The sequence below is a fragment of the Homo sapiens genome, chromosome 2, assembly GCF_000001405.40.
Source record: "Homo sapiens chromosome 2, GRCh38.p14 Primary Assembly".
Classification (NCBI taxonomy): domain Eukaryota; kingdom Metazoa; phylum Chordata; class Mammalia; order Primates; family Hominidae; genus Homo; species Homo sapiens.
The window spans coordinates 222,141,619-222,418,981 of record NC_000002.12 but is presented as its reverse complement, the minus strand read 5'-3'; the positions used below and the strand labels follow the sequence as shown (position 1 = coordinate 222,418,981).

The following is a 277,363-nucleotide window of genomic DNA, read 5'->3' as shown; positions in this document are numbered from 1 at the left end:
TGACTCAGATGCTTACTCACTTAGATGACCACATGAGGACAGAGACACAGAGGGGGACCACCATGTGATGATGAAGGTGGAGACTGGAGTTTTACAGCTGCAAACCAAGGGATGTCAGGGATTGCCAGCAAATCACTGGAAGCCAGAAGAGGCTAGGAAAGATTTCCCTACAGGTTTCAGAGGGAGCATGGCCCTTGATGTCTGGTCTCCAAAACTGTGAAACAATAAATTTCTATTGTTTTAAACTACCAGTTTGTGGTACTTTGTCATATCACCCCTAGGACACTAATACATCGTCCTTTTGATAGATGTAGAAAAGCCATTTGATAATATTTTACACTCACTCTTGTCAAGGCTCCTCAATAAAATAAAAGTGTTTACTGTGTCTGGGATCAGTGAGCACGTGATTTTGGTTGGATGGAGAGTTTCTGTATTTCAATAATAGAATATAATGTGGGAAGGATAAATTGTGTCTTCCCAATAGTAAGTCCCGAATGTTGGGTTATGAGTTTTACGGTATACATTTGAGGCAATTAGAAATCTTTGAAAGGCAGACCAGGTGCAGTGGCTCACATCTGTAATACCAGCACTTTGGAAGGCTGAGGCAGGCAGGTCACTTGAGGTCAGGAGTTCAAGACTAGCATGGCCAACATGGTGAAACCCCGTCTCTACTAAAAATACAAAAATTAGCCAGGCATGGTGGTGGGTGCCTGTAATCCCAGCTACTTGAAAGGCTGAGGCAGAAAAATCGCTGGAACCTGGGAGGTGGATGTTGCAGTGAGTAGAGATCATGCCACTGCACTCCAGCCTGGGCGACAGAGCGAGACTCTGTCTCAAAAAAAAAAAAAAAAACTTTGGAAAGCAAATAAAGGACATAGGACATGAGAAAAGCAGTGTTTCCAGAAAATTAATTGGGAAGTTTACTATTTAGTAAATAGTGTCTGGAAGCAAGGAAATGCTGGAGATATGGATATCCATTATAGGCCCCCATAATTCAGATTTAATAGGACTTTTTCAGATGGAAGAAATTTCACTTAATTGCATATTAAAGCAAACATGAATCTACTGACTTTTCCTTTCTTTTTCCCCACACAAATGGTAGCATTTATTACATGCTGTTCTCTGTCTTGTTTTGCCCATTATGATATACTTAGAGATTATTCCATGTCATTATTAAAAGACCTTGTTCACTCATTTTTTTTAACTGCAGCACATCCTATGTGCTGTAATTTATTTTACCAGTCCCCTAGTCATGAACACTTTGGGTTGTTTCCAAACAATGACTCTACAAACAATGCCACAATAAATAACCATTGTTCCCACCTGCGCTTCCATACAATAGACTCCTGGCAATGGAATTGCTGGATCAAAAGGCCTATGCATTTGTAATTGTTAGATATGGCTTAATGGACCTCTAGAGAGTGATGTACCAACTTCCTCTTCAGTCAATAAAATTGCCTATTCCTCTCTATTGCTGGCTACAAAGTATGACCAAACTTTTTAATTTTTGTCAATCTGATAGGCTAAATATGGTATCTTGTGGTAGTTTTACCTTGCACGTCTCTTATTATCAGTGAGGCTGGCCACCTGGAGAGAAATGTCCAGGTCTATTCCTATCTCCAGATGACAGATCTGGGTAAGAATGTTGACTTATCCCAGTCAGTTGCAGGGAAAATATTACCTCCCTAATCTCCCAGCTTGAAGGCCATGTTCACCCTATTAAAGTCAGGAAGCTCCAGTTCAGTGTTTACCAAGGTGCCAGAGTTGGTGCTTATCCTGGATTATCTTTGAGAGCCACAGAACTATTTTGGGGATTGAGAGAGGGACCAAACCTGGTCTGTAAAATCTGCTCCAACCCAGGACTAAGTGGGTGGCTCTGATAGCAAGGCTGTAGAGAAGCCTCCTGCAGGAAAAGTAGTTATGGGGTGACTGCTTGCCTCATTCACCACTAGAAGTTAGGTTATTGCAGCAAGAGCTTAATTATTTACACAGATTATGTTAACTTTCATTGGCTAATTAAGTTTTATAGTTTTCTTGGACTATAGTTACAAATTATCGTATACCAAGTGGCTTAAAACAACAGAAATGTGTTAACAGAACCCTCAAAGTTCTGGAGGCTGGAAGTCCAAAATCAAGGTGTTGGCAGAGTTGCTGCATGCCTCTCTCCTAGCTTCTGGTGGTTGCGAGCAAGCCTTGGCATTCTGTGGCCTGTAGGGGTACCACTGCAGTATCTTCCTCTGTTGTCATATGGCATTCTCCCTGTGTGGCTCTCCACATCCAACTTTCCTTCTTCTTCTTAAGGCACTAGCCATTGGATTAGGGTCTATTCAAATCCAGTTTGATCTTGTGAACCCCCAAAACTTGAGACAGGTATCAGTTTAGCAAGTTTATTTTGCCAAGGTTGCAGACACATGCTACAGCCTCAGGAGGTCCTGATGACATGTGCCCAAGGTGATCAGAGCACAGTTTGGTGTTATACATTTTAGGGAGACATGAGACATCAATCAACATGTAAAACGAACATTAGTTTGGTTTGGAAAGGCGAAGCAACTTGAAGTGAGTAGGGTGCTTCCAGGACATAGGTAGATAAGAGATAAATGGTTGCATTATTTTGAGTTTCTGATTAGACTCTCCAAAGGAGGCAATCAGATATGCATTTATCTCAGTCAGCAGAGGGGTGACTTTGAATAGGATGGGAGGCAGGTTTGCCCTAAGCAGCTCCCAGCTTGATTCCTCCCTTTAGCCAAGTGATTTTGGGGCCCCAAGGTATTTTCCTGTCACATTTCCCCAATTTTCTTTTTAAAAATCTTTTGGAGAAAGCATTTTAGAAGAAAATGAGTCTCTGGTCTCAGGTTTTGTCTGGTCTCTCAGGGCAAGGATGGTTTGTTCCTAGAGGGGTAGGTCCTGAGTTATTAGGAAAGCTCATTTTAAGAAGGTTGTGAAGTCTCATGTCCTATGAAGAGAAAGTAGGGGGAGAAAAGGAGAAAACAACAAACAAAAGAACAATCCTGGAAAATCAATATAGGCCACATTACTCTGAAGTCCATACATCAGTAGGCAGGTATGAAAGTGGCTTATGTATGCAAATAGGCTGTTACTTTCTTCTGAAGTTGAAGTTGTCTAGCTTTGGATTACAGGGCTTTATGAAAACACAGCTTAGTTTTCAGTGACTCCAAATTAGGAAAAACAGGAAAAAAAAAGAAGGAAAAAAATTAAAAACATTATTTTGAAGACTTGTAGCCTAGTAAAATTAAAATTCAGTCCAAACTGTAGAAAATAATAAAAATTGAAAAACATTAGGAAAGACTGGAATCTAATAACAGATCCACTATAGTTTTTGAAACTTAATTTTTCTCTCTCCAGTTTCTCATTGCTACTAAAGGCAAATCATGGTATGCCTGGTTTGCTTTATTATACTTGGCCTAATTATTTGTATACAGTGCAGCAAGAATAATTACTTTTTACATAAGCTTTTAAATTGGCTTTGATAGGACTTTGTTCCATGGAAGGAATCTCAGATAAGACTTTAGGCAATCAGATATTTTTAAAGCTGAGCCCAGCCATGGATTTGTACCATCAAATACTTATGAGTTGGGTGATCCTCTCCTCTTGAGGTTCCAAGATAAAACTTGGGGCTCCTAAGCCTGTCAGAAAGTGACATTCTTTACTTACCACAGGTCAGGAACCCTGTACAGGGACTGTGTAGACAAGCACGAGGCCAGTTTTCCAAAGGCACTTTTACTGGCTCTATAAGTCAAGTTTGACTCCTCAAAGGAAAACACACCATTCCAGTAGAAGTGTTGGTAAGGTAACCAGTTGCTCTAATTGTGTCCTATTATAAATGAAAACAGATTCTTACTGCACTTATACACATAACTTTATTGCCATAAGTTAAGAGTAGTTTCCAAACTATTCTTTGGAAACTATTCTTTCCAAACTATTTGGAAACTCACAAATAGTTTCCGAATTCTGGAGAAATCAGGTAGAAAGAAAGCAAATATGATCCAAATTTTGTTCATAGGAGTACACTTTACTCAATTGTTAAAAGCTTTAATGTAAATAGTTTAAAACTTTTCTTGACCCTGAAAAACGAAACAAAGGATCAGCAACTTTTTAAGCAAAAAGTTAAAAATATTACTTCTCCTTGATATTCATGAACATTTCAGATCTCCATGAGCCCTGAAAGTTTTTTCTCTATTCTGATATCACAATCTCCAAAGTTATTAGAAACCTGCATTCAAGAGTACCCATTAGAGTTTCATAGCTGATTATAAAACCACCTTCTAAAGAGGACAAAAACCAAAGAACAATTGTCCATGGATGACAAAAAGTTTTAGGGCAGCCATAGTCAAAGAAACAATTGACAAAGGAATTTGTTACCTCTGTGGCACACAATAATTTAACATAACAATTGTAATTATTACTGATAATGTACAGTAAGTCATATCAGAATTATAGGAGTTTTCCATAATTTTGGAATACATACCAATGACATATTTACACAAGCACAGCCCAAAGAAAACTAAGCACCATTTTATATTTGACAATGTTTCCTGTATAATTTCATACCAAATAAGCCAAATATGTCATTTTTGAACTATAGGGAACATCATATCCTAAAGAATTAATTAGGTCAGAAAAAGACATAATTTATAATTTGATTTGGAAAGTTTGTCAAATATCAAAGGTGTAAAACACTTGATATCACAAAATAGCATCACAGGTCATTGTACATTTCATTTAACCGAAGTGATAACTCAAGAATTCTGAAAAAAGGTGAAAACCTTCACTCTTTGAGAGAGGAGACTTAATTTCCCAAACAATAAGCCCTAATAAAAACAGCATGAAGCCAATTAAATTTGTTTTTCAAAATTATATAAACAATCTATAAAATTTTAATCTTAACCATAAGATATAACTTCCATAAGCCTTTTATAACTTTTATAACCTTTATTAAGCAGTCAATTAATGCTTCAAGAAAACTGTTACTCTGACACAGGGGCCCAGATGCTGGTCTTACATTAGTATGCTTTTGACATTGATGATTAATTTATAGAGAAACTGAACTTATTTTATCTCTCAAAATTGGCCCTTACAATCTCACATGCTCACCTCTTCCATGATAGTCCCTGGGCCTTGAGGAGTTGAATAGCTTTAATTTCTGGCCCTGTGTCTCAAGAATGCAGTTTATTTTGATGGCATTTTCTACAGGGCCTGAAGATGGGGCTTTAATTGCTGTAAGTGTTTAAAATTTAGCAGGGCTTGGTGTACTTTTCAGGCCCAGGAGTCAAAGCCCTGTAACTCAATGTCACAAGCCCTTTGAAAGGGCATACAGAGAGATATGCAGATATAATAACCTTAATAAAAAAATTTATTCTCAGATTTTTTTCCTAAGCAAACCAAAACTTAATAATAATATGACAACTTGATTATATAAAAGTTTTTTAAAAATAAATCCTCTTGTGACATACATAGACTGTTCATGACATGCTTAGACTTTCTGGTTTGTCTTGAGCATCTCTCTGTCTTCAACAACCAGTCATTTTACTTTGGTATTAATTTACCATACAAGAGTCTTTCTTGTATGAAATTATTTCTCTTTAAGCTTTCCTACCAAAAAAAAAAAAAAGTCTTTACTTTTATAACTTTCTTTACATCTTTCTTATTTCCTCGTTCCTTTTACCTTGTTTTATATGTGACCTCTAAATAAGCTTTGAGAACTTCATGTCTAAAACACCAAAAGCAATGGCAACAAAAGCCAAAATTGACAAATGGGATCTAATTAAACTAAAGAGCTTCTGCACAGCAAAAGAAACTACCATCACAGTGAACAGGCAACCTACAGAATGGGAGAAAATTTTTGCAATCTACTCATCTGACAAAGGGCTAATATCCACAATCTACAAAGAACTCCAACAAATTTACAAGAAAAAAACAAAAAATCCCATCAGAAAGTGGGCAAAGGATATGAACAGACACTTCTCAAAAGAAGACATTTATGCAGCCAACAGACACTTGAAAAACTGCTCATCATCACTGGCCATCAGAGAAATGCAAATCAAAACCGCAATGAGATACCATCTCACGCCAGTTAGAATGGTGATCATTAAAAAGTCAGGAAACAACAGGTGCTGGAGAGGATGTGGAGAAATAGGAACACTTTTACACTGTTGGTGGGACTGTAAACTAGTTCAACCATTCTGGAAGTCAGTGTGGCGACTCCTCAGGGATCTAGAAGTAGAAATACCATTTGACCCAGCAATCCCATTACTGGGTATATACCCAAAGGATTATAAATCGTGCTGCTATAAAGACACATGCACATGTATGTTTATTGTGGCACTATTCACAATAGCAAAGACTTGGAACCAAGCCAAATGTCCAACAGTGATAGACTGGATTAAGAAAATGTGGCACATATACACCATGGAATACTATGCAGCCATAAAAAAGGATGAGTTCACGTCCTTTGTAGGGACATGGATGAAGCTGGAAACCATCATTCTCAGCAAACTATAGAGGCTATAGAGGCTGTAATTAAGACTAATACTCTCACTTTACAGGTGAGGAAACTGAGGCTCAGAGATAGAAAACTTGGCCAAAGCCACCCAACTGGTAAGTGGTTACAAGGACAATTGAACCCAAATCTGTTTGACTCCAAAACCAGTGATCTTCATTACTAAACTACACTCTATTCCTTGGATTTATCTCTACTTTTCACTTTTGTATTGAAAAGTATTCTTCATGAGTAATAAGCGCTAAATAAATACTTAGTTGCTCTGGCTAAGAGTAAGACATCACATTTTTTAGAGCTCTTGGAGTTCATGACTCATTTTCAAATTATTACATTTAAATTCTACAACATTCCTGGTGCAAAAGTGGTTTTAATCTCCATTTTATGGAAAAGAAAACTGAGGCTTGGAGATGTGGAGTGATTTCTCCCCAAGCTACAAAATGTATTAGATACATTTTGTGAGGCCCACCATCTACCATCTCACAATGCTTTTATGAGAGAACTTCTTTCCTCTTCTACCCATAATCTACCCATGGGAGGAGGAAGGAATGGGGAGAGGAGATTGGCCACCATGTTTGAGCCAGATGACCCAGGCCCTGGCCAGAACTAATTGGCCCTGGGCTGGACACCTGGCCAAATCTGGGCTCATCACATGCTCCCTCTTTGGGAATTTGGATTCAGAGATCCCAATCAGTATCTGCTGCACTAAAGAGAAGAAAATTTAAAAACTGGAGACCGCACTGTGGAGCAGATAACTCTGTCATGTGGAAATGAGAGAAAAATAAAGCAGCCATATGGATAAGTCCAAGGTGAGCAAACAACCCCTGAAAGATAGCTCTCTGGTGCCTGGTTCCAGCCACTGTAAGGTTTTTCCTGCTTTTGGGTAGCTCAGGGAACCCAAAATTCACCTATTAGACCTGTCTGGGTAGGTAATATTAGACCCTTGGAGACCTGAATGAGAGCAAGTTTCACATAGAGCTTTAGTTTCCAAAGCATTTTCATACATTTACCCTCTTATGTGTACAAATCTTCACACCAACCTCATGAGGTAGGTGGGACTGATACTCCCCACCCCCAATTGAGCCTGAGACTCAAAGAGGTTACATGAATTCTAAAGGCCTTTTCAACTAAAGGGAGAACCAATATTCACACTTGCAACTTCTGGCTGCAGATACTGATCTTTAGACCCGAAACCCAATGTGCTTTCTAGATGTGCATGTTGTTCACTAAATCATATTGTATTCAGAGGCTGAATGTTTAATTCATCATCTGTATCATGAGTTTCTTTCACCTGAAATGTAGGTACTATAAAAGCAGGATGATAACTCTAACATGAGGCCTCAGAACCCAGGCAAAATCCAGCCCATGGAGACTGGGAGTTTTTAAGCAGGTACGCAGACCAGACCAGATCTGGCTTCTTGTAGTGACTCTACTGATAGTTCTCACTCATGAGCTGAAGATGTGTACAGGATTGAATCAAGCTTTTCCAAGATGATGAGAGTTGCCATGGAAAGGGAGAAAAACCCTCCACTGTCACCCGTAGCTCTCCAGACAACTCACTTGTCAACAAATTCCTTATTTCTGTTATTTGTTGTTTGAAGAGGGCTAGACAGCCAGAAACTGGCAGAAATGGAAAGAGAGGCTCTAGGACTGAAACCTGAGCTGCTTCCTACCTTCGCTTCACAGTCACTAGATCACCAAAGCCCCACCCACCTCTCTGCAGAGTCTGCTTGCTACTGCCATGGAAACTACCAATTCCTACCCATGTCAGGGCCTTGGAATGTTGTAGAGGGCTGCAGGATCTGGGGCTCCTAAGAGATTCTGGAACTCAGTGATCTACTGATACTATTTCACCTCGTGTATACATCAGATTGCCTCCTGGACTTTGCTGGAAATCTAGCCACTTTATTTGGGCAATGCGTTTTGAAAGCCAAGCAAACTTTTGACACACAGCCCTTTCAAAATTTGCAAACTCCTGTATATGAATTTGGTAACTGACAGTTTTTTTAAAAAAACACTAATTCATATCTTTGCATCTGTGTTACGTAAATACTTGAGGATTAATAGCTTTATCAGATTAGAGGCATTATCATTTGTTAACGAATTGGTCAAAGCCTCAGCTCCATGGACTATCCAGGTCACCAGAATTTTGAAATATAAACCATGGCACTCATCTTCTGCTGTTGAGGGTGAATCCCTTTCTTCTCTTTCATGAAAAATGTCTTTTTTTCTATTTGGACATGTTCAATAAATCATCAAACCGAAATTCTCCTTTTTAAAACTCTCAGGCTGAGAGAAATTTCAGCTTAAAACCTCACTTTAAACAAAAACAGTTAAATAGGCAACAAAAACAGAAATAAACCAGTGAGACTACATCAAACTAAAAAGTTGCTGCATAGCAAAACAATCAACAGTGAAAAGATTGAGCTAGGTGTGGGGGGTTCATACCTGTGGGCCCAGCTACTTGGAAGGCTAAGGCAGGAGGATTGCTTGAAGCCTAGGAGTTTGAGTCCAGCCTGGGCAAATAGACCCTGTCTCTCAAAAAAAAAAAAAAAAAAAGGACAAGTGGGAGTAAATGAAGAAAATGTGGATGCAAGGAGGGGAATGACAGGCACTGGGGCCTACTTGGTGGAGGATAAGAGGAGGGAGAGAATCAGAAAAAAAAAATATCTATTGAGTACTACGCTTATTACCTGGGTGATGAAATTATCCGTACGCCAAATCCCCATGACATGCAATTTACCTATATAACAAAACTGCACCTGCACCCCTGAAACTAAAAGTTAAAAAAAGAAAAACTCAAATAATATGGCATTTCTGCAAAAAGGCATATTTTGCCTTCAGTTCCAAAAGGCATATTATTGAGATTGCCAAAAATAGAAAGTATGGCCCATTCATTAAATCTTTAGCATGAATAAATGTGAATCTGATATTTTTTAAATCTCAAAATAAATACATAAAATTTTTTTTAAAAAAAGAAATCACTGTAGGATCCTTCCCAATAGTCAGCTTTCTGGACATTTTTATAACATCATTCAATTTGCAAATTCAGTAAACAGTACTTTCCAAGACCATGTTTATTATATGGATATGGGTACAGCTGTGGCACTTAGTTATCAAAAAATTTTAAAGCCTCATGTAGCTCTGGATAAGCTTCCAAATCTATAAATCTATAAAGTACAACTTTTGGTTGTACTTTATGCACATATTCAACTTCCTAAAACCTAAAAGTTGATTGGAAAACTTCACAGATAGTTACACTCAAAACACATTGTCTAATAAACAAAGCAAGTCCCAGAATAATGCAGCACATATACAGCATGTTGCTATTTACGTCTATTTATGTCTAAAATATTAAAATACACATTTTTGTGTGTATGTGTATATGTGTGTGTGCACACATGCAAAAGAATAGGAAAAGGGAAAAACACTCATTGGCTGACACCAGCTACCTGTGGGAAGAGGTATGGAACAGGAGCCAAGGGAGACTTTTAATTTTGACTCTACGTGGCATTTGCTTGAATTTTTCACATACATGTATTGCTTTAGTGATTTAAAGGATTTATTGTTCTTTTAAAACTGTCCTAACTGGTCAGGCTTGGTTAGTGAGAGAAGCAGGTTTCTAAGATGCTTACACAAAAGAGATTGTAATTATACTGAGAGATTACAATCATTTAAAGGTGGCTGTGAGCCACCAGGTATCTCAAGCATATCTTTCTTTCAAAGTTAACAATATCTCTGCCAAACTCGCCTGATAAACAACAGAATTATTTTCATTTTTTTTTTGTTTCCAACCAAGTAATCTACTAAGTCATCTTGTGGTGGTGAGAAGGGCCCAGGGTAGGGAGGGGAGCAGTGTGAGATGCTGGACATGTGCTATAACCCCTCTGGATCTCAGGGTTCTCCAACATCCATGGGCAGGTTAATCAAGGTCTATCCAACTAAAACGTCTGTCTGCAGTGGGCAGATGATCAATCTTGTAAGTGGCCTGTGCACATAGGCCTGCAGTGCCTACTTTGTACAAAGGCCCCGACCATCATGCCTGCCAATATAGATTCTCAGAACCAAAATGACCTGCAGACTATACCATGGCTTTGGATGAGACATCAGCATTAATTCAGCAGAGTCTGTAGACAAATGTGAGAACTATTAATACACAGGAACCAACATCTAAAGAGGCTGGCCCACACTGTCATCTTAAAAAATGGAATTAATTGCCAGTCTTTAAAAATCAGATGATTTCATAGGAGGGAAGGTAAATTAGTACAGCCATTATGGAAAATAGTATGGAGGTTCCTCAAAAAAACTAAACTAGAACAACCGTATATGATCCAGCAATCCCAGGAATGGGTATATACCAATATATCCAAAGGAAATGAAATTGATGTATCAAAGAGATATCTGCACCTCCATGTTCATTGCAGCATTATTCACAACCACCAAGATATGGAATCAACCCAAGTCTTTATTATGTATGAATGGGTAAAAAATGTGGTATGTAACACAAAATGAAGTATGTCAGCCTTAAGAAGAAAATCCTGTCATTTGTGACAGCATAAATGAATCTAGAGGACATTAAGTGAAATAAGCCAGACACAGAAAGACAAATACTTAATGATCTCTTTTATATGTGGAATCTGAAAAAGTTGAACTCATATAGGCAGAGAGTAAAATGGTGGTTACTAGAGCCTGAGGGTGTTGGGAGAGGTGTTGGTCAAAAGATACGAAATTTCAGCTAGACAGAAGGAATATGGTCAAGAGATCTATTGTACATCATGGTGACTGGAGTTAATACGAAAGCAGATTTTATGCTTGAACCCGGGAGGCGGAGGTTGCAGTGAGCTGAGATCACGCCACTGCACCCTAGCCTGGGCGACAGAGCAAGACTCTGTCTCAAAAAAAAAAAAAAAAAAAGCAGATTTTAAGTGTTCTTGCCACACAGAAATTAGTATGTGAGGTAATACATATGTTCATTAGCTTGATTTAGTCATTCCACATCATAAACACGTTTCGAAACATCCTGCTGTATGCCATAAATATATAGAATTGTTGTCAATTTGAAAAAATAAAGAAGTGGAAAATAAAATATCAGATGATTTTATGTAAAATATAGATCTCTATCTTCACCTTAAAAAGCTGGAAGATCTGACATCCCTGGGCCAACATTCACTGTGAAGAATCTCTCAAGCTGATCATCTGCTGCTCTCTTTGGGCAAGGCGTTACTGTGGGCTTTTGCACAGTTCTCACCACTTCGTATTATTTTATATCTTGCCCCATCACTTATTTTATTGCCAGCTTGCCCCCGGAAGTATTTGCATTTTCAACCACTCCATTTAAAACAAGAAAGTCCAGTTAACAATGTTGTTCATTTGGAGGATGTATTAGTCCATTTTCACACGGCTGATAAAGACATACCGGAAACTAGGTTAATTTATAAAGAAAAAGAGGTTTAATGGACTTACAGTTCCACATGGCTGGGGAGGCTTCATAATCATGGTGGAAGATGAAAGCCACATCTTTCCTGGTGGCAGACGAAAGAGAATGAGAACCAAGTGAAAGGGATTTCACCTTATAAAACCATCAGATCTCCTGAGACTTATTCACTATCACGAGAACAGTACGGGGGAACCACCTCCATGACTCGATTATCTCCCACCGGGTCCCTCTCACAACACGTGAGAATTTTGGGAGCTACAATTCAAGATTTGGGTGGGGACACAAGCCAAACCATATCAGAAGAGTCTCAACATTCAATCCAAAAAGAAATCAACAGTCCTCCGCCTAGAATCTAGAATGCAGTGGAAGAGACTGCAGCGGCATCTGTATCATCTAATTTAGTCATATGTTTGGTCTCCAAATCTTCTTGCCTTTTTTAGTATAATTAGTGTCTGTTAGCAAACAATCCTGTATCTGAATTTCCTTATGTGTGTTTAAATTTTACCCATCTTGACATTTGCAGCAGCTTCTCTCAAGGGGAGTCAATATGTTTACTGGAAACTTTAATAAGGTATGTAGTCTTACTTAAATAACAAATACTTATCTACTCAGAAGAATAATTAACAGAATACTAGTTTATAATTTTCGTGCATAGTGCTTTCTCATTGCTAATAACAGGCTTCTTTTTATTGCTAATAATGCCCTTTCTATTACTAATAATGCTGAGAGGCAACATGAGCTGGTGGAGCAGGTTTGAGTCAGGCACACTTGGATTCAAACCCAGGTCTCCTAGTCCTTGGGCATTTCTGTTTCCTTCTCTGTGCCCCAGGTTAACTATCTAGACAATTAGGATACCTTTCTTGAAGGGTCATTTTAGGAAGTTAATGAGATGCTTCTTTCTTCCTTACTTTAACTGTAATAGGAATTTCTGCAGATCTCCAAACATTTTCCTATCTGCGCCATTGTAGAGATGATTTCCCCTGCATCATTAGGCTAATTCATAGTTGTAACCATTCTATTAGGTGAAATTAACAGCTTTGTTTGCATGCCATAAAACCCTCCTTATCACTAACCTCTGTGGTCAGCATGCAGTGAAGGAGAGCCTTCATGAACAGTGAAGTGGTAACAGGAGACCAACAGGACAATCAGACACACTCTGATTTCTAATTTGCATATGTTACCTACATGTTCTAGGGGCTTGAATATTTAGAGCTTTTACAATGTGTTTTATTGTTGACATTATGCCACATTAAAATACCAATGTATTGCCTGATTAATAAACACTTACGGAGCTTTATACATCCACAATCTCATCATGAATTGAATTTATTAACTGTGGTAAACACCTTTTGTCTACGTGTAGTAATTGGTATGTGGATTTGTTGACCATATACCATATACTCTCCATGCTACAGAGTTCTTTTAGTTGTTTTGCTGACTGCTTTGACAGAAGTGAGCTATTTATTAATTTCCTAAGAACCAGGAGCTTGTTCCACCTTTTAGTGTATGCAAAATCTTCTCCCTGGTCTGGCTTAAATTTTCCACTTCTTTTTTTATACTTGGTTAATTTTCACTTTGGTGTCAGGGAAATGGTATAGCTGAATCTGTTCAAATGTCACTGACATACATAGAAACAGTGAACATCTCCCAGTCCAAAGGCCTGAGAACCAGGAAGGCTGATGGTGCCTTATGGACTTCCAGGAGAACGTGGCTTTGCTACTGAATCACAGTGCTGGTTCTGGGTATCACTTCACAGAGTCAACAGGTAGGAGTCTCCACACCACCTGCTGTTGCCATCACAGCTAAAATGTGTGCCTTTGCTGTGTCTGATGAAGGAATAAATCTTGTTGATGTTGTTGTTATTCAGGTCAATGAGATTTCATCCTATCAATTTGTTTTTATTTTACTTTATTTATTTTATATATATATATATATTTAAAACTAGTCATGCGTAGTAGTGAGAAGAAAGGAAAGAGTAGAACAAGGAGTTAAATCTGTAACTGACTATGAACAATCAATTGCCTTAACTCACTACCTTTGGACCCTACCCCTTTTTTTTTTTTAAGACTAGTTAAGTGCAGTAGCGAGAAGAGGGGAAAGAGTAGAACAAAAGTTTTTTATTCACTGAGGTTTTATTTATGATTCTTCCAAGCTCTTCCAATTATTACAGGGGCTGGAGGCCTAAAAACTACGTTTCTCAAACTCACTCTTATTGGCAGAGTTCCAGTTTAGATTCCTCCCTGGGAGATGCGGAGTGATATTTGAAGGGGAGAGAAAAGCAGAAGCTGTTTTGCTTCCACAGCATGGGCAGCCTCACGTGAGAACCTCAGCAGATGACAGACATGGGGCTTGGCCAGCAGCTTTTGGGTGCCTTGCTGTGGAGCACCCACTTCCTGTGAATCACCACAGGATCCCGTGATTCCTTTATTTTCTGATTACCTAAACGTCAGCAGTGGATTCCATAATTAACGGTCCCCCTAGTCTTTCAAATGGGTAATGAGCTTCTAATCCCTGTACTAAACCTCTTGCTACTTCAAATACCTAGAGTATTGTATTAGTCAAGGTTCTCCAGAGAAACAGAACCAATAGGTTGTGGAGATTTATTATAAGGAACTAGTTCACGCAATTGTGGAGGCTGGCAAGTTCCAAGCTCTGCAGGGTGAGTTGGTAAACCAGAGACCCAGGAGAGCCAATGGTGTGGAACCAGTCCAAGTCCAAGGGCCCAAAGATCAGGAGAGCCAACGATGCAGTTCCAGTCTGAAGGCCTGAAGTGTACTTGAGGCCCAGGAAGAGGTGATGTTTCAGTTTGAGTCCAAAGACAGGAAAAAGCTGATGTTCCAGTTTAAAGGCAATTAGGCAGACAAAATTCTCTTATTTGTGGGAGAGTTAGCCCTTTTGTTCTATTTAGGCCTTCAACTGATGGATGAGGTCCACCCATCTTAGGGAGGGTAATCAATTTATTCAGTCTACCCATTTAAATGTTAATCTCATCCAAAAAAAAGAAAACACACACACACACACACACACACACACACAGAAACACCCAGAATAATGTGGTTTTTTTTTTTTAACAATTTTAATTAATTTTAGAGACAGCATCTCACTATGTTGCTCAGGGTGGAGTACAGAGGCCATTCACAGGCACTATCATCGCACACCATAGTGCACCACAGCCTCAAACTCCTGGGATGAAGCGATCCTCCTGCCTCAGCCTCCCAGATAGCTGGGACTGCCATTTTGTGCCACTGCACCTGGCCCAGAATAATGTTTCACTGAATATTTGGGCACCCGATGGCCCAGTCAAGTTGACATATAAAATTAACCATCACAAGTAGCTTCTGATTTGTGCCACCCATGTTTGATACATCCCTCATGTGTCATACACACAAATGGTTATCTTACCTAGAATCATTTTTTCCCTATTTACCCCAGGGTAATAAAATTTTATTCCTGAAAAATTTTTACAATTGGCCTCATGTAGGGAAATGCAAGTGGGCAGGAAATAGTAAGTAGTAGTGAAAAGTGCACCTTGTCCCTCTAAAGGACCATACAACTCATTAAAAACCATTATTCATACTCATCTCTCCTTTTCTTCACTGTTCTTTTTAACTCAATAAGAGGTGAGTGTCTGTGCAGTGATCTAAATGGCAGACCTTACAACCTGAGGAAACGTCTGCTACACCAGCAGTCAGGTGGAGGCAGGGTCCATGCAGTTGTAGAGGCATGTTCTAAGCACCCATTTTGATATGGTTTGGCTGTGTCCCCACCCAAATCTTATCTTGAATTGTAGCTCCCATAATTCCCATATGTTGTGGTAGGGACCCTGTGGGAGATAATGGAATCATGGAGGTGGTTTCCCCCATACTGTTCTCGTGGTAGTGAATAAGTCTCACAAGATCTTATGGTTTTATAAGGGGAAACCCCCTTTTGCTTGACTCTTATTCTCTCTTGTATGCCACCATGTAAGATGTGCCTTTACCTTCTGCCATGACTGTGAGGCCTTCCTGTCACGTGAGTCCATTAAACCTCTTTTTCTTTATAAATTACCTAGTCTCAGGTATGTCTTTATCAGCAGTGTGAGAATGGGCTAATATACCTTTCTTCTTTTATTCACTTTTCCAAGATCATTCATTTTGGAGAAGTCAAAGGTAAAGCATATATACTCCCTGTATACCAATCGTAAGGTGACACACTTAGGGCCACATTCTTTTATACGTTTTTAAATCTTAAAGTATGTCTTGAAAATAGTAATTCCCACCATATATCCCAGGACATTTCCAAACAGCTCCATTGGCCAGAGTCCCCTGGTTAATCTTTTGATGGTCTGTAGTACCAAGGAGTCTGCCACTGTACTCCTAACCCCGGAGTGGGGGATAATTCTCACACAGAAGGAAGTGTCTTAATTCCAGACAAGACTTTGCCTAACATACATCAGACACAGTCTTCCAGAGAATTACTGAAGTCTACCAAACTATATAAATTTATTCCTAAGAATTTGAGGAGACGTGAATGCTGGTCCCATCCCAGTGCAGTCATTGTCATGTTAACTTCTTAGGATTGCAGTGGTTGCATATTTATATATGTAGTTGACCCTCCCACAACACAGGAGTAAGGGGTGATGACCCCCACATAGTAAAAAATCTGCATATAACTTTTAACTCCATTAAACTTAACTGCTAATAGCCTACTGTTGACTGGAAGCCTTATAAATAACAGTCGATTCACACATATTTTTATGTTACATGTATTATATACTATATTCTTACAATAATGTAAGCTAGAGAAAAGAAACTATTAAGAAAATGATAATTAAGAGAAAGAGAAAATATCTTAACTAGTCATTAAGTGGAAGTGGGTCATTATAAAGGTCTACGTCTTTGTTGTCTTCACACTGAGTAAGCTAAGGAGGAAGAAAAAGAAGAGCAGTGGGTCTTGCTGTCTTGAAGTGGAAGAGGCAGAAGAAAATCCACATATAAGTGGACCCACGCAGTTCAAACCTGTTTGTTCAAGAGTCAACTGTACACACACACACACAGATAGGAAGGGGTTAGACAAGATGATCTCTAGGGTCTCCTCTAGCTCTAATTAATGCCTGACTTTACTATACTTAAAGTTGGAGGTTATTTGGGCTACTGAAGCCCTAGTATCATCCAGTGAATACATTTGGTGAAAGTAATTTATTCTGCCCTAGAACCTTGTTGTCAGACCCTGATGGAGCCGTCTTGTTGTTGTGTCTTCCCCCAGTCTCTGGGATAACTTCTTCCCCTTACATCACTCCCTGACTTTGACCCACATCATTTTCTGTTTCTGTTTTTCTTTGTGCAATGCATTCTGTCTTCTGTCTGTTGTATCCTTCCCTGAGCTCATTGGTCAGGGTTTTGCCTGCCACCAATGGGCTTTCAAATCCTACTTCCCCTGTTATGCTTTCTTTGGTCTCCCAGTTATAATTAATTTCTCCCTCCTTTATCCCCCCATCATACCATCTTAGATCAGTTTGGCTATTGTAGTCATTACCATATCTACCTATATACTCCCACAGACTACTCATGGATGACAAGAACTATGTCGATTCCCTTTTCAACTTTCTACCCTTAAAGCATTAAAGCAGTGCTTTTTATTTAGCTGGTGCTGAGCAATCCAGCATTGAATTGAATCCTGTTTTCCTTTTTTTTTTTTTTTTATCTTCTCTAACAGGGATTCAGGATTCCACGGCATGGTTTTCAAAGATCCTGGAATTAAAATGGCCTTTAAACAAGGCTAGGAGGTTGTCTTAACAGACCAGAGCAAGATAGCTAAATGTGCAGAGACAGCCTCACATCCTGAAGGATGTTGGAAACCAACTGGACAGGAGAATAAACCAGACCATTCAACTAGACATCCCTTCAGAACAGACTGCTTCGATCCTGCCTTCCTCACTTTGTGCAAAAAGTTACTCACCAGTCCAGCACATAATGTTGGCCTTCCTGATAATTTTATAGGTGATTATTAGATAAGGGAGTTAAATGGGACTCTTCCCCAATAGCTGCTTAAAGAAGAAAATGTGTTGTTTTTTTTTTGTCATAAGGTACAAGATTTTTTAAAAAATGGTTAGGCTACTTATGAGTTGATAGTAGTTAATAATGGATTAAAGTTATATGTTATAGCAAGTGACTTAGCCTTTCCAAATCTCAGTTTTCTCATCTGTCAAATAGTGTAATAGTAACTTTTCCTAACTTTTCAGTTGCTGTGATTATTAGAGATAATATTTATAAAATGCCAGCATAGACTAGTACCTGGCCCACAGTAAGCACTTAGTAAATCGTGGCCACGGACGGGCTGTATGAGGATGAGATTAAAATATCAACTCAGGGCCGGGTGTGGTGGCTTACGCCTGTAGTCCCAGAACTTTGGTAGCCTGAGGCAGGTGGATCATGAGGTCAGGAGATTGAGACCATCCTGGCTAACACAGTGAAACCCCGTCTCTACTAAAAATACAAAAAAAAAAAAAAAAAAAAAAAAAAAGTAGCCAGTGTGGTGGCGGGCGCCTGTAGTCCCAGCTACTCGGGAGGCTGAAGCAGAAGAATCACTTAAACCCAGAAGGTGGAGGTTGCAGTGAGCTGAGATCGTGCCACTGCACTCCAGCCTGGGCAACAGCGAGAGACTCTGTCTCAATAAAAAAAAAAAACATTAAAATTAAAATTAAAAAAAAATCAACTCAGTTTGTTCTAGTAAATAGTTTGAATCTTCTTCTAATTAGTAAGCTAAATTATGAAATATGGCTCTGATAACACTTTTCTGAGTATTAATTTACAGAAAATACTGTTATTCAACACTAGCATAATCACTAAATTACATATATTGATTTAAAAAAATGAAGGTAAAACCAGTTATCATCTTAAGAACTAGAGTAGGTTTTCATGTACTAATTAAATATTTTAAAGAAATTTTTTTTAGAAACGAATGTCTCTATGTTGCCCAGGTTGGACTCAAACTCCTGGACCCCAGCCATCCTCTTGCCTCAGCCTCCTGAGTAGCTGGAGCTACAGGAGTGCACCACCCACCTGGCTTAAGTGGGATATTTTTAACAAAATGATTATGTGCTTGGTTTATGTGACACTTACCATTAAAATGGATTCTGATCCATTTTTTTTTCTCAAACAGTTCAGATCTGAATATGTTAATCCCAAAATTAAAAAAAAAAGCTTTATCATGCCAACTTTAATTAGATTAATAAAGATTATATAAGTGAATCATTTACTTCAGGTATATTGTTTGGCAAAACTTGTGCTGCTCCAGGAAAGAATAGCTTCTCCTCTAAATATTATCGTAAGGAGAAAAACACATCTAATGTCAGGAGCAGAGCTCATATGGCAGCTGGTCAACTAATGGATCCTGTAATTGGCAAAGAGATGGGCTTCTGCAGATAAAGGAAGCAGAGTAATCATGTTGCTAAAAATACACGAGTGTTTGGCTCTTCAGATAACAAATGGGCTGACACAGGACCATATGCATGAAGCTAAAAATACCTTGCAAAATAGCTGCAATGAGGTGCCCTGGGACACAGTTGTAATAATAAACGACTGTATACTGGCTGTCAGGCTCCTATTTGACAAAACTAAAATATCTTGTACTGCTTTTCTACTTACTGGGAACATTGGAAAAAAGAACACAAAATTGTCAATGTGGCAGTGAAAGAAAACGCTCATGGAAATGTGAGATCTGATAATCAGATAATGCAAATGATACTGTATACATAGCAACAATTTCTATCCTCAGAATAGCTCACGATAACAGGGACCATTTGTTTTAAGACAGTAAGATCCAATTCACCTGACTGTGCTCTGTGACTTAGGATCACTAGATGCTCAATTCTGAGTCACAATATCTTAGTAGCTGTATCACCTGGGGCAAGACTCCACATCATTATTCTGAGGCTTAGCTGTCTCATCTATAAAATGGGATTAATAAAACCATTGGATACTGTGGAAATAGAATAATATATCAAAACAGAATGTCTGGCAGAAACAACGCTTGTCTTTTTTGTCTTGAATGTAGATCGAGTTAAACATAAATAAGAATTCATCCAAATATTTGCTGAGTGGTGGAAACATTATATTTTCTTTATTCTGGAATGAAATGGTTAATTATTCAGGGATAAGAAAAATCTTTTTATAACCAATCACATGCCTGGACTTTGTAACCTTGGTGACATTCTAAAGTGCTGTTGAGATTGCTGCTGCTGCTGCTCTAATGAATCCAGTGTTTTGGTGGAACTGGGGCATCCAGGGTCCTACAGCAACAGAAGTGTTTTCCAGAGTAGTGGACATAATGGGCCCCTTCCTGAGCAACAAATCCTCCACTCATCTTTCCTAATCAGACCCTCAGTTTCCTAGCCATGCGATCCTGCTGTGGCTCCTGATTGGCCTCCAATAGTTGCATAATTCTACCTCTGTTGCCACAGAGATCAGTGCACTATGTAACCCAGGTCCAACCAATCAACATGCAGCATTTTCCCAGCTTCAGTCATTCATTTTGGAATGGGCATGTGATCCCAGTGATTCAATCAGAGCAAAGCTCAATCCTTTTGTTTGGTGGTCAGGGTATCAAAATAGCTTTCTGCCCTGTGTATGAATAAGAAAGTACATATCATCAATACACAAAAGCCAGTTACAGTTTCACAAACTTGCAACCTTCAGAAAACTTACTTTAAACATATATATGTGTGTGCATATATAAATGCAGTCAAAAATATTTTCTCCTAGCTACATAGGAGAAAATAATCTAACAAAATATGGGCAAGACCTTTAATAAGAAATGTGAAAACTTAATTGAAAGATACTAAAGAAGACATAAGTGAAGAAATATGTCATATGGATAAATATGAAAACTCAGTGTTAAAAAATGTCACTTCTAACTTGTTCTATACTATCAATTCATTTGCTATGAAAATTCTAATAAGTTTTTTCAAGGGACTTGATAGTTTGTGTACTCCAAAAGCAGATGTTGAGATGGAGTTTGGGGTGCTAGATGTTTACAAGTATATTAGTCAGTTCTCACATTGCTATAAAGAAATACCTGAGACTGGGTAATTTATAAAGAAAAGAGATTTAGTTGGCTGATGTTTCCACAGGCTGTACAGGAAGCCTGATGCTGGCATCTTCTTGGCTTCTGAGGAGGTGTCAGGAAACTTACCACAATCATAGCAGAAATGGGGGCAGGCACGTCTTACATGGCAGGAGTAGGAGAAAGAGAGAGTGAGGGAGGAGGTGCCACACACTTTTAACCAGCTCTCAAGAGAACTCACTCACTATCATGACACAGTACCAAGGGGAAAATCCACCCCTATGATCCAATCTCCTCCCACTAGGCCCCACCTACAACATTGGGGATTACAATTTGACATGAGATTTGAGCGGGGACACAGATCAAAACCATATCAACTAGGAAGGTGTGAAAGGAACAGGGAGGAAGCAGGATTGGACAGAGGAAGATGTTAAACTCTGATGCAGCCTTGACAAGTCTCAACCAACCCTGTGGTGAGCTCTGAGAAAAGTACTGCCCTTCAGAGCATCCTACTTCAGGCCAAAATATTCCTCATCCCACTTAATCACCAGATAAAGGCTGCCCTGGAAAGGCCAAGTCTCTGTGTAGGTGGTTCTCTGAAGCTGAGGCTAATCTTAAAGAAAGTGATATTTGGGGGCTGTCTGCTGACTGTACTCCTTTCAGCCTGCCAGCAAATTCTTCCTTGAAGGAGGCCTATGAAAGCAAATCTATGTCTATCACACAAGCTGATTCTAAAACTGATAGAAAAAAAAAGCCAAGAATAGCTAAGATATTACTCCTGAAGACAAAGGAGGAAGAGGTGAGAGAGGAAGAATGATGAGGAGGGGAAGGAATAAAGGGATTTGTCCTACCAGAAACAAAACTTATTTTTATTTACCTATATATTTATCATTTTCTGTGTTTTTCATTCCTTTGTGAAGATTCAACTTTCCTGCTGGTAGGATTTCCTTTAAGCCTGAAAAACTTACAATGTGGGCCTTTTGAGATAAATTTTCTCAGCTTTCATTTACATGAAAAGGTCTTTATTTTGCTTTTGTATTGCAATGTATTTTAGCTGGATATAGAATTCTGAGTGAGTTGATGCCAGGCGCGGTGGCTCACACCTGTAATCCCAGCACTTTGGGAGGCCAAGGCGGAAGGATCACAAGGTCAGGAGATCAAGACCATTCTGGCCAATGTGGTGAAACCCCATCTCTGCTAAAAATACGAAAATTAGCTGGGCGTTGTGGCGTGTGCCTATGGTCCTAGCTACTCAGGAGGCTGAGGTAGGAGAATCACTTGAACCCAGGAAGCAGAGTTGCAGTGAGCCGAGATCATGCCACTTCACTCCAGCCTGGGTGACAGAACTAGACTCTGTCAAAAAAAAAATTCTGAGTTGACAGGGATTTTTCCTTTTAATACTTTTCAGATGTCATCTTCTTATGCTTAGGTCTCCATTTTTTCTGATGAGAAGACTGTGGTCATTCTTATGTTTACTTCCCTGATTGTAAAACCTTTTTGCTTTGGCTACTTCTAAGACTCAGGAATTGGACTAATATATATCTAGGTGTGGTTTTCTTTGGAACTTGCCTGCTTGGGTTTTGCTGAGCTTTCAGATATCTTTCATCAAATTGGGAAAAGTTCTGGTCATTACTTCTCCAAATATTTTCTGTTCTAATATTTGAATCCTCTCATTCTGGGACTATACTTCCACATGTTTTGGAATGCTTAATATTTGCCATAAGTTACTAAGATGCTTTTCTTTTTCTTTTTTTCCAGCTTTTCCCCCTATCTTTTTTCTTCAGCTTCTTAGATAGTATTATGGGCTAAATTGTGCCCCTACCTCAAATTCATATTTTGAATTCCCAACCCTTAGTACCTCAGTGTGTAATCAAGTTTTGAGATAAGGTCTTAAAGAGGGGACTGAGTTAAAATGAAAATATGACAGCTGAGAAGCCTATAATTAAAATAAAATAAAATAAATAAAATAATAAAATAAAATGAGAATATCAGAGTTATCCAATCTGCCTGATGTCCTATAAGAAGAGAAAGGACACCAAGGGTATATGTGCACAGCAGACACCCATATGAAGAGGTAGCAAGAGGGTGGTCATCTAAAGTTAGAGGCCTTAGAGAAAACTAACCCTGCTGACACCTTGATCTTGGACTTCCAGCTTCAGAACTGTCAAAATAAATTTGTCTCGTTTAAACCACCCAGTCTGTGGTATTTTGCTATGTATTACTAGCAGACTAATCCAGATAGGTTCTATTGTTTCTTATTCAAGTGCATGGATCTTTTTCTCTGCAATTTTCAATCTGCTATTAATTCCATCTATTATTTCCTGAAAATATAACTTTTTTGTTTCAAATGTGGTATTACTAATTTTTAGAATTCCCATTACTACATTAATATTCCCCATTTTTATGTCTCATTATATGCATATTTTCTTTTACATCCATGGATATATTTATAATAGCTATTTTTAAGTGCTTGTCTGTTAAATTCAACATCTGGTCATTGCCATTGAGGATGCAAAGATGGGAGAACTTTGCTAAATTTTTCTTTCCTGGTTATGGCACATTTTCCTGCTTCTTTGCATATCAAGTATTTTTTTCATTGTATTCTGCCATTTTTTTCTTTAGAGATGAAGTCTCACTCCCAGGCTGGAGTGCAGTGGCACAATCATAGCTCACTGCAGCCTTGAACTTTCAGGTTCAAGTGATCCTCCCGCCTCAGCCTCCTGAGTAGCTGGGACTACAGTGTGAGCCACCATGCCTAGCTTGTATGCTGGTCATTGTTAATACACGTTGAATATCCCTTATCCAAAATGCTTAGGACCAGAAGTATTTTGGATTTGGAATTTTTTTTTTTTTACAGATTTTGGAATATTTGCATATATATAATCAGATATCTTGGGGATGGGACCCAAGTCTAAACACAAAATTTATTTATATTTCCTATACACCTTATATACGTAGACTGAAGGCAGTTTCACAATATTTTAAACAATTTTGTGCATGAAACAAAGTTTTTGTGCATTGAGCCACCAGGAAGCAAAGCTGTCACAATCTTAGCCACCCATGTGAACAATCTGATTGTTTGGCATCACGATCATCCCTGGCTCTAAACTGATATGCTACTCATAAGCAATAATTTTCTTAAGCTTATTCACACATAAATACTTAACATTAAAACATATGATATGCCATTAATACAATGAAGAAATATTGTGTGCAGAATAACTAAGTAGCACAGTAGCATCACCAGAATACCTGTCTCAGCTGTTAGACAACGGCAACAACAAACAGTGATAGGTTGCAACCTCCACCTGATGCTTTTCTTTGACTAAAAGGTTACTAGACAGTGTGTTTCTTTTTCTTTTTTTTTGTTTGGTAAGAAGAAACATCAAAAGTAATTGAGGGACCAGGAAATAGGTCCTCTAGGAATGAAGAGGCATTCTGCAGGATGGCTTTTAAAAATGTTTTCTCCAGAATAATCTGCCTCATTAACAATGAGTTTTTGCTTAGATGTCTTTTCTTGATTTTATAAACTGAGAAGGTTTCTTGTCTTGTTATAAATATACACTGCTGTAGTCCTTCAAAAAGCCCACCACACATTTTCACCATGTTGTCAATAGATACTTTTCCTGTAGTGTTGACATCATCTTCATCATCACTATTATCATCATCTTGATTGGGAACTGTTTTGTCATATTTCACCATTGATCATTGAATAAACAACTGGAGCCTTGTTATTGATGTTAAAAACTTTTTCAATTATCACCTTCTTCCAGCTTATTGATGGATTTTAAGGATACATTTCTTGAATATGTAAGAAGGTCAGATGTCCCTGGCGATCCATGCCTTTTGTTAGCATAATAAAGGACTGCTAAGAAATTCACTCCTTGAGGACAGCAAAGCTTTTGCCTATCACAGCAAGTTTACACTCATGCATACCTGCTGTGTTACCACATCCCAGCACAGTTATTCTGTCTTTGCATCCTTAATTCCTGTAGGGGCTTTCTCATCAGATGTAGTCGGTGTCTTTCTGGAGCAATAAGGCCAAAAGTGTTGATTCATCAGTATTATAGATGTGTTCTGGCATCAGATTTTCATCAGCGATGACCTTGACGAACTCATCAGTGAATTCCTCTGCTGCTTTGTGATCAGCAGATGCTTAATCACCAGCAGTCTTTACAAATTTAAAGCAGTGGTTCAAATTTTTACAGGTTCTGTTCATTGTTAACCCCAAAGGATATATCTACCTCTCTTTTGGGTATCATTCTGGGACCACCAGTGAGCAAAGTAGGGTTTGACCCCAGAGGCTCTGAAGTGAGTCCAAAGAAAACATTTATGAAATTAATGCTAAGGCCACAGCACACCTAAGGGTGAAAATGTACTCCTTCTTCCATTTACTATCACAAGTTATGTCCAGTCACTTTGTCCAATAGAGCTCATCAGAAATTACACAATGAGATCAAGTGATTATATTAAGATTTTCCCACAATAAAATACAAATAAAAAGCATTCTGATAAAAGAAACTATAAAGAAACACATAGAAAAGTTTGTTACAAAAGTGTGGATGATACTTGCAGATCTGTAAAGTGTTAATGGTGGAGGGTATCTAGGTTCCTGGCATCTTGAACAAAGAATTAGACAAAACGCACAAAGCAAGGAAAGAATGAAGGGATTTATTGAAAATGAAAGTACACTCCACAGTATGGGAGCTGGCCCGAGCATAGGGGCTCAAAGGCCCTGTTACAGAGTTTTTGTGAGTTTAAATACCCTCCACTTGGGGTACCCCCTATGTAAATGAAGAGGATGAAGTAAAGTTACAAAGTCATTTACTCGATGTATGCCCTATGGAGAGGATATTTCCTGTTATAGCTGAAGTGTCAATAGGCCTTATGTTTCCTGCCCCCAGACCCTATTTTCCTGCCTCAAAAGGAAAGGTCATAGAGGGAACTTCTCGGGTACTGCCAGTACCATTCCCAAACTGGGTGGTCTTCACATGGATGTTTGCTTTGATAGTACTCTTTAAAATGCACATAGGGCCAGGTGCAGTGGCCCACCTCTGTAATCCCAGCACTTTGGGAGGCTGAGGTGGGCGGATCACTTGAGTCCAGGAGTTCAAGACTAGCCTGGGTAACATGGCAAAAACCCCCATCCCTACAAAAAATACAAAAATTAATTGGGTGTGGTGCCACGTGCCTGTGGCCCAGCTACTCAGGAGGCTGACGTGGGAGGATTGCCTGAGCCTGGGAGGCAGAGGTTGCAGGGAGCCCAGATCATGCCACTGCACTCCAGCCTGGGCAATAAACCCAGACCTGCCTTAAAATAAAATAAAATAAAATAAAATAATTAAAATAGAATAAATAAAAAGTAAAATGCACATATATGTTTAATACATTTTCTGTATGTATAATAATTTTAATGATAATAAATTTCTTTTAGAAAAATAAACTTCATTAATGAAATGCCAACAACAAGATGTGCTAAGAAAAATTAGTATGTCTTTCTCAAATTTCTGCAATCAGTCTGTTGAATATTTACAGTTCCTTTCACTTTTCAGTTCATTGTGATAGTTCTTTACTGGTTTTGTGATTAGCAAACAATTAAGTTGTATGTGTTCTTTGTGACACAGACAGACCTACCTTTTCAACACATGATCAAGATCTTCATTTTTAGCTTTATGCAGCATTTTCCCATTTTTCACTTTCATTAATATATGTTCATCACTTTTAGCATAGAACTGCTACAGTTTATCCTTCTGTTTCTTCAGGGCATGTATGCTGGTAATTCTAATACCATAATCTTCTGTAAGATGTTTTACACTTACACCACTGGCTGGTTTCTCCAACAGCTGGACTTTCTGTGCTATGGATAAGCATAAATACTTCCTCTTTTCCTTATCACTGTACTCATAAGGATATCTGCAAGATTTTTTGACATTTGCAACAATATCTATACCACAGTGCAGAGAATAAGCAAGAAAACACAGTGAGTAATGCATGTAGGTCTTGGCCCCATGTGGAGCATCATGGGGAACATGGATCCAGCCTGTACATACGTGTGTCGTTTCATTACTCATCGTGGGCATGCTTGCAGGGAGAATCTGGGTGTGTGCCGAAAAGATGTATTACAGCTGAAGGGGGCTGGGAGGGTCGTTTTCCCTTGGGGATGCTGAATAAACTGTGCGTTGTGTGCCTTTATTTGACTGTGACCCATCACATAAGGTCAGGTGTGGAATTTTTCACTTGTGGTGTCATGCTGGTGCTCAAAAAGTTTCCAATTTTGGAGTTTCAGATTCGGGATGCTCAATCTGTACTAAGTTGTTAGGACTTTGGATTTTGTTGTCTCCCTTCAAGAATGCTGAGCCTTGTTCTTGTAGGGAGTTAATTTGCTGTAAGATCAGCTTCGTAAGCCCTCACTTTAAGGCTAGGGTAGCTTTACTCCATAAGAATAGTCCTCTAGAATCTCAACTCATTGCCACAGTGTTCGAATAGATCTCTCTACACTAACTGGCTATAACTTTACTGATCTCAGCTCTGTGAAACCTTCAGAGATTGAGCTTAGTGTTGAACCAAACAGAAGCCTTTCTCTATTATCTCCCTTCTTTCCAACACCTATGTCACAACTTCCAGTTGCCTCAGCAGCCCCCAAATCTGATCTTTGTTCCTCCATCCAGTAAGAGCACAGCTTTTGTTGAAGCTCCATTTCTCAATGCCTTGGCTTAGAAAATGCCACAGGCAGAAAGAGAGCTGGATGTGGAGCTCCCCTTCTGTGTCTTACTCTTAAGGATCACAGCCCTGTGCTGTTGTCTCATGTCTTTGTCCTGTTTTATAGATGTTCACAGTGTTAGAAGTCAAAACTTATTTCAAAGCCAGCATCATTAAGTCTATTGGTTTTGGCTCAGGGAGAGAAAAATTGACCAATGAAACTGAACATAGAGCCCAGAAATAGATGCACACGCATAAGCAAACTTTAAATGTGACAAGATGGCATTGCAGATCATTGGGAAAAGCATGGAAGATTCAACATGGGTGCTGGCCTCTAATTATCCATATGGAAAAAAATAAATCTGAACTCATACCTCACACCACCCACAAAAATAAATTTCAGGTGGATCATGATTTGCATATGAAATGTCAAGATTAAAAATGTTTCGAAGGCTATGTAAGAAAATATATTTTCAGGATAGGATTTTTAAACATAAGGCAAAACTGCTAATTATGAAAGGAAATATTGATACATTTGAGTCTATTAAAATTAAGAACTTATGCACTGCAGAAGACATCATAAGAAAATGAAAAGAGAAGCCCAAAACTGGGAGAAGATATTTACAAGCTATATAACTAGCAACATATTATTTGCAAGTCGATAAGAAAAAGACAAACCATCCAGCAGAAAATGGATAAAAGACATGAACCACATAATTAGAGCAACTTTAATAATGGAAAGATGCTAAACACTATTAGTAATCAGAGAACTGCAAAATAAGACTCTAATGAGACATTATTTAAGCCTATAAGATGGCAAAAATTAAGAGGTATGAAAATACTACAGGCTGGTGATTAGCTAGAGCCATGAGAGCACTTTGGCATTGCTGATATGAATGGAAATTGTTATCACTTTGGAGAACAACTTTGCATTATCTTTAAAATAGAACTCTTATACATGTGCACTAAGAGGCACGTACAAATATGTGCATAATAGCATGGTTCATAATTATAACAAAAAAATGAAAGTATTGTAAACATCCATCTGTAGGAGAATGGATGAATTGTGATATGGTCTCAGAATAGAATATATTTCAGTAGTGAAAATAAATGAACTGTAAGTTCACATAACCATATGGATAAATATTAGAAACAAGATTGCTTGAGCCCAGTTTGAGACCAGCCTGGACAACATAGTGAGACCCTGTTTCTATCTAAAAAAATTCTTTAAAAATAATAAATACATAAAGTAATTTGTAGAGAACAATTTACAATACTATAATTTTCAAAAACAAGAACACGCGATGTCTTGAGTAGTGATACATATAAAATAGAAATATATATATTTATAATATTTATATAACATAATATAAACATGTTATATATAACATAATATAAATATTAATATTATATTTATATAAATATATTTATATATCACATATATGTGATATATATCATATATGTATATATGTATATACATATATACAGTATACATATATACATATACATATATACATATATGTGTGTATATACATATATACAGTATACATATATACATATACATATATACATATGTGTATATATACATATATACATATATGTGTGTATATACATATATACAGTATAAATATAAGTATTTTATATCACATATAATAATATATAATTAATATATTATATATCATTAATTTATATTAATATACAATAATATAGTTATATATAATATAAGTTATACACTAATATATATTGTTAATACATTATTATATCAATATATTATATTTATATATTATATATAATTCAAGGTATCACCCACACCTTTGGGGGTGTGGGTGATAGGATCAGGTGAAGCACACAGAATGAAATTGGTAATGTTCTAGTGTGTTAATTGGTGGTGGGTTTATCTATCTAGCAGATATTATTTGACATTATCAGATATTACATATCTTAACATTAAAATTATTAAATATGTGAAAACAACTTTAAAAATAGAATTAAAATATTTGGGCCCTTTAGTTAAAATAGTGTAAAGCGAGTTCATAGAACATTATAATTTGAAGCACTGGTTTGAGGACTATATTAATTTTCTATTGGTGACGTTACAAAGCATCACAAACTTAGTGGCTTAAATAATTATCCTACAGCTCCAGACATTAGAAGTCCAAGGGTATTACGGGGCTAAACCAAGGTATTGGCAGAGCTGAGTTCCTTCTGGGCATTCTAGGGGTGAACCCATTCCTAGCTTTTTCCAGCTCCTAGAGACTGCCTGCATTCCTCTCTGCTTCACTCGTCACATCTCCTTCTCTCACTCTGATCCTCCTGCCTCACTCTTATAAGGACCTTTGCAATGACACTGAGCCCTCTTGGATAATCTAAGATAATCACCCCATCTCAGGATCTTTGACTTAATGACACCTGCAAAGCCCGTTTTGCCATAGAAGGTGATATATTCACAGGTTCTGCAGACTAGGATGTGGACATCTTAGGGAGAAACTATTCTGTCTACTTTAGTACTTTTGACGTTGCTGGGAAACAGCTGGGAAATTCTGAGTTAAGACACTTAATATACCTTATTTATGAAAGAAGAGAAGGAAGGAAGGAAAGAAGGGAGGGAGGGAGGGAGGAAGGAAGGAAGGAAGGAAGAAAGGAAGGAAGAAAGGAAGGAAGAGCAGACAGACGACTTAGCAGCTATTGACAGAAGCTTAACTTCCACAGCCAAGTCATCCTGAGAGTGAAGCTGGAGGAGGACACAGCTTTAAGAATCAAAAATAAACAGGGCTAAAGACCTAATGTCCACATGAACCTCTGAGTCAAAGTAAATCTAAAACTTATCTCTGGACTTACACAGTTAACCCTTGAACAGCACAGGAGTTAGAGGTGCTGACCTCCTGCACAGTCAAAAATCCCTGTATAATTTCTGACTCCCCTGAAACTTTACTAATAGCCTATGTTGCCTGGAAAACTTACCAATAATATAAACTGTTAGCTAATACATATTTTGCATGTTATATGTATTATATACTACATTCATACAATAAAGTAAACTGGAGAAAAAATGTTATTAAAAAATCATAAGAGAAAATATACGTACTCTTCATTAAGTGGAAGTGGATCATTATAAAGTTCTTCATCCTCATTGTCTTCACATTGAGTAGGCTGAGGAGGAGGAAGAGGAGGAAAGTTCAGTCTTGCTGTCTCAGGGTGGCAGAGGCAAAGAGAATCCACTTATAAATGGACTATGTAGCTCAAGGATCAACTGTATTTTCCTTTTAGTTACATTTCTTTTATAAAATTTACCCCCACTTTACCCAGCAAGCTTTCAATTTCTTGGTAGAGATATTGCCTTGGTGAACCTACTTTAATCTTGGAAGTGCAGCAACTTGCGTTAGGCAACTCCATGGTTGATTAGAATTTGGGGACTGATTAATAGTAACCAGTAACTGGGGTGCTAATTGCCTATCCAACATCTCTTCTAATTTTTCCCTTAGTAATTAGAGCCTGTTTTATTCAAGGTGGCAATGTGCTCAGCTGATAATTACCTTTTTTGGTCTTTCTTTCAGATACATGTGGGCATTGTCAAAGTTCTGGCCAATGGGGAGTATTACATTATTCTTTTTCCTGCTTCCTGGAATACAGAGTTGAGTGCTGGAGCTTCAACAGCAATCTTGCAGCAAGAGGTGACTATGAAGACAGAAATTAATCACTAGGGTGATGGGTGCTATAGACTGAATGTTTGTGTCCCTTTTGCCCCCGACAAATTCATATGTTGAAATCCTAATTCTCACTGTGATGGTATTTGGAGGTGGGACCTTTGGGAGGTGATGAGGTCATAAGGATGGAGCTCTCATGAGTGGGATTAGTGCTTTTATAAAAGAAATCCTAGAGAGCTGTCTTGCCCTTTACTGTCATATGAGGACACAGCTAAAGGAGAGCCATGTATGAACCAGAAAGCAGGTCCTCACCAGATACTAAATCGCTGTTGCCTAGATCTTGGACTCCCTAGTCTCTAGAACAATGAGAAATAAATGTTTGTTGTTTAAGCCATCTAATATATATTATTTTTATTATATCAGCTGGAACAGACTAATACCATGGAACAGACAGAAATAACCTAGGTCTCCACTGACTTTGTGAACTGATGCCAATCCTGATCCACCTACTTGTGGTCTTCTTTTGCAGGTAAGCATAAACTTTGTGCATATAAGCCACTCTTATTTTGGATTCTTTTTATATACAACTAAATATATCCTTAACTCTTAGACTAAAATAATAATGTATATAAACAGGAATAGATTATTCATTTACAATGAAAACATAATTATAAATTCCATGTATATAAAAAAGAATCACAAATTATTCATTTACAGAGAAAAGGTAACCATAAATCCCATGGGGCCAGACTACTTAATTGAGTCAATATATTCTCTCCTCTAGAAATCTGTTTGGGAAGCAGAGAAAGGAAGGCAAGGGGTCTAGCAGACCAGCTTTTAGGGCCAGCTTCATTAAGTCAGAGACCTTGAGGACTCACAATCTACATGGAGATAGATGGGCACCAGGGGCTGCATCTCTAGCTCTATGATCAGAGGATTTTCCTCCAGACAATAGTGGGTGAACACGGTTCAACCTTGCTTCTTCAACCACCAACATGTATTCCTTGCTCTGAATCTACAGTCTTTAGATGGGTCATCACCATCACTAAGGTTCTAGTCAGACCTGCTACTACTGTTATTGACTTTAGACTGATCTTTTACATAATTTTTTTTGAGAATTTAGAACACATGCAGAAGCAGACAGCCTAGTGTAATGAATATCCTATGTACCCCTCATCCCATCCCAACAATCACCTTCCCATAGCCAATACTGCCCCATCATACCCCCATCTGTTTCCCTCCATCCCAGATTATTCTGAAGCACATCCCAGACATCATATAATTTCACCTGTAAATATTTCAGAATGTATCTTTAAAAGATAAAGGTCAGGCTGGGTGTGGTGGTTTACACCTGTAATCCCAGCACTTTGGGAGGTCAAGGAGGGAGGATTGCTTAAGCCCAGGAGTTCAAGACCAGGTTGGGCAACATAGTGAGACTCTGTCTCTACAAAAAAATAAAAAATTTTGCCGGGAATCGTGGCGCATACCTATAGTCTTAGCTACCCTGGAGGCTGGGGTGAGAGTATCCTTTGAGCCTGGGAGGTTGGGGCTAGAGTGAGCTATGAACTCATTGCTGCTATCCACCTGGGCAATAGAGAGAGACCATGCCTCAAAAAAAAAACAATAACAATAAAAAAAAATATATATATATATATATGAAGGTCTGAGAAATTATAATCTGTTAGCCTACCCTCCATTTCTGAGAGTCAGTTAAAGGTCACTCTCCTAGTAGAGAGACATTATGTTCAACCAGACATAACCCTAACTTGTATACCAAAATGCCAATGTCTATAAAGAAGGAATAGCTAAGCATTCATTTACAATGAAAAAAATAATTATAAATCCCATAGGAGCAGAAATCCAAGAGACACTTCCAGTCCCCTCAATCCTTGCCTGCCTTCTGTCAAAGATGCTTACTTTCCCAGCTTCCCATGAAGCCTAGGTGGTCATGTGTCCCAATCCTGACCAATGAGATGTAAGAGGAAGCCTGCTCATGTTCTCCTGGAAAAAATATTGCTTCCTTATAAAAGGAGAAATGGTGAGGGGACTGCTTCTCCTTAGCTGCATTGAATACAATTTAAAAGGATGCTACTGTGAGGGGATGATCAAGACAATCACAGAGAACAGATAAACAAAATGTAGTATATCCATATAATGAAGTATTATTCCACAATTAAAAGATGAAACAAAAATGATTCATGTACAACATGTGTGAACCCTGAAAACATTATGCTAAGTGAAAGAAGCCAGACAATAAACCCCACGTATTATGTGACTTCATTTATGTGAAGTGTCCAGAATAGGCAAATCTATAGAGGTAGAGAATAGATCAGTGGTTTTCTAGGGCTAGGAAAGGAGAAGGGGCTTGGGAATGAGTGTTAATGGGTTTGGGATTTCTTTGAGGGATGATGAAAATGTTCTAAAATTAGATTTTAGTAATGGTTGCTCCACTCTGTAAATATATGTAAACTAACAAACCTTATACTTGAAACAGGTAAACTTTATGATTTGTAAACTATATTTTAATAAACCTGATTTCTTAAAAAAATAATCACAGACACACCAGCTCAGAGCCTTGAGATCATTTTGCTGCTGAACCAGTTTCTGCAACAATGTACCCACATCTTGTGTTGGGGGACAACACAGTATTAGGTTGTTTTTCTGTATTTTTGCAGCCAAAGGTATTCTTTTTTTTTTTTTTTTTTTTGAGATGGAGTCTTGCTCTGTTGCCCAGGCTGGAGTGCAGTGGAGTGATCTTGGCTCACTGCAACCTCCACCTCCCAGGTTCAAGTGATTCTCCTGCCCCAGCCTTCTGAGTAGCTGCAACTACAGGAACATGCCACCATGCCCGGCTAATTTTTGTGTTTTTAGCAGAGATGGGGTTTCACCATATTGGTCAGGCTGGTCTCAAACTCCTGACCTCAGGTGAGCCACCCATCTGGGCCTTCCAGAGTGCTGGGATTACAGGCATAGAGCCACTGTGCCCGGCAGGTACTCTTAACATATTTTGCCATTCAACTAATATTTATTTAATGCATACTATATGGCAGGTGTCAGAGAAACAAAAGGGCCAACATTCCTTGTATTCCTAATATGTACCAGGTGATTTATATACTTTTCATTATCAATGCCTTGCAGCAGCACTGGTGAGAACGGCCTCTGCCTTCAAGGCATTCACATTCATGGACCACCTGCCTCTTAACCCTTACGTGGTACTGTTTAAAAATGTATATTCTCTTTGGGAGGCCGAGGCGGGAAGATCACAAGATCAGGAGATCGAGACCATCCTGGCTAACACGGTGAAACCCCGTCTCTACTAAAAATACAAAAAATTAGCTGGGCGTGGTGGCGGGTGCCTGTAGTCTCAGCTGCTCGGGAGGCTGAGGCAGGAGAATGGTGTGAACCGGGGAGGCAGAGCTTGCTGTGAGCCGAGATCGCGCCACTGCACTCCAGCCTGGGTGACAAAGTGAGACTCCGTCTCAAAAAAAAAAATGTAAATTCTTGGCTTCACCTTGGACTTACTAAATCACGTCCACTGTGAATAAATCATTGGCTAATAATCTACACAGGTGGCCCATAAACATACCTGAGCCTTATGAAGCTTTCAACATAAACCTGAAATAAACAAACACAAATAGACTTCTGACAGCAGAACAAAAACATCAGAAGGACACTGTGGTAGGAAAGGCAGGAAGTTAAGAAATGTACATAAGGACCCCGTCCTCAAGAAGGTGTGATATAGGGCAGAATTTTAAGCTAGCCCCAGGATTCCCAGCCATGGTGGACCCCACACCTTCTCCCAATTGCTCAATAGAATGCTAATCTGGTACTGCTGTGAAGGAATTTTGCAGATGTGATTAAGGTTCTAAGTCAGTTGACCTTGAAATAGGGAGCTTATTCTGGTGGCTCTGACCTAATCGCATGAACCCTTTACATCAGAATCTAGGGGCAGGGGAAGTCCGTGATTTGAAGCATGAAAGGTATGTGATGTGTGAAGCATTCTTTGCTGGCTTGGAGATGAAGGGGGTAAGGAATATGGATCATCTTTGGGAATTAAAGGAGCCCCTGCTGACGACTAATGATAATATGGGGACCTCACAACAAAGTGAGATCCCATCTCAACAAAAAGTCAAAAAATTAGCTGGGCGTGTGCCTGTGGGCCCAGTCTTTTGCCTTTATTTATTGTGATTGCGAAATGGCAGCTGCCCCTCTGGGCTTCCCATGCATTCTAGTCAGGAAGAAAGGGGTGGACAAAGCGTTTTGCCAGCTGAGTCTGATCTTTTGTAGTGAGAAAGCAAAAGATAGTCTAGAAGTCCTACTCAGAAGACTCACTTACATCTCAATGGCCAGAACTGGATTATGGGGCCACCCTTGGGTCAATATTGGCCAAGGAGGACGAGATTGCTATGACTGGTTTAGACTAATCACAATGCATCACCTGTGGTTGGGGTAAAGCTCCTAGTCACCAATTGAACAAATCCAGGTCTTCTTCACAGGAGTGGTAGAGGCAAGAAGGGATATTGGCTAGATAGCAGATAGAGTCTCCCATGGTTGAAAATGACATTTCATCATCAATCCAACAAATATTTGTTGAGAACATTGTATTAGGGCATGGCTCAAGGTTTACAAAAGTGTGTGTGTGTTTGTGTGTGTTGGAAAGGGAGAAGGGGACACAGGCATGAAAATAATAATTATGAATGACTATGGCTTTAATTGCAAAATGAAAAGTTTCTACTTTTATATTGACCGTAATATAGTCCCTACCATAGATACATTAGGTGAATCACAAAACAGCAATAACTTGCCCTAAGACAGCATGTATTGATTTGTGCTTTTGAAAGAGAGAACATGTTTTAATTGGTAAGGATTATATTCAGAGTAAATTTCTAAGAACTATTGAATTAAGTATTGATCCATATCTTGGACTAAATCTGGGCAAGAAACATAGTTATCATTTAAAATGCAAAAGTGGTACAAATATAGATATGATATTCTCCAAATGAAGTGATGCAATCTGTCTCTATTTTATAGGAATGGCAACACTGAGTTTCAGTATAATTTATACAAGATTCCCAGGTGCTCCACCCATTTTAATCTGTAGTTAAGTGCTTTGGATGCATACATATTTAAAAATATATATTTAGCCTTTGGTTCACCAACTTCATCTTTGTAAAATGTCTCGATGAAAACAATTATTTTTTCCAAATTCTAATTTGATGATATAGAATATGACAGTTGAGCTTATTCACACTACAGAAATTAACTCAGTAGTTAATCGTTCTAATGTAAACTTGCCTTTAAGCATGATAGCCAGTTTCACACTAGCATAATTAGCCAGAAGTTTGCTACCAGGCCTCACAGATGCAAACAGGAACAGCTTGCGACTGATAACATAAAGAGGTTTACAGTGCTTATTTTAAGGTGTAAAGCTTAGGAAATGCTAAGAGACTTTTGTTCAGGTCCTATTCAAATATATGAGTATTCCAACATAGAAGATAATAAATATGACCATATCTTCTCTAGTGAAAAGGTACTGAATTGGGCGATGAGTTATGTGGACTCTGACACCAGCCATGTTCCTAACTAGGATACATGGCTTAGAGTAGGACCCCAGATAAATTTTGCTGTGGCTTTTCAAGCCCCTATGGTTACTAAATGTGTGGTGTAATAAGAATGCTTTTCTACTCAGTGCTTTTTAAAAAAAAATTTTAAAAATAAGACTCCTTATTAAAATAGCTGAGCGTAAGCATGGATGGTGCTGTGTAGGTCTTAGTGATTTTCCACCTGAGCTATTTGCCTTCTCTCCACTGCATTAAGCACTCCTTCACTCTCTAGGAAAAATCCTGACCCCCAGGAGAGGGATCGGCGTCAGTACTGACTCAGTTTTGCTGCTGACACTTAAGGTTGTTCCCTGCATTTGCTCTCAGAAACAAGACTGCAGTGAGCATTCAGCTGTGTTAATCTTGGTGCAGGCTTCTGTTAATGTCTCCAGATAAGCTCCTGGGAAAATGCTTGTTGGGTCAAAGGGTTGTACATTTTTAATCTTGAAAGATATTCCAAAATTGTCCTGCAGAGAAATGTCACCAATTTAAAGGCCCTCTAAGGAGATGTGAAATTAGTTTACTACATGCTCAGTGATATTAAACATTATTAATATTGTAAATATTTTCCTTTCTAGTAGGTGAAAAAGGCATCTTTCATCTTAATTTGCATTTTTATAATTCTAAAGGTTTATTGCCTTTTTGTTTCTCTTTTGCTATGAACTCCCTAATTATTTTCTCATTTTCTTGTTTTTCCCCCATTAAAAAAATTTGTTTATGGGTTCTTTGTATACTCACAAAGAGACAAAAATTTTTGTTCATAATATGTGTGGCAATATTTTCCAGTTTCCTTTTTTTTTTTTTTGTCTTGATGATGTGTTTTTGCCAGGCAGAGTTTTAAAATTTTATAATCAGTCATATTTAGCACTTTTTATCCTCTGTGGAATTTGGATTTTGTAATACGCTTTTAAAGGTCTTCTATATGCGCATATTATTTTGAAAAATCCACTCACACTTTCTTCCAACACCTTTATAATTTCAATTTTTAAGTTTAATGTTGATCTGAAATTTGTTTTGGTGTAGGGAGTGAGGTAGGGATTTAGCTCCTTCTATCCAATTTGGACTCATCTACCATCTATTTGTTATCATCTGTCAAGAGTGGGGTGCTTCCTATACGTTAACTACTGAGGGCAGAAACTAGGACTACTATAATTCAATTAAATGTGTTAAATCTCTCCACCTTAGCCATTTCCTTTTCCTCCTCGCCTTCCTTCATCTCTTCTTCATTCTCTTCCTTCTCCTTTTTCTCTCTAACCCTTATTGGCTCTGGCCCACTTTCCCTTCAATCCCTCCCTCTCACACCTTCCTCATCTCATCAGTGAGAACTGATTTTGCTTTTATGCTGCTAATCAATGATTCTCTAACTGGAGAGAGATTGAAGGAAACACTTCAATGAGTTGGAATGACTCAACCCATTCTCTTCTTAACACCCTGTAATATGACCTCAGTGTACACTGCTGTATTGATGTGTTTTCTTTTTTTTGGTAAGCATTCTCCATTACCTCTTTATTGTTTCTGATATCGTACTTCATTATCTCTTTTTAAAGATTCACATTTTTTTTTTGCTTTCTCAAGCCCAAGTGGTTCTTTTAAAAAAATTTTAATTTGTGTGGGTACATAGTATGTATACATATTTATGGGTTACATGAGATATTTTGATAGAGGTATGCAATACATAATAATCACCTCAGGGTAAACGGGATATCCATCACCTCAAGCATTTATCCTTTGTGTTACAAACAATCCAGTTATACTCTTTGAGTTATTTAAAAATGTACAATTAAATTATTATTGACTGTAGTCACCCTGTTATGCTAGCAAATACAAGGTCTTATTCATTCTTTCTATTTTTCTTTGTACCCATTTCTATCTCCACTTCTCCCTGAACCCCACTCTACCCTTCGCAGCCTCTGGCAATCATCCTATTCTCTACCTTCATGAGTTCAATTATTTTAATTTTTAGCTTCCACAAATAAGTAAGAATATAAATAAGTAAGAATATGCAAAATTTGTATTTTTGTGCCTGGCTTATTTGCTCATTTCACTTAACATAATGACCTCCAGTTCCATCCAACTGGTTCTAGATCCTTGAGGAATCACCACACTGTCTTCCACAATGGTTGAACTAATTTACACTTCCACCAACAGTGTAAAAGTATTCCTATATCTCCAGCATCTGTTGTTTCCTGACTTTTTAATAATAGCCATTCTAACTGGTGTGAGATGGTATCTCATTGTGGTTTTGATTTGCATTTCTCTGACCAGGATCTTATTCTTTTTATAGCTGAATAGTACTCCATTGTGTATATGTTCTTTATCCATCAATCTATTGATGGACAGTTATGTTGCTTCCAAATCTTGCCTTGTTAACAGTGCTGCTATAAATATGGGAATGCAGATATCTCTTCGATATTCCTTTCTTTTGGGCATATACCTAGGAGTGGGATTGCTGGATCACATGGTGGTCTAGTTTTTCAAGGAACTTCCAAACTGTTCTCCACAGTGGTTGTACTAATTTACATTCCCACTAACAGTGTCTGAGGGTTCCCTTTTCTCCATATCCTTGTCAGCATTTGTTAATGCCTGACTTTTGGATAAAAGTCGTTTTAACTGGGGTGAGAGGATATCTTATTGTAGTTTTGATTTGCATTCTTCTGATGATCAGTGATGTTAAACACCTTGTCATATGCCCATATGTATGTCCTCTTTTGAGAAATGTCTATTCAAATCTTTTGCCCATTTTTCAATTGGGTTATTCGTTTTTTTTCCCATAGCACTGTTTGAGCTCCTTATATATTTTGGTTATTAATTCCTTGTCAGACAGGCAGTTTGCAAATATTTTCTCCCATTCTGTGGTTTGTATCTTCACTTTGTTGATAGTTTCCTTTGCTGTACAGAAGTTTTTGAGCTTGATGTGATCCCATTTGTCCATGTTTGCTTTGGTCACCTGTACTTGTAGGGCATATCTTAAAGACTTTAATCCATTTTGATTTGGTTTTTGCCTACCGTGAAAGATAAGGGGTCTGGTTTCATTCTTCTGTATATGGATCCAGTTTTCCCAGCATCATTTATTGAAGAGACTATTCTTTCCCCAATGTATATCCTTGCCACCTTTGTCAAAAATGAGTTCACCATAGATGTATAGATTTATCTCTAGCTTCTCTATTCTGTGCCACTGATGTATGTGTCTGTTTTTATGCTGGTACGATGCCATTTTGGTTACCATAGCTCTGGAGTATAATTTAAAGGTAGGTAATGTGATTCCTCCAGCTTTGTTCTTTTTGCTTAGACAGCTTGGCTATTCTAGGTCTTTTATGGTCCCAGATAGATTTTAGGATTGTTTTTTCTATTTCTGTGAGATTTGTCATTGGTGTTTTGATAGAGATTGCATTTTATCTGTAGATTGCTTTGAGTGGTATGGACATTTTAACAATATTGATTCTTCCAATACATGAGCATGGAATATCTTTCCATTTTTTGGTATCCTCTTCAACTTCTTGCATCAGTGTTTTACAGTTTTCAGTGTAGAGATCTTTCACTTCTTAGCTAAGTTAATTCCTAGGTATTTTATTTTATTTGTAGCCATTGTAAATAGAATTACCTTCTTGATTTATTGGTTTCTTTTGATTGTTTACTGTTGGCAAATGGAAATGCTACTGATTTTTATATGTTGATTTTGTATCCTTCAAATTTACTGAGTTTGTTTATCAGTTCTAATAGTTTTTTGGTGGGGTTTTCAGGTTTTCCAAATATAAGATGAGATCATCTGCAAACAAGGATAATTTGATTTCTTCCTTTTCAATTTGGATGCCCTTTCTTTCTCTTGTCTGGTTGCTCTAGCTAGGACTTACGGCACTATGTTAAATAACAGTGGTGAAAGTGACCATCCTTGTCATGTTCCTCATCTTATAAGAAAGGCTTTCAGTCTTTCTCTATTTAGTATGATACTAGCTGTTGTATATGGCATTTATTATATTGAGGTATATTTCTTCCATACCATTTTTGACAGTTTTTATCATGAAGGGATGTTGAATTTTATCAAATGCCTTTCCAGCCCCAGTTCCTATGATTATATGGTTTTTGTCCTTTATTCTGTTGATATCAGGTATCATACTGATTGATTTGCATATATAGAAACATCCCTTCATACCTGGGATAAATACCACTTGTTCATGATGAATTATCTTTTTAATGTGTGGTTGAATTCAGTTTGCTAGATTTGGAAGAGGATTCTTGCCTCATTGTTCATCAGAAACAATGGTCTATAGTTTTCTTTTTTGATGTTTTTTTCTGTTTTTTTGTATCAGAGTAATACTGGTCTCATAGGATGAGTTTGGAAGTTTTTCCTTCTCCTGTATTTTTTTTTAATAGTTTGAATAGAATTGGTATTAGTTCTTTAAATGTTTGGTAAAATTCAGTAGTAAAATCATCAGGTCATGGAATTTTCTTTACTGGGGGACTTTTTGTTATGGCTTCAATCTCGTGATTTGTTATTAGTCTGTTCAGGTTTTGGATTTCTTCATGGTATGATATTGGTAGGTTGTATGTGTCTAGGACTTTATCCATTTCTTCTAGGTTTTCCAATTTATTGGCTTATAGTTGCTCATAGTAGCCTCTAATGATGCTTTGAATTTCTGTGGTATTGATTGTAATATCTGCTTTTCATTCTCTAATTTTATTTTTTGGAGGTTTCTCTTTTTTTTTCTTAGTCTGGCTAAAGGTTTGTCAAGTTTGTTTTTTCTTATCAAAAAAACAAGTTTTCATTGATCTTTTGTGGTGTTGCTTTTTGTTTCAATTTCATTTATTTTTGCTGCGATCTTTATCATTTCTTTTCTTTTCTTTTACTAATTTTGGGTTTGGTGTGCCCTTGCTTTTGTAGTTTTTTAAGATGCATTGTTAGGCCGGGCGCGGTGGCTCACGCCTGTAATCCCAGCACTTTGGGAGGCCGAGGTGGGCAGATCACGAGGTCGGGAGATCGAGACCATGGTGAAACCCCGTCTCTACTAAAAATACAAAAAAAAAAAAAAAATTAGCTGGGCACAGTGGCGGGTGCCTGTAGTTCCAGCTACTCGGGAGGCTGAGGCAGGAGAATGGTGTGAACCCAGGAGGCAGAGCTTGCAGTGAGCCGAGATTGCACCACTGCACTCCAGCCTGGGTGACAGAGTGAGACACTGTCTCAAAAAGAAAAAAAAAAAGGTGCATTGTTAGGTTGTTTATTTAATTGAAGTTTTTCTACATCTTTGATGTAGGTACTTATTGGTATAAACTTTCCTATTAGTCCTGCTTTTGCTGTATCCCATAGGTTTTAGTATGTTGTTTCCATTTTCATTTATTACAATTTTTTTCAATTTTATTAATTTCTTCATTAACCCATGGTCACTCAGGAACATATTGTTTAATTTCCACATGTTTGTATAGTTTTCAAAATTCCTCTTGTTATTGATTTCTAGTTTTATTCCATTGTGGTCAGAGAAGATACTTGACATAATTTTCATTTTTTGAATATTTAATACTTGTTTGCTGGCCTAACATATGGTCTGTCCTTAAGAATGATCCATGTGCTGAGGAGAACAATGTGTATTCTGCAGCCATTGGATATAATGCTCTGTAAATATTAGGTCCATTTGGTCTATAGTGTAGATTAAGTCCATGTTTCTTTGTTGATTTTCTGTCTGAATGATCTGTCCAATGCTGAAAATAGGGTGTTGAAGCTTCCAGCTATTGTGTTGGGGTCTATCTCTCTCTTTGGTTCTAATAATATACGCTTTATGTATCTGGTTCCTTTAGTGTTGGTGCATATATATTTACAATTATTATATCCTCTTGCTGAATTGACCCCTTTAGCATTATATAATGACTGTCTTAGTCTCTTCTTACAGTTTTTGTCTTGCAATTTACTTTGTATTATATAAGAATAGCTACTCTTGCTCTTTTTTGGTTTTCATTAGCATGGAATATCTTTTTCCATCCCTTTGTTTTCAGTCTGTCTTTATAGATGAAGTGTATTTCTTGTAGGCAATAGATTATTAGATCTTGATTTTTTTTATCCAGTCAGCTATTCTATGTCTTTTGACTAGAGAGTTTAGTCCATTACATTCAATGTTATTATGATAACATAATTATTAAGGACTTACTGCTATCCTTTTATTTGTTTCTGGTTGTTTTGCAGTCTTTGCTTCCTTTTTTCCTTCCTTTCTGTCTTCATTTTAGTGAAGGTGATTTTCTCGGATGGTAGGATTTAATTTCTTGCTTTTTATTTTTTGTGTATCCATAGTATGTTTTTTGACTTCAAGTTACCATGAGGCTTGCAAATACTATCTCGTAACCCATTATTTTTAGCTGATAACAACTACTTAACAAACAAACTAGCAAAAAGAAAATTAATAAAAACTCTACACTTTAACTTTATCCCCTGGCTTTTTAACTTTTTGTTGTTTCTATTTATATTTTATTGCACTGTCTATGTTTTGAAAAGTTGTTGTAGTTATTTTTTGATTGGTTCATCTTTTAGCCTTTCTACTTAAGAGTAGTTAACACATCACAATTAGAGTGTTATAATATTCTGGATTTTTCCCCTAGAAGAAAACCTAGGCAATACCATTCAGGACATAGGCATGGCAAAGCCTTCATGACTAAAACACCAAAAGCAATGGCAACAAAAGCCAAAATGACAAATAGGATCTAATTAAACTGAAGAGCTTCTGCATAGCAAAAGAAACTATCATCAGAGTGAACAGGTAACCTACAGAATGGGAGAAAATTTTTGCAATCCATCTGACAAAGAGCTAATATCCAGCATCTACAAGGAACTTAAACAAATTTACAAGAAAAAAAACAAACAACCCCATCAAAAAGTGGGCAAAGAATATGAACAGACATCTCTCAGAAGACGACATTTATGCAGGCAACAAACATATGAAAAAAAGCTCATCATCACTGGTCAGAGAAATGTAAATCAAAACCACAATGAGATACCATCTCACACCAGTTAGAATGGTGATTATTAAAAAGCAGGAAACAACAGATGCTGGAGAAGATGTGAAGAAATAGGAACACTTTTACACTGTTGGTGGAAGTGTAAATTAGTTCAACCATTGTGGAAGACAGTGTGGCAATTTCTCAAGGATCTAGAACTAGAAATACCATTTGACCCAGTAATCCCATTACTGGGTATATACCCAAAGGATTATAAATCATTCTACTATAAAGACACATGCACATGTATGTTTATTGCAAGAGTATTCACAATAGCAAAGACTTGGAACCAACCCAAATGCCCATCAATGATAGACTGGGTAAAGAAAATATGGCATATTTACATCACGGAATAGTATGCAGCCATAAAAAATGATGAGTTCATGTTCTTTGCAGGGACATGGATGAAGCTGGAAACCATCATTCTCAGCAAACTAACACAGTAACAGAAAACCAAACACCACATGTTCTCACTCATAAGTGGGAGTTAAACAATGAGAACACATGGACACAGGGAGGGGAACATCACACACCAGGGCCTTTTCGGGGGTGGAGGGCTAGGGGAGGGATACCGTTAGGAGAAATACCTAATGTAGATGATGGGTTGATGGGTACAGCAAACCACCATGGCATGTGTATATCTATGTAACAAACCTGCACATTCTGCACATGTATCCCAGAACTTAAACTATAATAAAAAATAATTCTGGGTTTTTCTGTGTTCTTGCTATTGTCAGTGAGTTTTGTACCTTTAGATGATTTCTTGTTGCTGATTAATGTCCTTTTCTTTCTGATTGAAGTACTCCCTTTAGCATTTCTTGTAGGTAAGGTCTAGTGTTGATGAAATCCCTCAGCTTTTGTTTGTCTGGGAAAGTCTTTATTTCTCTCACATTTTAAGGATATTTTCACCGGATATACTATTCTAGGCTAAAAGGTTTTTTTCCTTCAGGACTTTAAATATATTATGCCACTATCTCCTGGTCTGTAAAGCACTGAAAAGTCTGCTGCCAGACATATCGGGGCTCCTTGAATGTTATTTGTTTCTTTTCTCTTGCTGCTTTTAGGATCTTTTCTTTATCCTTGACCTTTGTGAGTCTGATTATTAAATGATGTAAGGTAGTCTTCTTTGGGTTAAACCTGCTTGGTGTTCTATAACCTTGCACTTGGATATTGATATATTTTTCTAGGTTTAGGAAGTTCTTTGTTATTATCCCTTTGAATAAACTTTCTATCCCTATCTATGTACCTCCTCTTTAAAGGCTGTAACTCTTAGATTTGCCCTTTTGAGGCTATTTTCTATATCCTGTTTTATTATTATATTATATATTATATAATATGCTTTATTATTTTTTATTCTTCTTTCTTTTGTCTCCTCTGATTGTGTATTTTCAAATAGTCTGTCTTAAAGCTCACTAATTCTTCTGCTGGATCATTCTTCTATTAAAAGACTCTGATGCATTCTTCAGTGTGTCAATTACATTTTTAAACTCCAGAATTTCTGCTTGATTTTTAAAATTATTTCGATCTCTTTGTGAAATTTATCTGATAGAATTCGGAATTTATTCTCTGTGTTATCTTGGATTTATTTGAATTTCAACTCGAAATAGTTATTTTGAATTCTTTGTCTGAAAGGTCACATATCTCTGTTTCTCCAGGTTTGGTCCCTGGTGCCATATTTAGTTCATTTAATGAGGTCATGTTTTCCTAGATGGTCTTGATGCTTGTGGATGTTTATCTGTTCCTGGGATTTGAAGAGTTCGGTATTTACTGTAGTTCTTACAGTCTGAGCTTCTTTGTACCTGTCCTTCTTGCGAAGGCTTTCCAGTTATTCAAAAGGACTTAGGTGTTGTGATCTAAGCTGTGCCTGCCCTGGGGGCATCCCAAGCTCAGTAGCCCTGTGGTTCTTGTAGACTCATAGAGGTACTGCCTTGATGGTCCTGGATAAGATCAGAACAAGATTACTAGACAGAGACTCTTGTTTTTTCTTCTTACTTTCTCCCAGAATCTCTCTTCCTCTCTCTCTCTCTCTCTCTCTCTCTCTCCCTGTTCTTTACTGTCCAGAGCTGAGGGTGGGTCGACACAAGCACCCCTGTGGCCACGACCACTGGGACTGCACTAGGTCAGACTTGAAGCCAGTATCACACTGGGTTTCACCCAAATCCCACCATAATCACTACTTGGCCACTAACTATGTTTACTCAAAGCCCTGGGGCTCTACAATCAGCAAGTGGCAAAGCCAGCCAGGCTTGTGTCCTTCAGGGCGACAAGTTCCTCAGGCCCTGGGTGGGTACAGAGGAGCCATCCAGGAGCCGGAGACTGAAGTCAAAAACCTTAGAAGTCTACCTGGTGCTCTATTGTACTGTGGCTGACCTGGGATTCAAACCATGAGAGTCTTTCCACTCTTCCCTCCCTTTTCCACAGACAGAGGAGTCTCTTCCAGAAGCCACCATAGATGGGAATGTGCTGAATCTCACCTAAAGCCAGGAGGTCTCAGTTTCACCCAAGGCCCACAGGGGCACTATCTGGGTATCGATGCTTGTTATTCAGGGCCCAAGGGCTCTCTAATCAGCCTGTGATGGGTCTTCCCTTCAAATCAGTGGGTTCCCTTCTGGCCCAGGGTATGTCTAGAAATGTCATCCTGGAACTAGGGCCTGGAAAGGAGGCTTCATGACTCTGACTAGTGCCCTGTCATACTGTGGATGAGCTGGTATCCAAGAACTAAGATCGAGTCCTCTTTACTCTTCCTTCTCATCTTTTCAAGTGGAAGGAAGGAGTCTTTGGAGCTAAGAGCTGTGCAGCCTGGGGTTGGGGAATGAGTGGCATACAAACACTCCCTTAGATGCCCTGGCTGGTATCTCAGTAGGTCGTGTGCCCCCCAAGTCCACTAGCTCTGAGCCCAGTTCAGCACTAGGTCTCACCTAGGAGTTGCAGCCCTTGTGGCCTAGATTACCTTTCAAGTTTATTTATGGCCCCAGAGCCCTTTAGCCTGTGGTGGCAAGCCTTGCTGGAACTCAAGTTCTAACTACTCAGATGGACAATCTCCTCTAGCTAGGGTTGGTTAAAATGCTCCCTCCGTAGGCAGGTGTTAGCTGAGTTCAGGCCAGTTTTGCTTTCTGCTGTGACAGTGCAGCACTAGTTCAATAAAATGTCTCACAGTTGCTGTGCTCTCCCTCTCCACAGTGCACAGATTCTCTATGGCAAGGAGCCACTGTTGGGAGATGGGAGTGGATGGTGTCAGCAATTCAAAACTGTCTTCCCAACCCTCTTCCAGTGCCTTTCAGTGTTATAATGTTGAAATCAGATACTGTGAGTGCTCACCTGATTTTTTATTCTTATGAAGGTTTTTTTTAGTATAGATAGTTGTTAAATTGGTGTCCTTGTCATGGAGAACGATTGGTGGAGCTTTCTATTCAGCCATATTGCTTCTCCCCTCTCCCCAAGTGTCTCTTAATGGAAAGGAGGGGAGATGGGATTTTATCCCCAGTGGACATTTGGCAATATCTGGACATATTTTTGGTTATCACAACTTGGGGAGGGGTGTTCCTGACCTTGACTCATTAGAGGCCAGGAATGCTGCTAAAAATCCTACAATACACAAGACAGCCACCTGTAACAAAGGATCATATGGCCCCAAATGTCAATATTGCCAAGGCTGGGAAAACCTTTAATACACAGCGGTGTAGTTTCTTCAGGAGCATTTGGAAGTGTGAGGAGCAATAGGCATTACTTTGGTGGTTTCAGGACTGAAAGACTGGGGAGTACCATTGGCATTTATACTGGAAGCTAAGGATTCAAAATATTTTGGAGTGTGCTATAGTCTCAGGCAATGAAGAACTGCCCAGTCTCAAATGCCAATAGCACCTTTGTTTGGAAACACTGCATACCTTTATGTCGTTTACATTTACTTTTTTGGTTTCTCCCTCTCACTCAATTACTGTGAGTGTTATGCAACCTCTTAGTTTTTCTCTCTTCTTCTGAGAGCTCATTCTATCTCTTGATTTACTCTAGTTCTAAACACCTACTGATGACAATAATGAGATTGAATGTCCATGGATGACAACACTATTTTGGCAGTCAAGATTCAACCTTGGAGTTATCCTTCAACATTTTGAAGATATTATTTTATCGTCCTTTGGCCTCCATTTTGTCTGGTGATTTTATCCATTATTTGTAATGTGTCCCTGTATATAATGTGTCTTTTTCTCTGGCTGCCTTTAAGATTTGCCACCTTCTTTGATTTGCAGTTGAATTATGATATGCCAAGATGTGGTTTTCTCTGCATTTAGCTTGCTTTGGACTAGTTGAGTTTCTAGGATCTATGGGTTGATATTACGTATTGTTTTTAAAATGTTCTTGACATGATCTCTTCACACTTTTTTTTGCCCCATTCTCTCTGTCTTCTATTTCTGGGAATCAAATTTCATATGTATTAGACTGAATGGTATTGTCAGATGCTCTGTTCTGTCTTTTTCTCCTCTCTCAGTCTTATGTTTCAGTTTGGGTATGTTCTATTGACCTGTATTTAGGTTCATTAATATTTTCCTCTGATAGGTCCAGCCTTCCATTAAACTCATCAAATGAATTTTTTATTTCTGGTATCGCATTTTTTATTTTTAGCTTTTCTTTGTGGTTCTTTTGTAGACCTTCCATCTCTCTGCTAAAACTCTCCATTTCTTCTACATGTTTTTTATCTTTTCCAATATATAGATCAGCATTTTTATTACAAAGTCTGTCTGATAATTCTGACAACTGAGCCATCTCTACATCTGCTACTATTGATTATTTCCTCTCTTGACCATGGGTCACATTTCTTGCACTTTTGGGTGACATAACTTTCACTATGTGTTGTATTTTTTTATATAGTAGGGACTAAAGTAAGCAATATTTACCTTGAGAAAAGGGCATGCTCCTCTTCTGTTGGCTTTAGAGTGATGTCTGAGTCATTCTGATCTGTGATTGAACTGGATCTGGGCTTTGTTGCAGCTTTAGCTTAATTAATTTCACCACTGGCATCACATATTTTAAAAATTGTATCAGGATTTCTTTCCCTTCAGCAGACCTTGGGATTTGAGTGCTAGAGAGATGTCAGACACCTCTGTACTTTACATCTCAGCCATCAGCTTTCAAATGATGACTTCTCTCAGCTTTATAGTTTCATTGCCAGGTTTTTGGTTAGGTGGGGATTTATTTATTTATTTATTTATTTTTGCCTCTTGGTATTTGGGGTCTTTGAGGGATCTTTTTCCAGCCTTTAGAGGGTTGCTACCTTATACTCTATAAAGTCACAAAAATGCTTCAGATAAATGCCTCCGATATGGTTTGGATCTGTGTCCCCACCAAATTTCATGTCAGATTGTAATCCCCAATGTTGGAGGTGGTGCCTGGTGGGAAGTGATTGGATAATGGGGGTGGATTTCTCATGAATGGCTTAGCAACATCCTCCCTTGGTACTGTCCTCATGGTATGAATGAGCTCTCATGAGATCTGGTCATTTATGTGTGTAGCACCTCCCCCCTCACTCTGTCTTCCTCCTGCTCTAGCCAGGTAAGACATGCCTCCTTCCCCTTTGCCTTCTGTCATGATTGAAAGTTTCCTGAAGTCTCTCCAGAAGCTGAGCAGATGCCAGCATCATGCTTCCTGTACAGCCTATGAAACTGTGAGCCAATCAAGCCTCTTTGTAAATTACCCAGTCTCGGGTATTACTTTATAGCAGTGTGAGAACAAACTGATATAGCCTCCAAGTGGTTTCTTTATTTCTCCCAGCTTTTCTGTTCCACTTTGGCATTGGTTGCTGAAAGCTCAGAATGCCTCAAATGTTTTCTTTCAGCTTTCCTGTCTCATGTACTGCTGGAAGCCTAGAGAGCCTTAGATGAATTTCTCTCAGTTCTCTTGCTCTGCCCAGGGGCAATTGCCTTGAACATGGGAGAGACATCATGTATCTCAGGAAAGATTTATTTCAGTTCTTCTGCCTTGTCTCAAATATTTAGGAAATTTCACTAATGCATTAATGAAGACCCATGGGAAAATGTTGGTAGGTGGATGTAGACTCACTCTGTGGATGCATTTCCTTGGAATTTTCATTTGTCACATCTGCTCCCACATGCCATTAAGTCTGTTGAAAATTCAGCTGAATTCCTTTTCTTCTTGCCCTGCTGTTAAGAGTAAGAGCAACTGTGGGAGGACATTCCAAGATGGCCAAATAGGAATAGCTTTCGTCTGCAGCTCCAGCATGATCAATGCAGAAGACAGGTGATTTCTGCATTTCCAACTGAGGTACCCGGTTCTTCTCATTGGGACTGGTTGAACAGTGGGTGCAGCCCACAGAGGGCGAGCCAAAGCAGGGTGGGGTGTCGCCTCACCCGGGAAGCACAAGAGGTCAGGAGATTTCCCTTTCCTAGCCAAGGGAAGCCATGACAGACTACCTGGAAAAACGGGACACTCCCACCCAAATACTGTGCTTTTCCCAAGGTCTCAGCAACTGGCAGACAAGGTGATTCTCTCCCGTGCCTGGCTCGGTGGCTCCCACGCCCATGGAGACTTGCTCATTGCTAGCGCAGCAGTCTGAGATCAACCTGCGAGGTGGCAGCCTGGCTGGGGGAGGGGAGTTCACCATTGCTGAGGCTTGAGTAGGTAAACAAAGCGGCAGGGAAGCTCGAACTGGGTGGAGCCCACTGCAGCTCAGCAAGGCCTACTGCCTCTAGACTCCACCTCTGTGGGCAGAGCATAGCTGAACAAAAGGCAGCAGACAACTTCTGCAGACTTAAACTTCCCTGTCTGACAGCTCTGAAGAGAGCAGTGGTTCTCCCAGCATGGCGTTTGAGCTCTGAGAATGGACAGACTGCCTCCTCAAGTGGGTCCCTACCCCTGTGGAGCCTAACTGGGAGACACTTCCCAGTTAGAAAGAAACAACACCTCTTACAGGCAGCTGCCCCTCTGGGACGAAACTTCCAGAGGAAGGATGAGGCAGCAATATTTGCCATTCTGCAATATTTGCTGTTCTGCAGCCTCTATTGGTGATACCCAGGCAAACAGGGTGTGGAGTGGAACTCCAGCAAACTCCAACAGACCTGCAGCTGAGGGACTTGACTGTTAGAAGGAAAACTAACAAACGGAAAGGAATAGCACCAACATCAACAAAAAGGTCATCTACACCAAAATCCTATGTGTAGGTCACCAACATCAAAGACCAAAGGTAGATAAAACCACAAAGATGGGGAGAAACCAGAGCAAAAAAGCTGAAAATTCTAAAAATCAGAGTGCCTCTTCCCCTGCAAAGGATCACAGGTCCTCACCAGGAATGGAACAAAGCTGGATGGAGAATGACTTTGATGAGTTGACAGAAGTAGGCTTCAGAAGGTTGGTAACAACAAACTTCTCTGAGCTAAAGGAGGATGTTTGAACCCATTGCGAGGAAGCCAAAAACCTTGAAAAAAGATTAGATAAATGGCTAACTAGAGTAAATAGTATAGAGAAGACCTTAAATGACCTGATGGAGCTGAAAACCATGGCACGAGAACTTCATTACACATGGACAAGCTTCAATAGCCAATTCGATCAAGTGGAAGAAAGGGTATCAGTGATTGAAGATCAAATTAATGAAATAAAGCAAGAAAACAAGGTTAGAGAAAAAAGAGTTAAAAAGAAACGAACAAAGCCTTCCAGAAATATGGGACTATGTGAAAAGAAAATCTACGTTTGATTGGTGTACCTGAAAGTGATGGGGAGAATGGAACCAAGTTGGAAAACACTCTACAGGATATTATCCAGGAGAACTTCCCCAACATAGAAAGGCAGGCCAACATTCAAATTCAGGAAATACAGAGAACACCACAAAGATACTCCTCAAAAAGAGCAACCCCAAGACACATAATTGTCAGATTGACCAAGGTTGAAATGAAGGAAAAAGTGTTAAGGGCAGCCAGAGAGAAAGATCGCGTTACCCACAAATGGAAGCCCATCAGACTAACAGCAGATCTCTCAGCAGAAACCCTACAAGCCAGAAGAGAGTGGGGGCCATTTTCAACATGCTTAAAGAAAAGAATTTTCAATCCAGAATTTCGTATCCAGCCAAACTAAGCTCCATAAGTGAAGAAGAAATAAAATACTTTACAGACAAGCAAATGCTGAGAGATCTTGTCACCACCAGGCATCCCTTACAAGAGCTCCTGAAGGAAGCACTAAACATGAAAAAAATAACTGGTACCAGCCACTGCAAAAACAGGTGAAATTGTAAAGACCATAGATGCTATGTAGAAACTGCATTAATTAATGGGCAAAATAACCAGTGAACATCATAATGATGGGATCAAATTCACATAAAACAATATTAACCAAAAAAAAATATTAACCTTAAATGTAAATGGGCTAAGTTCCCCAATTAAAAGACACAGACAGGCAAACTGGATAGAGTCAAGACCCCAGTGTGCTGTATTCAGGAGACCCATCTGACATGCGAAAACACACATAGGCTCAAAATAAAGGGATGGAGGAAGATCTACCAAGCAAATGAAAAGCAAAAAAAAGCAGGGTTTGCAATCCTAGTCTCTGATAAAACAACTTTAAACCAACAGAGATCAAAAGAGACAAAGAAGGCCATTACATAATGGTAAAGGGATCAATTCAACAAGAAGAGCTAACCATCCTAAATATATATGCACCCAATACAGGAGCACCCAGATTCATAAAGCAACTCCTTAGAGACCTACAAAGAGACTTAGACTCCCACACAGTAATAATGGGAAACTTTAACATCCCACTGTCAGTATTAGACAGATCAATGAGAAAGAAGGTTAACAAGGATATCCAGGACAACCAAACACCGCATGTTCTCACTCATAGGTGGGAATTGAGCAATGAGATCACTTGGACACAGGAAGTGGAACATTACACACCGGGGCCTGTTGCGGGGTGGGGGGCTGGGGGAGGGATAGCTTTAGGAGAAATACCTAATGTAAATGATGAGTTGATGGGTGCCATAAACCAACATGGCACATGTATACCTATGTGTCAAACCTGCACGTTGTACACATGTACCCTAGAACTTAAAGTATTACAAAAAAAAAAAAAAGAATAAGAGCAACTGTGGATCTCTTCTCTCCTAAAAAGAGCCTATCTCTCTCTGGCATTTGGTTCTTTTAGGTTCTTTGCATCCTCCACTCTCTCTTAAGTTTTAAGAAATATGATTTTGTACTTTTTCTAGCTTGATTTGGTTATTAGGATGACAATTATGGTCTATTTTGCCTTTGTTTGCCCTAACAGGAAGTGAACATTGAACTGGAATTATCGTTGAGGCTCCTTTCTCTTCATCTCTGGCCCTCAATAGTCTAACAATTCTTCTCTTTAACATGAGTCTCACGACTTTTGGAATGAATCCTCATTATATCAGAGTAAGGATTAGAATATTAGCTTGGCCTTACTGGTAGTCTATCTCTAGTCAACCTCTCCCTCCTTCAGTCCCTCTGTCGTGTAATCTAGTCCCTCCATGATTTGGGTTCCTCAACTGCATCACATCTAAATGAGGCAGTCTATAGGCTGGCCCCACCTCTTTTATATAATTTTTTTAAAAAATAATATCCTAATTTTATTCCAGTGATATTGAATGGTTCATATATATTTGGGAGGGTGGAAGAGCCAGGTTGATGTCACATAGCCAAGAAAATGCTCCAAATCCCACTGTAGTGATCTGGTGGAAATATCATGCTTACCACCACTAGACTCTGGACAGCGCATCTTGGGCCTCCAGTATCAACACTGATACCGAATGTTGCTGCTGCAAACTCACTATGGCTGTCCTCACTGCCTCCTATTGCCACAACTGAGTCTGCATAGTATTCATTTATTCATGCAATAAATATTTACTGATTGTCTACTATAGGACAGGCTCTCTTCTAGGGGCGGTGGAAATATGAATAAATAACCAAGACTTCTGCCTTTGTAGAGTATATATTCTACCCAAGCAACCAATTTATCCAGTTTGTCTGAGACTTTCCCAGGTTGTGCACCAAAAGGGTTGCATCCTGTGAAAGCCCTAAGTTCAATAGAAATTTGAAAGAAGAATATTCCAGGCAAAAGAAACAGTGATGAACTTGAGGTGAGTGAGGCCCTGTTATTAGGGGAATATCAAGGACCACAGTGTGGCTATCATGAATTGAGAGAGATTTAGGCAGGTTAATAACATTTCCAAGTCTCTGTTTCTTCATTAATAATTTTGGAAGAAAAACAGACAATCTTTTGCTAGTAACTGGGAAGGATAAAAAAGTCAGTGTATTCAATCACACAAAGGACTTTGAATAGTAAGCATGACTCAAGGATCCCTTTGGCCATCTCAGCAAAGCCAAGAATAGAGATTGGATTTCCCAGGATGGAACTGTGGAGGAACCTCTTGTCTAATGGACTGAATCTCTTGTGACATACTTAGAAGACCCATGATGTTCTTGAGAATGTCATGCCATCAAAAACACTGCGAAGTGGGTATGAAAGGGACAGCAAGGGGACAGAATGAAAGAAGGCTGTCAGACTCCCCACATTTTACAGGCTGATAAACTACTAAGTTGAAAAACTACTAAGACTGATAAACTGGCAGATAAAACTACTAAGCTACAAACGTGTGTTACCCTTCATGAAAAAGGAAGGATGACTCAGCACAGAACAATAAGCCCAAACTGTGGAGTCATTTCTCAGAGGAAATTACGCCAGGGAAATATGTAAGTTGTAAAAGTTTTATTAAAAAATAAAACAAGACTTAAATACAGCCTTGAAGACAGGGAAACACTTTCAACATTAATTAGAATAGATAGATTACATTCTATATTGCAAAGTCTTAAAACTAAAGTTCTCAATTTCAATATCATAATAAAATATACTCTGCCTTATTAAAAACCTTTTATTTCCTTTTCATAGTACACTATGTGATATATATTTGACAAAGTGTAGCAAGATGTCTACTTAATATTCTATTCTTTTTTTTTTTTTGATGGAGTTTCTCTCTTGTTGCCCAAGCTGGAGTGCAATGGCACGATCTCAGCTCACTGCTACCTCTGCCTCCCAGGTTCAAGTGGTTCTCCTGTCTCAGCCTCCCAAGTAGCTAGGATTATAGGCACCTGCCACTACGCCTGGCTAATTTATTGTTAGTAGAGATGGGGTTTCACCATGTTGGCCAGGTGGTCTTGAACTCCTGACCTCAAGTGATCCACCCGCCTCAGCCTCCCAAAGTGCTGGGATGACAGGAGTGAGCCACCACACCCACCCGGACTATTTCTATTTAATAAACAAAGTATTTATTTTTTATTTTATTAAAAGGACAAATACTTTTCAGGTTTCAATGGAACATTGTTTTTCTGCTATCTTTAGTTTAACTGGGTAGAGTATGAGCCTTGCTTGTAGGAATTAATACTTCCTAAAATCTATGAAACGGACTCCAGGACCGAGCAAACTGACAAGATCCACTTTCAATTAATACCTTAGGCTGAATGATTTTAAAGTAGCTTTAAACTGATTCCTAAAAAGCATTCTACAGAAAGAGACATGCTCAAGGTTCCTCAGAGAGAAGCAAGCAAGAAAACTCTAATTTTAAATATAATTTTTGGCAGTTGGGTCTTAAATCAACTGGTTCTCTTTTAGTTATTTTTGGATCTAATAAGCCAACCTAAAAAAACATACTAAATTAATTTAAAGTAATTCATGTTTATAATACAAATGGACATAAATAAACCTAATTTTCTAATACTGGTAATAACAACCAAGGCTGCTTCTCATAATAGAAAAATAAAACCAACATCCTCCCTGTATTAGTCTGTTCTCACGCTGCTATGAAGAAATACCCAAGACTGGGTAATTTAATAAGAAGAGAGGTTTAATTGACTAGCAGTTCTGCAGGGTTGGGGAAACCTCAGGAAATTTACAATCATGGTGGAGGGGGAGGCAAACATGTCCTTCTTCACATCACTGCAGCAAGGAGAAGTGCCGAGCAAAGGTGGGAAAGCCCCCTATAAAACCATCAGATCTTGTGAGAACTCACTATCACGAGAATAGTGTAGAGGTAACCACCCCTTTGATTAAGTTACCTCCCACTAGGCCCCTCCCAAAACACATGGGGATAATGGGAACTCCAATTCAAGATGAGTTTTGGGTGGGGATGCAGCCAAACCATATCACTCCCAAAGAAACTTCTGGAATATGCACCTTGACTCCTCTATAAAAGGAAACCATCTTGATCATTGATAAACTTGGAAAAACCTGAAACAATATGTTATTCCAACCCACAGTATTACCATCCAAAGAGAAGAGGCTGAGGCCTTATACTATACGAAATGTTAACAAGGGAGAGAAGTATAGTGAAAATAAAATAAAAATAAAATAAAAAATCCAAATATACTTTCCAAAGACTAAAATAGTACTTCTCCAAAAGATGGAAAGTATTTCTCTATCTCATGGAAAGGCAGTGGTCCGTGGCATTGGCTACTTTATGAGGTTGAGGAAATAACTCTAGTTTATTTTAATGTACCATGTAATCTGGCTCATTTCCCATATTGTTCTGTGATCTTAACTGTGGAATTCAAGGGAAAACTTGGACCAGTGTTTCAAATGTCATCTTGATATGACCATATGCATTTCCAAGCTCACTTCAGTAATTTGCTTTTCTTTTTCTCTCCTTTTGTCCATAATGTCGAGCCAATGATAACAAAATCAGTAAAAATGCACAACAGTATAAGAAACAAGTCACTACAGTACCCAAAAAGCATTGGCTCATTAGAGTTGGAGACAGATTTTTGATTGAGGAAAGCATGAATTCCAGGATGCTTACATGGGTGGTGTTTCACTTGGACTATTTCTTGTTGGTAAATGCCTCACTTTCAATTACTTCTTTTATTTTATTTCTCCCTAAATTGTCCAGACATTCTGTACCCCTCCTGTATTTGGTTGGGATTCTCTCTGTCTCTCTCTTTTTCCCAGCCCCCACAATGATTTTCACTGTAAAGTCTCTGGTGTCAAGGTTACAACTGACACAGTTCTGGCTTTAACAGAAGGTCATTTTCGACAAAGGATTTCTGGTTTGTGTTTGTGTATAACATACCTCTGCTTAGGAACATGCCAAATCGACAAGAGTTACGTGGTGCCTCCTGGCTGCACAGTGCTGTGTTCAGGTACAATAAACTTTGACAGAAGGGCACCACAAATCAAAAGTGACTTCTAGGAATGGAGTCCATAGCTCTGACAGGCTGTGACCTTGGTGAAGGCTATGTCTTTGGGGAAGAACTGAGATGATTTCTGAAGCCTTCTACTGAATGTTTCTATCTAGTTTAGAGACCTACCTCACGCATAAGACCTGTCTAAAGAAAAATAAGAAATAATGCTTCTGTAGTATGAAGATCATGACTGTGCCTAACCCCTACCAAAACTTTGCATGAACACTTGCCACAGTTAAGTCAAAGTCTTTTCAACATCAATTATTTGTCTGTTATAATTTGATTGCTAGATGGGTGTCTTTATGGGAGTAGTCAGGTGATCTGACAAAATTTCCAAACTTACTTTCAGTAGCTTAAAAACTAATTGACTTCTGAGCTCTAAACTAGCAATGCATAGGATATGGTCTTTTAGACAGTTAATAGTAAAATGGGTATTTCCATAAGTTTTTGCTGGAAAAGAATATTATTAAAAGATCATTTCTATCATTAGGAGGATCTGCTATATCCAGGCCGAAAATTTTTGTATGTACTTGAATTAAATGCAAAAGAATTTTATTTTAAAGAAAAGAATCTGCATCACATATTCTGTCTCTTCAGCAACATAAAATGCAGCCCCAAATCATTTCCCATATTCAATTACAAGAGTCAGGACTTGGTCCAGCTCTAATTGACTCCAGGAACATTTTATTTTTTCATTTGAAAGATAATTTAATTCACTGCCATATGTTTACTGGGATAGTTCTCTGATCTTGGCCCTAATGGTCCCTCTCTCCTCACTACCAGGTGTGGTTTCTAAGGGACCCAGAGGCTCACCCTTTGCTCTCATTTCCACAGTTTTTACTAGATTAATCTTCTCTTCTGAACAGCATTTATTCTTCTGTGGCTTTTCCCTCCAGTGTCTTTCTCTTCTTGTAATCATTGAAGTATTCACGCTTGAATTGCAATAGTGAAGTCAGCTTTTAATGCTGGATCAAAAATATCAGAGGAGCTACCAATTTCATGGTTCACCAAATAATGGTATCAATCTGGACTGTTTAAGAGATACCAGAATCTCCTGACCCAAACGCAAACCCCATTGGCCTTGAAATAATTTGACTCATATCTGATGACTGAGGAGCCATATTAAGGTTTTGCTTAGAGTTTTCCAGGCCAGTGACTGACACCACTGACTTTTATTCTTAAAGAAGTAGGATTTGGATGATTGAAGAGTGTACTCATTTGAATGTCAGAAGACTCAGAAATATATTTTCTGGGAAAACAAAATGCCTTCGTGTAACTTATAAGAGTTCATGGAGCTCACTTTTGTGCAGAAATGTAATGACTATTAATTTAAATACAAAATTCATCTTTCCTACTGTATAGTCAACTATGGCTTGTGTAACAAACTCTCCCAAAACATAACATCTTAAGGCAACAGCCATTTATTACTTTTCTTGGGGCTACAAATCAGTTTAGTGGTTCTGCTGACCTGGGCTGGGTTTGCTTGCGTGTCTGTGGTCAGCTAGCTGGTTGGCCAGGGAGCTGGCTGATCTAGGATGGCCTTAGCTGATGACTCAGTCTGTCTGCACAGGTCATGCATATTCCTCCAGCAGGCTAGCTCAGGTCTGTCCTCGAGGTGATGACACAAGTCCAAGAAAGGGGACCCAGCTGTGCAAGAGAGCAAACGGAAATATGCACACGTTTTTCAAGTTTGATTTGTCAAATTTGCTCTTTTCTCATTGGCCAAAACAAGACCATGGCCAAGCCTAGGAGTAGTGTGGGAGGGCACTGCCAAAGGGCATAGATACAGGGAGGTATGAAAAGTTGGGGCTTTTAACGCAAGCAACCTGTCACCCTTACTCAGGTACAACTAGGGCATAGCAACAGGCAAGCTGGAGAAAAGGGCCACTTTCTTGTGCTACTCATATGTGGGGAGGAGGGGCAGTGGAAGTAGAGTCCAAGGTTGCCAAATTAAAAACATGGAAATCCACATCCAAATCATGTCGTCAAACAAGAAACTAAGGGCAAAACTGACGTATGCCTTAATAAAGGGGAAAGGGGTGTCAAAGAAACAGAAAAGCCTAGAGTGGGGGCATGAAATGTAGATGGCCATGAAGTCATTTTACCTTGGAATTTTACCCATGTTTGGGAGAATCTACATGCAAAATCTTTGCATATTTAAGAACATACAGGGTATAAACTATATCAAACTGTCATCAAAAGATTCGAATGCCTATAGGCAGTGGAGTTTTTGAAATTTCTACACAAGAAAGTTTTGGTTTTGCTTAAAAGAAATAGTTGCTGCTAAACAATTCTTATACATCCTTAATATGTATGAGCCCCAGTAAAAATTTCCTTTAGAACCAAGGGTCGGTAAAACCATTTGCTTCTATGTGAATGAAGAGGCTTTCTTTCGCTAGCCTACTCACAGAATTTCTGTAACCCAGTGGATTTTCTTCTTCGCTTTGGTTGCTAGGAAGGTCAGAGTTAAGTTACATAGACTACTGAGAAGACTTTTTAGGCAAAATCTTTGGACGCAATTTTCCTTCCCCTCTTTTATTTTCTCCTCTGTCTTTGTCTTTCCTTTGTGTTATCTTCAGTCTTATGATACCCTGGTATTTACAGAGAGGGCTTTGAGGAAATTGCAATGGCAATTTCCTCATTTTCTTTCCAGAATCTCTTGGGATTCTGGCCTTTATGACTCCTGTTTCCCAAAGAGAAAGGGCAGGGCAGGCATATTCTCATATTCCACTCAGGTTTGGCAGGGTCCCCACAGACTCTCAGCCTGGGGGAGTTGATGTGTAGAAATAGGAAACCAGACTTCCTGAGCAACCAGCTGGAGAATGCCACAGATGGGTGGCTGTTCCCACATTGCACAAGCAGGGTCAGGAGGTTGACAGTGTCTTCATGCAGCACTCCTTCCCCAGCACCATATCTCCTCCTCAGATCACCCGCACCTTACTATAGTAGAGATTTTGTCCATGGGTTGCCAGATTTAGCAAATTAACATAAAAGATGCCCAGTTAAGTTTGAATTTCAGACAAATAATGAATAGTTTTTAGTATAAGTATATCCCAAATATTGCATGAGATATACTTGTGCTAAGAACACTTATTTGTTGCTTATATGAAGTTTAAATTTATCTGGGCATCTTACATTGTTTTCTGGCAATCCAACCATATTAAGTAAATGGGAATAGAGTCAAAATATCCATATTCTCAAATTTCAAAGACTGCTTTTATTCTTTGCTGACTTTCCTATTGTTTTTAAATTCATACAATGGCGTTCCCTTACAAGGTACACAACTGAGAGTATTCTTACCTTAGTTACATTCCTTAGGAGCACTATTTCAAATATTTTTCAAAAAGGCAGATACTCCATAAACTTTCTTTTTCATTCCAAATAACACTTATTCAGAAAAGGGAATGCAATTTATTATATCTAATTAGTCTGCTGCTCATTAAACCAATATCTTTTAAAATAACTCCATTATGGTCTTTTGCTCATTCCTTTCATTGACAGGGGTTTCATATTTTGGATACTTTTAGGCAGGCCAATATTATGGAATCACAACTAAAACCCTTTTTTTTTTCTTTTTAAAAATATGTATTCAGCCAAATCCACAATGTGAGCCATTCTACGGGACATTTGGCTAGGTTTCATCAAGAAGTCAGTGGCCCAGAAATAAATAAATGGAATTGAGAGAATGTTCCAAATTGAGGGTTAAGACAGAGATAAGATTATTAACAGCTGAATACAATGAGTGGACCTGTCTGGATCTTGATATGTACAAGCCAATTTTTCAAAATTTTTTTAGCATAGAGGGGAAATTTGATTATGGCCTGAGTATTAGATAGAATTAGGAATTTTTGTTAGCTTTATTATGTGTGGTAATGCATTATGATTGTTTAAGAAATATCATCCTTCTTTAGAGATTTGTCTTACTCTGTTTTGTACTGCTATAAAAGAATACCATGGGCTGCGTAACTTATAATATACAGAAATTTATTGATTCATGGTTCCAGAGACTAGAGAACTCAAGATGAAGGGAGCAACATCCAGTGAGGGCCTTCTTTCTTCGTCATCCCGTTGCACAAGGGCAAAGAGAAGGTGAAAGAGAAAGGCAAAAGCAGGTTGCACTCATCCTTTTATAAGGAACTTTCTTTCCCAGTAATGGCACGAATCCCTCATGACCATTAGGTGATTACACCTCTTATTAGGCCCTACCTCCCAACACTGTTTCATTGGGGATTCAGTTTTCAAAACATTTAAACCATAACAAAATGTGTGCTTTAGGGCTAAAATAATGTGATGTCTGGAGTTTGCTTTAAGAACTAAAAAAAAAGAAAGAGAGAGAAAGCCTAGGGGAGATTAGTGTGGCAAATTGGTGACAATTGCTGAAGCCCTATGATGAATTCATGAGGGTTGGTGATATTCTCTGCTTTTGCACATTTTAAAGAAATTATATAATACAATATAAAATTCAATCTTATTTTAAAATATTACAGAGAAGAAGTTTATAAGGATACCATACTTTCTTTTTTCAACTTCTAAATGTCTTATTAACTTCATTTACAATTTTGTTCCTAATTATAAAAGTAGCATATACTCAGTATTTTAAAAACTAAAAAAAACACAACAAAGAGCAAAGAGAACACAAAAATCACATGAAATTACCTGTAGATAAGTTGAGGACAAACAAAAAAGATCACCTGAAAGAATAATTATGTTTCCTTCTAGTCTCTTTTTATTGTTATTACATATGCTTGTTTTAAATAAATAGATTTGGGTTCAGCTATTTGTTTCCATTTTTTTTTTATTCCAGAGTGGGTTCTGTTCAATGACAAATAAATAGTTGGAGTTTGATAAGAACCTCAAATGTTGGATTATTTGAGTAGTGTTGCCTTCCTGCCATAGCAAATGGGAAGATTTCCCACGAGGGCCTGGGCATTGTAGATGATCAACACAAATGCTTTTTTTCTTCTTCTCTTGCATTTCTTTAGCTTTTAAAATTTGATTTCATCTTCTGATCAAAACAATGCCACAATTTCGTAATTTCTTCACCTTTCTGCTGGTACTGAGAGAAAACTCTTGTTTTATTCTTGTATTAAATGGCTAACTACTTATTTTAAATGCTCAAGAATGCAATAGTTATTGATTCGGTCATCTTTTTTTTTTTTTGATTTGGTCATCTTAAGGTATCAGCTTGATTGTGTCAAATAAAAAAGGAATAGGCACACCCCCAAAACTGGGTTGAACAAAGTCCTTAGAAATATATTAATCAGCATGACTTTGGAATAATATTATATGTGGCTATAACCTGGTGAAATAATGTCCTCCTCTTGACAAATGCTGCGGCTATCTTTGGGCATAGGTCATTCTGAACATCAGGGAGGAACATCGCTACTTGTCCCTATTAGTGCCCTACAAGCCCTGATGGCTAAAAGATGACCAGATAGTACTAAAACCCAGGAGAGATGCTAACTTGAGGAATGACTATGTTGATGTTTGTTTCCCTTAATCCACATTTACCCAGGTTCAAAAGTAAACCTCCTTTTAACATTATGAGCCTTCTGATGTGCTAGAAGCACACAGATCATCTATGAAGTATTCCTGCTGAAACATTTAATCAAGCCTCTAGATGTGCATCAATTGCTCTTGTTGCAAAACTGATCATCTGGGAACTTGGTGGCTTAGAACAGCAACAATGTATTCTTTTATACTGTTCTGTGGGTCAGATAAATGATTCTCTGGTTGGAGCCATCTGGTTGAGAATGGCTTCATTCCTGATGTCATTTGAGGAGATGGGGATGACTTGGCCACATGTTTCTCATTAAGCAGCAGACTTGAGAGCCACAGGACTCCCAAGAGCAGCAAAGATGAGCAAACCCAGCACACAAGCATGTAGCAAGCCTCTGCTGTGCCACATTTGCTACTATCCCATTGGCCAAACCAAGCCATATGGCCAGGCCCAGAGTCTAGGGGAGAAACAGACTGCACCACTTAATAGGAAAAATACTGTCAGTTTTGCAGTCTAACCACATCTAACTTCTGGTTTATATAAACACAGTGTAGAGAAGAAAATGTTACATGTTATCATAAAGAAATAATTAGGCGAATTCAAAATGTGCAACATTCTATAGATACCTCATCTGGGGTTTTCAAAAAGTCAATGTCATAGAAAAAAAAAGATGAGCTATAGGGATGGGGAGACTCTTCTAAATTTAAAATGACTAAAAAGAAATAACACCCAAAGCCAATGTATGAACTTTATTGGGTAATTATGCAGGAAAATAAAAACTGCCATAAAAAAACATTTGGACAACTGAATATGGATTAATACAAATTTAAATTTTCTTCGATGTGATAATGGCATTAAGGTTATGTAGGAGATCATCCTTATTCTTAAATGATGCAAAGTGACATGTTTAGGAGTGAGATGTCATAATGTCTATAATATGTCTTCTAATGGATTATCAAATCAATATGCCTATATATTATAGAAAGAAAGAGATAAAGCAAATATAATGTTATGGGTTGAATTGTGTCCACCCCCTAAATTTGTATGTTAAAATACTAACCCCCAGTACCTCAGAATGTGACTATATTTGGAGTGGCTCTTTAAAGAGGTGATTAAATTAAAATGAGGTGGTTAGGGTGGGCCCTACTCCAATATGACTGATGTCTTATAAGAAGAGAAGAGAAAACACAGACAGCCACGCAGAGACAGGATACTGTGAAGACAGAGGGGGAGGACGGCCAGCTACAAGCCAAGGAGAGAAGCTTCAGAACCAACCCTGCCAACACCTTGATCTCAGACTTTCAGCCTCCAGAACTGTCAGAAAGTAAATTTCTGTTGTATAAGCCATCAAGTTTCTGGCACTTTGTTCTAGCAGCTCAAGCTGACTAATACACATGTGAAAATGCTGTTCATTGTTGAGTCTAGGTGAGGCTGTGCAGGTATTCATTGTGTTATTTTTTTCAAACTTTGTGCATGTTTGAATTTTTACATATTAAAAAATGGGAGGATGCTATGGACTAAATGTTGTGTCCCCACAAAATTCATATGCTAAAACTTAATTCTCAGTGTGGTGGCATTAGGAGATGGAGTTTCTGGAAGGTGATTAGGCCATGAGGGTGGAACTTTCACAAATGGGATTAGTGCCCTTTGATGGAACTGAAGAGATCAGAGTATTATTCTTCCACCTAGTGAGGACACAGTGAGAAGGCACTGACTATGAACCAGGAGGTGGATTCTTACCAAACACTGAATCAGCCAGCGCCTTGACCTTGGACTTCCAGCCTGCAGTGCTGCAAGAAATAGATTTCTGTTGCTTATAAACCACCAGTCTATGGTATTTTGTTATAGCAGCCTGAACAGACGAAGACAGAGGACGAGGCCTTCTAGGACACCTTCTTTAGTCAAGCAGCTCTTAAGAAACAATATTTTCAATCAATTATAAGTGAATTTTGAAATATAGATTTGGCTGCAACCTTGCTTAGAGAATAAATGAGTAGTTGGAAGCTTGACAAATTAAATGACAAAACCATTTCTCACCATATCAGCAGTTCCCTTGTTTCAAATTATAGGCCATTAGATCTAGAGAGAGACTTAGTGACATGATTATTTTGGAAAATTATTTCGTGCAACAGAATAAAAGGACAGTGTGGCCATTGTCTTGAGTTTCAGCTCCAAGTTATTTCAAAACAGCAGCAGTGGCAGCTGGCCAACTTTGAAATACAGTGACATGAATAAGGGACATCGATGGTGGAATTATCCAAACAGTGCATTAATTCTGTCAGTCTGCCAACAACTCAAACAAATATTTCCTGACAAAGTTGTATTGCATTTTTAGTAAACAATGTAAAGGGATTAATCAATAGGATTTGATTCAAGCAAAAAAGCGGTTCATTTTGTGTATGTTGCCTGTCTTTTTTCTTTTCTTCTGCTCTTCTCAGCAACTGTCCACACATCCAAGTGACCCGGCTCTTTCTCTTCTCCCTAGCATCAATGAGGTGGAAAAAGAAATGATCACATATCCAAGTATTACTATTTACAATGGTGCTTGCATTTTTTAATGCTATCAAGACTCAGAGTGGTTTTCAACACTAGCAACACGTTAGAATCAACTAGAAGATGTGAGCAAAACAAAATAAAAATGAAAAACAATGATTCTGGGATATATTTTTAAAAATTCTGATAATTTTTTCTGAGGTAGGACCTTGGTATCAGTATTTAAGTTTCCCAGGTGAGAGTGTGAAGCTAGGTGAGAATAACTGCTCTAACCACAACAAGTCCATGCACTTCTTGGTGGTCAATGGAGAGCCTGTAAAGTGTTCTTTAAATTATCTCCAAAAATCTTTTTAAAATATCTTTTAAAATGTATTATAAAAAAGTCTAATAATGCTATTAAAGTATCATTTCACTTCAAATTTTTTTGAAAAGTGTTTTCTGGCATGAGATATGCTATTATGCATAATAGGATGAAGTATAATTATTGTAGTTGCCAGGCTGTGACATCTAAAATAATTTTCCCCATTGACAATACCATAAGAACTCCAGGAATCCCAAGACTATGATTTCTAAATAATATTTTCTACTAAAGGGAACTAGCGCTTCTTGAAGAATGAACAGTTTGAGGTCTGGAGCACAAAAGGTACATGATGAGCCTAAGAGAGCTGTTTGCCCTAAAGCAAGGATACTCAAAGTCTAATGGGATGTTTCGAAATGACTCAAAAGCCAGAATGAAGACACTCCCATTGGCTACAATTTGAACATCTGAAGGAATAATGACTATAAAGTGATTGTAATAAAATAAACAAAAACCCCGGTTCATACTAACACTCAAAACTAAAAGAACAGAACAAAAAACAGAAAAAAAGAAATTCATTTACCACTACTGGAGGCAACGATTACAACTCCTTATTCTGAAAAGAGAAAAAGAGTTAGACATAAATTTGCCCCGGTAGAAGGAATAAAACTCATCTCCAGTTAATGGAGAAAAGCTCTTCTTTACAGATAGATGCTACCTAACTTTCTTAAAATAAATATTTTTTAAAATCCCCAAACCTCAATGACATAATTGATGAAAGCAGCAGTAATTAATAGAGATTAGCAACTTTAGGTAAAAAGCTAATGAGACTTCTGTTTTTGTTAAAGGTGAAGTAACAGGGATAAGATATATCCTTCCACCTGACACAACCAAAACTCTAGACAAAATATGTAACGATGACATTCAGCATTGGATATGAGATGACAAAGGACAGCAATCTCTGAGAAGTGGAAAACAAATGAGGTAGCCCTCTGAGTGTACCAGCTTATTGCTTGGAGTTAGTTTTCAGGTTGCAGTACAGTGAAGGGGAATCCAGGCAGAGCTCAGTGGTATCCCTGGGTTGACAGTATTGAGCTGGCAATCCAGGGAAGCCAAGATGCCCAGAGTTCACAGGGCAGACAGGAAGTGAGCGGCATTTTTTAAAAAATCTGGAAATACAAAGGAAATCTCCCTCAAATATTCAGCTCAGTATTGATAAGCACATGTATGTGAGGAAACTACCTGAGATCAGGAAAAGAATCACCTGAAAAGATTAGAAAAAATTTAATTTGCAGTTTAAAAAAATCCAAAAAAACTTCCTATGAAGAAAATTCTGGCCCCAGATATCTTCACTGGTGAAATAACATGAATTTTAAACAGTCTTCCACAAAATTGTAGGAGGGAATACTTTCCAACACATTCTATGAAGCCAGTATTACTCTGATAACAGAATCAGATAAAGCTTTTATTAAAAAGAAAAGAAAATTATGGACCAATAACCTTTATAAGCATATATGCCAAAAATTCTAAACAAAAGTTTGGTAAATTGAACTGAGAAGTATATAAAAATCATGGCCAAGTGGGGTTTATCCCAGGAATGCAAAATTGGCTTGGCATTTGAAAATCTATCAGTATTTTTAAGAGAAAAAACAGAAAACCAGGAGGAACTGCTTAACCTGATAAAGGGCAGCTCTGAACCTGTAGCTGGCACTATATTTAATGGTAAAAGAATGAATGCCTCCCCTACCCAGGAACAAGCTTTTACTGCTTCTATTCAATATTGTACTGGAAATAGTAGCCAGTGCAATAAGGCAAGAAAGAGAAATAAAAGCTATTCGGATCAGAAAGAAAGACATAAAACTGTCATTATTCTGAGATAGTATGATCATTTGCATAGAGAATCTAAAGAATCTACAGAAAAGCAATGAGAACTAATAAGTGAGTTAAGCAAGGTGGTCAGATGCCAGTTCACTATAAAGAAGTCAGCTGACTTTCTTATATACTAGAAACAATAAACTTAAAGCAATGCCATTTATAATAACATCAAAAATATTAAATACTTAGGGATACATATGACAAAAATGTGCAAGACTTGTATACTGAAAACTAAAAAATATTGCTGAGAGAAATTAAAGAATACCTAAAGTTTCTGTTGTGTTCACAGATTAGGAGACATGATATTGTTAAAATGTAAATTCTCTCCAATTGATATATAGATTTAATGTTATCTCAGTTAAAATCCCAGCAGGTTTTATTATTAAAAAAAACAAGTTGATTCCAAAATTCACATAAAAAAGCAAATGACCTAGAGTAGCAAAAACAACTTTGAAAAAGAACAAAGTTGGAAGACTTACACTAACGTCAGCACTTTTTATAAGGCTGCAGTAATCAAGGCTATGATATTGCTATGAGATAGATAAATAGATCAATACAACAGCATGAGAATTCAGAAAGGGACCCACACATACAAGGTCAATTAATTTTCAACATAGATTCAAAAGTAGTAGAGTTGAGAAAGAATAATTTTTTCAACATGTGAATGGATACATAAATGGTATATTTGTACAATGGAAATTATTCAGCAATAAAAAAAAACAAGCTATTGATATACACAGCAACACAGATGTATCTCAGAATATTTATACTGAGTGAAAGAAGCCAGACCAAAAAAAGAATACATGCTGTATGGATTCCATTGATAAAAAATTATAGAAAATGCAAACTAATTTATACTGGCAAAAACCAGAGGTGTGGTTTCCTTGGGATGGGAAGCGGGGAAAGGGCAAGAGGAAACATTTTAGGGGGATTATCTTTATCATTATCTTTATTGTATTGGTGATTTTACAGATACATTCATATTTCAAAGCTTACTAAACTGTCCACTTTAAATGTGTACAGTTTACTATATGGCAATTATATGTCAATAAAATTATTTAAGAAAAGCTAATGGGATGTTTGCATGCTACCAAAGTATTATTCTACCCAACAGATTGATTAAAGTACTCCTCAGATTAATTGTTAATTGAAAAGAGAAAAAAATGAATCTATGCAAAAGGGAAATCTGGCTGCCACCATGATAACCAACTGATCAAATTAAATATCACTAATAGTGGGACAAACTGACATTAAATGCCTCTTGAAATCTTAACACCTAAGTTCAAATTCATGGAAAATACTCAGGATAGAAGAATTTAAACAAGATCTAACTGAAACCACTAGACAAATCCAGAATGTGGAATATCCTACAAGACAATTTGCTTAGTCTTTTCAAGAAGTCAATGATTGGTTGAGGGTGGGGGTGGGGAATTGATTAGGGATAACAAATGTCATGCGTTAAACTTTATTGGATTTTACTTTAAAAACAAAACAATAACATTTTGAAGAAAATTGATGGTAATTCAATAGGGACCAAAACTCTATCAAAATTGGTATTTGCTCCAGCACAAAATCTCCTTTCTTCAAGCTTGTTTACCACATGCCTGAATGAAAAGAAAATCGCCCACATACAATTGCAGAGATCTTCTGAAGCCATATACCCTGGAAATAGTCAAGCTGGCTTGTGGCTTGAAGCAGAGGAAGAAAACTGAAGTGGTTCGTTACTGAAAGAATACTGTCAACTCCAGAATTACTGCCATTTCTTCCAATATTTTGAAAAAGATTACAGAGGGATTGTCGGTTCTGCCCATAGTACGGTCTACCAAAGAAATCACATCTTGGTTTTCCTTCCTTGTGCTGCATTAACACCATCAAAGAATCCCTGTTTTATCATTTTGGGCATACAAAGACCATCGAAAATGTTAGAATGGAATTTGCAAAGTAAGACTTCCACTAAAAGAACAATCTTAATACTGCTGTAGAGATGGGGGCCCTGTGATGCATGACAGCACATCAATACTTGCAGCTTTGGAAAAGACGTGTGTATTTTGTGGCTTTCTATCTAAGCAAACATTGATGGCAAAACAAAAAACAAAAAAAAAAAAAAACAGAAACAAAACAACAACAACAAAAACCCGCGCCAAACTTCCTGCAATAAATCTTGTCCATTTCCATGAAACACAGCAACTTCATCAGACTCAGGACCTCAAATCATCACTTTTTTCAAGATTTAAAAAAAAAAAAAACAAGAAATGCAGTAGAAAATAAAGTATGTTTTCTTTCTTGTCTTTCTATTTTCTTTCTTTTTCTTTTTTTTTTTTTTTTTGAGAGTCTCACTCTGTCACCCAGGCTGGAGTGCAGTGGTACAATCTCAGCTCACTGCAACCTCTACCTCCCAGGCTCAAGCGATTCTCCTGACTCAGCCTCCCAAGTAGCTGGGATTACAGACGCCCACCACCACGTCCAGCTAATTTTTGTATTTTTAGCAGAGGCGGGGTTTCACCATACTGACCATGCCAGTCTCGAACTCCTGACCTCAAATGATCCACCCACCTTGGCCTCCCAGAGTGCTGGGATTACAGGCATGAACTACCGTGCCCAGCCTAAAGTATGTTTTCTATAGACGGGAATTTGCTGGCTTTCTACAAGATAAGCCTTGAGCATTTGAATGACCTTCAGGCAAAAAAGAAAATAGGGACAGGGGAAGGGAATGTTGAAAGTAAAGGAACATTTACTTAGGACAATTGGACATGGATGAGTTTATTTACGGCTTGACTTATTTTGTGGATACTTTTGATGAAACTAGTGAAGTAATTTTTTCCATTCAAAGGCTTACATGCTATTAGGAAAGCTGCAGAGCCACTATGAGCTCTTCTGTCCAAACTGCTGCTCTGGAAAAGGAGGTGGGAGCAGGCACTCCTGTTAGTTTTCAATGCTAGGAAAAAATGTTTCTTTAGGCTGAAGTAGAGAGTAATATTTTTTTTTCCAGTTTTCTGCAGGCAAAAATCTGTGGGCACCTGGAACCTTGCAGAATCCTTTTGATGCTTATTTCTGCTCCAGTGATCTTGAAATTAAACCTGTGTTTATGATCCTTAACTTGCTGACATCAAATGTGCAGATTCCGCCAATAATGACCTCACAAAAGAATTGATGCTACATGGTTTAACCTAAGCAGAGTCTTGAAGAAATCTGATGTTGCTTGACTCAGGCCTGCCCTTGTCTCAAAAAATGTACTATGGGAGCTCTGATTCCATTATTACGTTTATGAACTATGTGAACAACAGTTTTTCATCACTTATCAGTCAAAAGGAGAGATGAAATCCACTGACAAAGATGACATTGGCATTTCATCAGATAGCATGCTACAGTTTCATCCTCTCATTCAAGCTAAACAACAGCACCTTTGCTGTTAGATTAACTTTTGAGCAGATTAAAATGTACCTTTTGTTTTACTTGTTTGTTTGGAAAATTTTGTATGTTTTTGCGTATCTTTGCAACAATTTTGCGTATTTTCCAAGAACGAGCATGAATTTCTGCCTGAAAAAATGCGAGTGAAGCATAAGCATAAAATATTATTTTTATATTCTGTACAAGTAGAAAAATGTGTGTTCTTTATTCCAAATGATACAAAAGCATTCTGAGTTGATGTCTGTGTGTTTTTTCCTGGGATGCCTACCATTGCTTCCTTTGGCTTCTCAAAGTGGTACTATATCCTAAAAATGTAAGAAACTGCAAAAAAGAAAAAAAGAAAGAAACTCAAACAGTGGAATTTCAAGCATCCGTCAGTAGCTGGAGCAGGATTTATAAAGCATCCAGCTCTTTCTAGTGCCCTAACACCTCACCAAATGACCGTCTCCTCCATTATCTCTGCCTAAGCTCATTCTTGCAGTCTAGCTCAAGAAGTAAAATAAATCAGATATTGCCCAATTTTTACAAATTTATCTTTCTTAACCAATGCTTTTGCCACTTTTTTTATGTTCCCTGGCCTTACTCAGCTGGTAGGCTTCTCTGGGTTTACTTAACACAGAAGCTTTGAATCTGACCCGTGTATAAGAAACTGTAGGAGAGAAGCTAAGGGACATCATCACATTTTTTTATTTGAGGCGAATAATCTCTTAGACTGTGTGCTATAATTTGAACATAATTTCCTAGACTTATTTTTCCTGTTAGCATTGAAAAATAAGTCTGCTACTGAAAATATTTCAACCATTACAGGGTTAATCCATGACTAGAAACAGAAACAGTAAAGTACAAATAGAAGGTAGGACCATTAGTTATATCATTGGTGCTGTATTATCACATAAAATGTTGCATCTGCTTTCCCTTTATATTTGATCCATAATATATAAACAGAGATGAATGAGATATAAAGGTGCAAATTTCTTGAACTGTATTAAATATCTGTTAATTAACAAAGTATCCTGAAAACTATAATGAACTGTAAAAATTCAAAACTGTCATCAAATATAATTCTGTTTTGTTTCATTTTCAAATAGAAGCAGTAATTCTCTCACTCAACTTCATTTGCATAATATCATAATATTATGGTAACTACAATCTATTCCTCTTTACCATATATTTCATTAAAATGGGAAATTTCAGCCAGGCTCAGTGGCTCCTCCTGTAATCCCAGCTCCACGGGAGGCTGAGGCAGGAGAATCGCTTGAGCCTGAAAGTTTGAGGCTGCAGTACTCTATGATCAATCACATCTGTGAATAACTACTGCAATTCAGCCTGGGAAACAAAGAGAGACCCTGTCTCTGATTTAAAAAAGAAAAATGAGGGTAGAGAGGGTATTTCCCCTTCAGAATACACTTTATCTCTGAATCTACAAGTTTCAATGTAGATTTTGAAACAAATTAATAATCTTTATGACATTGGCCTAAGTACAATTCAAGCATTTCTCAAGTAGAAAGTGTAATGTGATTTTTTTTTCTATTAGATATAGAACACAAATAGAAGAGAGAACCAAAATCTGTCCAAATAATTTATTATATATGCTACACTGTAAGGTCACTCCTGTATTTTACCTTCTATAAGATTTTATAAACTAAGTAAGATTTCTAAAAAGTTACAAAGTCCCTCACAAATGTTTTTTAAATAAATACAAAAGGAATAATCCTAAATATTTAAAAAGCTATATTAAAATGTTTATTGCAATTAAAATTATGATTTCTAAAAGTTTAAAGTTTCTTATTCATAAATATCATTCAACTTTAAGATATCTATCAAATTAGTTTATTAAACAACACAGTAAATGATAAAAGATCATATTATTATATCAATATTCAGTCATTTTCAACAAAAAGCATGGGATAAAAAGAAATATATTAATATGCTAAAGACCACTCATAAAAATCCTGTGACAATCATAACAATCAATAATCAAGATGTTACTATACTAGAAAATAACATCTTGAAGTCATTTCCTTTAAAATTAAGATCAAGAAGTACTCCCACGGCTGGGCGCAGTGGCTCACACCTGTAACCCCACCGCTTTGGGAGGCCGAGCTGGGCAGATCATCTGAGTTCAGGAATTTGAGACCAGCATGGCCAACATGGTGAAACCCCAGCTCTACTAAAAATACAAAACTTAGCCCGGCGTGGTGGTCCACACCTGTAACCCCAGCTACTTGGGAGGCCGAGGCGGGAGAATCACTTGAACCCCGGAGATGGAGGTTGCAGTGAGCTGAGATCATGCCACTGCACTCCAGCCTGGGTAATAAGTCAAGACTCTGTCTCAAAAAAAAAAAAAAAAAAGTATGCCCACAATTATAATATCCAGTTTTAACTGAAACAATGAGAGAAGGAAAGAGTCATTATAAATATTGAAAAAGTAGAGACAAAAATGACTATATTACTATGTTTTCTTTTTTAAATTATTGTATATTTAGAAAAACTAAGAAGATAATAAACTTCTTTAAAAAATAATAAGAGAAATTGATAATGTAATTAGGCACAAGATATATGTACAAAAATACTCACAATAATCTTATTTTATAATAGCAGTAATATGTTAGAAGTAGAAATGGAAAAAAAATTCCATTCATATTTGCCAAACCAAAAGCAAACACACAAACAAAAAAAACCACAACCCAAGATGGGCAAAGGCCATTTATTTAGAAAACTATGATTTTTATTGAGGGATATAAAATGAAATTTGAGCTAAGAGAGAAAGATTTTCTAATCCAGTGTGGAAATGGATGCAACAATTTAATGTGACCCCAGTTATAATATCAATGTTTTAAAATAGACAAAACAAATATAAACTTTATGTGAAGGGATTAATATCTGAGAAAAGCCAGTAATTTTTGAGGAAGATGTGTATATGTGCATGTGAACATAAACACAAGTAAGGGAATAGATACTATCTTACTTTCCCAACTATTAAAATTCATGACAAACCCACTATGATAAGATAGTATTCCTGTACGTTAGCCTAAAACATTTTATATTTTAGTGTCTGTGAAGTAATACTGAAAGAATTTAAGAACAGTATGTTTATAGTCAACAAAGTAACATAATTTTATTTTATTATTTTTGAGGCAGGCTCTGGCTCTGTTGCCCAGGCTGGAGTGCAAAGGTGTAACAATCATGGCTCACTGCAGCCTCCATCTCCTGGGCTCAAGTGATCCTCTCACCTCAGCCTCCTGAGTAGCTGCGACCAGAAGTGTGCCACCATGCCTGGCTAATTTTTGTATTTTTAGTAGAGATGAGGTTTTTCTAAGCTGCCCAGGCTGGTCTCGAACTCCTGAGCTCAAGTGACTTGCCAGCCTCAGCCTCCAATTGTGCCAGGATTACAGGCGTGAGCCATTGTGCGAGGCTCATAATAATTTTAATTAATTATTTATTTACTCCAATATAGAACAGTCTACCATGATATATCATAGTGGAGATGTTAATAGAACAATGCAATAAAATAGAACAGGAACAAATCTAAGGATATATGGTAGCTTGATATATAACCAAATTGGCATTTCAATTCAAAGTAATGAATAATTGAATACATGGTATCGGCATAATTTATTCTCTGTCTGAAATGCACTCCCAAACAATAAAATTCCGTACTTTTTTTTTAATTAAGTGGGGAAAGATGTAGTGTATAAAATTGAAGTGCAAATGGTAGATTGGAGCAAAATAATTGCATTATATGTGACAGACCAAGTATAATTTCCTCCTACTACAAATTCCTCTTACTAAGCCTTAAGAAAAAGACAAAAAAAGAATGAAAGTATGGGGAATTCATAGAAGAAAAAATTCAGATTATCAAGAAACACTTGAAAATATTAATAGCTCCATTTGTAGCATGGAAATGCAAGTAAAGCAAGATAATTTTTTAACCTCAGATTGTCTATTAAGAGCAACAGGATCTAATGTTGTTGAGGGTGGGCTGAAACTAGCAATCTAAGACACAGCTGATGAGAATGTCAATTGCTGAAGTCTTTTGTGAAATTAATCTGAAAACATCTACTAAAAACTAGAATACTCATGCTTTAAGGATTCTGCTTGGGATTATGTATCCTATAAAAATAAAAACCAATATGTAATATTGTGTGCTTAATGATTTTTATTATGACATTATCTACAGGGGCCAAAAAAAAAAAAAAGTCCACCTCTAAACAACCCACTGTCCATGTAAGAAATGGCTGAATAAATTATGGCACATCAATATCATGTACTATAATGCAGCTATTTTTGTTTGTTTGTTTGTTTGTTTTATTCTGTTTTGAGACAGAGTCTCACTCTTGTTGCCCAGACTGGAGTGCAATGGTGCCATCTCGGCTCACTACAACCTCTGCCTCCTGGGTTCAAGCAATTATCTTGCCTCAGCCTCCTGAGTAGCTGGGATTATAGACATGCACCACCAGGCCCGGCTAATTTTTGTATTTTTAGTAGAGACGGGATTTCACCATGTTGGCCAGGCTGGTCTCGAACTCCTGACCTCAGGTGATCCGCTGGTCTCAGCGTCCCTAAGTGCTGGGATTACAGGCGTGAGCCACCGCGCCCAGCCTAATGCAACTATTAAAAAGGATGTTAGGTGTACATTTGGGCTCTGGAGATGCCCATGATATATTACTACATGAAAAAGACATTGTAGAACAAGGTATGTGATATAATCCCATTTTCAAAACCAAATTCTATGTATATACATACATATATTTATGATATATATTAACATGAGCATTGAGAAAGATAGAAACTTGTGCAGGAAAATGTTAACATCAGTTGGTTATCTTGGGGAGTGGCAAGTGGGATTCATCAGGAGTAGAAGGCAGATTATTAGATTTTCTTAAGTGTTTCTATGTTGTTTGACTTGTTAAAACATGTCACTTTTGTTACTACAAACTCTAAGAAAGTTTAAACAAAGCACCAATAGGGAAAATACTTTAAATATTGGTAATAGATTACTTTTCTCAGTTGTAGGAGGACAGCCTCCAAAAACCAAAGTACTGTTAGCAATAGGAACTGGGTCTCAGAGACTGATCACAGCCTCAGTATAGTTACTTTTTAGCACTTTTTTAGTAAGTTCCATTGCATCTTAAGTGGAAATATTTAATCTCATATGAATTTAAAAGATTTATAGCAAGTGACTATTTAAAACAAGTAAGCAGATTTAAAGGAGTAAAATATAGATAATAGGAAGATACTCCTACATTCTAATGAAGACTCACTAAAAAATACTCAAAGAAAAAGCTTAAAAATTATTTAGAAAGAAAAATATACAGTTAAAAATGATAGATGTAATGTGCTACAATCATACAATGAAATTCAGTTGACCTTTTGACTCCCCCAAAACTTAACTATTAATAGCCTGCTGTTGACTGGAAGCCTTACCAATAACATCAACAGTTGATTCACATATATTTTGTATGTTACATGTATCATGTACTATACTTTTACAATAAAGTAAGCTAGAGAGAAGAAAATGTTATTAAGAAAATCATAAGGAAGAGAAAATATATTTACTCTTCATTAAGTGGAAATAGATTGACATGGTTTGGCTTTGTGTCCCCACCCAAATCTCACCTTGAATTGTAATAATCTCCACGTATAGTGGGAGGGAATTGGTGGAAGGTAATCGAATCATGAGGGTGGGTTTTCCCATGCTGTTCTTGTGATAGTGAATAGGTCTCACGAGATCTGTTGGTTTTATAAAGGGAAGTTCCCCCACACATGCTCTCTTGCCTGCTACCATGTGAGACGTGACTTTGCTCCTCCTTTGCTTTCCATCATGATTGTGGGGCTTCCGCAGCCATGTAGAACTGTGAGTCCATTAAACCTCTTTCTTTTATAAATTACCCAGTCTCGGGTATGTCTTTATTAGCGGTGTGAGAACAGACTAATAGCATGGATCATCATAAAGTTCTTCATTTTCCTTGTCTTCACATTGAGTGGACTGAAAAGGAGGAGGAAGAGGAGGGGTTGGTCTTGCTGTCTCAAGGGTGGCATAGGTGGAAGAGAATCTGTGTATTAGTTAGTAGACCTGCACGGTTCCAATCCATGTTGTCCAAGGGTCAACTGTATTGCACTATGATAAAAATTATGAAGATTTTATTTTAAAAACTTGGAAAATACTATAGTTATAACATTATCTAAACAAAGCAGGATGCAAAACTCTGTATGCTTTTGATTACAACCAAAGAAAATGACAACAATAGCACAACTTCTGTATTAAAAAAAGACCAAAAGGAAATAGACTAAAATATCAACAAGAGAAGGGGAATAAAGGGATTTTTGCCTTTTTTTCTATTTCCTAAACTTTCCAAATATTTTGAAATAATTGTTATTACTACATAGCACTATATAATTACAAATGGAGTAGAACTTTATTTGACTATATTGATAACAAATATTTGAATTGTTATATATAGTACTTTATGATAATAAAGTTCTATGTAATATGCATAAATAATGACCTTTAATAGTTATTACATATAATATTTTATCCCTTAATAATAGTAAATTTAGTAAACAATAGTAACTATTGAGGAATAAATAAAGTGTCAAATATTTTAAGGCAATAAATAATATCTGGATAGTTAATCTCACCTTGTAATTGCATAAAATATTTATTTTCTACAGCTCAATGCTGAAATTTCATAGATAATTTGCTGAAACTCTTAAATATCATGCTTGATGAGCAGTGTGGAATTTCAGCCTCCGTTAACTAACTAAGCCCTGCAGTTCTGTGCTGGCATTCCTGTGCATTAGCCTAAAACAGTGTCTGTTTACAGTGTCCAGGATTTTTTAAAAAGTCATATTAGTAACATGAATGGAGCTGGAGGCCATTATCCTTAGCAAACTAATGTAGAAACAGAAAACCAAATACCACTGCATGTTCTCACTTTTAAGTGGCTTATTTCATTTAACATGATGAAAACACATGGACACATAGAGGGGAACAATTCCCACTGGGCCTATCAGAGGGTGGAGAGTGGAAGGAGGAAGAGGATCAGGAAAAATAACTAATGGGTAGTAGGCTTAATACCTGGATGATGAAATAATCTGTACAAGAAACCCCCATGATACAAATTTACCTATGTAACAAACCTGCACATGCACCCCTGAACTTAAAAGTTAACAAAAAAGTCATATTAATTGTCAGTAAAAAAGTATGATTATGTTAATCCAGGATAGTATAATCTACCATGAAATGTCACAGTAGAAAAGTTTAACTACCATATAACTGACGTAACGCACAAAGCCAGAGTGGAAACGTGAATATTGTCTTATACCATCTTACTGAGCCATCACTACGCATCTCTTCATTTTCCAAACTGTAAACAGATATCATGTCTCTAAATGATCTTGTTATTTAGATAAATAATGACATGCCGGTAAAGTACCTAGTTGAATGTTGGTGCCATCTTTGTCATGTCCATTTGCCAACCAGCAAACTCAACAAGGAGACAGGAGAACTAATGATACCAAAAATCAAGTTCCTTACCAGTACCTCTTCCACTTTTTTTTTTTATCCTTCTAACTCACTAGAATAAGAAACCTTTATATTATTAGGATGTATCCAAGAAAGGGATTTCACCCTGAGTCAAAAGGGACCCCAATAAAGGTATCAGGTCCAAAGGACACATTTTTTAGTATCTACTGTGTACCAGGTTCTTTCAGTCATAAGGCACAGAAGCCCCCTCACAAACGAAAGTAGGTAAAATGGGGAGGGATGTGGCAATAATTTAGAGCATCAGGGAAATCTTCCAGAATCTTAGGTCGTCACAGTGCATGGGTATAGGAACAGAAACATTTCTAAGCCAAGGCCTTGTCCCCATCTCTCAGGGCCTTGCTAACCTCATCTCCATGTGCCTCTGTTTCTTGCTTTCATTGGCTCTTATTCTCACTCTTGCTCTCTCTTCTCAAGCATCCTCTGCTTTTTCATCTCCTGCTTGGCCCAGTTTAGCCATCTTAGCCTTGATCTAAATGACCTTTCAGCTCAAGTGCCTCCCACAGACTAGAATTTCCCTGTGGGTTTCTTGGTTCAGATTCCAGATAGAAGGAATGTGATTGTTGAATTCATGAATGAATATATGTATGAATGAGTCAATCAATAAATAAATGAATTCAGCATTATTCTGCTTTAAGAACTTTTATTGAAAATAAATAATCCATTGAACTCATCTATTTGCGGAACAATGTTCATAGGTAGAAATTTATTGGGCCGTCTATTTCCTCATGAAGGAAATTTTCTATGTAATATTACAAGGTTTCTATTTATGCTCCCAAACTATATCTACTAAATTTGTGTCATGTTGAAATAACTTTTTAAAAGATATTACTTATTCATTTTTAATTTTTATGAGTACATGGTATATATATACGTATCTTTGGGGCACATGAGATATTTTGATACAGGCATGAAGTGTGTAATAATCACATCAGGGTAAACAGGGTATCTCACCTCAAACGTGTATCATTTCTTTGTGTTACAAACATTCCAATTCCACTATTGTAGTCATTTTTAAATATACAATAAAATGTTTACTGTAGTCATCCTGTTGTGCTATCAAATACTAGATCTTACTTATTCTATCTAACTATATTTTTGTACCCACTAACCATTCCTACTTCATCTCCCCACTAACCACTACCCTTCCCAGCCTCTGGTAACCATCATTCTATCCTCTATCTCCATGAGTTCAATTGTTTTACTTTTTAGCTTCCACAAATGAATGAATACAAGAGAAATTTGTGTTTCTGTGCCTGGCTTATTTCATTTAACATAATGTCCTCCACTTCCATCCACTCATCAAAATTTAATAAAACTGTCAACCTAGATAACAGAGCTCTCTAAAAGAAAATGATATTCATTCAGAAATAGGATCACAATGGGAATATGTGCATGGTTTACTATGTCATGCTTATTCCCATTGCAATGTTTATTCCTGAATAAACATCATTTTCTTTTAGAATCTCTATCTCTGTTATTTATGTTGTCAAAAGAAAACAAAATTTACATCTTATGGGTTAGGCACTTGTTAAGTACTCTGTTATTTTGTTTAATCATTATAATATCTACAGAGTATGAAGAAATTTAAGCTTAGAGGGTTTTAGAAATCATTTCACAGTAACACTGTGAAGGAAGGACTCCCATAGGTTTCTCTGGATCCATAGTTTATAAGCTTAGCTATGAAGTATATAAGTATATATACATAGGTATATATACTTATATATATGTAAGTAATATAAGTATATAAGCTTAACTATATAAGTTATAGTTATATAATTATATAAAGTATAAAAGCTTTACTGTAAGTATATAAGTAAGTATATAAGTAAAGTATATAAGCTTAACTATATAGCCTACTTCGTACTCCTAGGTGAAATAAGACATTTAAGCCCTGTGACATATAGTTAATACAACATTTTGCTGAAGTTTTAGCAATCAGTTAACAGGTTGTGACTGGTTAGCAGTTATTGTAGAGTTGGCAAAAGGAAGAGATAATATTTGTCATCTTTACAGTTCCTTTTAAGCACTTTAGATTTTTTAAACACTTGAAATTGATTGAAAGCTCTGCATTTTGCAAGGAAGTGTTCATATCAGCCCAATGCCAATAGTAATTACAGTGTTCACATGGCAGAGTTTAAGTGATGATCTTCCTTATCAGAGTGAAATCAACCTGTGGAATTGTTGCTGACTTGCAAATCTTAAATACGGCATTTCTGAATTTCAATTCTAATTGCCACATCATTTAAAAACTTTAGCCACTACTTGAAATATATATAAATTCAAAGCAAAATCCAATGTATCATTTTAATGTGTACTTTCCTTTGGACTATTTGTGATTATCTTTATTTTGATGCTCTTGAGTATAATACTTTGTTAATTATCACAAATAAAATACTGTATCATTGAATGTTCACTTATATTTTACTATAAAATGTGACTCCCTTGGCCTTATGATGTGACATAACAGTAGTTATCCTTTTGTGCATCCTCTTGTCTCCACATAGCACTTTTATCCATCCCAGTCTAAAGATTATCTTCATAGTCTTAATCTGAAGTAAAGAAAGATATGTCTTCATTATCTACATAATGGGCTCATTTCTCCATTTCCCTTTGGATATGAATGTGAGTCTGAAACTACATTACATTATTTATAATTTCATGCTGCATCTCTTAAGTGAGCTAAGCTCTAACTTCAACACAGGCAATTTGCAGTTTCTACTAAATCACAGTTTAGTTTTGTTTTTTTTTTTTACTTCTTTTTCTTCTATTCTGCAAGGATCTTAACTCTAAGAGACAGAGTTCAGGTACAGCATTTTATAACATCATAGTATCTTACGTCACTGAGGTTTTCTATTTCATAAAAATGATTTCTTTGGCCAATATCATCTGGCATGAATCTAACTCTAATAACTTCCTTGGGCCTACAGTTTCTTTTACTGACCTTGCTTAAATTTCTAGTGTACCTTGAGTTTGTAGAGGCATTCAGAGAAAAATCAAAGATAAAGGTGACTTTAATATTTGAGTGTTGGGCAGAAATTTAGCAAAATTTATACCTGGCTGTTATTTTATTTTTCAAATTAGGCTGAACTTTGCTAGAGTTCATCTGAATTTCTCATTCAAGCTTTTCCTCCCTAACTAACTGTAACAAAAATATTCTTTTTTTCCGAAGAATGTTCAAGCAACATACCAATTCTCAATCTATGAAGTACAAAAAGTGAAAGTTTCTTAAAGACTTAATGGAAAAAGATTCATTGAGGAAAATAATATTAGCTCATAAAATATTCCCTAAGTTAGGTGTTTTATCAACCCATAGAACTATCAGACTAGTGTTCTGAGCTCTTTGTAAGGTCTCTGTGTTTCCTTATTGCTATGCTTATATCGAGGTTTCTAGAGATAGCAATTTCACTTCCAGCAATAAATTAAGTCAATAATTAAAATAACAAAACAAGGTGTATCTATGTTCCTCACTCCCCTGAAAACTGTACTATCTGAAGCAGGGGCTCTTTGCTTCTGCCTAAATGTGCTTTGACTCCCCCATATTTGTCAGTTATCTTGTAAGTTAGAAACCAGCTATAACCACTTAAGAGCTACATTACTATCCCTTATTTTGATTAATATCTCTTCCCCCAGGGTACATATCTAGATGATGGCATCTTTTCTGAATAGCTTCCATCTGGAGAGCAACAGTTCTAATTTTTCCACTTACATATGTAAGATTCATTGTCATGAAGTAGTTTCAAAAATAGTAATAAATATTTGACTTAATTATCCTACAGAAAATTTCAGTCTTTTATAACTGCAAACTGAGGAAAGGAAACATGACACTGATGTAAGTAAAGCAGTTCTATTTTTTTTAGAGTCACATAACTAATGTTATTTGTCAGTATGGTTTGGACTTGTAGCAATAATTGATTAATAAATTGCTCATTTACTGCCATCCCCATAGTAGAATCCAACATGTACTGTGACTGTTCAATAATGTACATTTTAATTAATGATTTCTTTTCTCTGAAACTGAAATGTCAATATGATTATAAGCGTGTATGCTGAGGACAGAGTTCAACAGAGCCTCTTAATAACAGAGCTAAAATGGAAGGTAACAGCTTGCTTGCCACATGAGGCTGTGACCAATTAAACCAGCTCCCTCAAGTGTTCAATGTTGGGGAGAAAGAACTGTCAAGAATCCCATATACTCACAAATAAGTTCCTGATCACTTTGTGTTGTATGCATTGACTATTGCTATGATCCATTTAATAGAGATTGGGTCTTTATTTTATGCTCAGAACTTGCCTCTGTGGGCATCACTCATATTTTGTAGCAGCTTTGTCCCAGTAGGCAACATGTATGGTTAGATCAGATGCTACTACGTTTGATACAGAACTACTCTTTATTATAATAGATCTATGACCTTGTGTAAATTGCATAACTGAGCCTCAGTTTCTTCATCTATAAAATAGGTATTTAATGAGGCAATATCTTAAAGTACCATGCACAAAAAGGTATTCAACAAATGAGAACTATTATTTTCTCTTTGGGTATCCACGTCCAACCTGGTTCAATATCTGGATTATGTTATATTTATTTATTTATGTTTAGAGACAAGGGTCTCACTCTGTTGCTCAGGCTGGAGTGCTGTGGCATGATCATAGCTCACTGCAGCCTCGAACTCCTGGGCTCAAGTGATCCTCTTGCCTCAAGCCTCTTGAGTAGCTGGGACTACAGGCATGAACCACCACATCTGACTGGATTATGTTATGTTTAAAGGAGACAGAAGTTTATTCTTGTGTGGTATTTTGGGAAAAATGTGTCATAAAACTTTCCAGATCTTTTATAATGAGTCTTTGTAAGTTTTTAAATCAAGGGCAGGTAGGAAATCCTTACTTTTAAAAAATTCAATATGGCATCCACATACGGAGCATAGATTTTTCACCTCTTTCCCTTCAGAAATCCCATTAAAATTATAGCATAGGAATAAAAAGGGAATAAAAGCTAAGCTATTCAGAAGGGGACCTTCACAGATGAGAGTTCAATAAATTTTTGGAAGACAACAGCATATAGAAGATGATAGTTTAAAAAAAAATAGCTGGGGTAACTGCTATAGGAGTTTCATAGGAGAGATGAGTTTCTCATAGGTAGCATATAACTGGGTCATGTTATTTTTATCTAGTTAGTCTGCATCTTCTTAACGAAAAGTTTAATCTGTTTACACTCATGGTAATTCTTGATATGTGAGGGCTCATTCTTGTAATTTTATTAATTGGTTTCTGGTTGTTTTGTGTATCCTTTGTTCTTTTCTTTCTCTCTTATTGTTTATCATTATGATATGGTGACTTTCTGTAGTGGTAACATTTGAGTCCTTACTCTTCATTTGTGCATTTGCTCTACCAGTGGGCTTTATACTTCTGTGTTTTTTTGTGATGGTAGATACTGTCCCTTTGCTTCCACATGTAGGACTCCCTTAAGCATATTTTTTAAGGCCAGTCTAGTGGTAATGAATTTCCTCAGCTTTTGCTTTTCTGGGAAAGACTTTATATATCCTTCATTTATGAAGGATAACTTTGCTAGGTATAGTAACTTTGTTTGGCATTTTATTTTTCTTTCAGCACTTTGAATATATCATTCCATTTTCTCTGGGTCTTAAGATTTCTGCTGAGAAATCTGCTGTTAGTCTGATGGGGGTTCCCTTATAAGTGACTAGACACATTACTCTTGCTGTTTCTAGAATTATCTCTTTGTCTTTGGCCTTCGACAGTTTGACTATAATATACCATGAAGAAGACCTTTTTGAATTGTATCTATTTGGGGATCTCTCAGCTTCCGGAATCTGGATGTCTAAATCTCTTGCTAGATTAAAACAATTTCAGCTATTATTTCATTAAATAGGTTTTATATTTCTCTAGTTTTCTCTTTGCCTTCTGAGACACTGAAAATGCAAATATATGGTTGCTTTATGTTGTCTCATATGTCATGTAGGCTTTGTTCATTTGTTTTTATTAATTTTTCTTTGTTTTTGTCCGACTGGGTTTTTTCAAAAGACCAATCTTCAAGTTCTGAAATTTGTTTTTCTTTTTGGTCTAGTCTATTGTTGAAACATTTGAATGTATTTTGTGTTTTGTTTAATGAATTCTTCAGTTCCAGAATTTCTGTTTGGTTTTTTATGATATCTGTCCCTTTGGTAAATTTCTCATTCATATCCTGAATTGTTTTTCTGATTTCTTTATATTGTTTTTCTGACTTCTCTTAAATTTCACTGAGCTTCTTTAATATCATAATATGATTGTTTTTCATAAATTTCTTTTTCATTGGAATCTGTTCGTGGAAAGTTAATTTGTTCCTTTGGAGGTGTCATATTTCCTTGTTTTTTTTTCATGTTTCTTGTGTCCTTATATTGATAGCTGTGCAGCTGGCATAATAGTCACTTCTTCCAATTTTTAAAATTTGCTTTCATTGGGGAGAAATTTTTTCTGAAGACACATCTATGCTATTGGTTGGGTAGGACACTTTGGCCTTGATTGTAGGTGTGTGCAGTAGTGTGGTCTCCATATGATTTCTTTGGATACAAACAGTGTCAGTAGTGCCTATGATTTCTTTAGTGGCTTAGGGGGCTGTTATTAGTAGGGGCTGTGGTAAAGTTTTGCTGTGAACAGGCATGTCAAGCAAGCCAATCCTTGGGTTCCAGTGGTGACAGCAGCAGTCCAAGCATCCCTGTCCTTGGGCCCCATGGTAGTATACACTGGCACTGGTGTTAGTGGGTTCAGGTCAGCTGATTATTGGGCCACCAGGAGGATTCCTTGGGTGTTGGCAGTCACAGCAGTGAGCCAAGTGGGTGGGAGGGTCCTTGGACCCCTGGGCATCAAGTATGGCCTGGGTGATGGCAGTAGCAGTGGCAGGACAATATCTGGCTATCCTGGTGTTGGTGCTTGGTGCTGACTGTGTTGGGCAGGGTGGGCTTGTCCCTAGGCCTGCAGCTGGGGCATACAAGTGGGTGGCAGCTGTGGTGGTAGTGGCAGGTTGGTGGGGCTGTCCTCAGGCCCCTGGGAGGGGTGCTTAGGTGCCAATAATGGTAGATGAAGTTGGGCAATCCCAAAGCACCCAGACATCATGCTCAGGCACTAGGGGAAGGGGGATGGAGCCGGGTCAGGTGGGCCTATCTTCAGGCCCTCTTGGTGGTACATGTAGGTGCTGGCTGTGGTAGGCCGGAATGTAGTGATCCCAGGCCATTGGCAGAATGCCTGGGTGGGAGCAGCAGCAGCTGTGCCAGGACCCTGCTGCTAGGGAGGGCAGGGTTGCTTTCAGTGGCAACAGTAAGGTGGCTGGGGAGCACACATTTTGGCCTCAGGTGGCTGCTATAAGTGAGATAGCCTTTTTTTGGGATGCCTTTAAATGCACAGTGGCCCTGCTACTGGAGGCAGCTGGGTTACTGACAATGGCTTGCATTTTGGCCTTGGCAGCAGAGCCAGCTGCGGTGGTGAATAAAGGTGGAGAATGTCAATGGGGCTCCAGGGATGTGAAGATACAGGGGCTATTGGGCCCTCCAGCAGAATACAGTATGATAGGGGCTGTGTTCTCAAAATGGTGCCTTCCTGTAGCTGCTTAGGATTTAGGAGCTGTCTAGGACCCTGTGTGAGCTTCCTCTCAGAATGAATACTGTGGGAAGTCTCCAGGCAGCTCCCTATGTTAGTCTCAGGGGCTGCTTGAGTTGAATGGCTCAGGGTCCGGGCTAGGATTTCAGGAGTCCATGGTAAGAAGGTGGACCTGCCGGGGGTTTCTCATTCACCCTTTTCCCACATTGGAGAACTTCTCTAGGCTCCCAGCAGATGCCTGCTGAGCAGGCTGCCTCCCTTCCCCCTCCTTCCTTGTCTTACATGTTTCCTGTCACTTCTCTCTTAAATTCCAGCATTCTCTCTCTCTCTCTCTCTCTCTCTCTCTGTCTCTCTCTCTCTGTCTCTCTCTCTCTCTCTCTCTCTCTCTCTCTCTCTCTCTCTCTCTCGGTGATCTATTTGAAGTGTGATTATGCAGTCACTATCTTGGTTCTTTGTGGAGAAGGCAGCTCCGGATGCCTCTGGTCAGCCATTTTGAGGCCCCTCCTTGGTTGATTAGATTAATAATCTGGCCAGCTGGGATACAGTCATGTATCTGTCTTTCATGTATTTGAATAGTTTCTATATACTCTGTCCCTTTAGTTCAATAGACAAATGTGCATTCTTTTAAAAGTAACAATAGCAACTCTGGTGAAGAAAATTTGAGTTTAAACCAGAAGTGGGTTTACCATGAAACCAATGAAGCTTGTTTCAAGACCCCTTATTTGAACTTGAAGTGTTCCCATGTCCATATGTTCTCATAAAATTCACAGGAATATATTTTAACTGCAAATCTTTAAGACCATTGTTTCTTTCCACTTCAACTTCCCCTTGTTAGGGTTAGGTAGCATCGAAGAAGCCACGGGCATTTTTGGACCGTGTTTAAGGAAGTTGATCTTTGGTTTTGGTTTAGTGAAATATTTATGCAGTTCACAGATTCTTCCGTGTAGAGGTTAGCTGTCCCAGTGCAGAAAACAATTTTCAGTCCTAATCTTACCACTCCCTATATCTGTGCATCTAACTTTATAAAAGGAAGGTGAAGGGCCCCATATAACCCTCATAATATGCCACATTATTAGGGACACCAAAGATAAGCTGGTCAGTGAGTGTCGTCAATTCAGAGTACTTAAAATTACTCCCTGCAACAAACAAATCCCTAAAATGCCTTGAAATTTTACAGCCCATATATGAAATTCACTTGAGAGAAGTGTTTCCAAAATTAATAATAATCCTAAAAATGTACGCGCCAATACCAACAAATTGTGAAGCCAAAAGGAACCTTTCCATACTATTAATTTTTTAAAAATATGTTGTTTGATCCACCATGCTAGAAGAAATACTGATTTCTTCTTCTAGTCTCTCCCAGAAAGTATGACAAAATTCTTGTGGCATGAATAGACAATCAAATAGTATGCAGACAAATAATTTTATTGAGGGGTATGTCAGATAGCTAATTAGTTGAAAAAAATTTTTTTCTGGATTTTGAGATCGTTCCTGAATTTATCAACTTTAAATGTTTTGTTGTGGCAGTGGTTTATTTTATAATTCTAAATGAATACTTAACTTCTTACCAAGCAGTTTTAATTATTTTTCTTAAAAAGGACCTCCAAAATGGTATAAGCTTCAGGTCCATGGGCTTGCCCCTGCTTGAAGTGAGTACCTCACCCACATACTCTAATAGTGGATGGGAAAGAACCTAATGGATCTGCGCTTTACAACTGCCTCAGTCTCCTGAAAACCAAATCTGCTTATTATTAAGTCAGCAAATGCACAGTTGATGGATTGTAATGACTCTGAAGGAATCTGTGTGGCCAGAAAGATAAATAATACATTGTTTAAAGGTTTTTGAATTCTTATAATGTTTTGGAAGAAGACATTTTTTAAAATACAAAAGAAATTAAGAGGGAGGATGTATCATGGTCAGAGACAAAAATACATAAACAACCAATTATGATTAACCATGCTAGATGAAAGGTGATTTGTCTCTTATTTCCATCTATGGGAAATATTACAAAAACATCATCATGTGAAGAGTCAATTAAGCAGATACCATCTAACAGAGGCAGTCTATCTTGGCTCAATATACCCTTAGAATCTGTTTGTTTCTTTTCAGCAAAGGTACTGCTGCACGTAGGATGGTACATGGCTTCAAATAGATGATGCGAATGGCATATGGAAGAAATTAGCCTGTTTCTTTATTGTTAACACATCCGGTTCTCCATACATGTCGAATCTCACTCCCAGCTTTAGCCCTTTATAGGTATAAAGGGAGAAGTCGATTCCTATGTTGGTAGATGTGCCCCTTTGTCTTATGCACTTTCTCTCCTGCACCACTCAATATTTATAATGCAGCATCTGAATCTGTTTCTTTAAAATTCTCTTCTCTTAAGGCTTTTAGTCATACCTTAGATACAGGTTTACAAAAAGAAAAATTTTGAGGCTGTAAAAATTTGATAAACACTTGTTTATACCACATCGAACTGATTTCTTTACATCTTTGTAACAGTACTTCTCAGAGCCTTTAATGAGTAGAAAATATAGAATGTAGTTTGGAATACTTCCCAAATTATTTGATGACAAAAACTTTTTTTTGAGGAACTAATATTTTAGAGACCATAATTTCAGGAAATTCTGCTTCAGACTATAATGAAATGAGACAATGGAATTTAAATGCTTTAACATAAAAACCAAAAAATTATATGGTACTTTGATAATAACTATTATTATTATTATTAAGACTACCATGTTCAAAGGAATCAATTGTTTCTCTCATTCTTTTCTAATAGGTGTCATTTAAACTGTATGTATAGATCTGAAAAGAAGATGCACTAAGACAAACATGTTTGCTTGCATAATTTTCTGCTGTAATAGTTTTGTTTTACAAAGAGATTGAGAAAAATTATACAAGCTTCTAGCTATTGAAATTTTTCCTGTGGTCTCAGTAGTTTTCACTATGTTTTTAAGATTCTTCACTGGATTTATCAAAGAACAGTGACTATCAATGCAACCCCTATCAGAATTCCAATACTTTTTTTGCAAATGTAGAAAAATTCATTCTAAGATTCATGTGGAATCTCAAGGGGCCCTGAATAGCCAAAACAAATTTGGAAAAGAAGAACAAAGTTGGAGCATTCACACTTCCTGATTTCAAAACATATTACAGAGCTACAGAAATCAAAACAATGTGGCACTGTCACAAGCACAGACAAATAGACCAACGAAATAAAATAGAGAGCCCCAGCTGGGCATAGTGGCTCACGCCTGTAATCTCAGCACTTTGGGAGGCTGAGAAGGGCGGATCACCTGAGGTCAGGAGTTCCAGAGCAGCATGGCCAACATGGTGAAACCCCATCTCTACTAAAAATACAAAAATTAGCCAGGTGTGGTGGCACACACCTGTAATCCTAGCTACTCAGGAGGCTGAAGCAGGAGAATTGCTTGAACCCAGGAGGTGGAGGTTACAGTGAGCCAAGATTGCGCCAGCACACTGCAGCCTGGGTGACAGAGTGAGACTTTGTATCAAAAAAAAAAAAAAAAAAAAAAAAATAGAGAGCCCGGAAATAAACCCATGTGTATAATCAAATGATCTTTGACAGGGGTGCCAAGGTCACTCAAGGGGGAAAGGACAGAGAAGTGGAGAAATGGTACTGAGAAAACTGGATATACATGTGCAAAAGGATGAAGCTGACTTTTATTTTATACCATATACAAAAATTAAATCAAAATGAATTAAAGACCTAAAAGTAAGACCTAAAATTATACAACTCATAGAAGAAAATATATAAGTGAAGCTTCATGACACTAGACTTGGCAATGATTTCTTGGATACAATACCAAAAGCACTGGCAACAAAAGCAAAATAGACAAATGGGACTGCATCAAACCTAAAAACTTCTCCACGTTGAAGGACACAATCAACATAATGAAAAGGCAACCTATGGGATGGGAGAAAGTATTTGCAAATCATATATTTATGGGGGTTAATATCCAGAATATGTCAGGAATTTCTACAATGACTCAATGACAAAAAAATTTAATAACCTAATTAGAAAATGGGCCAAGGCATTGAACAGACATTTCTCCAAAGATGATATACAAATGGCTAACGGGCATATGAAAAGTTGCTCAATATCACTAATCATCAGAGAAATGCAAGTCAAAACCACAATGAGATTTCACCTGAGACCCATTAGCATGGCTATCAAAAACAACAGCAACAACAGCAAAACCCAAAAAACAAAATAATAAGTGTTGGCAAGGGTGTGGAAAAATTGGAATACTTACATACTACTGGTGGAATTGTAAAATGATGCAACTGCTATGGAAAACAGTATGAAACTTTCTCAAAAAATTAAAAATAGAACTGCCCTATGATCCAGCAATCTCACTTCTGGGTATATGTCCAAAAGAACTGAAATCAGTACGTCAAAGAGATATCAGCACTCCCATGTTCAGAGCAGCATTATTCACAATAGCCAAGAGCTGGAAGAAACCCAAAGTGTCCACTGATGGTTGAATGGATAAACAAAATGTGATATACACATACAATGGAATATCATTCTGCCTTAAAAAGGAAGGAAATGCTAACACATGCTACAACAAGAATAAGCCTTGAGGAGATTATTCTAAGTAAAATAAGCCAGTAACAAAAAGACAAAAAACATATAATTCCACTTATATGAGGTATCTAAGTGGTGAAGTTTACTTTTAATGGCAAGAACTGCAATTACTTTTGCACCAACCTAATACAAACAGAAAGTAAAATGATGGTTACCAGGGGCTGGGGGGAGCTGGGAAAAGGAATTTGTTCTTTAGTGGGTATAGAGTTTCTGATTTGAAAGATAAAAAGCTCTGGATATCTGTTTCATAGCAATGTGAATATACTTAGCATTACTGGACTATACACTTAAAAATGGTTACGATGATAAATTTTATGTTATGTGTTTTTCACACACACACACACACACACACACACACACAAAACCATAAATAAAACAGTGACTGTTTGGGAGCTCCTCAAAGATGAATGAAGGCCATTTATAACTAGACTTTCTGGAACAATTGACTTTTTTTTTTTGTGACAGAGTCTCACTCCATCACCTAGGCTGGAGTGCAGTGGCACAATCTTGGTTCACTGCAACTTTCGCTTTCCAGGTTCAACAGATTCTCCTTCCTCAGTCTTCCAAGTAGGTGGGATTACAAGTGCCCACCACCATACCTGGCAAAGTTTTGTATTTTTAGTAGAGATGGGATTTTGTCATGTTGGTAAGGTTGGTCTCAAACTCCTGGCCTCAAGTGATCCACCCACTTTGGCCTCCCAAAGTGTTGGGATTACAGGCGTGAGCCACTGTAATCTGTGTAGAACTGTGTAGCCACTGTAAACTGTAGGCCAAGCACACTGTTAACTGTGCTTGGCCTATAGTTAACTCTTGAACAATTCAGAGGTTAGGGGAACCAGCCCCCTGTTCAGTCAAAAATCTGCATGTAACTCTTGACTCCCCAAAAACTAAAAGCCTACCATTGACCGGCAGCCTTATAGATAATATAAATACTTGATTCACACATATTTTGTATATGTTTTATAAGCTGTATTCTTACAATAAAGCAAGCCAGAGAAAAGAATATTATTAAGAAAATCATAAGGAAGAGAAAATATATTTACTATTGATTAAGTGGAAGTAAATCATCATAAAGGTCTTCATCCTTGTCGTCTCCATGTTGAGTAGGCTGAGGAGGAGGAGGAAGAGGGGTTGGTCTTGCTGACTCAGGTGTGGCAAAGGAGGAAGAAAATCCATGTATAAATGGACCTACGCAGTTCAAACTCATGTTGTTCAACTGTACTTCTCTTTCTGTGTACCTTTGTTCACTTTTGTTCTAATCAAATGAGTTCTTTTAATAAATTCCCCTTGGAGCCAGGATACTTAAGAGATTATAAATAGATGGCATATGTGTATAATGGGTGTTAAAAGTGAGAAATTGACACCAAGTCTGAAATGTTTTCATTTGATGTTTCCTTTCCTTTCAAATTTTGCAACTGGTGATCAAACACATCAAGGACTGCTTGGCCATACAGTCTGTGATGCCTTTTACTACTTAGATCTTTGCGAAGTATCAAGGAGACTAGAGTCTCAGAAGCTGGGCCATCTCCTCACCTCCTACAGTCCATGGGAACCTACAATACCTCTTCTTTCAGTCAAAGACTTGATTAGACTTAACACCATCTTTGGCTTTTATTCTCCCTCAAGGTCAAGACCATCCCTGGTGTCAGGTTGGGAACTTGAGTGCCTTTAGTATTTCACAGCACTAGGGCAGCCTTTTGAGTTTTGAGAATCATTGCTTTGATAGAAGTGCCAGGACAAATAAAGGTAAGAAATGCAATACAATTGCAGCTTCATTTACTCCTATTTGTGGCATCCAAGAAGGTGTATTTCTTTATATTAAAAGTGCTGTATTTTACTTTTATTTCTCAAAGAGAATATTCATAGCTCAAAGAGAAAGAGCTTTTGCAACTTCAACACACATTTTTGACCTGATAAAGTGTGTTTATATTAATAGCATCAAATAAAAGGGTAGAATTATAAGAGGGAAAAAATTTTCTGGCAACAATGCAGACTTGATTGAAAGAGTCCAGGCTACAATGACGTTTCAGAAATAAAGTACATTGCATGTATTTCCATTTGATCTTGTGTTTGGCATACAAAGTGTAGGAAATATTAGAAGGGAAAAAGCTATTTTAGAATTGAGCCTGTAGCTGGTTGGCATAGAAAGCATAAGTTCATGAATGGCTTCCAGATATTAAGGTAGGACAATCATTTTCCCAGGTGAGGAGATGGCCCAGCCTCCTAGACCTGCATCTTTTAAAACTTTGAAAAGATCTGAAGAACAAAAAGCTTCAGAGACCATGTGTAGATTAGAAACAGGTATTTAAACAAGTATTTCTTCCACGGTGGATTTAGTAATTCTTACAAAATCCACCGTGGAAGAAGCTCCTATTTTTCCATTCTGCCATTTTACCATTGTTCTATTTATTATATAACATTGATAAGCTCCCATATTTCTTCTTCATCTGCTTTGGCCCATGCAGTCTGGGTTTTGGAGCAATGATATCACCAATGCCTTGAGTGATAAGGGCAGTGGTCTGAGGTCTGAGCAGCGCCTGTGAAGAGTGGAGAGAGGAAGAGAAGGACTCCTAGGACTAGTGCTGGGCAGTGAGCTCAGCCTTGATTTTCCTCCCTGTTTCAAAAAGGGGACATCTGGGCTCCCCTCCCGCTTCAGCGCTTCCTTGAATTCTTTCTGTTTTGTTTTTGTTTTGAGATAGAATCTTGCTCTGTCACCCAGGCTAGGTACAATGGTGCAATCGTGGCTCACTGTAGCCTTGAACTCCTGTACCCAAGGGATCCTCCCTCCTCAGCCTCCCTTTGTAGCTGGGACCAAATGTGCACACCACCACACTTGGCTAATTTTTATCTATTTTTATATTTTGTAGAGATAGGAGCTGGCCATATTTCCCAGGCTGGTCTTGAACTCCTGGCCTCAAGTGATTCTCCCACCTCTGCCTCCCAAAGTCCTGGAATTAAAGGTGTGAACCACCACCATTAGCCTTCCTTGATTTCTTTTTTCTCTCTTTCTCTCTCTCTCTCTCCCTTTCTTTCTCTCTCTCTCTCTGCCTGCCTGCCTGCCTGCCTGCCTGCCTTCCTTCCTTCCTTCCTTCCTTCCTTCCTTCCTTCCTTCCGTCCTTCCTTCCGTCCTTCCTTCCTTCCTTCCTTTCCTTTCCTTTCTTTTTTCCTTTTTCTTTTTTTTTTACAGTGTCTTCTCGGCTGCCCAGGCTAGAGTGCAGGAGTGTGACTCACTGCAGCCTCAAACTCTACAGCTCAAGGGATCCTGCTGCCTCAGCCTCCTGAGTAGCCAGGACTACAGGCTAATATTTTAGTTTTTTGTAGAGACAGTCTCTCTGTGTTGCCCAGGCTAGTCTTGAACTTCTGTCCTCAAGTGGTCCTCCTATCTCTACCTCCCAAAGTGCTGGGATTACAGGTGTGAGACACTGCACCCAGCCGTAGATTTCTTAAAGACGGCAGAGAACAAAAAAAAGGCCAAAGGAAAAAAAATGAACAAAAGAGCTAGATTCCAGATTATTTTCTCCAGTCCCTCAAAACTAATGTGCTTAGTGAGGTCTTCAAAAATGTAGGCATTATTTGTGCTATTTTTATACAGATGATCCCAATTTTGAGTGTGTCTCTAAGATTGATGACTGTTATGAACATTTTTAAATATCACGGAAGATAGTAGTATAATGAGCATCTGTATCCTCATCATCTAGCTTTATCCATTTTCATACATTATGACAGTCTGATTGTTGACTCACTACTATTTACTAAAGTCCATGCTTTAGTTGGATTTCCTTAGCTTTTCCCTAATGCTCTTTTTCTGCTCTAGGATTCCCTCCAGGATGTTACTACATCACATGTAGTCATCCTGCCTCCTCAGGCTCCTCTTGGCTCGTCTATTAAATTATTGGGTCCAGGAGGCCAGGTATTTTATCACCAGCACCAATGGCTTCTGGAATAGGACCTCAATAAATGTTGATTGAATCGACCTGGTTTCTATTTTAAAATGTCAAGGCTTTGATTGAACCATCTAGTACCTGCTTCTGAGTGGCATGATCTGCCTATGTATATATATTCCTCCAATATCTACAGTGAGATTTCACTTTGTCCTCATGTTTTATGCAGGGCTTTATTTATTGCAAGTAGTAGATCAATAATGTGTGATTAAATTCATAGGTCAGGCCTCTGCCTGGTCTTCTTGACTGAGCTACTACCTGTATCTCTATCTCTGAAATAACAGAAGAGATGCATGAGAACTACTTTGCTCCTGTTGGCTGTGTCACCTTACGCTGATTACATAAACTTTCTGAGCCTCTCTCACAGGGTTTCATAAGAATTACTGAGATCAGGTATAGGAACCACTGACATAGATAATACTGAGTGTTAACAGCAGCCCAGGAGTCTTTGTGTGTTATGTGTACAGCATATTCAGTCTTCACAACAGACTTATGCAGTAACCACCCTTATCCTCATTTTACAGTTTGGGAAACTAAAGCACAGAGAAGCCAAATAGCACATCTAATACTACACAAATGATGAGTAGCAGAACTAGGATGTGGACTCAGGACTGTCAACTCACACCCTACGTTAATGCTTTTTCCCCACTAAGTGCTTTGTGAGACAGTAACCCCAAAACTAAAGCATTCTCTCTCTTTAGGTGGTCAGTAGAGGAAATCTATGTAAGAGATTGCCTGAGACCATGGCTGTCTCCCATTTATACACAAATCTTCAAAAATAAAACAATTCAGCAAATAGTGGATGTCTAATATGTTCAAGCATGAACAAGATTCTTGCAAAGCGAGTTCAAATACTGACATAAATACAGGATGAATATCCCTTATCTGAAATGCTTGGGATCAAAACTGTTTCAGATGTCGGATTTTGGAATATTTGCATATACATAATGAGAGAGCTGGGGGATGGGACCCTAAACATGAAATTCATTTATGTTTCGTATACACCTTATACCTATAGCCTGAAGGTAATTTTATACTCTCTCTCTCTCTCTCTATATATATATATACATATGTATATATAAAAATGGTATATGTATACATTACATAGATACATATTTTGAGACAGAGTCTCGCTCTGTATATATGTGTGTGTTGTGTGTGTGTGTGTATATATATATATATATATATTTTTTTTTTTTTGTTTGTTTGTTTTTTTTTTTGAGACAGAATCTCTGTTGCCGAGGCTGGAGTGCAATGGTGCGATCTTGGCTCACTGCAACCTCCCCCTCCCGGGTTCAAGGGATTCTCCTGCCTCAGTTTCCCAAGTAGCTGGGATTACAGGCGCCCATCACCACCCCTGGCTAATTTTTGTATTTTTTCTTAGAGACGGAGTTTCACCACATTGGCCAGGCTGGTCTCGAACTCCCGATCTCAAGTGATCCACCCGCCTCAGCCTCCTAAAGTGCTGGGATTATGGATTTGTGCCACTGTACCCAGCCTATATAATATTTTTAATATTATATTAATTTATATATGCATCGCATGAGGTCAGGTGTAGAATTTTTTCACTTGTGGCATCATGTTGGTGCTCAAAAAGTTTTGGATTTTAGATGTTTAAATTAGGGATGCTCAACTTATGCCGAGTTCCTTGTTTCTGATCCCTTTCAATACATCTTTCTCTAAAGTGGAACTCTAATTCCTACATGAATGACCAGGCTTTACTACTTAAACCTTCAGGTGACACTGGCACTGGCCTGACAGTCTGTTAAGGCAGGTGTCTATGGCCTGTGTCACACAAACTCACACTCTTTAGCAATGTCACGCCTCCTCCCTGTACCTACAGAAGCCCCACATGGCATTTTTAAGAGTCCTAAAAATGAATGATTGACTCTAGGATATAAAATAATTGATTTGGGCTCCTCTGAAAAACCTATCCAAACTCAGACAGTAAATTTTACTATGGTTAACCAAATTCTCGCAATTGTTTATGACTCCATCAACAGGATGTGTTATTGACAAAAGCTGTACTGGACCTCTCAAAGAGAGTTCAGTATTATCTAAATGACCATGAGCTATAGAAGAAATGCCTGTAGTCATTAAATTCTTTGAGAATGCTATCTTACACTAGTTAGGAGCTGTAAGATATTACTGCTTTTGGTTTCACTTTAACCAAATCTGTGACTTTGTGGTAGCTCCATGGTCCTCAACCAGAGACATTTTTGGTTGTCACAACTGGGGAGAGGTGTTACTGAGATCAAGTGTGTAGAGGCCAGAGATGCTGCTAAACATTGAACAATGCCCAGAACAGCCCCACATCAAAGACTTATCCAGCTCCAAATGTCAATTATGCTGAGCTTGAGAAAGCCCAGTGTCATCCTACACTCTGTTCCTCAAGTCTGTCATTCAATGGTGAGAATGCATAATAAAGTGAAGCTTCAAAATCTTAAGTGTTTTGCCCATATGCACACCATATTCAAACATACAGACCTTCAGAACTATTTTTAGTCACTTGGTATGGAGGCCACACTAGCCCTCCTGTTCATGTGCTTCTCTTCTCCCAGATACTCTGTTTTAAATATGTCCTACATCAGCATTACGTCTCATCTCAGCACACAGCTACTCAAGGCTTAAAGCACAAGAACCCAGTTTAACACTGCATAAATGAGCATTTTCAGGCTTTTCCCAATCATACAACTAAATGAGGGAAAGAGGACAGAAAGCCACTTCCTATAGTTAGGTTAGTGTCACTTTGTAATATTCCAAGGCCAGACTAAGGCCTTCTCAGGATGTCCCCTCAACCCACCCTCTCTGATCACCACCCCATCACTAAGTGAAATGCTTAAAAAATTGAAAGAATGTTATTACCCCAAGTAATAATTACAAAATTAAAAACTAGGAAATGGAAAATAGTGGGTTTTAATGAGCTTCACTTAAAGCCCTTCAAACTGAAGACATCACATTCACTATTAGCATGGAGTAAAACATTTATTTTCAAATGTCATAGAAACAATATTTATAAGTCCTCTTCTCCACCTCTTGTGTGGTGATTTACTGATTTCTCTCTTTCTTTCCTTCTTTTTCTTCAGCTTGCTTCCCATCCAGTCATCCTTTTTCACAAACATTCCCTGGGGCATCTTGCTGTCTTCTGCAGAGAAACTGAAAAAAAAGTAGGAACATTCCCAGCTGTGGGAATCCAGAACATTCCAAAGTCATCTTTTCTTTTGTTGAGGGGGAAGGTGGGTTCCCTGCTCATAGGGTGAGGCCCAACCTGGAGAAATCGGGGGACAGACTTTCTGGTTAGGAGTATCTGAACACCACCCCTCAGTTGGTCCTCAAGCCCACCACTCCTGTCACCTACCCAGTGCTTCTTAAGCCTTATTTCTTGCTACCCGGTCCAGTTGATCTTCTGTTTTCATTAAATCAAGAGGACCTGTCCCATGTTACCCCTGGAGTTTCAGCTCTCTACATGTGTACGTTAAAAGTTTAAGTGGACGAAGCCAGTGAGGGAGCCCAGGAACTCGGTTTAAGCCGCACTTTGACAGTCTGTGAATCTGTTTGACAACTTTCTCCCCTCTCTGCCTCTGTGAACGCCTGTGCACCAACGAAATAGCCACCTAGATCCGCTGTGGTCAGCGTCAGGAAAACAGCAAGACCCAGCTATGAATCTGTTGTCTTCGTCCTCCTTTAAATCTCAGCAATATTTCAGAGAGAGAGAGAGGGAGAAAAAAAATACTGTTCAGCTCAAAAATTTCCTCTAAATGATACAAGGAAAACGCCGCCGTTCCGTTTGTACCCTAGATGTGGGCTGCAGGGCTGCCTGGGCTCTGCTAACAAAAGCACAAAGCGTGAATGGCCTGGTGATGGCTGTTTTTTCGCCCATGGACGGAGAGATGAGATCACGATTTTCACGAAGAGAAGAAACCGCCGCTGCCAGGCGGTTGAGGCTGCCGTTTCCCCTCCCCGCGCGGGTCCCGCATTACATCACTGGTGAGCTCTGGCTTGGGGGTGGGTGGGTGAAAACGAGGCTTCGCCAGGGACCCAGCCCCCGGGCGAGGAGGATAAACAGAAACACACTGGTGGGGAGGTCGTGTCGAGGAAGAGAAAGAAGGAAAACTCAGGAACCGGTTTCCTGCCACCACCCCGCGTAGGGGGCGGGGGACTGCTGGGGTAAAAGGCAACATCTTTATAAGCAGCCGCACCCCAAATCTCCTTCCCGAGCGCCTCCAGGCCGCCCTCAACTCCCAATTTCAAGTCCAACAAAAACCGATATCCTAAGCTGCTGGGAAAGCTGCGTTGAGAAGGCCGAGGGGGACTGCAGAGGAGCCCAGGGACGGGGAGGGACCGTGGTGCACGCGCCGGGGGCGGGGGACGGGGAGGCGGGAGGGGGAGGCGGTCGCTGCTGCGCCCCCGCCTGGCCCAGCCAGCGGTGCCTCCCCCGCCAGGCGACAGCAGTCAGAGGGGGGAGGCAGAAGCGCCTCCTCCCCGCCCGGAGCCCAGGCGGCGGTGCAGGGGGAGGAAGGCACCTCACCTTGCCCCCGATGAGGGGCGGATCATGCCATGGCAGCGCCGGCGAGCGACAGCGGCGGCAGCCAGCAGAGCCCAAGCAGCAGCCCCGGGAGCCGGGAGGGAGCTGGGGTCGCCGCGAAGGGAGCCCCGGACTGCGGAGACGCAGGAGCCCGGGACGCAGCGGAGACGGTCTCCGGCCTCCCTCCGCTTGAGGACTACGAGTGCAAAATCTGCTACAACTACTTCGACGCGGACCGGCGCGCGCCCAAGCTGCTGGCGTGCTTGCACACCTTCTGCCAGGAGTGCCTGAGCCAGCTGCAGCTCCGCGCCGCCGCCGCCGCCGCCGCTGCCGCCGCGCCTGAGCGCCCGCCGCGCCCGCCGCCCTGGCTCTGCCCGCCCGGCGCCATCGCGTGCCCGGTGTGCCGCCACCGCACGCCGCTGCCCGACAGCCGCGTGCACGGCCTGCCCAACAACACCAAGCTAGCCGAGGCCTTCCCGCTGGCTTTGCGCGCAGCGCACGACCCGCTGCCCCAGGACCGCCTCCCGCCGCTGCCCGCGCGCCTGCCCGCGCCCGCTGCTGCCCCGCCGCCCACCCCGGCCCCGCCACCGCCGCCCTCCCCCGCCCCACCGCAGCCGCCGCCGCCGCCGCCTGCCGAGGACGCGGCCCCCGGGCCTCGAGCCCGCCCCGGCCTGCGCGCCCCGGGCGCCTACGACAGCTGCCAGAACTGCAAGCGCGCGGCGCTCACCGCTGGCTGCGTGTGCGTGGTCTTCTCCTTCCTCTCCATGGTGGTGCTGCTCTTCACCGGCCTCATCTTCGTCAACCACTACGGCGGCGGGGGAACCCCCGGAGGCGGGGCGCCCCCTGGCGAGGCACCGGCCACCGGGTCGCCCTCGCCCTCGCCCGTGGGGCCCATCTGCCTGTCGGTGGCCAGCATCCTGGCACTCTTCTCGGTCGTTGTCACCTGGGTCATCTGCTGGCTCAAGTATCGGCCCGAGGGTGCGGCCGCGGGCTCGACGGGGGGCAGCGGCGGCGGCGGCGGCCCGAGGGCACGGGCTGCGGCGGGCGGCGCGCGGAGGAGCGACACATAGCCGGGCCACGCCGCGGAACCGGCGCCTGCACCTCCAGCCCCGCGTGGCGGGAGAAGAGGGGGCCTCTGGCTCGGTGCGCTCGAGCTTCTGCACCCTCTCCCTGCTGCCCCCGGGCTCTCCTGGACTCACACTCTCTCCCAACTCGGCCACTGAGGAGCCTCGGTTTTCTGTCCCTCGGGCTTCTGTCGCCCCTCGCCCTTCGCGCTGGGCCAGAGAGGGAAACTGAACAGGAAGGGATGTTGGTGGGGGGGGGGGGTCTCTTTTGCCTGGACTGTGCAAAATTGACCTCCGCGTTATGCACCACCCTCGTCCTCGTCAGAATGTGCGGCCATCCCTCCCTAGAGCACAAAGATCTGCAGAGACGAAGCAAGGGGAGGGGGAGCCCCACCGCCCCGCCTGAAAGCTGGTTTTCTGGCCGCCAGGACTTGAGAGTTTCTTTAAAGGTGCAGCTGCGCGCGTGCACACGTGCATCTGTGGCGGCTGTGAATGGACTTGAATTGCCCGGAGGAAGAATGAATGGGATGTAAACGTGAGAGGAAAAGGATTTCCTGCTTCCTAGCGGTCCTGGAAAGGGAGAGATCCTGAGCGCTGAGAGTGACGGACACTCCCCGCCGGCACAGCGCGGGCGTGCCCGGAGCTCAGGCAGCAGCTGGGCGCGATGGGGCAGGTGCACGGCGCGCGTGCGCGATCGGAGCCGACTCGGAGTGGCCGAGGCTGCGGCGCGCCCAGGGCGGTGGGCCCTGTTGCCCATGGCCGGGTGTTGTCTGGAGCAGAGCCTAGAAGTCTCATCTCCTGGAAGCTTGTGGTTGTTTTATTCACGGTGTTACTGCCAGGAAGTCTTCTGTAACTAGACTCAGGGAGCTTAAAGAGCCTGTTCTCCCTTCTCTCAAAAGTGGCTTACGGTTGCCCCCACCTGGAAGATATTGAAAGCTATTCACACAGAATATAAACTAGATTTTCTCCTTCCCCTCGCCTTTTTTTCTTAATTTCATTTAACATATAATTTATTTTTGAATATATAAATCTGGAAATTTTTGTGCATTAAGATTTCCAGAAAATTGTTTGATAAGCAGTGACATTATTCCCATACCTCGAGTCCAAATACATTTCGAAATTAGGAGCAGAAAATAAAAGCCTGTTGGTAATTGATTCAATATTTTATACTGTGAAATAACTAATGACTTTTAATTATCTGATAAAATATAAACTAGTGCCCAAACATGAAATCAACTAACTGAAGGTCTTTCTGCCTTTGGCTACAAAAGATATATATCGTATACACTTATTAGAAAGTATTATATGATTTTGAATTTAGCTGTTTGATATTGTTGGAATTACTGAAATGTTCACATACAGTCACATGAGATGAAAAAGAATATATATCTATCTGATTTTGTAACTACAAAGATGAATTGCCAGTATATGTTGCAAGTGGGTTAGATGCCTTTTTTTTTAAGAAGGAAAACTGTTCCAAATGTATTTTATATGAAAACATTCTTTATTCCATCTTTTGAAATTTGGAATAAGACAAAGTTTTCATGCTTAAAAATCACAGAATCTACTGAAGGTATGCTATTATTCCTCGAGTATTTATGCAAGCTGTCTGCATGATATCCTGACACTATTCTATTAATTGAACTTGAATCGAGCATTTGTATCTATCATAGGAGTGAAGTAATTTATTGGCCATTGATAAGTGGTTTGGCTGCAATGTAGAAACTACAGTATGAAGTGTTTTATGTCTGCATTGTCTTAATAATAAAAACAAGAGGTATTTATAGAAATATCTATTTTCATGACATTAATTTCATGGTAAAATTGCTCCATTATTTGTGTGGCACTTCTCTTCCTTAAATACATGTCCCCTTCTAAATCCAAATTTCACATTTTTAAATGGGGCTGAGAGAGAAATAACTCACACATGGAAATGTGCGTTGCTAAGATGGGCATTTAGTGGGATTATTTCTAGGAATAATGACCCTGGAAGGCCCAGTGAGATCTGTTGTATTCTGAAGAGAGAAGTAACTTACATATTTACTACCACAATGTCCACTAAAACTAAACTCTGTTGTCAGACTTTGTTCTTGCCTTCTATGAAATGTTTTTAGGTTTCTATTACTAAAAGTCACTTTTCAGAACTTAGTTTTAATTTATTTATACCCCCATGTCTTGTGTTTTACTTCTATATCCATTTTTACCTCTTATTCATTCTTTATTTACCTCCATTACTAAGATTCTGTTTGCACTAAAAACTGTTGAGTTGCACAAGTGCAGCTACACATGTATATATGTATGTATTAGGTTTATGTTTAAAGATATATTATGTATAAAATATATGCATACTGGTAACAACTTGGCTTTGTGGCTGTAACCATTGTACATGTGTACACACACATGAGTTTTTTATGTGTGCTAAACTGGCAACCTAGAAGTCTGTCTAAGGTTACTTTGGGCACCAGGTTTCTTTTTAGAGTTTATTTGTGCTCCAGAGAAGTATGCCAATAATGTAACCTAAAAGATTCCTCATAACTGAGAAATACATTCTTGAATCACCTCGATGGCAACAGAAGCCACATTTTGCTTCTATTATAGATTGCACGTGTAAATTTCATGTAATTGAAATTTGAGTTAGAATACTTTGAAGTCAAAGAGACACACTTAGCAGATCAGTATCTAAACATGGAGAGAGATTTTCTGTGGCTTACCATGCTTTATTGCTAATTTCTGATTTTGCCATCAGGAACTGAGTGGCAGGATGTGGTCATGGAAAATATCTGTCTGGTTTCTAGTGGTTATCTGGCATTCAGGTCTCTCTCCCCTCTCTCCATTCAGCAGATTGGGTTTAATCATTTATATTTACGTGGAAACACCTATACACCAGCACCTTAGACAAAGCAGGAGTTTAAGAAGTAATTGTTGAAATAGCAAGTAAGTTGTCTGGAGGATTCCTGGTGAAAGTGGTATTTTTTTTTCCCTTCCCATGGCAACTCTTCATCTTGGAAAAGCTTGATTCAATCCTGGACACCTCTACTACCAGTAGAGTCACTACAAAAAGCCAGGCCTGGTCTGGTCTCTGTACCTGCTTGGAAACTCCTGGTCCCCATGGGCCACATTCTGCCTAGGTTCTAGGGCTACAGGTTAGACTCATCATCATGCTTTCATAGGATCTACATTTCAGGTGAAAGAAACTCATGATGCAGGTGGCGAATTAAACATTCAGTCTCTGAATACAATATGATTTAGTGAACAACAGGCACATCTAGAAAGCACATTGGATTTGGGGTCAGTATCTGCAGGCAGGAGGTGTAAGCCTGAACATTGGTTCTCTCTTTAGTCGGAAAGACCGTTAAAAATCATTTAACCTCCTTTGAGTCTCAGGCTCCCCATCTATAAAATTAGGGGTGGGGAGTATCAGCGCCCCCTACCTCATGGAGTTGGTGTGAAGATTTGTACACATAAGAGGGTAAATTCATGAAAATTCTTTGGAAACTAAAGCCCTATATGGACCTTGCTTTTATTTAGGTCTCCAAGTGTCTAATATTACCTCCCCAGAGAGGTCTGCCCTGGCCACTCTATTCCCAGTGGGTATCTATCCCAGTTTTACTTTCTTAATGAGATTTACTTTGTATAATATGTGTTATACTGTTTGCAGTAGTCTTAGTTATCAGTTGCATTTTTCATCACTCTCCTGCAGAATGTAAAGACATAAACAGGAACTTTGTCTATCTGGTCATCCATTTGATCTGCAAAGCCTTAACCAGTTCTGGGCACATAGTGAGTGGCTGATAAATGTTCTGTTGAGTCTGCTGAAGGGACACTCTGGAATTAATCTTAAGTGACTTGGCTTTCCAGACTCACACTGACCATAACTCCTGAGATCCTGGGAGGCTTAGGTAAATAGTTTCCTTCCCTACTTCATAAGAATTTTTGAAAGGCAAAAAAAAAAAAATACTTATGGCAAGCACTTTGAGTTTTGAGAAAAATTAGCACTATAACAGTGGAACTCTTACTGTTTTATATTCAGCGATAGGAACCGCTAGAGAGACTAAAGGACATTTGGCCTCCATTTTTAATCAGTTCTGCATTGTGTGACATTTTAAGGTATCTTTGTGAACATGTCTACATTGTCGCCTCCAAGGCTAGCAGCACCTGCGTAACTGGGAAAAAAGCACATTGCAGTGGAATTTCCAACATGAGAAAAAGATCTATTAAATTTCTTACTATTTGTTACTCCCTGTTTTCTTAAGTATTCAATCTTTGCCGTTTTAATAAATCGTTATTCATAGAATTGCTAATTTTATGATCTTAATAACTAAGCAATTTCCCAGTTATTATGATCTTAATAACTAAGTAATCCCCCAGTTATTCTGTGATTCAACTCGTACCCTCTTTAATCATTTAATTCCTGTTAGCTATATTTGTATTTCACATTTCTGCTATTATACAAAGATGATGAAATTCACTTTATGGACAATGAACTGCATGCTTGCTAAATATGCATTACACGTCTTCCTTTGAAATCATATGTTTTTTATTGTATTTGTTATAGTGCAAGTTTGTTTGAGGAGCAGCTAATATTTACAGTAGTATCTATTTCTGAAATGAATGTTAGAAATGACTGCAGCCAGATCTTAGTTTGAAGTTATGTGAATGAAGAAAGTGTAAGAAATTGAATTTATCCTCTGCTAGAGATCTCTTTTGATTTTCCATATAAGATAAGCTTTGTAATATATATTGGCATTGTTTCATCCAATCAGTTTTGATTCTAAGCCTTCTGTACTCTTAAGCGGACTGAAATATGCCAAAGAAAAACAAGTTTGTTTCTGTGATGAATTCACAATAATTTCTGATTATAAAATATACTTGGAGAAGTAAGAATATTCAATGCCTAATTTCCAAGAATATTCCTAGGAGCTGAGGAAGAATGTGCACACTTCCTTTTTTTTTTTTTTAAGCTGCCTTTGCATGTAAAATTGGATTATCTTTGGTTTAGAAATACCACATCTCCATGGGGTTGAGTGGGGGATATTGAAGTAGGAAGAGAGTGGAGAAAATATGCAAAAAGTTCCCTTAGCTTTTAATCTTACAAAACATACCACAAAATAAACAGAAGAGAGCATGTTTAATCACTGCAAGAATAGAACAATTTTATTTCAACAACTATGATTTCAAGAACTGTGGTAATATGTGGTCCACTCAGCTATCTCATAGCACATAAACAAGTATTCTCCATCATATATAAATAACACATTTGTGTCACTACTGTGTGACTTTAAAAATATTTTGTAGTCAAATTTGAGAGGTAGAGAGCAGGTTCTATCTGATGCAAAGTTTGGGGAAGAATTACCTTCCAGTGAGAATTGACAGTCTTTGCTCGGAAAAAAATTGGAGGGCCAAGTTCCGCAAGGCAAATGATTTGTCCCTAGAAGCTCATTTCCTATTAAATTCACACATAGCAAATTTATCCACCGACGTGAGCTTTATGGAGGTTCTCAACCCTATTAGCACGTTAGAATTACCTGGAGAGCCTTAAAAAGAAATTACAGAAGCACCCTTCCTGCCCCCAGAGACATATATTTAATTGGTCGGGGCAGCGGAGAAGGAGATGCATCGGTATTTTTTAAAGGCACCCCATGTGAGATTATTGTGCAGCCAAATTTGAAAGCCATTATATTTAACGTATTTACTGAAAGGCGACTGTCTTCCTAATCTCACTTTAATGAACTAAACGCCACCAGGTGCCCTATCTTAGAAACCGATTGGGAGATGCTGAGGCAATGCTTAGATTTTGAGTTTTGGAAGTGGTCTTGGATCACCAAAGGAGGGTTATTTAAACGTTGCTTCTCTCTCTCTCTCTCTCTCTCTCTGACACACACACACACACACACACACACACACACACACGCACGCACACTCCGGTTACCTTTGCGTTCTCAGGAAGGTTAAGTAAATACTTGCACCGGCATTTGGCTGCTGGGCTCTTTTCTCACATGGGCGGGGTGGCGGTTGCTCCTTCCCCCATCAGGGGGCTTTTCTGTGGGCTTCCCCATCCCCCACAAAATAGGTGCTTTCCAAGTCCCCCGTGTCATCAAAATGCAGTGACAACGAGGGGATTTGAGGACGGATTATGCGGATAATCAGGGAAGTCTCGAGGTTAAATTAACAAAACATCGCCAGTGATAGATGTGGGTGTCATCGCCAGTGACAGCTGAAAGGGGAATCTCAGCTTGTCGGCTGGTCGCTGACAGCTGCCGACGGGCGAGCTGATCTAGCGCAGAGTCCTGTTTTAAAATACTCGCCAGGAGATCTGTTAAAAAGATCCTTTTTAATAGTAGCCATTCAGCGTGTAAATTATTTCCACGCTCTTGGGTGCAGGTATACTTCGGTTTGCACAGAGGCCGAGCTTCCGGCAGTCGGTGGGAAGCGGGGGATTACCTCCATTTCTCTCCTTGTGGGTGCGCACGCCGGCGGTGGCTCGCAGCTGAGCCCAAGGGGCAGGGCGCGCGGACCGAGGACTGGAGCCCCTGCTTACTCTGCGACCGCAGCCCGGGGCAGCCACTGCCACTGGGACACCGGGGGAGGCTCTCGGGTGGAAGGGCAGAATCCTGCACCCTGGAGCTGGCTGGGTCTTCCTCCTCCCCTGCAGCCTCTCCGACTGCAAAGGACCCAAGGCCGCCCGGGGTGACAGGCGTTGAGCCCCTCTTGGCCGGGCCAACGACGCTTTAGGCTGTCCCGTTCGTCCCACTTGCCAGCTCCATTACGGGTTAGTTTGAGATCGGAAAGGCAGAGGAGGGCTTGGGGACAAATCGAAGGCACAAGGACGCTGTCATGATCCCACTTATCACGCGTGGAGGGAACCAGAGGCCACACTATCTTGCCAACCCCATCACTCGGCATCCCGGCTGAGTTTGGTTTGCCTTTGTGCGAACCTGGTATTCAGCCTCACCTGTGACGTCCCGGATTTCAAGGGCTGGGGAGTAGGTTATTTACAACCGGATGACGTTTTTAATATTCCAAGATGCCCACGGGCCGCTCCCAGAGCCCGCCCGAAAGCTCCGCGTTCGCATTTATTTGTAACAATAGCAGAGGTGCCCAAAAAAGTAAATTAAGAATAAAACAAACGCCGGGTGCGGTGCCTGCGCCCTGCGGGGAGTCGCCTTCGTTTAGTCCCAGGTTTCTCCGGCGCTTTCGGCCCCCAGCAGGGGTTCGAGAATCTCAGCCCCAAACGGCTCCGGAAAACCTGCTCCCCGTCGAAAGTCTCCTATTTCCCCCTCGGCTTCCAAAGATGCAAAGAGCATCTTGACACACCCTCTCATTGTCCGAGGGCGGGGCAGCGTGACCTGGACACGAAAGTTGGAGGGGGGACTTGGAAACACCTTAGGAGTCTTGAGGTGCGTTAGTACATTTCTTCCCAGGGGCCGAGCCTGCGTCCTCACGCCCAGGGGCCCAAGACCCGGCCTCTGCAGCAACACAGTCCTTATTCCAGACCTTCTATGAAGTCTGTACAATCAGACTTGGCGGTCGGGAAGAAGGCGAGGTTCTCTGCGGGGCTTGCAGCGGAGTAGGAATGACTCAGAACGCCCGCAAAGACGCCGCATTCCAAATGCAGAGCAGATCGGCTGTAACAGGAAGGCGAGAAGCTTAGAATTCTTACTTTATATCTTCATCTTCCGCCTGCCATTGTCCCGACCGACTTAGAGGAGGAGGGTTGAGGCTGAAGTGTCTCAAGTTGTTTTCTCATGGCAATATAGGCTAATAAATGTTCCCCGGGAAGAAAAAAAAAAGTTGTTTAAAATAAGCAAACACTTTAGGCAGGGCACAGTGGCTCACATCTGTAATCCCAACACTTTAGGAGGCCGAGGCCAGAGGATTACTTGAGGCCAGGAGTTCCAGACCAGCCTAGGTAACACAGCGAGATCCCCGTCTCTAACAAAAAATACAAAAATTAGCCGGACATGGTGTCACACTCCTGTAGTCCCAGCTACCTGGAAGGCTGAGGCGGGAGGATCGTTTGAGCCCAGGAGTTCGAGGCTGCAGTGAGCTATGATCCGGCCACTGCACTCCAGCGTGGGTGACAGAGCAAGACCCTGTCTCAATCAATCAATCAATCAAATAAGGAAGCACTTTAAAGTGGGATTATTTGATGTATTTTAAAAGGGAAATGAGGTGAAGTAAATTTCTAAATTATTTCCAATCGAGATAAGTTAGTGTGGTGTCTCCTGAAGGTATTAAAGGTAACTTTTGTTGACATTTACTTACTGCCACAACAAGGCAAACAATGAAAGATGAAGTATTTAGGTAGCTTCCAGACCTCGTGCTTTCCGGGGCTGATCAAAGTAGTAGAAAACTAGTACTTTCTAACGGACCAGGACTGGTAACATAACCCTGTCCTGATTTAAACCCTAACACAGCGGCTTCTTAGCTGTATGACCTTGGGCCAGTTAATTAACCTATCTCTACCTCCTTTTCTCATTTTAACTAGATATAACCTAATTGATTTGAGCAGTAAGTAGATGAATCTTTGTAACATACTGAGAACAATACCATTACATACTAAGCACTCAGTAAACATATACTTTTATGATTCACCATTATCAAGTACTATCGTCACCACGTGTGGATTTCCTTAGTTCTCCTGAGATAACTTATTCAGCTTATTTGGATGGGGACCCCCTGCAGCAGGACCAAGAAACAGCAGGCCCTCCAAGCTCTCGTGTTGCCAGCCCCAAGACACCAAAATGTCCTCCGAGAAATCTCATGAAGAGTGTCGTCCCCAAGACAGAGACTGAGACAGGTGAAAGGTGAGATGGCTTAGCAGTTTGTAATGCTAAGCAGGGCATAGTGGCATCGTCTTCCCTGATTCTCCCATCCTGGCACTTCGGTGACTTCTACTTTAAAAGGGTTTATTCCAAGTATTTGATATATTTACCTTCACCTTTTCTCCTATTTTTCTGCACTTTTGCAAGGTTTGAGCAGGCAAAGTGCAAACTCGATTTATTTTAAAACCTTGGGAGCAAAACAAATAGGTTTTTTCTTAAGTCAGTACAAAGTAAGGGTATATGTAATTTGTCTAGCCCATGATAGGATCATAAATATTGCATTTTCCTTTCTAATATCTTTTTCCCCTATTATGGAAGAGTGAATTGGGGATGCAGATCAGTTCTCCCAGTGCAACTGTGTCCTTCCAATTGACAATGATCATTGTTGCCTAGTGTAATATACCACCTGGATTCCATGTAGAACATTAGTTAGGATTCATTTTATCAGAGCAATCTTCTCTTTTTTCCAGGAGTTTTTCCTTTTTTCTGTCTCTAAGATTATCCATTCCTAGGACTTTCCTGCTTTTTGAGCTTGGAAAGCTTCTCTGAATTTTCCTGCCACCCTGCTTTTGAATGTCCTGTGGTCTGGCTCCTGCCCTCCTGAGTCATCCTCCTCCAGTGAAACCCACACAGTTTGCTCTTCTGAAAGTCAAACTGCTTCACCAAGCAGAAGACTGGAGCAAAGCCCCTATCATGTGACCTTGTACTGAGGGACCAGAGATTATCTTCTATTACAGGCACGATTCTCATGTCCCCATTATGACAGAGGTACCTGGTCTTTCTGAGAACCTCTTTGGATTGCTTTGGAGATATGAAGATTAGGTTTGGAGATGCCATGAAGATTCCCTTTCAACATGGGCCTTCTCACCTCTTCCACCGGTATAGGTTTCTGTTTACTTCCCTGATGAGCAGCTCTAAGTTATTTATTGGTAGGTTTTACTTTATCAGTGGTTCTTGTGATAAGTAAGTACCGCTCTCTTTGACTGTGAAGCACTTCTGCATATTGATGTGAGAAACCTGTAGTGTAGTCAGGTGCGCATGGTGGCCCATTCTTATAATCACAGTGGCTTTGGGAGTCCAAGGTGGGAGAATGGCTTGAGACCAAGAGTTCAAGACCAGTTTTGAGACTCCATCTCAAGAAGTAAAGGTGGGGGGGGGAGAGAGAGAGAGAGACAAGAGAGAGAGGAAGAAGAAGTAGTAGAGTAAGAACAAGAAAACAAAAGAAAGAAGGAAAGAAAAAAGAAAGAAGAAAGAAAGAAAAAAGAAAGAAAGAAAAAAGAAAGAAAATCCATTGTCTTTTTTCAAGCCTCTACTTTTTTCAAGCCTCTACTGCAGGGCAACACACTGTTGCCTCCACTTCATCTGTTGCATTCCTTGGTCCCAGACTTCTTAGGCTTTCAAAGATGTGTTCAAAGACTTTGTAATAACCTATGAAACCTTGTGAAAATATTTCCTCCTGAATTCTTCCTGCTGGTTTATTTTCCATTTATCTCACAGAAATACCAGCCAAGGAATGATGACTAGTTCTTTAGGGCCTTGGGCTCCTCTGGATTATCTGGAAAGAGGAGTCTTCCACACCCCTCCCACTGCCAAAGTGGTAGTAGCTCCTCCAAATCACCCAGGAGGAAAACACAGACTTGCCGCCACAATGTGGAGCAGGGCACTCCTAGCTTTCCCAACATCTCCCCTGCCTTGGAGGGAGTTTCCTCTCGTATGGGAAATGGGAGTGACAGGTCCTGTAGAGTGGGGATCTGGACACCAAGAAGGCGCGCTGTCATTTTCTGTCAAATAAAAATGCACTTTTCAGCCGATGGGGGCTAGATGAAGAGGCCCAGGTCCATCCTGGATTTTTGAGCCACGATCACCGGAAGGGAGGAGGCTCATACCTCTGGCACGTCAACAGTGACAGCTACCCTACCCCTGGAGGTGGTGAGAGGAACAGAGCTCAAGGGAGCCTCAGCCGGTCCACCAGAAGGTTCAGTCCCCCGTCACTCCCATAGCCATTTTGAAATATCTTCCCAAAGAAGACAATGGGAAATATCTAGAGAGATGCTGGGCCCGCAGAGGAGGCAAGCACTACCTCTTTTGGAGGGAAGCATATCTGCAGATTTGGCTGCCCAGGCCCTGCCAGGAGTTTTCCAGGACCTCAGACTGCCACAGCACAGTAGGCATTCACTAAACTGTTGTGGACCACATGGTTTCATCACTTTCCTTTTTCCTTGCCTTTCCTTCAGCCAACACTCCTTCCTTCTCTCCCTTCTCTGCAAGGAGCTACAGCTCCGTAGAGCCTGCCCAGACCACTCCTGCTGAAATATCAACTGCACCCCAGCCTTTCTTACCCGCCCACTCACTACCCCACCCTTGGTCTTTCAAGCTTCTCCAGAGCTGAACCTCAGTCTTACAACCAATCTCCTGGCAGGGTGCATTTCTATATTATTTTTTTGCTATTTTCTAGACCATCAGCTCTGCCAGGGCAAAGACTTTGGTCTGTTTCGTTGCTGTGGTGCCAGCACTCTGAATGGCACGTAGTAGAAGCTCAATAAGTATATGTGGAGTAAGTGAAAGGCCACGTGCGCCAGAGTGCAATCGACTCCAGGCGAAACTGGAAGACTAGCCCGGCCGACGATTCAGTGGGGGAAGAGAGGAACAATAAAACAATCTGGTGATCCGCAAGGTTCGCAGGTGTCTCAGGTCCAGAGACGACCCGTGAGCAAAGGAGCCTGAGAACTTTCAGAGGGAGAATGAATGATTGAATGTGAGAATGCGGGACATCGGAGTGTGCCCAGCTCCAGCATTAAGGAAACAGCAGGGAAGAGGGAGGTGCTCCAGGCGCTGCTAAACCCTGGCGGGTGGTGCTAGTGGGCCACTCCCACACGCACTCTCGTCTCCGCTAGTGCAGCCCAGCAGCACAATGGGGCAGGTTCCTTCGCCCGCCACCGGGTGCCCAAGGCTGCGTGCTGGGGCTCAGTAGCTCCCGGCAGAGCGCTCGAAGGAAAGGCTCAGTGTGAGGTGCGACTTTCTGCTTCCCGCGGAGGCTCCGAAAGGCCCTCGAGCCAAGGGCGCCCGAGGACGTGAGGGTGGGCAGGCCAGTCCTTTAGGGTGGGAACCAGCTGAGGGCCAGACCTCCGACGCCAAGCTTGATCCAGCTTTTATAATTTTTTTTTATCCAGTAGAATCTCTTGAAGGGACGATGGTCCAGGCTCAAAGCGCAGAAAGGTTAGGACCTACTAGTATAGGGTGGGACTAGGGAGCAAGGTCAGGCCAAGAGGTCAAACCCTGCTTTGCTGAGAGAGGTGGTCGCACAGGACACCCCGCCCCAAGGCGTTTTCCCTTGAAAGCCCAGGGTAACCTGCCTTCAGCGGACAAGACTGCTGCGGGGCTACCCGGAAATACCCTGAGTTTGCACCCACCCCCTCTAACCGCAATCTCCAGTCAACTTTCCCACTTGCGACCCGGAGGCTGCGAACTTTCCTGGTTCTCTATGGCAATAACTGGAGGATCCCTCTCTCTCCCCAAAACTCACTCCTGAGCAGTGTGCTGGTCCTATGGCAACCTGGTCACCTGGGAGGAGTTGGTCGCCCTGACAACTTCTAAGGTCTTCCCCGCCCCATCCCCCAGAGCAGTTTTTCGGGGCGTCCTGGGGCAACAGGAGGTTTTCTGCCTCCCTCTGTCATTTCGCCCCAGGCTCCTTTTTAGAGGGTCCTAGGGAAGAGGAGGACTGAGAACCGCGTGGTCCCCACTGAGCCTAAGGGTGAGGGGACGGAGGAAATGGGCCATAAAGTGTCCACGCGAGTCCCTGTGCGAGTTTCTGCGTACGAGCGCGTGCCCAAATAGTGAGTGGGGGTTATTTTCCGGCCTGTCAGGGGATCTAGAGCGGTCCTGCTAGCGCGCAGCCAGCCGGTGTTTCCGGAAAGGCCTCCCTGCGCGCCGGCTGAGCAGCCAGTGCCAGGCGAGCCCAGAAAGGTGGAAGTCACGGTGGAAACGCCGGCCACGCGGCTCCTTCTCCAAACGCGCTCTGGGAAGGGATTAGGCGCCCCCTGCACTTTCGCTTTGGGCGTGATTGATGCGAACGGCGCGCTAAGGGCTGCGTAATTAATAAAGATTACGCCGGTTTTGTCGAAACGTTCCTCTTAATTAATGAAGAAGCGGGGCGCCAAGGGTGTTTGATTTGCATTTGGAAAATTCCCTCGGCGGCTCGGGCTCAGTGGTGAAGCGGCCGCTGGGATCCGGGACTAACGGGCAACCGCCAGGCCGAGGCGTTCTTGTTCCGGATCAAGTGTACCCGATCCTGTTCCCCTCGCCCCGAGATCTACCGGGCCGCACTCCCTGGGGCTCAGGGCCCGACTCAAGTCTGTCTCCATCCAGCCCTCCTCGAGTGGGCCTCCTTGCCTTCTGCGGACATTGGCGGGCACCCCCGCCCCCCAGCCCCGCACACTTCCCGCAGAACCTCTTGATCCTTCCCCGTCCTTACCCCATCTAGAGGGTACCTCCAGGAGCCCAGATCACCGATCCTTGTGCTCGGCCAGGGCTTTCGTCGCTGCCCTCTGGGAGGGGGCCGAGGGATGGAAAGAAGAATTTATTCCCTGTCTCTAAGGCCAAAGGGCGCTCAGGGAACGCTGAGAACCCTCCCCGCCCTGCGTGATTGTGTGTGTGTGAGTGTGTGTGTGTGTGTGTGTGTGTACATGTGTGGTTGTTTGTGTCCCTGTGTGGGTCGTATACGTGTGTTTCGGGGAGTGGTGCGTTTTGTTAAAATATTACATTTTCTCGGGCCTTACTGTCCACCTGCTGCAGCCCAGGAAAAAAGAACCTCCTTTCCCCAGCGTTGCCGCAGTGAAACACTTTCGCTTTAACCATAGACTCCTCCACCCTGGTCCCGGGTTGGAGGGGGAAGCAAATGCTCCCTGCCCAGCAGCAGCTGGGGGCGGGGAGGTGGGAGAGACCCACTGGCCGCGTGGAGGGCCCGAGAGCCGAAAAGCGGCTTCAAAGGTTTTGGTAACGACTCTTCGACCTTTATTTATGCCCCTATTAATACAATATCCATCATGTAGATATCGATCTTTATCCTTTAAACTGATACGCTGAGAATCAATTAGCCATGCAGATTACATTTCCTACATATCCAAATGTTAGTCTCTTAGGCTGAGAGCCGGTGATAATATATTTTTGCAGCCAGATAGTATTAGATTTCGTTTAGAAAAAAAAGAAGACGAAGAAGAACAGGAAGAAAGGCTCTCTGAGGCTCCTTCCTCTTGGGGCTACTTGTCTTAACCCGGCTGAGGCTGGGGTGCCCCTCATAGAGTTTTCCGGGGCGAAGAAGCGAGACCGCGAGGATGGTGCGCGCGCAGGGCCACCGTGGGGAGCCGGGCAGCTTTCTGCAAGAGGGCTCTTGGAGGTTGGCGGGTTAGCGAGGGGTCTGCACTTCTGCCGCATGCTCCCTCCAGCTAATCAACGGGTCTCGGTGGCCCCTTTCGATGGGTTTCTGTGTCGGAGATGGTCAGTTTTCATCTTTTTAGAATTTTTCCACCTGCTTCTCCAATCTCCAAGGTTCTGGATCAAAATTATTCTCCTGTCCCTCGCTCCCAAACGTACGACTTATTTAAAGGTTCATCTCCAGAAAAAGAAACTTTATTTAAAAGAGGAAATGGGTGTTTTCTTGGGTGACGGGAGATGAAAAAGTTTAAGTTCTAGGAAGGAACTTAATGCAAGTCATGTGTAGAAATTCAGGAAGCTTAGGCCTCCTGCTTTGGTTGTGGTGAGGAGAGTTTCTCCCCTCTTCTCTCCCCCGCGTTTTACCTCCATTCTTCCCTCCTTTTATTATTTTTTAAAATTTCTTTCCTTCTTTCTCTCTTTTCTTCTCTTTCTCTCTTTCTTCTTTTTCATCTCCTCCGCCTCTTCCCCAATTTTGAAAGAGTGAGGGGTCGGGAGAGTACGTGTCCTAGGGCGGGCAGCCCTCCCGGGGTCTGTGGACTGTGCGCTCTCAGGAGACGCCCGGGTGGAGTTGGATATCTCCGAGAGGCAGGTGCGCGCAGCACTCTTCAAAACGCCTCTCTGCAGTCCCAGGTCCGCGCTCCCCAAGAACTGGCCAGATCGCGCCGGGCTTGGCCCCTGACAACTCTGCCTCCTCCACCTGTTGCGTTTACTCCGTTTAGTTGGCTGTGCAGTCTCTGGCCCCAGGTGTGCTTTTAAAACTCGAGGAACGCGGGTGTTGGACTCATTCGCAGCCTCTTGCCTCTGGTTCCCGTGATCCCACGGTGGCGAGCTTCCAGGCTCAGCGAGGAGATCTGGGTTTGAACATTCATCTCCCATGTTACTCTTTTCTTGCTCCTCGCGTCACTGGCCCCTCTTTCCTGCCGCTGAAATCCATCTCGAGGAGAAATTTTCTGAGACCCAGTTTGAGAAGCGGCTGAGGCTCACTGCGCTGGTTCAGGAGCTGGGGCCGCGTGGAGTCAGAAGGAGTCCAGTCCTGATCCGAGCGAAAGAAAGACCTGTTAGTTCCCCCTTCCCAGTACCCTCCTCCCCCAAGAGCAGGACACACAGCCCCAGCTCTTTATGTACCGGCGCCCGGAGGCAGGAGTTCCTGGAGTGGTCACTCGCCTACTTTTTTGCTCCACGAGTCAAGGAAACCAACGGACCCCAAGGTTTCTTTTATTCACTTCCTCCAGCTCTGTTCCCGCCCCCACCTCACTCACAGCCTTCACCTGCCTCCGCACAGATCAGATTTTCTGGTCTTTCCAAGGCCTAGGCTGCCCGCTCCCAATACAAGACGGTCCCCCAGCTAAATAAGGTCCTTCAACCCTTACCCCTTTCACACACACCAGATTCTTTCACACACACACATACACACACCCCGAATACACACACCCCGAATACACACACCCCGAATACACACACCAAAGAGCAGTTACCGAAGAATCTGTCTTCTAAACATCACCCCCACCCCACCATGAACTTTTACCTAATTGAGCAGAACATTTTTTGGAAGATTAGACAGGACTTACTTATTTTTTACAAGACATCCTATTCTTCCCGCCCTGGAGAATCGGGCGGCGGAATCCTGTCTTCCTTGTTTGCCTAAAAATAATTTTCTCAGACCCAAATGAACTAGGACACCAGCTGCTGTGAGATTTATTCTTCTCTCCCTCCCTCACTGCCTTTAAAAAAAAAAGTACCTCTCTCTTCTTTTCCTCTTTTCTTTTTCCTTTCCTATTTTCCTTCTCTCTTCCTATCTTCCCACAAACCATATGTTCCTTATTGTAAACCCGCTCACACGTTCCCTGGGGCTCCCCCAGCTGAAGGAGCAAACCCACTTCGGCTGGCCTACACCATGTTTCAATGGGATGTCCACATCCTCATCTAGTCCCTTAATCCGAACTCATCCCGACTGATTTTTCGATGGGGAGAAGAGCGGCGCCAATGCTTTTGACAAATAACTGCGGGGGGCCTAATGACTGTCACTGAGGCAGCGGCTGCGAAGGACCACGGGTTTAACCCGGGCATTCACCAATCCTGTATCATCACATCCGGACCGGAAGCTCATGATCACGAACCTGGCGTTTTGATGTCCTCCCCGTGAGCCCCCGGCAGCCTTTCTGTGGGATTGAGGGTTTCTCGGCGTTTGCCCAACTTTTACTGCATCCTGAGAATCACGCCTGGGGCCGGGCGGGTGGCCAGGAACTTCTCTGCTCGACCGTGTCAGCCTGCCAGAGCTCGGCCCTTCAGACGGGAGGAAAAAGGTCTGGGTGGCAGACACCACCCCCGCTCCCCACTAGGTCAGGGACATTATTTTGCATAGATCATAATTTCCTCTTAAGACCTGTGTCTGGCTGAGTATGAAGTCAACCCTCAGAGGCCCTGAGAAGTCCACGGGCCATGAAACCCTTGTGCCAGTGTCCCCAAGTGCGGAGGCTGTTCGCTAAAGGGTGCTTCACAGCCCAGGCCGGTCACCAAAGTGCGACTGGGCTGTAGACGCACGCATCCAAACGGGCTGCGAGGGAGAACTTTCAAGCTAACAAGGGCACGCTCCACTCAGGCCTGGACAGCCAGCCCGCTGTTATTTTCACCTGTAGTGTCTCTGAAACTGGGGGCAGAGGCGCAGAGGGGACAATAGAAGCTATCTCCCCCGCCCACCTTTTTTTTTTTTTTGTCAAATTATCCAAATATCGTCTTCAAGGCTCCCGTTTCATTTCGAACGTGCACAGAGCGTGAGTGGACCCTACACTCGTTCACAACACCGTTGTGGAGAGTCCCACTGATGCTTTCTGGGTAATTTGTTAGCCCAGGTAAAAGTCACTGCCTCCCAAACCAGGGTTCAAGGATGCAGGGCGCGGGCCCTCGCCTTCCAAGCCCCACCGCTGGGTCATCCCTTTACCAATTAGCGCCTGTACCGCGGCCAAATTTGGCACCAGGACTCCTTGGCCCACCGGCTGCGGATAGGGAAGTGGCCTGGACTCCCATCCAGCTGCGGGGTTTGGGTGTGGGGTGGCTTGGGCTCCGGAGAGACTTCAGAAAGAAATAAAGGGGAGGCCCAAGACTCGGAGACAGAGAAAGAGTGGCTGGAATCACCCGGCATTCCTGAGACCTGTTGCGCCCTGTTCTGCGGAGTCACGGCTCTGAGCCGGGTTAGGTTTGGCGGCGTGCGGGCGCCCTAGGCCAGGCAGCCTCAGCCAACTTTGCTGTCCTGGCCATCCCAGGTCGGACTTCGGGGACACAGGCCACAAGAAATTTAGATTCATTAAGTCTTTGGATGTGGCCCAGCTGTCCAGAGCCTAAGGGTGCCCTCCCACCCCTCTCCGGGTGTCCAGGGACCTCTGGCCACTGGCCGGTGAGAAGGGCCGGGCTGATCATCTGGGTACATATGAATCTCAGAGCGCTCGGCAGAAAAGAAAGAGGCCGGAAAGGAGAGAAAATGAGTCGCCTCCTGATTCCGGAGCTTTAGGTCCCCAGCACCCCCACATCCTTGTGGCCTCCATTTGTACATGTTTATAGCAAGTGACAGCTAGTTTATGAACCCATGGGCACTTAAGACCCAGCTCAGCCGGCAGTACCTCCGTTCAACGGTCCCGCGGACTCTGCAATCTACGGGACCGGGAGAAGGAATCTTGCAGCAAGCGCTTCCCTCCAGCATCTGCCGGCTCTTAGGAGAGAAAACTCCCGGCAGGAGAGAGACGGGTGGACGCTGGGAGGGCTTGGAGACCAAGCCTCCGGCTCAAAAACAAATGAGACTCAGCTCTAGATGTTCTTTAACTGCTCGCGGGGTCCAAGAGTTTATTTTAGCTGAGAGTTGAGCCTACTTTTGCCTTCTTGAAATTACACTTCTGGTACCTCCTTCACACAGCAATTACCGCTGACCCCAGAAAGTGCTCTGTCGACTCTGCTTAACCTTTGGGAAGAAGAAAACTTGGAAAAAGTCTAGCTCTCAAAATGCTATCGCTGAGAAGTGGCTTAAAACGTACGGACACAGGCTTTGGTGGCCCCAACGCCTTAAAAAGAAAATGAGAAAATTTTCCCCTTGAAAAATTGAATCATTTAATGTAAAACCAGGTTAAACAAGGCACATGCCTCCTTCATGGGTCCAGACATTTCTGGGAGTCTCCTGAGACCTGTCTCCGTGGCTCTGAGGGTCAACCAAGCCTTCTGGCATCAGGCAGGCTGAAAGCTTGCCTGGTTTCCCCAATGGTGAGTGGGTTTTTAAAGGGCCAACTTGTGGACTGCTGAGCGGCTATACCCCACACCCCCCTACATCTTGCCTTCTGAGTTTGCCTTAATTAGGGAATGGGGAAGTAGGGTTGGGGGCCCGAGTTCACGTCAAAACTGTCAAAGGAGGTGGGGGAGGGGGACAGAGAGAGAGGAGTGGAGAACTCCCTCCAGGGGCAGGAAAAATTCAAAAATCATAAAAGGAAAAGGGGGAACTTGAAGCCCAGAAGTCATTGTTTCCTTTATTTCAAAGGGAAAAACCTGCCCGATTCTCATCCTTTTGATTGATTAAGGCCCTGAATACCTCGCGGCCCCGGAGTGACAGTCCCTGAATAGGCTCGAGCGAATAAAGCGCAGTGCAGAGCGCGGGGCTGGCACTCGGGGGTGTAAAGGAGGCGAGTTCGCTGGCACTTACCAAGTTATAAATAAAAGGCTATGCACAATGGTACCTTCTCTAAGGACAGACAGTCTTTACAACACTCCTGGCGTCATATCCTGCTGGGGACACTTCAGCTCCTAGCCAAGACTTCGTTCCTTTTATTTTTCCAGCAGTTTAGTCTGAATGCCATAATAAATTCCTGAGAACAAACGCTGAACCCGGGCAAAACTTTAACATACAGACACATCTCTGTCGACGCATCGGGGATCTATATGTAGAGATTTAGAACCGCAGCTTGCCAGAGCGGTTTTTACACCAAGAAGAGGAGCCAGGTTTTTTTCTGCACCCTCCCCCATACCCCCAGCCTTCAACTAACGAGTGCTTGGGCCTAGCGACGGCTGCCTGTGCTTCACATTAGCCCCGCTTGCGGACGGAGAAGACAAAAGAACATCAGCGCACCCTGGACTCCTCCCAGGAGGAGCCCCATCGGGAGGACCCCTTAACAAGCCTAGGCCAAGGGGCACTGACCACAGGAAGGAAAGCTAAATATGTCTGGGGCCCCAGATGCCTTCTTATTGGAATTGTGCCCCCTCCAGTGGCAGTAAGCCAAGAGAAATGAGAGCGAGACCTACAGGTAGAAAAAATGAGACATAGAGAGAGACACAGGAAATCACAAGAGGAATAGAGGCTGAGCGAGACACACACACAGAGGCACAGAAAGAGACAGAGAGGGAAATAGAAAGTCAAGGAAAGAGTGATCAGAGAAAGACACACACACACACACACACACACACACACACACACACACACACACACACAGAGTGACACAGACAGAGAGACAGAGACAGAGAGACAGGAACTTCTCCGCCCTCAGCAACTGCCATCTCCCTGGGGCTGTCTCTCTCAGTTTCCACCGGGCCAACCTTCTCTCCTGGGCAAGGGGCGCAGCGCGGGTCCCCCTCGGGGCCAGCAGAGGCCTCGGCACCACCAGAGATGGGAAGAGAAAGTGGTCGCTGTTGCCCAATCAGCGCGTGTCTCCGCCACCCGGGACGGTCTACCCGTCGGCCAATCGCAGCTCAGGGCTCCTGACCAAGCTTTGGGTAAAAGAACTAATAAATGCTCCCGAGCCCGGATCCCCGCACTCGGTGTCACCACAGGAGGAGACTCAGGCAGGCCGCGCTCCAGCCTCACCAGGCTCCCCGGCTCGCCGTGGCTCTCTGAGCCCCCTTTTCAGGGACCCCAGTCGCTGGAACATTTGCCCAGACTCGTACCAAACTTTTCCGCCCTGGGCTCGGGATCCTGGACTCCGGGGCCTCCCCGTCCTCCCCTTTCCCGGGTTCCAGCTCCGGCCTCTGGACTAGGAACCGACAGCCCCCCTCCCCGCGTCCCTCCCTCTCTCTCCAGCCGTTTTGGGGAGGGGCTCTCCACGCTCCGGATAGTTCCCGAGGGTCATCCGCGCCGCACTCGCCTTTCCGTTTCGCCTTCACCTGGATATAATTTCCGAGCGAAGCTGCCCCCAGGATGACCACGCTGGCCGGCGCTGTGCCCAGGATGATGCGGCCGGGCCCGGGGCAGAACTACCCGCGTAGCGGGTTCCCGCTGGAAGGTAAGGGAGGGCCTCAGCGCGCCGCCTGGATCCCAGGGCCTGGGACCGGCTGCCTCACCCCATCCCCAGGCTCCGCAGGCTCCTTTGGTGCTTCCAGGAAGCCCATTCCCTGGGCACCCCACACCCCAAGAAGCACCAGTCGGGGGCGAGGACCTACTCGATTTCCTTTCTGCAAATGGAGCGCGCTGCTCTCTGCAAATCCTGGCGGAGCTGGGCGGTCAGGCCTGCGGCGAGCCGGGGAGACTTGTCCCTGTTGTTTTGGAAATGCCGCGGTGGAGAAGGAGGTGAACCGGCTTCTGAGCGGCAGAAGCAACTTCTCCGCAATTTGTCCATTCGAAATTGTCTCGAAGTTGTCTCGAAATTGTCCCGGCTGCGCCCACACTTGTGAAACATATGTTAGTTCAGGAAGTATTTTTTTTTTTTTGCCCTGCAAAGTTGTGGTGGCTAACGCCGCGCCATTGTGATTGGAATTTTTAGAATAATTAAATAAATTAGAATTCTATGTATCTCAAATAGCATCTAGAAGTTTCTATAACTTGTTTAGGAATCGCCTTTCCGTCCACTTGAAGATTCTGGGAATCCCGGGGAGGCAGGAAGTCTTGCAAGCCTGAGCCGTTTTCAATGGTTTTCCAGGTTAGGGCGCCCCAGCAGAGATGCTCATCGCCCCCGCCACCCACTCCCTTCACACCCAGCCTAGAGTAGAATGTAACACCCAGAGCAAGAATGGGGGCTGGGGGCCCAGGAACAGCCCTGCCGCTGCTGTGGTCTCTGTCCCAAGATGTAACAGGTGACACAGGCACTGCTGCTTGGGCCTCCTTTCTGGACCCTCTTTGACCCTTGGCTGCTGCACTTTTGGCTAGAAACCCCAAGGGCTATCAGCTGGCCCAAGTCCCTTAGAAAGGGAGAGATCCCAATTGGACAGGGATCGGTGGGAGCAGAGTTCATCAAGGCCAGCTCCTGGGTGAACTTCTCTTCGCCAGGAGGCTGTTTCTAGAGCAAGCTAGACTCTCTACCAGCTGCAGGGTCTCCTAAGTTGCCACTCCCCGGGCCCGAAGGGGAAGACGCTTTCTCTGGGGAGAATTATTTTGCCCCATTTGCTGTCTTTACACAAGATTACATGCGCTATATTGCTGAATAATTTGAACAAATGTGATTGAAAGGAGGTCTGGGTCTGGGAGTCCGATGTCGAGCAGTTTCAGCGTCGGTGCTGTAACATGAGGATAGGACAGAAGACTGCGAAATTACGTGCTGCTGTTCTTTGCTTTTTATTTTCCTCCAGTGACTTTTCCCTTGCTTCTCTTTTTCACCTTCCCACAGTGTCCACTCCCCTCGGCCAGGGCCGCGTCAACCAGCTCGGCGGTGTTTTTATCAACGGCAGGCCGCTGCCCAACCACATCCGCCACAAGATCGTGGAGATGGCCCACCACGGCATCCGGCCCTGCGTCATCTCGCGCCAGCTGCGCGTGTCCCACGGCTGCGTCTCCAAGATCCTGTGCAGGTACCAGGAGACTGGCTCCATACGTCCTGGTGCCATCGGCGGCAGCAAGCCCAAGGTGAGCGGGCGGGCCTTGCCCTCCTGGCTCCCAGACTGTGGTCCCCTGTGTTGGGGAAGACCGGGCGGGGGGTAACGGCTGACATCTGGGGCTCTCCAATGAGTTATTTCTGAGGTTTGTGAAGGTGCGTAAAGGCGCGCGTGTGTGTGTGTACGTGTGCACGCGCCCTGGACACTTCTTGATGAACACTTAGGGAAAGCTCTTGCCTTTTTGCAAAGGAAAAATAACATCTGTTTTTTAAAGCCCATAAGCCTTGCAATCCTCATCAAATTATTTTAATGGATAAACACCTAAAGCAGGCAAGCTCTATGTGCCCACCTGTTGCCGATTTCTTCCCTAAGTGTCTTCCCGGCTCCCACCCATGGCACCGTCCTTTCCAAAACGAATGTAAGGAACTTCTTTAGGTTTTATAATGGTTTGTCTCCCAAACCCCGCCCTCAGTCTCCCCCAGTGCAAATTGTTTTCAATGAGTCAAATACTAGGGTGATCAGTTTTCTTTGTAATAAGCCAATGACTCCATTAAAAAAAAATAAGCAGTTTGGTGCTATCCTTAAATTATTTTTGGTTCTGTTTTTAAAAAGAAAGAGTCACACCAGCTAGGGCTGAGTGGGAGGGAATTACACAAGGTCTGTCTTTTCTTCTAGTTGCCACCGGGCAAAATCAAGAGGGTTATGGTAAACCGAAGACCTCCAAACACCCTCCTCTTCCTTCCCACCTACTGAAACACTTTCACAGCCTTTCTAAGAATCTTTGGAACCTTCTTCTTCTTTTTAAAAAATATATATTGGGGGTAGAGAGAAGAGTCAGTCTCTCTTAATTAATATTTGTTATCGACTCGAAGTTTTAAAAACCCAAATACATACCTTTACATTTCAGTCTTCACTTTAGCATAAATATCCCTTTGGAAAAGCACAAGTTGCAGATTTAACTTGATTTTTCAGCTCCTTTTTCAAACATCGCTTTTTTAGTTTCGTTTTCATGTTGGTTCTGTGTAAGCAGTTGCCTTATTTCCAGGGATGAGAAAGTATAACCCCACCCTACCCCCATCAAGATGTTATAATTCTTCTGAATTTATCCCGGTTGTCTGGGGCTTGTCTGGGGAAGTTAGAGGCTTCCCAGGCTGCTCCGGGATGGGATGGGATGTGTTCTGGTCTGCCCCTTTCTAAAGTGCCTCAGAGAGTTCAGGTCTTTTTGCTCACAAAGGGGGACCGTCCCAGAGGATTCAGCGAGGAGCATCCCGACAGGCCCAGAGGCGGTGGGGCCGCCGCCACCTGGCCCAGGGTACCGGGTACCAACGCCTGCCCGCCTGTTCTCTTAAAGCAGGTGACAACGCCTGACGTGGAGAAGAAAATTGAGGAATACAAAAGAGAGAACCCGGGCATGTTCAGCTGGGAAATCCGAGACAAATTACTCAAGGACGCGGTCTGTGATCGAAACACCGTGCCGTCAGGTACTAGGCCCATTAACCTCTCCCCGAGGCGCGACAGTCAGTCGCTATTACCCCGGCACGTCGACCCAGACGTAATCACCCCAATTATCGATCTCAGCTATTGGGAGGTGGCCTCTCCCGAGGCCCTGCAATATTTGCCAACCCGGTGTTCTTGGCACTTTATGGAGGGAGGGGTGAGCTGCTTGTCCTGGGGACGGAGGGTGGCGAGACCACCGCTGAGGACGCCCCAAAGAAGATTTCTGTCGAGGAGGCAGGGCAGGAAACGTGAGGCGGAGGCAGAGCGTTTATTAATATTGATGTTCCCTTTTAAAGAGAAACAAATGTTTTGGTAACCCCAACCGAAGGGAGATGGGGCCCGCGCCGGGAGGGACTTTGCCGTGTGCGCAAAGCCGTGGAGGCTTCCACAACGGCCCCGATTTCCTCCGAGAGTCTCAGGGACGGTCCGGAGCCCCCCGCCACGGCAGCCTGGGGGAGGCGGAGGGAGAAGAGGGGCAAGCACGGGGCCAGCGAGAGGGCGCACGGGAGGGTTTGTTTTTAATTAAAAGGAAACTCCCTTTTTCCCTCTGTGAGAAACATATTTCAGAGCATGGATTTGTTTACCAGACTGGAATCTGGAAAAAATAAGTGGGAGAGAGTGCATTTTCTTTTGATTTTTACAATAGGAAACGATTCTGCAGTTGAAATTTAAACCCTTTATAGCCTTAAAAAAAAAAAAAAAAGGGAAGAAAGGAAAAAAAAGAAACTTGATTTACGGGGGGGTGGGGGGGGGCGCGGACAAGTCGGCTTTGGTTCTTCCTCCCTTAAGGCGAACCGCAGGATCCATGCATTCAGGTGGGGAGGAAGGAGGGTACCCGGTGGGCTGGTGGGAGAATTCTCTTAGATTGCAGACCTAGAGCCCGGTCTTCGGAGTCCAGGAAGGGAAATGCTTCCTGCCCAGAATCGAGGGACAAAGATGGCATCCGGCCCTAACTTGGAGGCACGGTTTTCCCAGCCTCCGTCTTTCAGTACCGAGATACAGATAATAGGGAGGGGGGTTTGAGTGGCAGGATGAGAGGGCTGGAGAAGGATGAGGATGTCCAGAGATGCAGGAGGAGACACCCGCGAGCAGTGCAGGGCAGCGGCTCTAGGGCCCTGGCTGGTGTTTGGGGGTGGGGGGTCCTTCCCGCACAGCCCTGCTTGTCTCAACCATGTGCGCTCCCTTGCTTCCTTCCTCCTCCCGCCCCCAGTGAGTTCCATCAGCCGCATCCTGAGAAGTAAATTCGGGAAAGGTGAAGAGGAGGAGGCCGACTTGGAGAGGAAGGAGGCAGAGGAAAGCGAGAAGAAGGCCAAACACAGCATCGACGGCATCCTGAGCGAGCGAGGTAAGCGGTGGCGCCTTGGGCGGCGCACTTGCTGGGTGACTTGGAGGGCATCGGCTAGCTGACATTGGTGATCTGACGGCAGCCAAGCCCAGCTCGGATCAAGGTCCCTTCATGCGCGGTGTCTCTGCGCCTGAGTAACGACATGGAACTGAAAGACCAGAGGGACACTAGGAATCAAAACAAACATTTCTATTCTGCTTAGTTTTTCTGTTTTGTAAATCTTTCTTTCTTAACCACTTTCAGCCCCTGGGATTCTAGAACTGTGAATTGTGCTCTGTTGTAGGGGGCAGGGGAAGCTCTCACTCTGTTGCCATTAAATGTATGAGACTGGGCATCTCTGAGCAATTGTAGGGCCGGGGATAGAGGGTACTTGAATCTTCAGAAGTTGAAGTAGCTTTTATGCCCTCAGGAAAGGCCCTGGTCTCCGGAGTTTCCTCGCATTAAAGGAGAGAGAGAGAGAGTACTCTTTTGGGCAACGGCCCTCCAAAATTGCCCCCACATTGGCTGCCTTATAAATATGTCTGTGTGTTGACTGGTTTGATTTGTTTGAAGTTGATTTTCAAATGTGAGGGGGTTTAACCTGTGTGTGCCTGGGAATTGAAAGGAACCCAAGCTCTGGGTTACAAATTGAAGGGATCTGGGTTCTTAGAGTGCTGGCACCCTCTGTCTTCTAGGGGTACAGATCCCCATTCCTTTTCGGCTGTGCACTGTCGGCACTAAGAAAAAAAATCTCCCCCATGGGAGACAGAAGTGCAGCTTGCTTCCCCTTCACCTGCCGCAAGCCATCCTCAAACTTTAAGGGTACAAACGCAAAAAGAAAGAAAGAAAGGAAAAGAAATGCTGAACCAGGAAAGGATCATTGCAGCAGGAGACGGCAGGGGGGAGGGGAGGATTGTGTCTCAGTGGCTTTGGCCTTGGGGGTGGTTGCCCCTCTTCAAATGCACAAATGGTCAAGAGTGGCCAGGGGTCCCACTCATGCCTGAAGTTTCCTCACCTGGGACTTGGAGTTCATTGGGCAAAGTTAGTTTTGGAGTTGCCAGAGGGACAGGCGGCTTTCCAGGTGGGCTCACAGCCGTTGCCGACTGTGACTAGCTGGGTCCGAGCCCTTACCAGAGTGGCATCCAAGTGGGACTTCTTTTATCTTCATTGCCCAACTCTGTGGCAGCCAGTGGCTCTCCTGAGCAGCTGCTTTACAAAGCAATGCAAAATCTGCACACAACCTGGAAGGAACATTTAGATTTGGAAGTTACAGATCCAAATGGCTGATTTGAGGGAAAAACAAGTGTAGATACTCTGATGCACACAAGAAATCAAAGACATGTCAAACCACAGCAGGTTGGGCAGGGAGATGCTTCCTTTGCTTTATGACAGAGGCCTCCTATGGACTCAGCCTAAATCCTCTTTTTGGAGAGGTGCATTTTTCTGCCTTGGTCTCTGAGAAGACACCTTGGCTTTTATCCCAGGCCTAGCTGCAGAATAGAGGTGCTGAGAAGGGAGGAAGGCAGGGAGTCAGACAACCCCAAACCAAATGTGCTCCTGTGGGCAGTGGGGAGAAGAGCCCAGAGCAGTCACAGAGGCTGGGGACTCACGGCTTTGCTACTTGTTGCTGGAGGCTCCGGCGCTGGCAGACTGGCTGCTCTCTCGCAGTACAGGCGACTGAGGCCCAGGAGACAAAACGTCCCAAATGAGCTGGTCAAACATTTGTACAACTTTTCCAGCTTTTACAAAGAAGTCCTTCTCTACACAATCTACACTTGGAGATGAACTTGGGAGACAAAGCCTGGAGAGTCCATTGAAACTCACACTTTAGCTCAGCCCAGACAAAGCTCCAGCTCGGAGCAGCTTGATGTGAACAAAGGAAGGCAACCTTTTTATAATTCAAGGAGAAAAGAAGAGAAAACAGCACCACAAAAGGCTGAGAATAGACATTATGGGCTTGCAATGAGGGATGAATTATTCAATGAGCCCCAATAGCTGCTGCGCCGGGAAGTTTTATGGACTCTTCAGCGTGGAAAAAGTGGCCATTTCACCTACAAAATGTTTCTAGTCTTTTGGGCTGTCTAGCTGGGCCGGCTGCTATTCAAGGGCAATTGCTACATTTTTAAAATCAGAGTATTCTCCCCAGTGGGGGCTGTGCTGTTGGAAACACACACACACACACACACACACACACACACACACACACACACACACACACCTTGGAGGCTGAAGCCTGATTTAATTTGGGGTTGTCAAGGAAGATGCAGTGTCTGTCTCTTCAGCATCTCTAGCTCCTTTTTAGATGAGCCTCGGAGGACAAGAGGGGCCCAGAGAAAGGACAGAGTGAGGTGCAGTTTGAAGTCTAGAAACTTCAAAAACTCCTTTCTGTTGTTCGGGCATCAAAAATCCCAGGCTGCCCGCTTGTAAAATAGAATGAATGTTGATAAAGCGTTCTTAGCGCCCTGGCAGAGGGGGAGAAGAAAGCTGAGGGAGGAGGAACTTTGGGGTCCCCTGACCAGTGTGGTGTATTCTTGCCCTTTTCCAGTTAGTGGGTCTGGTGGGTGCTGCTGAGCCTGGCTTTTCAGGGGAATCTTTGGCCTGAGGTCTGCTTGGCAGACACTAGGACAAAAGGGTTGAGCCACTTTGAATGAGGTCAGAATCACCTCATTCTTCTCTCCAGTGGCTTTCTCCCAGATGGTCCTCTTAACTTTCCCAACTTTCCCTTTTCCCTCGCTCAATTCAAGAGCTGAGCCGCTAGCGGTGCTGGTGCGCTCAGGCCCGCGCTCCCTAACGGGCGCGCGCTAAGCATGATGCACCCTTGCTGGATACATCCCTCCAGCTCCATAGCCCAGGAGAAAGGAGAGGGCTGGGCGGTTCACTAACACGAACCCCGCCCGCTATCCCCAATCCCCCTAGCCCCTGGCCCGCGCTGAGACTGGAGCAGAGGCAGCCGGGGGAGCCAAGTCCTGGCCGAGGCATCCGGGGCTGTGGGCACCGCCCTGCGCAGCGGCCGCTCAATGGGCGCCTCTGTTCCTCCCCCGGCTCGGCCTAGCGGGCCCGCGGGCGCCGCCACAATGGGCTGGGCCCCCACTCCTGTGCTCTGCGCCAAAGCGCCGCGCCGCTCCGCCCCCTCCCCTACTCTCTGGCCGGCTCGAAGCTTAGCTCGCCGGGCTGCAGCCGACTCAATTGCCTCCTTTATGTCCTTCTCACTTTCATCTAGACACAGCCCGCCTCCCCCCTTCTTCTCCTCTTTTTTTTTTTCCTCCCTTGCCTGAGGCTCACATTAGTGAAATTTCTGCAACCTCCCCCCATTTTTTTCTTATTTTAAAGAAAGCCCTTAACACAAAAGCGGTGACTAATCAATAGAAACTGCCCCTTCATCATCTCCTCCTCCTCCTCCACCCCTCCTTCTCCCCCTCCAGCAGGGTGACGCTTTTCCTGTTTGTGAGTTTTGGGAAACATTTTTGCTTTGTGCAGTAATGGAATTAGAGGACAGTTGAGGACTGTAAATGGACACGCGACTGCAAGACTCTCGCTTAAATATTTAGATGCAAAGTTACAATTACTGACTTGTTGTAGCAGCTTTGAAGTGGCAGCTCCGGAGCGCAGGGGGAGAGAGGCCAGATTGCCAAATTGATGTTTTGATTGGGGACTGGCGATACACTCTCATAAGACTTTCCTCCCTTTTAAAATCACAAGTGAGCGTGGGAGGTTTGCAACAATTTAAAAGATCCCACTAAGAGATCTCAAGCATAGGTCTGTTGGGGGCTTATATTCCTTTCCTATCTGTTCCCTCTTATTTGACGTTTACAAAAAAGAGTGCTTTCTTAAAAAATTGGAGAAAGTAAAAGTGACGAAAGCTTTGCTCAAGTTTCCATTTTATTTGTAAGCTTGTCAGCTTTTGTAAAGTTAACGAGGACGACTTCAGCTTTTTGGGGGGGAGGTAGGAGAAGATTAATCAGTTTAAAACGCAGAAAAGCATTAAAGGTATTTGGAGTATTTTATTTCCAGTGAAATCATGAAAAGAGCACTCTTATCATTAAGGGACTGCTGAAATCAAGGAAAACGAAGGGCCGTTTCTTTCCCGGTTAGTGAGCAGGAAGGGCCATTTTGGTCCAAGGTTGGGAGGAGGGGAAGGCGGGGGACGAACTTTCCCATAGATTAAAATCATTGGGTATAAGATCATAGGTTTATGGCATCGGATCCTTTATTCAAGTGGACAGACCAGCCCACTTTCCAAGTCCATTTGTTAGGATCACGAATTTGACTTCAATGTCGTTTCGATTCTATAGAGAAAACTTCATATTTTCTGAAGTCCTTGCAAAACTCAGCAAAGAAATATCATCCATTTAAAAAATATTGGAAGTATCAGAACTTGAATTCTATTAGAACACCACGCCGTGTTCTATTTATTAATGTCGCGGTAACAATTTTCCTGCTGGAACGATTTGAAAGGAAACACCAGAGTTCAGCTCCTAGCTTTTTCTTTTTCGCTTGTTTGGTTTGGTTGACTGCTGTGTGCTTACCTTCTAGAGCTTTATTGAAAACATGCAGATTTTCTAATTAATGCTTGAAATCGTATGTTTATTTTGGGGTTTGATTTGATTGTTGATAGCACCGGAACCAGGACGTAGGGGCTTCTACTGAGTAATAATTACTGAAGGGTCATTTAAAAGTCCCCAGGGCTGAGCAATAAAACCCACCCGGGCGGTGAGGCGGAACCAGTCAGCGCGCGGCGGTTCAGGCGAGTGGAATATGCAGAAATCGATCACGTGAATAGGAGTGTGGCCGCTAAATCCGAATGGCTTCAGCATCCATGAATGCATATATTTTGAGAACAACAACAAAAAATTCTTCCTATGAGACTAAATGTTTAAGTTGTACATAAGTAGATGGCCAATGAAAATGAAAAGCTGCAACAGTAACAACAAACAAACGGTGAGAAATGAGAGTTTGGCTTGGGCTGGAACAGAAAATGTTTTACGTTCGATTGGATTCTGTATGACAGGTAACTTATCTATGAGGGTAAATAAAGATTAAAGAACCATTTAGAATGTACATATATAACTAACAAGACACTAAAAGGCAATTAAGCAGTCAGTTTAATGTCTTATCTCACTGGCTGCTCTGGGGTTGTTTTACAAGTAGGAATTAAAATCTGAAAAGGAAGTTTTCAGCAGCTCTGGCCAAATATTGATTAAGTAGCTGTTTGTTGATACCATTGTTACACATTAAAAGGCCGGGAGCGCGGCCCCTCAGTGGTCATCTTCCATTGTGAGGGGTTCTTAACCATAGAGATCAAAGCGGGATCATTTCAATTTATCTGTCCTGGAAAATCCTTCTTTTCCTCTGAAATCTCTAAGGAGGAATTGACCAAATTCTCTTTAAGAAATAGGAACTGAAACCAGTTACATGTTGTAGGTTTGTAGAGAAGACTCATGGGGTGTTTTTAATTATCCTATCGTGATTTCTTACTTAGAACTGAGGCTATGATGGTGAATTTATCATCAAATAGATTCTCATTTTGGGGGGGTGTGGCAGAAAGCATGGCAGCTACTATCTGCCTGTTGCTAAGTTTCTAAATACAAAAGTTTCCCTAAAATTGTCTTCCAAGCTGGAATTATTTAATGAAAACATAGCAGATTTTTATGTAAAAGTAGGTAGGGAATAATTAAATACACAGGAATCTGAGTGTTATATTGACTACATCTCTCTACACGTGTTTCCATAATTTCTGTGTTTATAGATGGTTAGATGACTCTCATGTATATTTCCAATCCTCTATAATTTAGGAATAGATATGTGTTTATGTGTATGTATGTGCATTGTTAGAGTTTATTTATTACACTAAGAATTATGCTGGCACTAAACTATATTTAGTTGCACAAAATGAAGATATGTTTGTCCTATGGATTGCACTTTCTAAAGTCATCAGAAACTGAGGTAACAGCACAGCCTCCCAGTTGTTGAATGCCAGGAGAAATATTTCCTTGAATCATTTTATGACTCTTTTAAACTGTTGATTTTGAGATGAACTATCCGACTTTTGTTTGTTTGTTTAAGAACACAATATATTTGCATAGGTTTTTCTTTTATTATGAAAGCAAAAATCCTGCAAACGAATCTTTTGGAAATACTATCTCTGTGCTTAATTTGCAAATTCCAACAAATAGCACTAACTGAGGTTGTAAAATTCATGCCAGATTTAGGCTTTGGATATGTAACTGTGCATCATGGATCTGCCTGTGTGTGGGGTTTTCGAATCTCTTTCTTTGTGCTCATTTCAGTACTAAAAAGTTGTGCATGAGGCTTTATTGTTTTATTTTTTACTCTTGTTCACTCTTGAGCAAGATGAATCTTGACATACAGAGCAGAATTTTGGTGGGTATTATCTAATATTTTCTATTATAATCCTCCTATTAATTAATAATCCATCTGTGCTCAAATGCTCTCTGATGTAAAATATTTACTACCAAACATTGCAGTGTAGAACAACTGCCTGAAATAGATTAAGCTAGAAGTTACAGTTAGCTCAGATTTGTTATGGTTCCCATGTCCTGGGTCTAGATATAGCATTAGATAGTTCTTTGTCATATATTTCAAATGTATATTTTGTATACATACAGAGTTCAAGTAACTTTTCTTCCTTGGATATTAGGCCGTGTATTCACACACTGCCCCAGGGACAGCATCTTCCAGCTCCAAGTTGGGCCTGATCTTAGTACCAACTCAAAATTGCTGACCCAAGAACCGGCTGCCTTTAGTTGGGGAATTGTGAAAAGGAATTTCAGACATTTCTGAAGAAAATTCAGGTATTGTCATCTTTCTGGAAGATAAACACCAAAGCAGCAATAGGTATTATAATTCTATAATAGGTGAATAAAAGGTGTTATAAATTCTTACCTTCAATACCTATTTTCTTTCTTTCCTTCCTAATAAAGGTTATTGAAAAGACTAATCCCCTAATGGCCATCCTCTGCCCTGTTGGGAAAGATAGTTTTGTCCCATTCACACCAGTCTTCGGTAGAGCAAGACACAACTCAGCTTTTAGCTCTACCCTACAGTGTTGGGAAATACTGAGCTCCAATAGCATTGTGAGCTTTTACTGGAAGCAGAACACCTCTCCTTTAGGAAGGCTTTCTTCAAATTATCTAAGCTGAGATCATGCTCCAAAATGAAGAGAATATGTATATTTCCAAGTTTTAGTTGGAATATGCACAGTTATCAAAATGCCTGTTTAACATCATAAAACATCAATTCACGAGAGAAGAATTAGAAAGTTCACCATTGTCAAAGGGAGATATGAAAATCATGAAATATAGTTATTGAAGACTGTTGAGGAATAATAGGTGTTATAAATTCTTATCTTCTTCTTTTCCTTCTTTCCTTCCTGACAAATCTTTTTAAAAACCACCAACAGGTAATTTCTGTTGTTGAAGTGGCCATGTGTCTTTGAAAATGAAATTGTATTAAATAAGGGCAACAGTGTTAAGAATTTGATTTGATGCACATTTCTTCTAGGGGAAAGGAAAATCTTGAGAAAGGATTTTGCCTTGCACGTTGCATACAGCAAAGTTCGCACCATTTTACATTTTGCTGCAGGATTTTTTAAGTGAAACAAAACAAAACAAAACACCTCCACTTTGTGGTAAAGTAAGTTGATTGAAGTAGTCTGAGTTTTTATGTCCACCTCTTACTGAGGTGATTGATAAATTACCTTCCCTAGCAAAACAGATTAGAACTCAAGATAGGCAACTATTAAACTGGCTGTGTGTTTGGCTCCTTAAACTCATTCAGTAATTCCTTGACTATACTTTCTTATGTACTTTTATTTGGCCATATTTACTGTATCTGTAATAGTATGTGAATATCAACTGAATTCTGGAAGCCAATTCCCCACGCATCTTGGACCTAATCCAACATATTCTGTTTAAAAATAGCTGATCAAGCCGCCTGGCGCGGTGGCTCACGCCTGTAATCCCAGCACTTTGGGAGGCCGAGGGAGGTGGATCACCTGAGGTTAGGAGTTTGAGACCAGCCTGGCCAACATGATGAAACCTTGTCTCTACTAAAAATATAAAAATTAGCTGGGTGTGATGGCACACGCCTGTAACCCCAGCTACTTGGGGGACTGAGGCAGGAGAATTGCTCAAACCTGGGAGACGGAGGTTGCAGTGAGCCGAGATCGTGCTACTGCACTTCAGCCTGGATGACAGAGCGAGACTCCGTTTCAGGAAAAAAAAATAGCTGATCAAAATGCTTTGTGACAGGGATGGGAGACTTTTCTTGGTTGACCAACATAGAATTGAGGGAGAGGAAATACCACTGATTTTCAGCATTTAAAAATTTACAGGATCATATGGATAATTTAAGTAGTATAGTTTTATCAAAACTTAAATGTAGATTTTCAAAATTTTTATAATTGAAAAGTAGGCATATTTATGGAAACAACTGTAGAATTAAATGTATTTGGTCTTGTGTTAATGGTTGGAAATAATAAGTAAGTTAGGGTAGAATATTAAGAAAGAAAAGTTAATTGCTATGAAATTTGTATTGCAACATGGAATTATTGTGTACTCTCATAGTCAATGCTGATACGGTCACATACACATTTGCATTTTAAATAGAAAGTCTACATTTTTATTTTGTGATTTTTACAGGCACACAGATATGCTAAATGTGCATATATACAGAAAATGAAAATGACTTTTAAACATATCCCTCTTCGCCCCCTACCCTTTTAGTGGCAAACTCTAGTGTCGGCATAACTTACCCAGTTCACAGGCTCTTGGTTCTTACCCAGTTCATTGGCCCTTGCCTTTGAGTACTAACTTCCTAGTTTCCTTCATACTACCTCTTTCTTTCAAAAGCATTTTATTTTTAAACGATTATAGATTCATAGAATCTGTCTTCAAACATATATTTAAATTCTTCCAATATTCAAATGTAATGTGATGATTAAGAAAATCTTGGCCAAAGCATGTGTGCATGTGTGTGTCTCAATCAACACGGTTGAGCTTAACCTGAACTAAAGAAAATTAATTGGTCCAATTCATTTTATTATAAGAAAAGCAATAGGTTTCTTCTTTATGAATCCCCACTTGGCCAGTTTCCCAATTGAGGTTCACTAAAGCAATTGAATGCTTTTTGTCTTGTTTGATTTAAACACACTCCAAAGTACCTTTTCAGATCTTTCTTGCCTTATAAAAAACACAGTACCCAAGGTGAAAGTGGTCTGTTCTTGCATCACCAATTTTGCTCTAAAATTGAGACCAAGCACATTTTAGTTGTGACCTTTTGAACTTCAGTTTTGACATCTCTAAGATAGGGAACTGCATACCAGCTTTCCAGGATTCTGTGAGAATGAAATGAGAAGGTGCATATTATGTGCAAATTACACCTAGCAGCAAAACTCAAAAGTCTTGGTCGGGGGGGAAATAATCTCTGAACACTCAGAAAGTGACCAGCCTACAAACTAGCAGATGGGCTCTGCCCAAGGGCAGATAAAGCCTAATTCAGGGCTTAGAAGCAACAATGAAGACCAAACACACACACACACACACACACACACACACGCACACAGACACACACCCCACACCACTAAGTCTGCTTTCACCAAGTCAAAAAATTGAGTTTATGAGCAACTATTAAATGTAAAAAACTTCGATTTAATGGGTATAAAAAATAAAATTCTAAAACCATTAGCTGAGATGTCAAAACATGCTTCTTAATTACTTTTCCTCCCAGCTTAAAAGGTTACTTTTCTCTTTTAGATTAACTTGGCTTTTTTTGAAACTCCAACTCAAACTTTTCTTTGTATTTGGCACAAGTTTTTTCAGCAGATCAGGAATTGACAAATACGTTGCTTTTTTGAAAACGAGTCTCATACATCCATTCTTATTCCTAAAATGCTGTTATAGTCTTTCATTTTGGGGAATTGTTTTTGCACAGTTTCTCATTATATCCCCTCTTCAGCCTGCTTCATTGTTCTTAAAGGTCTTTATAGCTCTGCACGTGAGGTTGTGTGCATTCTTTTTTCTTTGTGCATGATTCTTCTTAATTCCCTCTCCTTTAAAACTGGAGCTAAGAAGTTTTAAGGACACCTTCCAAAGTAGCATTCTTCAAGCTGAAGGATACATTTTAATGACCGTTCTGTTCCATTTGCCTCCATTACTTCCCAAAACGTTGGGGGCTCCTGTGTTATTGGGGTGCAGTGTGAGAGTGAAAAAGAAAATAGCCTGGCTAGTAAGGCTCCTAGGAGCTGGAGAGCTCCTGCCCCCATGTTTCTCCCTCTGGCGCAGCTTGGCAGTGCAGCCACTGGCTGCAAGGAAGGTTGTTTTCTTATCCCCGCATGCACTGGTCTGACCTGTCTCCAAAATAGGTCAGGCTGGGGCACAGCCAGTTTATGCAGCTGTTGCGGCTTAGGCTTCGCAGCAGGCAGCCGAAGCTCCTTGGCCAGCCGGGCCCCCAGTGAACTGATAAAAATTCGCTGGTGAGCCATGGGGCCTTCCTTCTGGACAGTCCTGGCCCCCTGAAGGCTTTTAGATGCAAGAAGACTCCTGGATTATGGGGGCCAACTCTCAGCCACCAAAGGGAAATGTTCTTTTATTCTGAAGATTGCACTCTTGTTGACCCAAACACTCAAGTGAAATATATACTTTGTCAGATTAAAAAAAAATTATCGTATTTATTTTTGACTGGGTAAAACACTCACTTTGCACAAAATTCAGAAGATATAAATGGATGTACGGTGACTAGTTTTCCTCCCACCTCTGTCTGCTAGTGGCCAGTATCTTGACCATTTTTCCAGACACTCTATGCCAACCAAGTAATTACATTTCTCTCTCTTTTTAAAAATATTATCTTCCCCCTTTGGCAGAAATGGTACCCTACCTACAATATAAACTTTTCTGCACCTTGATTTTTTTGTCCACTTTAGAATATATCTCAGGAATTATTCTGCATAATGTCTTGTTTGTATAGCTGCATAGTACTCCATCATACTGGCAAAGGATGACTTATTTAACAACATGTAGATTGTTTTCAATCTGACAGCACCATTTGGCACACGTGTGAGTTTATTTGTAAAATAATTCCTCCCTGGTAAGGACAAAAGGAATGACATTTGTAATTCTGGTAGCTTTGGTGGAATTTAGCTTCTGCATTGAGACCAAATGGTGGGGAAGTTCTTAGAAATCATGGTGCAGGAGTGTGTTTGCCTTTGGGCACTGGCACAAGAAAAATGATACGTTTTCTCCTATCCCTATATCTGAGTAGGAACATAGGTTTCAAAATTACTGCTTAGAGTTGTTCTGCTAACAATGACTACCTTCTGGACATTCCTCCAATATTCTATTGCTTCTTCAAATGGAACAGTCTCTAAATACAAGGAAAACTTTTTTCTTTGACTTATTGGTTCCTTTTTAAAAATTCTACTTTTTCCCTATTTACTATTTATTTAAGTTTGGCACGATCAAAAGTAGTCTCTTTATGTTAAGCATTTTTATTTTTCTTTGTAAGCCAGAAAAATTGTGGGTAGTTTTATAACAACTTAGAGGCAACTTATTATAATTATTTACTTACAAAAGAAAAATTGTCTCCAAGGTCACCAAATTAGGGTTGAACTAGTAAGAGAGTGGTTTATGTATAAGAAAATATGGTCTTGTATTTATTTTTCAGAAGTGCTGCCGGATGCTCTAGGGGTTTCTTGAGTTTGGGAATGGCTGACTTTTAATTTGTAAATTTTTAGAGAGTATATATCCATGCCCATCTCTGCACAAAAGACTTTTTATGTTTTTTTCAAAAACCTTGCTTCCACCAAATCATTTCAGTCTATTTTCCCTTAAATCTGATGCTATGGAATTCAGTTGTTGTCCTGCTGAATACCTGGTCTACCTAAGCTAGACGTTTCAGCCTGTGAAATGAGCCAGAAAGGACTCTGCTCCAAGTATACGAGAAATACAACCCCCTCAAAACCCTCCCGAGAAAACTGGAGCTATGATTGCCAGCGAATATTATAGAGCAAATCTTTCAAGTCATTTCTTCTTAGGAATGGGCCTTTCAGAAATAGGAGAACAAGTTAGGGGCGAAGGATTTATTTCTGGAAATCAAAATCTTGATTTGGTTTTAAAAAAATAAGAAAAAACCAAAAACACGTCTTCTTTCTTGACTGTTCTTGCTGCCAGGCCCGGAATGTGCAGGATGTAGTGTGCCAGTAAGGCAGGAGGATGCATTTTCTTAATTCTAGAACTTTCGTTTGTGCTTAGATGGAAGATGGCTAGCAAGGTGCCCTCAATTCCCTTCTTGCCTTCTCTCTGACTTGCCTATGGAAATCTAAAGGGGTCAGTCAGGGGATGGAAACAGGCCTGCATTAAGAGTGTCTACAAAGAGCTAAGAAAAATCAAAAGCAGCTTTTCAAAAATTCCCTGCTCTGCATAATTTGGGTTGAATCAGGCTCATAGTTTGTGGCATCTGATTACTACCTGTAAAAGTATGCAGCTCTCCACACAGGAAGGAAAGTCTACAGAGGATTAATATCAACATGGAAAATTTTCATTTGCTCCTCAAGTTGCTGTGATGTTCTCAACAAACATTTAGACCATATAAAATAATTTGCTTCTAGGCCCATAGTGGCCAAGCTTTAGGTTACTGACAGATCATCAGACTGCTTTTATCTATACAGGTGAAGGGAAGTGGCAGGCAGAGCCATCCTCCAGGGAACTTAAACCTCCAGGCTTAATGTCAGAGAGCAGGTGTTTTCTGGGGAGAGCAGCCCCTTTGCTTCTGATTTATAAACGTGTAAGTTTTTAAAAATAGGAAGTGGAACATAAATTCATCTGGGGAAAATGTTTTAATTTTCCGTTTCGTGATTCCCAAGTAGATGGGATCTGGAATTGTTAGTTACATTTTGGGAAGTTCTGGGTCATCTAAAACACCCTCTGAGACCATTTCTAAAGAAAGCTGAAAGTCAATTTCAAGTTGAGCAAATAAATGGTGGTTTCCTCATGGTGCCCCCGGTGGACTAGCAGTATGCCAGAGCAGAATATCATTTGGGAATTGATCCAGCGTGGAAACTTTCCAGGTGGTAGATGTGCTTGGCTTTTATGCAGACAGGGCACATCTGGGGCACGTGTGTACATGACACACATTTATCAGAGGGCAACAGAAAGGCAACTTTTACAGTTTCTTACTAGAAGCCAGTGTCTGTTTGTGGTCACTGGCCCTGCCAAGCTCTAAATACTTGCTGAATTTTTGTCTGAGAGCAGAAGTCGAATGGAAGACTGGGGATTTAGCATCATGTCAGAAACTACAAAGAGCCAGGCTTAAGAGTGCAGGGGTTAGAGGAATGCCTGGGTACTGGGCAAGTCCCCATTATACAGGCAATTCGCTCCAAGTAGGAGGCCAGGATGGGAACTCAAGGCCTGTTCTACTTTGGATTCAGTTTCTGGGCTTCTCAGTAAACTTTTAGGGCCTTGGCTCCTCTGGGTCTTCTCCTTGTCTATGGAAAGTATCAGCTGGTCTTTCTTGGGGCATTCCTGAGCATAAAACCAATGGATAAGTGGGATGACCATCTCATCTTGCTTTTGTAAGAGGCTCAATGAGTTGTCAGTAAAAAGTAGGGAAATACAACTCTTGTGGAGGTCAAAGCAAGTACTCACTCATTTCCCGGCATACCTTTGTCTTATATTATTTGTCCTTTTTAGGAAAATTGAAACTAAACCATTGCACAGGACTCTTTCTTTCTTCCTTCCTTCCTTCCTTTCTTTCTTTCTTTTTTCTTTCTTTCTTTCTTTTTCCTTCCTTCCTTCCTTCCCCTTTATTTCTCTCTTTCTTTCTTTTTCTTTCCTTCCTCCCTCCCCTCCCCTCCCCCTCCTCCCTCCTTCCCTCCCTCTCTCTCTCTCTTTCTCTCCTTCTTTCTTTCTTTCCTTTTCTTTCTCTTTCTTTCTTTCTCCCTCTCTCTCTTTCTTTCTTTCTTCCTGACAGAGTTTCACTCTTGTTGCCCAGGCTGCAGTGCAACAGCACAATCTCAGCTCATTGCAACCTCCACCTCCCACGTTCAAGCAATTCTCCTGTCTCAGCCTCCTGAGTAGCTGGGATTACAGGCGCGCACCACCTCGTCTGGCTAATTTTTGTATTTTTAGTAGAGATGGGGTTTTACCATGTTGGCCAGGCTGGGCTCAAACTCCTGACATCAGGTGATCCACCCACCTCAGCCTCCCAAAATGCTGGGATTACAGGTGTGAGCCACCATGTCTGGCCTTGGACTCTATTTCTAATGGGGTGCCAGTATATACCTTGGTCAGATAAGGAGACCAACCATTTCTTTATTATAAAATACAAATGACACAGAGAGCCAATTTTTTTTCTGAATCTTTGTTGGCTAACTTTCATAATTTTATTGAATTACTATAATTTAATGTTACTAGTTTAAACTAACATTTTTTCCCCTGAAATGTATCTTTTCTATTTTTTTGTAACATGAAAACCCAAGTTAAATTCATTAAGTAAGACAATGACTATCTTTCACATTGAAATTTCTGGTGCTTGGAAAATTCTTATGGAAAAACTTCAGGAAAAATAAAAAGAACTGTCACTCAGACTACAATTTATAGGAAAAGATGTTACCAGAACAAGTGTAGGCTTTTCACAGGCATACTTGAAAATTCTCCTACCACCTAACCCTCCTCTACCAAACCCTTTGAAAATGTTTTTCCCCACTTTCCTTCCATAAAGGGCCCTGTGGGCTGACCTTAGGTGAAAAGAGTGAAGTCAGTCTTGGGTGCTGTTCCCTCTCCTTTCCTGAATCCCTGTCCCTGCCATTTGCCTTGTACATTCCTACTACTATTACTACTACACCACACACACACACACACACACACACACGCACAGGCTTGCACTCAGCTCTACCTCATTCACATAGATACTCAACTGGTTGGCTGGGCGTGGTGGCTCATGCCTGTAATCCCAGCACTTTGGGAGGCCCAGGCGGTCGGATCACTTGAGATCAGGAGGTCGAGACCAGCCTAGCCAGCACGGTGAAACCGCCCCGTCTCTACTAAAAATACAAAAATTAGCCAGGCTTGGTGGCAGGTGCCTGTAGTCCCAGCTACTTGGGAAGCTGAGGCAGGAGAATTGTTTGAACCTGGGAAGCAGAGGTTGCAGTGAGCCAAGATCGCACCACTGCACTCCAGCCTGGGCAACAGAGTGAGACTCCATCTCAAAAACAAACAGACAAGCAACAACAACAACAAAAACAAAAGAAACTCAACTGGTTAAGCCTTTAACTGGTTAAATGGAAAGTATTTGCTCTTTTCTAAAGGACGCTGAGAGCTGACAACTTACCATGAAGGAATGAATCCCTAAAGGTAGAATTTCAGGTGTCCGTGTTTGGTGGGGGCAGGAGATAGGTTCCTGATGCCCCTAAAATCACACCTCAGCAGATCCTGTCTTCACTGTGAAAGGACAGGATTAGTTTTGCTATGAAGGAGCTCCTTGCTGGTGGGCAGGACCTGCTAGGGCACAATTCCCCATTGAGCTGTCTAGGAGGAGACATAGCCAGGTTGGACCAAGAGCATCCCTCCACCACAAGTGGATTTCCCACACTTCCTCAGTGCCAGGGAAGGGCCTTGGCTTTTGTCCCTTGGGCTCCCTGGCAAAAAGCAGAAGGACAAGAAGGGTCTCTTTGGCCAAGAGCCATAGACTAGGAAGGAACTGTGGGGCTCATCTCACCTTAGAACTCACAACCTTCCCCAAGGAGCAGAAGTCTGGGCTGAGCTCTTAAATCCTTAGTGGCTCCTGGACAGTTGTCAGAGGTCTGAAGAAATGAGACTCCCCTCCTCTAGAGGACTGGGGCACAAAGGATGTCTGTTATGGATCTACTAGCTGTGGCTGGGGGTGGGGGAGGCTTCTGGCCAGGGAGGGCCAGAGGCTTAAATCTCCAGAGATTCCTAGACTCTCAGTCTTCAGACTCTTGAGATCCTTAGAAACAAATCACTTTGGAGCATGTAAGCCAAAAGGGTCTCAGTGGAACAACTGGGATTGAGTCCACCAATGATATCTGGGATTCAGAAATTGCCAGTGTATTCATGGACCATTTTAATCAGGGTGTCTAATCTTTTGGGCTCCTTGGGCCACACTGGAAGAAGACTAATTGTCTTCGGTCACACATAAAATACACTAACACTAACACGATAGCTGATGAGCTAAAAAAAAAAAAAGAAATCACACAAAAACTCAATTTTTTTTTTTTTTTTTTGAGATGGAGTCTCGCTCTGTTGCCAGGCTGGAGTGCAGTGGCATGATCTCAGCTCACTGCAGCCTCCGCCTTCTGGGTTCAAGCGATTCTCCTGCCTCAGCCTCCCGAGTAGCTGGGACTACAGGCACGTGCCACTATGCCAGGCTAATTTTTCTATTTTTGGTAGAGACGGGGTTTCACCATGTTGGCCAGGCTGGTCTCGGTCTCTTGACCTCGTGATCCGCCTGCCTCAGCCTCCCAAAGTGCTGGGGTTACAGGTGTGAGCCACTGCGACCGGCCAAAACTCATGTTTTAAGAAAGTTTATGAATTTGCTTTGGGCTGTTTTCAAAAGCATCCAGGGCTGCATATGGCCCGTGAGCCACGGGTTGAACAAGCTTGATTTAAATGATCTTGTGTTCCTATTGGACTGTCAAAGTGGGCACTCAGGCTTGATTTGTGTTTTATAAATATTAGATAATGACAGGGAGTATGAGCGTCTAGAAAAACGGTCCACGTCTCCCCAGGAGGGGTTCCTGTAAAAGGTGGGTTCAGCAAGGAGCTAATGAACCTATGGGAATCTCACCTTTGAGGTTTGTTTCTGTGATTTGTTTCTGAGGATCTCAAGAGTCTCAAGACTGAGAGTCTAGGAGTCTCTGGAGATTTAAGCCTCTGGCCCTCCCTGGCCAGAAGCCTCCCCAACCCCCAGCCACAGCTAGTGGATCCATGACAGATCACCTAAAAACATCTCTGTGTCATTAGATTTTTGTAAATATTGCAAAATTAAGATCTATTGTATTTTTTTTTCAAGAGGAGCCCCCTAAATTGTAAAAGCTTCAGGTCCCACAAAACCGCATCTACCCTTGTCCTTGTTCAGCAGAGGTGGGGAGAGATGGTACGCTTCTGTGTGTAAAGTGTGAGTCAGCACAACCATGTAACAGCCACATACTAACAGTGCCAACTTGTGTCTTGCACTTTAGAATACGCAGGGTGCTTCTTCATTTCCTGTGCCTTATCTTGTTTGCTTCAAGAAGTCAAAGTCTGGGTTTGACTAACAATTTACCCATATGGTTCTTACTCTACACAGCATCCTCTGTCTTTGTAGGGAGCCCCTTAGGGGGGATCTTGGACCGACTCCTCACAAGAAGATGAGAAATATCCACTCACTGCATAAGGGCAGGTGGGCAAAACCCTTAATTGGAGGATGCAGGGAGGCTTAGTTCCCTTAGCTGTAAAGGTTGTGTTAGGCACTTTCTAGATGTTTCTTGTAGGTCTCTGAAACTATTACTGGGACCTGGTTGCTTTCCGTTTCTGGACCTCATTCTCCCCTCCTCTGACAAATGGAAGCTCTGGGCGAGGTGAAGGCCACGGTCTCTCCCAGCTCTAGCAGGCTGTGGCAGCTGTGGCCCCATCCACCTCTCAGCAGACTTGTAGAAGGTACAGGCAGCCGCTTGAGGAAATCATGGGGCCCCCAGGCAGCCAGGGAATCAGGGCAAGGATGGAGAGGACCGGGACCCTTCATATCTTAGAAGGTGAGCAACTGCTACCTTGCCTTGTCTTTGAGGGAAAAGATGCCTTTAGGTGCTGGAAGGAGGTGGGAAATGAAGCCTTCTGGGAAGAAGCATTTCTGTGCAGTATCACAGGTGAACACACCGGCTCTTCTTCCACGCAGGGAGATGCGTGCTTTCTTGTACCTCTTGTCAAAGCTGTGGCTTCCAGAAGAGGCTGGAAAGGCCTCTGGGTATTGTTTTGAGAGCTTCACTTTCAATGGGTTGCACATGATTCTGCCGGGAAGTTAGAATTGCTACACAGGAGGGTGACATTCCCTCTTTCGTCTATGCCTGGACGATTTCTTCCTGTGTCCAGAAAGGGACACACAGGATTTCTGGCTACTGACCACAAAGCTAGAAGCTGTCTGGTCTTGAAGAGAAGGAGACTCAGACAATAGTGAATTCACTTCAGATGATTCTAAGTCATATCTTAAATTAACGCCCTAATGGCTCACACTTAGCGGTTGTCCCAACTGATTGGGGCAAACAAGAGTTTGCTCTTAACTAAAACACACACATATACACTCACATATTTAAAAATCTTATTTGAATAAATCAAAATTTTCAATGCCAAACAGAGTTTCAGAGAAAACTCATGAAGATTAAACAGGAGAGCATTTCAAATCTGAAAACTTTTGTTGTTTTTGTAAAAACATTGAAGTATTTAAAAACTTGGAAAGAATGTAAGAAATATTTTTTTTGTTATATTGAAGACAATCCAAAGCAAAATGTCATAGCCTATCAAGAGGAGATTTTACTAAGTTTCATCCTCCCATTTTTTTACTATTTTATTTTTGTGGAGGAAAATTATTTCAAAAATCATCTACACAACATATTGACTTTTCAGCTATATATTCTGAAGGTAGACAATGATTCATTCAAATATTACACTTTTTAATTGCAAAGACTGAATGGTAAAATTAACAACGTAAAATGCACTTTGAAAATGTGGTGGGTTTTTTTTTTGTTCTAGACAATTTTAGAGCATATAAAATATCCAAACTAATATTTGCATGCATAATTTTTTGTATATACCTGATATCTATGGCTCAAGCTTTATTGTAGTTTATCTTAAATAGGTTTGTGGAAACACATGTAAGCAAATATTGCCATAAAATATTTACTAATCTTTTAAAATAGAAGCCAAACATTATAAAACGAGAATGTTAGGAAGAAGAACTATACCCTTTGTATATTCAGAATAATAAGCCCTGCTATTTACCATATGAGTTTGTCTCTATTTTTCTTAGTGATTATCCTGTACTCAGATCAAATATATTGCAATTTTGAACTTTGAATCGAAATTAAAATTTTTATTTAATAAGAGAGAAAGTCACTACTTGACCTTTAGATTAAAGAAGAAATCTGATCTTAGCCACTTCACTTCTAGCTAACATTAGGATTTTTGTTGAGTAATTCCATACAAATCAAAACAGTTCAAATTATTGACTCCCTTTTCCATATCCACAGACAAAACTGACTGATTCTGCCACATGAATTGGGTCCTAGCAGGTTTGAAAAAGTTGAATTTATGAGAGATATGGCGTGAATTTGTTTAATATACTTTGAATAGCAAGATAACTGTATAGCTTTTAAAATGGCAGGCATTCATGATGCTTTGCCAAGCTTGGGGTGGTGAGCAGTACTCCATCTGAGTATTGATTTCCTCTACTTATTTTTTTTCCATGTTTTCTTAGGGAAGTGCTAGTTGAGGTTCGAAGAAGAGTTGTTATTCTGTTTAACTATATAAAAACATTAAAACATTTTAGGGAATGCGAAAATACATATGCTTCAAGTTAAAATATTGAGACATCTTGGATATTTTAAAAACATTTCCACTCTAAAGTAGCAAAAGCAGACTTTAAAAAAAAAAACAAAAAACTTCCTTTATAGAGGTGGTTACGTTTGCTGGTTAAAATAATTTGAACATTTAGGAAGAACGTTAACTCTACAGCGTTGAGACATTTACTATTTTCCATTCTCTATTAAAAGAGATTTTAAAAAATTTAAAGTACGAAGATGATTATTTTTATAGTTGGTCAGAGGGATTTTAATATTAATATAAATATAAATTTATACTCCTTAAGGGAACTGAAATCAACAAATGCTAAAATGAAACTATAGAATGACTTCTACAAAAGAAGACAAATATATAGTTTGTCAAAATTACTTATATTAATAATGTATAACAGGGCTTAGAGACTCTGTTGTACAATTCATTTTGGATGTTTGAGATTAAAAATATCCTTTTAGAATTTGGAGAAAATGAAATTGTTGCATTTGAGAGGAGAGGGAGCTGCAGAACAGAGCACAGTGGAGAGAGCATATTAAGGATTCTGTATATTTTATTTCACAAGTCCTTTGTAAAGTGAATTTCTCACATTAGGATTAAAACACTAATTTTTCTAGGAACCAAATAAGTACCAAACTCCGAATTTACTTGCAGAACAGATTACAATTTATACCTGCTTTTATTCAAAAGATGGCCATTTTCTAATGAAGAGAATGAATTGAGGAGCAAATTTAAAAAATTACAGCACCGAATTTGCCATGTTTTAGTCGAATTTTTATTTGATTATAGTTCTAAGAGCTGTCAAATTACCTAAAGGAAGCAATGAGTTTCTCAATAGGAAAAAAAAAGGAAAAAGAAAGGGAAATGATCCAAAAATGCTGCAACTAAATAACAATCATTTCTGCTAAGCTTTGTGCAGCTTTAAATACAATTGAATATTAATTCTTTCAGACCTAGTTGACTTAAAAGCTAGGATGGATCAGGAGCTGATTTTTGGCATTCCTTCATTTTTCCACTCTTTTGTTCACTTGACACACAGCTTTTATACATTGGCTTTGCAGGAACCACTGGCATGATCTCCGAACAATCTGTTTGAGGAGGAAAGGGTCCTTCCAACAAGCAGCCAGAGGTTTAATAAAATACTGCCCATCCTGTCTACCTTAAACAGTAGAAGAAATAGCTGTTGGCATAAAGGTACCAATGAACTTATGTTTCCTCGTGTTAATAGAGCAAAGAACCTTCTTGGTGTTTAAACACACATGGACACACAGGCGTGTGCACACACACACAAGCCCGAAAATCATGTGGTTATATTTTTTTAGTTAAGAAGAGTCACAATGAAGCCACAACCCTGTTCCATACTGCTAGATTCAGTATCATGTTGTAAGGAACATGCTGGTTGAAGAAATTATTTTGTTTATTAATTCAGGTTACATGTCCTGCCAGGCTGGCTGGAAGAGAAAGGAAAGAAAGGTGTAACTTTAAGCACACACTGATTTGTTCTTATTACATAACAAAAGTCTATTTCTTTATCATGTTATCATTCAGTTAATAAAAATTAGCTACAATAACAGCATCAACTTAAAAACCCCTCAAAGTCCAGGGGATTTTCTTTCACAATGAACATGAATACGGTTCAGAAATACAAACAGTCAAAGGATAACTTTAGGTCTGAAAGAGAAACCTGGCAAGGGTAATTGAATAAGCCTGGGTCCCCTGACTGTGTCATGGTGAGGGCAGTCAACATGTCATAATTAGGTTTATTGAGGGCCATTCCAACAATCTGCTTCTATTCTTCCTGCCTTATTGTCCACAGCTAGGCAAATAGCCAAGGGACAAAAGGAATCAAGTGCTGACAAAACATGAAAGAGGAAAAAGATTTAGCTGCTTTTATCAAAGAAACTGAGAAGGACTTTGTGTAAATAAAATAAGTGACTGGCCATCCCGCATTTAGGCAATGCCGTTTTCATTAGAATTAATTCTTGACATATTGGAAGAGTTCCAAGGGAAGGATTTCTACTTCTGACAAGTTTAATTTGTAAATTAAAAACAGTTGGTTAAACATGAGCCTCCATCAACAAAACTTAACCAAAGCCATACACGGTAAAGGCCTAAGCAGGTGAAAAAGAGAATTACTTTGAAAACAAAGTCTTCCCCAAAATTATGCAAATTCTTATTACTTCATAACAAATGTTACCCATTGAAGCCTACAGCAGGATGTCTGTTCCTAGAGATTTGTTTAGATCACATTTTCTTCCCCTTTAAGCCTCTTTAGTTGACATAACACTTACTCCATGCTTGGGAAACATGCTGGTGCTTGGGAGAAGGGGTATAATGACATTTTTAAAGAACTAAAGCTAATGCAACTTTTGTAACTCTACACATTTCAGAACGGCTTGCTGCACTTTTTTTCTTTTTTCCATTGAAGATGAGAGTTTCCTCTAAGTGTGCCTCTGATTCCTAACTGGGATAAACAGTGGCGGCTACTATGCAGTGTTTCTTGAACTAAACATTCATCAGATCCCAGGTCAATGTTGTCTGGTAGGATGGTTTCATGCAACACGATCAGCTTTGTGGTCATGACTTGGTGACGCGAAGAAAGTGAAACCTTCAGGAGAGAGGTCCAGCAGGCATCTGGACAAGGCTTTCATTTAAGTCTAGGAAAATTCTTTGATAAAACAGCTCCTTGTGAAGTTGGAACACCTTTCTTGTTGCATTTTTGCAGCTTGCAGGTTAAGCTTTAGAAGGCTTCTTTCATGTGGAACTGAATTTCAGAAGCATCTTTTTCAAACTGCCAATGGGAAGGTAGCTAGGAGGAGGATGCTGTCATGAATGATTTGTCCCTTGGGAATATAAATTTTACTTGGGTATCAAATACCCCTCAGCTTTATTGAGAATTACATAGGAAATAAGAAACCTATTACTTAGGTAGCTTCAATGACTAGGTTATTTAGGTTTAAAAACTTCAAAATGCTTTACTTCCCTTGGCATCAAGGCACATTGCCTTATTCCTTGACACTTAAAGTGAAAAAAAGGTTTTTCCCTCAACTCAAAGAATTATATGGTTACACCAAATAGTGAGTGTAAAAATACTTTAGGAAGTGCAAAGCCCTAGACAACTGCAAGATATAATCGTTACTGTCACCAGTACCATCATCATCAGCATCACCATTATTACTATGTTTGGGATGGAACTTGTCACAGTTATATTTACATGACCATAGCATCCTGAGGAAGCATTGCAATATGTGTTCCAAACATTTTTCTTGTGTCTTGTTGAGCTGGATTTGCAGAGGTCTTGAAGTTTATTCCACTTACGGATTTTGGTAAAGAATCCATAGGACATCAGGCTGCCCAGGTCTAGTTCTACACCAGATATAACCATGGCTTTATGAAAGGCTTTGGGGTTAAGAGATTTGTCCTGGTTCACTCTCTGAATAGTTGTGATCATGGAAAAGTCACTATGTGTTCTGAGCTGGAGTCCTTTTCAATGTAGGCGATAATATTTGCTCCACTACCTCAAAGGATTGTTGTGTTAGTGACCGCGAACACATCAGAAGTCCTGAGCAAATATAAAGTATTATTTACTTAGAATCTGTTGATTCCTTTTGTACTCATTGAAACAAGGTTTGGTAGCTGATTGATTTGCCTTCTTGCTGTCTCAGAGTGCAGTTTAACAAGGATTAAGTGGATCTTCCTGTGGTCAGTCTAAAATAGACAGAACTAATTCTATATCTAGGACATAAGGGACCTAGTTACTGGGATAACATTGCTTTATTGCAAAGCAGCACACCGCTGCATATCTAGTGAAAGACTAGTATGGGAGAAACTGCTTTTAAGGGTTTGGATTTGGGCAAAATAAGTCTTTTGATTTTCACATTGTTCTGATGTCTGTTGGCTCATGTCACAAGATTGGAAGGCCCAGCAGGCCAGGAAGGAGTTTCTCTGGAAGGAGTTGGAGATTTATGCAGATTGGCTGGCTCTCTGACATTTATTTGCTGCCCTTTTTCACTCTATTTTGGCAACTCTGAACCAGATGGATAAGCTCATGGAAAATAAGGCCAGTGAGGAGAAGATGCTTTTGATTTCCCTGAAGATAAGGGAAACCTCTCTCTTTTTCTCTTTCTTTTAACTTAGCAGCGACAATTTTATTGCACGAATGCAAAATTGGCAACTCACTTTTGGAGACCGATGGAAACATCTGAACAAGGACCTCCCTTGTACGTCATTGAGGGTAACATAAACTCTGTTTACCAAAGCATCCAGTGAGGGGAGAGAAGCCCTGACAATGGTCTGAATGTTATGTCTACCAGGAGGCCAACGGTTCAGTTTGTAGCTGAGCACCAAGGATGCTAGTCGGAGCTTGAGCTAAGATGATAATTCACCAGGACTGAAATCCTTCTTTAATCATCAACCTCTCTGCAAGGAGAATGATGAAGAGGGGAAACAGGGCTTACTATTTCACTCTGTAATCATTTATGATTTGAGCTGTATTTTACCTTGTGTTGACCTCTGGTGCTGTTGGTTTGCTCATTCTATAGCCTCAGCTACAGTGTTGCAAGGGGACAATGCAGACAGTGGCCACTGCATGGTGATTTCTTTGTAAGAAATGGAAAAATATTATCTAAATGTGTAGATAGAGAGATACAGTTTTACTATTTTAGGCTCGAACTAAATTCTTTCTACTAAAAGAATTAAGTGTTTAAGCACAAATGTTCATTTCAAAAGTAATTATGTCTTGAGCTCACTAGCACATTTTTTGTGAAGGTGGCATTTTTTCCTTCTATGTTAAAGTCATCACATTTTCCCTCTGTGCTACCCATGGCACACAATTTCAAACTGAAAATACTTTATCTCGGCATATTGTTGAACTTTGCCCTTGGAATTTAAATGTTGAAATATGGTATTAAAAATGGTGAAGGGATTTGCTGATTAAGTACGACTTTTTTTTTTTTTTATGGAAAGGTGGGAGAGAAATGTGCAGCTTGAGAATTTAGCCTTATTATTTATTTTATGTTGTCGTTGTTTGTAGACTTTTAAAAAAATTTGTTTACTCTTGTTTGTTTGCACTAATCACTACTTAAGGAAAAGTAAGTCACAGGCCAGCCTCCTCTTCACGAAGCCTTTAGCCATGGTGACCGTTCAGGCATAAAAACGTGCTTATCTGCAAATGAATGGCAGCTCTTTGCTTCATTAAAGCCCCTTTCTCTTTTGGCACTCGCATTGTGACCCTTTGATATTAATTCAAAGGGCAATTAAAGAATGCGGGCCATCTTTGAAGTAAGGCATTCAGGGCAAGGGTAGGGACGAACCTGGGCCTCTGATGGACTGTGCGCATTCAACAGGCCTTTTCAAGGCAGTTTGAAGTGAGTCAAAGAAAATGGGCAGGAGAAGGTCAAAGAGAAAAAAGGGGCTAAAGAAACAGTCCGTATTTGTTCGGAGTATTAGCCAAGAAAACTGCAAATAGCAACAAAATGAAACAGTTAATAGAGCAGCCAGACAGGGCCATGTCAATCACTTAACTTGAACAGCGTTAGGCTTACCAAGGCTCCTCCACTGTGTTACCTAATTATCTTGGGAAAAGCAGTAACTGGAAGTAATGGTATTGTATTTCTTTCTGCCTACTGCCCAGAAAAGGTGATAAATACTCACTGCTCCATAATTATGCAACATATATACATAAAGGAGTAGGAGGGGGTGGAAGAGGGCTGGGGGCTCGGAGACTGCCTTGAAGTCGGGTTCCTAGTAAAACGTCTGAATATGGCACAAATATGGCATTTTCAAACATTAGCATGCTGGAGAATCGCTTAACTCGTTTCATCTGGAGCTGGCTGAAATATGCATGATCTCTCCTGGAACAACTCTTAAAGACAAACACGCTTACTCATCTAGGAAAGTTCTCGTTGAGAAAAAATAAAATAGCCTGCAAGAGCTGTGCTCAAATAATATGAAGGATTTGGCGAACACTCCCCTCTGCCCCCCAACCCCCCGTGGAAACGAGGAGATTCAGAGTGAGGTAGGAAACTCAGCTCTTTGCTTTCCCCGTTGTGCCTGGTTATTGAAACACCCTTGGGGAGAGGCAACCGGAAAGCCCTCCGTGGTAACCGCATAGCCACAGCGAGTTGCATATGTTACCTAGAGAGCAGGCGGATAGTAGGTAGGGCTGGGGGGGTTGATTGGATATTTGATTGCTTTCTATTAGTGTGGTTAGGATGGATATTTTTGGATTCCACTTCTATTGGTCATGATAAAAAGCAAAAAAACAACAGAAGCCAAGCACTTCTTTGAAAGTGTGAGCAAACCGGTTGAAAAACTATTTCCAGATTCCCCCAAGGGTGTATGGGTAAGGGAGGAGGAACCCAGGCACGCACATACATGTCTGCAGATAGGTCGAATATGTGTTTGTAATTGCAAAACATGACCAGCCTTTAAAGAGGCCCCCAGGACTCTGCTCAGATTATTTGCAATATGGGCTGCTACAGATTGTTGTTTGATGTTGCATTTGTGCATAACAGGTTTTGTTTGGAGGGACAGTAATAGATCTAAAGGATCTGTTATGCAGCTTTTTGACATACTGTTACAGAATGTAGCTATTAATATAAAAGTTATGGCCTTTGTAAAAAGTCCATTATTGAACTAAGTACTCAGTTGCTCTGCATTTTAACAAAACAGTCATATACTGATGCTTGAAAACTTTCCTTTTCTTAAAAAATTCCAATTTGCCAGTCACCCAGGGTAAGTCGTATATAATACGACGAATCACAAATTATATGATTTTTAAAAAACATATTAGCAACTTCAGCTACTCAGTAGGATCAACCAATAAATTATGCCTTCTGCCTCGTTTAATGGTACAGCAGAACAATGTTTGAGTGGTTAGGGGGTGTCACTATCTCAGAGACAGTCAATAGAGCAGTAGCTGCTTAACTAAACAGGAATCACGTTGGTGGCATTGCAAATTTCCTTAGGTGTCTTGGGAAAAAATACCACAAAATGTCCCAAATAATAATAAAAATGTAATTTACAGTAAATTATAAAATAAGGGGAAACTCAAGTAATAGAATAAGCTAGGATACTTTTACCAATAGTAAGCAGTAACTCTCTTCCACTTACAGAAAGAATAGATTTTTTTGCAATAATTTTGAAAAAGTGTTTTATTTAAAAAAATACATAGCATATTTTGATGCCTTTTGAAAGGGTGACTAAAAGTCATATATCTGGAAAGATTAGGAAGTGTCCATCATCTTATAATACTGAAAATATTGATGTACCTTGTAGCTCACAATCAGTGACGTGCAAAGGGAAATATGGAGTACTTTTTAATTGTATTCCTCCTCATACCTCCTTGGTGACTTGCAGATTTTCATCAACTTTTGTCCTTCTAGTCTCTTTTTTCTTACTCCTTTTCCATGCAACTCAAAAATGTGTGCTATGAGGAGTGAAGGCTGGGGAACAGTGGTGAGAGAGAACACTTTGAGTTACTTTTTGTCTCCCATTTTAACTTTTCCCACCTTCTTGAACTATCAGTTAGAATCATGTGCAATCTCCGGGTAAGAGTGTGGCTGTGAATAAATTTATCAAGATAAAACTGGTCACTTGTTCTGTTTATGCTTTGGTGAATTTGGATTGAAGTGGCTCTATCCAGCTTACAGAGCAGACTTACAGTTATTGCACTTGTAGCGCCTGCTGTATACAGGTTCAATGCCATGTGATTTCATAGGTTGCAAATGCAACAAACTGATTCTGTTATTTCCTAAGCTGCTTCCTAGAAGTACATAAGGAATTCCTGGGATCTGTATGATATTTGGGATCTCATGGTTTCAGTGGCTCTCTGAAATCATAGGGGAAGAGAATTTTCTCTCCCACCTCCTTTGGACATACATTTCTTCTTGGATCTGACAGGCATTCCCCTTCAAGGGCCAGGCAGATAGCCACAAAGCAGAAATAATAATGTACTAATTGTAAAGCTAAGGAAGCAGAAGTTTAGAGAGATTGTGTAGCAGCTGTTAAGGGGCAGAGCTGGGCTCAGAATCCAGGTTTGCGCAAATCTAGAACCTGCAATTTTAACTGCCACACTATGTGATTGGCTTGTGCCTTCTGGGAAGACAGGTGGTATTAAGAAATAACTGAGGAGGGGGCTACTTTCAGGGAGTGGGTCTAGTGACTCTGCAGCTGGTAGCTCTATAAAGTGGGGCCAATAATAGTATTTGCCTTATAAAATTGTGATAAAGACTATATGAATATACAGGGGTGCCAAGTTCTTCTCAATAAGCATCAGGTATTGTTCTTGTTAATCTTATTTGTAGGGCCTGGCCCAGAGGGGGCTTTCCTAGGAAGCTAACAGAGCCTAAACTTTGGGACTCTTGCACATATGAATTCCTGAGTGTGCTGAGGGTTTGTTGAGTGCTGTAGTGTTCTAAGTGAGGAGGGGAAACCAGGATGCAATCAGGATATGTTTCCGTGTAGGCTCCAGCAATTTGTTGTGATTTTTTTTCCCGTTCTAAACAAATATTCACTTTTCAAGCCAGATTTTGTACTTGTAAATCTATATTCTTTTCAAAAGAAAGTCTCCCAAATTTTACAAGCTTCAAGCTCCGCAAAACCTGGATCAACCAACTACTGGCTGTCCCCACACTATTGGATTAGCCCTGCCTTCAAACCCTTCTACAGGTGTCCCTGAGCCAGATTCTGGCAGGATGTAGGAGTTTGGTCATTTTGCTGACTGGTTGATTAAGAGTTTGATTCACCCACAGGTATGAACAAGAATTCTAGCCGTTCTGTCAGATTCTGTGTGTATATGCATAAACTAAAGAAGTCAAAATCATCATCGTATTCTGGAATTGTTAAAAGTCTGACTTGCTACATATTCTAACTCTCAGTGTCCTGAAAAGGTTAGAGGAAAAATCAAAATCAATCTTTCTCCCTTCCTTCCTTCCTTCCTTCCTTCCTTCCTTCCTTCCTTCCTTCTTTTTTTTGATGGAGTCTCACTCTGTCGCCCAGTGGCGTGATCTCGGCTCACTGCAAGCTCCGCCTCCAGGCTTCACGCTGTTCTCCTGCCTCAGCCTCCCGAGTTGCTAGGACTACAGGCGCCCACCACCACGCCCGGCTATTTTTTTGTATTTTTAGTAGAGATGGGGTTTCACCGTGTTAGCCAGGATGGTCTGGATCTCCTGACCTCATGATCCACCCGCCTTGGCCTCCCAAAGTGCTGGGATTACAGGCCTGGCTGAGAAGAAAAATCTTGCTCCAAGTATTAAGGATACACAAGAGGCTAACAGAACTACGGGGAAAGCGTAGAACCTAGGGAATAATAGTTTATTTTAAAGTAAGGGTAACAGGAGAAACTAGGCGTTGCCCAGAAACCCAGTTAGAGCCTTTTATGAGACATGTACAGCAAAATCCACACAAACAAGCCACTCTTGAATGCCTACTCTATGCTAGATACTGGAGAAAATAGCGATTAATAAGATATATTCTCTCTTTTCCAGAACCTATAGCCTGGAGGGGAAGATGGTCACATGAGCAGATCACAACAATCTCATGTGTTTAAGTACTTTTTAGAGTCCAGGGCACTGTGGGAATGCGGGGGATGGTCGTCTGGCCATCCCCAAGTTCAGGAAATGCTTCCTTGAAGAGAAGATCTCAGAGCTGAGTGTTAGAGGATGACTAATGAGCTGAAGAAGCAAAAAATAAATGGTATTACTGGCAGAGTGAACAGCATGGGCAAAGGTATGGAATGGTCACATGGTGCATGTGAGAATGGCAAGAAGTTGAAGACAAGAGGTCCTGTCACCAGAATGCCTCAGTCTTCAAAGGCAAAAGCTGCGAGTGACCATTTTGTAGGAGCATTTTGGGAAAGAACAGAGCCTGATGCACTGAAGTGGAAAGTCCTTTGGAATTTAACAACTTAACTCTTCCTTTGTGCTTTGTTCAAGGAGGTAATCTAAGCATGGAGTTACAAATTATTTTTTTTCTAGTTTCTTTCTTTTTATGATTTTAAATTTATTTTTTGAAATTATCATGGTAAAATAGACTTTTTTGGATTACTTTGTGTGGGGGTGAAACTTGCGTAACACAAAATTAACTGTTTTAAAGTGAACAATTCAATGGCATTTGGTATTTTCACAACATATTGCAGTCACCAGATCTATCTAGTTCTAAAACATTTTAATCACCCAAAAAGAAAACCTGGGACCCATTAAGCAATTGCTTCCCAATCCCCCATCCGTCTCCTGGCAATCATCAATCTGCATTTTATCTCTATGGATTTAACTATTCTGGTTATTTCACAAAAATAGACTCCTACAGTATGTGATCTTTTGTGTCTGGCTTCTTTCACTTAGCATTATGTCTTAGAGGTTCACACATATTGTAGCATGCATCAGTATTTCATTACTTTTTATGGCTGAATAATATTCCATTGTATTATATATCCTAATTTGGTTATCCATTCTTCTACGATGGACAGTTGGGCATCTACCTTTTGACTATTATCAATAGTGCTGCTATGAACTTGTATTTGATCTTTTTTGGAGTCTTAACACATGCTAATTTATGCAATCATCATCACTACCAGGATAGAGCACAGTTCCATCACTCCAAAAACCTCGCTTTGAAATTGTATTCTCTACTGCTCTTAGTCCCTGGAAGCTGCTGATCTGTTCTCTATCAATGTAGTTTTATTCTTTAAGAATATCTTATAAGTGGAATCATACAGTATGTAATGTTTTGAGATTGGCTTATTTCAATCAGTGTAATTACTTTGAGATTCACCCAAGTCATTGCATGTGTCAATATTTCACCCCTTTGTATTGCTGAGTAGTATTCTACTGAATGGGTATGCCACAGTTTGTTTACCCATTCACCTGTTGAGGAAAAACAACCAGTTGAGGGTTTTGGCTATTTCCTTGTTTTGGTCATTATGAATAGAATTGCCATAAACATTTGTCTAGAGGTTTTGTGTGAACACAAGTTTTCATTTCTCTAAATACCTAGAAGTGTGATTTCTGGGTGATATGTTAACTGTATGCTTAACTTTATAAGAAACTGCCAGACTGTTTTACAGAGTGACTCTATCCTTCTGCATTCCACCAGCAATACACAAAATTCCCAGGTGCTCTGCATCTGTGCCAACCCTTGGTATTGTCAATATTTTTTTATTTTGCCATTCTAATATATTCTTAGTGACATTTAATTTTAATTAAATGTTTTAATTCATTTTTCTCTAATGGCTAATGATGTTGGACAACTTTTCATGTCCTTATTTGCCAACCATATATCCTCTTTGGTGAAATGTCTATTCAACTCTTTTGCTCATTTTTAAAAATTGTTAAATATTTTGTTTTCATATTGTTGAGTTTTGAAAGTTCTTCTTATATTCTCAATGCAGGTCTTTTGTCAGATATGTGATTTGCAAATATTTTCTCTCAATCTCTACATTGCCTTTTCATTCTTTTAACCATGGCTTTTGCAGAATGAAAGTTTTATTTTGATGAAGTCCAATTTGTCAATTTTTTATTTTATCAGTTGTGCTTTTAAGCATCACATCTAAAAACTATTTGACTAGCCTTGGTCCTGAAAATATTCTGAAAATATAGACTTTACATTTAGTTCTATGACCCATTTTCAGTTAATTTTTGTATGTGGTGGTGTTAGGTTTAGGGCAAGGTTTATTAATGTATTTTTTGCATCTGTATGTCTAACTGTTTCAACACTGTTGGTTGAAAAGTCGTTCCTTTCTCCATTCAGTTGCATTTGCACCTTTGTCAAAAATTGACTGTCCATATTTTTGTGGTTGTTTCTGAATTGTCTGTTCTGTTCCATATATATATCTGTGTCTTTCCTTATACCACAATGTCTTGATTACTGTGACTTCAGAATAATTCTTAAAATCAAAAAATGTGATTCCTCTAACTTTATTCTTCTTTTTAAAATTGTTTTTAGCTATTCTAGTCCTCTGTTTGTCCACATAAATTTGTTAATTAGTTTGTCTGTATCTACAAAAAAAAAAACCTTCTGAGAACAATTTACTTTCAAAAGTTGTTTTATATTGGTTTTAAAGAGTTTTAGAAATCAAAGAGTGATGAAAAAAATGAATCTATTTATATTACATACCCAATTAATAAAATTATCTGCCAAACTGAGGATGTCATTTTATTATAAATTTTTCCTCTATGCAAGTGCTCAGTTTTAGTAAAATGGTGAGGGGGGGTTGAGTAAAGTATGATAACTACACCAGAAAAAAAATAGAATTGTCATGCTTTTTTTTGTTTATTTGTTTTGTTGTTTTTAAAAAGAATGGTCATGGTAGCTTTATTTGTTATAGTCCAAATAGGGAATAATCCCTAAGTCCACCAACATAAGAACTGATAAAATGGATAAATAAATTGTGCTATATACACTACATTGGAGTCTTGTTCAGTAATAAAATAAGAATGAACTACTCACATATGCAACAACATGGATAAATCTTAAAAATGTTATGTTGAGCAAAAGAAGCCAAACATATGAGTCTACGTATACTGTCTGATTCTACTTATCTGGCATTCCAATACATGCAAAACCAATGGATTGTGGTAGAAATTAGAACAGTAACTGCCTCTTAGATGAACTGACCAAAGGGGCACAAAGAAGCTATTTGGGGTGCTGGGAAAGTTCTACTTTGGGAACCCATTGGGATACTGGTTGCCTGTCATGCTTGTTTAAACTGCTTTACTAATTTGTCAAGCAACACTCAAAATTATTTTCAGAGAACAGGAAGGCAAACATGAAACATTTAACGTACATTCATAAAGAAAAGGTCAATCTCCTCATGGCTTTTATATCATTTATTTAATTTATATAGTTGTAAGCATTTGGGTCCTCTCAAAAGCATTTGCAAATGTGCAATATTATAAGGTTTGCAGGCCAATGTTCTGACTCATGCATTAAAAACTGCAATATCAGGAACTTGGGAAGGGAAGTAGAAGGTAAGAAGTTGGTGTTTCTTTTTCTTTTTCTTTTTTTTTTTTTTGTTGTTGTTGTTTCTGCTTGAGTGAAGATAGAAACCCACCCTCTGTTCTGCCTCAGAAGAGGACAATTAGAGAAATATTACAATCTTCTTCGTATCTTTTCCTCCTAATGTAGAATTTCATTGCATAGTTCCAGTGAACTTTGAATGCTGTGTTGTAATGTTCCATACAAATTGACATGTGTGCTAGGTATTTAGATTTTTTTTCCTAGCCGTTTGCTAACATTTCAAATAGGATTAAAATTTAATACTTAAAAAGTCAATGTGAGCATTATGAAAATGAGCTTAAAATATAATTAAGGATTCAGCAAGTGAGCCTCAAATTTGGCTGAGGCTGCCTGTGAAACCCTTGGCTTTTTGAGGGAGGCTGTTAGCAGTTGGTGGCTGTGGATATCCTGGCAGTCCACTGCGTGCATGGCAGCTCTGACAAAATCGTTGTTTGCTGATATAATTTTGGAACTTTGGGTTAGATAAAGTCTGCATTTCAGGTTACTTTGAAAAAACTGTATATTGAGATGAATAGCTAAGGATAAAGTTTATCAGTATAGTAATTTTAGGAATTCTCCATTGAGACTGCACTCACTGCATTGAAGGATGTGGTGCTGAGTGCTTCTGGCCACAGCCTGAGTCCATTTTAACTATTTGTAAAAAGTCTAAGTGACTCTAGGTGATTATTCAGTGGTTCTAAGGAAAGCATTATTTTAAAATCTTGTGTTGCGGCATGGTGCAGTGGCTCATGCCTGTAATTCCAGCACTTTGGGAGGCCGGGGCAGATCACTTGAGGTCAGGAGTTCCAGACCAGCCTGTCCAACATGGCGAAACCCCGTCTCTACTAAAAATAGAAAAATTAGCCGGGCATGGGGGTTCACACCTGTAATTCCAGCTACTCAGGAAGCTGAGGAGGAGAATTGCTTGAACCTGGGGAGTGGAGGTTGCAGTGAGCTGAGATCATGTCACTGTACTCCAACCTGGGCAACAGAGAGAGACTTTGCCTCAAAAAAAAAAAAAAAAAACAAAAAAAAAAAACAAAAAAAAAAAACAAAAAAAAAAAACTTGTGTTGCTTGAAATAGTTTTTTCATTCCTAAACCATGACCTTATGGTATTGAAATAGAGACATGTGTAAATGAAAGGGAGTTTGATTTCTTAGTTAAAGAACAAATAGAAAAATAGCACAGTAAAACTATGATCATCCAGCAGTGATCATTATGAAGCTTTCTTTTCCTGTTGTTTTCTTTTTGAGAAAGGTCTTGCTCTGTTGCCCAGGCTGGAGTGCAGTGGCATGATCATGGCTCACTGTAGCCTCGACCTCCCAGGCTCAAGCAATTCTTATTTTTCTATAGTTTTTTTTTCACATGTAGTCTTAATTTGCCACTTCAATCTTGTGATGTACAACAGAAGAGCATTCAGTTCCCCATCTTAAAGATAAACAGACCAGGCATGGTGGCTCATGCCTATAATCCCAGCACTTTGGGAGACTGAGGCAGGAGAATTGCCTGAGGCCAGGAGTTCCAGGCCAGCCTGGGCAACAAAGCTAGACCTCATCTCTACAAATTTTATTTTTTAAAAAATTATCCAGGCCCGGTGGTGTGTGCCTATAGTCCCAGCTACTCTGGAGGATCACTGAGCCCAGGAGTTTGAGGATGCAGTGAGCCATGTTTGTGCCACTGCACTCCAGCCTGGGTGACAGAGAGACATCCTATCTCTTAAAAAAAGAAAGTGAGGATCAGAAAAGTTAAATGAAGCTAACTTCACTAGTAAGTAACTGCTGGTAAGTAGCAGAATCAAGATGATAAACTCATTCTCACAACAATCTGAAATGGCATTTTACTTTTAGGTAAAGCAAATTCTTATCTATGTCTGTTAGAAAAGGGAAAGTATGACTTCAAAGTCCTGAATTTCTGATCCTGAGGCAAAATTTATTAAGTTTTAATTTTTTTTCCTTTATGACAAGATGAAAAAAAGGTAAGAATGCTAAATTGTGTATCAACTCTGGCTTTGAAATGTTTAAAAAATATGGACACTTGAATTTTTCTTTCTTTAAACACAACCGGTGTTATTTCCCAATGTCACTTCTCTGCTTAGTTATAAACCCCTTTGATTTTGATGTTCTTAATAGATGTTGATTGGTAGAATGCTATGCCTAGTCTTTATATTTGATATATATCATGTATTACCTGTAAAGTGCTTATTTGTTTTGTACAATCTCTTGGCCTTACCTTTTGATCTAGATATAAAACAGGCAGAAGCAATGTGATTCCTGCCTTTAATGTCATATGATTCCAGGAATTAAGAATTTCCATCGCAGAATGTATCAGGAAGTGGAGAATGGGCTTATTCAAACAGTGATGTTCTGTTGGATAAGTTGTGTTAGTTGCTTCCGTGTGTGTGCTCATTTTGTGGTAGGTGTTCATTTCGAGGTAGTAAAAGTAGGTTTTTCCTTTCGCAAGAAACCACTCTTGGAAAGTAGATCTCAGCTGCTGCAGATGTGGCAAAATACAGAATAAATTTAGTTGAGGAAACTTGAAATGTTAAGATTATTTTTTTGAAAAAAAAAGTCTTCAGGAAGGAGTTTCTTAATTCTAGTCTTCTTGTTGACGCTGGCTTAGTAGCTCACTCCACAGTATGCTTCAGGGTTTGGGATTTGTATAAAGTGTTTTAAATCAGTGCCACAGTCAACCGCAGATTTGGTTCTAGAGAACAAGACTCAGGAAAAAAAGAAATCTCAGCATCACCAATAAGAGACTTTTTGTTGTTGTTAAGAACTGAACTTCAGATCCACACATTAGAACATTAGAAAGGTATAATCCATACTCCATAAAACTCAGATTAAGAAAGTCCTCCATGTATGCCATATATTCTGTAATTGCAAACAGTATGCGAGGTTGGGAAATCAAGTCCCAAGCTTAAAGGTTCTTCCTGGGGAGCTGCAGAGGAAGGGGAGAAGCATATAGATGCATGTCAGTTTCCAGACTCTGGGGTGAGGCTGTTGTTCTTAAAAGGAACAAGGCATCTTCAGAAAAAGTGTGATTATCAAACAACAGGTCAAAGTTTATCTCTAGGTCAACAAAAAGGCAGGGGCAGGGTGGTGGTGGTGGTGATGGTGTCATCATTCTGGCTGTGAATATAAGCTCCATATTTAAATAAATTTGTGATAATGTATTCAGATTTTTTTTCAAATTACCCTATTAGGTTTACTAAGTATTATTTAATAATGAAATCAGAAAATTGTTCTTACTGTTAATAATCTAATAATGGGTAATAATAATAAAGTTTCACACACATTACCTAACTTGATCCTCACAGAAATGCTATGAGGTAAATATTATTATTCCCACTATGCAGATGAAATAATTGAGGCTTAAAAACATGACTGCTTCCTTTACGCAGACAAATATATTGTTTTTTCCACCACTATAGTTCCCTCTGAAAAAGCTGGATGATGTAATATGGATTCATCTTTTTCGGGTTTGCTTTTATTTTTGCTTGTTTCCACTAGGGTTGGAGGATTCATCTTAATTGGATTTAACTTAAAATATAGACACACTTGAAAGCACTCTAGAAAACTAAGTTTTAGAATGGAAGGGTGTCTCTTGAATAGAATATTCCTCTTTTCTTGGAGCAGTTCTTTTTTCCTTCCTTTTTCCCCAGAAGGGTTTGCCGTCCATCCCTATTACAAAGCTCCTCTGTGCCCTGCCTGGATGTTCTCACAGAGGTGGTGTGGGAACTCCCTGAGCCGGGACGATGCAGTCAGCAGCGTGGGGGTGACCCTGGGGAGGCCCTGGTGGGCACAAAACAGCCCCATTTCCTGCCCAGCCATGCGCTGCCTTGAGCCTCAGGAGGCCCCAACTTCTGACTTCTGCCCTGCTGTCAGATGCGAAGGGCCCTCTAGTCTTTATCACTCTTTATTGTTTTATTTTCTTAAGCATAATTCCCTGGGAGAACATATCATACAGTGACTGGTACATGCATTCTTACTGGCATTTGAAAAGATGAATGGAGACAGGTAGTCAATTTAGATGACTTTTTCAACACAAAATGAAGGTTGTGTTTAAAATAACGTCTGGAAAACAGGCACTATCTCAGTGAAAGTCCCTGAGAACAAGTCTCAATAATTAGCATGGCAAAACAGCAAATAATTATTTTTTGAGCATTCACTAGCTATGGAGTTTCAAATTTTTTGTAGCTGCTGGGGTAGAAAAATAATCATTCTAGCATAGTACTATGCTTAAAACATAAAAGTACATTATTAATTGGCCCTTCATATTTGGCTCTATGAGTTAAAAGACATGAAAACAACATACATCTTGAATTGTTACAGCATAAAAACATAATGGTAAATTTCAATAGTAAGTGAGTGTGAAGGAACAGAAACTTATCTGAAGGTCAAAAAAAAAAAATGCTGAGCCATTTATGCAGCGGATGTTTACTGTGTCCCTGCTAAGAGCAAGGCACCTGGAGACATTTAAGCAAAGCATAGACATTGTAAAATATATATCTGTGTTGAAATTATCTTTGTCCCCAACTACTATTTTTCCTTACCATAAAAGAGCCCATGGTGTGGTGTGTCTGTGTGTGCCCATTCTGTGACTATTTCCCAGATTTTACCTACGTATTGATTATATTTATTGTCTCAAATTAGCTTTATTGTACAAAACTATCTCACAAGTACAGGGTCCATTTCAATGATACAATGGAAGCAAAGTTTAGAGTTTAGTAGTAGGTGGCCCTATCTGTCTTTTTAGAGGTAGAATAAGTTTTGGGCCAGTCTGTCGAATTTCAAAATGGAAAGCGAGTTCTTCAAAGGCAATGACTGCTTTCTGAGATGATGTCAGGTTACTTTCTCTAAAACAAATTGTGTCATTGAAGCATAACATGAAAAATACTGCATTATTCACTTTATGATGTTTAGGAAGAGAAAATAAAAGAGTATTAGTTTTAAAAATGCTGTTATATACAGTATTTAATTTTGCATTCATGAGAAAATGAGACTTCCAGACTGCTGGTAATGAAAAGTTAATTCCTTGCAGTAGAGAAATCAAAGAGCAGTTTCCGAGTCTCTGGGGCCGAGGGACTTGGAGGAGGTTAGGGGGTCTTTGTGCCTGAGGGATTGTCTCAGTGGGAGTGGAGAGGGAGAGGGAAGGATCAGGAAGTGCCTGCCTCAGTGTGAGCCCAAGGGATCAAGGAAGGACGGCAGGGGTCTCTGAGAGGGAGGGATGGCATTATTGGGATGAGAGGACGTCCTGCTCCTATCAAGGCGTCGTCCAGAGGATGGTGAGCACTGTCTGCCGGGCTGGCTGGAGGGAAGAACGGTTTTTTGTAAACAGAGAAAATCTTCCTGCAAATTCTGAAAACCCTTACAAGGATCTGCCTTATGGCCAGTTTACCTCCTTGGAATGTAATTGATTCTGGCACGTTCCAAATAGCAGAGGAAGAAAGGAGCCCATGACTCTAAGGTTTCGAAGATCAGGGTTTGGTACAAAACAAAGCTCATCCTCAAGGTAGGTGCTAACAACTTTGAGTAAATAATATAATCGGGGCTGGGCGTGGTGGCTCACGCCTATAATCCCAGCACCATGGGAGGGCAAAGCGGGCAGATCACGAGGTCAGGAAATCGAGACCATCCTGGCTAACACATGCTGAAACCCCGTCTCTACTAAAAATACAAAAAAAAAAAAAAAAAAAAAAATTAGCTGGGCGTAGTGGCGTGCACCTGTAGTGCCAGCTACTTGGGAGGCTGAGGCAGGAGAATGGCCAATATTGTGCCACTGCACTCCAGCCTGGGCGACAGAGTGAGACTCTGTCTCAAAAAAAAAAAAAAAAAGAATATAATTGGGCATACTGTTACTATTCTATTACAGACGTGTGAAATAGCATGTGCTATGGCCACACTGCTAAATATGACAGATCACGGAATTCACTCTATGTGCATCTTCCTTCAAAATCTAGGTAGGTCAGTACTTTCCTAACATCAAGGTATCTGAGTTGCCTGCAAGAGAACCTGAGTTCCTATATGTAAAATGCCAAGAACACTGACTGGCTGACATGGTAGATGCTAGATAGGTATCAGTATTATTACAATTAATCTTTGAGGCCCTTATTTAAAAAGAACATTTCTGGGACCACTTTAAGTGATTTTGATGTTGCAGACTGAGGTGGGGCTCCCAAGTCTTCCTTTTTAACAAAGAGCTCAGGTGATTCTGATGCAGGTGCTGGTAGATGATTTGCATGAGATCACCTAGTGGGGATTCTCCAGCTAGGTGGTCTCTATACTGCTCAGCCTATCTCCTTGAAGCCTTCACCATATTTAGGCAGGGCAGGCATTTTCTATCACATGCCTCCATAGTGGAATGACCTCATTCAGCATCAAAATCAGATCCCATGACTCACATTTTTGAAGGCTGCACATTATCTTCCCCACTAGTGAAATCTATAAATGAATGTGGCCTGAACAGAACAAAATCTCAGTTTGTATTAATGCTGCAACTTGCCCTGCCAACTTCCTGAGTTAAAAATGTAAAGCTTGCCAGGTGCGGTGGCTCAAGCCTGTAATCCCAGTACTTTGGGAGGCAGAGGCAGGTGGATCACTTGAGGTCAGGAGTTTGAGACCAGCCTGGCTAACATGGCGAAACCCCATCTCTTCTAAAAATACAAAAATTAGCCAGGCTTGGTGGTGCATGCCTGTAATACCAGCTACTTGGGAGGCTGAGACAGGAGAGTTGCTTGAACCCAGGAGGCGGAGGTTGCAGTGAGATGAGATCATGCCACTGCACTCTAGCCTGGCCAATAGAGCAAGACTAAGTCTCAGAAAAAAGAAAAGAATAGAAAATGTAAAGCTTAATAGTGAGCCTTAAATATATGAGAGTCTATGATAAATGCCATGTTGATGTTGAGTTTTTGACATGTTTATACTGTAGAGTATCATCAGAAACATTAAACAATATGAAATAATCATTTATTAACTCTCTCTAAGGGATCTTTTGGTAGTTCTAGCTAGCCACAATGTTCTCTTGCATCCTAAGTAATTATGACACTGATGGAGACATCAGTTTAGGGCAGATCCAGAGATGGGTCTGCCAGATGCCTTTTTGATAAAATAATACTTAGTGACTGTGGGAAACCCAAATTTCCAAAGGTCTTCCTGGTCATCTAAGAAACTGAATTTCAGACCCTTAGGGTAACCTTATATGTGTGATGCACTGGACAACGCTTATTGCAAGAGGAAGCATGTCAGAACAGACGAGCATATTTCATACAACGAGACCAATCTAAATATAAGGTGAGAAAAGACTGACAAAACGTAAGATGAAAAAACACTGTGAGAGCTACCCTCCTTTCCCCAGGCAAATAACATATCAACTGAACACAAAATGGGATTAGAAGTCCAACTATTATCTGGTTAACCATCTAACATGTCTGGTTGAATACTTAAAGTGAAACTTTTTTTTAAAAAAAAAATTTGCAATAGGCATTTCCTGGAGATTGGATGTCATATTAAAAAAAAACTTGTCATTTGCTGTACTGTGAGCTCTGTTCTGCTCAGCTTTTTATGTGCGCTGCTTTGCAGATAACTGGAAACAATGCAGGCACTGCGTAAGTATTTGGTGAATAAATGAATGTAAATTTAAAGAAACATTTTGGAGAAAAAAAAGGCCAGGTGTGGTGGCTCATGTCTATATTCCCAGCCACTTTGGGAGGCCAAGGCAGGAGGATTGCTTGTGCCCAGGAGTTTGGCAACAGGCTGGGCAACATAGTGAGAGCCCCATCTCTTAAAAAAAAAATTAGTGGGATGTGGTGGCATGCTTCTGCAGTCCTAGCTACTCAACTACTCAGGGGGCTGAGGTGGGAGGATCACTTGAGCCTAGAAGTTTGAGGCTGCAGTGAGCTAGGATCATGACACTGCACTCCAGACTGGGCAACAGGCTCTTTTCTTCTGTCTCTAAAAGAAAAGAAAAAGAAAGAAAAAAAAAAAAGAAAAGTTTTGTAGTGAGGTTGTTAAAACTTTGACTTATTTTTTTCTTGGGAAACAAAACGTATGTCTAAATGTATGTATGTTGTAGGTTGTGTCCTATTCTCTGGACTCTGGTTATATCTTTGACAACTTGTTTTACTGTTATTTCTGTGGTGCATCACCTAGGTTTGTTCAGAGTCTTAGTTTGCATGAAGTTTTGGATGCTAAGTCATACTCTAAAATGCCTAAAATGTCTTTAGGGTTTGAGAAAGTCAACAGACTAATGTCAAACCAGGATATGCATTTCATACCTCAACACTATAATTTACCTGTATTTTACATTCTACAAGCACTCTGTGTTTTCCAAAGTCTGTTGATACCCCTGTAAATTTGTTCCTCAGAGCTACCTGTGGAGTGTTAGTACTCCTTCACAGACAGGGAATCTGGGAGCCATACCATTTAGGCAGCTCACCCAACTGATCATTTGTGTTGAGAACAGAATCCTCGGAATAGAACAACAGTTCTTTCTTTCATGCTGCTTCTGGCTTCTTTGTTTACTAAGTAGGTAAGCTTGCTGCTCTGGTGGTGGCCATTTAGATAGAGATGATGGAAGTAGCCTATGGGTCACCAGGGCATAGGATTGGGGAGTGAGGTGACAACTTTGGTTCTAGCATTTCTGGGAGAGTAGTTGGTGGTTCATGTCAGAGGTCACTGAGTCTGAAGTCAAAGCAATGATCATCAGTAAGCTAAACTAATCATAGCACCAAGACTCCAGGCCACTTAGAAAACTACTGTCCTGTTAAAAAGAGTTTCCTGGTTCTCACCCTTTTTATGAACTGAGCAATAGCTCAGTTTTGGGGTATAATTAATTCATAAATTAAGTTGGACACCTGCCCTATAAGGTTGAGTAACATCACAGAGACCTGGGCCCTCATGGGAAAAAAGTTCCACACAACTCTGGATTCATTAACATCTGAACATAGGAGAATAACACGAGATAGGGCAAGGCATCCCTCCATCCACATGGCAGAGGGATTGGGACTTGCATTATGCTGTGGATAATGGGAGTTTTGAGTCTTAGATGGTGATAGTGATGATGGGCTTTGGTGGTAACGGAATGTGGGGATGAAGTTTGTCACAAAATTCATAAACACAAGCTTCTGCATGAGAGAGATTGAATGTTAATTCTACCTTCACTACAGACTAGCTATTAGTATATAACCTCTCTGAGCCTCGTTTTTTCAATCTGTAAAATGGGGTATAATAATAATGTTGATTTGAAAATTGGATGAGGGAAAGCAAGTAAAGATGCTTGGCATGGCACCTGGTGCATAGTAAGCACCTATAAAATGTTGGCTATCATATAGACTAGGCAAATATCTTCTGTCAAGGTCCATATAGTGAATATTTTTGGCTTTTTGGGGCCACTGGCCTCTGTTAACACTACTCAGCTCTGCTGTTGTAGCATGCGGCCATAGAAAATATAGGAATGGATGAGCATGGCTGTATTCTAATAGACTTTATCAACACTAAAATTGTGTGTAATTTTCATGTGTCAATGTTACTCTTCTTTTTTCAACCATTAAGTAATGTAGTAACCATCCTTAGCTCAGAGGTAAAAACAGGCAATGGATCACATTTGGCTGACCTTTGGAATAGTCTGTTACATCTTCGATTTGGAGGTATTGTTTTGTCTCGTAGCACTCCATTTATGTTTGTGATGATTTTTCTTAGAGTTCTGTTGGTAAATTCTGGTTATGTAGCAAGGCAATCTCAGAAAGCCATGGTGAAATTGTGATGGGTAAGAAAAATGAAAATCAAAACCACAATGAGATACCATCTCACACCAGTTAGAGTGGTGATCATTAAAAAGTCAGGAAACAACAGGTGCTGGAGAGGATGTGGAGAAATAGGAACACTTTTACACTGTTGGTGGGACCGTAAACTAGTTCAACCATTGTGGAAGTCAGTGTGGCGATTCCTCAGGGATCTAGAACTAGAAATACCATTTGACCCAGCCATCCCATTACTGAGTATATACCCAAAGGATTATAAAACATGCTGCTATAAAGACACATGCACATGTATGTTTATTGTGGCACTATTCACAATAGCAAAGACTTGGAACCAAGCCAAATGTCCAACAATGATAGACTGGATTAAGAAAATGTGGCACATATACACCATGGAATGCATAGTAATGCAGCCATAAAAAAGGATGAGTTCATGTCCTTTGTAGGGACATGGATGAAGGTGGAAACCATCATTCTCAGCAAACTATCACAAGAACAAAAAACCAAATACCGCATGTTCTCACTTATAGGTGGGAATTGAACAATGAGAACACATGGACACAGGAAGGGGAACATCACACACCAGGGCCTGTTGTGGGGTTGGGGGAGGGTGGAGGGATAGCATTAGGAGATATACCTAATGTTAAATGAAGAGTTAATGGGTGCAGCACACCAACATGGCACATGTATACATATGTAACAAACCTGCACGTTGTGCACATGTACCCTAAAACTTAAAGTATAATAAAAATAAATAAATAAATAAATAAAAATGTATTGTGATGGGTATTGACAGTGTTCCCCCTTCACCTGAGGGTGGTTATGACCACAAAGTGGTTACCTCTAGAGGACAGTGGAAGTGTTGGGGGAGATAATTCTTTAAATGCAAATGTGCATTTTCAATTTTGTTTATAATCCAGGAGCAGTGGCAGTCAGCCCAAAACTTCTATGTTAAATAAATCTCCCTCAAATGATCATGTGTTGGAACTGCTGAGATAAGTGAAAATTTGTGTTTTATTTATTTGGAAGTGTGAAGAAATGTAGAGAAATTTAGTTTCTAATGAATCATTTGGGGCAGAACTGCATGAGGTCCTGTGTCATATTTAGAATTTAAGAAATCTCAGAAGAGAATAAAGCCACATCTTTGGATACAAATAAAGGAGAAATATAAGATAGTATTTAGGTAAGTGAAATTCTAAAGCCCTTGTCCTTGAAATAACCAACCAATCTAACCAAAAACATTCTTTTTTCTTGTAAATTTCTAATTGCCCCAATTCTTCCACTTCAGTTTCTAGGGTATTAAGTTTGGCCTATGTCTGGCCCATGTTCCCTTTTTCATAATACCTTTTTCGAAGTTTCTGTGGTGAAGGTATTTCCTCTGCAAGATGTTACAAAGTGAATTGACATGCATAGAATTTTTAGTGGTATTTGATTTTTTTCAAGTTTGGGAGGGTACTAGCAGTATCATTTTTTAGGGACAAAAAGATTATACATGCTGGCTAAAATCTTGAATTGACTCAAGGTTGTTTGCAAATTCTCATGAAAATACCAAAGCTTTTTGGGGGTTACTTCCCAATAATGGAACTACTTCCATTGCACAAAAGTAATACATATTCACTACAGAAGATACATTCATAATAGAATTTCACAAACTATTTCAGCTGTGTTCTGAGGCTTAGTGAGTGTAAAGACATGCACATGGAGGAAACAGAGTGATGGGAAGGGTGCAATCACGCTCATAAGATCCCCCTACCTGTGATAAAGTCCAGGTTCTCAAGACATTTCTTTAAGGGTAGGACATAAAGCAAAAAATAAAACCACAGTTTTATTCATGAGGTTCTCTGAACTATCCATGACCTATATGTCTCCATTTACTCATAAGTCAAGGTAGGTTGATTTCAAGTGGAATTGGGAAAGAAACCCTATTCTCCTATCAAAGACTCTAGGTAGCTTATAAGCATGAATATTGATTGACTTGATTGTTCCTGCTATTTGGGGATCAGGGGAGGGCTGTCGTTACTGTTATTTAGGGATATTTTATACTGTGTCATTAGCAGGAAGGGCAGACATAGAAGGAAAGTGTCTTTCACTTGAAGACTGGCTTCACCAGAGGTTCATGGGCAGAAGTGAATTTACAGTGGAGAGAACTGCGGGACCCCGGGGGCAAGGGCTTCTTCTGAATCTCTGCAAAGGGCCCTTACAATGTGTCACGTGGTCATGTGATTTTGTAGACTATGCAGAAGAAAGCTAGTTTTGTGTTCTTAAAGTGGATCTTCCCAAATCGGAAAAGCTTCAAACCTCTGCAAAACATGGACCTACTTCTAACACTGCACTTTTGGGCTAGGATTTACTCAAACCTTTTTTGAAACGGGAGAAGAAAAAAACCTCTTTGTTGACAAATATGTAGGACTCTGGAAGTTGAAGAGTAAACCTTTCCTAAGGCCTAAGACTGAAGATGAAAATGGGAAAAGGAAAGATTTACTCAAGGAAAGGGTCTGAGCTGAGAGAGGAATGGTATTGTTGATGTCTTCTTGTATTCAAAGAGAAGAATCACGACATTTGAGAAAAAAAGGGGCAAGTGTATTTAGTTGATCAGAGAAAATGACTTCATGCTCTTATGTTTTTATTTTTTGTAGAAACTGAAAGGCTTAATATAATGCCTCTTCAATTTAATTCTTGCTAATAAAGTTTATTTAATTGGTGCTTTATTATCTACTGTAATAATAACAGTCTGGTGGGGGTGCTGCTGCTGCTGAAAACATGTAAGTTACATGAATGTTACAGTTTACTAAACACGTTCACAGTTTTTTTCTCCATTGGTAAATACTGAAACCAAGAAAGAGCCTCCTTGTTTACTGTCTGTGAATGCCTCCAAAATTAACTGCAAGCCTATGAAAGACTGAAGTAGAATTGATCACATGGTCCTCAGTCACTTTCCTTATTTTGGGATAATGCTGTATCATACCATCAGCCAGTTTTTCCTCCTTTCCTCAGATTTTTTGTAGCATTGTGACAGTCAAAATAACCACTAAACTTTACCACACAAAGACATTTCTCTTAAAATGACCTCTAATTTTTTGTTTACAAAACTACTCAACAGGCAAGCAAAGAACCAAGCTCCCTCAAAACCTGCTTTTAGTAAGGCAATGTTTGCATTTTTTAGATTTGTCTGTATAAACTTACTAGTTGCTTTGCTGACCTCTGACTATTTGACCCTTTAAAATGAAAAAGTACTGCTGGGACACACAGCTAAATGGATACAAATTCAAGGAAGTGGTCAATCAGAGAAATAAGTGTGGTTGCAACAAGAGTTGACCTGCAAGTTGTAGTCAATAGTTTAATTACCAAGGAAAGGCACGGTGTGTATGGAAAGTACAAAATGCTCTTGCAGTACAGAGAAGGGAGGGGCATTGATGGCTGTGAGGTTCAGTGAATGCTTTGTGAAACTGGGCTTTGAGACCTGCATGTGGCATTGTGTGAAGATGTGCAGAAAGGTATTCAAGGTAGCACAGACAGTGAGGGAGCCAAGTTATGACAAACAGTTGGTCCATTTTGGCAAGCACATGAAATTCTGGGAAGTCGTTTTGTTCCACTCTAATGAAAACTTTAAATGCCATAAAGTGAATTCTTAGCAGATTTTTGTGTACATGTTCAGTTTCACATTAATTACTAGTTTTCTATATTTTACAGCTAATTTACTTTGGAATTTATTATTATTTCTTATAAAATTGGTTATTAATCAGTAATTGAATATACATGTTATTTGAGTGAAAAAAATTTGTGAATAATACTAAGCAATAGATGATCCAGAGGACATTTTAATGCATATTTAGAGTGAAGACTGATGATTATCTTTGAAGCTCTGACATGTAATTGACCCGCTGAGACTTTGGGCAGGTTCTTTTATCAATGTCATTTTTAAAACAAAGATAATATCCAACTCACAGAGTAGTTATAAAGATGTAATGAGGTAGATATAATGAGATATAGTGAGAATTTAAAAATCAGAAACAAAACAGCATTATATAATGGTTAGATGTAAATAGAATGGTTAAGACGCTAAAAAAAAATTTTTTTTTCCTCTCTGGGCCCAATTATGAGTCCACCTCATTCCACTAATTTTCAGATTCAGTGGGTTTGTTGGTGGTAGGAGGACTCTAGCTACCATTAGAATATAGGAGTAAATTCACCTATAGATCCACAGAAAAAAATGAGTTGATCATGTGATAAAATGAAAAAAGCCAGAATTTAGAACTCAAGAGATATAGGTTTGAAATTTAACTTGCCACCAAGCCAGTTGATGATGGAGGTATCATTTCATTCCTCTGAAACTCAGTTTTTGTTTCTTGAGTTTTTCAAATCTAGAGTAAAGAGTTTTCTGCTGATATTTAAAGTGATTTCTAGGTTTTAAAATTCTATGCTAAGCAGCACATTTAGCACAAAACATGAACGTCTCTGACTAATAGTGGGAAAAAATTTTAAAAAACTATTTCTAATTTTCTCCCTGCAATTTAGTTACATTGTTAGTTACCTGGGATTTGTCTTCCTGTGCTTCCACTGGTTTTCTTCTCTTGTCACTCTCTCTGTGCAGAGGCTTAAACTCAGCCATTCACACTCTCATCCTGCTCTAGCTTCTTCTATCAGAAAGAAGAAAATATTTGAAGAGCCCCCTCCTACTTCATTGAGGCCTGAATAGGAATAAAGACATGGACTTGGGAGGGATGCTGTAAGGACAACAATCTCTGATGACCCAGCCCTGGACAAGCTTTCTTAAACTTGTGGCTAACTTATTGTGAGAATAGAAGGAGAGATGTATAAGTGGGTTCAATGTTTGTTTGGATGAATTAGACACCTGAGTTATACAAAGACAATGAGAATATATGTGCATTTGTCTCAGCCCTCATATAGAGAAATTGGCAAATTTTCATATCTGGCCATCCAAATGCATTCACAGGTAAATATGAACAAATCAAAAGGAGTAGTGCTTTATAATCTCAGAAAACAACTTTAAGAAAGTTAAATTTTCAAATATAAACAATACTATTAACCAAGCAACTTGTGCTATTGCTAAAATAACAAGGATAAATTCACTTGAAAACTTGCTGGAGGAAAGAGTTTTATTTACCTTTTTAATGTGTAATTAAGAAAGTTTTTAAAAACTTATATTTTGTTAATAATTACACAGAAAAAAAGAATGCGAAGAAACACAGCAAAGGAGTTGGATCTGTCTATATCTATCTATTGATCTATTGATCCATCCATCCATCCATCCATCCACCCATCCATCTGTATAATATAATTCTCTAATTTAAAATCAATAGCAATTCTTTTTGGTTCTGGGACTATCATTATTTTTTATTTTTAGACATTGCTCAAATTTTATTTTATAATGTAATGTACTTTTGTAGTATGAAAACAAAAACGCACAATGAAATAAGAAACATATTTTGCTCAAAAAGCTTTTCTTAGGAACGAACATGTAAATTGGGTGGTGAAGAATGAGCTTGAGTTTGAACTGAATTGGCAGTAGTTTCTTTAAATGTTGGCATCTGTCTTGACATAGTGATGGGATGATTTCCAGTTAAAACCATGGGCTGGTGTGGGTGGGAAGAACGAGTGGGGCTACTTTTGGTTTTTACCCAGGAAAAGCTTTAATTTATTTAAAGTTGCCAGGGATTAGGACACATTGTCAGATCCTCAGCCTCAACTTCAGTCCCTCAGAGCAGGCTTTCCTAACTCAGAAAGCCTTGTCAGAGGAGAATTTTGGGGAAAAAGTGGTCATGGTGAACCCATTGACTCTGAAACCACCTATTGCTTTATTTTCTATCCTTCTTTGCTAGAAAGGAAAGTTGATCCTTCTCTCTCTCTCTCTGTCTCTTTTTGAGACAGAGTCTCGCTCTGTCACCCAGGCTGGAATGCAGTGGCATGATTTCAACTCACTGCAACCTCTGCCTCCAGAGTGCAAATGATTCTCCTGCTTTAGCCTCCGGAGTAAGTGGGATTACAGGTGTGCCCCACTACACCCGGCTAATTTTTTTTTTTTTTTTGTATTTTTAGTAGAGATGGGGTTTCACCATGTTGGCCAGGCTGTTCTCAAACTCCTGACCTCAGGTGATCCACTTGCCTTGGCCTCCCAAAGTGCTGGGTTTACAGGTGTGAGCCACAGTGCCTGGCCTCTCTTCTCTTCTTTCTCCCCTCTTTTATTCTCTTCAGTTATTTTCTCTTCTCTCCTCCCCTCCTTTACTCTCTCCCACATATCACTTCCTTATTCATTTCCCTCCAGTTCTGCAAGATTGTCCCTGAAAAGGCAATGTGGAAAAGAAAGGCAGTTGTCCAATAATTCATGCAGAAACCTGCTACTGAAGAAATTCTTGTGTTTTTCTGGTGTTGGGTACCTGACCTATTCACATTGGTTGTGGACACTAATAAAAATGATCAGAAGGTGAATTGCTCACAATTATACTTTGTTTTGCCTGTGCAGATCCATATCAGTAGACATAGAGAAGACAAGAATTTGCCTCCAAGCAAATATATTCAGGTTTTCCCCATGAAAATCAAACTAAATGTTGGCATGTGCTTAATTTCTTTTAGGCTGGTTGCCTGACTTTTGTTAAGCTTGGCCTTCCTGTTTAGGCCCTGAGGTATTTGGGAGCACTGAATTTATTTACTTTCATAGCTACCTTAATTTTATTCTATTTCTTTTCTTTTTCTTTTTTTGAGACAGTCTCGTTCTGTTGTCCAGGTTGGAGTGCAGTGGCATGATCTCAGCTCACTGCAAACTCTGCCTCCCAGTTTCAAGTGATTCTCGTGCCTCAGCCTCCTGAATAGCTGGGATTACAGGTGTGCACCATCATATCCAGCTAATTTTTGTATCTTCATTAGAGACGGGATTTTGCCTCATTGGCCAGGCTGGTTTCATACCTCTGGCCTCAAGTTACCTGCCCACCTCAACCTCTCAAAGTGCTGGGATTACAGGCATGCACCACCACACTCGGCCTAATTTTTGATCTCACAGTACAGATACAGGTCCTGGGTTAGGTGAAGTTGAGTAACTTTGATCTTTGTTTTGGATTTTTAAGGGAATTGGGAATGAGCAAGAGCTGAATATCTTTTTTTTTTTTTTTTTTTGGTGAACAATATACTGTCTGACTATGGGCGGGTTCTTCTGAAGAGGAAGCAGATGGGAGATTGGATCATGCTTATTGTACACATTCTGGGACTTCTACAAATACCTGCAAAGCTTTGGTGGTGATTTTTCTCTCTCAGTCTTAGGATGTAGGGAACATTCTTCACATGCTATTCCCTTATGCCTGGTAGGACTGGTTAACAAGAAGGGGAATAGGTGCAGAGGGGATAACATTTGCTGAGGATAAATTGTGTATCAGGAATTGTGTTATGTTTTGCAAACTATCTCCTTTCCTTAAAAACCAGTCTTTGGAGCAGATGTTTTAAACCCTACTTTGCTGATGAGAAAATGGATTCAGAGGGTTAATAAGCTTGTCCCAAATCAGAGAGGAAGGGGCCATCTGGGTATTTGAAGTAGTTTGGCCTCTCTCCTAAGCAGTAGGACACATCACCATGACATGAAACTTCCTTTGCCCAAACCTTTGATATCACCTCTTCTAAGTTCAATGGCAACTGTTGCTTAGACACAAAAAGACAAAATTTCAAAAAGCAGCTGTCCCTACCTAAGGCTGGTGATAAATCATTTACATCATCTATTTAGTCATTTTGACTGGTTTGCCAATTCCTCCCCTAGGTCCATTGGTTGGATGTGACACTAATCTGAAGGACCACCTTGTAGACAGGAGACTTATACTTTTGCACGATGAAGGGGAGGAATCACACTCTCTTCTCATTCATTATCCCCTCTTCACGGCCTCTAGGGAAGTACTTCTTGCACAGTAGGTATCCCAAGCATGATTTCTGATGATGACCTTGATGTTGCTGCTAATTCCTTTGCCAGCAAGGATTAAGCTCAGCCTTCTCTGTTGCCTCCAGGAAAAGAGTTTTCTCCTATGTTCAGTTATTACCTCTTTCAATCTTCCAACAAGCAATAATTGACCCAGATAAGATTTGGATTTTCAAAACAAGCTTCCTGTGCTACCCTTTTTCTTTTTTATAGAACCCAAGAGAAGATGGGAAGCAAAGAAACAATCTTGAAATGCCATATGGGAAGTGTCGTTAAAAGCATTTATGTATTATTTTGATCTTTATACTAAAGATCACAGAATCTATGCCTCTGTTTCTTAGTAAATAACATATCTAGGTTTTTCAGCTTTGATGGGCTATTTAATCTTTCTGTTGCCACAGGGCATGACTAGATTAACTCCTATGTACACTGACACTTTCTTTTGCCTTAGTGGAAAGAGTACTGGAATGAGAGTTTTACTTTTTGAGTTTAGGCTCCATATATTATTCATATTTGCATCCCTAGTGCAAAGGACAGTATCAGCCACATCTCAGGCATTTAATAAATGTTTCTTTCATGATGTGTCATTTGAGATAACCTCACTTGCTCTCTCTGGGCTTCATCTGTATAATGAAGGGATTGGTTCAGGGCTCCTTTCAAGGATTCTGCAATTTTGTAAATGCTTTGTCTTGGCATTTTCAATTCTCTACTCATTTGTCTTCTTACTTCTTTGCATAGGCTTTTGGCACAAAAAGTGTAGTATTTAACTTTCTTCTAAAACCTGCCTTTTTTTTATTTTCCAAACATCTCGTGTCATGCTAATCTTGGCAAAGTTTCCTTGTGGATAAAGCTGTTTAGGTTTTGTGTATCTTTCGGTAGTTTTGTCCTAGTAAGGGTGACAGGAGAATTCTTTTGTTTTCTACCTGCTCCAAGAGGCTCTCTGTATAACTAACTTGTTATCTCCTTTACATATTGAACCTTTGTTTATTTGTTGACTTTTAAACAACATATGCACACAACAGCAAAAATATTTGATAGTGGAAAATAAGGATGAAGGCAAAGTACTTTGTCTTTGTCAATTATGTCATGAGACTTATTGAACACTCATGTCTTATTCAAAGTTCTGTAAATATAGCTAAGGTTTAGATTTCATAAGCAGAGTTCTTTCTTGGTAACTGTACAGAACATAATTTCCACCTACACCAACCACCACTGAAAGTATTACTCACCTTTTATGCTTATGTTTTCACAACTGATTTACAGGGTTGTGATATCTGAGTCCTAGCTCAGTGGATCAAGAAGAAAGAAGAAGTGAAGATATTGGCCACAGTTTTTCCTTCAACCCTCATCAATCCTATTTCTCAAATGACAATGCTGATATGATTTTATATTAGGGTAACCTCTCTGAGTTCTCATGAATCAGGTAGGTAACATCACTCTAGACCTCATTTTTGCCCATCTGTAAGATGGGGATGACAGTATCCCTCCAAAGAGGGTTTTGTTAAAGGTGAAAGAAAATGCACAGCAAGGACTTCGCAGGGAACAGGGATTGGGCGGAGGAAGCTGTTAGCAGGTCAGTAAGTAGCTGCTTTTCTTATATAATAATTACTATTATTAAGTTAATTTTGTCCATAATGGTAAAAAATCCATCACAAGAAGGGCTTTGAGAGATCTGTGTTCTGCCTCTAGTTAACCAGTTTACATAGCTATGATTTCAGAAGTAAGTTGTTCAATGGACGAAACACACTTGGATCAAAAAAAACGTGGTTTCAATTCAGTTGTAGTAACAAAAACATAAGCGAAATCCCCTCATAAAACTAGTCTTTTACAACATGGTTTTTCTTTCCCTATTAAAGAAATATTTGTTTCCAAAGGAAGAAGATATGTTGAAAAAATGAAATGGCTAGAAACAATGACTTTAATCTGCTTATTTTTTGTTCGATCACTGATTTTATTCTGTCATAGTAATCAACCCAGAATGACTGCATTTCTAAAATTCTGCAGTTTTGAATAAGTAAGATGTAAATGACAGAAGGGTATATCATTACTACAGGGAACATGATCTTATGTCCTATTTCATAGAGTTAATTATTTTCATTTATAACATCTTAGAAATGCATATTTAATTGTGAGAGATTAAAAACGCCCATTGTTCTTTCAAATTGTTTGAAGTGTTCTTTCATTCTGACTCAATTCCATTGAATATCTACGAGTTGTCACATTTTTAGTAAGTAATAACTGTGTCAAGCTGTGCTGACAAAATGTCCCAACATAACTGTTAATAAGCATTGTCATTTTAAGCATGAAACAGTTTAGCTAATGATTTATCTCTTATAATGCAGCACTCGGGGCAGCTGTATGATTTGTCTCTTTAGCAAGTCAAGTAATTTCTTTAACAAAATGTTAAGCACAGATGGGCCATAAGCTGTCAGTTAACTATTATTGTGTCTGCATCTGCTTGCTTTCAACGCACTGTTTTATGTATTCAGTCAGTTACTTAGCGGCAGCTCCGTGAAAAGCTGAACCTACTCTGATTGGCAAATAAAATGTTCATTTGTCTCTTCTTCCTATTGTTTTGTTTTGGTAACACATGTCAGCAGCTCAATTACCCAGTTCATTAACAGCTCCCAAAGGACATGATGGCCAGCCCGCGATAAGAGGGCAATTGTGGCACATATGGTCAATAATGGCCTCTCTCTTGGCAATTGTAAATAAAAGTCACTTGGCCCTTTTCCTTTCACGAGAACTACTGTTTTCCTGTTCCCCTTCAGTGTGCAAATTACCTTTCTGCGCCCCTTGCAATCCAATCCCAGTAAACTAGAATTTAGCTTACTGCTTTTAGAGACATGGAGCCTTACTGTAGATAGCAGCCCTGGCTCTTAATTTTAATTATGACTGATTTTTAAGCTCTTAGGTGGGGAGAAAGTTGTTATCATGGGAGACTATTCTTAAAATGCTGTTAGCTGATTAATTAATTAATCAGTTTTCCTAATTGAATAGGGACACATTTTCTTGTGTACTTTCCTCTCTTTTTCTCTTTGAAATGCTTTGGTGGTAGTTACCATGGCGTTTTAAAAAGCCGTTAAAAACAATTGCAAATAGAAATCTTTTGCAGGAGACTGTAGGAAAGGGCGATGTCATTCGTGTTGTAAAAGGAATTCTTGTTACACACATATACACACATAAGAAGCCACTGGGCTAATTTGGGTCAGTGTTAGGGTTCTCAAGCCAATAACAAATTCCTCCTTCACTTTAAGCCTTCGAAAGGAGTTGCTTAAACAGGTACGGGTTGGTGGGTATTTTGTGGCTCCTTTAAGCAAAATGTTGCTTGTATGAGTGGTTGAAAAAGACACAAGCATGGTTTTACATAAACATACCAGTGAATACAGCTACTAAAAATAATCACTAGCAGGGCTGCATGAATGAATGAAGGAGAAATAAGCCTTTCTTGTTTGCTGCTGTTGTTAGAAAGGAGGACTTTTCGATGACCAATGGTCAGGTGGTGGCTTGAGACAGAACTCCATCCAGAGAAAGTTTCCTCAAGGAAATGTGGATAGAAATCCTGCACACACCTGAAACTCAAAATTCTGAGAAGCTTAGGATGTTGGGGGGCTTTGGGGCTGCGCAGCTCAGCACTTCAGAGGCAGCTTGCCGTGCCGCCAACCTCTGCTTGTCAGCCCTTATCTTAAACAAACACCCAATAGTCCATGTTGTGCATTAAAAATAACTCCGGAGCAACGGAGCACACGGCCAGGCCCTCCTGTACTGCCCCCGTGGCCGGCCATATTCATAACCAATCTGTACTCTCCTCCCAGGGCAGCAGGCACTCGGGGAGTTGTTGAGTGTCAGGGTTTATTTGTGCTATTTTGATTAGCCCCAACCTGGCAGGAGCTTATTTTCCTTCTAATGACCTCGTGCTGTGAGACGGCAGCTTCCGAGGGAAGGGCTTGGGTCAGAAGGGAGGGGAATAGCGTTACTTTTCTCCAGCCAAAAAATAGGGGACTGCTGGGCAGGAACAAGAGTAGGTAAATGGCTGGAGGGTCTTAATTAGATTTAGTGTTCTTGAAAGAACCTTTGCTCAAGAAAGCTCAGCATATCCTTCCCAAAAATTCTATTTTTTTTTTTTTTGCACTTGCTAAAGAGTCTTTTGCTGGCACATTTCGGGGAGAAATCATAGAGGGAATAAAAACAAAATGAGACCCCTTTACCTACCCCTCACCCCCACCACCAAATAGACCATTGAACAGGTTGTAAACCATCCCTCCCAGTTTATCAACTCACAATTGTTTATCAAAATAACAATTACTCGGACCCTAGTTCTGGGTTAAGAATTCCGGAAAGTTCAATGTATGGCTTGATAGTTACACAATGTACAGTTCTAGCTACACGTTAAAATTTTATTTTAAATCTCTGTTTTTTTTCCACCTGCATATCTGTTTTCTTTTCTCAACATATATACAATTTTAAAATAAATTAAAAATAACATCGCTGATTACTTCTTAGCTTGTGAATTAATGTGGAAGAGAAGCTTCCAGGTGCTGAAGTCTCTCAACTGACTTGGATTAACCCCTACTGTGTATCCATTTCAACCTCCCCCCTCCTTCTCTCTCTGAAAAAAAAACCCACCCCAACCTCCCCTTTCTCATCCACTCCAGCTTTCTTTGTGTCTCCTGCGCCCTGCCAGGCAGGTGTCAGAACCCTGAATGAGGGTAAATGCCCTGCTGATGGATTCCACAGATGGAGCGTGGAAATCGGTAGAATAGGCCTCAGCCACAGGCCATTTCTTGGGATCCAACAAAAGCCTCCAAATAAGTCAACAAAAATCCCAAAGATCACAAAGGGAAAATGTCATTTGTCATTTACTCTGGGTCTGCAAAGGAATATCAGTCTTGCTTCACTCCTCCTGACTTTCACCCGAGTAAACACGAGAGAGGTCATTCACATCTTTCTCAGCGTAAAAGGGCTACTTCAGATCAGAAAACAGTTAGTTGTCCCATTGTACCCTTCACGTTGAATGGCAAAACTCACAAGCGCAGGAGACCTTCTGCAATTAGCCAAGTAGGTTCATCAAACTTCAAGTTGACCTGTTAAAGACCTTCTGGAATATACTTGTGAAATACCCTTAAGTGATCAGACTCGCAGTATAAAAAGGCTTCATGGAGCTCTCAGGAAGGATTCTTATTTTTATCTTGTTCTTTTTTCAGTGAAACACAGCTGGGAGTAAAAGTGCTCACAAATCTAGCTCAGAAAGATTAAAACTGACGAAAAGACCATCGGGTTTGGTATGAGGCCATCTTATAGTAAATAAATTATGACTAGGAAATTCAGCCTCCAGAGATCCCTCCACCTCCTCCCATGTCTGTAAATCACATTGTATTATATCTAGGGCAAACATAGAATTTAAATGGTTGTCATGTTTTGATTCTTTAATTATTCAAATGAAACGTCTTGCTGAGAAGAAAGACAATGTACAAAATTCATGCTTGTGAATTATTTTGTTTCTCCATTTTTTGCCTGTCTCCCATCTCTGAATTATATTTGTCTGAACACCAATAATTACAGAATTCCACATGACTAAATCCCTATAAAATTGAGGCAAGATTTCATGTATAATAGTGTTAACTAGGATGAAATATTTCCCGAGGCTACAGAGGAGGTCACAAGGGGCTAACGGACAAAGACATACTCTCTAATTCTGTAATTCCTTCTTTAATTAAACTTCATGGTTAGCCCGCTGGTGGTAATACTTTTGCCTTCTCCTCCCAGTTTGATTTGTCTCTGAAGGAAGAGTTTGTAATCCTGTGGGGGTATGACAGTTGCCCTGTGCTTGATCCTTTCTTTCTTTTTACTGACAATGTCCATTTTCCCAAGTGTAATCTTGGGAGTTAATGTGAGATGATTAGGATAACTAACAATTTGGCTCCTGTATCTAAAATTAGCTTGAGATCGAACTTTCTTATAAAGCACAGAGTTGAAATACTTCGGTGAGAGGTGATGCTTTCAGTGATCACACTGGAGTTTCTGCTGAATAACCTGAGAATATCCTGATATGTTTCCAGTTATTCCTTCCTGCACTTTTGCTTCAGAAGACCATTTTAGCTCTTGTTATATTTTTATTACATTCATTGTAATACAAAATACCAAAATTAAAACTTTAATAAAGATATAAAATGAATAATCAGTTCACCAGCTTATGATTATTGGCAGGTTCCAGACTGACCCTAGATATCAATGGTCTGTGATGGTTCTTAGTAAAGACTGCAAATGGTCAGATGAACTACTTTGATTTCTTAAATCCATTTAATATCTTGGCAAAGTTGATTTATTTCTTAGTGCCTTATTGTTGTTTAAAAACTATACCTTGGAAACATACAAAGATTTAAATAAGTATTTGTTGAATTGAATCCACTGGAAAATCGTTTGGATTGGTGTATAATATTGATCCAACTCTAGTAGTTCTGTAGATTTCATTTTATGCAGGGCAGTTTTTCAAAATTTGGGATAAATGGTAGCAATAGTGGTGATTAGCTAAGTGATTGATATTTGAATTTCTGTTTTTGTTCATTTCTGTTATTCCTCTTCAAAAGAACTGTGTGTGTGTGTGTGTGTGTGTGTGTGTGTGTGCATGTGATAAAAGACTCAACACTCATTTAAGATACTCTAAGCTAGAAGCAAGCCAGCAAGCATGTCCTCTGAAGTCCCATAGATCTGGGTCAAATTCTAGCTTCCTTAGCTGTATGAACTGAACAACCTCTTGGAGTCTCAGTTTCCTTTTTCTGTACAGTGGGATAAGTATCTAATTCCTAGGATTGCTGTGAAGTTAGGGGGGAAGGGAGAGAAATCCTCATCCTCCTGGAAAGCGTTGCTCTAGGGTCATTGGTGACATTGAGTTAAACTAATGGGTAAGCCAGATAATGGATTGTAAAGGGGTTTTAATAATAGATTCAAAAATTTCTAAATCTGATAGCAATATAGATTGGGATAAAATCTACATCTTTTTGCAATTTAAAGCAATGAAATTTCCATTTAGAATGCTGTGCATGATGTATTGATATGGATTTTCTTATGAGATCTATTCTGGAATTTCAAATTTGGGAAGAGTATCTCTAATAATGAAGGAAATTTTCTTTGTGAAGGCATCTGTAAAATATGATTGAGCAACTTAAGTGTAATTTAGAATCTTCCCTTAATATTAAAGTTGTACAGTAGTAATAGTCCAAAGAGTTTATATTTAATCTAATTGTTGTATCCTGGCAATTTATTAACTCATTTACACAACTGTCCTGCTAACACATTTGTGGTTTCCAAATCATAGCATTAGATATTCTATAGAGAAAAAAGATATAATTTCTTTCTATTAAGCTTCCTGAAAGAAAGCCTTGTTTTTACTTTCCGTGTAATATTTAGAATTAGATTCTTTGTATCTCCTATCCAATTGATTCTAGTAGCTTAAGTAAAACTGAGTATGTAAAATAGATGAAATCCAAAAAAATGGCCCTCCTATGTGCTCTTAAAATGGGATTTAAGTTTTAGTTTTGCTCTTGGTAAAAACTGGATGATTCTGCCAGGTGGTGTGAGTCTGTAGTCCCAGCTATTTGGGAGGCTGGGGTGGGAAGATTGCTTGAGCCCAGGAGTTTAAGACCAGCCTGGGCAACAAAGCAAGACCCTGTCTCTAAAACAAACAAACAAACAAAAATGAAATGATTCAAATTGGGGTGATCATTGTGAATCAAGTGCTGTACAAATAAATTTTATTTCTATTGAATGATATAAGAAATAGTAGTATTTCCATGTTTAGAAATAGCTAGTTTTTCCTAGCCGGCAGATTAATCTTGGGTTGCTGACTTTACATATTTTAAAGCCCACATCCCTTTGGGGTTTACAGATGGGGAAAAGTTAGAATTATCTTGTAAGATTGTGGCTTCATATTGCCAAAAATTATCTGGTTTCTCAAATAAGTTTCCAGCCGAAAAATCAGGCAAATCATTTCCTCAACATCTTCTGAAATTATGCTATATGGTGGTTTTCCCAGTTAGATGCAACCTTTCCATTGCTTTTGAATAAACAGTCTAGAAGTAAGAGTAGTGATTTGTAAGCTTGTTAAAGAGAGTTTTATTTTTGGTGGTAACGGCTGTCCTATTGAACTCTTAAATTCTGAGACTTTTTTTTTCTTTTAAAGAATCACCAGGCCCTGCTTTCATGGCCTATATTTATACTCAAAGTCAGGATCAAGGGAGCTTTTGCCCTTCTCCTCCACTGGAAGTTTCTGTCCTCCCTGAACTCACCTTAGGATACCTGCATTCCTGTTTGACAGGTGTACTGTCCCAAATTCTGAGGCTTTTCATTACTAGCTATGCTAGTTTTCATCTTTAAAAAAGCCCACAATCCTCTGAAAAAATTGGTAATCATTCTTCCAAACAATGCAGGTATATAAATACCTGCTAAACATTCAACATGATTGTTCAGGCCTCACAGACTTCCAAAGCCCATCTGAATAGATGTTGGGAGATGTCATAAGAGGAGAATTTCCATTTTAAGAATAAAGATGTAAAACAGTGGCAAATAAATCAGTGTTGGAGCAAATCTGAAATTTGCCCCACACTTGGCATTCATTCAACGTGTCCTTATTGAGTGCCTACTGTGTTCTAAGGGTTCCAGCAGTGAACAAGGCAGAGAAGGGCTTTGAGCTCACCCAGTTTATATTCTGGGGAATGTTGATTTTTAAGGTGAAACACCATGGTCTTGACCCTCAGGATTAATTCTCGCTGGTGCTTGTAAATCTAACCATTCTTTTTCTTCAGAAACCAGAGACGATTTTGATTAATTGATCTGACAGTGCATGGCACATCATATTTACTTGAAAGAATTTAATAACCCCAGAGACTCCCAAAGGAAACATGAAAATTTCCACATACTATTATCCTAATGGGATCATAGTAAGAGAATGTACAAGCAAAGATTTAGGGTTCTCTTGGGCAGAGGAAGTTTTTGGTCAGTCTTTAAATGCTATTGAGTGTTTCACCTGAATTCACTTTGGAAAGAAAGGTTAGAAACTGGAAGCACTGAAGGAAAATATTTTATGGAAATTTGTCTTCTTAGGGGAATACGTAATTTGTTTCTTAGGGAGCACATTGTTCACAATTTAAAAATATACATGTGGGAGTGACTTTCAGTTAATTGTGGCAGATGTATTTTACAGAGTTGAAAATTTTGAGAGTGACAAGAATTAATCTAGAATATTCTATAGAGGTGGGCAGTGTTATCTGGGGTCGGTAGAATCAGCATCAATCACCTGGGAATGTGTTAGACATGCAAACTCTTGGAGCCCACCTCAGATCTACTGAATTGAAACCATGGAAGGGGATCCATCAGTCTATGTTTTACCAAGCCCTCCAGGTCATCCTAATGCTCCAAAAGCTTATGAAACACTGTTCTATGACTCGGCACAAATTATTGCTCATTTAGTTTAGCTTACATTTATCAATCATACATGTATATAAGTTGCATTGGGAGCTTTTGGAGTTTATAATGCAATGCATAGCGTATTTTTTAGCATGTTAATTGTCCTTTAAAATATTGCCATAGCTAGAGAAAGTCTAGTTTTCTTTCTTTAAGTTAGTAGTAAAATATCCTAACGTAAGATTTATGTTAAATGAAATAATTTTATATTAAATTAGATAATTGAAAAATCAAAAATAATATGTAATACTTCTCTTTTGTTTTATGCACATGTATTTGTTTTCAGGTATATTTAAAAAAATTATCACTTGCATTATTAATTTACTCTATTGCCTCTTAGTTTCATAATATTTAGATGTGAATAAAGTATGGAAGTAGTAAAATGTTAGAAAACTGAAAATCACATTTATGGGTTCATTTTGGATGTGTACCATTTGGGGCAGTTTAAAATTTCTACTGAAATAGAATGAAATTTTAGATTTCTGTAGGGCAGAGTTAAGTTGGAGTTTAAGATAAAAGAGAATTAGAAGTAAAGGACTTACACATATTCACATTGCTTCTAGCACCACCTTCATTTCCCCAGGTCCTATCAGCCTGAGGGTGCAAATGAGTTAGTGTGACATTGACATTAATAATCTACAATTTTCTGGCTTACTGTTGCATTTGCTGACAGTAACCTCGGCCCCTTCTTTACAGGATCCCTTAGTTATTTGGGGAATTTTCAGAGCACATTTGGATGTGTTCAAGAGCCAGGCTGCTCTGGTTCCCCCTCTAGGCTCAGGGTCTATGGCCTGATAACCCTTTGATAGATCTTTGCCCACTACCCCAGTATCTGGGGTCCCGGGAGAGGGCTGCTCTTCCTGCCTGTAGCCCTGGTCTGATGCATTCTCCCTCACACTGCAGAACCCTCTATAGCCAGCGTTGCTCTATTACTGTAAGGGTTCACTTTGCTATGGGATCCCTAATGCATTCCTAGCAGAAACAGGGAAAATGCCTGCTCCACCCCTGCCCTCATCAAATTCTGGCCTGGAAATGGAACCACTTGTGCCCAGGTTTTGCTAGTTGCAGCCACAGATTCAGACCCTGTTCTTACAGGAGTACTAACCATTTTGTATCATTAACGTAATTTGTATCAAATTTCCCACTTCCCGCTTCTCTTGCCCCTGTACCTGCCCACTCAATTTTGAAATTCCCTTCCACATGTGAGTACAGGCAAATACACACAAGTTTTGTGTGTGTTAGGCCACCACACAGTGGCTTCAGGGACATTTTTGTCTTATGCAGTTGCTCAGGGCCACACACTCAGAAGGCCCTGGGATTGGGTTAATGATCTGTTGTTGCCTTCTTGAAACTCATAATATTTTTTTACAAAAGGGATCATACTTTTTTTTTTTTTTTTTTTTTTTTTTTTTGCATTGGCTTTCTTAAATAAAGCAGCTGTCCTGGACAGATGCCCACTCAGCAGAGACCCAGACTCTAGTTAGGGACAGTTCACAAGACAATGCCTGCCTGCTTCTTCTCAGGTCAGTTCTAGAGATTTACATTTTAATAGTACATACATTTTCTTTAAAGCATTTCCCCATATCTGGTGATGAGATACTGATTTAAATATAATTTTTTATAAGAGCAGTAGTCTATAAATATATAGGAATCTGGGAATAGTTAACTGTTACTCGCTTCTTAGGTACTAAGTCAAGTTTGGAATATTTTTAAAAATCACATTTAACAGATTTCATAATGTAAATGTTGGTGAAAATTTATCAGAAACAAAACTCAATGTGATCCATTCATTAGACACGAAGGAAGCACCCATTAAGTAGTAAGCATAGGGCCATACAAATGGAATAAGGCCTGTCCCTGTTTTCTAAGAGCTCATAATTGGCCTAGAATGACAGATGCTATGAGCAATTATTTCTGCCTAGGGGGCAGAAAGATAGAGTAGGAGAAGAGATTAAATATTATTTAATGATGCAGGACTGCATGGGGGCGGGGTGCTTGGTGTCCATGGAAGACATTGGGAATGCACTGTAGACCAGGATTTGAATTATTACGGATTGGTTAGACTTGTTTTTTGATCCACATTTATTTTACTTTAGGTATAGGGATCACTGTAATGGTGTCTTGCAGTCGGAGAGAGAACTTGGATTCAATCTCAGTTTTATTTTTTTGATTCACATTTTATGATGTTTTGTTCTTCTGTGCTTTTAGCCTCAGCACCCCAATCAGATGAAGGCTCTGATATTGACTCTGAACCAGATTTACCACTAAAGAGGAAACAGCGCAGAAGCCGAACCACCTTCACAGCAGAACAGCTGGAGGAACTGGAGCGTGCTTTTGAGAGAACTCATTACCCTGACATTTATACTAGGGAGGAACTGGCCCAGAGGGCGAAGCTCACCGAGGCCCGAGTACAGGTACTGTTGCCCAAACCTCCGTGTCCTACTTCAGTCCAGACAGGAAACAAACAAGCATCTTCTCATCTAAAACATATGTCAATCCCCCCCAAAAATGTATTAGGAATGGCCCTTTACTAGGGATGCATATTGTTAGGACTTTGATTATTTACTGACAGAATACAACTATATCATTTACGACACACAGAAGTCCACCACTTCATGTGACTAACTCAACTTTTCAGGAATCCTTATTGTACACCAGCACTATATGGACTTTGGGGGTGATACACAAGTAAGAGCAAATAAATTTTGAGTGGTTACTCTGTCCCAGCCACTATTTTAAGTGCTTCACATGAATTAACCCATTGAATCATTATTAAAATCCTAGGTGGGTACCATGATTGCTACTCTCCATTTACAAATAAGGAAACTGAGACTTGGACTATATAAGTAACTACCCAAGGTGGCATAGCTGCAAAGTGAGTCTAGAGATAATTGGATCCCATACGCTTCATCTCTGTGACCTTTCAATTATGAAAATGTGCAAAGGTGCATAACATGAAATTCCTTCATTTAACGATTTTATAATTAAGAAGCATTTCAAGAAATTATATTACTTAAAGAACATGTTGAATTATCTTTTGAACTCTTAGAGGTGCTCTGAACCTTCTGGAAAGGCTACTTAGATGTAATATGTTTCTATAGAGTATAGAATAATGTTTTCATCATTAATGAAGAACTACTTCCTGGAGCTAGTAAAACAGTGTTTGAAAGATGGCAGATATCGTAGGGTATCCTCGAACTCCTCACCACCCTAGAAGTTAAGTCACCTTGTCTGCAAATATTGTGTGTTATTTCCAGATTCTTAATTTGCAGGCTGGGGACTCAGCAGTGGACTAGTCAGTTGACATGGTCCCTAGATTGATCAACACGTTCATAGATGCAGCTAATTAACTCTCCTATTACAGAATTTTACAGAAATAGCCTCTTCCAGGCTGCAGAGCTCAGTCAGAGAGATTGTTTTCTTCAAACTTCCATATGATCATCATAGTGCTAGGAAAGTCAAGGAATGCTAAGATCAATTAAGACAGTTCTCTGAAGGAGTTGCAATCTAAGAAAGGTAAAAAAATAAACATACAAATAATTTAAAAATAACACAGACATGATAAGTGCAGAAAGAGAAAAAGTGCAATGGGAGTTGAGAAGAGGAAAGGATGAGATTTTTTTTTTTTTTTTTTTTTGAGGTGGAGTCTCACTCTGTCACCCAGGCTGGAGTGCAGTGGTACAACCTCAGCTCACTGCAACCTCTGCCTCCTGGGTTCAAGCGATTCTCCTGACTCAGTCTCCCAAGTAGCTGGGATTACAGGTGCTTGCCACCAGGCCCGGCTCATTTTTGTATTTTTAGTAGAGATGGGGTTTCACCATGTTGGTCAGGCTGGTCTCGAACTCCTGACCTCGTGATCTGGCCGCCTTGGCCTCCCAAAGTGCTGGGATTACAGGTATGAGCCACCATGCCCAACCTTTTTTTAAAAAATTATACTTTAAGTTCTGGGATATATGTGCAGAAGGGGCAGGTTTGTTACATAGGTATAACACGTGCCATGGTGGTTTGCTGCACCCATCAACCCGTCATCTACATTAGGTATTTCTCCTAATGCTATCCCTCCCCTAGCCCCCCACCCCCCAACAGGCCCTGGTGTGTGATTTTCCCCTCCCTGTGTCCATGTGTTCTCATTGTTCAACTCTCACTCATGAGTGAGAACATGCAGTGTTTGGTTTTCTGTTCCTGTGTTAGTTTACTGAGAATGATGGTTTCCAGGTTCATCCATGTCCCTGCAAAGGACATGAACTCAAGGGATGAGATCTTGAAGGAATGAAGAGAGGTACATGAAGAAGGCAGATTTAATTTTTTTTTTTTTTGAGACAGGGTCTCATTCTGTAGCCCAGGTTGGAGTACAGTGGTACAATCACAGCTCACTGAAGCCTACACCTCCTGAGCTCAGGTGATCCTCCCACCTCAGCCTCCCAGATAGTTGGGGCTACAGGTGCATGCCACTATGCCTGGATAATTTTTTGAAGAGATGGGATTTTGCCATGTTGCCCAGGCTCTTCTTGAACTCCCAGGTGCAAGCGATCCACTTGCCTTGGCTTCCCAAAGTGCTGGGATTATAGGCATGAGCCATTGTGCTGGGCCCAGAGGGCAGATTTAAGATGAACTTTCCGGGCTAGATAGATATTCACTGGACCAGGTGCATAAGGAGAGTATATTAGTAATAGGGAATTATATGAGCAGAGGCACAGAGAGGTAGAAGTGGTGGGCTACACGTAAGATAACCTTTCTTTTTCACTCTAGTCATATTGGGAGAATAGTTAGTTTGATTAGAATGTAAGGAGTGGTAGGGTGGTGGAAGAAATAGGGTTTGGTAGGTAGGCTGAGGATATCCTATGGAGGTCTTGGGTTTCAGGCCAGTGAGCTCACATTTGATGTGACAGGGAGTGGGGGCTATGGCATGAGATAGGTAGTGGCAGTGGGAATGGCAAGGAAGAGATGGTGGTGAAGGTATTCAGAGGTAGAATGGACAACCGATTGTGTAATCTAGAAGTGGGGAGGAAGGTGAGTGAAAGGAAGAGTTGTAGATAGACCAAGGTTCACAGAGCTGGTGTTTTAAAGTTGGGAAACCTATTATCATTGGGAAACAGAGTGTTTCTCCCCACCACACAGTGTAGAAATAACCTTTATTAACTAAGTCATAATATTTCAATAGAAAAATATTTTAATACAGTATTGATATAGTAATATTATATAATACTATATAAATATTATATTAACATAACATTAATATTACTATATCAATGTTATGATATTAACATGCATATTAATATAACAGTGCAGAGAAAAAATCTGTATCACAATCAAAAGGGCAGACAAATTAAATCATATAATAGTATATTATATATAACAATGTTATAAATAATATGTTTCAAATCTACTTTGCTTTTATTATAGTTCTGCAATTACCTGCAAATGTTATGTGAGGTCCAATCATGCCTCTTTTGAGTGGCCACTATATTCCAGGATTTGGTACCTGTCCTCTGTAACTGGCCAAGCCCACCTACTAGATCTGCTTTTTTGTTTGTTTGTTTGTTTGTTTTTTGAGACAGAGTCTCACTTTGTTGCCCAGCCTGTAGTACAGTGGCTTAATCATGGCTCACTGTGTAGCCTCGATCTTCCAAGCTCAAGTGATTCTTCCACCTCAGCTTCCAGAGTAGCTGGGTCTACAGATGTGTGCCACCATGTCTGGCTAATTATTTTTCTATTTTTTTGTAGAGCTGGGGTCTTGCTATGTTGCTCAGGTTGGTCTTGAGCTCCTGGACTCAAGTGATCCTCCCTCCTCAGCGTCTCAAAGTGTTGAGATTACAGGTGTGAGCCACTGGCACTAGATCTATTTTTAAAATAGGCCGAGTATCAGCTCTGAACTCAATGTGAGTAAGGAAAAATAAACATTTATTGTAAATAGATCAGACAAGGAGTGTGATGGAAAACTGAGGAGTGTTCGGTGTTGTTCTCTTTCATTCCTGCCTTTGTCAAAACTAAGGATGGAGACAGAATATATTTCAAACCCATGTAGCTTGTACAGCACCCAGCATTCTCATCTGGCTCAATGAATGTCAAAGGATAATAATAATGGCCCATTAACTTTCAGAGGACATGGGATCAAACCAATAAACAGTAGTTCATACTTTTCCATATAGTGACCTCCTCTTCGAAGCAGGGCCTTCATTAACGTAACAGCTGTCTTAATGTGGCTTTAACCCGGTGACTCTTGACATTCCTTATGGCTTCTTTAGTTCCCTTGAGACACATCATGGCTGGCACCACGGCTGTGATCTATAGCCTAACAAATTCCCTAGAACACCCAGCATATGGATCTTTTACTTAACCCAGCAGGAAAAAGAAGGGAGTAGTTAATCACTGATTAAAATGCCAGAAGAAAATCCTTTAGTTTTTAGAGGATCTGGGAAAGCAGTAGCCAAGTCAACTCAGTTTGAGTGATAGCCAGAAAGTGTGAGTTAGTTTAATTTGGGGCACCTGGGAAAACCAAACACGAAACACCCCCCAAACCCCAAATCATGTCTACATTTCATTTTTTTTCTCCTGAGGAAAAATATTTCTACACTCTTCTAAATAGAAATGGGACTAAAGCTATAATAACTTTAGCCTCTGTCAGTGTTTTATATAAATTCATTTAGGCTGTAGCTGTGTTGAGTTTATCATAACCAAATCTGAGTACACAATGTAAGAACTGTTGTATACTAACGACTATTTGCCTAGTAATAATAACACTACAAGGTTTTTTTTTTTTTTAAAAAAGATGATTTGCCTAATTCATCTGTAATGAGGGTAGCTGTTATTAATATCATGCAAATAATGACAAACATTCAAGTTTTGTGGGGAGGAATTACTTGCAAATATTAATTAATTAATTATTTTTTGAGACAGGGTCTCACTCTGTTGCCTGAGCTGGAGTGCACTGGAGTACAGTGGTGCGATCTCTGCTCACTGCAACCTCTGCCTCCTGGGCTCAGATGATCCTCCCGCCTCAGTCTCCTGGGTAGCCGAGACTACAGGCTTGTGCCACCACACCCAGCTAATTTTTGTATTGTAGAGATGCGGTTTCACCATGTTGCCAAGGCTGGTCTCAAACTCCTGGAATCAAGTAATCCTCCTATTTTTTGGCCTCCCAAAGTGCTGAGATTACAGGTGTAAGCCACTATGTCTGGCCCAAATATTTATGATGTGCAAAAGTTTTAGTAAATATTCCATCTAAGAATCCCATGAAGTAGGCAAGTAACATCCTGTTTTACCACGAAGACAATGGAAGACAGAAAAACAAGTTACTAGGGGAAATAGAATTTAACTAGGAGTCAGATGATATGGGTTTCGTTCCCAGTTGACAAATGTGTTTTGTTGAGCAAGTTACTTAATCTTGCTGGAATCCTTTTGGACTTCAGGTTTTTAATTTTTTTAATTTAAAAAAATATGGGGTTGGTTAGATCACATGATCTCAGCTGGGGTTCATGCCCCACCAGGATAATCATGGGTGGACTTCAGGAGATCTGGGAGATTTGAGATTTGTACACAAAATTTTGCTCCTTTGCTTGTGTATGTGTATATACAACTGTTAACTAGAGAAAGGGCCTCTGGCTTTCATTATGTGCTCAAATACCTTTCTCCCATGCCCAAATTAAAAACTAGTAGAACGCATGATTTCTCAGGACCCTTATAGCATCAGTAATTTAGGATTCCCAAAAAATAACAATGGTGATTCCCAAGGGTCCTGAGAAATCATGCATTTTGGGAATGACCCAAATGCATAATTTCTCAGGACCCTTGGGAATGAGAAAGGGAATGAGAATATGGCAGAATCCTTATAGCATCAGTAATTTGGAATTCCTAAAAAAGCACCATGATGATTTGAAGCCGTCTAACTGATCTGTATAGTTCAGAAGTTCAGATAGGTATAGAATATCCTAAGCTCCGTAATGAAGCAAACATATGTTCATCCTGAAGTTCTCTGCAGGAGTTTGCTTTTGGGAGGTATCAAGATGCAGTTGAGTGTGCTTTTGTGTGTGTCCATGGTCTTTTCACATGCATGGGAGCATGGCCTTCCTCCTGTTCAATCTTGCCCATCCTGTTTCCAACCTGCTCTCCAAATGGTGGCCAAAGTTGGATAGCAGCAGTGATTGGAAGGCTGGGAGAACCTTTCATAGAAAGAGAAAGGAGGTGAGAGTGAAGGAGAAGGTCCAGGGAAATGAGCAGCTTGCCCTGAATTTCCCTACTTGGAAAGTACTGTACTTGGCATGTCAGCATTCGACATCCTGAGTCTAGTATTTAACCAAACGTTTTACAATCTTGTTGCGAATTCTCTTTCTAAGGATTAACTATTATGTTCTCTCCCCATTTTTCAAATTGCATTTGAAGTAATCCGTCTTGAATAATGTAGGCTGAATTGCCTTTGAGAACACCACCAAAAATGTGAACCAGTAATTTATTGATGGGCAAAATTAGGCTGACACCAAGGGACAATTAGCACTAATCCATGAAACTTGGAAGCAAATTTGACCTAAGCCTCCATTCAAGTCAAACCGGCTTTCAATTATTTGAGGTGTTTTCTGGGCACTTTCCTGTTTACTCACAGACACAAAAGGCTTTGGCTGGACACCACAGAGTGAAGGAAGCAAAACAGAGCTTCAATTCTTGGTTTTCTCAGATAGAAGTGTCAGTGTGAGACTTTCTATTTAATAGCTAGCATTTACTGAACATTTAATATCTCCTTGGTATTCTTTTAGAAGCTTAGATTGCATTGCATTTTTAATAGTCACAACAATCTTGTGAAGTAGTTTTTATATTCCCCGTTTAGCACATGGGAAAACAGAGACCCCCAGATATTAAGCAAATTGTTCATGGTCACAGAAGTATTAATATAAATGAGGAGCTGAGATTCAACTTTTGCCTGGTCTGTATTGCACACATGTGAATAAGATGTATTGTTGTATCTTTACTGTAGAAAGTACTAGTTTCCCCGCCACCCGCCAACTTGTAATGTTGAGAGTCTGAACAAACTGGTTTGCTTACTCATAAAAAGTATGAAAATTTCTTTTCTAATTATTATCTTTTTTTCCTAGTTATCATGATGTTATGGGGCTCTTTCAACCAATTTAAATTTTGTTTCAAAAAATCATTGGACATTATACTACTAGAGAAATGCATGTAAAGATCATTTTTCAAAGACATGAAATATGGCTTTATGGAAGGACTCAGTAGAGAGACATACAAGTTGGGAAGTACAGGCGGCAGATAAAAATGAACCGGGCTGCAGTTTATCAAATGAAATAACAACTTGCTTTGAGGGAGACTTTTGATGTAATATTATACATGCAATGATAGACAATTAACTGTGTCTAATAGTATAGTAGGTTACTGACAAATTTGTGCCTCCTGCCCCCACTTCCTTAACATGCCAAGTGTGATGCGGAAGGCCAGGTAATCTTGTGTGGGGATAGTAAAATTACATTGAATTGTAGATCATATAATTTCATTTAAAGGTGTATAGCCAACTTTGTAAATCTTGTTCTTTCCACCCTACTGGCAAAGACATTGGGTGGTAAATTTCTGTTCTCTCCTAGAACATCAGTCATAGGCCAGTTTGCCTCTGTTGCTACTGCTATTCTTTTCAAAACAAGGGGAAATTTCTAGAAAGTGTAACTACTAAGTTATAAATATGTATATTTTAGATGAATTTATTCAGTGTTATACACTCACACATGCCATTCTGCAGATTATTCATTGATTGTATGTTAGGAATTAGTGATACAATATTGAAAGAGTTATCTAAGACTTAGGAGTATCAAGAAAATTTCAGTTAAATGTGGGCTGATAACAGCCTCCTAGGATCACTACGCTTGGTTCGTTCAGGTATTGAAAGTAAAGGTCATTTCTAGGGTACTCTTTTTAGTCTACTAAAAATAGAAAATTTGTCTGTTTTGAGTTTCAAAACATAAAGAAGGCAAAGACCAGTTCTTAATTTGCAAAGTTAGTGTGTTTTTCCTTTAATACTTCTTTTGGCAAATTCAGCTGGTTCTAGGAAATGCAGAAGGCTGGCAATGGTAAGATGATAAAAAATCAGGTTAAATGACCAGAGACAGGCAGGCCAGTCCTCACTAAGCCCTGGTTCTCTTAGGAATAGCCCTCTGGATTTATTTAGCCTAAATTTAAACAACATTTAAATTCCTTCCTTTGGGAATCTCTTGAACCTCTTGCTGAAGGTTTGTTTTTCAGTAAAGATTTGCTTCACAACAATTTCTCTTCATTTTTTATTGTGGATATAATAGATACTGTATAATAAATATAAGGACTTTTTAATCCAACTCCTGGTGAGTTTACTCAATGTCTTTGTTACCTATTTATATCATTTTAGAAAATATGAAAACAAACCCCCAAACCCTTATACTCTTACTCTGTTTGGATTCTGTCTTTTGAAGGTATTTGTAGAAACTCATGATGTTTCTTCTTTATTATCTCAGCAAAGACATTTTTGTTTTTAAAAATTGGGTTATGGTGGAGTTAGAATGAACCTTGAGTCAATAGTAACTTGAGATTGATGGAGAGATCAGGCTTCACCACTCCTGGGTTTACTTATCTAAAGGTTACAGAAGGCAGGTGGCACAGAGAGATTGCCAACAAATCTGACAAAAACCGAAGCGTACCTTTCTGAGTTCTTCATAAAGGGTTTCACCAGTGGAACTGAGCATAGTAAATCTTCATGAGTGAAGTTACATCAAAACTTTTGGAAGTCCAGTTCTCCTCCCAGCAATATAAAGCTGGAGATGCACTGTACATCGCTGGTCTAGATAGTTGCAGAGGACTACCTGATCTGAGCCGGGAGTACCTCCTTAGTCTTGACGTATTATAATATAAACTACAACCACAGTGTGTGTTATGGTACAGTGCACTCAGGCATGAACATGACCCTAATTTCCCACCTTCAGCCTCCCCAAGCTAACACAGTTTGTTCCCAGAACTTTCTTGAAAATGATTTTCTTACCCTGATGCCTTTGGGAGCCGTGGTAACAGGCACTCAGACCGGGGCAGTGAGAAAGCACAGTTAATGCAGACCTGAAATTAAGTGCTGTTCATGGTTCTATTACCCCAGGTGGCAATTTATTAAGTTAAGTAAAACTCTAATTCAATTATGTATCAACATGGGAAAATATTAACTTACCTCGTTTTCCTGTTGGAAACTTAAGGAGTATTAAATGTTGATGTTTTGAGGAAGTTCAAACAGCTTTCCTTACCAGTATCTTGCAACAATGGCGAGAGAAGACAAAACTCTTTTCAGACAAATGCTTGGGTGAGTACCAAAAGTTTGAGCAAATCCCTCGGCAAAGGATTTATTAAATTGAGCTTCTTCTCCAGAAAAATCTTTTCCTCCGCTCTTAAATGATCTGACTTTAAGAATTACAATTAAGTTGCAAAATTGTTAACATTGCTCTGTAAGGAAATCAATTCTCATCTTCTCTTAAGCTGGCCTCCTGTAACAAGCTGCATCTGCCTGCCCTGTAGGACAGGATGGATGTCACTTCCATCTCAAGCGATCGCTCGTCGAAATTAGAATCAAATTTTAAAATGAGCTGAAACTTTTTGCTTCCACTTTAGAGTTTTCCTGATTCTCTGTGCTTCCAAATGTGAAGTTTCTACCTCTAGCGAGCAATTATTTTGGTCTCCTTGACTGCTCTGTGAATCCCATGAGGACAAGGCATCAAACTACCAGAGTGCAGAGATCCTACTTGATTCCCTTTATATCCTTCCAACCCCAAACACAGTGCTTTCCTCCATATTAAGTTTCAATGGGTGGCTCACGCCTGTAATCCCAGCACTTTGGGAGGTCGAGGCGGGTGGATCACCTGAGCTTAGGAGTTCAAGACCCACATGGTGAAACCCCGTCTCTACTAAGAATACAAAAATTAGCTGGGCATGGTGGCGGGTGCCTGTAATCATAGCTACTGGGGAGGCTGAGGCAAGAGAATCCCTTGAACCTGGGAGGCGGAGGTTGGGTTGAACTGAGATCCCGCCATTGCACTCCAGACTGGGCGACAGAGCAAGACTGTCTCAAAAAAAAAAAAAAAAGTTTCAATGAACTTTTGATGTAGGAATTAGAATATCTTTAGTTGGTAGAAATCCTCTCTCATTTTAGGGGAAACATCATGTGTGCTCCGTGGAAAAATCACCCCAAGTTCTACATTTAAACTTTGCAGATGTAAGAGTTGGGCAGGAGCACAGGACCCATGAAAGGCCTTATATCACAATTTCTCAATAGTTTAGATATTCAGTTACATTTCTTGCTGCCATGACTGCCCTTTCTCTCCATTGACTCATACAAAATACTTGGGCTTTGAATTATTTGAGGGCATTTTATTATATTGTATCAGGCTTTTCTGAATGTACCTGGTTAGCATAGTGCTTGACACAGCGTGTTCTAGGAGCTTAAAGCTGTTGTTGAAATAAATAAGACACAAATGAATTATTTTAGATAAAAAAAGGCTTTCATTTCTTGAAACACTTACCTCTTTGGCATTTATTTCCACCGAGATCAGTGCAATGTTTCATATTTTGGAAGAGATGAAAAAAGGGCTCCACTTATCCTCTGTTCAATTTATATGACCATCCAGAAGCTATACCCCTAGTGACCACAGAAATACAGAGACAGACTAATAAGAATATAAAATACAAGGCTTGGAGTAAAAGGCAAGGCCACATTTAGGACATGCGTCATGCAGGGGTCACAGAGGCTCATGTATCCTCCCCAGAAGGCTGTCTACACGTAGGTGGGTGGATGTTGAGGGTAGGGAGGGGAGTTCCTGTTGTTCCTACTCCTGCTCAGTGATTCCTGCCCATGGTCCTCATAAGGTTCATGGGGGCTGTTGTTGCAAGATCATGGTGGGTCCCTGAAGCCCCTCTACTGACCTTTGACACTAAACTCTTCTTTTACTCCTGACAATTCGCCCAAACAACACAGAAGGCAGAGAACTCTTGCATCTATTTGCCCTTTCAGTAAGAAGCCTCTAATCTGTTTTAGCATAAAAAATTCATTAAGAATGTACTATTATTTCATCAGTGAAATCCTTAAATTTTAAATTAAATCCATAGGTCTGGTTTAGCAACCGCCGTGCAAGATGGAGGAAGCAAGCTGGGGCCAATCAACTGATGGCTTTCAACCATCTCATTCCCGGGGGGTTCCCTCCCACTGCCATGCCGACCTTGCCAACGTACCAGCTGTCGGAGACCTCTTACCAGCCCACATCTATTCCACAAGGTACCGAGGAAGAGTCAAGGAGATTAGAAAGTAACTTCCAGGCGATTTCTCTGGTGGATATTTTATACAAGTGAATCCTTCTGCAGTACTGACACCATGTTGTTAATTGTAATACATCAGGTTGTCCTGAACGTACCTATCACATTTCAGAAACATAGTTTGTTCTATGATGTATCAGAATATCTCTAGATAAACTGTGCTGTAATATAATTCAATTGCAGTATTTTAAAACAAATTAACCTTCCCAAATAACCATGGGATTTGCTTTTCTTTTGTTAAAATTTTACCTCTACGTTTTACTCCAGTTTGCAACTAACTGGAATTCAATGATGCTTACTAACTGTAGGAATAATAGAGGGAAGGTAAGCTTTGACAAAGTCATTATTTGTTAGCACACAGAGGTGAATGGGATAATGTTAAATTGTAAGATCCGATTATTTTGGATTATGAAAGAACATTCCAGGCATTTGAAACTATATTATTACACAAATATTTAGGTGCTTTAAAAGTATATTTGATAAGAAATTTGAGACTTGCAGTCCTTATATTGGTTAATTCTCATATTGATGAATAACATTCACTACCAAAATATGCTTGTTAGCATTGCTAATATGATTTCTGCATTAGTATTCTGGGTGAGCCTGCCGTGAGAGTATATATGTTACTTACAAGTATGTGCAGAGATAGGTGTGACTGTATCTGTTATGGGTGATTCTACACCTGCAGGTTAAGAAACGCAGTTTGAAGTGAACATTTGATTTGATCAATAGATGCTCCTGATGGCCTGGTGGCTGATGAACTTTTGCACTGAACTTTCTCTGCTGGCCTAAAAGAAAACATGATGGTTGACAATCTTTTTCATTTCAGCTGTGTCAGATCCCAGCAGCACCGTTCACAGACCTCAACCGCTTCCTCCAAGCACTGTACACCAAAGCACGATTCCTTCCAACCCAGACAGCAGCTCTGCCTACTGCCTCCCCAGCACCAGGCATGGATTTTCCAGCTATACAGACAGCTTTGTGCCTCCGTCGGGGCCCTCCAACCCCATGAACCCCACCATTGGCAATGGCCTCTCACCTCAGGTCAGTCCCGTGTTTCTAGACAGACGATTTGCTGTATACCAGAACCAAATATTCAATTCCCTGAGGCAGTAGTGTAATGAATTGCCAAATTTAAACCATAATGTATTCTTTATAGAAGCCACATGATTTCAGTTTTCTGGTTTCCTTTCTCTCCACCCTTCCTACTGGCTTCATCAAAAGTTGTAGCTTAGACTTAAAATTCAAGTGATTTTTGATATAATCTTGGAGACTTTGTGTTCATATTTAGCTGTGAAGGTGTTTGCCATGTTTTGTCTTCTCCATCCTAGTTCTGGGCTTTGGTTAAGAAGCTTGCAAACAGTGGCAGGTTTTTTGTTTTGTTTTTTTGTTTTAAATTGTATTTAAAATTGATAAGGTTTCAATCAATTGATAAGGTTTTAAATTGATGAGGTTTCAATCAAAAGCACCTCATAAGAAAACACTAAAGCTTTGACAAAACAATCAGAGAGGAAGCAAACAAGTCCTGTGGAGAGAGACCCAGCTGATGACTACGAACTCTGGAATAAACGAGTTATAAATGCACAAATTAGGGGAATTACTGCTCTTTGGGACTATATAAATATTTGAATGTTGTAATTGTTTTTCTAATTTGCATTGGACTATGAGCTTTTCTTAGGAGATCACATTAATAAATTGCCTTGATAATTGCATGTGAGAGGGTTGGTTAAATTTCCTACATGTGGCATCTGTCTGAGGTTGACATTATTAGCAGTTGTTTAAATACAGATCCCTTGATTTTATTAGAGAGTGCTTGGCCCAGGTGGCAAGGATAGCTGCCCACTAAATTTGGAGAAATGTCACAAGGGGTTGCAATCTATAATTGCAATCGAGAATCTCTTCAGAGAGTTTGAACAGCTTTATCTGTTCTCAACCCCCTTTTTCCTCTTGGTGGTTAGAAAAACAGAGAGAAGCTCAGAATGACACAAATGAAAAGTGAAAAGACAATTATACTCAATTACACACTAATCACTGACTATCACCGCTGCCTAAGCACCAAGAGGGCATTCTAATAGGCAGAAAATGAGATTTTAATGGCACAAAGGGTGGCCAAAATAACGACTCGTATATCTTTGCCTCTTCGTTTTCTTCAACTTGTGGTGTGTGTCTTGGGAGTGGAATTCCTGGGCTCTGCAAGACAGTGATAACTGTGAGCAGCTGAAAAGTTCAAAGCCGGAGGAGTTGAAAAGAATGGATAGCAAAGGCAATGAAATAAACATTTCCGCCTAAAGGCAAAAGTTCATAAATCCTTTTTTGTAACAGTAAATGTAATTAAGTTTCATAGATTCCTATAGCACATCCTGGGATAAAAAAAAAATTATGAGGTGGCTTTAAACCTCAGCTGAAAAATAACAACATGAAAACAATGAAAGTGCTTCCTACAGGACTTTAATACATTTTATTTCCAAGTACTGGCATTTGTGAATGTGATTTCTGCATGAAAATCATGGACTTATATTGATAGAGTCATCCTTAAAATACCCAGATTCATGGCATATGAGCTTCTTCCACAACTTAGAAGTAACATCAGAAGTACTTATCTCCGCGATTTTTTAAGATTTGTAGTTTTGGGGGCTGTAGAAAAGCTTTTCATGAACATGATTTGGTTGAAAGTTTTAATAAAAGTAAACTCCTGCCCTAGCTGCTTCTGCAAGGTGAGATCCCAGATTCCATTGGCATTTCTTAGTACCTTATTTTATTCAATAGCAATAAAACTAATAAGAACCTGTATTCTATAAGTGAAACTGGTACTTTCTTGTATAAATGTATTATCTTGTATGTTATGATGTGTATTCTTTTGTATTATATAAGTATCACATAAGTAGAATTGCTAGAATGTGATCTCCTAACTATTAATCCTTGACTTCAAGAAGCCTGGCTATGATTCTGGAGTTGATGGTAGAGCAAAATCATTCTAATACTAAGCAACGGAAAATTCCATAGGCATTTTTCCTGTATTTCTTTACTATATCTTACATATTATGGTAATTCTTTATTACATTGCAATATGCAGGGTATTTTGCATTTCTGCCATACATTTCCACCTCAAACCACCACTAGGAATTTATGTTCTCTTGGTTTTTGTAGCAACCCCACTGAGTTAGAAAAGAGACAAATAATATGAAATTCCTCCTTATTTCCTCAGGCAAAGTTAAAGAGCAAAGGACAATGAGCAAATCAGTATCTTGCCAAACATATTTATGCAACAGTGGAGTAGGAAAATTGGATTCAAACTTAGATTTCTGTAAACTTTGGGCTATATCACTTCTCTGTAATGACACTGTTTAAACAAGAGGTGCCTACACTACTTTTGCTTCTCTGGCTTTCTTAAAAATATTTTAAAGAAAAATGTGAAGCAACGAGTTCATGTCTAACACCCTGGTTTACTTGTTAACTAAAGAAGAGACTAGAGAAAGGCTTGTGACCTATAAGTCACTGCTTATCATAGAGTGATTATGAATATATTGGATCATATAACACGGACAGTGTTATGCTGAGAATAACTAATAGCGTTATGATTACCATTTCTCCTTTTCCTCACTACTTACTCTTCTACTTCCTCTACCTCTGTCTGGTTATCTAATATGCAGAAAAACCAACTGAGGCCCAAAATGATTGTCACCTTCTGCCAGCCAAAGGATTGATAGGGAGGGAATTAAGACTAGAATCTAGGATTCCTGGTTCCTGGTCTAGGATCTTGTCCATTATAGTCCAGAGTTGAATGAAGAGAAAACAGGTTTCATAAAAAAACAGATGCAGGAGGTTTTAGTCATATTATAAAATAATTTAGTAGAGACTAGTTTTTTAAAACTTTTCTGTTCAGGTCAATTTATGCTCTTTTTGCTAAGTTTAATTTCCATTAATCTTCTATCTTCTCCTCATATTAAAAGCATTGGATGTTCATTGTAGATAAATAAAAAAAATTTGCTTAAAAAGTGTCTATAAAGTAGAAAAAACAACCCCCAAGGCAACTACCATGAGTATCTTTGCATATTGCCTTCTAGCTTTTTAGGTTCTTATGCCTCCTTTAGAAACATAATTGAGAAAGTAGAAAGTAGTGCATACAACTTTGTATCTTGCCTTTTCTCTGTCTTTACGTGTCATCATAGGCCTTCTGCCATCTGTCAATTTACACCGAATTGGTTATAGTTTTTTGAGTCACTGTGATCAGTTCACTGTAGATCTCTCTGGTGGAGCTATTTGACATGTTAAAAATATTTCTGCATTTTATTCGACTTTTTCCCTAGAGCCATTGAAATTGATGTATTGTTTGCCATCCACACTTGGAAATTGTGAGCTAGAGTATGTGTGAATGATTGTAGAGTGGGCTTTCTAGTTTCTCATCAAGGAATTAATAGACACTATAAGGATAGCCAAAGCATCTCTCTCTCTCTCTCTGTGTGTGTGTGTGTGTGTGTTTGTGTATGTGTACAATAGTTGGTTTTTGTTTTGTGTCTCTAATGTATCTTTTCCCTTGAGCAAAGGCTGGGAATTACAGCCATTTGCCAAATGGCGCATCATAGATGCCCTCAGTCCTTTCCTCAGAGAAGGTCTCAGCTTCATGAGGGGCTGGTGTGAAGCAGTGTCTCAGGGAGGTCACACCTGTCCAGATGGTCAGAGCTTGGCAATGGACTGATCTGTATTTGTGACAGCCTAAATCTCAGAATACCAACAGCAACCTTTAGAAACTCTGATGTCGTTCCTCCTCAAGTTGCTGAAAGGGTCTGTGCATTTTTTAATCATTGGCAAGTTTTTCTTGTTCTGAGGGAATCAGCAACAATATCTGGGGAATATTTTCATTTTGCTTATTGGAAAACTGAGGCCAAGGCAACACAATCATTTAATTGATGGAGTGAGCTAGTGGCAGGGTTAAGAGCCAACTCTATGTCTTGTCTAGTTCTTACTAGTTCTTCTATGAACACAAATTACACATTTTAGTGGCTGGTCAGCACCAGAGGAAGCATAATGTCCTAAGAAATTTCCCAAGGGCTGCCCCAGTGATATTCGACTGAATTTTCTTGCAGCCATGGTTGAATGGCTTCACAAATGGTGGGCTTGGCTTTTCATTCTATCAAAGGCTGCATGTGTCAGGGAATTTAAGGCGAGATTCTCAGTGATGCGTGAGAGGGTGGAGACAGGCTAATGACCTCAAAATTTTCCACCATCTCTGGATAGCTGTTTGAACTGCATAACCTTTTTGGAGATGGGGCTTATAATGAATGACAAAATACGCTCTGGGAAGGGAAGCATTTAACTCACTGCAACACGGGCTGTCTTCTGTAGTACCATCCTTCTGAAAGTTTCTGTTCTGTTGATGTGAGGAAAATATAGTGCATGGGGTAATACAGACCATTTATTTCCCCTCCATCCCCAGAGAGTACATTACCAGCACCTTCCTACACATGCAGGAGGAAAAAGGAATGCTGCCTTGGAATATGGAGTACCGAGGAAGTACTACCATATGCTCAAGATGTGAGGCTAATTAACATTTGGCCCATGTTCTTCTAATTAACTTTTCTTTGCAAGAAATACTACCCTGACTGTTCCCCTACCCCCAAGACACACATAGCCAAACCCCCAAAACAAGACCAATTAAATTAACAAACTTTTATCATTTCATGCCTCACCCCCCACCCGACTTCTACAAACTCCACAGTTCTTTGGTAACAGTTTCTAAAGATTTCCTGAGTGAAATACAGTATCAGTGGGTTACACTGTTTATAGGAATCTTTTCTATTGTTTTGTAGTATACAAAATGGGCCAACTTGGCTGCATTTAGGGTTCATCAACCATTGCAAATGATTCTTCAAATGTTTTGGGTTTGGTAAAACCTAAAACACATTTTTGCCAAGCACTTTTCCTCCTTAATTTTTCAAACTGTGTATTTTAAGGAAAATTTGATCCATATGGTTTTGATTCATTTACTCTTATATCACTGACATTTTTTTCCCTATGAAGCCGTTTGATATCCAAGAAGCTTTCTGAGCCTTTCCTACATTCATTTTAAGCATTTTCCTCCCTGAAAAGAGGAAGTTCTGTTTGCAACCTCAGAGCCCATAAATTTTGAGTTCCTCTCATTTCAGCAATACTTACAAATACATTTGGTATAAATCTGGATTATTATGAACACATTTTATGTTTAGAACAGATGGGCAGATTTTAGTTTCTGGTTTATGAGTGAAACCAATGACAAAATAAGAAAATAGGCTTAAATTACAAAAAAAAAGTTTTGTTTTAGAGAACCTTTAACTGTTATTAATAAATCCCCATGGTAAGAACTATGCTGTGAGGCCTTGTTTCAAATTTTGTCCAGGTCTTGGGTAAGATGTAATTGAATAACCAGTACACCTGTCCTATTTCATGGATAATCTACTGAGGAAAGAAAAAATTCTCATAAAGATTTGTGTACTGGGCTTGAAAAAGCCTGAATGTTTGCCCACCACTCAGCAACACTCAGGAACAAAGAAGAGGTCTGCAGATCTCATCAAGTTTATCCACCATTCATCTAGTAAGTTCGGCTGAATCATCACAGACTTGTGTTGATGAGATACCATCTCTGAAATAGACCCAGAAAGAGCAGATAGCTCTTTACACTAATAAGACTGTGGTTAATGGCATAAAATGCCAGGATCGACTTTTTGTTCTTATTCACATTTTACAAAAGCAAACCTTTAACTCTACCACCCATCCAGTTGCTTTTAAAGAATAATATTAAAATTGAGATTATTAGTGTGTAATGTATGTAAATTGCATATTTGGTGTCAGCTACGCCTATTAGGAAGCTTCTTCGTTTCATGCATATATGTATTAGACTATCGTGGTTCCATTTCAAATTAGATTTCAATTGCTCAGCACAGTTCCTTTTGACAAACATTTGTTAATCCTGAAACTTATTAGGAAGAAGCATTTAAGTGTTAATATGTGTACACAAAACTCAAGACTGCTTTTGATTTCACTTGTCATTTTTGGGACCACAGTGCTAACAATAATCTCAAATTCTTTAGCTGCCAAGGCAAAATGATGGTTGTTTGCTCATCCAGGGGGTAAGGACTTGTTATGTGGATGGGATATAGTCATTAAAAATTGTTGCATTGGGTACTTCTCTGTTTCATTTGTTGCCGTTAAAATCTTTCCTACTATGGCTTGGTAATTCCTTGCCTTTCTCTTGTGCTGTTGATATAGGTCAAAGCAATAAGGTTCACCCTGGCGGTACAGCCAGCTTCTATTTCAAGATAGCTAATTTTTTGGGACGTTTTTGGGTACGCATCCAGAAGCTACCTGATGCTAGTCTTGTTGATAAGGCATTCGTTTCACACACTGGTTGCAAATTCTCTGCCCTTGACCTACCTTTATCATTGTGAAGAATCAGACAAGCAAGTAGCCTGACACCAACCTATTTCCCAATGGAGGGGCTTTCTTCCCTTTACACTTTCCAGGAATTTATCTGTAGAAGAGAAAGGAGTGATTTTGATTAAAGAAATTTGTTGGGTGTCAAACAAAGCTGGGGGCAGAGAGAGATTTTTTACAAAAGTGGCAGCCTCTCAAAGGCTTGAGCCTCTTTCTGTTTCTTTTCTAAAGCAGTTTGTGTGCTGATTGCCAGGGCTTCAGAAGCCTCGATGTTTGTGAAGGCTCAAGAATGTTTATGATCATAAACGAGCCCATTTCAGCTACACCAGAATAACCACTGGCCATTTGGAGGTTTCCATTCTGCCATATTAGGTTTTCGAGATGTTCTGCTCATGGATGAAAACATGGCTGTTAATCCATTTGTTGAATCAATGAGCAGGCTGTAATTGACCTGGTACTTTTGGTTTTTCTCTAAGGCTGTGGTCGCTACACTTAAGAGTATGAGGAGAGCCCTGGTTTATGTCAGCTCCAGTCATAGCCTCTTGAGTTAGTTTAATTTGGTGAATTGTGAAAGAGACAACGACCTGGCCCAAATCTCCTTTTTAAAGAAAGGGAGAATGTAGCACCCAGTGACTGAATCTTACATCACGTCACTGAAATGAGCCAAAAGAAAACCTTCCTTGCTGAATTAATTATTTTTGTGTCTGCCGAGTTGATTTAAACAGAAATTCTGTCAGCTATGTTCTCCTGTACATTGGACAAATCAAATGCAACAACCTCGTGTTTTCTTTTTTAGTCCCATTTGAATTCCTCCAGCTTTTGAGTCGAAAAAAAATGAGCATTATTGCTTAGTCTATAACTAAGCAACTAGGATAAAAAGTTTTTCTTTGTAGTCAGCAATACATAGCCGTGCTAGATATTATGTGGGGCCAATGGCCTGAATCAACCCTTTATATGTGGGTGGAATGCGATGTAAAGCTTTTAATTTATTATTGCATTTGCAAAATGGCAATATCTTCAGAAATCTGAATACTTGCATATTTATTCAATTAGGGGATGAATGTGTGCTTTGTACTACAGACACAGAAGACTTGATTTAGTCATTAGTTGTATACTATTCGTGTGTGTGTGTGTGTGTGTGTGTGTGTGTGTGTTTGTTTTTCCAAAGAATCTGTCTCTGTAAAACAGTCTGGGTTTCATCAGAGGTGTATTTTTTCAATGTATAGTATAATATTTAAAAATTGCTCTTGACATTTAGCTCGAATTCAGTAAACTAGAGTTTCTGAGATTAGCGATTGCACCTCTGCTGATCAATGGAACAGATGGCAAATTGGGAGACGTTTGGGGACAGTACATTTTGCAGAATAATGGGGTAACGTGTCTACATTGAAGGGAATATTTCTTAGCTGTGAGATGACTGTTCGGGTAACCTTTAGCACTGAACTAATGAAAGAAGCAAGCATTACTTAAAGAAGTAACTCTTCTTTTTTCTCACAAAAATACTGATGTCTCATTCTGGGCAGATTGCGTTAAAAAAATCTAGTTAAACTATTGCATCTGTCCTGAGATTTCAAAATACCTGCTGTAGAGATGATCCTCTATTTGTGTCACTCTATGCTTCTAGCTCAATGTCAACCCTTCCATGACTCTTCCAGGCAAAATTTCTTTTTTAGCCTCTATTGATGCCACATTATTATATTTATACCTTGTTGAAACACATACCAGACTCTATTCTATTATAGTGTATCCACACCCCCACTGCCTTTGATTATAAGCTTCTAGAGGAATGATGCTATTTGAACACCCTGAAACCAAACCAAGCCTCATGATAAAGACTTGTTCCCCAAAGCAGGCTCTGTAGAACAGTGGTGTGAGAGAAAAGTATTCTGAAGGTAAAATTTGGTAAAAGTCAGAAATTATATCCCTTTACCTTTCAGTGTACGAGTGCACATTAGCCTACTAAAGGCCCTGACAAGTCTTGAGGTATGAAAACATGTTTAATTTTGTTTAATTCAGTGTATTCTAATCTGATTATGGAGCCCTTTTGTTGAATACCAAACTATCAAGTTTTAAGGAACATTTCCTGGGATGTACCTAATAATGGAAAACCCACGTGGAGACCTAACTCTTGATCCATTTGTTTCTAAAATGGCTTCTTGATTTTTTCCACAGGTGAATTTTTTTTTCTAATTAATGTCTGATGGTGTCTTCTGTCTCAACACAGTGTCAGCCCTTTGTGTAAGAACTTAGAGTAGGGGGAGACTAATTTTAAAGAAGAGGCTATAAACTACCTAATAATATTTAGGATGAGGCAGATAAGGGGGTAAAGGAAAAGAAAGAATTCCTATCTAATGAAGTGATTGCAGTGTGGGTATAACTCATTAATCTAAAGACAGCACCAATAGAGTTCAAACTTAGCCACTTACTAGCTGTGCATTTTCACATAAACTGTTTAAACTATCTCAGCTTCTTCTGTACCTTCTTGTTCAACTTAGACGATACTAAAAAAATTGTCTTGTAGACTTAGGCTGAGGAACATTAAGTGATTTTTGATAAAGTACTAATGCTATTGCAACAGGGTTTCATTATTGTTGTCTTAAAAATATCATGTATGGCCAAGTGTGGTGGCTCACACCTATAATCTCAGGACTTTGGCAGGCTGAGGTGGGATCGCTTGTGTCTAGGAGTTTGAGACCAACCTAGGCAACATAGTGAGACCTCGTCTCTACAAAACATACAAAAATTAGCTGGGAATGGTGGCCTGCACCTGTACTCCCAACTACTCAGGAGGCTGAGGTGAGAGGACAGCTTAAGCCCAGGAGGGTGAGGTTGCAGTGAGCCGTGATTGCACCATTGCACTCAGCCTAGGTGACAGAGTGAGATTCTGTCTCAGAAAAAAAAATTATGTGAATCTCTGACAAAAATATACTTTTGCTTGTCCATGAAAAATAAAGCAAACACGGAAACTGAGTGACATCAAAGGAAAGGCGGTATGTTGGTAAATTGGAGTATTTTCAAGTATTCTACTTAGACATTTCAAAGATCTAAGGATTCATATTGATGTCCATTTAGAATGCAGTAACTCTAAGGTGGCTGGATAAGATAGTCTCCAGAAATATAATGTACTAAGATCAATTTATTTGAGAAATTCAGGTTACAATACCATGAGAACCCACTATAATGAAAACTAAAGTCAACCCTTTATTCCATGGGGCTAGGAGCAGGGAGGGGAGAGGGTCATCCTGTTGTTTTTCTTTTTGTATTCTAGTTTTGACTTATTGAAATATAATATTGACATGAATGAATGTATTTTTGAAAATATACAGTCCATCTTCTATAACAATAGATACTGGGTAAATTAGAAGCAAGATACTCGCCTCAAAGACAGGGGAATCTGATATGCAGTGATGCTTCTCTCTCACCAGCCAAGGATAAGGGTAGCTAAAACATCATGTACCATCAAAAAGTTTTGGAACATAAGGGACAATCTAAGTGATTTTGAGTTTATCAATTGAGGAGCATTTTTCAAAATCACTAGATTACAAAGATTTTATTTTGCTAGGATCTGCAGGAACAGAATTAGTTTCTGAAGATCAAAGTAGGTTCTGCATGTTGCCAGCCTACATCAAGTTGCCTGTGCAGTAGGAGACATAACCACTGCCCAAATTATGACCATAAGCACAAGTCATCAGGTGGAAAAGAGAACACGGCATCTTTATTGGTTCAGTGTCCCTGGAGTTAGGTATGGGAGAGAATTAAGGTAAATACGATTTTAGCTTAATGGTGTAGTAGTTTCTAGCTTTTGGGAGACTGTGTTCTCAGATGTTGTCTCACATTTGTAGAGTTGGTAGAAATTCCATTAATTTGATTAAATTTAATTTTTTTTGAGACAGAGAGTCACTCTGCCACCCAGGCTGGAGTACAGCGGTGCAATCATGGCTCATTGCAGCCTTGACTTCCTGGGCTCAGGTGATTCTCTTACCTTAGCCCCCCAGTAGCTGGGACTAAAGGTGCATGCCACCATGCCCAGCTAATTTTTTTTTTTTTTTTTTTTTTTTTTTTTTTTTTTTTTTTTTTTTTGTAGAGACAGAGTTTTGCTGTATTGACTAGGTTAGTCTTGAACTCCTGGGCTCAAGCCATTCTCTGGCCTCAGCCTCCCAAAGTGCTGAGATTACAGGCATGAGCCACCGCATCTGGCCAAATTCCATGAATTTTAAATGAATGCTTATTCTGCCTTACCACAGAGCCTATGAAACAGACCAGCAAGTGTTTTCTAAAGAGTATGTTCATTCTTAGACTTTTGCAAGCCTGTTCTCCATTTCCCCATGATTACCAGAAATACCTTTCCTGACATTTACTCATCAGTATCACAGGTAAATCAGTATCACCAGGTCTTTTCAGTTGGTTCTTTTCTTTATCTTAAGGATGTACCTTCCTTCACAAGAAAAGGGCAAGGAAGCGTCTTTTCTGTAGTCTTCAGACATTTCATAGATGCAATCTTATGCTATTGACTTTAGGCAGCCACAGAAATATTTGCTTACATCATACATAGTGTGAAAGAAAGAAGAAATTTCCTTGTTGAGCTGGACAACCATTTTCTTCCTTTAGCAGATCAGAATGTCTTCCCTACATGTTGTTAGAGTGGTAGGTAGAGGGAAAACTTTTAGGGAAATGGGAATATAGTATATATAGACCAACATTCCTCTGCTTGGGAGAGGCAGAGTTGAAGCTCTTTTCACTAAAAGGCAGTATTTCTAGTTTATTATAAGTGATTTGTGAGTCTCAAATGGGACTGTGAAGTTAAAGGTCACTAAGATTTGCATTTATGAATGGTTATTAGGGTGAATCAGCCTTGCATTTCCTTACATGGAAGTTCGGTTTACAGGCAATTAGAGAGAAAATTTTGAATGCCATATCACTGAAGTATTGTGAGATGCCCAAACATAGAGCTTTTCTCTTTCTATATTTAGAATCCCAAGTCTCAAAGGGTCAAGTAATATTTAGCAAAAGTATCCTAGAGTAGTCATGAAATGAAACCAAGATACACGTTTGATTTTCCACAGTCATGTTCTCAGACTGGATTTTGAAACAGTGATAGGTTTGAGCACACGCGCTTTAGAGGGCTACAGTGGTTGTGAGAAATTTCCTGAAATGAGAAGAGTTAACAGCAGGTAATGTCATTCCTCCCAGAAAGAGTTTGAGGCTCTGTGTGTTAAGTGATGAATGAGGGTATCTGACCCACATCTGTTTTACATTAGAATGGAACATTGCCCTGACATCCTCAGGAGCATTTGTCAAGATTCCCTGGACAGAGCTTCTGTAAATTACATGCTGCAAATGTGTCAGGGTCAGATAAGAGGATATCATTAACTCCCCCAAGTTTACTCAGGACTCTGTCAGTCCCTCTTAATATGCTAAGGGCCAACAATTTTCCTGAGCTGTTTTGTTATATTTTTCATTCATAGAAAAAAAAAATATTTGCTATAGTCCCCCAATATTGCACATGTTCTTTTCCCATAAATCATATTAATTGTAGACATGGTCACAAAGCATATTAAATGCAGGCATGCGTAAATGAATTAAAACATATGAGAATTTTATTATGCCCATGGTGGGTCTAACATAGTCAAATACCAGTGGTATTAACTGGCATGCTTTTTCATTTAGGTGGAATGAACTTTTTCTTAATGGGCTTTACTGATAATAGATGGACGTGATATGGTCATTCATCACTGGCTAGAAGTAAACTAGAAGTTATATATATATATATATACACACACATATATGTATATATATACATATACATATATACACACTTTAGAGGGAAGGCTAGAAGCCTGAAAAACCCTTTATATCATACAAAATCATAATTCACAATGGTTTTTTAAAAAAACAACTAAATGTGCATATTAAATGTTAAATTAGAAGAACATCTGCCTAGTTAAGAACAAGTATCTATGGTTATGCAACTCATTTCTGCGCTAATTCTCTGTCTAGATTTATATTTTAGTCATCAGTCCGTAAAGAATATTGCTATGAAACTTAACACTTAGCTCTATTGAGCAATAGGTATTCAAAATAATTGATAAAAATAAGCTATCTCTGTGATTGGTCACAGGGCTGGAGATGAAACATACATAATCCCTTAGAGTTTAACTGAGACAATACTTACTGTACTCTTTACAATGAAAACATGGAAATGTATGCTGCATATGAAGCACACTTGTCTGGCACTCATACTTTTTCATCATGCATTAAGCACAGCTACTTGTAAAATGTAGGCTAAGGATTAAAATAAAACATGCACAGGTTTTCTATCTGGTTAGGTAAAGGTCAGTCTTGGCCTTTCCCTAACTCTCAGGATGGGTGAGAAGGTCACCACACATACCTTAAGAGAAACTTCTGCCTTCAGGCAACTTCCCTCTTACAGCTTTCAAACAGACAGGACCCAAAATCTAATTATTTAGATGCTAATCAACTGCAGGATAATTCCTAAGGCATTTGAATCTGAGGACATTTTCAGGAAAGTCTCTGCTCCTTAAATTTAGGTTTTTAACCTCAAAGATACAGTTACTGAAATTTAACCATTAGATGACTCCAGTAACACCCACATTGGCAAAAAACATTTGGATAAACATTTGAACATTTTTGATTGGTTCCGAAAATATATTATATCTAAATAAAAAAATATAGTCAGTAGATTTTTGGAGGAAAGGATGGAAGAATAAAAAAACTCTTTATGTCATACAAAGCTGTAATTCACATTTCTTTTTTAAAAAGAACAAACTAAATGTGTATGTTAAATGTTAAATCAGAACACCTGACTACTTAAGAACAAGAAAGAAAATAAAGACGTGAACCAAGAATTCCTACTAAAGAAAAAAGAAGCGCCTGGATGTGCACCATAATTTACTGAATCATTTTAGATTTCTGATAAGCTTCAGGCACTTTCAACTGATGGGAAAACCATAATGCTTGTGCCAAGACAAATATTTTCCAGACATATCATTTTAAAGGTAAATCTTAATTTGGCCCATAGTTTTTATCTTTTTTATTTAATCTTGCAATAGGAAAATTAATTCAAGAGAAATATGGCATGGAGCAATTGTAAGACTTAGTTTTTCCTGAACCATATAATCTTCCAATCAAGATATAAACAACCTATTTGGAATTCTGAAACTTGAGAATGAGTTTAAAGAGATCTTCAGAAAATGTCTCTCTAATAATGCAAAAGATGGAGGAGCTGCTAGGAGAAACGTGGACATAAATTCGGAAGCTTTGAATTTGTTTTTAAAGGCTGTTCAAAGAACAATTTAGAAACAGTATGTGGAACACATTTCGGAGGTAACAATTTAGAAATCTGCTCAACAGATTTTTTTTTTTTAGATGGTTCACAACTAAAAGTAAAAAGAAAGAGTTCTCCTTGCTTCCTTTTCTAATGAGACAGAGCAGAGATCTTTATTAAAGAAAAACTCTTTCTGGTCATTGCATCTCCTGGATTTACCTGGCATTTAATGAGTGTGATCAGTGTTCAGGAGACAGAACTGGGTAGCCTTGAATTTGTTTCTTTTTCTTTGAAATTGTTTGTCAAAACTAGGCAATCAAGCTTCTCTCATACCCCAAATTAAAAAAAAAAAATTGGTACAAAATGCCAGCCCTGTAGTAGAAATATCTTACTAATGGTGTAAGGGGAGGGCAAAAAAATCCACTTTACAACAAATGAAGATTTGATTTTAGGCTTTGAATTACAAATTTGAAGGAATTTGTAGGAAAAGCGTGCATAAAAGAAATTCTGACATTATTCTTAAAAAGAAAATGTGACTGGAAGACATTCCATAACCATATTGGATAAGTTCAAAGAAGTTCATTTACCAACTTCTTTGTGCACAGAAAGAAATTTCCATAGCTTCCCTTGAACCACATGAAACGCAAAATAGCTTTTAAAGAAACATACATGAAAGTGTAATGGAACCCTTCTACAGAGATTTGAGGTTTTAAATTATGTGAGGGGAGAGTAATGCATTTTCTATTGATGTCCTCACTCCCCCCACCAACACACATTTTTAAAAACTGTAAAACAGTAGGTTTTTAAAATGGTGTATATTTCTCAAGTTTTCTCAGTGTGAAATATTGAAATAAATCACATTATAATTATTTATTAATCGCAGTTTCAGGCCAAATGTAGGAAAATGTTAGTGCTGTATTCCCCATCCTTTTAAGATTCTTGAGATTACGATTATAATATGTGACCATCACAGTGGAAATAAGAACTTGTGAATGTCTGTCTTGGGGGCTCTATCAGGGAAGTCAGAGGAACAAAAGATAACTGGTCTCTGGTCCCCTCTATGCTCTCACATCAGCCCCTGCAAGTATTGGGCTGCTGTGCTGAGTGCTGTGGCTAAAGGAGATGCCCTCACTAGCTTTCTGTGTGTGACAATAGTGACACACAGGAAGACCCTGCAGGTGTCCTTCCTATTTGGTCATGTTTTGGGAAGTCTTAAAGCTACTCAGCCCTGGAACCTTTGAGGAACTATCTTTCTATTGCCCTAATACGGCTCTGCAAACAGGGTATCTTCTCCACCCTTCAATAGATATACTTCAAGGTCTTAAGAGTTAAATCCTTTCCTAATGAATTTTCTAACGCAGCGACTGCCAAAAGTTGCTTCATGAACAACATCATAAGCTGATTTTTGCTTATAGGAAGGACATGTTTCTTCTCTTCTAGGTCCTTCTTGAGTTCCCCCATCCCCTATAATTAGTTATTGCTGCCTTCAAAGTTATGCAAACAAAAAATGTATGGCAGGGGATTTTTTTAAAAAGTTTATCACAAAAATGTACATATAGCTCATGGGAAAGTGTGCATGTTTTGAATAAAATTCTGCTCTGAGCTCATCAAGTATAACTGTACATACAGCATTCCATTTCTCCCTTAAAGTGACATACCATTGACTGAATTTCAAGTAAGTATCTTCATGAAGGACAATATTAATTTAGAGTTTATTTTCCTTTTATTTAGTGCCACTGGATATCTTTCCTCTCTGGACTGATATAGTTACAAAATTGCTTTTTCTAAGATTTCGAATTTTGCTTAACACAACTTATTCATGGTAAAATATTTGCCCTGTGCGATTATTCCCTTTTATTAAAAAAATCACATTTTAAAGTGTTTTTATGTTCATGTCCAATCTCACCCATCAGGATCACACACGAAAATGTACTCCTGATTTGAAAGGAGTGTGTTTGGCACCAAACAACCTCTAACTTAAAGACTCTTTTCTTCTAAAAGAAATGTCTAATTTGGGCTGAAATTTCATAAATAATAAACTAGTGTATCAATTGAAGTTCATGAATTTTCCAAGTATACACTTATATAGAAATCATCTATATAAGCTCAAATAAAGGCAAAAAGAACCCATATAGATGGAAAACATATCCAGGAACTAATTTAAATGCATTCTTAGTTATGTTCAAGTTCTTTTAAGTAGTGAAATGAAGAAATTGCTATAAACAATGCTGGGTAGGGCCCTAAAAGAACCCACATTCTAGTGATTTTCCATCTTCCTGGAATTGTCAATCCTATTGATGCTTACTTTATTTTGTGACTTTCACTTTCTCCAAATCCCCAATAAAACAAAATTGGGCTCTGCCACAAATGATGTTTTGTGTGTTTTTTTTAAAAATATAACTAATTTTTAAAAATTGTAAAAAAGGATGTTTTACCACATATCTCAAAAAATCTTAGATTCCTGGGATGTCTTTCAAAATGTGGGCTTTGCTGTGTTGCTTTGCCCACACCAGCCCACCTTCCCATGTGTGTGCATAGACAATAACTCAAATGAAAGAGAGACAACAAAATGAAAAACAGGATTTCTGGGGAAGGCAGGGACATCCGTTCAAATTTTCTGTTAAAATGGAGGAAGAGTGGATAATTGATAATCCACAGAAGGTGGATCTCTTTTTCTCTGTCTTTTGGGGTCAGCTGAAGATGGATCAGCTCAGAGCTTTAGTTCAAGAAGATTTTACTTAATCATAAGGATTATGCAAACCCTTCCCAAAGGGAATTATGGGATCCTTGTTTTTGGAATCTGAGTTGAGATGCTTTCTGGGAAGCAAAACTAGACCCGCCCCCCGCCTCACCTGCCTCTCAGATTCCTGCCTTACTGGAACTCCTAGATCCGAGGTTCTATTGCCTGAATTATGAGAGTTATTCTGCAGTTAGCATGAGGGCTTATAGTCAGGGCTTGGTTGTCATTTCTGCCCTCTCCTCTTTCTCTTATTTGCACACTTTAATCTCTGTAGGCTTCACACTTCCTAAAATAAGACAGGACTGTTATGGAAATGTTGTGGAATTGTTGGATACTGCATTTAAATACTTTGTAAGTAGATGTGTCTTCGGGGGGGCTCTTGACCTGGCGTTAGATTTCTTTTGCAATTGCTTTTGAACCCTGCCACAGAAGGGTACATAGTTTAGAAAAATCGCTTCCTCTCTCGTGTGGCAGTTTTCCAGCTGCAAAATTAATTATCCACTTACTTTCACCACAAGGTGCTGTAAGGGTCAGGGATCTTGAGTTGGTGAAGCACTTCACCATGTTGATCTGAAAGTTATTCTGTCACAGGATATTTTTTTTTTTCCAAGTTGTCTTACTGTCCAGGTTATTTACAAACTGAACTTTTTAAGACCATGTTTGCATTTCAGGCTTGTCTTTCCTTTTAACACTTCATATATATATATATATATATATATATATATATATATATATATATGAAATGGTTGTTTAGAGAAGAAATAAAATAATAGGTAATGGAGGCTTTTACTTGGAGAATCATTTACATTTCATTCATTCGGCACTTAATATGTGTCAAGCATTCACTGCTTTAGGTGCTGGGATATAAAGATGAATAGATTGCTCCTCTCAAAGCTCTCACCAGTCAAAGCAGGTGACTGAACTAATGAATATACAGTGGGAGGGGTAAATAAAGTACCAGAGACCATCAGGAAAGGAGTAAATATTTCTAATTATCAAAGAATGGCCAAGATAAGGAAAGGGGCTTTCTTGAGAGGGAACACTATTTAAAAAAAAAAAGGCACAGAGATCTCAAAGTACATGAAAAATAACTTGATTTGGATTCATTTATCTTTTAAAAATATAAGCAAATGACTGTTTAAAAATCACATGTGAAACTTCCAGATATAATGTATGAATAGACATTTTTCTGTATGAACAGATACAATTTCTCCCTCTTTTCATCCTTTTTTCCCCCTTCTTTGAAATTCCAGTCTGATTTTATCACTAGGGACGTGGTGTAATCTCTCTCTTTCCTCTTCTCCTTCCTTCTTTTCCTCTTCCCCCTCTTCTCCCCTCTTCTCCCTCCCCCTTTCCTTCTTCTGCAACTGCAGTCAGATGTTATCGTCGGGCATGATGTAATATCTCTGCCACTTAGAATTGGGTTCATAGTCTCCTGGACAGCTCTTTAACCAATTTCCAAAGAAATAAAAACTGGACTGTCAAGTTATTCTTTCAGCTGTAGGCTGCAATCTGGATCTCTCTGCATTTTAACCTCTTCCCAATCTGGCTGTTTTTTTAGGTAATGGGACTCCTGACCAACCACGGTGGGGTACCTCATCAGCCCCAGACTGATTACGCGCTCTCCCCTCTCACCGGGGGTCTGGAACCTACCACCACGGTGTCGGCCAGCTGCAGTCAGAGACTAGACCATATGAAGAGCTTGGACAGTCTGCCAACATCTCAGTCCTACTGTCCACCCACCTATAGCACCACAGGCTACAGTATGGACCCTGTCACAGGCTACCAATATGGGCAGTATGGACAAAGTAAGCCTTGGACTTTTTAGGGGGCAATTTCTCCTGGAAGGGAGATAAACTCAACTCTTCCTTAAGAAAGGTGAATTAGAGGCAAGATTAAGCCACACATGCCGGTATCAATTTTTTTTTTTTTTTGCAAAGCCAGCTGACTGTTCCAGCAGGGGCTTCCTTGTGTAATTATTTTCTTAACTGATGTCAACAACATCTTGCGGTTATTAATTGTTGAGACGTGAAACCTGATTGCCACTAGGTAAAACACAAGGGTTGGCCAAAATGAAATAATCCCTGACATTAGAAACACATGTTCTTAATGAGGTCAGCTCCAGGATCATATGGGGGATAATCCCAGGGACACAAAGTTGTGTCAAACTTGTCTCAGGAATAAAAATATTAGTCTCAAGCCTTTGATAGCACGGTATTAAATATGACATTGTCAGCCTGTAGCTGATCTTGCCCCTGACTGTGAATTGTCCCAGCATGACCTAAAAAGCTGCGTGTGTTTCCTTACAGGTGCCTTTCATTATCTCAAGCCAGATATCGCGTAAGTGAACTGTCCACTTGGAGCTAAAACTGGCCCTGTTTCTGGTCTTCGCAGCCTAGATATGAAGAATCTGCTCTGAAAACAAAAAAAAATTACCCTTTTGTTGGGGGGGGTGGGGCAGTGGTCCCAATAGGAGACAAAGGAGAGTGATTGATTTTCTTCCTCCAATAGTTGGTTTCAAATCCTTTTGAACACGTTCGACAAAAGCAGTGGAGAAGAGGAAGACCTGGAGCAATAAAAGACAAATGCAACATTTTAAGGCAATGGTTTCACATGGTTACATATCAAAACATCCCAATTCTTTAGTGCTGATCATCGAGGAGCTAGAACATTCCATTTGCTTGTGTGCGTGCGTGCGTGTGTGTGTGTGTGTGTGTATTGAGATTTACCCAGACTGGTTTGGGCAAGCAGACTGTTCTAAAATATAATAGAATACCCTAAAGTATAACATGTCGATGTTCGATGCTGATACTTCTACAACTTTAAAACTGCTCATTTCATGAAGCAAGAATGGAGGAATCCTTGACTCTTACACACTGGAAATTGAAATAAAGATAAATGCAACCATTTTTAGGAAGCTAGACTAGCTGTAAAGGACCTCCTAAATAAATTATTTGTTACTGTATCCTCATTTGTAATCTAGTTGTCAATAAATGGCCCGGACATGTCTTGCTAACAGGATATGGGCTACCAGGAAGAAGGACTTGTTTCCCTTTCCTGTGTGGGGAGAGGTGTGTGACGTTTTTCCAGTTCACATTTATTTGGTAGCCCACCTGGGTTGGAGGAAGGGCACGGTGGAGAGAAAGTGACATGCATTCACATATCTGCTTATCAGTGTGCAATACTGTGTACCTCATGGATGCTTTGGCAATGCCCAAGGCGATATAAGCAAAATCAGAAGTATATTTTTGCAGGTGCTTTTATTTTCACAGCCCATAATTCATAGTGATAGAGTGCAGTGATGTTTGCCATTTGCTGGACAACCAACACCCGGGTTGCTCCTTTGATTAGAGACCAGATCAGATAATTATGCTTTTAAACTGATTACGTTTACATTCTTCTCTTTTCTATGAAAGGCAGGGCAAGAACAGAAGTGTTCACATGGCTCTCATGTACTTTTAAATTATACAATGATATCCAATATTAAAAGATTATAGGAACTGAGGTTTACATACGTTTGTGTGGTGACATTTTAGAATGTCAATAAATTTGCTTTTTGAGATGTTGAGAGGAACAAGAAGGTGGAAGGCAGTGTTATTTATTTCTTTCTATTCTTGGAACCACGAATGAGGTAGGCACAAATACATTCCTTTTAGAGTTAAGAACTATGACGTAGCGAGTTAGTGAGACTAGACATAGTACCGAATTTAGTTCATGCATTGGTCTTAGAGGGTGATGGAACAAGAGAAGTACTATCTTTGTGTTGCAGCCTCAACCAACAACAATGTGTTGTAAAAATGTCTTTCATGTAAAAAGTGCAGTAAATATTTACTATTTATAATGAATAAACAGTTATGAAAACTTGCCCACTACTGCTTTTTTGGGGGAACTGGTGAATGTAGTATAAATGAAAACTTGGCAATGGGGAGCCCAATGTACATGAACTTCACTTCTGGTGGACCCTTTCTATGAGAGTATTCTGTCGACAAATAAGGTTACACAACCCACAGTTGTATTCTCTTGAAGAAGCTTGGTTGAACACACTTTTAAGGATTGAAGTTTATGTTTTTATCAGTGTAGCATCTAGAAAAACCCTTCAGTTTAGCTTCCTTCATCTTTCTTTGGTTCTCTCAGAGTTATCCAGTCCCTTTACTGTCACTTAGAGATATGTTTTCCCTGGAGTACCCGGTTCCATCTTCATCTCTAAGTCATCTCCACGGAAATTTTTATTTAAAACTCTCATATTTTATTTATTTTATTTTAGCAGCCTACTTTATTCTTCATGAAAGGTATTACTGCGTACTTCATTCATTCTTCCTTTCTTCCTTCTCCTTCCCTCCCTCTCCTGATCCTTTCTCCTCTCCCTCCCTCCTTCCCTTCTTCCTGAATGTATTTAATGAGAGTCCAAATGTGCCAGGCATGGTGATTGGCACTTGTGTTATAGCGGTGCTTGTAGCCTAGTAGAGAAGGCAGAGAAGTAAATGCATAGTTTCAATAAAGTGTGAGGACTGTTATTTTAGAAGGAATAATCATAATACCTTTTGAAGCTCTTACTTGTATTAACTTATTTATTACTCTCCACATGTCACATGCAGCAAGTGATGTCACTACCATTCCTTTTGTACAGATGAGAAAACTGAGGCTCAAGGAACTTACATGAATCACTCAGTGGCAGAGCTAGGATTTGAACCTAGTACAATCTCAGTGCCCAAGGTGTTTAAACTCATGCTCTTCTGCTTCCTCAAGACTGGTGTGAGAGAACCTTACAGTCAGGAAGATCTAAAAGGGTGCTGTCCAATTCAGAAGCTACTAGCCATGTATCCCTATTTAAATTTAAAGAAACAAAAGTACATAAAATGACAAAATTAGTTCCTAAGTTGCACTAGCCACATTTCAAGTGTGCGATAGTCACACGAGGCCAGAAGCTGCCATACTGGGGATTGTTGCTGTGGGACATTCCACATCACAGGAAAGTTGACTGGTCAGCTGATTGAATGCACGTGAGTTCATAGTTTAACAATATCAAAAACTTGAAATGCAGTGGGTAACATTTTCCAAAGTTGTAAAATGCTTTATTTTTTTTTTTTTAGCTCACACACTTATCTTTCTGATCAAATGTGTTGCTCTTCTTCTGACAATTTTTCCAAAAATAATTTAAGAGGAAAGGAAGTTAATCTTTACAGCACATTTACTTTTATTGTCTTGTTTAATCCTCACAATGTCCCGTAAGGTGGGTGTTATTCACCCAAACTTATAGATGAATGGACTGAGGCCAAAGCTGTTAAGCAGTTGGGCCAACATTACATATAGCCAGAAATGGCAAAAGAAGGCTTTGACTTCTATGCAACCATGTGGCAGAACCTGTTTGTTTTACCCACTTAATTATATCAGTCTATCCTCATGCCAAACTCAAGTTGCAAACAGGCATTTAAAAAAATCATTCACTCCCAATACATGAGAGGAATGCTGCCAGGATTCAGATTACACAAGAGAAACTCATTTTACATGATCAGTTTTCCTTTCTGTCTCCTGATATCAGAACTTGTCATGAATGGCTTATATCTTATTTTGATATACTTCTTTGTGTCCTTTTCTTATTTCTGCATGTCTTTGAAATCTACTTCTCTGCTGTTACTTCTCATGTTGAAAGTCCCTGTAGATCTTTTTTCTCCAGACTCTTAAAATATCTAATCAATTTCTGGGGAAATGTGACCTGATTTCTTTCAGTCAGAGTTCCTACCCTCATTTGCTGGGACAAGCAGCCCTAAGAACTTTGACCCTTTGACATTCAACAGAACTTGAACCTGATTGTATGTGGGGGGTTCCCCCTTGCCCATGTAGTTATTTGATTTCATTTGAAAAATTAAAAGTAAGAGCTGAAAATTAAAACTCAAATTATTAAATTGTGGATGTACCATTGTCAGCTGCTGAGCCATTCCTTGGCAGCAATTTTTCTAGGAATAGATATCATACATTTCACATCTGTGACAGAAACAAGCATATTGTTTTATGCTTTTGATTTAGCCCAGTCTGGAAATGTGTTTTCATACACACTTGGATGCTTGGGAAACATCCTAGGTTAGAAGGGATCTTCATTAGTGCTGGCATATAGAACCAGAGTAAGAGACAAGATCACTGGCTCATGGCTATAAGTTTAGGAAGTCTTAAATGGAGAAGGAGATGGATTCATTAATGCCTTTTATCTGAATATGGCATGGAAGAATCTATCTGAAAACTACATAATTAAGAGTTAAAATTAATACACAGGACCAGAACCAAAGTATCTATAAAAAGGAAATCTATTTACCTGAGCCTCAACCATTCTGAGTGAATGAGTCTTGGTGTTAAGTCATTCATGGATAAGGAAAGCCGGTGTCAAACATGGTGGGCACAGTAAGTGACGAGTGGCAGTATTTGTGCAAAAAGTTCCACATGGCAAGCCTCAGCCTCAGAAAAGTGCTCATGGAGCTGGAAGTCAGTGGTAGATGACGTATGAGAGAAAAGGAAGAAAACAGAGCTGTGTATAGGACTTCTCACCAGATGGCTGTGATATGAGTTAGTTCTCTTTATTCCATAGATCCCCCTTTGGAATTGCTGACCATGGTGTCCCAAGTGCCTAGCACCATGTCTGATCCATTACAGGTACTCAATACATGCCTGTTGAATAAATGAATAAATAAATAGATGAAAAGTGATTTTCTTATACTGTCCCTACATGATCTTCTGAGCAGGGAGACATTTGCATGACCAAAGGTGCACAGATTGCCACCAGGTTAGATTGGTATGAAGTCTTAGGGAAGGAGTGAGAGGCAGCTGGCCTAACAAGTCACTCAAAAGCCATATTTCTGATGATTTTGACTGTAGCAGAGGATACAAGGTGGTGATGTGTGGGATTCACCACTGGGAGGATTAGAACAGAAAAGGGAAATAGCCAGTTGGTTTATTGCTTAGAAAAGTGACTATTAGCCCTGGCTGTTTAGTAATCTGCACATTAAAAACAAAGAGAGAGAGAGAGAGAGAGACCATTGAGACTACTGAACTCAGAATCCACAAAGACAAATGCCAGGAAAGTTGGCAAAGCAGGAGCTCCGGGAGAAGCCTCTGGCTGCATTGCAACCGTGGCCACACCTGACTAGGTAAGTTTTCTGGGGCTTGAAGCAGTAGTCAGGGCTGTTTACCACAGCACACCTGAGATAGGAAATATGGACACAGCTTAGCCTTATCTTCCAACAAACCTCACTACCCCCTCTCAAGCCAGACGGTGAGACATAGAAAGGCAGGAGTTCTGGCCATGGTGCATGAGGAAGAGGGGTGGAGTTAGGAGGAAGAGTCATGCCAAGTTGGTTGCTGTTGTGTTATGATCCCATCGTTTTCCCAGCTGGAGGCCTACAAAGCCCCACCATGCAAAAATGAGGAATGCTTGAGCTCTTCCCCAAGAGGCGTGGCGACATCTTTTTCCCCAGGCTCATGTGCTTCTGTGGCGTTTGGGAGAGTGTAAAGCATGGAGCTGAAAACCTAACTGCCTTTCCATTCTGCTTGTCTGGCATCCCCCACTCCATGCCGCTGAACATACATAGAGCTCCCGACTCTCAAAAATAATCCCCACAAACCCTGACTCTTTTCACTGCTTGCAGAGTTGAGGGAAATGGGCAGTGATTGTTATTTCCTAATTAATTGCTTAATGCATTGGATACTAACCAAGCTCCTATTGTGCAAGTAGGAGCAGTGGAACTCTAACGGTGAATAAAACACAGTTCCTGCTGTTGAAAGACCCCAGGGCAGAGGAATGAGCTGGATAACTCAGGAAAGAGTTGGAACACAAATAACATGTAAGCAAAAGTTAGTATAAGAACCAACGTGTCTGACGTAGGAGCACTTTTCAGAGGAAGTGGGCCTGGGGCTGAATCTCTAAGGATAAGTGGAAATTTATTGGGTAGATGCAGTGGCAAAGGGCATGCCAATTCACTTTTACATGATGCCAGCTCTTAGGTTATCGGATTAAAGGAGCCAGGAGATCAGACAGTGGCTGGCCCCCACTGATTCTCTAATCAGAAGGGTCCGCAGGCAGAGCCTTCTGAGAAATCCTGGTTGATAGGGTCCAGAAGGTCTGAGATGAGGCGCAGTGGGGCAATTTTTTCTTTCCTAAAAACAGATTGAGAGAGTCTCAATCTCAAGGGCCAGTTAAGAAACTCATGGGTGAGCCTGTAATCCCAGCACTTTGGGAGGCTGAGGCAGGCAGATCACTTGAGGTCAGGAAATCAAGACCAGCCTGGCCAACATGGTGAAACCTTGTTTCTACTAAAAAAGTACAAAAAGTAGCTGGGCATGGTGGCGGGCACTGTAATCCCAACTACTCGGGAGCCTGAGGCAGGAGAATCGCTTGAACCCAGGAGGCAGAGGTTGAGGTGAGCCGAGATCTCACCACTGCACTCCAGCCTGGGTGACAGAGTGAGAATCCATCTCAAAAAAAAAAAAAAAAAAAAGAAAGAAAGAAACTAACTCATGGGTGAAGGAACATATGTCTGCTATCATTATCCTCTTCCTAAGCTGACCCCCAAAGTTTGGTAGGGGGGTAATGCTCACTGTTAGTGGCCCAGTTGCATTTTTATAGGTGGACAGCTCTTTATTGGAGGTCTCGAAGCTGCTCCATGCTTGTCCCTGGCATTTGCCTGGGAAGCTGCAATGTTCCTCAATACTTCTACAGATTGTTCCAGGCTTACTGGGATGATCCATTCTTACTAATTATCCAGTTGTGTATAACTGGGGCTTTGCGGAGGACAGGCCCCAAGATCTCTTTGCTCAACTTTGTTGGGTCAAAATGAGAAAAACTGCGGTTTTTTTCTCTTCTATTTTGAGCTCCAAGTTTAAATTCTTCTTTGGGGCACTTTTCCCCTTTGCAAGCACGCTAGTGGGTCTCTTGATGATTGTGTAAAGGGAAAGCAAATATCTGACTCTGAGATGGAGGGTGTACTACACGTAGATGCACATAGAGATGATGAGAAGCTAAGCAGCTTTGTATGAGCATGTCAAAGCTCGTAGGTAGAGTTTTATGTTTGCAGATTATATTTAGTTGTAGGAAACCAACTCCTTCTTTCTGGCTTGGAAGAGTAGAGGCCTGCTCAAGGGAAGGAAACTACTCCCAGAAACACAGGGGCAGGCTGAGGACTCGAGCAGAGGAATGTGGGTCTGGGAGAGCTGCTGTCCTCTCTGGCAATCACGGCTGAGTCAGGATCCCAACAGAAAACAGCCGCCACACTTGAATTGGAAATTTAGAGAAGCATTTCTAATAAGAGACTATTTACAAATGTGAAGTGGTGGAGGGAAATCACAAAGGATGATGTAGAAACCTGAGGATAGTTGGACAGCTAAGGAGTGGGGAGGGTGAGCTTACTGAAACCTGGAAATAAAGAGCCGTGTAGCACAAGTGGTTCTGACAGTGACCTCTGAGGAAGGGATGCAGACATCCAGAGGAAACCTCAAAGGGAGGGATCCAGGGGACAAATGTCCTGGTCTAATTTTCTTCTCGTCTCCCAACTCCTGCTGGGGCTTCCATTGACTGAACCCAGTTAGAACCAGAGGGCACAGGAGTCAAGCGTGTGCTCCATACACCAATCCCCTGCAGAGAGAGAGCCAGGTAGAGAAAGACAGAGAAGGATCTGGGAGAGTCTGCAGCTTATGCCTAGGCTTGAGTTTTCTGTTTTGCAGTCTGCTATGGCCTGAATGTTTGCGTCCCCTCCCCACCCTGCCCCCAAATTTTTATGTTGAAATCCTAATCCCCAGGGTAATGGTATTATAAGGTGGGGTTTTTGGAAGATAATTAGGATTAGATGAGGTCGGTAAGGTGAAGCCCTCATGCATGGGATTAGTGTCCTTACCAATAAGAGTCCCAAGAGAGTTAGCTTCCTCTTCTCTGCCATCTGAGGACACAGTGAGAAGGTGCCATCTATGAAACAGGAAACAGGCTCTCCTTAGACACTAAATCTGCCAGCGCCTTGATCTGAGACTTCCCAGCCTCCAGAACTGTGATAAATAAACTTCTGTGGTTCATAAGCCTCCCAGTTTATGGTAGTCTGTTTTATCAGCCTGAATGAACTATAACACAGTCCCTTTCAGTTATACCCAACCCTTTAAAAAGGCTTAGACAGCCTTAGCCATCATCCTAAGGAATTCAGGGAAGGATCCATGCCCAAGTTGGGGAGAGATGATGCAATGCATACGGACGCTGCTGGAGGAAGGCTAATCTCCAGAGGGCAAGCAGCATTGTGTGCAGCAGCCATTCAAAGTTAGCTGGTTGACTGAGATGACAGAGTGAGATTTAGGAAAGATACAATCTTTTCTCAGGAATTCCCAGAAGTGTTTGGAGGAGAGGAACCTGTTCAAACGCTGTACTTCTTATCAGTAAGCAGTATGGCTCTTTGCACTACAAGAAGCTGGATATGAAAAGGAAAGGGAGAATGGTCCTTTTTAGTCACCATACCAGGAGATCTGGAACACCAGACTTACCCATAGGAACAGTTTCATAACTGTTTTAGATTTGTCTATTTCCTCCATAGTTTAAGTTTTTGGAAGATAAGGACAGTGTCTTGGTCATTCTTGCATTTCCAACTTTGTGTTGTTCACTGTCAACCTGTCTGACATGCTTATTGAATGGAATTAAATTGTTGCTTACCATGTATGCTTGATTATTATGCAGCACATGAATAGTTCTTTACACCTTAAACATAACAGATTTACTTGTTTTCAGCTGCAATTGATTTAAATACTAAAATTCTGTAATTGTGTGTTTTAGTCTTTGTGGTTTTCTGATAATGTAAAAGAGATGGTCCATTACAATTGGAGAAGAAAATACAGAAGGCATTTAGGATGTTATAGAATTCACTGCATTTACTCTACATCCCAGGTGTTTGGGAGATAGACAAAACAAATCATGATTCCTACATTCAAGAAGCTCTAATATATGGATAAACTTAAAATATAGTTTGTATGATTATATGATAAAAGCTAAAGTTTAGTTAATTTTTATACTGGAAATAAAGAACTTGCCAAGAATATTATGATGTCAATATGATTATTCTGACAATAATAAGAGTACTTAATAAAGTCAAGTCTTCAAGATCACAAGAAGAACTACTTATGAATGAACAAAGTTATATGGCAATTATAATTCAGAGGGCATGTATTTGTTTTTGAAAGGACATAGAAATTTGTGTTTGGCAACACTTCTTTAGTTGGCAGCTGAAGTTACTATATATGTTCGATAGTAGTAACATTTCTTTTCTTAAAAAAAGTTCTATCAATTCAATTTCATTCCAATTAAAAAATAAAGACAACAGTCCAATTTTAGAGAAAGCTTAACAGTATGTTATTCTACCAATACGAAAGACATTTTCAGTTTTATATATTCTCTTCCAGCCTTTAGCCAAGTAAACCTATGAGTATACTAAGTATACCTTTTCATGACCGTTCAAGTACAGTAAATTAAACAACAACAACAACAAACAAACCAGTTTTTCTTTTTTTTTGAGACGAAGTCTTGCTCTTCTCCCAGATTGTGCAGTGCCATGATCTCGGCTCACTGCAACCTCTGCCTCCTAGGTTCAAGTGATTCTCCTGTGTTAGCCTCCCGAGTAGCTGGACTACAGGCTCCTGTCACCACTCATGGCTAATTTTTGTGTTTTTAGTAGAGACGGGGTTTCACAATGTTGGCCAGGCTGGTCTTGAACTCCTGACTTTAAGTGATCCACCCCCCTTGGCCTCTCAAAATGCTGGGATTACAGGCATGAGCCACTGCACCTGGCCACAAAAAATTTTTAGAAAAAAAAATTATTATTAATGTCAATTACTACATAACTGTCTCATTTCTCCATGTGTCTAAAATTCTAAAATTCTAGTAACATGTGTGATTTAATTTAAAGTATAGGACTTTTTATGTGCTCAATTTCTTCTTTTTGTTCAGACCTATTCTCTGCTTACAGTGTGCAATAAAGGGAATATTAATAAAAACTAAATTTCTTAAGTCTGGTTTTCTTTTCTTTTCTTTTTTTTTTTTTTTTTTTGCAAAATTCAAGTACTTTTTTGGGGGGTTTGTTTTATTTTGTTTTATCTTCTTATCTCACCTAACTTATTTTCCTTTTTCTTTTGTTTTTACTCTCAAATTTAATATTAAAAAGAAAAAGTCAACTTGAACATTGATAGTAAGAAAATATCTCTGTATCTATTTCTATATTTGTAGACTTTTTATGTAATTGTGAATATCAAAGAGTTTGAGGAGTAGTATTATGTATCTGTGATGGTCTGTATAACACCTTAAATTTCAAGGAATTTTCACATACATTACATTGCTCTTCCCAATATCTTCATCAAGAAGGCAGCACATGAATACAATTCTCAGTTTACAGCAAGAATATTAAGCAACAGAAAAGTCAAATGATTGTCTAATATTTCCGACTCAGCTAGTAATGGTGGAATCAGGAATGCAATTCAGGCTTCCTACTTTTTCATTTAGTAATCTCTCCACAACACCATGTTTCAGTTAGAATATGCCCTCAGTGAATTCTTAAATACTTGCTTACTGTTACTATTAGACCTCTAGACCCCCATTCACATTATTTAAGCTTGTAAGAGAAACTGGCTTTCTACGTTTTATAAGGCATTGTGGATCATTGCTTACTCTGCTAATATAATATGAATATAATACTGAGCCAGTTTTTAAAAGATTGCCTACTGGCTATGGTTGCTCAATCCTCACAGTGTTGACAGCTCCAGCTCAACTGTGTAAGAGCAGATGGGGGTGAAGGGAAGCAATGATGATGGGAGAAAGGGATGTCTAAGCTGCATTTGAATCTTGTTGATAAATATAACACCAGTTGTCTATATGATAGAATGATGGTGGAAGTGGTCTGATGGAGATAGTTGGAGAACTTAACCATCTATCATTGATAGCTAGTCATTCCTCAGCCCTGTCCACTGCTTTGCAGGTTCATGCACCAATTTTAGCCCTGTAAGGTAAATGGCTTCTTCCTGGAGTTTCAATACCTCAGGTTTCTAATTAAATGTAAACCTTTAGAGTCCCATAATGGGTTGTCCATGAGTGGGTCTTTTTTTGCTTCAAGGAGTGCATAGCAGAATTAGGAAGACGTGAGTAAGTAGATACCTCACCTGAAGAGGGTTGGACAAAGAGGAGGGTCTCCTGAGCCAGACCTGGGTAGTGTGATCCAGGAAGGTTTGGAAGAGGGGACACTGGTTTGGGTCTGAAAGGTGAAAAGAAAAATATCCAGGAGTAGAAGCTTGACTTGATTGGGTTGAGGGGAAATGAGTTTTTCATGGCAAGAGCTTAACATACTTTGAGAACTGCCTTTGGGTGAGATCATGGAGAAGCAAGGAAAGATGGGCTTGGAAAGGTAGCCAGGACCCAGTGACACAATGCTTTGTGCTGTATTTAGTTGACACATTTGTATCTTATTCTAAAGAAGAAAAGATTCCACTGAAGAGCTCTAAGTAGAAGACCGACAACTTAGATTGCCAATTTAAAAATAACTCTATAATTATAATAGTTGTATTTTACTGAGCTTTTACAAGTATGGCCTCTCCAGCATTATGAAAGGGACTTTATATATTATCCAAAAATACTCACAGCAACTCAACAATGTGGTGATATCATCTCATGCTTAGAGAGTTTAAGTACTCTCCTAAAGCAACAGGCAAGCTTTGATGCCCGGTAAGATGAAATCTGACTAGCTCTTTTCCTGTCCTGCTGCCCCAAAGGCAGACCTTCATACTCTTCTTGGATTTTTTCCTCCTAAACCTTACAGTAGTTTACAAAAACAACAATCATATAGTAAGTGTCAAAGCTTCTAAGTGAGCATTGTTCTTACTGGTCTACAGGACACAGTTGTCTTTGATGTGGTATCTAAAATCATTGTGGAGAACAGTTTGAATGGGATTGACTGAAGGCAGGGATTCTAATTTAAGAAGCTATCGCAGTAGTTTAAGGAAAGATGAAAAGGGCTCAGAGCAGCACCGTGGAGCAGGGGAAGGGATTTGGGAGGTATTTAGAGGTAAACTGCTGATAGGTCTTGTTGACAGATGTTTGTGCAAGGTTAGCACAGAGAGGAATCTAGGGTAATTTCCAGGATTCTCTCCTGGGTGATGGGCTGGCAGTGATTCTACTCCTCAAGACAGGGAATACAGGAGGAGGAGTAGGCATGAAGAAGGTAATGCCTTCTTTTTGTGCATGACCTACAGGTGGTAAAGTGACCCTAAGACCTCCAAGGGGAGTTGTCTAATAGGTGGCTGGATACATAAATCTGAAGTTATGAAGTGATGTCTGGCCAAAGATATTTGTTTAAAAGTCATAGATGGCTCGGGAAACAGGGTATTTTTTTTCATAAGATTGGAGAGCTTTAACCACGTTCGTGGGCTGAGGGGAATAGGTTGATAGCATGGGAAATTATTGTGTTTTGTATTTTGCAACCCCAAAAAATGTATGTTCAGGTCTTAATCCTTGATACCAGTGAATGTGACTTTATTTGGTAATTAGGTCTTTGTGGATATGCTATAATTAAAATGTAAATGAGGATGAGGTCATAGTGGAGTATGATGGGCCCTTAATCCAATATGACTAGTGTCTTTATAAAAAGAGAAGTGACACAGACACATGAGGGGAAAATGTCATGCAAGGACAGAGGGTGAGAGTGAAGGGCTGCAGCTGCAAGCCAAGGGTGAGAGGACTGTCAGCCACCACCAGAGGATGGGAGAGAGGCATGGAGCAGATTCTTCCAGAGCACCCAGAAGAAATCAACGCTGCAGACACTTGATTTCAGGCTTCCAGCCTCCAGATCTGTGAGAGTAAGATTTCTGTTTTCATAAACTACCCAGTTTGTGGTACTTTTGTTATGGCAGCCCCAGAGGACTAACAGAGGTGTTATAAGAAAGGGGGCCGATGGATGGAAGCAAGCAAGTCCTTGCAAAGCAGGAAGGAAATGAACAGGATGCAGTGCACATACAGAAGGACTGGCTTTATCCAGGAATACATGAGTCTTTTAAATATTTTCTACTTAAACAAAGGAAGTGGGAAAGAATGCAGACACATTTGCAGGTGGAAGAGGAAAGCTTGAAGTTGAGGGAGTTCATTTCTGCTGCCTCTATTTTTTCTAAAGTTGAGAGCAGGTGTTTATGGGGGTAATGGTGATGGAGTGGGGGTGGAGTAGCATTTAAGATGGCTGCTTATAGACAGGAGAATAAAACTAGATCCTTACCTTTCACCACATGCACAAATTAACTCAAGATGGATTAAAGATTTAAATGAAAGACCTCAAACTATAAAAATCCTAGAAGAAAACCTAGGAAATATCCTTCTCAACATCAACTTTGACAAATAATTTTTGGCTAAGTGCAATTGCAACAAAAACAAAAATTGACAGTGGAGCCTAATTAAACTAAAGAGCTTCTGCACTGTAAAAGAAACTATTAACAGAGTAAACAGACAACCTACAGAATGGGAGAAAAACATTTGCAAACTATACATCTGACAAAAGTCTAATATCCAGAATCTATAAGGAATTTAGATCAACAAGCAAAAACAAACAAACAAACAAAAAACCATTAAAAAATGACAAAGACCATAAACAGGCATCTCAAAAGAAGACACACAAGCAGGCAACAAACATGTGAAAAAATTCTCAGCATCATTTACATCAAAATGTAAATCAAAAACACAATGAAATACTATCTCACAAGAGTCAGAATGGCTGTTATTAAAAAGTCAAAAAAAAAAAAAAACAACAGATGCTGGTGAGGCTGTGGAGAAAAGGGAATACTTGTGCACTTTTGGTGGGAATGAAAATTAGTTCAGTCACTGTGGAAAGCAGTTTGGAGATTTCTCAAAGAACTTAAAAAAGAACTACCATTTGACCCATCAATCTCATTACTAAGTATATATACCCCAACCCCCAAAATTGATCATTATACTAAAAACACACATTCACTCATATGTTCATCATAGCACTATTCACAATAGCAAAGACATGGAGTCAACCTAGGTGTTCATCAATGGTGAACTGGATAAAGAAAATGTGGTAGATACATACCATGGAATACTACACAGCTCTAAAAAATGAAATTGTGTCTTTTGCAGTAACATTGATGGTGCTGGGGGCCATAATCCTAAGTGAGTTAACACAGGAACAGAAAACCAAATGCCTCTTGTTCTCATTTACAAGTGAGAACTAAACATGGAGTACATATGGACATAAACAGGGGAAATAGACACTGTGGACTACTAGAGCGGAGAGAGAGGGAGATGGGTGTGGGTTGAAACACTACCTATTTGGTACTATGCTCACTGCCTAGGTGTGCAATACCCATGTAACAAACCTACAAATGTACTCCCTGTATCTAAAATAAAAGTATAAATAAATAAATCACTAAATAAATAAAATCATTGCTTGAAGGCATTGTCTTGGGACACAGGGAAGGATGGTGGCACAGCCTTGAACACCCAGGTGTGGAGGGAGTGATTTTCTGCAGTTGAACCTCATGGCTCAGGCTTAAGGACTGAGACTGAAGACTAGATTGATTATTTCTGGGCAATGTCCAGCACAGCAAGCAAGGAGTAAATGATTGAAATGCCACCAGAGAGAATGGCAGAAACTGGGTCTTGTAGGACCTTGTGGGATATTGTAAGGGATTCCTCCTAAGTCCATGTAAAGCTGCTAGACAAGGCTTTTGAAGCAGCCAGAAACACAATCTAAACAATCTAAAATATGTTGTTGAAAACATCATTTTGGAGAGATGCATTTTGGTGCTTGTGACAATACATGAGATGGAAACTACTGCATGGCCAGAGAAGAGATGGCCTCATCTCTGCCTAAGGATTCCACAGATCCATTAATGAACCCCAAGCTGCTCGGCTTGATAGGATGCCATGTACAAGAGACATTCTTCTGAGACAACTCCTCCCCTCTCTACCTTCCATGTCTTTAACAATGTCATATTGCTTTGAACGTGATATTCTCAAGGCTGTGCAGCCTAGTGCTAAAGAGCAAAGACTTTGAGGGAATGATAGGATTAGTTTTTAAAATTCTGGATTAGCAATTTTAAAATGTTTTGCTAGCTGTGTGAGTTTGAATAAGTTATCTAAATTGTCTAATTTCCAGTTCTGTAAAGAAAGAAAAATGATGATGATTTCTTTATCATACACTAGTGAAGATTAAATGAAATCTTGCATTTGTTTGGACTATGGTGAACAATCAATAAATGTTAGCTATTAATATTATTATTTGATCACCTTAATCATAAAATGCAGATTATAAAATGTGTTCCTGAGCTTTTAAACTTACACATTAATCTATCCAGTTTACAAAAATAATGAAGGGATTATTTTTAATGACCATGAGTGAAGAAGTTACAAAATAGCTTTATTTATTTATTTATTTTGAGATGGAGTCTCCCTCTGTCACCCAGGATGGAGTGCAATAGCATGATTTCAGCTCACTGCAACCTCCACCTCCCAGGTTCAAATGATTCTCCTGCCTCAGCCCTCCAAGTAGCTGGGGTTACAGGCTCCTGCCACTATGCCCGGTTAATTTTTGCATTTTTAGTAGAGACAGAGTTTCGCCATGTTGGCCAGGCTGGTCTCGAACTCCTGACCTCAAGTAATCTGCCCGCCTCGGCATCCCAAAGTACTGGGATTACAGGTGTGAGCCACAAAATATCTATTTCATATGAACATAATTTATTAAGAAGATATATCCATAGTTTCTTTTTTACACCATAGGTGGTCATGGTTTTTAAATCTCTCTTTTATCACAGAGAGTTACAAAAATAATGGGACTAAAGCTACAAACAAGGAAAAAAATAAGCTTATCTCTACTCCAAAGAGTGTTTACTGATGGTAGCTTATTTATCACTGCAACTTAAGTCATGAAAACAGGTATGTATCTAAAGCTCAGAGAAAGTGCAGTAAGAGTCAGTTCAAGGCAGTGGTTTCCAGCCTCCCCAACTCCCTTGTATTTGTACACTGAGGAATATCTCCATAGCAAGACTGATTCTTAAGAGTGACATAAGAGTTCTGGAGGAGCAGTTACTAGGAGTATCAAAATCTGTGGTAGAAAGACTTTTCTAGTTTTGTTTGTTTGTTTGAATTTTACAGAAATCTGTGTTTTTTTGTTTTTTTTTTTTTTGAGACAGAGTCTTGCTCCGTTGCCCAGGCTGGAGTGCAGTGGGGCGATCTTGGCTCACTGCAAGCTCCGCCTCCTGGGTTCACACCATTCTCCTGCCTCAGTCTCCCTGAGTAGCTGGGACTACAGGCATCTGCCACCACACCCGGCTAATTTTTTTTTGTATTTTTAGTAGAGATGGGATTTCACCATGTTAGCCAGGAAGGTCTCGATTTCCTGACCTCGTGATCTGCCCATCTTGGCCTCCCAAAGTGCTGGGATTACAGGCATGAGCCACGGCGCCCAGCCAGAAATCTGTAGTTTTAGGGAGAAACTGTGAGTGGATTTTTGCAGGCACAGGTCTATGGTCCACAGCAAGAAGTGGTTTATTTTTTTGACCACCCAAGTGGCCATTCCTATCTTCTTCTTTGCTAAAAGAGACCCAGTTTTTTTAGGTACATGGCAGCCATATGCTTAGCTCAGATGAACCCCGTGGAATTCATGAAAATGATGGAGAAAGAAAGAAGAATGGTGTTTCAGTAATACTATTAACTCACTCTTGAAGATGAAAGCAAGGCAAATACTAATTGATGGCAGAGTTGGACCCAGGCAGGACAAATGACCTTTTGAATGAACACTAAAAAATCATGTTAACAATGAGAATGTGAACTGGGAGTCAGTGAGACTTGAGATCTAACTCTTTCATTCATTTATGTGGTAAATACTTCTTGAAAATCTTCTACCAGCCAGGAATTGTTTTAGTGTCTTTGTTGTTTTGGTCAACAAACGGACTTGATTCTCAGCTTCTGAAGCTCATGTGGGGAAGATAGATATAAATTAATAAAAACATGAACATCTAATTTGAAATTATGCTTAGTGTTAAAAGGAAAAGAATAGGATGAGGAGAAAATAGCAGGACCTACTTAGGCCGACTGGTCAGTGAAGGTCCTGAAATTAAGCCCTGGGAAGAAAATAGAGAGGTTTTCTAGACAGAGGGAACAGTGTGTGTGATGGCCCAGATTTGAGAAAGAGCTTTGCCTGTTTGAGGTACTGAAATTAGGTGCTTGCGTCAGGTGTGCAGGGGTTGAATGGGGTGGGGTGGTGCAATGTGGCATATGATGAGGCTGGCCACAGTGATGAGCTTAGATTTGATTCTATATGCAGTGGGAGCTTGTCTGAAGGCTTTCAAGCAGAAGAGGGATATTATCTCATTTCCATCCTTGATGGAAGACACATTGAAGGGAGGCAGAATTGGAAACACTAAGAAAGTAGCAAGAAGAGACTTGAGCTGCGTGTTTAGGACTGGAAAGCATGTTGGTTTTAGACTCAGTCAGACATGAGTTTGGATCCTGATTTGATCTCTTATTATTGGCTGACTTATACCATTGAGATGTAGCTTCTCTGAGCTGCCATTTTCAGATCTACCAAGTGAAAGTTAAGGAATATTTAGCTCATAGGTTGGTGAGATTAACTGGGTTAAGTTTATGTGTCTTAGAACAGTTCTGGCACATATAGTGACCTTTCTAAGATGTTATTGTCTTTTCTTCCTTCGTGGGTATAAAGGGTATGACACTCTGCTCCTTAATGAGGAAGCATGTGTGGCATAGAGGCCAATGGGTTGCTGACAATAAGGCAGAGAAAAGACATTAAATCCATGTTTTAGGTAGTATGCGATGGGATGAGATGTATCTGTTAGTATTTGCTTCAAAATGTTAAAATTCTATTTTCATTGTAAAAATAATAACTAATTAAAGAAAAACTGAAAAATACGGAAGAGTAGAAAGACTAAAAAAAAATTAAAGAGCCACAGTCCAAACACATCCACCAAAAACGTTTTGTTTTCTTTGCCTCTTTGCACTGGGGATAATAACATCTGATAGTGCCCACTCGTTAGGGATGCTGAAAGGAAGATGAGATAGTATTTGCAGAAAGTGTCATAATTTCTGAGTAAAAGATACTGCATAAATACGGTGCTCTGTTGTTTCATTGCCACTTTCAAAATTATAACAGTGATATAATAACAATTTAACTATTGGGGTCCTCTTTTGCATTGGTCAACTATTCAGTGTCTCCAACTTTGCCCTAATATGAGGAAAAAGAAGGCATATTGACTAACAGAACTTTGACAGCTCAAAAGTTACTATCCTAGGAGCTAAATGGATTTCATGCCTTTTGAATAAATTATTTCGCTCAAGAAACATGTTGACTATGGCAACCTGAGGATATCATGCCCTGTTGCTTTCAAGATGAATTGAAACTGGTGTCTTATTTTAATGAGAAACAGTTAAAATGGACTTCTGACAGCTGGTAACTGGAAAATTTTCAGGCACCTAAGAAGGAACTGGCTGAGAGACGGTACGTACACAGCGTCATATAAAACCCCATTGTCTAAGTGACTAATATCACACCAAAGGAAATAGCATTTGGGTGTAAATGTCTTCCAGTCTTTGGAAATACAGTGTATACTATGCAGTTATTTAGTCTGTGTCATGAAATATGAAAATAGTCCAGAAAAGACACATCCCACTTGACCTTTGCAGAATGATTTAACAAAGTTAGCTTGATACAAAAATATGAGAGTAATTGCTGATAAAAGCAGAATTGTGGCTTCCTTCAGATTCTCCTTTCTTTGGGAACACTTCACAAGCTTTATTAACTCTTTAATGTTTTTGTAGTTGGCGGTGTTTGTCCCTGGGGCCATATTGCCAGCCTTGGAGTTGGGTTCCATTAGAACAGAGATTCCATATCTCCTAGTTTTTCATCCCCTTTCAGCACTCATCTTGATATCCTTGTCTGTATAATTAGGCAAATATGTTTTCAATTGTTTTTACGTGTGTACACATTTCACCCCTTTTACTGCCATCCTGATTGATGTCTTATGGGATAAATTTCCCATTTGTGGCCTCCTCCACTTAGAGAGGTGCCAACGTTTGTTTCTGTATCCACTTATGACTCTATCGGTTCCATCTGCAGGTGTAACTGAATATGGTCCTTCACCTTCCAGATGAAGGCTGGGCCGCCTGGGTTTTCTAGCTGAGGACTTTATTACCCCCACCATTTTACCCACTCTTATTTATTTATTTTATGGTGTTATTCTGATTTAAAATGAAACATAGACCTACTTGAGAAAATTTGGAGACTATGGAAAAGTTTAAACAAACTTCTTTGTGGTTTTATAACCACAGTTGTCCCTCGGTATACGCCCCCCTTCAGCCCCCAAGTATATCCATGCAAACTCAAGCCCTTGCATTGGAAAAGTTGGCCTTTCCTATATGTGGGCTTCCCATCCTGCAATACTGTATTTTTGATTTGCATTTGGTTGAAAAAAATCCACAGATAAGTGGACCCATGCAGTTCAAACCCATGTTGTTCAAGGGTCCACTGTATTGTAATTGCAACCATCAGCTTAAGCCATTTATTCCCAGAAACCTCTCTGACCAACTACTCACCCAGTCCTTTCTGATAATATCATGGAACTTTATTTCCATCAGAGCTTGCATCGTTACCTGATATCATCTTACTTATTAATTTGTGTTAACTGTGAGAGTGGGGCTCTTGTTTATCTTTTTTTTTTTTGAGACAGAGTCTCGCTCTCTCACCCAGGCTGGAGTGCAGTGGCGCAATCTCGGCTCTACAGAGTAGCTGGGACTACAGGCGCCCGCCACCACGCCCGGCAAATTTTTTGTATTTTTAGCAGAGATGGGGTTTCATCGTGTTAGCCAGGATGGTCTCAATCTCCTGACCTCGTGATCCACCCGCCTCGGCCTCCCAAAGTGCTGGGATTACAGGCGTGAGCCACCGCGCCCGGCCTGTTTGTTTTTTTTTAATGGTATTTCCCCTGTGCCTGTAGTGCTTGGGACATATTTGGTCCTCAATAAATATTTGCTTAATAAGTAAATAAACTGATATATTATTTTAAAACATATGTTTTTCCTTAACATTTAAAAGTATGAAAATGTTACAATGTAATTGTAGATTTGTATTTCCTTTGCACTCCCTAGCATTTCTTTGTTTAAAAATCTTTTTGGAGACAGGGTCTCACTTTGTTGTCCAGGCTGGAATGCAGTGGCAGGATCATGGCTCACTGGAGCCTTGAACTCTTGGGCTCAAGTGATCCTCCTGCCTCAGCCTCTCGAGTACCTAGGGCTACAGATGTGTGCCACCATGTCCAGCTAATATATATATATATATATATATATATATATATAGAGAGAGAGAGAGAGAGAGAGAGAGAGAGAGAGAGGGAGAGAGAGAGAGAAAGAGAGAGAGAGAGAGAGAGGCAAGTTCTCTCTCTGTCACCAAGTTGAAGGACAGTGGCACAATCTTGGTTCAGTGCAGCCTCAAATTCCCAGGCTCAAGCAATCCTTCTACTTCAGCCTCCCAAGTAGCTAGGACTACAGGCACGTGCCACCATGCTCGCTAATTTTTTAAATGTTTTGTAGATATGGGATCTTGCTGTGTTGCCCAGGCTGGTCTTTAACTCCTGGCCTCAAATGATCCTCCCACTTCACCTCCAAAAGCACTGGAACTACAGGCTTGGGTTTGTAATGTTCTATCAGGCAGGATAGGCTGGGTGATGCTGCCAAAACAAACAACTCCAAATGTTAGTGGCTTCACTAAGGATTATTTACAACATGAATTATTTCTCATTCTATGTGTCTGATATGAGTTGGCAGCGGAGCTTTGCTCATCATAGTCACTCAGGGACCCCAGCTGATGAAAGCTTTATCTCTACACATGCTTTCACTGTGGTTGGGACAAAAGAAGGGAATGTGGTGAGTTGGACATTGATACCTAAAACTTTGACCCACACATGACACATTTCACATCTGCTCACATTTTATTGACCAAAACAAGCCACACAGTCTAACCTCAAAAAGGGTGGGAGGAGTGCATTCTTGCCATGTGCCAGGGAAGAGATTTGAAATTATTTGAACTGCCACTCATGACTACCACACAGGTTAGAAGCACACATAGGAAACAATGAAAAGTAAAAAGTTCTTTTCTTTTCTTTTCTTCTTTCTTTCTTTCTTTTTCTTCTCTCTCTCTCTTTCTTTCTTTTTTTTTTTTTTTTTTTTTTTTTTTTGAGACAGAGTCTCACTCTGTCACCCAGGCTGGAGTGCAATGACGTGATCTCAGCTCACTACACCGCCTCCTGGGCTTAAGTGATTCTTCTGCCTCAGCCTCCCGAGTAGCTGGGACTACAAGTACACACCACTATGCCAGGCTAATTTTTTTTTTTTTTTGTATTTTTAGTAGAGATGGGGTTTCACCATGTAGGCCAGGCTGGTCTTGAACTCCTGGCCTCAAATGATGCACCTGCCTTGGCCTCTCAGTGCTGGGATTACAGGTGTGAGCCACCATGCCTGGCCAGTAATGTTATTTCTTACCTTAGACCCTCAAGTCCTTCTCACCATTGGCAGCCACTGTTAGCAGGCTCTCATATATCATACTTAAAATTTTCTCTTCATGTATAAGCATATGTGGTGTGTATGTAGATATATGTATATAACCTTTTTTTGCTACTGAAATAAGAATGTTCAATAAACACTATTCTGTCTTTTTTGATCGTTGGCTTATTTTGTCATTTTATTTCTGCATAGCATATGTTGGAGACCTTTCTATATCATATCAAATAGTTCTTGTTCTTGCATTAGTGTTTAATTGATTAAATGTACCATAATTGACTTAACCACTCCCTTTTTGACAATGAAGTAGGGTGCTTACAATCTCTTCCTTTGACAAACAATGCCAACAGCACACTTAGAGGAAGCTGTTGTGATAATAGTGTAACAAGAACCAGCTTGGCTTGACTCCAAAAAGATCTGGTTTGCAATCCCAAGTCCCACTGATTAGCTGAATAGGCAACTCATTAAACTGCACAAGTCTTGGTTTTCTCAACTATAAAATAGAGACATTAATTTATCCCACCAAAAGTTGTCATGAGAAACAACTGAGATAATTTTCCTGCAGCCTAATGGCTGTTCCATAAATATTTGTTGTCGATTGAGTATTTCAAGTCATTTAACTTGAATGTAAGTGCTTGTTCATATGAATCTTATTATAATAGGAGATAACAGTTAGCAACCACTCAAATGTATGGAAGTCATGGAGATTCTTTCATTCTTTTTCCTATCTCATATATAAAACCTGAATTTTAAAGAAGAGAAAGAAAATTTGGGTTTATTAATTTTATGATTTCAAATAATGGAGGCACACAAATATGACTGGAGGTATGGATGTAAACACACAAAAATGACACCGTCATCAAGATTCTTGAGTACATGCAAAAATAACCATGGGTTGAGTGGTCATGGATGGGCCTTTTGGTCCTTGTAGTATTATGTATCCCAGATGGCTTATAAACTCATCTAAAGAAAGAGAACAAGGTAGAAAAGGGATAGTGAAGGGAGGACTAGCTTTAGGTTGTGACCCAGGGATTTTTCTCTATCTATTTATATTCAATTCCTATGTCTTAACTGAAAATGTATACAACATGAACCATCCTGTTATGGTAAACCATCACCTACTGGAAAGTCAAATGAGATGTAGGTGAATAGAAGATCAAATAATTGGTTGCATGGTTTTTTTTTTGGACAAGGGTGTAGTTCTTGCTAAGTGTGCATGTGGTGTCCTTTGATCTATTCTTGTTCTATTCTGTTCTATTCTATTCCTATTCTATTCTATTCTATTCTATTCTATTCTATTCTATTCTATTCTATTCTATTCTATTCTATTCTATTCTATTCTATTCTATTCCATCCCATCCCATCCTATCCTATCCATTTCATTTCATTCAAAGAATGCCTGCCATGACCCGTACATGCATTTCAGGACTGATTAAAAGGGCCAAGATTCACAGTTTAAAAATCCTGCCCTAAAAGCTTTCTGTTTGTTCTGTGACTTTACTTGCTGGCCACATAGATAGTGACATCATCCAAATTTACATCTCCACCAGAGTGACACACTTTACTTTTGCTCATACTTCGTTGACCAAAGCAAGCCACATGGCCATTCTAACTTCAAACGGACCCACTCAACTTCTCCAAGTGGGTGTCTGAAAGGCAAGTAGACCTCTTTATTCCCTCTTTGCTACAATTTGCTGTTACTATGTTGCTGTTCTTTTAAGTAAATGGCATCACCGTTCGCCCAGTTGATCATACCCCTGTAGGAGACATTACTGATACTTCTTCTCTCACATGACACATCTAAATTATCCGTATGCTCTGGTGGCTTTGTATGAAAAATACATGCTAAATCCAATCACCTTTCATTGTTTCCACTGCTGACATTCTAGTCTAGCCACCACTCTTTTAGCTAGCCCGCTGTCTCAATATCCCCCAAACGGAATCTTTGTTTTCTCTCTTGCCACCCTACTTTTAGTCTATTTCCACACAGCAGCCAGAGTGATTCTTCTAAACGCCAGTCAAATCTTATAACTCTTCTGCTTCCGGTGATGTTTTCTCAAACTTAGAATAAAATTTATTGTTTCTCAAACTGTGGTTTATGATCTGTGTGTTTGTGTGTGTGTGTGTGTGTGTGTACATGTGTATGTAGGGATGACTTGTTTATGATGCTAAAGTATTTTTCTTACTTTGAATTGCAGTTTAAAAAAATTGAAAATATTTTGGATGATTTGGCCCCTGGGTCCTTTTATAACCTGTTTTGTTCTAATCGTTCCTTTCACCCAGCTCTAACCTCACTGACTTCCTTGCTATTTCTGAACACTCCAGACACCCTCTACCTCAGTGCTTTTGCATTCTGAGTTTTTTCTTCCCGAAACATTAATTCTCTAGATATTCTGCAACTTCAGTTTCCTTTGCCAACTTGGAAACCCTCTCCCTATTCCTCTTCATCATTTTCAGATACCCTAAGGGTTGGTTCAAAAAATTACATTCTAGAACAAAGGATTCCAAAAAAAGAAAAAATGGATAGGGGACAAAACTTATATATTATCTCCTTACAGTCCTTTTTTTACATATATAATATACTTTACATAATTTATATATATATATATACACACACACACATATATATGTGTATGTGTACAAATTGATTCTATACTACTTGTGACTAAATCGAAAAGAGGCATATAAAGAAAGTTATGAGTCTGCCTATCTCTCTCTAGTCTCCCAGTGTTAATTGTATCCTTCCACTTACTCCTTATGCTCATAAAAACTTTATTTTTTTGCTATCAGTAGATCATAAATAGCCTGCTTAACAATATTGCAGAGGGTGGGTCTGTCATAATTCATTACACCATTTGCTAGTGAGTAAATGTAAATATACTGCAATAAACTATATATATATATAAAATATCTCCTTCCACCTTGGTGCTTTTAGTTCCATAGGATAGATTCCCAGAAGTGGGGTTGCTGGGGCAAGTAACTCTTTTTTCAGTTGACTCCCCGCCCTGGTCAGTAGCTTACCATCCTTTTCCCCTTAGCGTTGAGCCGTGTTGGCTCCCACCACTACCCATTCCACCAAAGTGCACACAGGATGGAGACAGCAGGAGGGGAAGTATCTATTGTGGCTCCTGACCTAAGTTGTTTGTTTATAGTGACCCAACCTCAGAAGCTGACAGCCTGCTCTTTTTGACTGCTGACAAAGGAGGCAATTAAGATAAAATTCATGTGCTTTTCTGGATTCTGTTGTGTACTATGTTCCTTTAAGAGAAATCTGAATGAAACTAAAAGCACCTGGATTTAGAAAAAATGTTACATAGTTCATAAAAGAAGTGGCAGAATGAGATGCTATTAAATGCTATTCAAAGTCCCATTAAATGGCATTGGTGGTCTCCATACCCCTGGATGTTTGACAAAGAGTATATTAAATATATTACTAGAGTACCTAAATGGTGTAGACAATTTTTAAATATAATCTCACTCAAATTTAGAATTTGAATCTAATTTCTACCAGAATTCATTTGACATTAATGTAATTAACAACTTTTCAATTTTTCTTTCTATCTCCTCTTTCATGATTGACTGCTTCTCTGCCTTATCTTTTACAGTTTCAAATTCATTGATTTTATTATTTTTCAAGCCATAGATATTTGAAAATTAAAAGAAACCTGTGATTAAGAAAGAGTTTAGTTTTAGATTAACTGGAGTGAAGGCAACAACAGTGGCAACAAAAAGCCAAACCCAGAAGAAAACATGTGGACCGGAAAAAAATATGAAGACAAAATGCCATAAATCAACCAAGGATAAAATAGACAAAACAGTTTGACAAACACACATATTTAATGGTAAAGTGTATATTCTACCTTAAGATGTATAAAATTAGTTTTATCAAGTTGATTAATATATACAACCTGAAACACTTTCTATAACCCAAAGTGAATTTAAGTGATTATTTCTGGTATCCAAATGGTATAATTAAAAAAGAAAGAACATCATTAAATGACTCTACATGGCAGAGTTGGCTCTGATTTTACTATGCCAGAGATCTAAACTCAGAACCCAGGGCACTGATCAAATAAAAATCAAGAAATGAAAGGGAATGTCACGAATTTATTATTGTTGACTATGTTCTCTTAGCCTGCTTTTTTTTTTATTTTTCCCTGAGAAAATGAAGAATTTGATTCTAGAAAGCAGTGGGGGTGTTATATAAAACATGAGACTATAGTGCTATCGCTTCTTTTCTGATCTTGCTCAAGTTTATCAGGGAAAATTAACCTTGGCAGCTTATTCAGTGACTAAATCTTGATATTTTTCTGGCTTAATTCATAACATAACTGTACGCTATTGCTTTGTGTTTATATTTCCCATCCATTTCTCACATTTCCAAAGCATGCTGATATGTGATCCGGGCAGTTTAGCTACCATAATTGGCATTTTTCTTGGGCCAAAAGGAAACAAATTCCTTATCCACCATACTTTTTTAATTTCTGAAAAACAACAAGTAACATGGCTAATCCCCTTTTTGATCTTTTCCGCTTTTGAATTTTCCTTATATTCTTTCCCTCTTTTAATCTTTTACTCTTTTTAATCTTCTCATTTTGCCCCTCCCCTTTTATTTGACTTCTTATTATGTATCACTCTAAAAGAATTGGTCCAGTCTATGGAAATGGGTCTTCAGAGTCTGTTCAAAGACCCATTATCCACATTTAGACCCCTCACAATTTCTTTAAAGAATTTCATTGCAGCGTTTGCCAAGATGTTTCAACAGACTATCTTTCACAGCATTAATAGAACACAAATTTTGTGGACAAAATGACACAATGAAATTATTTCCTGTAATGAGAAGTAAAAAAAGATTTTTTTTGTCTTCTGCATATCATATACATTTAAGATAGAATGTTATCTTAGCAACTCACAAAATGTGGCAATTGAGTTAACAAGCTACTTGGCTTTTTCAATCAGAAGCATCTCTATACCAGCTTTTTTACGATTTCTGTTAGGCAACTTTGGTGATGGTCATAGTGGTGGGAGGACAGGTTAGTTTGAGATGCACGCACTGCTTAAGAATTAATCTTTATATTATTTTTATATGATTTTGAAACATATAGCAGTCATGTTGTTCGTGTATAAGGTAGACTTCTAACATTAGCTACTAGTTTGAAAAAGAAAAATAAAACTTAAGGAAGTTATAAATAAAAATGTATATATTTCTTTGATATAGCGCTATATATATGCCTTCTACATAACTGCTTGAAAGAATTATTTAAAATGAGTTGCCCATTTCTCTTATAAGTCACATTTTCAAAACACACTCATAATATGTTTGGCTGATGGTCTAATATTACACCTTTCTCTTTCATCTTTCTTTTTACTACAAACCCTTAATGACAAATGCAGGCAGGTCAGTGATACTGATATACCTTGCTCTTAGCATGTGAATTAGTCATCAGACAATCAGTTCAGGGGTCAGGCTTAGAGAAACAGTGCAAAGTTAGCAAAATGCAGGTCGGCAGAGGTGCTCTCCACTTCAAAGGAGGCGTGCTTGGCCACTAGGATTGGGATCACAGGCAGAAACAGCTGGGATTGTCGTTTGCTTAGAGATGGAGAGTTTGTGTGTATTTCAGCATGTTTGTAGCTGAGATAGGGTTTCACTACTTTGTAAAACAACAATTTACCTTAGAATGACTTTACTGGTAAAACCCAATAGGAAGTTAGGAGCCACAGGAGCCCAGGTGCCTGATATCAAACAAGGGAACCTGATTTAGAACAAACTAAAAAACAACAACAACAGCAACAACAACAAAAATTCATGCTGTCCACTTGCCTGGGAGAGTTAAGGACTTTATTTTCTGAGAAATTTATGAAAGGGTTTTCTTTTCTTGGGGGTAACGTTAGAACGTGGTCTTGTTTGAGAATTAATATGAAAATGTTAAATTTTGAATCTCTCCTGAAGATTCTAAAATATACTTTTTCTATCTCTTATTTTTCTAAGAGCAAATGTATGAAATGAGAGTTATGATTTAGATTTGTGTGAAAATATATACTAATCCGTCCTTTTAAACTTCTTAATTTTTCCTGGAAAAACATGTGAAGTCAAGCCTGCATGTCTCCCCAATATTAGCACTTGATTTACTTAAAGTTGCAATGAACGTTTAAAGGTGTATTCAGTCTTCAGTTGTATGTTAGTTTCAGTTTTAGAAATGAATTTTCTTCTTGGGGTACTTAGAGTTTTAGGGCCAACCCTTGTTCATTATCAAGTAGTTAGAATTCCATAAGTAGGAAAGACTCTGCCTTACAAAGAAGGGTCTCAAGATAAAGTCACCCTTTTTTATTCTTGAGAAAAGCTACAGCATAAATCAAGAAAACTAGATTCATCTCTGAGTGTTTGAAAACTGCTGGAAAGAAAACTGGAAAAATAAGTAAAAAATGCTACAGAAGAAAAAAAATCCAAAATCCAAACCATATGACAATGCCTATTTCTTCATTTTCTTTGTCATGTTGTTTTCCTGGCATTAACTGTCTTTTAGGGTTATTTTTGCTCCAAGAAAGCCATTTCAAAGAAAGATCTTTAAAGGGAATTAAATGAGAGTAAGTACTGAAACAAGAATGTGACCTGTCCATGGCGGAGAAGTATTACTTGGAAGACAAAAGTATTCTTTGAATACTTAAACGAGGATACTGTGCTGAATACTTATAGAAAGCACTTATCTCAGGGATATGAAGACACCTTATTCAGCTATGTACAGCTTGAAAAGGCAAAATTATTGCCTAAACGTAGGTGATGTCTGAAGCAAAAGAAAAAAGATGAACTTTCTAGAAAACTGATTTATTTGCAAGAGACCTCATAAGGACCAGCATGACTTATAATAACTTCTCTTCCTTTATTTTATAAGTTGGAGAAGACTGAGTTAGTATTAACATGCAACTAATTTATCCTGCAGCATCAGTAATGGATTTTTTTTTGATTGTGCTCTTTTAAGTTATAGGCAGGAAAAGAAGAAAAGCAGTTAAAATCAAGAATGTAAATCGTTCACAGGAATTTGTCACTTATGATATTATCAGGCTACAAAGGCCATCAGTTTTTACTTTCTTTGGGAATTAGCTCTGAGAGTATCTGCAGTATAGCAGAACACGTTTTAAACTTCTTTGTGTATTAATCCCACTGAATATGGAAAAATATATCAATTCCCTACTTTATCTCCCCCCAGACTGAATTTATATGCAATGGAAAAATTATTAACATAACATCTGCAGAATATAATTACCGTGCTGTTTTATATCCTTTGACAGGAAAACTATGAATTGAAGGCTAACATTTTTTTCTTTCTATGATTTGGAAACATTTGTAAATCTTACAACAGAAGTGTTTCTCTGATTTTCATCAGTGGTTATTAATAGTCATGTAATTCCATTGGTGATTTTCATGAATGTAAAAATAGTATATTTTAAATACCTATTAAGCTAATGCAAATGCATAGTATATTTAATGTGAATTTATTTACAATATGTCGGATTGTCTAACTTTTTTGGTCAATGATTGCAATGGACTGACTGTTTATGTCCCCTCTAAATTAATACATTGAAATCTAAATCCCTAAAGTGATGGTATTAGTAAGTGGGGCCTTTAGGAGGTGTTTAGGCCATAAGGGCAGAGCTCTCATGAATGGGAAAAGATACCTCAGAGAGATCCCTCTCAATGACACAAGAAGATGGCTGTCTAAGATCCAGGTAGTGAGTCCTCACCAGACACAGAATCTACCAATGCCTTGATCTTGGACTTCCCAGACTCCTGAACTTTGAGAAATAAATGTTTGTTGTTTGTAAGCCACCCATGGTATTTTGTTATGACAGCCATAACTATGGTTTTGTTGTAACAGCCAAAACAGACTAATCTCAATATTTTTGAGATTGTAGACCAATTTAGACACCCTTTGTGCTTGTTTTGAATATCAAATGTTTTAGTGGCACTCCTGAGGGGTAATAAGATGATAACAACATTATCAATATTAGTGAACATTGTACTGCAAACATTATTAATTAATAAATAAGTTATTATTTTATGGTCAGCTTTCACTACTGTCCTATACATTCATTAATTGTTTACTATGTGACAGACACTATTCTAGAAGCTGGAGATCTAGATATGTGCTAAAAATACACCACACTTACCCTCAAGGAGCTTAAATTCTAGTGAAGGAGACAGACAAGAAATAAATGCCAGGTCAAGTTGTCATGATAAGAAAGGTAAAGTAGGACAAGAGGTTAGGGTTGGGAGTGCTGTTTTAGATAAGGTGGTTAGATTCCATGTTCCATGTGTCTGGGTGATATTTGAGTAGACCCAAATGACAAAAAGTTAGCTATGCAATGATCTGGGAAGAGAAGATCCTAGGCAAAGGGACCGGAAAGCCTGAAGGCAATGAATGCAAAAGGGAAGAGTTTGGCATATTGGAGAATAAGGGCAGCTGAGGAGGAGAGAAGGAGGAGGAAACCACAGGATATGAGTCTGAGAGAACTGGACGGGTCCAGATGATGCAAAGCTTTCTTGGCCAGTCCAAATATTGACTTTTATTCTAAGCATGAAGGAACTAGAATATTTTTATTTTTAATTTTTAAAAAATTGCTCTGGCTGTTGTGTGAAGAATAAACACTTAGTGTATTAGTCCATTCTCATGCTGCTAATAAAGACATACCAGGTAACTTATCAAGAAAAGAGGTTCAGTGTACTCAGTTCAGCATGGCTTGGGAGGCCTCAGGGAACTTACAATCATGGCAGAAAGGGAAGCAAACACATCCTTCTTCACATGATGGCAGGAAGGACAAGAATAAGCAAAGAGGGGAAAAGCCTCTTATAAAAAACCATCAGATATCTTGAGAGCTCACTCACTATCATGAGAACAGCATGAGGGTAACTGCCCCCATGATTCAGTTACCTCCCACCAGGTCCCTCCCATGACACATTGGGATTATGGGAACTACAATTCAAAATGAGATTTGGGTGGGGACACAGACAAGCCATATCACTTAGGAAAGCAAGAGTGAAGTCAGGGAGGTCACTTAGGGAGCCACTGAAATGGTCCAGAGGAGAAATGATAGTGTCTTAGACCAAGGGCTGCAGATTGTGTGCAGCCTGAGAACAATCAATTGCAGTTCTGCTCAGCCATTCCTCTGTGGATCAATTCTGTCCACAATTAAAGATTCGGTTTTGCTTAACTTTAATGTAACTTGGGCTTTTGTATTATGGTTTTTAAATTCTCCCTGACTTCCTGGGGCTGATATCTCCCAGGGGCTGAGACAGGAATGCATTTATAGAAGAAGATGGGAGTGAGAGGGGTTAGGGATCAACTGACCCAACTGTGCATGAAGGAAGTCTATGTGAGCAGGGGCCTTAGAGAACTAGCAAACTTTAATTTTTTAAATGTCTGCTATGCTTAACATTCAACCATATTAGGAGTCTATTGGGAATAAACAAACAAGAAGAATATCAGCACATTTGCTGCACTATACTTTCTGATATGGTTTGGCTGTGTCCTCACCCAAATCTCATTTTGAATTGTAACTCCCACAACTCCCACGTGTTATGGGAGGATCCCAGTCGGAGGTGATTGACTTATGGGGGCAGGTCTTTCCTGCACTGTTCTTGTGATAGTGAATGAGTATCATGAGATCTGATGGTTTTAAAAAATGGGAGTTTTTTTTGCACAAGCTCTCTCTTTGCTTGCTGCCATCCACGTAAGAGGTGACCTGCTCCTCATTGCCTTCAGCCATGATTGTGAGGCTTCCCCACCTTGTGGAATTGTAAGTCCAATTGAACCTCCTTCTTTTGTAAAGTGCCCACTCTTGGGTATGTCTTTATCAGCAGCATGAAAATGGACTAATACATTTTCCTATCTTCTTTTTCCTTTTAGACTTCTAGTTTCTGTATGTAAGAAAACCACAAAATTCTATATTCAATCATTGAAATTTCGAGGAGAAAAGTCCCCTAATGGACTATAATCTATGTGGTGTATGGTGCTGGTTGCATTGTTAGTTAAATCCTCGATGGCCTTGGGCAAACCGCTCGGGTCCCCTTCCACGCTGTGGAAGCTTTGTTCTCTTTCGCTCTTCACACTAAATCTTGCTGCTGCTCAAACAAACAAACAAACAAACAAAATAATAATAATAATCCTTGATGGCTTCCTCAGTGTCCATTCCCTTCTTTTTCCATTCTAATAGAACTTTGATATTACTCAGGTATTTAGTCAACCCTGCGCAGCTAGCTGTGTGACTTAATAGAGGTTGAATTCCCCTCCCTCCTGCTCTAGGAGTGGGTGTAATTCACTAAGAGGAATCACATTTCCCTAAATGGCGATTTGTTTAAAAATAAGCACGTGACTTGAGGAAGAATCTGCAAACTGTTTCTTGGAAAAGTTTTGCCTGTCCCCTCAGAAAAAAGGCAAAAGAAGAGACAGACTCTTTATCTTCTTCCCCCTGCCCTTGTCTCATGATATGGTGTTCGGTGCTAATTCAGCCATTTCCACCCAACTTTATCAGGCATCTGATGTGGGCAGAAGAGAAAAGAAAGAACTTGGTTCCTCTTGACCCCGTGGTCTGCTGAATTAACCAACCCTGAAGTTTGATTCAGCTTTGGACTTTCTGCTATGTAAGAGATTAAAATTCCTTTGTGCTTAAGCCAGTTTGAATTTGGTTTTGTTGCCAAAAAACATTCTCACTGATGTTATCTGCTATTATTTCCATGGTGCCAAAAATTTTGACACAGCTTTATTCTGTACCTACGTGGCTGCTTGGGTAAGAGGAAATGCATGGTTTTTTGTTTTGTTTTGTTTTGTTTTTTCACCGTTATAGTCTTCCTTTATTGGCTGTCCTTGTATAATACAAACCTGTAAGTTTAGATTAAAAACAAAATCTGGAAATAAAAGGTGGAAAAGTACCCACCAGGCACCCATCCTTCTTCCCAGACCCCTCCCCAGTGGGCACTGACATGAGGTGACTGCACATTTTCTCCCATCACTCACTGCCACCTGGGCCCCCAACTTGGCCCCAGCTCCAGAAATTCATGCTTTTTGACCTAGATTACCATAAATGAACAAAGTTTCTAAATTGGAAGTCCTAGCATTAGCCAGTACTGTTTTCAACTCTCATTCTATCCTGCTCCCTCATCCTTTATTGAAACTGCTCACCTGGCGTAGCCCTGCTAAAAAGAGAGGCCATGTTTTTAACAAAGAATGTTGTTATGATCTCTAGCAACCAGGTGATTTAAGAGTCTGGGCAGCATATCTGCATTCCCACATCTGTTGCAGCACTGTTCACAACAGTCAAGATTTAGAAGCAACGTAAGTGTCTATCAACAGATGAATGAATAAAGTGTGGTGTGTATACACAATGGAGTACTATTCAGCCAGAAAGAGAATTAGATCCCGTCATTTGCAACAACATGGATAGCATTGGAGGTCATCATGTTAAGTGAAATAAGCCAGGCACAGAAAGATAAATGTTGCATGTTCTCACTTATTTGTGGGAGCTAAAAATTAAAACAATTGAACTCACGGAGACAGAGAGTAGAAGCATGGTTACCAGAGCCTGGGAAGGGTAGTGAGGGAGGTGGAGGGAAATTGGGGATGATAAATGTGTGCAAAAAGTAGTTAGAATGAATAGGACCCATTTAAAAATAACTAAAAGAGTATGATAGGATTGTTTTTAATACAAAGTAAATGCTTGAGATGATGGATACCCCATTTACCAGGATGTGATTATTACGCATTTCATGCTTGTATCAAAGTATCTCATGTATCCCATAAATATGTTCACCTACTATATAGTCATAAAATTTGAAAATTAAAAAAAAGAGGCTGGACAATTGTCTCAACTGAACCAATTGTATTCTTATTCTGGATTTTTTTTTTTGCTTTAAAATAAAATACAGATATCAAAAGGAATGCAAAACAAAGGCTTTGCTTCATGAATTATTATAAGGCAAACACCTTTATAACCATTCCCTTGGATAAGAAGTATAACTTTTCCCACCAACTCTGAAGCCCCTTCAGGTACCCCGTCCCAATAATTATCCCAACTTTTATATTGATCACTTCCTCAAGCTTCTTTCTTATCATTAAACTGTGCACCCGTAGGCCCTATGGTTTAGTCGTACCCACTTAAAAAAAATCATAGAAGTCTCTTAGACCTAGGAGTATCTTGTAATCTACAGGTGGCGCTTTATAGATGATATTGTGGTGCGCCCTCCAGTGCCCATCACCATCTGTCAGGGGGACCGTGGGGACACTCTTAGGATGTCCTCTATGAGCCCTGCCTCCTCGTATTCATGCCTTCATATAATGCTCTCCTTTTGAGTGTGGGCAGGACTTATGACTTGCTTCTCACTAATAGAACATAGCAAAGGCAGGGGAACGTCATCCATGATTACATTACATTCTATAAGACCCTGCCTTGCCAGCAGAGTTCCTCTGGAAACTGTCCTTGCTGCTTTGATGAAGTAAGTGGACATGCTGAGGAAAGATGGCAAAAAACGGGGGGCTTCTAGGCCGGTTTCCTGGGGATAGCCTGCATCTGCTGACTAGTCTAGGCAAAGCCTAACTTGGTTTGTCTCTCTTCTGTCAATTCGAGTAACTGTGAAAAGCCACCCTTCCAGTGCTGTGTCTTTGTTACACCTACATGGTAGGTCAGCCTCCCTCTGCCCAATCTTATTGCTCCACTCACTTTCTTACAAATGTCGTTCTATAGTTTATTCCCCAATAAACCTTCTGCGCACAAATCTCTGTCTCAGAATCTGTTTTTAGGAAACCCCCCAACCATTTCCTTTCCTTACAACTTATCTTTTGAAGATTCTAGCCGATTTGACCTGTAGAGTTTCCCTCTATCTGGATTTTGCTGATTGCAAACTCCTGGTGCACGTCAGCATGCTTCTCTGCCCTCTGTCTTTCCTGCAAATTAGCAGCTGGATACAGGGAATGGATGAGACTCCAGTTCCGTTCCCTTGAAAAGACCACAGGTGGTGATGTTTCATGGATAAGATGGCCTATAATGTTTATTTTGCTTTTTGATATTGATGCTTTTTGATATTGATCAGAGATATTGATACTCAGTGCCCAGTTGTATTAATTCACTGGGGGTTAAAAAGTGATGCTATTCTAATTTTATTATTTTGTTTTTACTTATTAGCTGGGATAATTTTATAAAGAGATGCTTGTCCTCATTTACCTAGTGGTGTAGTTCATGTAGAAAACACAAGACAAATATATGATTCTTTCCTTTTATTTACTCAGTTTTTTGAGACAATGAACTGGATTCCTGTCCTCCTCAGATGAGCAGTTTTTAATATGATTTTTAAACATTATAATCTCGTGATTTAGACATATTTGATAGATTTTCATTTATCACAATTCTTATTTTTATTGGAGTTCAAGTTGGCTTGTCTTTGCAAGTGAGATACTCTTTGGATGGGCTCCTGATTTTTTATTTTTTATTTTTTTGCTGTGGTCCTAACAGTCTCTTATAGCTCCCCCACTCTCCGGTACATCAAGAGGTCCTTGGTTTATTTTATATGTTTCTTGCCTAGGGCCAGGAATAAGCCATTTCTCTTTTCTTTATGGAACTTCCCACAGTTTCATAAAGAAACTAAAAGGTTTCTTTTAGTGTAAAATGGTATTTCAAGACCATAATCTGGGTTTTAGGGACCCTCATTGATCTTGGGTTGGGTCATTGTTTCTAGATCTTTTAAGTGGTGAGAGCCAAAGAAGAAAAATAAGTATGTGAAATAAATACATATGTGTGTTTATTTTTTTAACATACATACACAAATTGCATATATACACATACATACATAAAATAAATATTTGAAATAAATATATATGTGCATGTATTTAAAAATACTATATATAATCCATATATACAATATACTTGTAAATAAATGTATGAAATAAATATATATGTATTCAAAAATATGATATATAATAATATATACTTGCACGTGCACACATATGTATATCAACAATCTTGTGAATTCATACAGAAATATCCAACTCAAATTTAGGAATTGCTTTTCACTTAACCTCTCCTATATTAAATCTTTATTTCCTGTCTTTTTCACTAAGAATCCTATTTCTCAAGACTATATTTCCTGTCTTTTTCACTAAGAATCTTATTTCTCAAGGCCACAGGGAATGATAGAATTAAAATCCCAAAAAAAACTCATTTACTTTATTCCACATTACTCATGCAATGATCTCAGAATAACAAGACTAATAATACTTTCACCACTTCCGATTACTAAAAACAGTTACTGCTATTGTTATTTATTGTTTATTATTATTTATTATTATTGTTATTTAGTAATGCAGTCCTCACTCTCCCACATTTTTCTGGTTGTACTATATCGTAATTGTCTGGTCATAGAGCCATTTGCATATTAGATTTTCTCCTTTCTAATGCTCACTTAGTATGCCTGCTGTGAGTTATCACATGCTTAGTGCTCACCAGCAGTCCTTATGTTGATGTCTTTCTCGTCATTTTCATTGTCTCAAGCTTGATTTTAGCAGAGTCCTTGTGGAGGGGGGGTGGGGTTTATGGGAACAATATTTCCTCAGTTGTTGGTAATGACTTTTCTGTACCCTTTATTCTTGGAAAATAAGCTCTGTAGGATGTAAAATCCTTAGCTCACAGTTTCTTTCTTTGGGAACATTAAATATGTGGGTCAATTTTCTCCTTCCGTAAATGTCACTGTGAAAAACTCTGAAGCCAATTTAATTTTCTTTCTAAGGTATGTGTTCATTTGCCTAGGTGTCCCTCAAATTTCTTCTTTCTCTTAAAAGTCCAGTAATTTTACTAGAATATATTTTGGTGTTGGTTGTTCTGGTTCAATATTCTCATGCTGCTGAGAATTATACACACTTTTTTTTTATTTCAGGAAAGTTTTCTATAATTATACTTTTAAATATTTATTTGTTTTATTCTCTTATTTTGGTTTTCTTCTTCAGGGACTTTCCTTATTTGTCAGTTGAATTTTCTTTGTCTATCTTCAATATTTGTCATATTCTCTCAAACTATTTTTATCTCTTACTTCATTTATCTGATTTAAAAAAATTCTCTTTTTTTAACTTTCTATTTCTCTTAAAACATTATTCGTTGTATTTACTGACTCTTGTGTTTGTCTAATTCAGTCTTCATTTCTCAAACAATTTTTCCCCTTTATTTTTAACTCTTTCTTCAATTCCGTCACGTACCTTTTGAGTTTTCCTAATGCTGATTTATGCCGGCCTTTCTTGTCTTGTTTTGTTTTGATCTGTTTTTTGGGCATAGACTTTCCATCCTGCTGGATGTCATTGCTCTTCGTTCTTTTTTTGCACTTTTGAATGGGATTTGACCTTACTGCTTTTAGTTACTCATTTTTTGTGTAAATTTAGTTTTCCTGACATTTTAGAGAAAAACTGGGTTCTGAGAATCTTTCAGCTTCACAAAACTGCCTCTCCTTTACTTTTTCACGTTACATAAAATGGCAGCTCCGTTTCTGAGATTGCCGGGCTATCCCCACCCCCCGCCCCACCCTGCGCTTTTATCTGCACCTTCTCTTTTCCTTATTTCTGTTCTCCCTGTTCTGTCTAATAATGGTTATTCTCCTAGCAGTTTCTCTTCAATGTGGGGCTCTGTTTTTGAAGATAGCGTGGTAGATCATTTCTGAGATTTCACAGGGGTCTACACTGCCCAGCTAGCTCTTCAGAAATTCTTGGGCAACCCCTTGCCCGTACTGATTGCTGGAGGAAGCATGACTGTCCAGCTATTGATTTCAAATGGACCATCTATCCTTTCCAGGAAGTATTTATCTACTCTTCTGGGATTTTCCTCTTCTCAGCTTCATCAAATGTCCTCTTGCTGCATTTTGCTTTCATCCATGCAGATGCCAATAACACACAGTTCTAGGTGCTGTTGGAGATTTAGCCCATTTCTACTTATATTATGGGGTTTATTGGACTACCTGTGAACTTAGTTTTTCTTTCAGTTGAGGTGAAATTTACATAACATAAAATTAATCACAACTCAGTGTCATTTAGCCACTCACAGTATTGTACAACTACCCCCTCTATCTGCTTCTGGATATTTCATCACTCCAAAAAAAAACTCTGTACTCGTTAAAGAAGTTCTTCCCTTTTTCCCTTTGACCCCAGCCTCTGGCAACCACCAATTGGCCTTCTGCGTCTATGGATTTATCTATTTTGCACACTTCATATACAAGAAATCATAAATTATACGACATTTTGGGTCTGGCTTCTTTCACTTAACCTAGTGTTTTCAATTTTCGTCCACTTTGTAGCATGTATTTGTACATCATTTCTTCTTATCACTGGGTAATATTCCATTTTATGAATGCACCACAATTTGTTTAGTCATTCATTCTTGTCACTTAGTTTTATTGTAAATTTTGTCCATGGGCTTTGGGTTTTGTTCACTAGTTGCTTAGTTTTTGTGTAGGGACTCAGGAAGACCCAAAACCTGCTGCTACCGCTTTGGTCATTTTTCCAGTACTGTGTCTGAGAAATTTTACTTGAGACTTCAAACATGTGAGTCAGCTATTATTTCAGGAGAAAAGAAAAGAATCTGGTGGCGTATGAGAGGACAGAGCCAGAAAGTCCTGCTGAGGTCCTGGTGCTCTTCTCTTCTATATTCTTCTTCAGGCTGGTTATTCAGTCTTTCCATGAATTCCATAAAATCTGTATTTTCATTGCCCCTACCCTCTTTCTATGAACTTGAGCCAGCCTGGGTAGGTTTCTGTTTTTTGAAACCAAGCATGACATGATACCAGCCTTGTCCCCAATCTGTTGCTTGTGTTTCCTCTACAATTCTACCCTAGGTCCTATTCCCTCTTGGGAACAACAGCAGGAATACATTTCATTGTGTGATTCTTCTCTAGTTGAAATGTTTTTCAACAAACGCTCAACAAAACAGAAGACTTGGCATGCTTGAGCTCTTAAATTCTTTCTTCCGCTTTTGTATTTGATTACTTAATATGTTGCTGCCTGGCTTAGACTGGGTTCCTTATATACCAAGCCTGAGACAGAAATTCTTGAGCAAGTGATTTATTGAGGCAATGCTTGTTCTCAAGCAAAAACCATAAGGGAGTGAGAGCAGCAGAGTAAGACAGAAGCCAGGAAAATGTGGCTTTCACTGAAGTCTGGGCTCCATCTGGTCCAATACAAAACTCCATAGTGTGAAAAATACCAAGTGCTGTCCCACCTTGAGGAAAGGGAGCAGGACTTTTGTTCAAGACGCTAATGACCAGGCATATTTTGTATAGTGCATCTCCTCTGGCCAGGGATAATTACCAGGAGGATACAACTTTCAGCTATTAGCAACCACTTAAACTAGGGGATGGGAGCACCAGTTCAGTGACAGAAACCTACGTGGACCACTGATATAGTTGGATCTGTGTCCCCACCCAAATCTCATGTAGACTTGTAATCCCATGTTGGAGGTGGGGCCTGGTGGGAGGTGATTGGATCATGGGGACGGAGTTCTCATGAATGGTTTAACACCATCCTCATTGGCACTGTTCTTGTGATAGTGAGTTCTCATGAGATCTGGTTGTTTAACAGTGTGCAGCACCTTCCCCTCAACCGTACTCCTTCTGCTCCCACCATGGAAGACGTGCCTGCTTCCCCTTTGCCTTCCACCATGACTGAAAGTTTCCTGAGGTCTCTCCAGATGCCAGCATCATGCTTCCAATATAGCCTATGGAACTATGAGCCACTTAAATCTCTTTTCTTTATAAATTACCCAGTCTCAGATATTTCTTTATAGTAATTTGAGAACGGACTAATACAGCCACCAGCCATGCCTGCCACTCTCCCTATCTGGATCCGTGTGTCAGTTATTTTCCTTCCCTACTCACACATATCTATACATTCCATGTGCATGTAATACACACACAGACATGCAGGTATACCTGTATGTACATGTACATTTGCAATGTGGATATATTGCATATTTATATATTTGTATATTTATAAATACATGTCTTTTAATTTCAGTGTTTTTCCCATTGCATTTAGGGTCTTTTTAGACAGATTGAGGGATGGATGAGTAGTTAGGTACAGGTTTGGGGAAGGGGTGGGGCAGAGGTTTGGCCACCAAAAATAGAGTTTATAGATTCCAGTGGCTCCTACTAGAAAAATACTCCTATGAGAATTGGTACATTTGTGGCTGGAAGTGGGGTTTGGGATCTGAGTCTTATAAGAGTGGGAGGTGGGGGAGTTGGGGGACAGAGGGCTTCCTTAAGAAGGCATAAGAGGACTAACCCTGGTACCTATGGGTGCAAAATTAAAAGGGGCAGGAAGTGGCTATTTATATGTGAAGGTCATTTGAAAGTCAAATTTTCTTAAAGAGACAATTGCTTGTTTTGGAAATTTGTGGTGTCTCATACGATGAAGCTTAAAATTGAAGATATTCTTTGGGTTGTGGAATGGGGTAAGTGTGGAGGCAGCAGGTGCAGCTGAGTGAGGAACTAATTAATTTCTCAAAGTCGATTTCACTTTTTAATATTTCTGGTTCTGTGGCTTCTTTTGTTTTTTTTTCCCCCTCTTTATTAAAACCTATTATAGAAGTGATGGAGCTAGATGGATCTTCAGAATGACTTCTGAAGAAAAAAGCACTATCGAACATCTTTTGATAGTTTCTATTATTAGTTCAAACATGTATTTTAAACTTGTGTGATGAGAAATGATACATATTTGCCTTTTTAAAGAAATATTGTATGGAATGCTTGAAACAATCTCAGTCCCCAAAACCGTTTTAATACTTAGATATATTAATAACATATTTATGACTTGCTATGTAAGGAATCTAATGTTTCCTATCCAAATTGGCAAAAAAGAAAGAAACAGGCAAATGCATTGCTTCTTTCGTTTTTCTACTTTTAAAGAATTGTCAAAACCCCTTTGTGTCCTTTCCCAGCATGGAGCCTGCAGGCAGACGGCTGAGGGTAATTTTAGAAATGGGTGATACAGAAGGAGGCCAAAACCCAGGAGGTCACGACCTATGACTTCTGTAAGTGAAGAGCTTCTATTTTGGGACGACAGTGTTTGTGATGTTCTCTGATGTTCTGTGGATCTGACAGCACAGGGTGTTTCAGTAAGCATCTGACCCCATTTTCCTACCGGGTTTCTTGAGATAATACACAAGCAAAGTCTATATGGTCTTGTCTTTCTCTTTGTGCATTTCTGCATTCTTGTTTCATATATATATACACACACACATATATATATACACATATATACATATATACACATATATACGTATATATATATACATATATATACACACACACTTATATACCTTTTCACTGAAGATTGCTGAAAATTTCTATCTTATTTTAGTTGTGCTTTTCTATTTTTTTTTGGGTTTGTTTCCTTTTGATCCAGATCTTAATTTTCAAATGTTGAGCGAGAACCTTGTTTGAATCATAAAGATTTGGATAAAGGGTATTGTTTCTGTAATTTATTTCCCTATAGCCTTCATAAATCCACAGTTTTGACTTCCCTGCTGTTGGGCAAGAACTGTCTTACCTAATAGAAAATCAGTTCATATTTTCTTTAATAGACTTTTAATGTTTGAATCTAGTTGAAATTGTAAGATGTCAAGAGCCAAAAATGTCCTACTCCAACAGGAAACTAAGGTAGTGTGTACTTTTAAGAGCTCTTGGGGGGAAGATGTCATTTAAAAAAATGAAGAAATGAAATAAATTAGATTGTAGCCTCCAGAGCTTTAGCAGTGGTTCTTAGAAGTCAAGTTTTAATCATGTGATATGAGGTAACTTCCTCCCAAAGAATGGGTCCATTTAGGCAAAAGATGACCCTGTTTTTATGACCAGAAAACACTATGTAATGTTTCTGATCACATGGTTTTATAACTCTATTTCACGGCTAAGTGTGGGACAGGAACTGGATGCACAAAATTTTCTTAGTTTAAAACTGCCAAGACACAGAACGGTGTTTTCTCCTGTGGTTTAGGAAGTGTTCTGAGATACAATATACTCTCCCTCTGCAAAGCAAATGTGTTCAGCAGTGAAGAGCTAGTAGTTAGTTCATAGTATTCAGCTGCTGGAAATGAAAAGTCACAAGCTAGATACTCTTAAGACAGGGAACAGCACACTTTTGCTCTGTAAAGATCTCGAAAGTGAATATATTTTAGGTTTTGCTGACAAGAGGCAATACTGAGAATATTATGTAGGTACTTATATAACAAAAGAGAAAAATATTTTCCACATTGTATTGACAAAATTAGAAATTATTGACAATATAATTAGAATTATTGACAAAATTTGTACATCATTGTGTACAATAATTGTAATGCAGGTCTACTAATGAGAAGAGTAGAATTTTCTTTGTAGGGGGCTGTGATGTTTTACTTAATTGGGGTTCAATGTCAGCATTCCACATCATTAAATCAATTGCAAATGCTCATCGTTAAAGGTCATTCTTAGTGGACGGACCATACACAAACAGGTTGGCCCATGGACTGTATACTAAAAGAGCCCATCCTGGATACCACTCATTGAGTGCTAGGTCTGGATTTATTTCTACAGCCCGAGGCTAACAACAGTAGAGAAATGTATACATTCAAAAATGTGTATGTATGATGTAAAGTAGTAGTCAATCTTCAATTTCATTTTTTTTTAATTAGGAAATGTGGAACTCTCTGCATATGCCCATGGCAATAGATTCCAGTGTCCTTTCTTTTTCAGTGAGTGGACCAGTCCTGACATGCCATTCTGCTAGGCATGGCTTTGGTTGCAGGTAATATGAAGTGCTTTTCTCATTATTTAAATTGCCTACCACATTCCAGGTGCTGAGATAAAATGAAGAGGAAGGGTGACAACTCCCACATTGATGAACTCGCCTTTGACAGCTAACATATACTGGATGTCTACCAGTGCAGCGCGCACTAGGCAAAGCACTCTGCACTAACCATCATAAGTTGTTTCCACAGTAAATCCTTCACATCCTGTTTTTATCCTTATTTGACAGATAGGAAATGAAGGTAGAATCATAAATAATAATAATTGGGCACTTATTTTGTGCAAAACTTGTCTGTAAGTGACTACATGAATTGTCTCATTTAACTACTTCCCTACTATGGTTGGTGCTATTGTCCTTATTTTACAGATGAGGCACAGAGAGATAAGGAGCTGTCCAGAGTTGTACAGCTGGTAAGAGGCAGAGCTGGGATTTAACCCAGGCAGTCTGTGCTCCAGCAGTCAGGTGCTTAACATTATGCTTTTTTTTTTTAGAAAGATTATGTTACTTGCCCAAGAACACACACAAAGTCAATGGCAAAACCTGGCTTTGAACTTCTGGGGTCTGGCTGCAGACCTCTTTTATTCCCTGCCACCAAATGATCCCTTATATTCTGGCTTGTCTGGAGTTGATCCATCAGTCATAAATGAGTTGGTTCTAAGAGAAGGTAAAGAGGGTCACATGGGGCAAGCTCACCAGAAGATAAACGCAGGAGGCAGGATGATCGAGCCCTGTTTCTACATAGCTTCCGAATTGGTAGAGGAGAGGGAGGGTTGCACAGGTTGTGTTATGCTCCAGGAAATGGCCTGTGCTTTGGATTTGGAGGGGCTTGGCTGACCTTATTTCCTGGTTGATCTTGGGCAAATCATTTAGCCTTTCTAATCATCAATTTCCTTGTCTATAAAATGGAGCTAATACAACTTCCCTCCAAGAGGATTTAAAGAGGAAGTGTTTAAAACATTCTTGTCTTCTGTGATGCTTAGATTTTGGTGTCAACTTGACTAGGCTACAATACCCATAATTTAATCAAACATTAACCTTGGAATTAGTACAAAGGTATTTTCTAGATGTGGTAAACATCTACGATCAGTTGACTTTAAGTAAAGGCAATCACACTTGATAATGTGGGTGGACTTTGCCTCATCAATTCAAGGCCTAAGAACAAAAACTGAGGTTTCCTGGAGAAGAAATTCTGCCTCCAGGCCATTGCATCAGCTCCTGCCTCAGTTTTCAGCCTGTCTGCCTTACAGAGAAAGTCGTGGAGAACTCTGACTGATACATCCTCTTATAGGCACTCCAAACGGCATCACTAGGTAACTGTAGCCATAGATACCCTAAGATCCACAGAAAATCTTTGAATCTTGATGATACAAATGATTGAAATATCCACATTTTACTTTCATTTCATTTACACATTTCAGGACTGTAAAATAAAAGCACTCCTACCTCCGAATTTCATTTCAATTGCAAAGTGTATTTGTAACACAATTTTCTTTGAGCAGTCCTGCTGTGGTAACAATATAGATATGGTTCCAACATCATCTTAAAGCCTGGCTGGTATGCTGATTAAAGGGAAATGGCATGGTGAATTGGAAGATATTTTAACCACTATATCTAATTACAAAAAGAACATGTTGCTTACCAAAATTTGAATGCATTCTATAATAAAAAAACAGGGGCAATTAACAATCAAACAAGCAACTGCTTTCTTGACAGGCAGATGACACAGAACAGGACTAAGAAAATGTAGAAAGCCTTTACTTGACGAGGAAAGCTGAGATGGTCCTTCAAGTTGTAAGGTAAGATCCAAAGAGCGTATGACTTTGTGGTTAAAAGGCCAGGGAGGGACTCAGGAAGCACTGGAGTTGCTATGCTTGGCTTTGTATTATTGAAGCAAAGTATTCTTTATCGTTAAAATGGGTAAAAACAAGTATTTACAAGTTCTCAGAAATTTTGATATAAAAGACACTTTTTCCCCATGTAATTTGACTTGGAGATAGACTAGCACTTATTTTTAAAATGCCTATTTAAACATGGACCTTTATTTCCCGTTTTATTCTTTATTTAGTTTTATATTCAGAATTTTGTAATCTTGCCCCCTGACCATGCCATAGGGATTTGTGCGGTAAAAGAAGTTAATATCTATACATCAATGAACTTTAAGGATGAAAAGTCCTAGAACAGTTAAAAATTCCTAAGAAACTCAATTCTTTCCTCTAACAAACACTAAAAGGTAATGTGTTCTCTTTTTCCTTGACACAAAGATGCCAGTTTCCCCAATAATTATTTTGCTTATGAAGTCTGAGAATGGGTTAATAGGCTTATCATTGTCAACTCAGGAGGGAATGGATCCTTTACACTCAATATATAGTCTCTGGGAGCATGGAGTGTATCATGGCTTTGATTCTGGCATAATTTTCTGGAGTAGAGGCCTTGGTTTGCAAACCGCAGCATGCTTAAGAATCACCAGGAGAGGACCGGGAACCGTGGCTCACGCCTGTAGTCCCAGCACTTTGGGAGGCTGAGGTGGGCGGATCATGAAGTCAGGAGTTGAGACCATCCTGGCTAACATGGTGAAACCCCGTCTCTCCTAAAAATACAAAAAATTAGCTGGGCGTGGTGGCCGGCGCCTGTAGTCCCAGCTACTCGGGAGGCTGAGGCAGGAGAATGGCGTGAACCCGGGAGGCGGAGCTTGCAGTGAGCCGAGATCGCACCACTGCACTCCAGCCTGGGCGACAGAGCAAGACTCCAAAAAACAAACAAACAAACAAACAAAATCACCAGGAGAGCTTATTAAAAATGCAAAACCTTGAATGGCACCTCGAGAGATTCTGAGTTAGTAGTTCCGGGGTGAAATTCAGGAATTTCTATTTTTTAACAAGCACCCTCAGTAACCCAGAGGCAGGTAATTCATGGACCACATTTTAAGAAACAGTCATGTGAAGCAGTGTTATGCACACCACCCCATGTTTCTTTTTAACCTGAAACTCCCATTAGTACATGTTTGTGAACTTATCTCTAACACTTATTTATTTGTAAATTATAGATCTGATCTAAATTTATTTATTTATTTATTTATTTATTTATTTATTTATTTATTTATTTATTTATTTTGAGATGGAGTCTCGCTCTGTCGCCCAGGCTGGAGTGAGTGGCACGATCTCGGCTCACTGCAAGCTCCACCTCCCAGGTTCACGCCATTCTCCTGCCTCAGCCTCCCGAGTAGCTGGGACTGCAGGTGCCCGCCACCACGCCCGACTAATTTTTTGTATTTTTAGTAGAAATGGGGTTTCACTGTGTTAGCCAGGATGGTCCCGATCTACTGACCTCATGATCTGCCCTCCTCGGCCTCCCAAAGTGCTGGGATTACAAGCGTGAGCCACCTCGCCCGGCCTATCTGATCTAATTTTTAAATATATACAAACATTCTGTGCATTGTAAAATACATGTAAGAATGGGAGTTCAACATTTTAAGATGCTCTCAAGAACAAGAAGTAATATTTTATAAATATTAACAATCTATTTTATTCATTAATTACACACACTATTTTTCTCTTACTAAAATATTATTTGTATAGTTATTACTAATTATATTTGGATAAGAGTAGTGTGATCAGACACATTCTATTATTTCAAAAATATGGGTTAAATATATCATGAAGCCATTATTTGAAGGTCTGTCTCATAGTTCAGTTTATTTTGATACTTGGTTGTAATGGGTTTCATAGATGAAAGAGGTACCTTTCAAAGATGTGTAGATAGAGGAGGAGCCAAGATGGCCGAATAGGAACAGCTCCGGTCTACAGCTCCCAGTGTGAGCGACGCAGAAGACAGGTGATTTCTGCATTTCCATCTGAGGTACCGGGTTCATCTCACTAGGGAGTGCCAGACAGTGGGCGCAGGCCAGTGGGTGTGCGCAACGTGCACGAGCCGAAGCAGGGCGAGGCATTGCCTCACCTGGGAAGCGCAAGGGGTCAGGGAGTTCCCTTTCCGAGTCAAAGAAAGGGGTGACGGAGGCACCTAGAAAATCGGGTCACTCCCACCCGAATATTGCGCTTTTCAGACCGGCTTTAAAAACGGCGCACCACAAGACTATATCCCACACCTGGCTCGGAGGGTCCTACGCCCACGGAGTCTTGCTGATTGCTAGCACAGCAGTCTGAGATCAAACTGCAAGGCGGCAGCGAGGCTGGGGGAGGGGCGCCTGCCATAGCCCAGGCTTGCTTAGGTAAACAAAGCAGCTGGGAAGCTCGAACTGGGTGGAGCCCACCACAGCTCAAAGAGGCCTGCCTGCCTCTGTAGGCTCCACCTCTGGGGGCAGGGCACAGACAAACAAAAAGACAGCAGTAACCTCTGCAGACTTAAATGTCCCTGTCTGACAGCTTTGAAGAGAGCAGTGGTTCTCCCAGCACGCAGCTGGAGATCTGAGAACGGGCAGACTGCCTCCTCAAGTGGGTCCCTGACCCCTGACCCCCGAGCAGCCTAACTGGGAGGCACCCCCCAGCAGGGGCACACTGACACCTCACACAGCAGGGTATTCCAACAGACCTGCAGCTGAGGGTCCTGTCTGTTAGAAGGAAAACTAACAAACAGAAAGGACATCCACACCGAAAACCCATCTGTACATCACCATCATCAAAGACCAAAAGTAGATAAAACCACAAAGATGGGGAAAAAACAGAACAGAAAAACTGGAAACTCTAAAACGCAGAGCGCCTCTCCTCCTCCAAAGGAACGCAGTTCCTCACCAGCAACGGAACAAAGCTGGATGGAGAATGACTTTGACGAGCTGAGAGAAGAAGGTTTCAGACGATCAAATTACTCTGAGCTACGGGAGGACATTCAAACCAAAGGCAAAGAAGTTGAAAACTTTGAAAAAAATTTAGAAGAATGTATAACTAGAATAACCAATACAGAGAAGTGCTTAAAGGAGCTGATGGAGCTGAAAACCAAGGCTCGAGAACTACGTGATGAATGCAGAAGCCTCAGGAGCCGATGCGATCAACTGGAAGAAAGGGTATCAGCAATGGAAGATGAAACGAATGAAATGAAGCGAGAAGGGAAGTTTAGAGACAAAAGAATAAAAAGAAATGAGCAAAGCCTCCAAGAAATATGGGACTATGTGAAAAGACCAAATCTACGTCTGATTGGTGTACCTGAAAGTGATGCGGAGAATGGAACCAAGTTGGAAAACACTCTGCAGGATATTATCCAGGAGAACTTCCCCAATCTAGCAAGGCAGGCCAACGTTCAGATTCAGGAAATACAGAGAACGCCACAAAGATACTCCTCGAGAAGAGCAACTCCAAGACACATAATTGTCAGATTCACCAAAGTTGAAATGAAGGAAAAAATGTTAAGGGCAGCCAGAGAGAAAGGTCGGGTTACCCTCAAAGGGAAGCCCATCAGACTAACAGTGGATCTCTCGGCAGAAACCCTACAAGCCAGAAGAGAGTGGGGGCCAATATTCAACATTCTTAAAGAAAAGAATTTTCAACCCAGAATTTCATATCCAGCCAAACTAAGCTTCATAAGTGAAGGAGAAATAAAATCCTTTACAGACAAGCAAATGCTGAGAGATTTTGTCACCACCAGGCCTGCCCTAAAAGAGCTCCTGAAGGAAGCGCTAAACATGGAAAGGAACAACCGGTACCAGCCGCTGCAAAATCATGCCAAAATGTGAAGACCATCGAGACTAGGAAGAAACTGCATCAACTAACGAGCAAAATCACCAGCTAACATCATAATGACAGGATCAAATTCACACATAACAATATTAACTTTAAATGTAAATGGACTAAATTCTCCAATTAAAAGACACAGACTGGCAAGTTGGATAAAGAGTCAAGACCCATCAGTGTGCTGTATTCAGGAAACCCATCTCACGTGCAGAGACACACATAGGCTCAAAATAAAAGGATGGAGGAAGATCTACCAAGCAAATGGAAAACAAAAAAAGGCAGGGGTTGCAATCCTAGTCTCTGATAAAACAGACTTTAAACCAACAAAGATCAAAAGAGACAAAGAAGGCCATTACATAATGGTAAAGGGATCAATTCAACAAGAGGAGCTAACTATCCTAAATATATATGCACCCAATACAGGAGCACCCAGATTCATAAAGCAAGTCCTGAGTGACCTACAAAGAGACTTAGACTCCCACACATTAATAATAGGAGACTTTAACACCCCACTGTCAACATTAGACAGATCAACGAGACAGAAAGTCAACAAGGATACCCAGGAATTGAACTCAGCTCTGCACCAAGTGGACCTAATAGACATCTACAGAACTCTCCACCCCAAATCAACAGAATATACATTTTTTTCAGCACCACACCACACCTATTCCAAAACTGACCACATACTTGGAAGTAAAGCTCTCCTCAGCAAATGTAAAAGAACAGAAATTATAACAAACTATCTCTCAGACCACAGTGCAATCAAACTAGAACTCAGGATTAAGAATCTCACTCAAAGCTGCTCAACTACATGGAAACTGAACAACCTGCTCCTAAATGACTACTGGGTACATAACGAAATGAAGGCAGAAATAAAGATGTTCTTTGAAACCAACGAGAACAAAGACACAGCATACCAGAATCTCTGGGACGCATTCAAAGCAGTGTGTAGAGGGAAATGTATAGCACTAAATGCCCACAAGAGAAAGCAGGAAAGATCCAAAATTGACACCCTAACATCACAATTAAAAGTACTAGAAAAGCAAGAGCAAACACATTCAAAAGCTAGCAGAAGGCAAGAAATAACTAAAATCAGAGCAGAACTGAAGGAAATAGAGACACAAAAAACACTTCAAAAAATCAATGAATCCAGGAGCTGTTTTTTTGAAAGCATCAACAAAATTGATAGACCACTAGCAAGACTAATAAAGAAAAAAAGAGAGAAGAATCAAATAGACACAATAAAAAATGATAAAGGGGATATCACCACCGATCCCACAGACATACAAACTACCATCAGAGAATACTACAAACACCTCTACGCAAATAAACTAGAAAATCTAGAAGAAATGGATAAATTCCTCGACACATACACTCTCCCAAGACTAAACCAGGAAGAAGTTGAATCTCTGAATAGACCAATAACAGGAGCTGAAATTGTGGCAATAATCAATAGTTTACCAACCAAAAAGAGTCCAGGACCAGATGGATTCACAGCCGAATTCTACCAGAGGTACAAGGAGGAACTGGTACCATTCCTTCTGAAACTATTCCAATCAATAGAAAAAGAGGGAATCCTCCCTAACTCATTTTATGAGGCCAGCATCATTCTGATACCAAAGCCGGGTAGAGACACAACCAAAAAAGAGAATTTTAGACCAATATCCTTGATGAACATTGATGCAAAAATCCTCAATAAAATACTGGCAAACCGAATCCAGCAGCACATCAAAAAGCTTATCCACCATGATCAAGTGGGCTTCATCTCTGGGATGCAAGGCTGGTTCAATATACGCAAATCAATAAATGTAATCCAGCATATAAACAGAGCCAAAGACAAAAACCACATGATTATCTCAATAGATGCAGAAAAAGCCTTTGACAAAATTCAACAACCCTTCATGCTAAAAACTCTCAATAAATTAGGTATTGATGGGACGTATTTCAAAATAATAAGAGCTATCTATGACAAACCCACAGCCAATATCATACTGAATGGGCAAAAACTGGAAGCATTCCCTTTGAAAACTGGCACAAGACAGGGATGCCCTCTCTCACTGCTCCTATTCAACATAGTGTTGGAAGTTCTGGCCAGGGCAATCAGGCAGGAGAAGGAAATAAAGGGTATTCAATTAGGAAAAGAGGAAGTCAAATTGTCCCTGTTTGCAGACGACATGATTGTTTATCTAGAAAAGCCCATCGTCTCAGCCCAAAATCTCCTTAAGCTGATAAGCAACTTCAGCATAGTCTCAGGATACAAAATCAATGTACAAAAATCACAAGCATTCTTATACACCAACAACAGACAAACAGAGAGCCAAATCATGAGTGAACTCCCATTCACAATTGCTTCAAAGAGAATAAAATACCTAGGAATCCAACTTACAAGGGATGTGAAGGACCTCTTCAAGGAGAACTACAAACCACTGCTCAAGGAAATAAAAGAGGACACAAACAAATGGAAGAACATTCCATGCTCATGGGTAGGAAGAATCAATGTCATGAAAATGGCCATACTGCCCAAGGTAATTTACAGATTCAATGCCATCCCCATCAAGCTACCAATGACTTTCTTCACAGAATTGGAAAAAACTACTTTAAAGTTCATATGGAACCAAAAAAGAGCCCGCATCGCCAAGTCAATCCTAAGCCAAAAGAACAAAGCTGGAGGCATCACACTACCTGACTTCAAACTATACTACAAGTCTACAGTAACCAAAACAGCATGGTACTGGTACCAAAACAGAGATATAGATCAATGGAACAGAACAGAGCCCTCAGAAATAACGCCACATACCTACAACTATCTGATCTTTGACAAACCTGAGAAAAACAAGCAATGGGGAAAGGATTCCCTATTTAATAAATGGTGCTGGGAAAACTGGCTAGCCATATGTAGAAAGCTGAAACTGGATCCCTTCCTTACACCTTATAGAAAAATCAATTCAAGATGGATTAAAGATTTAAACGTTAGACCTAAAACCATAAAAACCCTAGAAGAAAACCTAGGCATTACCATTCAGGACATAGGCGTGGGCAAGGACTTCATGTCCAAAACACCAAAAGCAATGGCAACCAAAGCCAAAATTGACAAATGGGATCTAATTAAACTAAAGAGCTTCTGCACAGCAAAAGAAACTACCATCAGAGTGAACAGGCAACCTACAAAATGGGAGAACATTTTCGCAACCTACTCATCTGACAAAGGGCTAATATCCAGAATCTACAATGAACTCAAACAAATTTACAAGAAAAAAACAAACAACCCCATCAAAAAGTGGGTGAAGGACATGAACAGACACTTCTCAAAAGAAGACATTTATGCAGCCAAAAAATACATGAAAAAATGCTCATCATCACTGGCCATCAGAGAAATGCAAATCAAAACCACTATGAGATATCATCTCACACCAGTTAGAATGGCAATCATTAAAAAGTCAGGAAACAACAGGTGCTGGAGAGGATGTGGAGAAATAGGAACACTTTGACACTGTTGGTGGGACTGTAAACTAGTTCAACCATTGTGGAAGTCAGTGTGGTGATTCCTCAGGGATCTAGAACTAGAAATACCATTTGACCCAGCCATCCCATTACTGGGTATATACCCAAAGGACTATAAATCATGCTGCTATAAAGACACATGCACACGTATGTTTATTGCGGCATTATTCACAATAGCAAAGACTTGGAACCAACCCAAATGTCCAACAATGATAGACTGGATTAAGAAAATGTGGCACATATACACCATGGAATACTATGCAGCCATAAAAAATGATGAGTTCATGTCCTTTGTAGGGACATGGATGAAATTGGAAACCATCATTCTCAGTAAACTATCGCAAGAACAAAAAACCAAACACCGCATATTCTCACTCATAGGTGGGAATTGAACAATGAGATCACATGGACACAGGAAGGGGAATATCACACTCTGGGGACTGTGGTGGGGTCGGGGGAGGGGGGAGGGATAGCATTGGGAGATATACCTAATGCTAGATGACGAGTTAGTGGGTGCAGCGCACCAGCATGGCACATGTATACATATGTAACTAACCTGCACAATGTGCACATGTACCCTAAAACTTAAAGTATAATAAAAAAAAAAAAAACAAAAAAACAAAAACAAATATGCGTAGATTCAAATGAAAGACGTGTATCTAGGACTGTGCTTTCTAAGCTATAGTACTCATTTTTAAATGTCATCCATCAATCATGTAATATTTTTTACCAGAATTTGGCTGGTAAGTTTTCATATTCTTGGAGGTCATTTAGTTTTATTTTTAATTAATCAGAATATGCTGATTTTTAAATATTTTTAACTGATTGGTTAAAAAAAATTGAAACTCTTCATTTGGAAGATTTCAAAACAGATTAGAAAGTTTTTTCTAGATTTGACTGCATAAATCTGAATTTCTGTAGTGACATACAGCTTTTCCTTCTGTAAGTCATGTAGCAATGAAAATATTTCTAATCTTGTTGTCTTTTTTTGTTTTTATTTTATTTTATTTTTTATTATTATTATACTTTAAGTTCTATGGTACATGTGCACAACGTGCAGGTTTGTTACATATGTATATACATGTCATGTTGGTGTGCTGCACCCATTAACTCTTCATTTACATTAGGTATATCTCCTAATGCTATCCCTCCACCCTCCCCCAACCCCACGACAGGCCCCAGTGTATGATTTCCCCTTCCTGTGTGCAAGTGTTCTCATTGTTCAATTCCCACCTATGAGTGAGAACATGTGGTGTTTGGTTTTCTGTCCTTGTGATAGTTTGCTGAGAATGATGGTTTCCAGCTTCATCCATGACCCTACAAAGGACATGAACTCATCCTTTTTTATGGCTGCATAGTATTCCATGGTGTATATGTGCCACATTTTCTTAATCCAGTCTATCACTGATTGACATTTGGGTTGGTTCCAAGTCTTTGCTATTGTGAATAGTGCCGCAATAAACATACATGTGCATGTGTCTTTATAGCAGCATGATTTATAATTCTTTGGGTATATGCCCAGTAATAGGATGGCTGGGTCAAATGGTATTTCTAGTTCTAGATCCCTGAGGAATCGCCACACTGACTTCCACAATGGTTGAACTAGTTTACAGTCCCACCAACAGTGTCAAAGTGTTCCTATTTCTCCACATCCTCTCCAGCACCTGTTGTTTCCTGACTTTTTAATGATTGCCATTCTAACTGGTGTGAGATGATATCTCATAGTGGTTTTGATTTGCATTTCTCTGATGGCCAGTGATGATGAGCATTTTTTCATGTATTTTTTGGCTGCATAAATGTCTTCTTTTGAGAAGTGTCTGTTCATGTCCTTCGCCCACTTTTTGATGGGGTTGTTTGTTTTTTTCTTGTAAATTTGTTTGAGTTCATTGTAGATTCTGGATATTAGCCCTTTGTCAGATGAGTAGGTTGCGAAAATTTTCTCCCATTTTGTAGGTTGCCTGTTCACTCTGATGGTAGTTTCTTTTGCTGTGCAGAAGCTCTTTAGTTTAATTAGATCCCATTTGTCAATTTTGGCTTTGGTTGCCATTGCTTTTGGTGTTTTGGACATGAAGTCCTTGCCCACGCCTATGTCCTGAATGGTAATGCCTAGGTTTTCTTCTAGGGTTTTTATGGTTTTAGGTCTAACGTTTAAATCTTTAATCCATCTTGAATTGATTTTTCTATAAGGTGTAAGGAAGGGATCCAGTTTCAGCTTTCTACATATGGCTAGCCAGTTTTCCCAGCACCATTTATTAAATAGGGAATCCTTTCCCCATTTCATGTTTTTCTCAGGTTTGTCAAAGATCAGATGGCTGTAGATGTGTGGTATTATTTCCAAGGGCTCTATTCTGTTCCATTGTTCTATATCTCTGTTTTGGTACCAGTACCATGCTGTTTTGGTTACCGTAGGCTTGTAGTATAGCTTGAAGTCAGGTAGCGTGATGCCTCCAGCTTTGTTCTTTTTGCTTAGGATTGTCTTGGCAATGCAGGCTCTTGTTTGGTTCCATATGAACTCTAAAGTAGTTTTTTCCAATTCTGTGAAGAAATGCATTGGTAGCTTGATGGGGATGGCATTGAATCTATAAATTACCTTGGGCAGTATGGCCATTTTCACAATATTGATTCTTCCTATCCATGAGCATGGAATGTTCTTCCATTTGTTTGTATCCTCTTTTATTTCCTTGAGCAGTGGTTTGTAGTTCTCCTTGAAGAGGTCCTTCACATCCCTTGTAAGTTGGATTCCTAGGTATTTTATTCTCTTTGAAGCAATTGTGAATGGGAGTTCACTCATGATTTGGCTCTCTGTTTGTCTGTTATTGGTGTGAAGGAATGCTTGTGATTTTTGCACATTGATTTTATATCCTGAGACTTTGCTGAAGTTGCTTATCAGCTTAAGGAGATTTTGGGCTGAGACAATGGGGTTTTCCAAATATACAATCATGTCATCTGCAAACAGGGACAATTTAACTTCCTCTTTCCCTAATTGAATATCCTTTATTTCTTTATCTTGCCTGTCTAATCTTGTTTTCTAATGCTTGCAATTTATATCTTGTATTACTCTCTAAAAGCAGTATCTTTTCTAAGTTATTGTTGAATTATCACCTTTACTTTGAAGGAACAGGGGAAATTTAAATAGATACAGATATATAGATTTAGATCTGCTAGACAGCATGCAATTGAGAGATACTTATGACAAAAAATGATGGCAAATTTAGAACACGTGCTGTAATAAAAGAAAAACATGCAACTCATTATTAAGTGGAGATACTTTAAAAAGTACTTGATTTTTTAAATTAAGTAAGTTACCTTAGTAACTTAATCAAGGGACAACCAGGGAACCTCTGCTCTTCATGACTACTCTCATCTGATGACAAAGAATGATGCCATTTTCTCTACAAAAGTGCTGGTTTTTTTTTTTTTTTTTTGAAAAGCAAACAATTCAATGGCATCTTGAGGAACTTTGTGCACTTCTGGCTTTCACTTCTTTATTGCAATAGCTCTAAGAGAGGTGGGGTATGAGTTTCAAGTGCGATTATATCTCTGTAATCTTAGCTTGAAATTGTGCCAAAGATTTTTTTGTTTCGTTATTATGCAAGGGATCTCCAAAATGACTTCAAGACAATTTCCACTCCGTTTCAGAAAAATTTTGTAAAGCCCTATTACATGACTTTAAACATTGCTTGAAAAAAAAAATCACAGCTTTGATTTTATGTTCTTGAGGCTTAGGTTTTAAATGTCTTGCTAATCATGATGACTGAACTCTACCATTAAATAATATCTTAAAGTACACCACATGCTTTGGGTGAGGTCATTATTTGTTAAAGTGGACAAAAACCCAAATTTCAGAGAGTTTTGATAATGTTTAATTTGGTTGGTCATCCTTTTGTCAGACCTGATTGTATTGTCGTTGTTTTTACTGATGTAACAATTTTGGACATTCTACTTCTATTTTGTAATAATATAAGCTTGTTTTGGGGAAAAAAGAAGTCTCAGCTCTGCCTCTTAATTTATTTTTTGGTTGGGTCTGAATGAATTTTATTTTTATTTTTGTTTAAATTTTTATTTCAATGGCATTTGGGGGTACAAGGAGCTTTTCGTTACATGGATGAATTATATAGCGGTGAATTCTGAGATTTTAGTGCACCCATCACCTGAGTAGCATACATTATACCTAATATGTAGTTATATATCCCTAGACCCCTCCCAACCTCCCCCTTCTGAGTCTCTAAAGTTCATTATATTACTCTGTATGCCTTTGTGTACTCATAGCTTACCTCCACTTATAAGTGAGAACATATGGTTTTTGGTTTTTGAGTCATAAGTTACTTCACTTAGAATAATGGCCCCCAGCTCCATCCGAGTTGCTGCAAGAGGCATTATTTCCTTCCTTTTAATGGCTGAGTAATATTCCATGGTGTACATATACCACATTTTTGTTATACACTCGTTAATCGATGGGCACTTAGGTTGGTTCCACATCTTTGCAATTGCAAATTATGCTGCTATAAACATACATGTGCAAGTGTCTTCTTCATGTAGTGACTTCTTTTCATTTAGGTAGATACCCAGGAGTGGAATTGCTGGATCACGTGGGGGTTCTATATTTAGCTCTTTAAAATATCTTCATACTGTTTTCTATAGAGGTTGTACTAATTTACATTCCCACCAGCAGAGTAAAAGCGTTCTCTTTTCCCCACATCCACAGCAATATCTATTGTGTTTGATGTTTAATAATGGCCATTTTTTTGCAGGAGTAAGGTGGTATCTCATTGTGGTTTTAATTTGGATTTCCCTGACAATTTTTTTAGAAAAATTGTTAACTTGTACTTTTGTTATTTTTATTATCTTTCATGCATGTTTTCCTTGCCAGACTCTTTTTAAGTCACTAGTCCATTTTGTTACACATTCAGTTAAAACCAGATAATATAAACTCTGATTTGGCTTGAATCTGTGTCCTCACCCAAATCTCATGTTGAATTGTAATCCCAAGTGTTGGAGGAAGGGCATGGTGGGACGTGGTTGGATCATGGGGGCGAGGTTCTCATGGTTAACACCATCCTCCCTTGGTACTGTATAGTGAGTTCTCACAAGACGTGGTTGCTTAAGGCAATGCCTTTATCCATGAGTACAAGTTCCCTGAGGTCTCCCAAGAAGCTGAGCAAATACCAGCATCATGCTTTCTGCAGAGCCTGTGAAACCGTCGGCCAACTAATCCTCTTTTCTTTATAAATTACCCAGTCTCAGCTATTTGTTTATAGCAGTACAAGAAAGGACTAATACAAACTCGACAACTTTTCAGTCTGGCATATGTAAACTGCAGAATTTCCTAATATACTCTGCATGAATGCAGTAAGTAGAGGAGGGCAGGGGCTGCTGTTGAGCCCACTGGTAGGAGCTTCTGTTCCTCTCTCAGGTTACCCCACATGCCAGGTCACACTTGATGTGACATGCAGGCTGAGTGAGGTCACTAGCATCCACCCACACATTAAATATTAGTAAAGCATAATTTATTTTATTATTATTATTATTATAAAATATAAGTAGAATGTCCAAAATTGTCTTCCTCTATCCTGGTAATCACTTGAAACATCCTCATGTATCACCACTATCTAGATGGGACCTTCAGTGGATAACTGGTGACAGTGCTCACAGTGTCAGGACAGACAGATGCAGGACATCCAACCCTCACCCTCTGGGTCCATACCGGGGTCCATGAGGCCAGGCTGAGATACATAGTACAAAGCATTCTACACTCACTCTGCGTGAGTTCTGTGTGTATCTGTACTCCCATCATCCTAAGCATGTTGATAGAGGAAGAACTGTCTTCTGCATTTCTTACAGTGTTGCAGATTTTTTATAAATTGCCCAAGGAAGAAAATCTGTCCTAATAATTTATATTGATATACGTGTGATTTGAAAATAAATATTGGCCAAGTGTGGTACTCCTGCCTATAATCCCAGCACTTTGGGAGGCCAAGGCAGGTGCATCACATGAGGCCAGCAGTTTGAGGCCAGCCTGGCCAACATGGTGAAACCCCATCTCTACAAAAAAATACAAAAATTAGCCGCGTATGGTGATGTGTACCTGTAATCCTCCAGCCTGGGTGACACAGTGAGACTCCATCTAAAAAAAAAAGAAAAAGAAAAAGAAAAAGAAAAGAAATATTAAGAAATGGGCTAAAAATGTGAAAATGCCTTAATACCAATTATAGTTATGTCTCTCATCTTTACCAGATACAGGACAGATATTCCACAAATGCAGGATCATGTATCTTGTTCACTGCAGGGTTCCACAGTACAGAAATGAGCACATAGTAGGCACTCAGTAAATATTTGTTGGAGGACTGCAGGAGCAGTACAGGTTTTGTGTATTTACCTCTTTACTGGCCTCATGTTATTTTTCCTACCCTTGTTTTTCCTCTCTGCCAATTTACTTGTGTCTTTATTTTATTGTGTTGTATTTCATGTATATTTGTAAGCTACCTTGAATCAAATAGTAGTAAAGTGTCACGTACTGTTATAATTACAGGTATCCTTTACTGAGTGCTTATGTGCTATTGAGTGCTAGGAGTCTTGCTAAGTACTTTATAGACATTTGCTTATTTAATTCTCACACAACCCCATGAGATAGGTATTTAACTAGTTCTATTTTGCAGCCAAATGAAGCTTGGAAAAGTTAAGTAATTTGTTCAAAGTCATACTGAAATGTTAATTCTGATCTATTTCTTTCCAGGGCTTGTTCTTTTGGAATGTTTACAATTGATTTATGAGATTACTTTAAAAATTTGAGGGGATAATACAGTAATTTTTAAAGTTGATTTGCAAATTCATGTTTTTCTAACAGTATGTCTTCTTGAATCCATTGTTTTGAATTGTCCTTCAGGATTTTTCCTGCATTTGGGCCAAGTTGCATATGCCACATCTTACACAGAGTACACAGATCATATTAGGGCTGATGTTTTAACTTGAATTTTTGTATATTTATAAAACCAAATCATTTAATTTTTCTTAGAAAGTATTTCAAAATTAGCCTGGTTATATAGTTAGTATCTTCATTACACAGGAAAACTAAAATTCACTCTTAATTTGTTGTGTGAATCAAATGGTGTTTGTTTGTTTGTTTGTTTGTTTTGACAAAGTTTCACTCTTGTCACCCAGGCTGGAGCACAATGGCGCGATCTCAGCTCACTGCAATCTCCGCCTCCTTGGTTCAAGCAATTCTCCTGACTTAGCCTCCCTAGTAGCTGGGATTACTGGTGCCTGCCACAACGCCCAGCTAGTTTTTGTATTTTTAGTAGAGACAGTGTTTCACTATGTTGGCTAGGCTGGTCTCGAACTCCTCACCTGAAATGATCAATCCGCCTCGGCCTCCCAAAGTACTGGGATTACAGGCGTGAGCTACTGCCCCTGGCCTAATTTTGTATTTTTAATAGAGATGGGGTTTCACCATGTTGGCCAGGCTGGTGTCAAACTCCTGATTTCAGATGATCTGCCTGCCTCAGCCTCCCAAAGTGCTGGGATTACAGGTGTCGGCCACCGTGCCCGGCCCCAAATGGTGGTTTCATCAACCTGGAGGGAAGCAATAATCAAGCTGGATGATAGTGTTCAGAAGGGCATTATGAAAGACGTATTTTATCTGAGAATCTCTACCTCAGAACATGTTTAGTTGGATATTCCAAATTCAAATGTGAAGAATTGTTTCCAATTTCTGAGCAAGACCTTTTATGAGGATCATTTTTAATGCTATAAGAGTCCCATGAAAAAGATTTTCCTTTTTCTCTCTCAAAAATCTGCCATTCATTCCAATTTTCCCAAATATAAATAGTTAAGTTCTTGTTTTGAAAAAAAAAAAAAGGATTCTTAAGTCTGTTTTCCTTACCTACTCAAAATGTGGAATTGTCAGTAAGCTTTAAGAATCTCATTGTGGAAATTACTCATCTTTGGAGAATTTCATGGTAATAACCATAGCCACATTCCAGATAAATTAAGTGAGCGTGAATTACTGCAGCCTTGAAGCTCCACTCACTCTGCACCTTCCATTACTGCTTGTGAGTCATTAGCATATCAGGTGTCACCATCTTCCTTAATCCAATGTGAGACACACCTTTATGCAGGCCCAAGTGATTTCAAGGCAAACTGATTTCAAGACAAACCTTGTTTTTCATTTTCAGATGGAGCACCAAATCCGAAAATCAATCTCATAATCATAATCTCTCTAGTAGATTCTGTAGGGCTTAAAAATGGAAATTGACTCTTTTTTTTTTTTTTTGGTATATTTGTGTTTGAAAGCTTGAAGAAGATACCCAAAGTGGTATTATTAATGCATCTTGAAAACTCACATCATCTGACTCATCCTAATTTTCATACTGGATCTCCTATGAAGAGACATGTGACCAAAAAACCTGTAAATAGAGTTACAACGTGAGACTTTGAAAATGAAATAATGTCATCTAATTATAGATAGAAAACTGTGTGAGTGATGAAAATGAGTCTCATGGGAACAACTGTTTCAAGAACACATCATCTGTGAAATTTCCTTGGGGCCTAAACCACCCTCATTAATTTTAGAGTTAAGTACTCGAAATAGCACTGT

The 277,363-nt window shown here is 39.7% G+C and overlaps 2 protein-coding genes and 3 long non-coding RNA genes across 16 annotated transcripts, besides 20 other annotated features; 2 read left to right on the top strand and 3 right to left on the bottom strand.

Moving 5' to 3' along the window:
• Window positions 24,633-25,230: an enhancer, noted in NCBI's record as "NANOG hESC enhancer chr2:223258471-223259068 (GRCh37/hg19 assembly coordinates)". NCBI's record gives its function as "activates a minimal SCP1, AML or CMV promoter by ChIP-STARR-seq in naive H9 embryonic stem cells {active_cell/tissue: H9 hESC(naive)}" and the evidence as "EXISTENCE:reporter gene assay evidence [ECO:0000049][PMID:30033119]".
• CT75 (cancer/testis associated transcript 75) lies at window positions 61,072-100,511 on the bottom strand. Of its 5 annotated transcripts, NR_136642.1 has the most exons (4): window positions 99,612-100,511; window positions 76,289-76,790; window positions 65,970-66,002; window positions 61,072-65,076 (listed from the first exon to the last, which is right to left on the bottom strand). It is a non-coding gene; the product is annotated as a cancer/testis associated transcript 75 (long non-coding RNA). The 5 variants fall into 5 exon arrangements; NR_136638.1 differs by lacking the exons at window positions 61,072-65,076; window positions 65,970-66,002; window positions 76,289-76,790 and adding an exon at window positions 97,260-97,515; NR_136639.1 differs by lacking the exons at window positions 61,072-65,076; window positions 65,970-66,002; window positions 76,289-76,790; window positions 99,612-100,511 and adding exons at window positions 97,260-97,515; window positions 97,718-98,321.
• Window positions 98,647-98,956: a silencer, noted in NCBI's record as "silent region_12368". NCBI's record gives its function as "represses an Ori minimal core promoter by ATAC-STARR-seq in GM12878 lymphoblastoid cells {active_cell/tissue: GM12878}" and the evidence as "EXISTENCE:reporter gene assay evidence [ECO:0000049][PMID:35858748]".
• On the top strand, window positions 98,827-104,834 carry RNF228 (ring finger protein 228). Its single transcript, NM_001395871.1, has one exon. It carries the CDS (start codon window positions 98,917-98,919, stop codon window positions 99,952-99,954), a length of 1,038 nt encoding a protein of 345 aa, NP_001382800.1. The 5' UTR covers window positions 98,827-98,916; the 3' UTR covers window positions 99,955-104,834.
• Window positions 99,597-99,926: a silencer, noted in NCBI's record as "silent region_12367". NCBI's record gives its function as "represses an Ori minimal core promoter by ATAC-STARR-seq in GM12878 lymphoblastoid cells {active_cell/tissue: GM12878}" and the evidence as "EXISTENCE:reporter gene assay evidence [ECO:0000049][PMID:35858748]".
• Window positions 100,223-100,818: an enhancer, noted in NCBI's record as "NANOG-H3K4me1 hESC enhancer chr2:223182883-223183478 (GRCh37/hg19 assembly coordinates)". NCBI's record gives its function as "activates a minimal SCP1, AML or CMV promoter by ChIP-STARR-seq in naive H9 embryonic stem cells {active_cell/tissue: H9 hESC(naive)}" and the evidence as "EXISTENCE:reporter gene assay evidence [ECO:0000049][PMID:30033119]".
• Window positions 100,397-100,446: an enhancer, noted in NCBI's record as "active region_17159". NCBI's record gives its function as "activates an Ori minimal core promoter by ATAC-STARR-seq in GM12878 lymphoblastoid cells {active_cell/tissue: GM12878}" and the evidence as "EXISTENCE:reporter gene assay evidence [ECO:0000049][PMID:35858748]".
• Window positions 111,212-111,746: an enhancer, noted in NCBI's record as "NANOG-H3K4me1 hESC enhancer chr2:223171955-223172489 (GRCh37/hg19 assembly coordinates)". NCBI's record gives its function as "activates a minimal SCP1, AML or CMV promoter by ChIP-STARR-seq in primed H9 embryonic stem cells {active_cell/tissue: H9 hESC(primed)}" and the evidence as "EXISTENCE:reporter gene assay evidence [ECO:0000049][PMID:30033119]".
• Window positions 111,747-112,282: an enhancer, noted in NCBI's record as "NANOG-H3K4me1 hESC enhancer chr2:223171419-223171954 (GRCh37/hg19 assembly coordinates)". NCBI's record gives its function as "activates a minimal SCP1, AML or CMV promoter by ChIP-STARR-seq in primed H9 embryonic stem cells {active_cell/tissue: H9 hESC(primed)}" and the evidence as "EXISTENCE:reporter gene assay evidence [ECO:0000049][PMID:30033119]".
• Window positions 113,765-120,835, bottom strand: CCDC140 (CCDC140 long non-coding RNA). Its single transcript, NR_161172.1, has 2 exons — window positions 120,609-120,835; window positions 113,765-115,236 (listed from the first exon to the last, which is right to left on the bottom strand). It is a non-coding gene; the product is annotated as a CCDC140 long non-coding RNA (long non-coding RNA).
• Window positions 118,534-118,759: a conserved region, noted in NCBI's record as "conserved region; NCE1". NCBI's record gives the evidence for it as "COORDINATES:sequence similarity evidence [ECO:0000044][PMID:26252164]".
• Window positions 118,534-120,384: a biological region, named in NCBI's record as "PAX3 promoter region". NCBI's record gives its function as "regulatory_interactions: PAX3".
• Window positions 118,804-119,358: a transcriptional cis regulatory region, noted in NCBI's record as "StyI/XhoI fragment". NCBI's record gives its function as "negative regulation of expression" and the evidence as "EXISTENCE:reporter gene assay evidence [ECO:0000049][PMID:10191090]".
• Window positions 118,912-119,087: a conserved region, noted in NCBI's record as "conserved region; NCE2". NCBI's record gives the evidence for it as "COORDINATES:sequence similarity evidence [ECO:0000044][PMID:26252164]".
• Window positions 119,353-120,384: a promoter, noted in NCBI's record as "StyI/NaeI fragment for -650 to +379 promoter". NCBI's record gives the evidence for it as "EXISTENCE:reporter gene assay evidence [ECO:0000049][PMID:10191090]".
• Window positions 119,929-119,966: a transcriptional cis regulatory region, noted in NCBI's record as "SBE site; -60 to -51". NCBI's record gives its function as "mediates Stat3 induction of transcription" and the evidence as "EXISTENCE:reporter gene assay evidence [ECO:0000049][PMID:21997191]".
• Window positions 119,956-119,963: a TATA box. NCBI's record gives the evidence for it as "COORDINATES:motif similarity evidence [ECO:0000028][PMID:10191090]".
• Window positions 119,984-219,095, top strand: PAX3 (paired box 3). 8 transcript variants are annotated; one of them, NM_181459.4, is made up of 10 exons: window positions 119,984-120,451; window positions 121,769-122,004; window positions 123,325-123,454; window positions 124,681-124,815; window positions 186,699-186,904; window positions 197,595-197,760; window positions 198,628-198,842; window positions 216,792-217,038; window positions 217,540-217,570; window positions 217,742-219,095. In NM_181459.4, the coding sequence occupies exons 1-10, from the start codon at window positions 120,367-120,369 to the stop codon at window positions 217,806-217,808; spliced, it is 1,518 nt and encodes a 505-aa protein (NP_852124.1). In that variant the 5' UTR covers window positions 119,984-120,366; the 3' UTR covers window positions 217,809-219,095. The 8 variants fall into 8 exon arrangements, with proteins under 8 accessions (NP_852124.1, NP_001120838.1, NP_852125.1 ...); NM_001127366.3 differs by having other exon boundaries at window positions 123,328-123,454; window positions 217,540-219,095; NM_181460.4 differs by lacking the exon at window positions 216,792-217,038.
• Window positions 124,698-125,234: an enhancer, noted in NCBI's record as "H3K4me1 hESC enhancer chr2:223158467-223159003 (GRCh37/hg19 assembly coordinates)". NCBI's record gives its function as "activates a minimal SCP1, AML or CMV promoter by ChIP-STARR-seq in naive H9 embryonic stem cells {active_cell/tissue: H9 hESC(naive)}" and the evidence as "EXISTENCE:reporter gene assay evidence [ECO:0000049][PMID:30033119]".
• Window positions 127,297-128,210: an enhancer, noted in NCBI's record as "NANOG-H3K27ac hESC enhancer chr2:223155491-223156404 (GRCh37/hg19 assembly coordinates)". NCBI's record gives its function as "activates a minimal SCP1, AML or CMV promoter by ChIP-STARR-seq in naive H9 embryonic stem cells {active_cell/tissue: H9 hESC(naive)}" and the evidence as "EXISTENCE:reporter gene assay evidence [ECO:0000049][PMID:30033119]".
• Window positions 128,211-129,124: an enhancer, noted in NCBI's record as "NANOG-H3K27ac hESC enhancer chr2:223154577-223155490 (GRCh37/hg19 assembly coordinates)". NCBI's record gives its function as "activates a minimal SCP1, AML or CMV promoter by ChIP-STARR-seq in naive and primed H9 embryonic stem cells {active_cell/tissue: H9 hESC(naive and primed)}" and the evidence as "EXISTENCE:reporter gene assay evidence [ECO:0000049][PMID:30033119]".
• Window positions 145,899-146,502: an enhancer, noted in NCBI's record as "NANOG hESC enhancer chr2:223137199-223137802 (GRCh37/hg19 assembly coordinates)". NCBI's record gives its function as "activates a minimal SCP1, AML or CMV promoter by ChIP-STARR-seq in naive H9 embryonic stem cells {active_cell/tissue: H9 hESC(naive)}" and the evidence as "EXISTENCE:reporter gene assay evidence [ECO:0000049][PMID:30033119]".
• On the bottom strand, window positions 193,562-205,444 carry LOC107985991 (uncharacterized). The gene is made up of 3 exons (XR_001739903.2): window positions 205,206-205,444; window positions 198,430-198,586; window positions 193,562-197,896 (listed from the first exon to the last, which is right to left on the bottom strand). It is a non-coding gene; the product is annotated as an uncharacterized LOC107985991 (long non-coding RNA).
• Window positions 197,767-198,966: an enhancer, noted in NCBI's record as "CDK7 strongly-dependent group 2 enhancer chr2:223084735-223085934 (GRCh37/hg19 assembly coordinates)". NCBI's record gives its function as "activates an origin of replication core promoter dependent on BRD2, BRD4, P300/CBP, MED14 and CDK7 cofactors, with strong dependence on CDK7, by STARR-seq in HCT116 cells {active_cell/tissue: HCT116}" and the evidence as "EXISTENCE:reporter gene assay evidence [ECO:0000049][PMID:35650434]".
• Window positions 210,083-210,705: an enhancer, noted in NCBI's record as "OCT4-NANOG hESC enhancer chr2:223072996-223073618 (GRCh37/hg19 assembly coordinates)". NCBI's record gives its function as "activates a minimal SCP1, AML or CMV promoter by ChIP-STARR-seq in primed H9 embryonic stem cells {active_cell/tissue: H9 hESC(primed)}" and the evidence as "EXISTENCE:reporter gene assay evidence [ECO:0000049][PMID:30033119]".

What these genes read in the sequence shown, in the direction of transcription:
- RNF228 (NM_001395871.1), top strand. Translation starts at nt 98,917, where the DNA reads ATGGCAGCGCCGGCGAGCGACAGCGGCGGCAGCCAGCAGAGCCCAAGC.
- PAX3 (NM_181459.4), top strand. Translation starts at nt 120,367, where the DNA reads ATGACCACGCTGGCCGGCGCTGTGCCCAGGATGATGCGGCCGGGCCCG. An exon ending in TCACCGAGGCCCGAGTACAG is followed by an intron (nt 186,905 to 197,594) that starts GTACTGTTGCCC and finishes TTAAATCCATAG; the next exon opens with GTCTGGTTTAGCAACCGCCG. An exon ending in TATCTCAAGCCAGATATCGC is followed by an intron (nt 217,571 to 217,741) that starts GTAAGTGAACTG and finishes TTCCTCCAATAG; the next exon opens with TTGGTTTCAAATCCTTTTGA.